Source organism: Oreochromis aureus, linkage group 5, assembly GCF_013358895.1.
Source record: "Oreochromis aureus strain Israel breed Guangdong linkage group 5, ZZ_aureus, whole genome shotgun sequence".
Classification (NCBI taxonomy): Eukaryota; Metazoa; Chordata; class Actinopteri; order Cichliformes; family Cichlidae; genus Oreochromis; species Oreochromis aureus.
Genome location: NC_052946.1, coordinates 32,237,146 through 32,505,178, shown reverse-complemented (window position 1 = coordinate 32,505,178; position 268,033 = coordinate 32,237,146). Strand labels below are relative to the sequence as shown.

Here is a 268,033-nt window from a genome sequence, read left to right as displayed (position 1 = left end):
ATCGATTCTTATTTTTAAAAAGGAGAACACTAAGGTCGATTAGCTTAGAATTTTGTTTTATATCTTCTCTTTGAACAAGATAGAAATTTAGGAGTAACATGGCCTTATAAACCCAACAGTGAGATCTTAAGAGATCCAGCCTATGGCTCTTCAATGGGGTGTCACAGGGTCCCCGGGGAAAATTGTAAATGTAAAATAATAAAATAAATATTCTTCTGTAGCAATAACAAAGTATAACATAAATTATTCTGTAGCAATTACACAAGAATATTCAGTAATGTCCCTGCCTACAATTAAACACATTCACTTACCATCTGCTGTGGCAAATGGCTGCAAGGTTTTTACCACAAACTTAGTCACTGCTCGGTGACATTCGGGCCTGAAAAGAGACGCTACCGGTGGACTGCAGCGACAACTGCCAGCGAGCGCCAGCCAGACTGTCTGTCTCTCTCATCACGGTCACCTAAATGCACAGTAATGGCAGGTTTTGTAATAAGGCAGATTGCGCTAACATAATATGCACTGTTAGTTGATTAATTACCTGCCGCATTAACGGGAGAGGACGTGCAAACGTTACCGCTGCTGCTGGGTTGAGATTCACGAGTCCAGAGCGGAATTAAAAACACGACATTCATTTAAGATTATCGCGTGTTTTGTGAGCAAATGCTTTTGCATATTCGTAGTGTTTCCTCCCTTAAATGAAATATCTACTTTGCAAGTATTGCAAGTTGCCCTGTTGTTCTTGTAAAGTATAACCAAACTTTTAAGCGTTTGAGCCGCTTAGGCGCCGTGTTTCCTGCCAGGTACGCTCCGACGCTCCGCAACGTGGTGACGTCATTCGGGGCGACTGGAATCGATAAGGGAATCGTTTGCAAAAATGGCAAACAATTCCAAGGAATTGAAACAGTGGGAACCGGTTCTCAACAAGAACCGGTTTTTGATACCCATCCCTAATCCTCCAGCTTCACTGTGTTTATGTTACATCTAACATAGCTGTGTCGCTAGCGATCACGTAGCACATCATTGCATACCTGCAAGTCCAATTTCAGTTACCCTACAAACGTGACTGTTGTTTAGTTTTCTGTCTTCATTTATGTTGGAAGTGATAGCAGAAAGCAGTTTTAGTTTTTTCAGAAATCTCTCAGTCAGAACATGCCAGATCATGTTTAGGTGGAAACTAGCGAGCTAACTTCCTGCTAACTTCTAACTCTGTTAAATGTAATAAATTCTGTTTTCATGGATGCCTGGATGTTAAACTTAATTGTTACACCTGATAAAACAGCAAGGCTGATCATTTTATTAAAGATGAAAGAATTTAGACAGTTTTTAACTCTCAGTGATGCTGCAGTGTTCGTTTGACTTTGGGACCTGAAGCTGATGGAGTTTTGGACCCAGATTACTCCGGACTATGGGTAAAGCTCAGACAATCCATCAAGCAGTGCGGCTTCATAGCTTACCAAAGTCGTACTAAAACATTTTTTGACAGATTTTTGAGTGCCATGTACCACATAAAATCGGTTCGAGGTCAGTAAGCACAATGAGAATTCATACATAAGGCGGAAAATACGGAAACGCTTTATATACAGCTGTATAGACTGAATGTTTAATAGCTAACTATTTAAATATAGTTCACAAAAGATTTTGATTCTTAGATTTACAACAACAGAGCCACAGCACCATCATCTCACCATTATATCTGTGACTATAAATAAACAATAAGTTACCCAATGCTTACATTCTGACCATGTGACAGTTTACAGTTGCATTTTACTAATGAAACTCTTTCTCTAAAAATTAATTTGAGTTTAAATTTATAATAATATAGATTATAATATATAATAATGTAGATTTAAAATGTTTTAAATGCATCAAATGTCCTCTTGTCCAACCAGCTTTGGTTTTTTTTTTTAACTGTATTTTAGTAAATACATGGAATCTGTCAGAAGTGCACATTATCAAATCAAATTTATAAATTTATTATTTGGTAGCTTAATTCCATATTAAATTTCTATGTTTTAGTATTTGAAAAGAACATATTTGTGGACATAAAACATTTTGTAATTTATTGATGTTAACCTTTACTTACAACATCTCAATGATACTCTTTCAGTCTTTTCTAAATCAGCTTCTTTTGACTCTGCAAAGAGTAATGCATGTCTGTGAAAGTTAGAATGGATGTGATTTTGTCTTTCACAACTGTTGTAAAGAAATTATGACAATCTTAAGTAATTTCCTTTAGTACAAAATCTGTTTACAAATTAACAGAGATCTGAAATGACTCACAATTTTATTCCTGTTCTCTTTCGGTCATTTGGTAGGTTTACAAAATGTGTTTTGCGGTTAATGTTAAAGCATTCCACATGAAATCTTAAGCTTTGGATCTTTTAATGTAAGCTCTTTTGCTCAGCAACTGTCATAATTGCAATGTATTTGTAATTATAAATCCGTTATACAATGACAATAAAGGGCTTCTATTCTACATATCTGGTTTCCACTGACAAAGTCATACAAGTTTTTTTTAAGTGAAAAGCTACAGTTTACATATTCTTAAATTCCAGATTTCTGTTATTAATGTGCAGATGTCCAGATGTTATTGATGTTCATTTGCTAGAGGTCCAGTCACAATCACTCTTATTGATTCTCATAAAAATTCAGTTAAACCTTGGCCATAAAAGTGGTAAATTAGCACCAATAAAAGCTTTTTTAGGTTATGACAACACTGATGCAGCATGCTGATACTTGATCTCATCCTGAGACATCCTGAGACTTTAAAATGGGGAAAAAAGATCCGGAGAGAATCACTAGAATGAGTATTAAAGAAAATATATCCAACACTCAATTAAAACAGTTTTGTAAATACAGTATTCTTCACACTCTTCAAACAGAAACGGCTCAATGCACTTAGACATGACTTAATATACAATGTTTAATTAGATACTTTCACAGTAACAGTTTAATTTATGGTCAATTTTCAGACTGCATTCTCTGCTTGAGGGTGTTGCTGGGGTGGAGGGTCTTTTTTCTGTTATGAACAGTTTGGGTGTTTTATGTTTTCTTTTCTTTTCTTTTTCACTGAATATTGTAAAGACTATAATGTTAAAAGTCTTATATTTGAAGTTTTGATCTTGGTCTTTGCAAAGGTGAACTTGAAACTTTTTTAATGTTATCCTTTTTTATTTATCCTTCTTAACAGATTAAAACAGAATTATGACTAGGCTTTTTGTTAGTGACTGTACCTTGTTTTTCAGTGTTGTGCATAATGAACTGGGGTTATATGGAGTACTTTTCTACTGTACTGTACTGGCAGTGGGAGGTCTGTCTAAAGCAAGGGTGTCGAACTTCAGGCCTCGAGGGCCTGCAGGTTTTAGATGTGTCCTTGATCCAACACAGCTGATTTAAATGCCAAACGACCTCCTCAACATGTCTTGAAGTTCTCCAGAGACCTGGTAATGAGCTAATCATTTGATTCAGGTGTGTTGACCCAGGGTGAGATCTAAAACCTGCAGGACACCGGTTCTCGAGGGCTGGAGTTCGACACCCCTGGTCTAAAGTCTTTAAACTTCAAGTGATTTGGTCTGGCATCTGTTACTACATCTCCCCATCATTCTGTCACCCTCCCTTTTGACTGATTCCCTGACTCCCAACTCCTTTTAAAAAGTCCTACATCTAGGTGGTAATAATGAAGTAATGATCTTTTATCACTTCATTCATCCATCTGTCCGTTTTCTTAAGTGCTTTTCCAGTTTTAGTGTGATATAGGGCAGAAGTTAGGGTACACATTGGCTTTTTTTTATTTAACTAAATAACCCACATGCTCATGTAATCAGTGTTTCCCCACTGACCTGCAATTTCTTAGCAATCGATTACAGAGTATCTTTGAGATTAATCTTTGAGATCTTGATGATTTTTTATCATCAGCTGAAATAGCCTGACTGTCACCAGTTTCCCCCTGTCCTGTCCTGCCCAGCAGATGATGGATGATTCTGTGGTCCAAAGCGTCTGACCCATTTCGACCTGACTCTGCAACAGTAAACAGAGGCCCCTTTCGACATTTGAGCCGCAAGCACATTCTTACATGAGTGGTTTTATCATTTTTCTGTAGCCCCAGTATTTCTATGAGATGCTGCAGCAAACTTAAATCGATACCCTTCACCTAAATGAACATGGACATGAGGTGTTTGTTGACATCCTATATCTATATCCAGTTCATGAAAGCCTTTGCACACTTGAAATGTATGTGTAAGTTTGTGCCAGAAGCAACATGATTTTTAATTACTATAGGAAAAGTAGCCAGTGTGATTTGGTAATTAGTAGTGAGTGTGACTGATTAAACACAGAAGATTATCAATTACAGAAAACAAAAAAGCCATGACACTGAACACATAGCGATAACATTCTCTGAGCAATGCTCTTTATTTACATCTAAATGAAAAACATAAAAAGCCTGACCCACTTAGAAAAATTCAAATACACATATTTTCTCCATGTTCATCTCAATTTGATTTTTCTTCTTAAAAACAGAATGTAAGAGACCTTCTTCCAACAGCAAGGCATAAGGATCACTGGAGCTATAACTCTTAAACTAACTAGGCAGGCCCTTATCTACTGGCAAATAAAGCCGCAATCAATGGTGTTTTTATCAGATATATTATGATGACTTAATAACCGCATAGATGCTCATATTATCACCTTTCTGTCAAACATATTTTAGTGAAATGTGAAACCATCTGTCACTGTCAAAAAGAACTGATATTTTGATTGAGAAAAAACACTTAGCATTATGGATACTAATGGCCCTCACTCATTTTTAGAATCAGAATCATCTTTATTTGGCCATTTTTGTGCACACAGACAAGGAATTTGACTGTTGTTCACTTTGTTCTGTGCATCCAAAAAGAATGATTTTTAAATATATATATATATATATGTCATTAAGAAGTAGAGAAGATGAAAGTAATAAATATATACACAGCAAATTCTGGTCTTTGGAATAAACTCTCTGGGAGTTCAGATTAACTACATTTGAGTGTACATGCGTGACCATCGAATGAACTCTATGGCAGAGTTAGAGTAACTCTTTTCCGGGAGTTGATTTTTCAACTCTTTATAGGAGTTAAAACTAAACTCTCATGGAGTAAAATTTCTACTACCATATAGAGTAAAATGTAACTCATAACTAGAGTTAAGTTTGATATTAACTCTTTTATAGTGTTACTCATCAAATGAAAAAAGTTTTAGGTTTTAGGTGCAAATTACTAAAAAAACACAATACTGATTATTATGAATGTATGAATTTTATTTATCAAAAATAACATATTCAAATATGAATGCTGCATGGATTAACATACATTCTGTGTAACAGTACTGTAATAGCATAACATCCACCATTATTGGCAGCTAAACAGTTGAGACATTGTGTGGTCAGATAGGCCTAACATTGGGCGAAAAGAAAAACAGAATTAAAGAAAAAAAAAGACTACAGAATAAGCACTTCTTGTAATGCAGTGTTAATGTGAGGAAGACTCTGTAAAGTCTCCATCAAGCCAACAAATTAAGTAATGCAACTCTCTCACAGAACATAAAATTGTGAATCACACCCATATGACATTTGGGCATCAAAACATTTGAAATGTCTTACTTTCTCCCTTTCTAGGACCAGTATGTTCTTAGGAATGGTTTCATTTACCTAAAAAGCAGGACAATGATCATGGAAACACGTTTCATGGTCAACATACATAACAAAAACAGCTATATATTTGTAGAGAGAGAGAGAGAGAGAGAGCAAGTCTTATTACACACTACAGTTGCAGAGCAAACTACATGAAATACTATATTAAATTATTTTTCTCTAATCTGTTTTATCTTCGTGTTTAAGCTTTTTCAAGTAATGGCAACTAAAGAGTCAAGTATAAGTCAATTAAGTACTGTATCTACATTTCTTTCATGTATGCTGTCCAATAGAGGCTGAACCATTTGAAGTCCGGCATCACTTGTGTCACTGCTCTGACTGCTGGTGGTTGAGACAGACAATGTATCTGTTAGATTTGGAGAGGAGGGCTCTTCCACATGTTGCTTCAGGACAGTCAAATCTGAGGGTGACAAATAAAAATATTAGAATATAAGGCATATACAATCAAAAACACAACATAACAAAGATAACATTGATGCAAACAGGGCCAGTAAATTGCACACTTTGATTAAATTATACTTTCTCCCAGGAGAACAGACGGTTATTTTGTATTTTATTATGGTAATATACAATTTACATACCACAAGGTGTGAGTGTCACATAGTGTGTTAGGTCTGAGCAGTCACGCAGCTTCTTGGATGATTGTGTTTCCAGGATGTCTGAAATGCATGTGATAAATCCAACTTACTGTTGAGCCATGAAAACAGCATTTTGTGATTGTTACCACAGGATATTAGACAAATTAAAAATGTTTATTTAAGAGTAACTGTACAAATCAAATCCTTCAAAATCTACCAGAGCATATATTTACTTACCTTCACCTGTATAGATGACAAAACACACCTCTTTGACTGCTGCAAGTTCAGGAAAGACATCCTCATCCACCTCTATACCCTGCTCATCTGTGACTTTCAGTGCTGAATTTTCTGGTATGAGAAACTTCTGCTGCACTGAAGTAAAATCATCACTCAGTTACTAACAACATTATCATTTCCTCTTTAATGACTTAGTACAAACCATAACTTACCTGCTCTCACAAAATCTGTGAAGCTGACTTCTTCCAATTTTACATATTTCTTTGTCTCTCTGTGTTTTACTTTTATCAACATCTTGGCAACCTATGGAAAAAAGATACCTTTACTAATATGAAACACAACACAAGAAGAAGAGGTTGTTTATGGTAACTTTATGTAAACTGTGTATAACTTAATCAATAAACACTTTCTTACATTGAGTTAGCGTGTCCACACTAAATATTGCTTAAAATCTATTTAGCTAGGCTAGGTTTAGCAGACAATGTGACCGCATGTTTGCTGTGTCCTTGTCTTTACAGTTCTGGAGACAGGGTTGTGTGCATATCTCAGTGTGCAGCAGGACTAACTAACTGATGTTAATGGTACCTCAACATCTCATCAGTGCAAGCTGCACCTCTCTTTGGTTAAATACGGCCATTACCATGAGTCTAAACAGAATATTACTGTAGTTAGCTAACGTTAAATTAAACGTTAGTGTTAAAATTAAGAAATAGAAATAAATGTTTTCATTGACAACGTGAAATGTGTATCTTAAAATACAGTAAGATAAGTTAGTTAGCTAACTTTTGACTAGCATTAGCCTAGCTGCTATCTCCAAATTAGCATAACATACAGAAAACACATGTAGTGCTAGTTAGTTAACTTTATATTTTACTTATGCATACATGTAACCGAATATATATATATATATATATATATATATATATATATGTATGTATGTATATATATATATATATATATATACATACATATATATATATATATATATATGTATATGTATATATATATATATATATAGATAGATAAATAACATCACTACACTTACCTCCTACATGTCAGAGTCCAAGAAAGAAACACAGATAGGCGCGGTAACGGTTGACAAACAACACCAGTAATGTGTTGAATTAGACTCCTTAGCACCCAGTGAATGAACACCTAAATATTACACCGCTTTAGAGTACTCCCCAACACTGACTGTAGTATAAGGTGAAAAATGAACTCCTGGAATGTAACTCTTGTGCACTTTTATGCCTAACTCCAGAATATTTAACTCCACAGATTTGCTGTGTAGAGAGTTACAGAGAGTCTTAAACTATAAAAACTCAACATGGATGAACCTTATTAATCTAATTTAATTGTCTTAATTTTTTATGGTTTTTGGAAGCAGATACTTTTTTTCTTTATTCTAAACAGAAGCATGTACATAGAAGAAACGGAGATTGACTTTTATTACAGATAATTACTGGTAATTATCTATAATAGTTCTCTTTTTTGTAAAAGAATTTAATCAGTTGCACTCACTACAATCAGTAAAGCTAATCTTAGAGGCCAGGTGGATCAGAGCATCCTGTTGTTCTGGAGTAGGTGAAAATTAGTTCTTGTGGCTTCCTCTTGTGTGGTTTCATCAATGGCATATTTATATAAACGAAGGCAAAGTCTGTGTCTGTAGTATTTACTACTGTCTGTAGCATTTCATTCATTGTGCTCATGTTAAGATGCTTCATGAAAGAAATTAAACATAATGTTGAAAAAGGGAATTAGTATGTTGCTTTTCTTAGCCTATGAAACATGCATCTATCAGCGCCCGATGAAGGCCAGGGGCATGTTCTGGTGTTTACTGTGTGGCCAGCGGGGTTTAAAATAGTTCTTGGGAAACTGATCGTCAGCGCTGAGCAGCCATGAAAACCACATAGATCATATTTCTACTTAGTGTTGGAATGTGGGCAAGACATAAACGGCCCCATCAGCATTATGAAATCACATTATGGACTCACTGTTTAAACAGTCATTTAAAGTGAAAAAAATTCGTAGTCATTTCCAATGCAGATTTCAACATTCAGAGCTTAACATGATTCCTTGACATATTTGTCATTGTTATAGTGTGGCCAATGCTGCCACTAGATGGTGTTGTTACGCTTTACTGTGAGGACAGGCTTCCCTCACAACAGGGTATGAATTTAACACATTTTAATCAATTAAAAATCAAAAGCTGAGGAGTCATGTGGCACACACTGGTCAGAATGTTTATACCCTGAATTACAATGCAGTTTTGAAGCCTGGATTCCATTCTGGTGCTGCAGTTAGTGTGACCATGTAATACTGATTGCAGTATAAAATTCCCTTAGATGATAAATAGTGTCTTAGTAATATATGTATTCCTAACAGAAGGACCTCCACTTAATCTTTTTTTGGTATGTCCACCTAACCATTTCTCATTTGGATAACATACTGGAGGTGGCACTGAATGACAGTTTATGAATTCTGTTCATATAAAAGTTGTCTCAGAAATGACAGAATGACATTATCCAAAGACTCTAAGTTATGGTTGACTAGACCAAAGCAATCATTTAAATGTTTTATAGATCTGATTTGTGCCTTTGAAACACCTTTGCCAAACTGTGGAAAAATCTTTGACAGCTGCAGGATGAAAGGATTTGATTTATTTACTTATTCCTTTTTTTCTCCCCAAAAGATCTCGAGGCTAAATTTCAAGCATGAAGCTTCAAAGTGGGAGGTCACCCAGGAACAGGATAAAGCTACTAGTAAAAGTGGTTTTTAAAAGGGCTCAGGTGTAGTCGTGCATCCACCTTAATGTGAGAGCCAACAATAGTATGATTCATAGCCGCAACATGAATTACCCTACAGCACACTTTTAAGAAGATTAGCATATCATTCTTTTCGGAGAAAATGATTTCAAGCATCAAACCTCCAAATTGCTTCTTTGTAAAAGCAAGCATTGAATAGGAATACTCAAGGAGTATTTCTCTTCACCACAGCAGGTTTTGGTTATGTATTCTGAAACCCACGAAAGTACTTCTAACTTCTCTTCAGTCTTGCAAATGTTCTTAAATATGCCCGATCATCTAGACAGCTGCATTACACTGTGCATTATACTGCCACAAGTACAAATTTTATGTGACTATAGGCAAAAATATCTCTTAAAGAATCATTTGTAATGAAAATATCATATTAAAGTACATTTGAATCTAATTTGAATTTAGCAGTATATTTATTGAGAACCAATATGCAGTAATTTCTACTGATAATATGACTCTGCCTACCATGTGCGTGCATTAAAAGCAGCGACTATACCATGTGTCAGATATTGTGAGCCAAACAGTGACACTTTCTTGACTTTTAAGGATGGCCAAGTCAGTGACATAACTGCAATTCCAAATGATGTCTCTCTTGGTAAATACCAGGCTGCAGGCTACAAGACTAAAAACTGGCCATAGTCCAGGCCTGGCAGAACACCACCAAGGACCAAATGTCAGCTGTCCTCACCAGAAAACAGCAGCACTGGCGATCGGTTTAAAAAAATTAAACAGCAGATAATTGTGTTCTTGAAAAGAAAACTATTTAATTATAACATCATTAGAACCTTGCAGTCATCCACTGAAATCCAGGGTAGGGAGATGAAAGTCTTTGACTCTGGAGACTGCTGTTTTCATCTTTTCTCCTACCAGCAGTCAAAGTTGGTAGGAGACAGTATGCCTGTCATGTTCAAACAGGTGTATAAACACACAGAGCGTTTTCTCTCATTGTGTGTTTATACACCACTTTGCATTTAATCATTAGTTATTATTAAACTCTGGCTGTCTTCCACTGTGCTTCTTTTGTTCTATCTCCCTCTCTTCATCTCTTACCAGTCACAACAGATGGCTGCCGCTCCCTGGAGCCTGGAGGTTTCTTCCTGTTTAAAGGGAGTTTTTCCTTCCCGCTGACACCAAGTGCTTGCTCATAGTGGATTAGCTGTTTGTTGACTGGTTGTTGATTTTTGTAATTTGGCACTATATAAATAAAATTGAATTGAATTTAATACCATTAAGATATTGTGAATACAATATAATTTAAATGAATAGTGGTTCATTAATACTATGTGTACAAGGTGAACAATAATTATTAACTTAATATAATTATTAAACTATTAAGTATGCCTTTATTCCTTTTTCAAAATGCAGCTAAAACACCTGCATCCTGCCACACCTGTCTGCATACTTTGTACTTGACTGAGGTAGACAAAAACATTATATTTGTGCGAACAGCTCAGAAATATTAACATAACATTAAGCAACGATCAATAAATTCCTGTAAAATAAATATACCTTTTTCCGTCATGTCTTTAGCAGCAGTTTAGTTACCCCTGTGCTAAATTAGCCCCACAGGATGTTTATCTAGATGCACATGGTGGAAATGCATGTTAATTGCCATTCTTTATAGCTGATTTTCTGTAAATTACATCAATATTTATGGAACATGTGAATGGAAAGTATATTTGCGTCAAGTCAGTGTATCAGATTCAAGGCTACTGCATGCCTGCAATCAAATGCATATAGGATGACCTTGTTTGTGCATATCCATAAAAGGATGGTACATGTTCATCATAGTGCAGTGATGGGATACTAGAACCGAGCCCGTGTGTCTGAGCTTGTTGGCCTGCCTGATACCCACCTACACTGACAGACAAACCATTTTTGTATTGTGCTTTTTGGTATATATCACAGCAAACCCAAGCTCAGGCAAAGCAGTAATTTTTCATATGATGCTTTGCCATTATATATATCTCTGTCTTGGTCACCATAAGTCTTCCTTATAGTAGCTGTTTAAGAACTGCAGTGTTACCAGAGACAGGAGCGATAACTCCAATGTAATAATGGACCTCTGCACAGCCGTGATGACAGACGAGCCCCTGTTGTAGGAATATATTCTTTTTTACACACTCCTTTTCTTAAAGGACCTTCTTGTTGAAAACCTCATGTGTGAGAAAACTCAAGAGTGAAATCCTCCACACAGCTACTCTATGTCTGAGCTGACCAAGGCTGTAACTATGCAGAATAATTTGTTGTCTCTTAGTACTGGAGAATTCTCTGCAAACATATTTCTTTCACCAGTGGTGAGCACGTCTAACTGAAGTGCCAGAATCAAAGCCAGGCTGGCAGCTCTCAGGCTAACAACGCTGGTCTAGATTTAAATATCAATATTTATACATTTTGTACAGATATTCATGGTGATCATAATGGTCCCTTGACTTTTCATCTAGCACAAGCCAGTAGTAGCTACTCATAGTGTGTGCAGCATACGGTCTTATTTGTTCACCATATTAGTGACAGTAGTAGAATTTGGTTTTTTTACGAGGGCTAAGCTATAGTGCACCTTTAATGGGAACAAGGCAAAATCATGATTGGGTGGATATGCAGTGTTAACATATCTTGCTAATAATCTATGCACTTTTGCATAGTTTAATATCATGGTAGTTATTGCTCAACAATATCATAGTGTCTTTAACCACACTAATACTGAAACTAACAGCCCCATAACCCAATGCTGTAGTTAGCTAACATTAAACCAGTACTAACAAATTAGATATTTAATAAATGTTTAAGTCGTGTGTTTCGCCTTCAAACAACAAAACTACTGACCCATCCATATTTTAAATATGCATAACCTTTGTCCATCCGTGTATTCCTGTTAAAACAAAATCTCCACATGACTTTAAACATTGCTTAGTCATACTATAAACATTTTTTGAGAGGTGATCCTAAAAACTGAGTTGGTGTTTTCCAGCATGCTTGAACAGTACTTTGCCTTAAACGTTTACTCTAAAGTTATGACTGCTAAAGCAACACATTGGCTCATTGTGATTGAGGTAGGCTAAACAGACAATAATGCAAACAAAAAACGTTAAAAAAAACCATTCAAACACACTTTAAAGCATACTTTAAAACAATAAAAACAATTACTGGTTAAAACTAATAAGCAAACACTAACATGCTAAACCAAGTTGCTAAATGTGGTTAATATTACATCTGCTAGCCATCAGCAATTGTAATAGTTGTAATCATGTAACTTCATTGGTATATACAATCCTATGCCAGCATAGGCTTACTGTGGACTTACTGCAAAAAAAATTCTAACTAATAAGACTGTAATTTAAATTTTCCTTTCTGTGCAAATAGTTTTGAACGTTAGACCAGCTGTCATCACCATACTTTTCAATTTCATTATATCTGGGCACATTCTGTATCTATCATTCTTTAAGTATGCTGCTACTGAAATTGGGCCTCTACTAGTATGATGTTTCCTTCTAAAGTAATTTCTTTTTCTCTGTTGTGGCCATTATTTGGCGCTCAACAGCCTTATCCTTTGCTAGGTGAAATAGTGGTCATCATTTAGGCTAATATCTTAAGGTCCCCATCTCTGGCTTTACAGAATGCCATCTATCTGCCAATGAGCTACCTCATAAGCCTCATAGTAATATTCCTGTGAGATACTTACCCATCTCTGCTTCTTCCTATGGATCAGGTGAAGACACAGGCAGTTGGAGTCTGAATGTAAAAACAGGTTAACTTTTGTTGAGCAGATCAGGCATGTAAATCATGCTTGCTGGTTATGGATTTGTATCACAGCTTAGTCAGCTTGCTGTTAGTCTGAAATAACCATACAGTTGGTTACAAAAACATTTTTACCAGTTACTATTTCCAAATTCAGTTTTGACCAAACTGGACATTGGCAAAGGAAGTTGGCTTTTTTCTAAAGTATGATGGATCGGCTGCTTAGGAGAATAAAAACTGTTTGCGGAAGAAATTAGACAGGAAGGTAAAGCCACAGACATAGTTGTATTTTTTTTATGTGGAGTAGAATTGCTCAGTTATTTCTTTCTGCTGTCTGGGCTTTTTCTGGCTGTGGAAACAGCCAATAAGAAGGAAAAAAAAACAAGTCTGATTGTGCTGTATTTCACCTTCCATCATAATAGCCATTTATCCTCCAGTCTGGCTGATCCAGCTTCAGACCTCCCTCACTGTAACTAAATAGGAAAAAAAATAAAACAAAAAAACCCAATAAAAATAGCAATAGGTCACTAAATTGAAAAAAAAGATGTGTGAAGAGTATGATCAGCTAAACTTTTACATGCGTTTTAGATGTTATATTGCATCTCCACATCTGTTCAGTGCAAGTAGGTGTAAATGACAAGTGTAGCCTCAAGGTCAGGGGGTAAGGAACCACAATATTATGTTATTGTAGAATACACTGAAAAAGTCATCTCCCCAGGCTTTTCACTTGTCACTGTATGAGCGGCAGCACTTCAATTTTTTTAAAGCATCTCCAGCAAAAAAGAAAAGGAGCAAAAGTATAACATTAATAAAGAAACTCCCCTAAATCCAGGATTCCAGTGGATGATTCTCCCTCAAGGAACTGACTGTGACTCATTACTCAACAATGACATTGGCTGTACTGCTAACATAGATATCTTAGTGTACATAGAAATCAAGAGGCTAAAACCTCTCCTGTGCCAGCCCTTTCATCATCACTCACATTTCTTCTCCATTACCTGTTATCACCATGCTAGAGTCATGTTACCAGTGTGCTGTACATGCAGTTTCCCTTTCATTTTGTTTAACTACAGCAAATGTATCGTAAAGCCAGACTATGGAACTCTTCACAAGAGTTATGCGAGTTTGTAAAATTTCAGAGAACCATTTATTGACACCTTTCAGTAGGTTTGTTAGTCAATATTAAACCTGAAGTTCTATTTAAAGTATTTAAACCAGGACCCTTCATCCATCCAACTTCATCCATTCATTAGCTTATTACTTGCTAATTTTAAATCTACAAGAATTGCCAATAAACATGTTTAAGAGATCCCCTACGGTCTTAATCCTTCTAAACATGAGTATTACTTCATTTATGGGGAATAGTAAACCCTTTCTATTCTCCTGGATATGAATAAAATAAAACATCATCCATTTTTATAGGTCCTTAAAGTAGAAAAAGAGAATCTAGTTACAAATGAATGAGAAGCAAATTAAATGGAAATGTTAGAGTGAGTCATTGATGTGATCCACTGGTGCAGCAGTAACTGCAGGTTACTGTTTCCAGTAACTAACCTCAGATGAACCGCTTTCATGCTGTCCACCAACTTACTGGGTTTAGGTCAGGACTTTGACTCAGACTTGATTGTGTGAAACATTTTCTTTATTCTTCCTCAAGCATTTGTTGGCAGAACAATGTGAAACCTGAGGGTTATTGCTCTTTTGCATGACTCACTATTTCTTGAGATATCTATACTGTTTTGGGTTTTTTTTTTTTTTTCATTTTTTTTGTTTATTACTGATATAATTGAGTATTCTTCCTTTCTCCAAATGTAACACTTGTATTTAAACCAAAAAGTTCTGTTTTGTTTATTTTATTCTATTCTATTCATGTTATTCTATTTTAATGCCTAGTGTATCATATTTGATATATGAGGGGTTTTCTTTAGCTTTTGAGACTTTTACATCATAATATCTTTATGTTTGTTCCCCCTGAAAAATCTAAATAAGCAATACATTACAAAGAAAGAGCTGGATGTAGCAAATATGCAAACTGAATATATATATATATATATATATATATATATATATATATATATATATATATATATATATATATATATATATAAAAACATTAATTTGTTTGGTTTTTTTTCTGGCATTTTTTTTCGTGGTTCAGGCTTTAAAGGGTTAATTTGTATAAACACTGGTGCCTGTAAAGTGGTGGAGTCCAAACTCCAAGATGGTACCAACAACAACAATTCACTTCCAAAACATTGTGTTATGAAGTTTAGATTTTTTTTTTCCGATTATCTGTCTATAAATGTCCACTGCCCACTGCTGTGATAGCAAAAAATTGCAATCAAGGATTTGCAATAGTTGCCAATGAGTCTTTCGCATCGCTCTGGAGGGGTGTTGGCCGACTGTTCTTTGCAGTTTTGTCTTAGTTCAGTCACACTGGAGGGTTTTCCAGCATGAACAGCTTGTTTAAAGTCATGCCAAATGGGTAAATGTGTACATCTAAAATAAAGCTCCCCACTTGCCCTGCGAGGTAGTCTTTATCCTTCATGCTTGGGTCTGCACAGTATCTGTTTCTTGGACTGCCATGATTAGTGCCTCTGTGCTGTCCTTCAATCCAGCTTTATCTAGCCATGATGGTTCTTCTCCTTGCTCCTCTTATTTCTCAGGTTGTTTGCTACCTGAGGTATTCACTAAGCACATGGTCAGTTGTAGCCATCTTCCTTGCATCTCTCCTTTGTAAGGAGTTTCCTTGTGTTGATGTCCATGGCTCCTCTGTCTCTTTCTTTGGTCAGCTTATTATCCCAGCAGGTATCTGATCACTGGCAGGACGTAGATGTTGATTGCATGGATCTTTAGGACTTGCCTGACCTTCTGCAGGTATTTGGTGGTTGCGGCTTTCCTAACGGCTTCTTCGTGGTTCCAATCTGCCTGTGTGATTCCAAGGTATTTGTAGCTGCAATATTCCCTTGTAGTAGTATAATGCCCTCAGTTCTGAATAAATTCCCTCTCTTTGTTACCATTGAACTACACTTCATCATCATCACCTTTATTTATAAAGCACTTTATAACAACCACAGCTGACACAAAGTGCTGTACATAGGAACTATATAAAAGTACATAAGGTATAAGTAAAAGCCAAATAAAATAAAATAAAATAATGAATTAAATAACTAACTTCTCCAGTCAGAATGACATTCTGATGTTGTTGTTGTTGCATATCCTAGTGATGTGAACCAGTGAATTTATGTCTCGTTCACTCCTGGCATGCAGCTTAATGTCATCTATTTAGAGGATTTGGCTGACTTTTCTCTGTTCCGTAGTTGGTATCCATCTTGTTAGTAATCTCACTGAGGGGGACTTGTGCGACTGACTTGAAGTTGGCCTCTAGTGTTGTTTGCCACATCCCCATCAAATTCCTGATGAAGGCTGTTATGGTCCTGTTGATCTTGTAGAATTGTAGGCATTCCACGATCCATATGTGGGGCATTGAGTCACAGGCTTTCAATCCAGGTGGTGCACAGGTTGGTAAGCTTGGTCTTCTAGTCTCTGGCAACTGCTTTATCTACCAGTAGATGGTGTTTCGCCCCTCTGGTGTGCCTGCCAAGGCCTTTATGTACCACGCTCATGTATTGAGCCATATACCTGTTCGTCTTAGCTGCTATGATGCCTGACAGGAGCTTCCATGTGGTACTGAGGCAGGTTATTGGCTGGCAGTTTATGGCACCTGTCTCTTCTGGGGATCCTTGGGGATCAGGACTGTCTGACACGCAGTTAGCCATTTTGGGTGTCTCTCATCCATTAGCAGCTGGTTCATTTGTGCCGCCAGGCGTGAATCATGCCGGGCCCCGCTGCTGTCTAACTTTTCATTAGCAGCCACGAGGGCGGTGTCCCTCAGGTTTTAGATGTGTCCTTGATCCATCACAGCTGATTTAAATGGATAAATTACCTCCTCAACATGTCTTGAAGTTCTCCAGAGGCCTGGTAATGAGCTAATCATGTGATTCAGGTGTGTTGACCCAGGGTGAGATCTAAAACCTGCAGGGACACCGGCCCTCGTGGACTGAGATTGGGGACCCCTGCTGTAGACCTTTTCTTTTATGTCTGCCACTGTGATGCTTAAAAAAAAAAATCAGGAAGGGGGCAAATACTTTGTGCATCAGATCCAAAGAATATAACATTTAATCTCATAAGATATTATTAGGGTTCTATTTATTTGGGTTCTTTTTATACATTTTTTTTCTACTGTTTTTCTCTATATTTATTCTAGTTTTAGAAGTTGTGTGAAAAGATGTCACACAGAAATAGAAAAGAAATGTCCACCACTTCATAAAAAGAACCCTTTCATTTTTTAATTTAGAGCCAGGCAAGTAGTACACTCAACAACATAACACACCAGTTATGACAATAGTTTGATGGCTCTCATTTCCAACTCATCAGATATGAACACTTTTTAAGGATCCCTTGACATCTCATGTACCAACATACTGTATAGACGTAATCATAATTCCACCTCATTCCACATTTCATCTTTTTGTTAATAGAAGATCTCCTCATAAACCCATAGAAGTTATTTTTACTGCCTAAACCTAATCAATTAATTTGGGTGCCGTGACTTAACGACCAAACAGGATACCAACTGTGTTCTCCTATCTGAGAACCATTAATGACACCTCTCCAGCGTCCTAATGCAGACTTTTCCTCTGTGGTGTACAATACTGCTGCAGCTGGTGCATGAAGGCATCCAAGCCAAATGACACCTTGTACATATTTCTGCAATGCCAGCAGTATCTGAAACAATGTGTGTATTTGACACTCTGAGCTGAGAACACATTATTATAAAATATAAAAATAAAACTGGAAGTGATACTTTTAAATCAAAGATTAATTTCAAATTTGTGCAGTTTATTTATCAGTTCTCTGTCATCTCTCTGTTTTTGCAGACTTTCTGCGAATTTCTGGATGGATTTCTGGCTACTTGTTTTATGATCCTGTGGCATTTTGGACTATTTTTCAAGAAATCATTGCTTCACAAAACAAGCAAAAACTCTTGTAGAGTGAATGAAGCTGAGAAAATACTTTTAGATTTTAAAAGATATAATTTAAAAAGATCAAAACACGCCAACCTGCTAACAATAAGACCTCAAATATCATGTAACGGAAACTCTTTCCATGTAAAAAGACTATTTAGTGTTGATAATAATACTTTTTTGCCTGATAATACTTTTCTAGTCTATAGATACAATGCATCAGTTGGTTTTTAATTATTATTTCCAGAAACACATAGTGCATGTATACTTCTGAAATATTGACTAGGAGAAAATAAAAAATACCAGCATGACTGCATGAAGTTATCATGTTTGTCGCAAATACAATATTGGAGCCACAAATATGAGGATGTCAAAAACTTACCAAAAGACACAGGTTAATATTCATCAGCGAGATGTAATAAGGTATGAATTCTTTTTTTATTTTTTATTTTGCTGATTCAGTTGGCATCATTATTTGATCAAAAGCCTTGCCAACACTGTGTTTTATTTAGCACCCCTGCTTAACAATAAACTTGTAAAACTCTGCACTACTAATTGCCACCACAGTGATACTAATCAGAGGGGCATGTGTTGTTTTTCAACAAGGTAGGTGTTTTATTTTTTTAACAGCACAGAGAAAATACTTCTCCCTAGGGATCCAACCACCACAGCTACCTGTGTACTTCATCCTTCCTGCTGAATACGAATTTCAGTGCCTTCGTGAAGGGCAATTTGACAGTAATTTGTAAGGAAAGGGACAGTATTACTCATTCGAATCACCCACCTATGTCTGCGGATTATGAGTCATGAGTCCATCTGATGAGGTTCATTCATTTCACTGTACATGTAAAACGAAGGTACACCTTCCTCTTGTGATGTTTGTTCCTTGTCAGTGTCTTCTGTCATTAGAGCAGGATAAAAGCAGTTTGTCAGCTTCAAGGACTCTTGATTATACTAAAATAAAAGCAGCAGGAAACCTCGCCAGAGACCTAACAGACTGAGCAGTGAATTTCTTTACCCAAGCATCTGCAGTCTGGAAAACAACAGTATCTTTTAAGCGTCACTCAGAGTCTTTTGTCAGATAATATGAGTAGGTCATACATTTTCGCAAACGAAATGTTCTTTGTAAACTAACTCACAAGAATCATTGAGGTTTTAGGACATTTTGAAGTGTTGTAGCCCTTGCCTGCTTCTGTTTAAAGCCTGTTTACTTAAGTATATAGTTCCATGAAACCGATTCCATGATAAATGTATATTCTATTCCTCTTAAGCAATTCTGAAGAGTTTTAAGCAATGAAAAGAGGTTAAATTATCTAATGAAAGTTGTAGGTTGTTCTTGTAAAAGCAAAAGTGCTGCTTATTGTAGTTGTCAGATAATGTGCCATTAATCCTTACAACTATTGAAAACATAGTCATTTTTCAGTTATGATGGGAGGTTAAAATATCCAGCCACAGCGCACTGACTCACTAATCTGTTTACAGGTAGAATATGTCTAAACACAGATATTTATCTGTACTCTAAAACCTTTAATTGAAAAGTGACAGAGTATAGACTCTTACCCAGTTGTGGTTTAATCTTTTCTCCTATCAGCACTAAGCATACATGTTGTAGTAGCAGCCAGACACACAGTTTATCAACTGTCCTTCAATTACTGTATCAGTCAGCAGGTCACGCATGTCAGAACCCAGTGGATTAAGAGTATGTTGTGGAGGCAAAAGAGACAGGAGGGCACAAAATAAGAACTCAAGGAAAACAGAAGTGGAAAACAGCACTATCTGTTCTGAGGTTCTCAACACGTATTCCCTGTACTACCTCTTAAGCAAGTCTATAGGAGGTAATATCTATTGGCAGTGCAATTTTCAGACTGAAACCAGACAGAGAGTGTCCAGGAAAACACGTGTCAGTTGTCACACCTTATAAGACTGAGTGGAGTGATCGTTAGTGATTATCTACTCTGCCTAAAGTCTTACACGTATGCAGAGCAACTTCCAAGACTTGTTTCCTTGAGTGCTCTCAACAGTCCTTTGTCTTTTGCACTGCTTAAGAATTTGTATCAGAAATTTTTGAAAGGCTGATTATCGTTGCCCTGAACGCTATTACTAGCATTACTTTGGACAGTGCAAGCATTTTCCATAGAATCATGTCTTCATTACTTAGGAATGCAGCTTCCCTGTCTACCGACATCAGATGCTATAATATTACACATCTGGTGCCAACACATTCAATTTATTCAATATATTTAGACATTCATTCAATATATTCGTGGTCAGACTGCACGCCGTAGTTGTAGGTTCGATTCCTGACCGGGGCTTCTATATCCAGTAGGGGTTCTAGCCTAGCCCCCCCGTGCTAATCAAGCCTACCTCTCACATGAGCAAGAGACATAAGTATGAAGCCATATCGGCTCAGACGTCACCCGGATTAACAAGGTCCACGTCAGGTGTTGAGGAACCAGGACATGATGAGAAGTGGACTACTGGAAAAAGATGGCATCGGTGGGCAAGAGATTAAAACAGGGCTCTGTTGGAATGCTACCATGCAGTGGTAATCAGAGCAATAGGTGCAGTGACTCCCAGGCTAGCCAAGTGGCTCCAGCAGATTTCGTTATGTTTTGTGCTGAACAGTAAATATTAAAACATAAATGCACTAAGCTTAAGTGGTTAACATTGTAAACCAGCCTCCTGTTACCTATTAAAAATGTCATATCACTTTTACAGATGGAGAGCAATAACAGAAATGTTCAGCGCAATGTCTTATTAGTGCAGTTATCAATATTTCAAGCATAAAACCTATCTGAAATATGGTATTAGCTTTCCTTGTGCCAGTTTGTTTGTCAGGGTTCATTGTTTAGGATTCCCCAAACAAATCATCCAAATCCCTCAGACACCATGCAGATGGTGGTTAATAATTAGGAGGCTGAAATATGTCACTTTTATGAGCATTGTATTTGGCTCCACATAGTACAGAAACCAGACTGCACCCTGTTATTTCTCACACCTAATTGACTATCACTGAGGACTGGTGTGGTTAAGTTGTTGATGAAAGAAGTATTTAGTGTACTGTGAATGTGCCCACCAGATTTCTGAGTTTGACTCAGCGCCTCAGCCTGTAGCTAAATCAGCTCCCTGTTTGTGTTTGCATTTTGATTGGTGTATTATACAGTCAGGTCAAGTATTGAAATATACAATTTCAACAGGTTTTCCTTTGTACACCTCCACAATAGATTTTAAATTACACAATCGAGATGTGATTGAAGTCTACAGTTTCAGCTTTAATTCAAGAGGTAAAATGTTGCATCAACCATTTAGGAATCACAGCCACTGGCTCAAAAGCAACTGGACAATGAATTGAATTTATTACTGAAGTCCAATAGCTGAATTTGCATTTGGCACCTGTTCATGGAAACTCTCAGTATTCAGTCCAAGGAGCTGTTGATGAAGTGACCACATCATCAGTTTGTTAGATTCTTAAAATGACTTCTACAACTGAAGTAGGTCAAGAAAAAACTCTTGGCTACATCTAGTTAAATGAAGAGCACTCTTTAAGGGTGAAGCGCTCTCTTCCATTCCACAGCCCATTGGCTGTCTTCCCAGGTTAGTGTGTGTGTGTCTTTGAAGAGGCCTGTACCTAATTCATAAAAAAGGGAGAGGATAACTGGCACATGCACAACAGGTGTCCCAATCACCTCACCTGGCACTGTTCCCTGAATCTCTCTGCCCCGTGTCTCCTCCTGCAGCTGAACCAGAACCCCCAGCCCCCAGTGAGTGTCCCAGGCAGTAATAGTGTACGGTATCATAGGACACTCTTTCTTGACAGTACTGTAGCCTGATTCCATACTCTGACAATTTCTGGCTGATATCCATGCTGGAACAAAATGGCCCTGAGCCCTGTGTTTGAAGCATGAGTCTGCGAGACAAAGAGGAGAGAAGCAAGGAGCGCTGAGCGGAGCTTGTTTCGCTCTCAAATTCCACCTGGCATTGATCTGGCCTCTGGAACAGATTTGGATGAGAGCAAAGTGAGTTTCATCTGCCTGAGAGACCACCTGTTGACTGCCCATGTGGTACCCCAGATACTGTACCTCTCTCCATCCATCCGCATACTTCTTCAGGTTAGTGATAAGCCCAGACTCCCATACCATGGCCACCTGCTGCACATGCCAGGTGAGCAGTAGATGATGACATTATCCACACAGGTAGCAGCATAACGCGCTGCACCCTGTCCATGAGGTACCTAAAAAGCATTAAAAAACTGAAAGTAAGTGTAACAAGTTGGTATATTGAATAGAGTGGGATATACCAACTTCCCTAGACTCCGAGGAGAAGGAACTCTTCCAGGAGCCCTTGGTTAACTTCCTGTAGCTTTTTGATCAGGGGCATGGGATAAGCATAAAATCATGACACTTCATTCACTTAACATTTTTAATGACATGAATAGTTGGGTATAAGCTATAGCAGACACTATGAGATATCACCCCCGTTTCCAGCATTGCTTTCGGTTCCAACAGAACTTCTGTTCTGGTAACCTATGGGTCATGACAGAACCGTCACACCCAGGCAAGTTTCAGTATTATGTTGTATGAGACTGGTGCAACCTGGTAGGGAGAACACGTTGGCAAAACACTTTTGCAGACTAACAACTGTTCTTTCAACCATTTTGTGGGATTGATGGAATTTGGCACCTCCGGCCCAAAGATGTACCCAGCAAATCTGTACCCATAATCAGAGCACAAGGTGGGATCTAATCATGATCTTCAATTCTGTGTGTTTTGGCTTACATTCAAAAAATGTCAACTGTCTCCTAAACAGGAGCAAGATTATTTAAATGGATGAAACCAAGATTGATTTCTACCCAAATAGTGGGAAATTAAGAATTTGAAGTAAAGGAAGGCTCATAATCCAAAGCACACAATGTCATTTGTCAAAAATGGTAAAGGCAATGTTATGGCATGGCCAATATAACTGGGTCATTGCTGTATGATGCTGTGACTGCTGATAGAAGCAGCAGGATGAAATTTGAAGTGTATAGAGCTATACTGTCTGGTCAGATCTAGTCAAATGCCACAATGTTGATTTGACGTTGTTCCACAGTACAGATGCATAATGACCCAGAGCATGCCCTGAAAACAAAACAAGAGCATCTTAGAATTTGAAATTGAATGATCTTAAATAGAACAGTAGTAGAGTGTGACTTCCACTTACTGAAGACAAAACTGAAAGTAAAAAGAATCACAAATATTCAGCAGTTGAAGGCATTATCAACATAAAATAGAAATGCATCCTACAAAAAAAAGTATGTTTAGAATTATGTTCATTTGTTTTTTAACCTCTTGAATTAAAGCTGAAAGTTTAGACTCTTTTAAAATGATGCATGGAGGCAAATTACAAAAATCACCTCCTTGTTCTAATACTTTGAACTGACTTTTTATTTATTACGTTTCAGATGTTTTCTTTAACAACCTTATTTTGTTCAGTTTACAATATCTTCCCAAGTAAAAAACATGGGGAAAAAGACATTTGTATATTTTATTTTAATATTTTTTGTTGCCAAGATTGTGAGCGCACAGAGTAAAGCCTTAAGGCGACAAATGAAGTAAGAGAGAAAGAGGCACTTTGTGCACTCATCAAGACTTAAAACTCAGAGCGATTAAGTTGGATAAGGCTTGATGAGGCCCTATATCATACCCTCTATATCAGAGGGACATTGTGACTAATAGCATTTGTCACAGACTGTTGAACATACATTTGGCATTTGGAGACTTTGGAGGCCCAGTGGTGAATTTAAATTTTTTGCCTTGAGTCAAAAAGCAGTAGTGTCACAGTATTTATAGTTTTCACTGGGAAAAAAATACTGTATCAGTTGTTATTCCCAACAACTATATGAACCTAAGTTTGAAATTTGCATTAAAAATATTAATGTAGAAGATGAAAAAGTTAAAGCTTCACTTTTGTTTAGTGTGTGGTCCATTTGGTCCATTTAGATATGTAGCTGTGCCCTTAAGAGGAGGTCATGAAATTGCAATTACTATCACATGACATTAATGAGTATAATTTGAGAAATCTGGCCACCCGACAATTGTCTATCTTGATACCCATACATCTGACTGTTTTAATCTTAGAAAGTTTGATACTACTGACCTGAGTAAGTCCAGTGCTGAATTTAATGTCATTTGTATGAGCAAGTGCATCCTCATAGCTATTCTCTCTTCAAAATACTAACTTAATGACAGTCTACATGTGACATGCTCAGAGGCTTTTCAAAGAAAATAGGTTTCCCCTGAAATATGTGTAACTGTGAATATGGTTTTATTTGCTTTGCTAGTATTCTCTCACACATAACTCAAAAAGCTAAAATAGCACACTCATACACTTGTATGTACTTTTTTAAAATTATGAAATGGAGATGTAACAATAATGTGTGATGGTGTGAAAAGAGTCAGTCATACGGGTATAGGGGCAATAAAGGTAATTGTCACCTGAATCTGCAGCCCTGCTTAGTGTTATAAAACTTTACAGAGAGTTGCATCTCATTATATTCCAGGTTTTTACCATTTTCGTTCACCCTTATGGTGTCGTCTTCGGCTGGAGCCAGGCAGCTGGTGTAAGTTATAAAGTACTGAAAATCTGCTACACATGAGTTTAAAACTCTTTGCTGAACACACTGGAATATTTAGCAGAGCCGGGTTATTTAAGTGGATTATTGAAATTAAAGTTATTAGACTAATGCTGCTCTGTAACTGCTGAGTTAGTAAATAAACAGGCCTCGAGTAAAAAGTTTTTTGTAAGAACATACAAGGCAGTAATTTACTAATATTAGGTGCTTGTTTCTGAAGTCCTCTAATGGTAAAAGATGATGGTACTGCAGATTTTAGTGTGTAAAATATTCTACTTTAAAAGATCAACATGTATCAAATTTGTAAAAGGGTGTTTTGGCTTGAAGAGTGATAGCACAAAGTCATTTTAAGCATAGTTGTATTTATAGGAAAAACAGGCTGTGGATCTAATATTAATCTCAATAGAACATTTAACAACCAAATCAATCCAGGGGAATTACAGTTCCTGTGGTAGAAAAGTGAGACTCAAAGAGATAAACATTCCCTTGTAGCTCATAATCTTTATAGTTTGTTGCCAACCTGCCTCAGTGGAAATAGAGCAAATATCTCGGTTATTAATTCTTGTTAGTAGCGAGAAAATCTTTCTGAATATAATCAGAGCTGGTGTTTCTTAAATTAGAGAATATTTGTAAAAATATGAGTGGTCATATTATAAGACCCTTGCCCTACTATCTGCCTGGAAGGTTGAACTATATTAAAAATGGGCCCATATTTCCTCTTATGTTGGACTCTCTGACAATATATTACAATATGAGCTCCCATCGTCTCCGTGACCAGACACCAATGTTTGCTTATAAAAGTAGAATGCTTTTTTACCCTATGTATCACATTTTCATACAGTGTCATCCAGTGTTACTGCAGTGAAGGGCTTTGAATGGATTGCAATAAATCATGATTTTAACAGCTTTAGGGATTAAGTTCACCTCTATCTAGACTTGACCTACTTCTTAGCAAAGTCCACACAAAGTTGTTCCAGAGTCCCTCGTGAGATGAAAGATAAATGTGGATCTTCTCGGAGTACTCATTGTCCACTTTGTCATTCCATTAGTTATACACAGACAATCACCATTATAGTCCAGCCCCCATTATTTATTAACCATTTTAAGTCACATTCTGCTCCATTATTTTATTGTATAACATCACACATGAGTCTTATTCTTAGGATGTTTCTCTTTGAATTACCTGCTACCCATAATAGTCTCAGATATCACAAGTAAAACGTGATGAAATAAAATATGTAAAACAAAGTTGAGACAGTTCAGAAGTCCAAATAAAATGTGAAAACTCTGGAAAACAGCTAGTTAGTCAGTTCCCTTACTTGTGACTGACTCACGCGTTCTTGCTTGACCATAATTATTTAATTTTCTTTGCACTGAGTCATGGATTAATTGTTGAATTCCTTTAGTTTCACCGTAGCTAAGATTATTTCACTCACAGCCACTAAAGTCAGAGGAAGATTATTTCCATCTGCAGCAATGTACCTTTGATGCCATTGCTCACTTCTGGGACCTTGTTGCTTATTCATAAAGTCATGGCAAAAAGTGCAACCTCTTTCATTTTCAAGGTTTTATGTATCAAGACATTATAAAAAAAAATAATCGGAAACTTAGAGAAGCAAACGTTTCTCCTGCTCAGTCTCAGAAACATTATAGAGCCATTTCCAAACAATTTCAGCAAATCCACTCAAGGTCAGGCCATGCAGTACACAGAGAAATAACAAAAACCCCAAGAAGTAAATCTCAGATTCTGCAGGACTCAGTTAGCATGTCAAATGTTAAAATTCATTACAGTATGTGTGGCGTGCTTGCCAGTAGAAAGATTCTTCTCTCTGAAAAGAACATAGCAGCACACCTTAGGTTTGTAAAGTTCCACCTGGAAAAACCACAAGATTTCTGGAACAATGTCCTTTAGACTGATAAGACCAAAGTGGAAAAATTAAGCCATAACGAACAGTGCTGCGTTTGGTGTAAACTAAACAGAATGTATTAGTGCAAACATTTAATACCAGCTGTCAACCATTGTGGTGGAGGAGTGGTGATATACAGCACAGGACCTGAACATCTTGCAGTCATTAAATTGACCATGAACTCTAGAGTCAAGTGTGCGGCCATCTGTCAGGCACCTAAAGCTTGGCTGAAATTGGGTCATAAGACAGGGGAATGATCCCCAGCACATCAGCAAATCTACAACAGAATTGCTTCAAAAGAAAAGATGTGGGTGTACAGGCTATTGAATCTTGGGGTGCAAAATGTTTGTATTTTTAGTATATTTTTGTTAAATATTAACATGATGTAATATGTCGTGTTATTGTGCACCTGAGATTGTATTTACCTCATTTAAAGTCTAATAAGATCTGGATGACTCTTTTATGTATTGTTATAGACTTTGGGTTTTTTGGATGTTTTTTTTTTCACATGACTGGATGTTGAAAGCAAAGGACGGTCCATCCAATGTGTCGATAGAAAGCCAGAGGTTGGAGGAGCACCAGCAAGGCCACACCATAGAACAGTGCGGGCATCTTTGAAAACAGATTTGACAATGATTAAGTCGGACATAGCACAAAAGGAGGAGCTGGGTTGGAGGTAGGCTACAAAGCGGGATGCAGCTGCACCACAACTGTGGGCAGGCTAAAGCAGCTTCAGTAGTATTTGAAATTTGCCACTTGGATGCATAGAAGTGCATCAGCTGAGCCATAAGCTGATGCTGGCTGACACTAAGATCATCATGGCTGTTGGAATTACAGCTGAGTTTGACTCTGTGGCTGTTCTCAAATGATGCAATGCTCAATTTGCCAAACTATCTATGTGTAGATTTGTTTTGGCTCTAGAGCCATGACTAAAATACTTAACCACTTAAACGCTTGCAAAAAATTCATCTATAAAAGCAGACATACTTTACAGTCTTTGCACTCTTAAAAACACTTTATTTAAACCACAATTTAAAAAAATAATGCCCTCTAGCACGGATCGAAGATAAAATCAATACCAATTGCTCAACAATGTCTACACCTGGATTTTTAGGTTTAAGTTTTTGAAATAACAACTTCCTTCCTGCCATTAGTTACTGCTAGTAACACTTGCTCAGCAGAGGAAGAGAGGTACAACAAAAGAGTTAGTGCTCAGAGGTTTAAGCAACAAAAGATAAAAATCTATGTTCTCTAGTGAGTCAGTTGAATTTTACCAAGTATTAAGCTTCACTGTTCCCTACTTTTTCAAATGTACAGTATCATAGTTAACATTTGAGTGCTTGTAGGTGTAGGTGTTCTTTTGTGTCAGTGGCCTGCTGATTTGTCAGTTACAAGACTGATATCAAAAGTTCAGCCCACTATTCTTCTTGAGTCATTTTGTGTCTTAATACAATGCATTTGTGCTGCTAGAGTGTTATTTAACAGCTTTTATTTATAGTTAATAACAATTTAGGCCTATCTCTCACCCCTAATTCAAGATGCAATGCTATAAAATGACACTTTGTAAAATGACATGCAAAAACTAGACTACTACCAAATGACATGTAAAATGTGGAAAAGTTGCTTCCTCAATAGTTTGTAATTACTTGATGTGTTCCACAGTTTGAGTTCCATCTGGAGGCATGTACTACCCAGCAAGATTAAAGGGTTAGTCAGATGTTTTGACCCTAAAGCCAGAGTTCTCAGTGCACAAAGATGGCTCTCTTTTTATCTTGGCAGATCTGAGTACAGTAATATTATAGCCCTTTTTGAAACAGACTTTAAAAATTGTGAAGGTTATACACATATCCACTATTGAGATGCACTAAACAACCATCCAGGGACCAGAATCACGTGTAGACTCACAGCCACATGCTAACATGTCAGTAGGTTCCTCATGTACACAGAGGTGGACACAAAAAGTTTACCAGGAACTCCTCCTCCTGGTGAACTTTGTTCAACAGCACAAAAATGTTGTTAAAAACACAATCAGATACTTAAATTGCCTTCACCCAATTCAATAAGGAAAATTTTAAAGAGGATGAAAAAGAAAAAAATGTCTAGAGCTTAAGCTATCTAGAGCTCAGAACCACCCACAAACCAGCAGCTTCGGGATGAGCAAAGGATCAAGGCATTTCTAGTGACGACAAGTAAAACAGAAAAAGTTATTAGCATACTGTCAATGATGTAAGTAACGGATGTTACTAGAAGAAGACTCAAATGACTCTTCAAACATGCCTTTTTATGGATCTCAAGCAGAAAGCCTGAGTTTAAAAAGTTCATTCTACCCATTATCCCATCTCATGGGTTTTTATGCAAATCATAAAAAAAGCCTGGTTATGTCAGAGTGAGCAAGTAGTAGTGTAAAGTTTTAATAACATAATGACTGTCTTTTTCTTTTAAACTACTGATCATGGCTTGTAGTATTAAAACCATATGATTTGCTCCAGAGGGTTTTCCATGTGGCAAAGGAGGTATTATCAGTCAGTGTGATAACAACCCAGGGGTCCAAATCCTTGAAGCTAACTCAGGGATTTAAATACAACTAAAACTATAACCAAAAACAGAAACTAGATTGTAAACTGTACTGGACCATGACATAGGCTGTAAAGAAGAACCCTGAAGGAATTTCATGATAGTTAATCCAGTAGTTGGTAATGGTGGACTAATTTATAATGTTATGACACCACCGTGGTAATAGTGATCATACATACTGGTATGGCATTTCAGAAAATTCAGTTCAAATAAATAAATACAGGACATATTCAGGTGCACAGAAAGAGAAATGACAGGTTAGAAACGTAAATTCTGTTGTTATAAAATATGAATAGAAGCATTAAATATTAACAAAATACATTAAATTTTAAAAGAACGCCATGTCAGTGCTGTCACATTTTTGAATCAGCATAAACATACAATATATACCTGTTGTTATTTGTATAATCAAAATCTAGATTTGAACAGTGAAATGACTCTCTGACAGAATACCTAAGAAGATGTATTTAACATACAGCACTGTGCGTTTGAGGTCGACTGAGCTAAAAGGAGAGAGTGAAGTGGTGCATAGCAAATGAAAGCATTATTGGTTGTGAATATGAGACCCAGGCTGCGGTAAACTAGGCTCTGTATTCTACTGTCACAGCCTTTCCCAGTTCTTTTTAGGATGGCCTAGTTTCATTGTAAAGACTTTACCCACCTCCTCACACTTGTGTTTTTCTCCCCAGAGGAAAACACATTACCACAGTGTCTCTCTTTAACCTGGGGAGCTCTACTTACAGCACTTGTCTGGTTCTTCATCTTCCCTGGGGCTCAATTAGAAATATTGTTCAATGGACTCTACAGTCAAGATGATGACGTGTTGAGCGTTACAGAGGAGTGTGTTTTCTTTAAAACCTTAACCTCTGACTTGAAATTGCAAATGATATCTTCATGTCCCAATGAAATCAGTAAAATAAGCAAGTAAAATAATGCTTCTGGCAGAGTGGCATGAATGAATGAAACTTGGTTGGCATTTCTAGCCAAGTACTGGCAGTCAGAGCGATGTGGTATTTTTCTTTCTTTTCTCTAATTTCTTTATTCTTTATTTACAATATGCAAACATAGCATTAATGCTGATAACATATTCACATTTTTTTAGTCACATTTTTGCCATTGCAGAGAGAACAGAAATAAAGTAACTTTCTGAAGCATTAAACAAAAAGTAAAATGATGGTGCAGCACATGCATCAGTGCAGTCTTGGTTACAATGTTGCATGCATGTTGCAACACACTACAAAAACAAAAAAACTACAGTGAAACACATTTTGGTATATTCGACGTTTTGCTTTTATGCAGTGACTGCATTATCAGAACATTACTCCTTTGATTGCGCAGTAACTGCAGGATATTCATGAGGTACTGTTTCCTAGCAACATAGCGTATGCGCTGTGTACTGTATGAGCTATAGTAGCATGTCTGTGATCACTAAGACAAAAGATGAATGAGATGTTAGCGGAATGTTTAAAGAAATGGGACAGACAGCTTTTCAAATATTTCCAGTTTATTTTTGTTACACGCTGTTTTGTTTTTTTTCAATACACACATTCATTTCTGTTCCTGTCCACAGTGAATTGGTTGAGCCTCTTCGACTGATGCTGCCTCTAGATCAGGCTTTTTACAGCAAAGCAGCCCCTGTCAGTGTTGCATTTGTGATGGTATACAATAGCATAGCTGCACAGCTGAGAGAGCCCAGTCACGGGACCCCAGAGAGAAAGCATCACTGCATTGCTTCTCTCAAATCCTGCTGTATATTGGTGCTCAATTCGAGACAAATGTGCTCCTGCACTCATTCTGTCACCTGAGGGCAGTTGTATTGTATTATTCTGAGGTGCACACGGGAGCGGACTAGTGGATAAACATTTTATCTGCTCAGCTATTCATACTTGCATGAGAATTGTCTCAGCTTTGGCACTTCACTTCCCATCCACTGCAGTCAGATCCAGTTTAAATGCTTAATGAAATGTTTTTGATGACTAAAACCAAATTAAATTACTTTTGCAGTGCTTTTCAGAGCAAAGACAGATGGCTTGCATTTACACATTTTAAAGACTTGACATGGTTCAATTGGAAGTGAGGCAAGATGATTTCAAGAACATAAGAAAGGATTATTGCTTGCTCTAAGATCCAGTAGTCAAATGGTGGGGTTTGCATAGACTCTATGCTAATATTTCCCCCTATTGTGTGAGTAGCATTGAAATTCATTTATTCCACTATTCTAAAGCAGCTGTCTTTTTTACTAAGATCACATAATGCTGAGGAGAGATCTATATTCAAAACGGAAGCTTACTTTCTTGATTTTGCTGTCACTATTCATATCATGAGACCACTTCATCAGAGATCTAGTTGTACATTTCTAGTGTCATACTGGTTCATACGTGTATCATTAGCCTGTATTGATAACCCCCTCAATGCTTATCTGAGTATTTGTATCTCCCTGTCTGCAATAACACAGTTGAGCAGATTGCATTGAATCGCTCGACAGTTGTGTCGATATGGCCACCCACACAAATTTTTTTCTTGAGTGTATTTTGCTGCTGTGCTGCTGAACAACATCTCAAGTTGTCCCAAATATTGTTCTTTCAGAGTCAGACGCATTGAAGCAAGGAGAGGCCAGCTGTTGGCAGAATAACACATTCACACTTGTCTCCTGCAAAGTTGGGACAAAAGTCCATAGTTTCAGACACTCAAGTCTCTGATGGGCTGAAGATTCTGGTTGCACCATCATTTGAAAAAGTCATTAGAGTAGGGTTTTTTTTCTTTTTGTAACTGCTTGTATCAATCATGAATTCAGCTATTATAAGTTCTATTAGTCAGACATTATATATCATCCACATAACTATCTCTCTAATAAACACTTTTGTCTCAACAAAGTTTAAATCTTTCTACTTCGAGTTTGGTGGATTTGTTTTTGAGAACCTGAATAAGTCTTGAGTTCAGTTGTTTGGTGCTGAGTGCTGATCTTATTTTTGGGCTATATTCTATTGGAACTCAGTAGTTAGAGCATTCAACTCCTGTTGCAAGATATCATTGCCACTGGCAAATGTTTGATGTTAGGAATATTTTGTTACCTCAAAGATAATGTCACAGTTAGTTCACTTAGTAAGTGTACTTATCTATTTGCTTCTTACGATATTAATTATATGCATTAGGATGACATTTGTTCAAGTAGTCTGATGGGGTGAGCCAGAGACAATCATTATCTTGACACCATCATGACATTGGATCAAAATAACTTGTCATGGTCCTGGGTCTGTGACCCAGTGTTTGATTTATATTCTTTGTTTTAGTTGTATTAATCGTTCTGTTTATTTGCCTCCCCTACATCCATGTTCAATGTGTAGTCTGTCCTGTCTTTCATGTATGTTAGTTCTGTCTCCAGGTTTATTCATCTGTTTTCCAGTTGTGTCTCTCACCTCTTCTGTTTCCTGTATTCAGTCAGTCCGTGTCTTAGGCTACGTTCACACTGCAGGCGAAAGCGCATCAAATCCGATTTTTTTGACCCTATGCGACCCATATCCGATCTTGGTATGACAGTGTGAACGGCACAAATCCGATATTTTCAAATCCGATCTGGGTCACTTTCGTATGTGGTACTGAATCCGATACATATCCGATGTTTTAGAAAGCGACTGCTGTTTGAATGGTCATGTCGCATTAAATCTGTCTTTTACGTCACTGACACAGGACAGACGCCAATTATCAGTGCCGGAGAAGCGCCCGAGAAGACATCGCGAATGCTTCCTGGCCATCCAGCGTAGATGTCAGTGAAACTGTTGGGAAGACAACGTGAACATTTTATTTGTACTGTATAATCTGCAGATTCTGACAGAAATCTGCAACTATCCTTTGAAGCACCGCCTCTCTAAAACAGCAATAAGGATAATTATTAGGTTATCTACATTATTATGTAAATAACAAAATAACTTAAAGCAAAAATTGGGAAACGTAAAGTCTGAAGTCTTTATTTTAAGGGCTATCAGTCAAACAATATTGTTTGCTCTGGGTCTAAACAGAGCGAGTTGTGTGTGACGTCTTCTTTTGCGCATGCGGGCCGCTTTGAGCGTTCACACTAGAGCGCGTTTGCTGTGGCGTTTTATTTGTAGTGTGAACAAGCAGACAAAAAAATCGGATTTGATCAAAAAATCGGAATTGAGCATTAAGACCTGCAGTGTGAACGTAGCCTTAGTGTGTGTCCCATGTTTCCTATTTTACTTTGATAGTCTCCTGTCCTTTGTGCATTATGTTCAGTCTTGTTTCCGTGTTGTTAGTCTGATTAGTTCCAGCTGTGTTTCCCTCCTGTTTCCCATCCCCTCGTTATCCTCTGTGTATTTTACTCCTCTGTCTTCCTCTGCATGTTGTCACGTTTTCCACATTGCTGTGTGTTTCCCCGAGCTCCTCAGTTTTGCTCATTATTCTTAGTTTTCTCCTAGCTCCTAGTTTCCAGTTTAAGTTTTGTTTCCTTGTTTTCGTGTTTGGTCCTACAGCAATAAAAGCTGCCTTCCTTAGTTAATACCTTTGTGTTCAAGTCCTGCATTTGGTCCTACCTCTGCATGACACACAGCACATCCATGACATCATCAGTCAACCATTACTTTACTGTATTTGATGCAGTAATGTAGTTGTTCATACATACATTTACAATAACACATATAGCTCAAGATTGCTCATTGCCTCCAGAAGGACTTTGCTAACATTCCTCTGATGGCAGACAATGCAAAAGTCCAGTTTTGTTTGCTTTTCTTAGAAAACACAAAACATAAAAATGTAGATCTGATTGTCTGCAGTTGGCTCACTGCTGCATTTTATGGAATATTACTGCCACCACTTGCTGATAAGCAGAACAGAATCAAAAAGGAGAGATCCACTTTCAGACACATACATACATATTGCAAACTGTGTTTTGGTGCTAAATATGCAAAATCATTTATGTCATGAACTGATAAACTAATGCAATTCTCACCATATTGTTGGTTTGAATTTAGCAGTATATCAGGATTGGTGATAATGAGTCCAAACAGCATGTAGTGTACCACTGATTCATTATGATCACCTCCCATTTGCTGTGCCCTTCTTCAGCTGTTTCACATTAAAAGTTTGCGAATTGAAGTTTTTACCATTTAGAAGATACTGCAGTTTTTGAATTGAGTAATTGTTTTATCGGTTGTAGTTTAAATGTATGGCTTTACTGAGGTGTGGTATAGGGTGTCAAGTTATGTAGATCAGATCAATCTTATTACATACCTGCACTGTTGGTGACGTTAAATGAATTGTAATAAACATTTGGACAGTGTATGCGTATAGCTTGTGTTTTTAAAAGCATGAGAGATGTACAAACATGTCTTGTGATCTACTTTTTGGATCATCTCCAGTAGTCATTAGAAAACCTACTGAGATGGAGGACTGATTTTTGATGGGTTTTCTTCCAGATCTATTAATAATGATGATTCTAATAATGTGCTGATAATGTACTGATAAAGAGCGTCATTTTTCTGTGCTCTGTTTCTTCTTGCTCTTGCTATGCAATGACTGTTATTTTCCAAGCCTTTTGTTGTATTGTGGGCTCACACTATCAGGGAGGCGTGGAGAAGATGATAGATGCAGAGAGCTTTCTGCATGCAAAGGCCTTGGACGCAAGTAGGGGCTCCCCATTCATTTTAAATAATTTCATGTTTCCTTCCACCAACTCTGTGTCCTTCCAGCACTATGATCAGAGCAATTGTGGCAACGTATTATTCAGAGGATGGCACCCATTGTCTTATTTTCTTCAGGGCGGACAAACACTTTACATTGGGAACAAAGTACACACTCACTCACACAGAAGTGCTGCCAATCATTTAGCTAGGGATATTGTAAGTTTGCTAATGTATCATTTTCTCTCTCTTTTTAAAAAAAACTCAAGCAACATATGTACAAGACCAGACAGGAACTGTTAATGATAACCTGTTGAAAAACTGAACAAAGACAAAAAATAATAAACAAACCAATTTTCAACTTTCTTGAATTACAGAAATGTGAAAATGGACAATAAAGTTTTAAAACATTTTTAATAGAAATAAAATTCTGTATAAAAAAAAACTAAACATGCTTCACACACTTCATTAGTTTTCATGAGGTTTAACAAATACATAGATAGCCAGGCACTGTATCTTTTTGTATTTTTTTCCCCAATTTTAAGATATGTCAGGACATAAAGCAGACATCATCAATCTATTTAATAACATACATTAACTTACCATTTAATTTGGTCAGCACTCACATTTTATTCTGCAACACAAATGGTGTTGAAAGTAATACAGAGGGAGGCATGAAAAGCAGCATTGAATTCACAACACAAATGACCCCACAATATTTTCCCCAAGACAATAGAGGGCTTTTATACTGCACGAAGCCAACTCTTAATCTGTTCCGCCAACTCGGAGTGATTGATAGAGATATTGTATAGTTTTGCAATTAGAATTTCATTTGCTAAAATGCCTTGCAACTTCCTGACACCTCCTCCCTATCACAAGAGTGCCTGAAGAGGACATGATTTTTTTTCAGTAGCTGGTCCATTATGGATATCACCTTCAGGGTATATTGCATGATCCTCTCAAGGGCATACTTCATCTTAATTCCCCTACTAATGGATCTGTACAGCTAAACTTTACCCTTACACTATGAATGTGTGAGAATAGCTGGTGGCAGTGGTGGTAGGGTCATCCTGGATAACAGCTCACAGTGAGATCTGGCTAAAACACTGTTTATTTTAACCATGAGCCACTGTTTCAAAGCACATACAGATATGCAGAGGGCAGTGGCAGCCTTGGGCTAGCTGGTAATACAAATCATGGCCTTACTGTAGCACAGATAAACAATCACTCACTAGACCTTCACCATTTGAGAACAGTTTTTAACGTACAATAGGCCCAAACAATTTTTAACAACGCTGCAACAGAGTTTAAACGCATTCCTTTTTTTTTTCCTTTTGTTTTTTTTAAACAACACAACACAGGATGTTAAAACTGGCATGCTCAAAATCAGCAGAGACCATTTTATATGTGTAGTCATTCTTATTAACTCATCGGCAACTTGGAAGAGGAAATCAAAATACATGGAGTCTGGTAAAGATCTGTTGCATTGTTGTGATGATCAATATTTCCAGTCATTTGACTCACGAGACCAGAACACATTTAGAAATAAAAACAAACACAAGCCCCTCTCAGAGATCCATAGACCATGTTTTCATGCCTTTTTGGTGTTGATTAATCCCTTGTGATGCCTTGAGGATTTGAAGATTAATTATAATTCACAAAACTGGCAGACGACATTAAGAACCTGAACATATTCTTACTCTTAGTTCAGTTTCAGTCAGCGCTGCGAAAGATGACGGAGAAGTCTTTAAAAGAGGGCATAGCTGAAATGTAAACACAGAAAAGGAAAGCTCCATCCTTCAGTCTATAGGCCTCTGCCATGCAAATATTTTCATTTTTCTTTTATGTATGTATTCTTGTGAGGCAGACCAAAGATGGAACCTTAAAATTGTGCTGTTATCTGTTCTGGTCCCCTGTTTTGTCCATCCCTGCATCTCATGTGCTCTTTCCACACAATGTTGCGTCTTTGTCCAATATTTCTCTGATCTCCACCCACAAAAAAGACATATCTATTTAATTTATTTGACTTTATTTATTTTTGCCGGATGCTTGAAATTCCACTGCATGTTTTGTTTTCTTTGCTGGGACGGAAATCCTGAATCGTGATAACAACCTTTGTCCTTCAGATTGCATGGTTGCTGTAGCTGATGTAGGTTTGCTTTGTTGAAAACGCTGAAAGAGACGAAATGAGAAGGAAGAGTCAGAGTTAGATACAGTTGAGGTAAACTTTGTAACTTAAGAAAGGGAGCTGATTTGGGCATGAAGCTCTTTTTGTTTAGCTCTCTTCCTGTAGTAACAAGAGTAAGGAACTGCTACACAGAGCTGAAAAAAATGTGTTTAATTCCTGATTGGTTATGATATTCCTAGTTCTCAGGTCATGTTTTTCCCCTCAGCATGTGCCAAATGTAGCTATTACCTTTAGCCACCACCACCATTTTTTTTCCTCACAGCTATCAGGAGTTAACTTTCCAGCTGTCTCCCCGGACTGTGTTAGCTGATTCTCTGAGTGGGAGCAGATAAATCCTGACATATCGCCACTAGATCTCAGCATTGGGGGGAGCTGGCCCAGACAGGAATTTTTCAATTTCATCAAGCCATATATCCACACTGGCGTTGACAATGACAAATGGCGCTCATTCAAATAGCCATACACTGTATAGCCCCTGTAAACGGTAACCCCATCAGGATAATTTGCTGCGGGCTATCAATTCAGCGTCTCTGCCTTCTCGACACTTATTTTAACAAAAGGCCCTTTTAACCATCCACACAAACATGAAGCAAGAATGGAATTAATGCTGCTCTGTTTGGATACATGTAGTTTTCGTGACTGGCCTCACACCATTGTGCTATTGTTACTGCAGAGCATTGTGATAAGTTTTACATTGATTTCTGGTTTTGTGCTAACAGTAAATATAATGTCAGCTATTTTATTCTCCTATGAAAGGAAACAGCTGTCAATACTTGTGGTTTAAAAGTGGGTGTGGGTGTGGGGGGCTTAAAATGTCTGACAAAAGGTTCCTTATAAGTTCAAGCCACACTGTGGGAACACATCTCGGCTGACAGACTGATAAAAACCTTTCCCTGCTTAAGGCAAGAAGAGTGTTTTTTGAACGCCACTTGAGTAATTTCTGCTGACTCAGTTGCTGAGGTCATTATTTACCTCACTAATATAAATCCACAGTGTGTCACTGACACAGGAGTGCCAAGCATTTTTGTTGGTATTGAGATTAGGAGGCATACACAGTGATTCAGCTGCTTTAGAAAAGAGAGTCACACCTTTCTTGTTTTTTTTTAATAATGTGTGCAAATACTAGACTTCGATTAGTGATTCAATAATTTATCTATTGAATATTGTTTCCGTTTATATATAGCATGTCAGTAAATAGTAATGAATGCAGACAGGTTTCCCAATCTGAAAGCTTCATTTTACAGGATAGAGCAAGTAAATATTTGCATTATAATGAATTGTAACCAATGGTTGCACGACAAAAATCAACAGTTTAAGTCAGAGATAAACTGAAAATTATTAGAAACCCAATTCCACACAAGAACTGGAGCGCTATATAAAATATAAATAGAATATAAATATAAATAGCAGAATTCAAACAGATAGAAATAAAAAACACAAAGTTTACACTGAGACATTTTAATATTTCACGAATTAGCTCATTTTCAATTAGTTGGTAGTAACATGTCTCAAAGTTTGAACAGGGATAACTACGAGAACTACTGCAGGGATATTTTGCGATTGATTGGGTTAACTGGCAACAAGTCAGTAACATGACTGGCTATAAAAAAAGAACACTTTAGAGAGACAGCGTTTCTCAGAAAAAAAATCTACAAATTGTAGAACAATTTTCAGAATAATTACTTCATTATTCATTATTATAGAATAATGGCTTTCAGAATAAAGACTTTGACTAACTCAACACCTATAGTACATTTTAAATAATATCACAAAATGATTTTGAGAATCTGAATAAAGGGACACAGGTCAGGGCTATGAACACAATTTGCTGTGCCATCCACAAATGAAGGTTAAATTTCTACAGTATGATGATTAGAAGAAACCATATGTGAAAATGATCCAGAAAAACCGTTGTCTTCTCTGGGCCACAGCTCATCGGGACTGAGGCAAAATGGAAAACTGTTCTTTGGTAAGATGAATAAAAATATATAATAAAGAATTTCAAAAATGTAAAAACATGGACATATGCGCTGGACTAAAGTGGAGAGGGACCATCTGGCTTGTTATTAGCACTCAGTTCAAAAACCGGCATCTCTGAAAGTATGGAGGTGCCTATGGAATTGGCAGCCTGCACATCTGGAAAGGCACAATCAGATCTGAAAGGTATACATAGGTTTTAGAGGAACATATGCTTCTTTTTCCACATCTTTTTCAGCATAGGCCTTGCAAATGAAAAATTCAACAGAGAAGACCCAAGAATCCTATATTAGACAAGAATGGAACAACATTCCTCTCCCAGAAGTGAAGCAACTGGTGTTCTTCAGTTCCCTGATATTTACAGACTGTTTTTAAAAGAAGGGAATGCTGCACAGTGGTAAACACGGCTCTGTCCTAACCTTTTTTTAGACTTGTATGCTTCTGACTGGGCTGTACAGTTTGCATTAGCAGTTATTGACTCCGTGTTGGTTTCATACTGCAATTTTGTTACAACATGATCAATACAATTTTTTTCAAAAACACATTTCAAAGTGAAACAATCAAACTGTATCAAATTTTAAGATGTGGTAAAGTCATCTTCATCTTTTTAGAAAAGGCCTAAAATTTAGACGAATGGACTTTTTTAAGGACGTGTGTTACCCTTGTTTACTTGTCACTTTGGGAATAGTTTGACATTTTGGAAAACATTCACTTTAATAAAAAGAGAAGATTGATGCCAGTAATAAAATCATACCTCAATGTTTTACAGGCGTCTTAGTTCCATTGTTGGACTCCAGAATATGCTTTCTAATCCATTCCTTTGTGACTTCATTCTCACACACATAATTGTGATTCCTGTAATGCTTCTTGAAAAACAATTTCCACAGCCTCACCACCAAATGAATAACAGTGGCACATTTACTAGATTCAATGAAGTGTTAAATAACATGCTATACATTTGTTAATAAGGTTTTTTTTTTCACACTGCATCCTATCATTGCATCAATTTGTTTTACAGTCACGGAAGGACAAAACATTCCTGAACTTAAGCGAGCAGGTTTCTAGTCAAAGCTTTCCTCATTTGCATTTTTGCTCTTACACTGTGTTTCGAGGCTTTCGCACAGCTCGGTCTTGGCTTCTCCGTTGGGTCTGAGTCCAGCCTTGGGGTTGAACTTGTTGGACATGGTGGCAGCAGTAACCACAGCCTTGAGGGTCCGTGTGCGCTTAGGCACATTCTGCTCAGGGTGGAAAAGAACCACATAGACCTTGGGCATGTAGAGCAACCCGAGGGACACTGAAGCACTCAGGCTCACAGAGATCGTCAGCGTGGTTGTTTGGATGTACATCTGCAAGAGGCAAAAACCAAAAATGAATGATACAAACAGTTTAACACTGTTTTGCATTACAGATTTTTCTGTGTGGGCAGTGACATGTACAGCACAAGAGACATGTGCTGTGCATCATTATAATTGGAGTATTCAATGACCCATGCGTTGGTCAAGGAGTTTTTAAACGAGTATCTACTTTGTCCAGTAGAAGCTGCAAAGCTATCTAATGAAAATGATGTGTTAAACTTGTTTTAAATCAGCATCTTATCTGCTTTTATGGTGTATGTGTGCTGAGCCAGCCAGGGCCACAGTGTTTACTTAATTTTCTGCCATTCTAGTTTTAATATGACTATCACGTCCACCCTGAACACAGATTTGATCACGCCAGCTGATTGGATCTTTTTCTGACTCATAATAAGCAGGCCCATAAAAAAGAAACAAGCTCATGAAAATTTTACACATGGTCAAATCCTCCAAATTATGGGGGAGGGCAACAGAGTATCATCTTCATTCATTCCATTTAATTGTTTGCAGAACTGCAGCAAATTAATGAGTCATCTTTAAAGATGCAATAAGGTAGAAGAAAAGCTTATGCAATTTCTAAACATCATACTGTTGTGACTGATTGAGGAATGATTTTACAACTGGCTAATATTGGGACACACACACACACACACACACACACACACACACACACACACTCTATCTATCCATCGATAATCGATCGATCGAGATAGAGAGAGATATACAGAGAAAGGTATATAGAGCGAGATATAGATAAAATATATAAAATTTAATTTTTACATATATATAAAATTGAAAGTTCATTTCACTAAAAAGGAGGAGTTTTGTTTGGATAGAAATTGTGCTTGCTGTAATTTACTACACCTGTGTAACACACAACAAGAATCTAATTATGATCATTTATCTGGTGTAACTACATAGACAAATGTATGAATACTGTGAAGTCCAGATAATGAGAGATTTTGTTGTTCCTTTAATTCCACCAAAATTGTTCCTAATGCATCAAAATTGATGGTGAGGCTTCAAATAATGTAATGGGCTATAACCTGCTGTGGGTGTAAGATTTAATATATTTACTCGGAGGATGACAGGTGCGAGTAGTAAGGATTATCCTCTCTGTAAAAAATGAAAAATACTTATATGTGAAAATATAAAAACAAAACAATTATGAATGGGCTTTAGCATACAAATAAATGCAATGTCTTCCATTAGATTTATTCTTAATGTAGATTAACTATCAGCATGTCCATCAATTTCAAAAGTGTTTAATGAGACATATTTTAGTTTACTGAACAGCTGAAAAAATAACAGCTCTTTTGAGGACCTATGAGGACCATTTGTGTTTTGTTTTTCCCTTTAGAATAGAGCAGCAGATTTCCAGTATGAAACACTGCAACACGAATCTCAATGGAAACAACAAGAAAGACTGAAACGAGAGCAGGTTTTTCATTCTTTGGTTACCATAATCACTGATTTACAAAGATAATTAAACCACAGTCGACTACGGTATTCAAATGAACACACACTGCCAACAAATCAGAATCTGTTATTTCTTGCAGGGACAATATTCGAATCAGACGATAAATCCTCTCATGCATAGATTTTTACTCACTAGTATTTTATATGTTGGTAATTTAAGAGTCAATCTTTCTTTTGACTAGCTTACGTTTTTCCTCATCAGGTCTCTGCTATTTTTTGATTCAACAAAAGTAACAGCTTCTCATACGTGACCTCTGTTTTAATATGTTGTTTGTTTTTATTATTTTGACTCTCCACAGTGCTTTCCCTATATACTCAGCCAACCCCCTTTCCATGTGAGACTGCTGGCTGAAGAGAAGAAGGAAGAATGGAGTCAGTATTATAGAGAGACAGCTGCAGCGCTCCCCTCCCAGCTGTGGGGAGTATTAACCAGTGAACTGCTCAGGGCTTGGTTCACTGCTGCCTCAGGGACGGACTGTTGAACCCAAGCTGTTCATCACATAAACAGAACATAAAAGTGTTCTGCTGCCTTTCACCCAGGAATAATATCATCTTAAAATCCATCCTCTCGGTCACTGATTATATACCAAGTTGGCAGGCACAGAATAAATAAGAACAGTAAAATGACTTTAAATCTGAGAAGATAATATTTAAAGTCTGCGTCAGAATAACATTTTTTAAAAATTTGAAAATTATATTCTCAATCATTTCAGTTTTGGTCTGTAAAATTATTGAAACAAGGAACAAAAGACTCTTAAATCATCTTTGATGTCGAGCAACTAAAAGAAGTCAGTTATCCTATGTCAGAGCTATAAAAACTTGCTTTATTTGTGGCTCAACTAATCAACTAATCAACGCAGTTCCAATAATAACTACTATGATTATGTAACTGCACCATATCTCACTGAAAATTAGGTCACGTTCAAGCACGATTATTGTTATTATCATTTAATCTATTGTAACCTTAGGTAATTTTAAATTTTGAACATTATGTCAGCAGTGATATAAATCAGGACAATCAGTAAGCTGTCACATTGTAGAGGCTAAGAATAGAATATAAGTGGATTTAATGCCAAATAGTACAGTGTGCAAGAATAATAGTTTATTTTATATTTTACATTTAATGTTGGTGATAATATACATTGGCCACTTAATTAGGTACAATTGTTCAGCTGCTGATTAACACAAATATCTAATTAGCCAAACAGTAGCAACTCAAGGCAAGGTATGTAGAGATGATCAAGATGACCTACTTAAGTTTAAATGGAGTAATGTTTGTATTTTTGTAGGGTCTCTATAATAATACCGCCGTTGTGAATTGGTGCTACATAAATAAAATTGAACAGAATGGGGAAGAAAGGCAATTTGAAGGACAGCTAGTCAGCTAAGAACAGGGAACTGAAGCTACAGTTTCTAAAATTAGACAATACACGATTGCAGAAATGTTCCCTGGTTTTAAGAGTCTTGACTTCTACAGCAAAACATTCAGGTGGTAGTGTCAGAATTTGACATAAACATGGCTCCATTCTGTCTTATTACAACAGCTCAGTGTGGCGGTTGTGCAATGGCATGGGGGATATTTCTTGTCATGCTTTGGGCTTCTTAGTACCAACTTAGCAATACATCACAGCCTGCCCGAGTATTTTTGCTGACCATGTCTATCCCTTTATGACCAAAGTGTACCCATCTTGTGATAGCTGCTTCCAGCAGCATAACAAACCATGTCATAAAGCTGAAATCATCTCAAATTGGTTTCTTGAACATGACAATGAGTTCCCTGTACTCCAGAGGCCTCCATGGTCACCAATCAATCTCAGAGCACCTTTGGTATGTGGTGGAACAGCAGAGTTACAGCATGGATGTGCAGCTAACAAATCTTCAGTAACTGAGTAATGATATCTTTTCAATATGGACCAAAATCTAAGAGGAATGTTTCCACCACCTTGGTACATCTATGGCAAGAATAACTGAGGCACTTGAAGACAAAAGCGGTCCAACCCAGGACTAGCATGTGTACCTAATGAAGTGACTAGTTAGTACATGAACAGTTTTCTTTTTTGAAATAAACAATTATTTGTTAATTTTACCTTTTGAATCAATTGTAACAGCAACATAGACAAAGTGATAGATTTTATAGTAATTGATGCCTTCTTATAGATGAACAATGGAAAAACAAATCAGCACATTTTATAAGCTAATGTCAGCCCTGCCTGTTTGTTGGTCTATGGTAATATGTTATAATAATATGTATATAATATAAGATGTTATATGAAAGGAAATTATTGCCTTGACCTTACTTGAAATCAATATATTATTGTTTGGTATTTCATCAGATAGCGTGTGCCATGAGAAAAGAAACTTTCATCCCCTCTCTATTGCCTCATTGATGTTAGCTTACAAATGGAGTCCTGTTTTCAATGTCAGAGCACATCCAATATTCAGTCCATTAATTTGTTTCCTCCTGATTGAAATGCACCTGAGCATTCAATGACTGGAGCAACTTGGAAGAGAAATGAAGAGAGATGCCATATATCTCACACACATATCATCACACTGCCATTAGCGTAGCTTGCCTTAGGCAAAACATAACATAGAAGAAGTACTCATAGTCGCGTTAATGACTGAACTAGATGGAAAGAAGGCAGGGATCTATCAGTACCTGGAGGATCAGTGATGGGAAGAGTCCTGGAAATATTTACTCAAGTAAAAACATACTTGTGTACAACAGTACTCCAATAAAACGTAGGTGAAATAATGGTATTATTAGTAAACATGGCTGTATTACACAAGAGGAAGCTGAAGAGCAAGGGTCGCCTCCAGAATTTTTTTAATAGGTGTGGTCATTTTGGTGGTAAAGAAAAGTAAAGAAAATTTGTTATATGGTGATAATAAGTCTGGTGAGCCACACCGAGCCTAAAGCAAGTAAATGTAGAGAAAAAGCTCACAAACTGACATTTTAAAGCAAAAAAGGAAGCTGCAAAATGTTTATGCACAGTGTAATGCACTCACACAAATACTACATGCAACTGAACACAGTGCTTTGTGTAACAGCAGTTAGGCTGCTGTTGTATCTGCTTCTCTGGGCGTCTGAATTTGCTCTTTAGTCTCAGTTTCTCTGCTCCACTAACAAAAAAAAAGAAAAAAAAAGAATCATAACAGAAACGATAAGGTCATATTTAAATGTTGATTTCTTATTTACTCCTACACAGCTCAACTTCTGTCAAGCCAGAGATCAAGCAAATGCAGCATTAACTGAGCAACAATGGTAATGCATCCTAAATAAGCAAAAGTAGCAAGCTAACGTTTGTTAGATCGCCAGGCTAACACAAACTTAAAACATTAACAATCTGCTATACCCATGACCTTTGAACTGAAGTCGTTACAGTTAATTAACATACAATACTTTTGCAGAATAGGTAGTAAGTAGAGTTTTTGTAAGAGAGGGCCTCTACATGGTTGTGAAAACACAGCATAATGAAGCTGTGTTGCCTTGGGCTTGAAGATGTATTAGAGTTGTTTTTTTGTTGGTAACTCTGCAATTGATTTTCACATAAAAAATACACATGAAGATAACCAATAACGATAATCTACTTTCTTACAGTAATCATAGGAATTGCATTTCATTATTTTCATTCCTGTAGAAGTGATAAAAACAATTCCACACCCTGGCCTACGGGGAGTAGAGCAAAAGTGAGTAAAAACATCTCTGATAACTCATAAGATTAATTTGACGGCTAATAAATGTGAACAGACTGCATTTCCAATTCAACCCAAGAGAGTCTCTGAGGCAGGATGCAAACAATCAAATTTATTTAAACTTGCATAATTCCCTCACAATATTAAGGCACTGTTTTTTCTCAGCATGCTATGGAAGTATTGAGCAGAGGAGTTTGCTGCATGAGAATTCAATATAATTGCACTCTAATTAAGCCAATAAACAAATAGAAGCCTTAGGGGACACAAAAATATAGCTTCATGGCAGATTGTCATTTATAAAGATCATAATTCTTTGGCCTTGATTAGCTTCACGGCCTATCCACCCATTATTGAAGCAACCAGAGGTCAACAGAGGGCTGCGGTGCTCTAGGCCTAATGAATGCAACAACTGCTCTCTGAAGTCCAAGATGTTGCTTAGCTTCCTCTGCTTCATAGCATCAATCGTCATTATTTATTACAGAGCCTGAGGGGCATTTCTGTGAATAACGCTGTTTATCTTACAACTGAGAAAAGACAAAGGGAGAAATGGATAGGAACATGGAATGGGTGGTAACAGGTAGCAGGTATGAACACAGATTACACTGTGTAACACAAAAAAATAACAAAAAACCCCACTCCTGACTCTGGTCTGGTTGAACTGAAACTCCCACTTCTTTGTCTGACTACCACTTTAACAGCAGTTTTTTTGTTTTTGTTTTTTTGTCCTAACGGTGCCAATAGTGAGATGGAGACTTCATACAGAAATAAACAACACCACTCAATTCATCAGACGATTCATGCACTGTAATGGCAGGACCTCTTTGTGTGGGCTGATTGAATTTGAGCTAAGCCCATTGTGCTGTAGCCTCATTCCCATGCATGCTATTGTCTGCTGCCCCTCCTCCTGCCTATGTCTTTGAGACAGCCGCTGATTTAGGCAGTTTCTCCAGGTAAGCAGGTGTCACATCTATTCCTGAAGGTAGCATAAACACTCCATAGATAGACCAGATGTCCTCGTTTAAATGATAGAGAAAGCTTCCTATGGCATTCGTTGCATGTATCTTGGCACCAGATGACAAATAAATGACGGTGCTTGTAATGCTGAGGCAGAGGCCTGCTGTAAACGGGTGATGAGTGCGTACACAGCTAGATAAGGTAAAGCGAGACCCAAAGGAAGTGGAGCATTTAATTGCTCTGAAAGACTCGTCAATGTGGGCTGTGAAGCTTTGTGCAGCCTGACATTTACAGTACAATGATTATGAGGTGTGTTTGCTTTGACATGTTAATTCCTTAAATAAGATCATTGTTTATATAACAGCTCAGCAAATCAGTCACGGGCTTTATTTAAAAAAAATAAAACAAGAAGAAGAAAATCTGGCACAGCAAAACTAGCTAACTTTCCTGCTCAACTAACAAGTTTTCCAAAATGCAATGTTTGTAACTGTTCAACAGGAGAGAAATTTTATTTGTCCACACTTCCTAAAATGGTTCTGAATCTGCTTAATGATCTAACTTCCTAAATTTATTCCTGTTATCCTTTTCCTCATTTCCAAATATATATATTGTTAAAATGATGAGTGGTCATATTATACACGACCAAATTCATAACATGCTGAGTCTTCCTACTGTTGGTTCTGTGCAGTATGATGCCAATGAGAGCGTGTATCCTTAGGATAGTCATCCCAGGTACACAGCTGCTTTTCAGATCTTCTATTTATGAGGAGCAGCAAATAAGAGCAAAGTTGGCTGTAAGTGAGAGTAAGAAAAAGGCTCAAGCTGATTGCTTTAGGCAATGGATACATTGTGTGCGCCAACATCCCATGTAGATAAAGATTATTTTGAACCATCAAACTACTCTAACAGGGTAAAAATATGGAGTTAGAAATGGGCATAACAAGTTTCCTTAAAGGTCTTATTGGCTTTGACCACATTCATCAGAAATGTTGACATGTAAATGGCAGCTATGTCACTGTTTTCATGGTAACAGAAGAGCACCACTGGGGGCCTATCCTGTCCGTTTCTCTTCACTTCAGCTTTTCAGTTTAACTCAAGCCACCTGTAAAAGTTCTGACCACTCTGCAGTGGTAGAGTGCTGTTACAGATAATCTAGAGTTGAGATAATGGTGGATATTTGTTTGTCCTGATGAGGCAGATTGCATAATCTCCTAAGTGCACTAAAACCTGGAAGATTGTCAACAATCTTATGATGGTTAGAAGTGTAATCAAGCCCATGAACATCCCTACATTTGGAATTTTAGAGTATTTAGGGTGTCAGTTTAAATAGGATAGAGGACCAATACTGCAACTGTGTACAAGAACAAGATGATTATTCTTTTTTCTTTTCTTTTTGCTTAGTTTTGTGCACAAAAATATTCTCGAGATTTTCAAGCAGTCTTCATTCAGACTGTGTGCTGTGTATATACTGTGGAGTGGTTTTCTAGGAGAGTACATGGCAACAGAATCAAAAAAAACATTCTCAAGGCCAGAACTTTAATTGGGAAAAAAAAACTTGACTCCAAGTCAGTGTAAAGCAGGAGGTCATTGAACAAAATGCTCTCCATCATGGACTATCCCTCTGCAGTACACACTACAAAGACAGAAGAAGGCATGCTATTGCTCCTATTGCAGTAATATTACTGTTCTGACTGACTGTTACTATTTTGATAAAATCATCATGATTCCAATATTATTATTATTATTTATTATTATTATTATTATTATTATTATTATTTTATTATTATTATTATTGTTGTTGTTGTTGTTGTTGTTGTTGTTATTAATACCCTTAAATTTAGCTAGAATAGAATAGAATTCAACTTTATTGTCATTGCACATGCACAGGTACAGGGCAACGAAATGCAGTTTGCATCCATCCAGAAGTGCTTTAGCCGTGATATAGATATATTACAATATATGTTAGCAATAATATAGATATGTAAGTATATTACAGAAATGGGTCTATTATGGTATGTTATAATGTACACGGTATGAAGTATGTTATGAATATTCTATAATTATAAGTATGTACAGGCTGTAGTGAGTACAAGCTATGTACAGGCTATGAACAGGATATAAATATGAAATAAAAAAAATATACAGAAATATGAGATATACAGTTGTACAGAAATGTGAACTATGCAAGTTATAAACAGTTGTAGGATTAAAAATTAAAAATTATTGTATGTACAGAATGATTATTTACACAGAACTATACAGTAGTGCAGTTAAGATAAGTGAGATATGTGGATAATTTCTACAGAGGCTATATAAAGTGCTAGTGGTTGTGAGTGGTGGTTCAGTCCATGTTATTATTGTGTGTTTGAGGGTACGGTTGTCCATTGTGTGTGTGTAGGTGGTTGTGGGTGTGTGTATGTTCAGTCCATGAGTTAACGTGGGTCAGATGTCCTGTATACGGCAAATTTCAACAAGAGAATTTCAACTACATGCATATCTGTATTCAGCGTGCTTGGGACTTTAATTGTCTTCAAGGTTTTGGAACTATCTCTTCGGCTACTTCCACAACATCCTTTTGGCCTCCCGTCCACACTGAGACGGCTTTTTCCATCAAGGAAAACGCAGCGTTTTGAAAACACTCTCGAAAATGCATACATTCGAAAACGGTGCTTTTGCATCGCAGTGTGGACAGCGAAAACGGAGACTTTTTGAAAATGATGACACATTTTAGTCATGTGATGCAGTCAAGTGACCAATTAAACCAAAATAGCGGAGGACATTATACAGCAGTTGCTTTGTTTGCTCTCAATTTTGACAGCCCTATTAAAGATTAATATCAGTTTGTACATGCTTCAGATAGCTTTTCTTCAGATTCTTTAATTCTCACTCGCTTTTGCAACTTTGTACTTTTGTGTTACTCGCAGCAACAAATCCACCTCATTGTTAGTCCATTTAAAAAACTCGGTGCTTTTCCTCAACATTTTGCCGCGATGTTTCAAAGAGCCAGAAAGTAAATAAACGCCAGACAGAAATGAGGCAGGTCGAATCGTCTTGCATTTCAAGCATGCACAGTACTGGAACATAAGCATTTTTGGCCGTTTCAATGTGGACGCACAACTCTGTGAAAACGACTGAAAACGATAGTGCGGACGCGGAGCGTTTTCAGACGAAAACGCAGTTTTCAAATCTATCCGGGCTAGTGTGGACGTAGCCTTCGTTACAAGAAACCAATGTTTCCATGTTCTGTGGACATTCATCTGCTTTGACCTCTGCCCTCTTAACTTTGATGTATTTTTCTACAGTGATATCTTAATACTGGCTCTTCTTTGCTCTCAAGGGACAAAACTCATTCTAATTCATTAAGCTACATCCGGTCTTTGTTCCCATTATTTCTAAGTGCTTGGTAAAAAAACCCCAAAAACATTTGCAGTAGCAGTATGCTGTGTGGTCTGACAAAGCTATAAACCATATTGGAGAGTAACTTAAATTAAGTTTTTCAGACTCAACACTCAAAAGCCCTTTTGGGTTATATATTAAATATGATTACTCTTTCTCAAATGAGGAAAAAAAAAATGTAGGACATTTCCCTGAAGCTAAACTTCCATTTTGTGTTCCATTTTGTGCTTTACCTTAACATAGCTCAGGGCCAAAGTAAAAGTTTTCTAAATGATAAAAGTAAAACTGTCCTCCAGCCATGGTGTGTACAGTTTTCCACAGGAAATAATAATTAATAAGTGACTCATGTAATTTAGATCAAGAAAAGTGTTTTATATTAAGACTGGGTGAGAAAAGTTTTCAGGGTTTGTAAATTAAATTCATCTGAGGTATAGAAGAAAGGAACAAAAAGTAGGACTTCACATACCCTTCAAAGATTTTTTTTTTCACTTCTATTTTACTATTCAAAGCCAGGCTAGCTAATGGATTACCTCATCCTCTAAAAAAGCTGTTCAATCTCTCTGTGATTGTATAATTCTCTTTCATCTTCAGAGAGAGGAGATGGAATGATTAAACAAAGAACTCGCTGATCTCCGTGGCTGGTGTTGACATGCGACTTCAGATGTGCAACACTCACATTAAAAAATAATGTGGGCTTTGCACTTGGACCAATTCTTCTTTACTATGTATGCTACGTGTATGATAATGAAAAATGTATAGTGATGACAGCTGATGGTTTTTTTCTTCCTCTGACTATATTGAGGAAATGTAACATTAATCAAGCAATATGAAACTCAACTGGTGTCTCAGTTTTCAGCGTCTGAATGCTGTTGTCTGCATCTTTTCTGTTCATGCTAGTTAATATATGGGGTAAGAGGAAGCCTGTAGTTTGGACTTCATAGTATTAATACAACATGCAGCATATGAAAATAAGTCATTGTACTGCTGATCACATATTGCATTAATATAATACAATTGGCTACAGTCATATGCAGATTTTCTGCAATGCTGTAAACTACAGAAATTGGGAGGGGGCAGGGGTGTGTTCTGAGCCACAATACACACTTTTCTTCCCACCAAGCTAACTATCACAGCCAGTTTCCAGGCCAGCATTTTGATGCATTGTTTTGTTTAATCCCAAAGGGAAGAAGGTAAGGATTAATTTGTTGCATCTGTCAGACCCATGCTGGCACTGCTGATAATGTCCGTGCCAGTTTTAGGGCTTTTTTATTTTTTTGCCTCACCACTGCCCTCTCTTGTAGCCATCGAGCCCCTTTTGTTACACTGCCAAAACACCTCTTTCAACTGGATCAACACATTGCTATTGTGTCATTGTTGTACCCCTTTGGCTTTGTCCCCAGACTTTCTCCTCTGAATGTGAGGTCCAAGCCCAACCTCCATTTCCATGTCCCATTTGGATCCCTCTTGACCTCAGTGCTCCCGCTGAACACAGTCCAGGTCTATGGTTCAAGAGGTCGGGCACATTGATTTGACATGGGAATAAGAGTGTGAGCTTGTGTTTATGTAAACAGCTCATGGTTCCCTAATGCACTGTGGCATACAGCTGTCACATATATGTGAGTCACAGGCTTGTGTGTTGCCTTCAGAGTTATTACAGAAACATTTACATTACTTTATGTGTACACGTTGCAGATTCTGTATTCACAAGCCTCTTTTTAAGTTCTTGGTTTTTATAATTACTGGCACTACACAAAATGTTTGAAAATTACAGAACAGCAGTAAAGAAAACTGAGTAGAACCATAATTTAGCCTTGTCATTATATAAAGTATATAATTAGATACATATTTAACATTCAAACAGCACTTTAATTCAGCAGACCTAGGTGGATCTAATTATAAATGCTTAATACTGCAGGAAGGCTTAACCCAGTGGTCACCCCACCACCCACAAGAGGTTGATTAACTGGATAGAGCAGTAGAGAAAATCTTTCCTATAATCTTTGTTTCATGTCTTTCTTGATAATTGTGATATTCTACTAAAGCAAGATAAAGACAATTGTTAAAGGAAAACAGGGAAACCAGGTAATACTGGTTGAAGTCAGTAAGTAAACCCGCTACCTGTTAGTTATGATAAGACTACTTCTGCTTTACATGGTCACCAGCCTACAATTATTTGTGAGGTTATATTTTGTCTTCTAAATAAATGTCAAGAAATATAAGAATGCCAAAAGCCATACTAATAGGTGTTAAAGATAGACATGCAGCTACACAAAACTAAGCATGTCTTAAAAGAAACTGACAGACAAAAAATATAAATTGCACTCCAGTATTAGTTGTAAGCTTACCTTTTCTGTTGATTGTGATGTGCCAAAGAAGATTGGGATGAATGCTAGCCAAATAATGCAGGTGGTGTACATAGTAAAACCAATTGGTTTGGCCTCATTGAAGGTCTCCGGCACCCCTCTGGTTTTAATCGCATAGACTGTGCAGGTGACCATGAGCAGCATACTATAGCCAAGCAGGCAGATGAGGGACAGGTCAGAGATGTCACACTTGAGCACACCACGAGCCAGCGCTGGGTTAGAGGTTCTCTGGTCCTCATAGTCAATAATAGCTTTGGAGGGATCCACAACAAACCAGATGCACACCCCGACCAGCTGCACCGAGGCCAGGGTGAACGTGATGACTAGCTGTGAGGCTGGAGAAATGAACTTTGGCGCGCTCACAGACATACTACCCTGCTCGAAGATGCGGTAAATACGATTGGTTTTGGTGAGCAGAGCAGCATAACTAATGCTCATCCCCAGACCCAAGAAGATCCGACGAAGGGAGCAGATTACGACATCAGGGGCAGAGATCATCAGGAACGTTGTGGCATAGCAGAGAAAAATGCCAGTTAGCAGGACATAGCTTAGCTCCCGGCCTGATGCTTTCACAATTGGAGTGTCATTGTAGCGAACGAATGTGACCACCACAAACAAAGTGGCCATGATGCCAATGACTGCAACAAACACAGGGATGACTGCCCACGGAGAGCTCCACTCCAGCTTAACAATGGGGATTGGAACGCAGCCTGTGTGATTCTCATTGGGCCTCAAATCAAAGTGACACATCTTACACGTGTAGGTGTCTGCCTGGTATTGATAGCCATCGCAGCGTTCGCAGTGCCAACAGCAAGGGATGCCCTTCACAATCTTCTTGCGCTCACCAGGCCGACAGGGCTGGCTGCAGATAGAGGAAGGGATCTGACGGACACCACCGGGCCACTGCATTGAACGAACCTAGGAGGGAAGCAGAGGAATGTGGAAAGGGACGAATGGACAGAGAGAGAGAGAGAGAGAGAAGAAACATCTGAGAAAAGATTTTAGTGTACAAAGCTCACAGAATTGCATACAGCTGAGATAGATAGACAAAAGGGTGCTTTATTGATCCAGAATGTTCCTCAGAACCCCTGGAGGCCAAGGAGAATTCGTGTTTTTGGTTCTCTCTATTTATTTGGGTGAGAAGTTGAAAAAAGGCAAACTATTCAAGTATTCCTCCTACATTCAGCAAAATTTTTCAGTGGTAGGTCAACTTTTCTGAAGGGCAAGATCTGAGAGGAAAAGAGAAACGGAATGTTTGCGCTGCAGTGAACTAATGGCACCATTCCTGTAGTTTTTTGGCTTTGGCAATTTTTTGTGTTAAAAATTAATCAAAGTAGAAAGAGATGTCTCGTTTCAAAATATTATTCTCCTTTGTTGATTTTCCAGTTTCCTAAGCATACTTTGGAGGATAAATTAAATTCATCATTGGAAACAAGGTCTGCTCCCTTTAATGTTATCGGTTTTATTCAATTGTGGCAGTTCATTCAAAGCCAGTAAATTTGTCTTTAAATGTGTATTTAATTGAAAACTCAAATAACACTAATTAAATACTGCTGGCTTTCAAAATGAGACCTGGCACATTTTACAGTAGGTACCTACAAATACCTTACCTTTCTTTTTTTCTTTCAGCACATGTTGTTGAAAGAGGTGAAGAAGACAAAGCTCCCCTCAGCCGGCCTCATGTGTTCAATTGGACTCATTTGCCTGCCCAAGGCCCCCTCTTCATTTTGTGAAAACATAATTTGTTTGAGTCCTTTATGTAATTTACTGTCATAATACTGTTACTTCATCACACTGCCTGCCCACAGTATTGTTTTTGGAAGTCAGTGATGCCGTCTGCTGTCTGATATTAAATATGTCTGTCCGAAAGCTCCCATGGCTTTCTTTTCATCACAGTCCATTCTGTTAATCATTTAAAGTGCCCCCTGGATATTTACACCTTTGAAGATAGAACTGAGCACTGTGAAATGGTTTAGAGGGGTTAGAGATCTAACATGCAGCTGCAGAGCTGAAGTAACCTTTCGGAGGATTTTCATTGCAAACACTGACACAAACATAAGTTGTAGGGGACACAGAATAGAAAATGCCAGTGCTCACATTCAGATGGAGTTGATCCGCCCAGTGACCAATAATTTTGTACTCAGCTGTTCGGTTTCTGATCTGGTATTGGTAGATCTCATAACGTCCAGGGGCATCTCCGTTTTCATTGAAGAGCACTGGGTTGCCAGCTATGCCTAAGTGAGAGAACAAAAATATTCATCATCATTATCTGTTCCAGTCATTTTTTGTGTTCTGTGTGTGCTTTTTACAATTTTTCAGTTCTTGTGCTCATGGGTGATTTTACAGTGTACAATAATTCATCAATATGTGGAAAGTAAGGGCGTGGAGTAGTTGGAGATCCATCAAAGACCAGCGAAGTTCTAAATGAGCCATCCAGTCTTGGATTACTGACCACATTTCTGCTGAGTTCAGTAAGTGAAAGCAATGGTGACTTCTGCTTTTTTAGCTTTTGGCTATTTGACAGTTGCTTCCACTACATTTCTACTCGGCTGTAGGTGGGATTAAGTGTAAATACATAACGTTCCTGCACATGTAGCTACCAGAGAATGGAAATTAAGATAAATGTTATTTTTCCATGTAATCCATTGTAGTTTGCACTGGCTAAAAGTGGTAGGACAGATATGTCAACAGCCCAACTTCTTAAACACAACAAAACAGAATCTGAAAGAACCAAGTAAAGCTAAGACAGCAGTGTGTGTTTGTCAGAGTTCTCATCTTAAACGTAATCAAATGTTCCAGTTTCCTAAGCTTATCAATCTTGGCAATTAAACCCATATACGGTAGAATAAATAAAAAATACGTAAGAATCTGACAATTAATTCGAATTTTCAGGTTCTCTTTTATCACTTTGTTTTGTTTCAGTGTTTTTTTTTTTAAAGAAAAATCCATTACCAGTGCATCTCACTGCACACAAGAAACCTTAAGAGCCCGCCTTCTTCTTACAGCAAGCTGGCTGTAAACAGTTGGACTTGAGCAGGTTGTTCAGAGATTGAGTACTGACTGCATTTTGTACGGATTTTCCTATACAAAATTATAGGTGGGCTATAATTTATCTTTGCAATAATGACTCTAAATAATATTCCTGTGTTCCTGTTTTACGATAAGTATGTTAATCACAGTATGGTATTCATAGAATGGTCTTCTTTGGCCAGAGAATGACGTAAATGCTTCTTTTTATTTTATTTTAATTTAGGCCACTTGTGGTTTAAAATTAAGTCTCCCAAAGACAATTAAAATCTCAGTTAAGACAAAAAAGGTAAACCTGGCCAATTGCTGCTGATGGATTTTCTGCTGATGAGAATTTTTTTTTGTCCTTGCTCTTTGTTTCAATTCTGGGGAAGCGGCACCCTAATCCACATCTCGATGAGTCAGCCCTGTTGGATTACGGCATTACCGTTTTACTCAGCCTTGTGACAATGCCGCCCACATCACAAAGCAGTTACTGATCATGGGAGGATTACAGTGACTTTATGAACCACAGAGGCAGTTTTTATATAAAAATATTAAGAACATCGCCAGTGTTAGTAAGCTATGACATTTTTTTCAAAGATTTTAATCATGCAAAGCTTGTTTTATTTTCACTAATGTCCAGAGCAATTTAAAAAAAGATTAAAGCTATCTGCCTTCCAGTGTCATGGTTGTCTGCCTACGCTGTCATGGTTGAACACATAACCTCAAGCTAAAGCCTTAAAAGCTTGGATATAGCCTATGAGATCAAGCGCTCCTATGGACACCTTCAGTGAAAGAGGAAAACGGACCATGAATGTCACTGGTGGCTTTAAGAGAATGATACGGCAACGCGTCTGATATAGTTGTATGTAAGCCTTGTGGGCCTTTTGGTTATGCTTGCTTTGCAAATTAAATCCTTTCATAGACTGACTGGTCTCTTATTGAGTCTCTGAGCTACTGTTAATCTTCTCTTTTATGCACATATAAAAAAACAAAGCAGTTTTGCAGTGATTTTATTTATATATGCTTTTGTAATAACATTTAAATGGACTATTCTTTAATTTTCTGTTGGGTCATTATAAATATAAAAACGATGTTGGTTTTAGTATGTATGTGAGACACACAAGTAACTCTTGAATAGAGACAGGGTGCATTAAGCCACAAATTCCTTGTGCTACATTGACTTTGAATTACATGGAGCAATGTGGTTAGATGCACTAAAAGAGACATCAGCAAGAACAGTGTTTGTACAGTTGAATACTTTTGGATCTTGACAATTAACCCTTTAAGACCTACTATAGAACCAAGTCCACCAGAGCTTATATTATATTTTTACATGCTGTAGTGCCATTTTTGGGAGCATTTCAAGTTGCTATACATCAATACAACCATTATAGCCCAAATTTTAATAATATGTATGCATTAAGTGCATAGTAATTACATAAATTGCCAAAAAAGTGCAATAAACTACAAAAAAATTGAAAATCGTTTTTGTTTTTTTTAACATATATTTCTAGTTAGAGAAATTTAAGAGGCTTATCCCTCAAAACTGTAGATACAAAAAAGTTGCACAAAATAGTATCCCACCACAGGAAATTTATTTTGAGTGTCTTCATTTTTGAAATACACCAATTTTTATATACTGCAGGAAAAACGAAAATAAATATTATAGTGCAAATTTGCAAAAAAGCAGCATATGCATCAAAATAAACTATTTCCAGCAGTGCAATTTGAGTCCAAAGCATCCCAGAAACGACACAGAATGTCATAAAGTCAAAGATAACTTTTAAAAACACCAGTACAGGCTCATGAGGCCCTGATGGTAAAAAACTACATTTCCGCGAAAATGACATCACTTCCGGTTTCGGGCAGGTCATGGCGGACATGCGAAAGTTCGGGCTGACGTCTATTCCAACCTAGGACGTGTTATGAACAGCTGATCGGATCGGCAAAGCGTGTTTCTGGAATATTGTTTTTGTTGCTGCAAGTGCTTTTTATGCAGTTTTTGCAAAGCCATATGTGGAAGGAAACTGTGACCTAGGACAAGCTGATGGCATAAGATGTAAGTACAACTCCTCCGGTTTCATATGCAAAAAAAATTATTGCGCTAGCTCACGTGGTTGCAGTGCTACCGGGATTTAAAAATAGTTACGCAAAACAGAGCGTGCCCGCTCCGACCGGTTTTAAAGGGTTAAAGCATTTTCACACCATGTAACTTAATATTGGAAATCTGGACAATTCAAGAAACTAATGCAAGGAGTCAGATGTGAGGAATATGAAGTCCTGCGAAAAACTAAGAGTAAGAAGCAGCTGGGTGCCAATCAAAGCTGTTGATTAACTATTCGTCAGCAAGTGTGACCAACTATAAAAGCTTCATAACAGTACAATTAGAAAAAGACTGAGCAAGTATTTCTTAATAAGAAGGAGAAAAAGTAAAAAAAAGTATTTTCTCTATAAAGAACACAGCAGCACAGCTTAAATATGTAAAGCTGAACCTAATCAACCCATAAGACTTCTGAAGCAATGTCCTTTAGACAGGTGGGTCCATAGTAGAAATGGCACGATACCACTTTTTTATGTCCGATACCGATATCATAAATTTGGATATCTGCCGATACCGATATGAATCCGATATAGTGTGTTTTTTAATCAATAAAACTGTTTTTTAATATATTGCTGCATTTTGTATAAGTTCATACTCAGGTTTAAATAAACAACAACACTAAAGCTATTCTGTTATACCTGTATGTAAAAAATACACTGCGCCCAAAATATTTCATAGTTCAGCAACACTGATCAATCTAATAAACTTAAACCTGCTCCATCCTTCCTATTCTGGTATTTTAAAGAGTACTTAGCAGAAATATTAAGCAACCTAACTAATAGGGTTGCAAACTCCCAGCAAAAAAAAATAGGGAACCACCCCCCACCCTCCACCTCATGATGCTTAATCGACGTAATGAACTTTAATTTGATGCAGTGTAAAAAAAATGCACAGAATTAAATCATTTTTCAAGAATAATTAAATAGATTCAACATCTTTCTTCAACAGAATTGCAGACTGTACAGATCGTACCTTCCCAAAGGAAAAAGTACTATAGCTTACTAGGGTATATTAGACTTAACAGTTACTATATACAGTAATGGACTTCTACATATTTTACATCAGATTAAAGCTTTGGGTGTAAGATTCGGATAATTATTTATTAAAAGCTAGACATTTTAAATGAGAATAAGAAAGAAAAGTATGTCTTTGTGCCCCCCTTTCCCTTTTAATGCCCTGTCGGCCCCCCTGGCTAAACTTTGCTAGATCCGCCCCTGCACAGTTACCAGCCGTCAGCTATGTAGAAAAGGATCCTGCTCTAGAAAGTAATATTAAATAAATTCTAACAACAGCTCATCAAGCTTAAACGTGCTGCTGTTGTTCAGCCGCTGGACTCCCGACAGAAAAGCCGATCAGCTGATCATTAATCAGTTTCATGATTGAAGTAGAAGCAGGAGAGGGAGGGAGAGAGAAGAGGCATCGGTTGTTAAGCTTAACGTGGGAATGCTTTACAAACATTCAGAGATGAACTTACACACTTGCTTTACTTCTCTCTGGGATAACTTCCTCGGAGATGAAATGCTGGTTTGCTAGCGAGGCTACAAATACACACAGCTGCTCTATCACATGAGGCATACTGCTCCAACGTGCTACAGTTATGAGCCCAGTTATGCCCTGTGGCAAGTTTTGTGAGGTGCTTTTTTGATATTTAATGGATCGGATTACATTTTTTATTTCTCTCCGATATCCAATCCAGTAATTTACGTCAGTATCTGACCGATACCAATACTTAATATCGGATCGGTCCATCTCTAGTCCATAGTAGAGATGGTTGGCCATAATGTACAGCGCCGCACTTGCTGAAAACCATACACATATCAGAACAAACACATCATACTAGCTGTCAAGCACGGTGGTGATAATACAGGGTTGTTTTTGAGCCACAGGACCTGTGCACCTTGCAGTCACTGAGTCGACTGAACTCATCAATATGTGAAAATATTCCAGAGTCAAATTGGAGGTCATTTTTCCAACAGCTAAAGCTCATTGAAAAATGGGTCAAACAACAGCGCAAGGATTCCAAGCACACGTGCAAATCTACAACAGGATGGGTGAAAAAGAAAAGAATCAAGGTGTTGACCCAGTCAAAAGCTCCGAATTCAACCTGACTGAAATGCTGTGGTGGGCCATTGAGAAACATTCGCATAAACAAGTGCCTGCAAACCAAAATCAACTTAAGCAATGTTCTACAAATATTGTAAAGACTTTGTAAAGTAATTGTACAGAAATCACTTAAGTTATTGCTGATGAAGTTGGTTCTACAAGTTATTCAATCATGTGGTGTACTTTTCTTTTCAAATGACTATAAATTACCTTGCTATCACATGATATAACACTAGCTTTCTAAATGCTAACTAGACATAGGTTTTCTAGAATAATGCAGTATGGGGGGTCAAATATTTTGGGACTGGAAAAGGATATCAACAAAATTTAACAAAATATTGGCCACTTATTTTTCTATAATGAAACGAAATTAAAGCAAAATGGGGAAATACAATCTTAAGTGGATGGTAGTTTATTTTGCGGCACTATCGTCAGTTTTCAGTTGCAACTAAGAAATTAGATTTATCATGCCGTAAACTGCTTGTCGAAATAGTCAACTCTCAAGTCCTGGAAATAATGATTGCACAGAGGACTGTGCCATGGCTCCATTGTGCTGTGAACTAATGTGGTAGCGTAGCCTGGGGTAGCACAAGTGTGTACCTCAGGCTGCTCGTTTGGGGTTAATGAGGTGCTTGTAATTATATGTAATATTTAATGATTTTGACCTCTTTCTCTTGCACTGTTGTTACAATCCCGAGTAAATGTATACATAAACTTCTTAATAATTACCATGATATGATCATTAATCCAGCATGTGCTTATTCTGCATCGTTGCACAACCAGAACACCTCAGTGAATGACAACAACATGACAGCTGGTCATTAACTCTTAATGACCTGTACCCAGACACATAATGTCGAATTTCATGGATCCACTTTCACTCTTTACACCATTCAGTCACAGGCATGACCTTTACATGATTGCTCAGTCATAGCATATACACGTTTACTATCTGCAAGTACTCTCAAACTGGCCCTAAAATGTTCTGAAAGCATGCAAGTGGTTGCTTTTAAAAATCCTATAATATGTGAAAATGTATATTCAAATCACCACAACACATCTGGGTTTTGGATCTGCTAAGAGAGTGTAGATATTTTAAAACACTGCAAATTGTCACATAAAAGCCGGTATTTAAATATTACCCAACACAAACAAATGAAGGGCATGCAAAAAGCATCAGAGGAGTGAAAAAACAGTAATGTTAGAGCTAGCATGGTAAATTTAGCATAATGTGGAATCTCACAGCACTATTTTCATCAGTGCAACAGCAGCTATGTCACACTAAACAGTTCTCTTCAGGATGTTCTCTTTATAAAACACAACACAGCTTCCATTTAGTCTGTCTCTGCCTTATTTGGGAGCACCATAAAATACTGTCAATACAACCTGACGTGCAGCTGTTTCACAAGCATGTAAAAGGATGAATATACCTTTTGAGCTTTCAATGTGCAGCAAGTGTTGCTTTTGTTGTATTGACTCATTTAATCTATGCTCAGAAAGATGCAAAAAGACCCCAAAACACTTACTAGAATAGTAAGTGAATGAAAACAGTGCTTTCATATGGAATGATGAGATGTGTTTTTGAATCCTACTTCAAAACTTTCCCAATGAAAAGTCATCAGTGTAAAGCAACTTCAGAGATTCTCTTCACGAGTATAAAGGTCTCTCCTCTGTCTGTGTTTCCGAGCAACATCTGCCAGCTTTCCGCTGCCACACCCCGCTGCTCTAAAACTCGTTTGTTCAGTTTATCGTCTTCTGCTGACTCAGCAGTTCTACCCAGAAAAACACAAGTAAACACTGCACTTCCAATGCGTAACAAATTATTTAGGGCTGATGAAGAGACAAAATTGTGTTATGTGGCCATGTACTGACACTGCCTTACAAACAAGAACACAGAAAAGCCACTCTAGTCTGAAAAGCAGTTCAGCTATAGCACAACTAAGGTGCGTGCACAGGAACACTCTCAAAGGACTTTAAATGTGTTTCCATTGGCTGACAAAGCTCCACCACACTCTCCATCTTTCCAGAGGAGAAACACAGTCTGACAGTAGCTTCTCATGCCTGGTTAGCTCTGACTACGAGCTCTTTGACGCTGTCCACACTACACTGAGTGGTGGTCAGTCATTCTCTCTGTGTTTCCACATTACCTGCAACACGACACAGCCACGAGGTCACACCTCCTACACTCACTCTGAATAGGATTTTAAAATGAGAGCAGTTCATCAAACGGTTACAAGCACTAGCATCAAAGAAGGCTTATTTCTGGTAGAATTAAAGTTTTATCAAATAAAGATAAATAACAACCCCAGCTGGTATTTCAACATTTGCTTTACTGTTATAGCTTCTGTATTAGACACAGACTCTGTAAACAACAGGATGTACTGCTCATCTGAGGTGACAGAAGTTGATAGTAGAGAATGATAAATAGATCTTTTTTTAAGATAATGTCTATTCTACAAGATGTGGGGGGATCTTTTGTCAATAACATGATTGAGTATGATGCCAAATACAAAAAAACAGACATACTGCACATGCAAAAAAATATGTCAGGATAGAATTAGCTTTTGTGCTATGCGACAATAAAGATTTTGCACATCCTTGAGAAGAAAGAGAAGTGTGGAAAAATGGAAAAACCTGAGAGCATGCCTTTATTCCACACTCATAACTGCTGTCCCTGGTGAGAAAGACAGTGGAAAGGCCACTGCTTTTCAGTCAGAGGTAGAACAAAAACACCTCCCCCTGATGTGATTGCAAGAGCCATGAAACACTGACAGGAAGCTCCATTCAACTGTGGCCCACTGAAGTCTCAACAACCATTAGACACATGCATTGCTGAGAAGGAGCAAGAAAAGGAAAGCTCTAAAGTGTCAAACAGTGCATAAAGATAGATTGAAGGTGTTTGATTCTTTCGCTTTGTGGGCTGCAGCTCCAGCTGCTACTGAATGAACCAATAATCAGCACTTGTAAAGTTGGTGATTTACAAAAGAGGAAACACAGTTACATCCCCAGATACATCTGTGTGGAAAACACAAAAGAATAAAAGCTTTTTCGAAAAAGCACAGACACCACAGACCAATAGAAATAAATGTTTTTTGACTTTTCTTTTAATATTTTCTAAAAGGTTATCTGTCATCAGCTACTGTGTCCCTTGTTGAGCCCATGACAGTCTGCTGAGATATTGATGCATTTATGTATTTTTGTGGCACACGAGGAGCAGAAGGTTTAGTACATCTTTGTATTTAAAGGAACTTGTTGACCTTTACCAGTTTCAACATCTGTGTAAGACAGAGTGCATTTGAGCTGTGTATGGACTTCACTATGCAGGTCTGCAGAGGAAGAAATTTGAATTATTTTTAGAAGATGTCTGCCGAAACTGCTTACAATAAACAGAAATGTGTAACAATAGATTCTTGCTGGCTCGGCCTCAAGAATGATTCATCACAACAAACAATGACCTACTTCTACATACATTTCTGTCAATTTGTAGGAAGAAACAGGACAGTGTATTTACTGCTGAGTAACATACTAATATCCCAACACAGAGATAAATATTATCTTTGAAGTTTTTGTATACTGGCCAGTAAGTACAGTCTCAGCTGTTGGGCTGTTTTATGTATCTGGACAAGTTCAATATACTACTGTGAGCTGATGCAATTAGATGAAGTGTAGTGTAACCTCAAGGCAACCCCTCTGGTCTGATGGTGTGAATATAGTCTGCCTGCTAAGAACAAAATTCAGCTGAAAAGTGCTTACTGCACAGGAGTTTTCTGTCCCTGCTCACGGGCTAAAAACCCTGTTCAAACCACTTTTTACAGAGAGCACCCCTCAATCATTACTTTACAAACAGCCCAATTAAATACATGTTTGAAGTAATTGTGGATGCACTTATAATGCACACACATTACTAACATGCTATTCCATCACACAGTTCTTATATATTCAATATGTCAATTTTAATTCAATTTCTTGTTTCCCATGGTTGAAAATGTCATTTCTTATAGGAGCATCCAAACATCAGCTCTAAAAGGGAGAAACAGAAGTTGCATTAAATTCAAGAGTGGTTGCCTTTGAACCTCCAGGCTCACTGGTCTATATACAGCATATGAAATTGGAAATCTTGCACATCACTGTCTAGACAATGACATAAACATGATTTGTCTAGACAGAAACTATCAGAACCTTTTTGTCTGGGATGAAAAGAAAACTACAGAAGCTGTTTTACATCAGATCATGAGAACCACTTTCAACAACATACTGCATGTTGCGAGTTGTTTTTCTCTCACATTATTGGATCCTGAGCAGCTCAGCTGGTGCAGAGCAGTGCTAAGGGCACCTGATTTACTACTAAGCCAGGAGATTGTAATCAGTACTTTACATCAATATGTCATAAATAGGGTGAAAAGAGCTGAACTGATGCTAAAAATTGTGTTGAGGAATTATGTAATAAGATTTTAAAAAGGTTGCTTTTTTGCAAAACTGTTGAATCACCCATCATTTCTTACTGTATTTCCCAGAGGTGAAGACCTTGTACTCCACATATCCAGATATACTATATTTAAGGCAAAGACACAGTGTGTACAATTCTAATGAGCCTGACTTCTCTTAGGCAAGCTGTCTTGAAATTTCTTTGTCCTCAGGAATTGGCTGCCGTTTGTTCTCTTTCAACATGAACCCACACTGCTTCAACAATTCTGAGGTCCAGGCTCTGGGGAGGCTAATCCACGAGTGATAACATCCATTGTATGTGTTATCTATCCAAGTATTGCTTTTATTGCACTGGCAGCGTGTTTGGAATCATTAATATGCTGAAAAAGGTTTCAAGCATAAACATTGTGTAGACGGAGATATTCATGAAAACTTTGCTTCTAATTTTAGTTATATTTACATTTTCAGAATAGACTTTTCTGTTTATCTGTCTATCTAACAATTAAGTCACTGCCAATCAGATTGCCTGGTGGATCAAAATCTGACCTGCATTTATCATTCCATTAATTTTGACAGGATCCCCAACACCACTTACTAAAATGCAGTACCAAACCATGACAGAACCTTCACCATCTTTTATAGATGGCTGCAGACACTCAGTGATGTACCTCTCTGCTAACCTCCTCGGTACATATTGATAACGATTTAGATTAAAAATATTACATTTGGATGCATCCCTCCATATGACTTGTAGCCACCGATTTCCAGTCCAGTTCTTGTGTGACTTGACATGCCTCAGCCTTTTCTCCCTGTTTCTCCTCCTTAAGAAAGCCTTCTTGATAGCCACCCTTCCACTGAGACCATTTCTGATTAGGCTTCAGTGAAAAAATAGATTGATCAACTCAAGGGCCAGATGCGTTTCTCAGGTCCTGTGTCACATCTTTGTTGGATTTTTTCCCCAATTTGTTAAGGACACAAGTTTCAGATACAGTGCAACTGCTGTAGATCATTTTTCTTTAGGCCTACCACTTCTTTTCTCATCTATTTGTCCAGTTTCCCAATTTTTTGAAGGACACACTGCAAACCATGCCAAGTTTTCAGCTAATGACTCCTTTTCAGTGTTTGAATGATTTCAATATGACTAAAAAAAGCAGACAATGTCAAAAAAAGCTAAAAAAAAAAAAAACCCAAAAAAACCTCACACTTTCATAGACCTCTAGAACACCTGGAGAACTATTGCTCAAAACCACTTTAACAAATTATAGGAAAGTCTATGTCCTTAAAAGCAAAACAATTTCAAAAAAGAAAAGGGGGGTAACTTGTAACTTTTGCACAGTACTATATTTGTGAAAGTAAAAATTACATTTTAATGAATTCTGTACACAGTCCTGCTTTGGTAATAATGACGCAGGCATGATGTTTGTTCCATAAAAACCACTGACTCCTGCTGATGTATTAAAAGGAACTAGCTTTATATCCATCAGTGACATAATTGTGCTCAGTTATGATTTCAATTCATCAACTATGGCACTGTAATAGTGGTAGCAGATTTCAGGAGGTTACACTGCTTTACTCTAACAAGCAAGATTTTGGCCCAGATAACTCAGCACAGAAGTCAGTAGTGATTACTGACATCACTTAAGTAAAAGCTTTTTAGGCCAATAAAAAAAAATGTGTCCCCATTTATTGCCACACTCTACGTGGCAATCTAGTAGTGCTCTAGTGCTATTTTTATGAGTAGGTTGTTTCAAGCTTGTAAACATGGATTTAACAATGCAAGTAAAACCGACTTTGGGCAATGTGGCTAAAGACTATGTCATAACCCAAAATGCTGACAGTATGTTCAAAAGCAGGTTTAATGATACCAAAACCTGCAGAATCACCCAATCAAATTATTTTGAAATTAAAAATATAAATTTACTTCCCAAATGTGAATTAAACATTAAATTGACATTCTGCCAATGTAATAACTAGATATTAAAATGACAAATTAGCTTGAAGAGCATGAGTTCAAATGAATAATTTATCTGTACAAACACTGCATACTCAAGTCTCTATGAAAGAATTATAATTGCGTTGAACAGCTTTGCTTTAAAAAGGCTGTCTATATAATGAAACTCTTGATCACTGCTCTTTGTGTGAAAGCAGTCAATTATTAATATGCCAGTCATGAATGTGAACTTGACTGATAACTGGGTTTAATGTAATGCTACATAAAGAGTTGGGAAATAGGTCATACAGTAGAGGGGGAAAAGTAAGTTGTGTGCTGGGTCGGGAGCCATAAATGGCATCTCAATGTAAGACAATGTTCTTCAAACTGTATGGTTGTGTCGAAAAAAAGTAATTCTAATAATGTAAAATTCAAGTAGTTACCATTTTAACCCTCAAACACAGACCTCTGATGGAACTTCTATAAGCAATGTATGTTTGTAATCCTATACTGCTTGCATCTTTTCACATTTTCAACCTTAAAAGTTCACATTTAACATGAAAAAAATCCTAGTTGCATGCATTCAGTTTCCTACAAAGTCAGTGGGAAATATATAGAAGTCATATATAAAACATTGTTCTGCCCTTGAAAGAAGAGAAGAATCATCTCTTTGCAGCATTCACAGCCTCACAGACCTTTGGCATTATAATTGTCAGTCTGAAGAACGTAAATGAAGTACATGCTTTCTTAAACACTTCCTGTAAGTTGGAATCGTTTGCATGGCTTAAAAAAAAAGAATGATACCCTTTGTTGTTATATATGTATTTTATTATGTACTTTAAATATCTATCTCTACAATCACCCCAACACCCTGAAGCACCACATCTCCACCATGCTTGACAGGTGAAGTCAAGTACTCCTCCACATTTTTTATCCAAAGATTCAAACTTGGATTGATTTGTCCATTCTCTCCATAACACTTTTTTTCTTTCTTTTTTTAACCATTTATAAGCAGGCGGTTGAGGACCACTGAAGCATTTGTTTCTCAAAAAACACCTGCTTCTCAAAAACCCTTTCAGCTCTGCCACAAGCGTTTTTTAAAAAGGCTTTTCTAATTATGAGTTAGCCTTTTAACATAAAAATTTGCATTTGGTAACAGAATGTGCCACTTAAATACGAGAATGACAGCTGCCAAAAAGAGCCCTGTCTATGCCTGCTTAGATATCCCATGTAACATCATCACTGATTCATAAAAATTATTCTAATAAACTTTAATTGACATAAGATATTGTCATTTCAAAAGTAATACCAAATGATCCTAAAAGCATACATCTGAGTGTCTATAACTGACCTGAAAAGTTGAGACGACGAATATGCTTCAGCAGATGAGTGCCATTTATGGGGTCCATTTTAGCGCAGAGACCAACCTTGCCTGGGCACAGCTCCTGGTGCATGTTGTGCAAGGCATGAGCCATTGCATAGACGGCATCGATAACAAACTGTACCTTTCCCTCCTGCTCATATTGCGAGTCCTTCCCGATTCGCTCCTGATCTGAAAGACATAGACAGATGCATGTGTGTGATTTTATAAATATCAATTGGTTAAAAGAATTCATGAAATAATTCAAATCATGGTAAGTGATATATGTAATGATCTGCGGTCATTCATTTGGTTTGGTCACCATGTCAAGTACAAGGTTGAGTCCAGCATTAGTATCCATGTAGTCAAGCAATCATGTTTGAGACAGAAAAAGATTTTACAAGTGGATTTAAACGACTCAATCAGGCAAAAAATCTGTAGCTCTATCAGCCACATCATGCAATTAAGAAAATTGTATTCATTTAAAGGCATGAGTGGTTTCCATGAGTGGATCCAGCTTAAAGAATTATCTACTTGTGAGTTTGTCTCTGACACTTGTTTAAAGAAGGCTGATGATAAAGCAGCATATTCAGTGCCTGTTCTAGACAATTAATATGCACAATTATAGCAAAAGAATAGTCCATCTTGAAACTAATTTATAAAGTAACTTGATGAAGATTCTACTGATGTGTGCCAATAGTCAGGAAAACTTATCTTCTCAACACTTGTCTTCTGTGTCATCCCCACTCTGGATGGCAGCTTTTGGATAAGACAATTGTGTTCACGCTACTTGGAATGAACTAAACCTTTTAAATGAAGGGTGTGGCATCAGTCCAAAAGACAGAAGAAAATACATTGCTCCTCAGTGAGTCTTATTTTTTAATGTACTGAATGGTGTTGCCTCTTGCAATTAGCTAGAAAGTAAATACCTGGAACGCTGCAGAGGACTGAATCAATTCTAATATCTGGAGTGCAAGGTCTTCTCCTCTGGGAAATCTCATCTGTTAAAAATGAAGAGTCTTTCTTATATCTTCTGAAGGAGTAGTAGAGTTCCCTCTGTGTGATTTTTGTAAGGATTATGTTTCAGGCCTGGATGTCTATTCTACAATTTTTTAAATATGCCTCATGCTATTTTTCATTAGGTGCTTTAAACAGTTCTTCCAGTTTGATCAATTTTTTGTATTCCTTACCTTCTTGACTGAGTGTCCAACTGTGAATTCAGTATTTATTGCCTGGTTCAATTTAGAAGACCCAAAGAAGCAGGAAATAGAGACATCCATTCACAGGACAGGGATAATCCCCTTATGGGCTCAATGTAATAACTCGTGATAGGAGTTTATTAATCCTGGCTCAGGTTGTTCCAGAGGTTTTTGTGATTGTTAATTGCTGTGAGGAGGTGGGGTCTAAGGAGATACAACGTGCCAATCCTAACTTCGGCTGTCTGCTCACAAGCCTGAAGTCTTAAAGCTGTTTCTATGTAAATCTGCTGTATGTGCATTAGCCATTATTAAAAGCAGGTGTGTTCAATTAAGATTTACAATAGACTAATTACTAGGGATAAGCTAATGATAGAGCTGCATAGAATTCAATTAGGCTTTGCAAGTTAATAAGCACACAGCAGGGAATGAGCTGCTGATATTCACACAATAATTGCCATACTGTTGGTTGAAAAAAAATACTTGATGCTATAGAGCTTCTTAACTTACTTCCATATTTAAAAAAATATTTTAGTAAGTACTTATTTGGTTAAATTCTTGGTTAATGCATTAGTAAACTTGAGTCTTTTTAAACATGACAAAAAGTAAGTTATACCAATTTTGCCACACGACAGAGAGTAACTAAATCAAAACCCAAGCCATGCCAAAACCTGACTCTATTTAAAAGTAGAGTTTACTGTAACGCAGTGAATGATTTTCAAAAACAAAAATGGACAGGCCTGCATTATACTAAACACCTCTTAATCTTTTAAATCAGGTGTTTTCAGTCCCATTGCCACAGACGTAAAACCAAGCACCAAGGATGTAGTCAGTTTTTCTAAACATTTGTGAAAGAATAGGTTGTTTTAAAGAGCTCACTGAATCCGAATGTAGTAATCTAATAGGATGCCACAAATACAACAAGTTAAAGTCACAAAATTGTGAATTTAACTTGTCGTACAAATTTCTGTTACTTTTTCTACTGAAGGTTTCTTAAACATGAAAAATAACAATTTTTTTATATAAAACATTGGTATTGGTTGAAAATTTCACAGTTGGTGCCTCCCCTTCATATAATTGTTCAAACAAATATGGCTTAATAACAAGAAAGACATTATACTGTCAGAACCAATATGAACTAATGAACTACAAGTGAACAATATCAATATTAAAAGCCACCTTAACAAACCTCAACAATATGCAAGCTACAACTGTTTTTTGTGAGTATGTGGTTATCTGATATTTTTGGACATGTCCATATTCAGCTTTCATAAGTAAACTTTTTCCTAAACATTATCATGCAACAACTATCCTCTTGAGGTGCAAGCTATTTTCGGCAGCTACTTCAATCTAAAAGAGTGCTAGCCTCCAAATCAGCAAAGGTCTCCTTCTGTTAGCCATCTTTCATTTGCTAGATCTCCAGCTCCTCACTGCAGACCAGAGGGGTTTTAAGTCTCAGATTATCTCATGAGCTTTTGAAAATGCATGAATTATTGTTGGAGGTTACGGCTCAGTAATTAAGGGCCACAGGGCCTTGATTGGACAGAGATTGTCACAGTTTGGCCGCCATGCTTATGCCGTGGGGAATCCTGTGAGCCAGAGTGGGTGTGAGAGTGATATTTCTCTCTCAGTCTTGGCAGGCCACCCACACTAACTTTGTATTGTCTCTTCTCCATAAGACAGTTTCCCTTTTTCCTTCTGTCTCTCTTTGTAGCTAACTCCTCATTGGCATTTTGGCACTCTCGCACAACTTTTCCAAGCTGGCGTTTTGCTTTCAGAGAAATCCTTTTAGATTAAGCAAAGCAGAAGCTGAGTGTGGGTGTCTTCCACTGAGGTGAAACACAAGACATTATGTGACAGACAGTGTGGGCACAAAACCTTTGACCTATTTTTCAGCTTACGACCGGCTGCAGGCCATCCAGTCCACCGAGGCAATCGGACCATCTTTTAAGTTAATGTGACGCTGCTGACATGTGTCACGCGCCTTCATTTCACATTTTCTGTGAATTTTCCTATACGTGATTGTATAGCGAAAGTCTCAATTCATGTAGGACTAAAAATATCCTGTTGTGTGTATGTTTTCAGTCAAACAGAAATAGTAATTTAAACTATATAAAAAAATATCAAAAATGATAACAAATATGATATCACATTAAAAAAAACTGTTATTGGGTTAATACTCAAAAAAGAAACGATTTCACATTTTGTGGTCCTAGATTGTCAATGTAAAATTTGTTATTGAAGCAAATAATTAAAATGCTACTTCAAGCAAATGTAATTTCAATATTAGCACTGATTTTAAAAAAAGAATTTTACAACTATACTGTATTAATGTTCAATAAACGTGTCACAACAATGTAATAAACAACAGTGTAACCAACAAATGGTCCTTTTGAGCCCCTCAGAACCAACTGAACAATGTTTAAACCCCACAGCCTTCCTGAATATTGTCTGTGTTTATCCCTTTTTGACCACAGTCTACCCATCTTCTGATGGCTGCTTGCAGTTGGATAATGTTCCATGTCACAAAGCTCATCTCAAACGGGTCTCTTGAACATGACAATGAATCCACTGTCCTCAAAATGCCTCCAGAGTCTCTAGATCTAATCTAATAGTGCGCTTTAGGGATGTGGTGAAACAAAGATTTGCTGCATGGATGTGCATTTGACAAATCTGGAGCAACTGTGTGATGCTATTATGTCAATATGGACCAGAATCTCAGAGCAATGTTTCCTGTCACCTTGTTGAATATGAAGAATTAGGGCAGTTCTCGAGGCAAACTCAATCCAACTGGATTGGAGTTGGCCTGGATTAGGCTGAAGTGGAGTCCAACTCAGGTGCACCTATTAAAGTGGCCAATTAGTGTATATGTAAAGACCTATTTGGTTACATCATATTAGCAAACAGATTTCAAAACCTACCCCAGTCAACATTCTAACTAATTAAATGAAATTGCTATTTACTGGTTAATAGTTTTATTAGTTGTATTGTCTTTTTCATGTTCTCATGCTTGGAATCAACTCAAGGGTAGGGTTTAAATTTTAAACTATTTAAACTCTCCATGACACCACTGATCAGAGATTTCTGCTTCCTAAAATAATTTAATCTATTTCCACAATGAATTCAATTACTTTTTACAAAATCTTTTCTGTAATAAACTGGCAAGCTGTCCAATATTCCCCATCTCTTACCCAGAGAAGGCTGAAAAACCCTCTAGTCACCCTGGATCGCTGTTTAGGGTGAGCAGTACAAAAATAGATTGTTGGATGTGAGAGCACATGCTCGGTTTATCTGCATTACTTTTTCTGTGCTGTTCCGCTCACATCGTTAATACAGAGGCGAAACACACAGCCAGCGAAATGGGTCCCTGCTCTACCTCCCCTCTCCTCTCAACATTAATCAATATCAGTTTTACATCTCCTTCATTCCCAGATAAAAGACAAGTCTCACTTTTTTTCTTCAGTCACTCATGCCCTCCTTATCCTTTGATCACACTAAGCAGTCTAACCCTCTCAGGACACTGATAATTCTGCAGCATGCCCCATGTGGTTTTTGCACAGCTGCCACAGGGACACTGCAAAGCTCCCCACCAGTGAAGAGGCAGCTCAAGTGTCATACTTTAACCTCAAACAAATTCTGTGAGACTCTCACTCCCTGTGAAGCAGAGCTGATAGGGAAGTTTAATACTAAAATGTCTGTAATGAGCGAGGCAAGTGATAGAAGAACAGCTACTTAGTGTGAGATGCCTATACAACACTCGCTCCTGCTATAGAGATAAACTTAACGATGTTAATGTGGGTATTTTCAGAGCTATTAATTACGCTTCTGCAGAAAGTAAAGGCTAAAAATATTTTAAGTGTATAATCATTGAGAGTACAAGTAATCATTAAAGATCATCATTGGTTTTAATGTTTTATTGGCAGATAACAATCATCATATGTTTGCTTTATTTGCTCTTTTTCCTTGTCTCATTGTGGAACACTTCCTCTTATAACAGTTTTTCCCCCATTTATAGTTTTGGTTTCATTGATTGAATGTATCTTGCAGATAAGACACACATTTACATTTTGAAGCAGAGCATCTTTATTTTTAAGGATTAAACTGGAGATTCTCTATAGATTTATAAGTTCAGCAAATCCCATAACATAAAACAGAGCTTTGATATCTCTGATCAGAAACAAGGAAAAACAACCTTGATCTCTACAGTGATGAATTCAGTAACTTTGTTACAGTGTGTGTGTCTCAGGGAGTGAGAGGTCACTGCAAGGGTCACTGCAAATAAGTACAGGGCTGAGTGATCACCTTTACTTTGATGAAAATTTCTATCCTGATCAGAGTGGTTTCTTCTGACAATGCATGAAGGGTCACCTCAGGGAAATTTTGGACCAGTACTCATAACCTTTATCAGAATGCAAAGTTAAGGAATATCTTTGGAAAAATTGTGTGAGAGAATAGATTTCCAGAGACCTGCCAAATAACTACCAAGGTGTATTAAGCCTGTTCTGGTGGCAGAAAATAACCCAACAAAATAAGCCACATTAATGCTCTCTTGCTTCATTATAATAAACTCTGTTGCTGTAATTGCTCAAAAATGCAGTACCCGGCTATTTTAGGAAGTGATTTGGCCTTTTTTCCAAAAAACAAAACAAAAACAATGCGACCTGACGAGTTTTAAAGGTCTGCATCATCTACAAGAAACACAAGGACTATGGAGTGCCACAGACAGAGCTGGAAAGTCAGACAGTATTAATAAACAGTTTGACATTTTGTTTTGTTTTGGTCTGCACAGGATTTTGTGACATTAAGACATATTTAGATTACCAACTGGCTTATCTTCTATAACTTGGGAGGGAGGAAACGGGGTGTTTTATTTATTTGCAATTTTTACCACAAAACACTATTTCAAAACATAAATTGTAAATCTTCCTCCAGACCCATCTGTTAATATCAATATACATCAGTATTCAACATTCAGTATAAACCTACTACAGACATTTCAAGACACAAAGAAGAATAAATGGAAACACATTTGAGCCCAAACATAAACAATGTGCCATGTTTTCCATCTCACTTATATAAGGAAATGAAAACATGGTATGAATGTTGGCCATGGTGTTGATCAGACTGCAGACTCCCGGAGGGTCACTGGAGCTATCTAGTTTTTTTGTTCTTGGCAACATTTCCTCTTGGGTGGGTGGGCAGAGGTCAGTGTAGCCAATCAGTAGACAAATTGATCCATCAGTACTATCTTATCCACCTGAGTGATGCCCTGAATGTAACCCTCTGTGTTATCTCTTTAGAATACTCTGTGTTGGGTTTTATTGCCTGTGAACACAGCACCAGCTGTTGGTTCTGCAGCCCACCCCTTGAGTAAAAGTATGTCTCTGGTGTATTTTGTTTGTACTGTTTCACCAGGGCTGTTTCAGTTATTTATTGTTTTACCAACCCTGCCCTTTATCTACAAATAAATAAACATTAAGATTCTCTAGAGTCTCAGCACAGGGGTCCTTGTCTTTTATCATTACATGTTATTATACACATTAGTACTGCAGAGCTAAGTGGGATGATCATCCACAATCACGCATAATTGCATGTCAACATGCCCATTTACACCGTACGTCAGAATTGCTTTGCTATGGTGTAGTTGTTATGACTTGTTATGCTCAACAAAGGAAGAAAAGCACGTTTTACTGTACCTCCACTGTCAGTGGTTGAAGAAAATTTGGAAACATTAAGGAAAAAGAATCAAAATAAGTCAATTCAACATTTGCTATACAAAGTAATGTATAGCGATTTAGTAGTATATCAGGTAGAGTCCAACTGCTATATTACAAAACAAATATTATTTGTCAGTATATTTGTGTTGCCATTTATTCCTACTGATAAATGACGTGAAGACAAGATGGGAGAAACACCCTTCAACCATGTCCTGAGTGTTGCATTACATAGTTTGTCCACCAGGGGGCATTCTGCAACTTCCCTGTTGCCAAAAGGTGTGGCCACAAACACAACACCCAGCTGAGTAAAGCATAATTAATTAACCTAGGACTTGTTGTGCCGATAAGTTTATTTGTAAAACTGCACTGTTATATTATCTTAGTAATAACTTGAATAGCTTCACATGAAAAAAATATGGACTGATATAATGGGATTTTTAAATTGCTTAATATCGATATCAGTCTTGAGAATCCTATATCAGCTGGGCTCTCATATCAAGTATATTTTTCAGAGAGTTAATTGAGAAACTGTTTAGAGGTAATATATCTAAATGGGAATGTCTGCTCTGTCAGTTAACTACCCGACAAATCAGAGTTCTTCATCACATTTAGAAAAGTAAGCTGTAAATTTTGCACTGCCATAAAGTCCTCTTGACTGAGTGGTCTATTACAGTCACTTCAAATTTTACCATGCAATAAATAGCATGGTAAAATCTTTGGAAATCTTTTAAAAAAAATAAAAAAATAAAATTAGTCTATATTGTTCATGTTATATTGTAGGGTAATGCACAGCTGTGACTGATGCTTATAGCATTGTAAGACAATGTACAACCAGCTTAAAAATCTAATTTAGTCATGCAGTAAATCCTACCTCCATGAAGCCTATAATGTTGCTAGTTTGGAGCATTTTGTGATTTATGGCACTACTGAACTGCACTAAGAGGGATTCCCCCCACCCTGCAACAAAATCAGTTTGTTTGTTTTTTGCAACAAAAAATTGCCAGAGGAAAAAGTAAAGCTGGTGCCTCATAAGAACTAAATATATAAAAAAATGAAAAGAATAAAGACAACGAAGAGTGTAACATTACCTTTGGCCTCACAACAGCTGAACAGAGTGAAGATAGCATGCATCTTCAACACAAATTCCATCATTAGTAACAGAATCATGTACTCCTATTTTCCGACACACCCATTCAAGCAGTGTACTGTATTTTGTTTTGTTTTTTTCTGCTGCTGCAGTCCTGATGAGTGCTGTCAACCTAACGAGGCACTTCATGGGTTTTTTTGTTTTCATTTTTTTTTAACATTAAAAGCCATCAACATCTATAAATTTTGAATTAGCATTAACTGCGGGGCTGAAGAAATAAGAAACAAAAGCAAAGTAAACTTTGTAAGTAAAGGTCACTATTTCAGAAAATGAATGAAAACAGACTGTGCTCACATTCATAAATGTTACTGTACATGTGGAGCTGTGCAATGCGCCGACTCCAAATCCTGCCCAGATTCTCTCTTTGATGTTTTTCTTTCTCTTAGTCATAATGCTGCAGCATGTGAAACTCAGCCCAGCCACTGATGTGTGGATTACCGCCATGTAAAGCCAGTGTGGACGTATTGTACGCACGCTGTCACGCCACAGTCTTGTTTATAAATACTAGTGTATGTGTGGAAACTGGTGTATGTAGATTGCAGATATACACATCTGGCTCCAGGGCAGGTGGTGGCTCAGTGGTTAGTGCTGTCACCTTACAGCAGCTAGATTGTTACTTTTATTTCCTTTGATTTCTTGGAGTTTGCATGGTTTCTGCCTAAAGACAAATTGCTCATTCTTAACTGTAAAATCGAGAGAGGGATTTTTAAACTTTGTGTTCTCTAATTGTGTGCTGATCTATTTTTCTGTCAATCCTGTATGCCCCCAAAATTATTCCTCATTCCCAACTATGTTATGAAGCATAATGTGATTCTTTTTATGACTTCTTTATACGTTGTGTATTTTGTGTCCTCACAGTGAGCTGTCTTGATTCAGTATATGTTTATTTCAGAGGCAAGTGGGGGCTATATGAAATTACAATAATTCAATCAAATTCAACTTTCTTTTTATTACCAAAAGAATGACACAGAGCTCTATGATATCCAGCTTTCCATGCTCCTCTAAAGCACAATACTGTCACATTTTAAGAATAAAGAGAATATGCAAGTAATTTGTAAGCGTAAATTTATCATCAGATTAAATAATTCAAATCTGGGCATTTGAATGTTAATTTTTTAGGTTGTTGAAAAGCCATTCAGTCATCACTTGGCCTCTTCTTTTCGAGTAAACAACTGATTCTAACAGTCCAGTTGTGATGATCTGCCTTTAGTGCCAATACTAGCTACCTGTAATTAAGAGGATATTGATTATTACTGCATGAAATCTGCAACAATTCTGCAGTGTTTGGCCGTAATGATGGTCATTATCATACAAATCTTATTTGCGTCTCTGGTTTCTTCTCTGTTGTATATTTTACATTTTCCAGCACACTTCAGTGTTATGCTGTAGTTATTAATTAGTCATTTTGCTACTGTGCATACGTTAGGGAGAAATATTTCCATTAATTGATGTCACTCGAGGGTTGAGGCTATACGTGGCAATTTTCAAACTTGGGAGATTCTCAAGGGATCACTAAGACCTGACAGTCGAGAGCAATGTTAGACTGTTTCTTGGTAGTGTTCTTGCTTGCTGGGCTGCATGCAGCAACTCTTACTTGATTTTTTCCCCACCAATAACACACCTAATTCTTCTTCTTTTTTTCACCTGTTCCTTTTATGGGTCACCGCAGCAAATCCTTGCCTTCATGCCACCCCTATCCCTTGCATCCTCTTCTGTCACACTAACCCTCTGCATATCCTCCTTCATGACTTCCATGAATCTTTCCTGTGATATTCCTCTTTTACTCGTCCCTGGCACCTCAATTTTTAACATCCTTTGTCTGGTATATCCACTATCTCTCCTCTGATATACTCATTCTGGGCACTTCCAACAAAAATCTTAACATCTTGAACTCTGCCACCTCCAGCTCAGCCTCCTGTCTTTCTGTTAGTGTCACCGTCTACAAACCATATATCATAAGAGGCTCGCCATCTTGCAAAACTTCCCTTTCTACTCTTACTGCTATCCCGCTGTCACAAATCACTCCTGACACTTGTGTCCACCAAACCTGTGGTGTCTTCTTCCCCTCTCTTGGATAGTTGATAGTTGCATACTTGTCCATTTTCACTTCCTCTGCTCCTTGTAGATTTACTGTTACATCTATCATTTACACAAATGTATTCTGTCTTGCTTCTACTTTCATTTCTCTTGTCTCCAAAGCATACCTCCACCTCTCCAGGCTCTCTTCCACCTGCTCCATGCTCTCACTATAGATCACAGCATTGTCTGTGATCATCATCCTCCACAGAGACATGTGCCTGACCTCATCTGTCAAACTGCCCATCACCACTGGAAAAAAGAAGGAGCTCAGAACCAACATATCCTGCACCATCCTCACATACTTCTCTGCCATTTCTGGCTTTCTCATGCAGTATACCACTGTGCTTTCTCTAGACCACAAATACACTGTGAAACTCCTTCTGACCTTCGCTACACTCCTCCATCAACACTCTAAGTCAAACACTGGAACTGTGCTCTTTTCTCCACATGAAGCCATACTGCTGTTTGCACCTATCACCTATCTTCTTAACCTAACTTCAGCAGCTCTTTTCCATATCTTCATGATCTGGCTCACCAGCTTTATCTCTCTGTAGTTACTACAGCTCTGCACATCACCCTTGTTCCTGAAAAGCACCAGTAAACTTCCTCTCTATTGCTCAGGCATCCTCTCACTGTCCAAGATTGTGTTAAACAATCTGGTCCTGTCAGTTTTCTTCATCACCCTGACTACTTTTCATGTTTTCTTTGCTAATCTCTTCCTTTAAATACTTTTCCGCAGTAACATTTATGAATGTGACCACCATCACGTCACTCTGTCTTCTTTACTCTGTCCAGAGAATAGGACAAACGCCCTCATGGCAGTATCGCTCACTGTGCAACATTTCTACCATTTAATCCTTGCCTATGTCTTCACTCACTTCCACTTCTTGTTTCCACTTGTGTTTCAGATTGCTTCTTCTGTATAAGATGTAGTGCACCTATGTGTACGTCCTTCCATTCTTATACATCCCTTTGTGTTCCTTCTTCATGGTCACCATAGCCATTTCCATCCTTTTTGCAAAATCCACAACCATCTGTCCTTTTGCATTTCTCTCCTTAACAATATACGTCCCCAACACCTCCTCATCACCTCTGTTCCCTTCACCTACATGTCCACTGAAGTCTCATCCAATAACCTCATTACCAATCACCTCCAGTGCTTCTGTCCTTGCTTCCCTTCCACCTGGTCTCTTGCACAAACAATATACTTTCCTTCTCTCCAGCACATGAACTAGCTCTTTCCCTTTACCAGACTACAGAGTCCCTGCTCTCACCTCCACACTCATACCTTCCCGTCTCTCTTGCTACCTCCAAACACACCTTCCCTGTTTCTTTGTCTTCAGCCAACAGTAAAACCGTTTCCACTGACACGCTGTTGGGCAACAGCACTGGAGGCAGTTATTGTTAACTCGAGCCCTGACTGATCTGGTATGGAAATCGCATGTGGAAACCTCAATAATCTGCTTGTTTGATTTTAACACCTGATACCCTTTCTCATGTAACCTTCCCCATTTACCTGGGGCTTGGGACTGGCACTAGAAACAAACTGGGTTCCAAAAGTGAATCTAAATATTACCTTAGTTTCTTTTGCTTTTTAATTTTCCAAAATAAATCTACTACTTTTAAAGATGCTATAATTAATATTATTTAGGGTTTAAAACTGTGCAAGTTTGTTTTCTTTGAAAAGAAAAAGGAAAAACACAGCGAGAAATATCGAATGTGGAACAATGTAGAAAGTAAAAGTGTTTTATAGAGAATTATAGCCTGAATATACTCCTCCCTTCAGCTTTGCAGAGCTTTATAATCAACTTTAGATCATTGTTCAGGTGTCTAGCCAACAATTTCAGTGTTTTGTTTCACTCTTATTGCTCTCTCAACTTTTTGCAGCCATACCAAGTAGCTGCCTTTAGCAAAAAAAAAACCCTTTAAGAACAACAGTGAGCTGCCTGCACCAAGCAGCATACAGACACGGTTGGTGACTAGCTATTGAGCATAATGGAGTATTTAGCAGATAGAAAAGGTAATGCAGTAACAAGGCTTGAATGCTAATAAGAGCTGATCACAGATATGCTATAAATCTTATATTAAATTAATCAGCTTATAACTACTGCATTGTCTAGAACATTGGTTTTGGATTTTTCTTTGGGGAGGGGGGTTAATTTAACTTAGTTGCCCATTAATATGGTTTAGTTTTTACCCTGTTGCAGTTTTCAAGATAGTGGGGTGACTGTAAGCAAAATTTCAATTTTGTTATATGTTTTACTACTTAATAGAGGTTTAAATCATGATAAAATATGCAGTGACTTTTCCCACCAAGAGAGATTGTGCTATCTACAGCTGTATAAAGTATGGCATTAAGCCCGAAGCTTTAAGCATGCAGCCGAGCTAAACCATCCACTTGTTATAGCTGTGTGGATAAACACACTAGACTCAGCAGAAATATAGAGCAGCAATGAAATGAGCTGTGAGATGAACTGTGATTTTGAAGACTGAATGTATAGCGGTTCCACTTTTAATAGGTGGGCAATGCTGTCAGAACACTTTCCCCATGAGCCAAATGTGTCACCTCCCTCATGATACATCAAAAGAAGAATGTTTTCATGTTGGGTAAAAGTTTAAACAAAAAGAACACTGAATAGCTTTTTCTCAACAGGAGAATATCTTACTTGTGCACTTCTTGAGCCCGGACCCTTTCTTCACCGCATGACGGCTGAGTTTGCAGTTGAAGTTGTTCTCCCAGAACTCAGCAAACCAGATATTCCTTCTGTTGTTTTCCAGCGTTCGACTGATGAAGTAACGATCAAACCCTAGACAGATCAGTCGGTTCATTGTCAGTGATGCAGTCATTCTCAGTGTAAGCAACGCTATATGAGAACGGTAGCTGTCATGTGTTCTAGAGTATATGACAGCAATAATTCAATATCGTGTGCACATTCACTTTGCTTCTTTTTCTTTTTTGTTTGACTGAACTTTTTTACATCTTTGATGATTAAATGAGTGTTGAAGTCATTACAAAACAACTGGTAGTCTTCTGAAAGAGTAAAAGATAAATAGTTTTGTTTTACTTGCATGGAAATAATAAATCACTGATATGTGCACATGATTTTAGAAGGCAGGGAGATCAGATGCTTGCATAATGTCCGTCTCTGTACCTCTGATGGACTGACGCTTGGGCAAGATGGTGACTGCTCCCTCTGCCATCTCCTCCTGCTGCACAACCGGAGAGATCTTTGAGCCCCAGCTGTCTGAACCCACCCAGATAAAATGACCTGTCTGGTTGGCCTTTTTCGCTGCATGGAGCAGCCGCCTGCGAAGGTGAGGAAACAGATGTTGCCACAGATAAGGTCAGCATCCCAACCAGCTCCACTTTGATTTTGTTGTGCAATTCATTACACAGTAGTCTGGCAGAGCCGCACTGAAACGACTGTGTTCCCACATGTTTGCATGCTGTCTGCTGTAGTCATGTTTTCTAATCTTCAAAAGAAGTGTTAATCTATTACCAGGTTATACCTGATATCATCTTCATTGGCAAAAAGTATGACGACTCTTGCATTTGGATTTTCTCTGAGTCGCCGGATGACCTTGTCGAACTCTCCTTGCTTGGGCTCCCGGGGAATTTTGACAGACTGGGAGATGCACACACCGCCTAGAAAAACAAATATAGAGACGTAAAATAATATGTCAGATAAATCTCAGAAACGCAAACATATGATTAAAACATCAATGATCAGTTAGTACCATACTTAATTGAGTGGTTTGAATTTAACATAATAGCACACATGAAATTAATATTAAATTAAATGTTGTATGTTGCTAAATAAAGCGTCGTGGCTATTAAGTGAGAAACAAACTGTCTTTTATAGTTTATTAAAGTAACATCATTTTCACTTACTAACGGCTCTCACCAGGAAAATATTCTTTGCATTTTTGTGGGACAGGAGAAATTATCTTGCAATTAATAATTGAAAATTCTGCTCACCCATACTATATGTTGATTAAGAGGATAGGTTTAAAATGTATGCAATGTATGTGACAGCATGAGCATTGTCATGAATTTCCATATTTTAATAGTCAATAAAAAAAGTTTATCTAAGTTTATTGAAATATACAGTTTCACTTTTACCTGAACACTGTTGCTACCAGACAGAACAAACACTGAGATTACATGTTACTGTACAAAAAATTGGAACAAACTCTGTCAGGTAAGGTAGCGTGGGAGTCTACCAGTACTTTACACACTTTTAAATAATTTCCACTGAAAATTAAATAACGCTCATCCATGGACAAAACAGGTTTTCGTGTACTGTTAATGCTTGTTAACAATAAAGCTTACTGTGTGTGCTATTCTTCTTCAAACTTTTTTGTTCTAGGCTTCACTTGGACAGGTATAAATGTTCTTAACTCTGTTTAAGTTATGCTGAAAGCCTGGACCTCGGAGTTTATGTACCAAATGAACAAGGTAATGTTTGTTCATTGTAATGCATACAAAGGACCTTTATGCGGCAGGACAGCTTTGCAGTTCTGATTTGTTTTCTGCCATGTTAGGTCTGGCCATGCTGGTTAGTATGATAGCACAAAACACTGGCACAAAAGGCTTTTATTGAATGCTTTGTTTCTCCACCGCTGCAGGCATGTTGTGAAGGTTGTGGTTATGTTGGCCTATCCGGTTTCTTTAATAAAACGCTGAAATATTATAGGAAGTATGTTCTTTACCCACTAGACAACGCAGAGTTAGAGAAACTACAAAAGGAAAAAAATGCACTTTGAGTCCTTGCAAAGGCAACAGAGAAAGAGGATGCTGACATGTGTTTTATGCCACTCAAGTGAGTTTTCCTGGGCTTTTCCAACAGGATTTCTTGGGTGAAATTTAGAGCGCCTCAGAGTGCCATGTTTGTCTGAACGATTGTTTCTGAGCTTCCCGCAGCTCTACGGACAGCAGGGACACTGCCAGAGGATCGCTTTGCACATACTTTACACTGTTTATCGTACACAGAAACACATTGTTTAGAAGCCAGAAAGAGTGAGCGGGTCATAACTACTTAAACAACTGCAAAAGCAGTGTGTGTTATTTTTTAACTGTCACATATTGCTCTCCAAACTAGTAAAAATGAGAGTACTAGAATGCCAAATGAGTCCTATTTTTATTACACCTACATATATTTAGTTAAGGTGTGTGCACTTTGTAAAAGTCTATAGCCTAGACTCCTGCCATTTGGTGGTCTTCTGCTCTGATGCCCAGCCTAATGAGGGGGCAGCTAAACCTGTCCCCATTTAGCTGTCTAAAAAAGTTTTGAAGTCTGAGACAGAGTCCCTCTGTTGGATGAAACTGTCTCCTCCTTCCTCACCTGTCAGTGAACCTCATTAAGTTTGAGAAGGTCAGACAAATCCTGGCTCAGTCCTCAGACATGCAATGATTTAAAATGTTGTCAGCAGAAAACCTGCAGGGAATGGTATATAAAGAAGCTCCAAAAGGGATAACAGCATCAGCCAATGATCAGCAGTGATATGCTGTCTTTTCCAAATTTAATTTATTTATTTTTTCTTTTACAGCACAACTTGGAGCACATATATGTACTTGTATTGGTACTCCTTAAATAAGTGTTCATAAAACTTTTGGATATAAAAACAGAAATAAGGCAGCAGGATAACTCAATCCTGTAAAAACACAACCAAGCAGAGCTGTTTTTACTTGTGAGTCTCCCCTGTGCGTCATCATTTTATACATCCCACATCAACAAGTAAGGGAAACAGAAAGGAAAAGAAAGGAAAGGAAAAGTCAATATTAAACACTTTAATTAGATATTGAGCCAAAGCGTGCCACTAGCAGACCATCAGTGCATTTTGACATTGATTGTTCATTCTTACACCATCTGGTGTTTTGATGATGGGGGTGAGGACGTTCTCTGGCACAAAGGTGTTGAAGATCTGGTGATTAGCAAGGGCACAGCATGTGAATCATCATCACACCATTTAGTTATCGCTCATAGCCTACGTATTCGATTCTCATCCTGGAAGAGATCACTCCTGTCGCAGCAGAAATATTGCCTGAAACAGGTGATCACTCAGAACAACATTGCACTGTTTTTTCAATTACCCTTCCCACTAACGGTATCGGTGAAGTCAAACCATGTCCCATTTTTTTCACCTTGCCAACTGTCTCTATAGCGCATTTCTTTATTTTTTTTGCAAAATGTTGGTTTTCACAAGTATTGCACATACCCTTTCGGAGAAATCCATTGGTCCAATAAAACACAACCCTGAAAATGAAACATGAAATTTCATACCTTTTGAATTTGTGCAAATATTGTGAGTCAGTCAGACAGACTGACGCATCTACAGCTTTTTTATTGCAGTGGTCCCTGGAAATATTTTTATCATGGGTGACCATGCAGGGATATTTTTATGCATTTTTCATGCATTTGATGAAATGCCAAAAAAACCCTCACTTTATCCAAATGTTCTGTGAATTGATTTGTCACCAAAAGCAGTGTGCTTAAAAGAGAGGATTATTTCTGTAACAACCTGTACATCTGCGTCACCCACACTCTTATATTCACTACTTTTCTTTTGCAATTATTTCTCCATGTAGCTTTTTTCTTACTATCTATTTTTCCTGCGGCTAAGGGAAACAGCTGTCCATGACCACAACACTTGAGCAATATAAATCACTAAATAAATCACAAAAACCAACAGCGATTCGGTGGAGGAAATATTCATTACGAGCATTCTATGTTTGATCCTAAAAGAGATATTTAGCATGGATAAAAATAACACTTTAACTGTCTTAATGCTTCAGATCATCGTTTAGTTTATGGTAGATATGCTGCAGGATGTGTGTGTCTTGACTGCAGTCATGAGAGCATTTCATCACTTCAGCCATTTATATGTGATGACCCACTTGTCCATTTCACTCAAACAGGCTCCATTATTGGTCATTCTGGGCGTTTACCAAAATGGATGGGTTTAGATAACTGACAAGCATTCAAGGCGAGCATCTCTTTGCAGTTTCTCACCTGCCACAGCAGAGGACCACCGCAGTGCTATCCTAACAATGTCTTCACTTAAATTAATGGTAACTAACAGTGACAAATAGCTGCTGTGGTGTCAGGCCAACCACAGCCACGCAGTCGGTCTCTGTCACAATAACTGAGCCACCGTTTCTTATTTTTCTCTTTCTGTTTTTATTTATAGTGAGATGCCTTCCAATAAACACAGACATGCGCAACATGCTGTTAGTGAGATAAACACAAATCTTCAAAGAAAATGTCAACAAAAAGTCAAGATATCAGCAACCACAGCGTTTATTGTATTTGAACTATGTGAACACTGGATTCTATCAGATTAAATCACAGCACCACAGAATGGACACAACACTTCATGAACAAATAACCAAGAATTAGATTTATACTGCAGGGAGAGGCTATTTCTTCTTCTTTTCTTTTTTTTTTTAATTGTAAAGAAGACATGCTTGGCTGTCAAAAGTGAAGTGATTTATGGATTTTAATGGCATAAATTCATCAGAAGACAAGTCAGGCAGTCAAGCTGCAGCTTTCTTTTCCTAATAATCTGACATCATTTACTATAGTATATGTTCACTTAGCTATCTTGACTTTCCACATCATGAACAAGTGCAGCATTTTTTCTTATTCATTTATTTAAATTTATTTTCTGTGCTTATTCTCTGCGCATTCTAATATTTGCAGTCTTAGCTGACCAGATCACAAAGAGAAGAATGGATAAAAACCCCAGCTGTAATAAATCGCTACAATCAAAGTCATTATACTAATGACATAATCAAATTTACATTTAAAGATCAGGCCATTACAATGACTCTTGTTGGCTTGCTTGTTAAATCTGACAAGTTGTTTCTTCCAAGCACTTCTCTTGTACTAGGTTCTGGTTCTTTTCTTTTTTCACATCACAAGGTGTCATGGTGGTAGGGAAAGAAAACAAGGAAAACATCTTCATTGTTTTGTCAATATACAGTGTCAAACTAAGGGAAAACATGTTGAAGATATATGACAAGCTAATTAACACGTAAAAATACAGATGGGCAATAGGTGGAAATTAAAAGTTAGTGAACACTATTATTAAACGTCTAACTCTTTTGGAGACAAATAGAGTATTGAGAAACACTCGTCATTTCCAGTGACGCGTGGTCGCTATTTTTTTTATTCATTGTGTTACATGTTGTTAATATGACAAAGATCATTTCATTTCATTTGCTTTTAGTTTGTGAATTTGGTTTGATTTCCCAAAGTGACAGTAATAAATATTTTTTAGGACTCGCACTACGTCGCTGCAGTTCTGTTCAGCTCTGCAGGGTGTTTACTGTCTTTCAGCTCACAGTTTTTTTTTGTTTTGTTATTTTTTACATCCCACAGATTTAATGATTTGAGTGCCATCGTTTTTTTTTCCTGTCTGCTAAGAGTTTGTATGTTAATGTTGATCCATCTGTGCTGAATGTGTAAACAGAAAACGGCTTTAGAAACCTAAAAAAATGTCAGAGTTGTGTTTTAAGACTGATCCGCTAACATGCGACCAAACGTACAAACTGAACTTTCAGATTTACCTTCATGTTTGATTTGCATGCTGTACTGACTTTATTTATCTTACAGTGCTATAAAGACACAGATCTTATAAGCTGTACACTCTTTAGAAACTGTTTGATCATGTAAAAATACAAATATTTCTGCATGAGTCTGAGGTGTGGAGACATTTTTTTTTAAACAGTTAGTTTAAGTTTCTGTTTAAGTTACTTAAGAAAATCATATGAATTGAAAGGAAATTTGAAAACAAATTCACAGAAAGCTTTCAATTACACTAATTGGCCTTTTGGTCAATGATAAGTTAATGATAATGATAGTCAGGTAGGTTAATTGTGTTTTGTGATGACCACTTGCACAACGTACAACATGCATACATCCCAAGCCAAACCATTAACCATGTTACTTACTGTATGCAGTTTCAGATGTCTCCGATTTGTCATCACGACTACTTTGGATTGCTCAGGTAGGCCTGTATAATCCAAAACCCGGGACTTTTTAAACACTTTTCTATTCCTTGTCACTCGAATTTTGTTTTGTTTCCTCAGGATACAACCATTTCTGGAAATTTCATCATTTTTCTTTGTCTGGTGCACAGTGACATACAGTACTCTTAAGATTTTTTAGATTGTCTCAACATTTCAGTCTTGTACCTTTGATTTGAAGATTTCACAACAATAGCAGGTTTGGTTTTGTTATCCTTGCATGCAAGAGTGTAACAGATAGACGTTTTCTCTTTCTCTCAGCAAATATTATTACTGCTAGGAAATTGAAAAACTTGTTGACTTCCTAGAGTATGCACCTCAGATGGCGCATCTTCACCTGGTTGATCATCGACTGCAGCTCTGGCATAGCTGCAAGGATTAGTATCTTGCCCAGAAATGATAATGTCATCATCAGAATGAGAAAATAGTTCCAACTCATCAATCCTTTAACCTCTAACTGTGGCCTTCAGCTCATGGACCATTCAGCACCATTAGGCCCATGAGGTTAGGAATAACAACATTGTTTATAGAATAATTTAGTACAGTGATCTTGACTTTTTGGAAGAAAAAAAAACTGTGAAAGACAAAAATGTGTTAAATCACCATCCTGCAACAACTAAGCCATCATTTGTGGAATTTCTGTATTTCCCATTTAAATCTAAGAGGTTCTGGCTCTTTTGGATTCTGACTGTAAAGAGTTAACTTGAATTTGCGTGTATGTGCACAGCAAAAGATTTGCTATTTTCACCAATTTACTGTATCAGACCTGACTGCTGTATTATCACAAACAGATTGCAAGTAATTGCCAGCATGCCCTAATTCAACTACAAACTGATAGCAGACTGATACCGTCTTATTCCCATTTTACTGCCATCCTGATGCACCAAGATCACTTTGAAGACAGCGACTGACTGCAAGTGGTCACAGACCTGTTCTTGATTTTCAATGAACCATTTCAAGTCAATGAGATTGCAAGTGCTTTGCACATCCTCACAATCATTTTAGTAACGTCACCAACCATTGTTTTCCTAGTGACTGTAGCATAGTATATGCCCGTAAAGTTTTTCATTTTTTTTTTTATTTCTAAATCATCAAGATCCGATGTTATTTAAGTATGCCCTTCATTTTTTGAGTAGTATGTTTTGATGCTCAAATTGAGCAACTGCATATATGAATAAATGTCTGAGATGGACTGCTTATTTATATAAACCAAGCCCCTTATTAAACTAAGATGATTGCAGACATTTATAAAAATTCTACATTTAAGTCTGAAATGTATTTATTGTTATATGCATGAGAAAATAAGGGGAAATACAGATTTAACTTCCAGCATGATAACTCTTCTATTTAATGTATGCCATTTTTTCTTAAAATAAAAAGACTACTGAGATGCAGACTCAACAAAGGACAAAATGTCACAATATTATCCTGCCTTTATTCTGCAGAAAACTGCACGGCTTTGTATTGTAATATTGTCGGCAGTGAACAACCACTGAAAAATCCAGGATTAATTTTTAAGGATAGACCTACATGAGCTGACAAAGGCTTTCTACTTAAACAGAATTTTTACATTAGCAACAGCCCATTTCCATGTCATGGCTTTCATGTATTAATCTGAGGTAAAACATACTGTAATTCCCTGCTTAAGTCACTACTTGTACAAACTGTGGTGAGCTCGCTAACCTTGCAGCAGTCCTATAAAAAAAACAACAACTGCTTTTTAATTCAACTACAAACTCTCTCTTCCTGCTCTCTTCCCAAATTTGAATGCATTATGTAAAGAACTCTTTGTCAGTGAAGTTATTTCACAAAAATAAATCAGGTAAGACACAGACGTCCTCACAGTAAACATAGATAGCACTGAATCCCAAATAGTCATCAGACATTGCTGGATTAATGAGGACTAGAGAAAGTAATCTCACAGAGGCCAGCCCTGAATGGATTCATATTGTATGTAGACTTATGATATAACACTTGCAGAAAAATACATTTAAAAAGACAAATGTGAACTTTTCACAATTTTAATGTTCTCAAGAGCTGTACTGTGGTTTTACAAATGAAATGTGAAAAGCAGAAAAGTCAGAAAAGTTCAAGGAAGAGGGAACTGACAAAATGTTCAAAGAAGAAAACCAGATCCTGAGAAACACAGTTTGATGCTAGAAACTAACTCTGCTTGTGATGACTTTACCTTTCTGCTGCATTTACAATACAAAGGCAATTCTGCTGCATTTGCTGTTGACATAGTTTGCATGAGGAGGTTGTTTTCATAGATATGTGAGGAGATTTGAAATAATTTCTCTGCAAATTATTCTCTTTTCTTGCCAAGTGCACACTGTGTAACTTAAACTGCTGTGTGTGACTGATGTGCCGGAAGAAAAAGACAAAAAAACCCATCATACATATATATATATATATATATATATATATATATATATATATATATATATATATATATATATATATATATATATATATATAGATATATATATATATATATATATATATACACACTTATATGGCCCACTGATGGGATTTGTTTTTCCAAAATGAATTTCCAAAACATTTTTTTCCAATGCATCTCCTACCACTGTGCCTGGTTATATACTATAATCTGTTATGATGGGCCCATGCTCAGTTCCTGTTCAATTAAACCAACAAAATACAATACTATTAGGTCTGAAAACACAATTTGTTGTTTTTCTGCTCTACTGAATTCCCAAATTGTACATCTATCCCCTGTTATTTGTTCACCACACATGTCTTTCTGTGTGTTTAGTCTGAGGAGTCACTCAAGGAAGTAATTAATGTGTGGAACACACAATCTTGATTTCTTTTTTAAAGCTTTAGATGCTTTTGACTTTAAAGCGCTACTTCATTTTTATGCTTTTCAAGCATATCAGGCAAGTCTCAAACTTCAGTTTGAAATATTGTGTTAAAACAACTGAGAGCAAATACACCGTACCAGTCAAATACCAATCTTGCACAAACAGAAATAACCACTTCCATTACAGTCAATGACGTGCAACATATACTGTAAAATGATATGCTGAAAGAGCAACATTTGATGGACAATGACATTAAAAATACTTGAAGAATAGTTCAGAAACTGCAAGAGTCTGTATCTTTGAATTGAGCTACTGAGCTGTCTTTTATTTGGCTCTCTTCCTCCCCGAGCCTGGTTCTGCTGGAGATTTCTTCCTGTTAAAAGGGAGTTTTTCCTTCCCACTGTTGCCAAAATGCTTGCTCATAGGGGGTCATATGATTGTTGGTGTTTTCCCTGTTTTCTTCATGTGACTGTAGGGTGTTCACCTTACAATTTGGCAGTATATAAATAAAATAAAATAAAATAAAATTATATGTATTAATAGGGTTACGTTAACTCTAATTGTAACCCATGCCACAGGTTGCCAATCTCTGGTCTAGACTTTCACCAAAGTTGAAGCTAGTGATTAGTTTTCTAGGAAAATCTAGATCCAGGTAAAACAAAAACATTTTTTTGAAAGAGGTGGAAATTTTACTAGGTTGAACTTTTTAAACTCTCACAATCTGATAATCAGCAACTACACGAAACACTGACATGCAACACAAAGTAATGAACATGGTATAAGTGGAAAAACAGTTTTTAGTTTTATGGGCTTTATTTTTATACCACATATATCGCACTACTTAAAGTTGCAATCATCAGTGTTTATATTATGATATGTAAAGTGAAAAATATATCTCCAGATGCAAAACCAAATGGTATAGTTTGCAAGTGTATACCATTTTAGCATCTTAAACTCATTATTCTGGATTTCCTTCCGAGGAGATGGCTTGCATTGTTTTCTTAGTCTCATTTCACATTATTATTATTAATAAAAATGACTCTTGTAGACACTTTAAAGGGGAATTGTTATTAAAATGTTATTACTTCCAATCTCATACTCCCTTAGTTATGCTGCAATAGACGTAGGCTGCCGGGGATTCCCATGATGCATTGAGTTTTTCCCTTCCAGTCACCTTTCTCACTCACTATGTGTTAATAGACCTCTCTGCATCGAATCATATCTGTTATTAATCTCTGTCTCTCTTCCACAGCATGTCTTTATCCTGTTTTTCTTCTCTCACCCCAACCGGTCTCAGCAGATGGCCGCCCCTCCCTGAGCCTGGTTCTGCCGGAGGTTTCTTCCTGTTAAAAGGGAGTTTTTCCTTCCCACTGTCGCCAAAGTGCTTGCTCATAGGGGGTCATATGATTGTTGGGTTTTTCTCTGTATTTATTATTGTGCAATCTACTGTACAATATAAAGTGCCTTGAGGCGACTTTTGTTGTGATTTGGCGCTATATAAATAAAATTGAATTGAATTGAATTGAATTGTTATTCTTAGACGCCAACAGAAGTCTTTTATCATTCAAACATCAACATAGTCATTTTATTTATGTTATACTTGTCCTTAGCATACGGTCTGTCTCAAACGAGCTCATTTAACTCCTCTTAATTTAAGTCTACCCTTTAAATCAGCTTTCTTATGATTGGCTGCCCTCCTAAACATAAAGATAAACATAACTGGTGTCCTTTAAAGCTAGTACACTGCTTATCTTTACAGGAAAAGTAAATACACATTTTAAGTACCAAACTTTTAATTTGGTGCCTTTTTTTAAAACTAATTGCTGCTTTTACATATTTCACTGGTTTCTTTAGAAATTCTCAGTTTTAGTGAATTGGAGCTGTAGACAGACAGAAAAAAACATTTCCTGAAATAAGTAATTTGCTGAAGCACAAAGGATGGGTGACAGCCAGCATCAGGCCTTTTGACACGTAAGTGTGAAAATTGTTGAGGGCTAACAGAATAGCTGATGCTTTCAGTTTTGCACTTTATCACTCATCAATGGCTTCTCCTATTTAAAAAAAAAAAAAGAAACAGAAACAAAAAACTAAAAAAATGTCTTTCTGAAAAACAGTGTGAGTACAGTTAGTCAACACATTTTAAAGCAATCTATTTTAGCACATATATATTTAATTTCAGATATAAAATATATCCTGAAAAGATTTTCAAAATTTTTCTTAATCCAGACATTTTGGCAAATATGTGCAGTTATAAGTGCATCAGAGAGAAAAAAAAATAATTTCTTTCACCTCTGCCATTCTCACAAACAAAAAAACAGAAAACGATAAAAAAAATGTTCCTATTGTGTTGTCAGCAGTATTGGCAGACAAATTACAGAAGAAACGATTCTACAGAGATTACTGATTAAGTTAGTGGTGAGCCAAAATGAGCTAAAGTTTAAAAGTCAAGTCTAAACCTGTCTATTTGAAAAGTTGACCTTTAGTTGGTATCGCCTCCATCAAGCTATTCACCATAATGGTTTTCAACATTAGAACACAGTGCCACATTGAATCATCCCTCAATGTTTGAGCAACACTGGATGGAGGTGGTGTCTGCCATATTGCATTTAAGCTAAAAAAAAATAATAATAATTATAGAGCTCTATAATTCAGGCCAGCGAGTCTTCACCTCTGATATATCATCACAGATATCCCATCAACAGATGGATTGACACAGGCTTTTCACTAAGATCCCTCTTTCAATTGCAAGGAAAAAAAAAGAAGAAATGACAAGGCTGCATAATAGCCTGTATTTTATTTTTCACCTCTCCTCAAAAGTAAGGGCAGTGGTTTTAATCAAAACAATTGACTTCTGTCTGACCTCTTTCCTTTGAGTACAGTCCAGGAACGCCTTAGGCCGGGCTGAATCCACACTGTGCCATATGAAAAGGAGGGCTTTAGAATGTAGCCTACCTAACTGACTTTGTAATAGTGTCATAGTTCACTGCCACCAAATTGAGTGAGTTTTCAAGCATGCTTTGGCTACAATGATCCCCTGAAAAATGACAAAAGGGCTTCCCAGTGCAACTCTAAATTTATCACTAGTAACAAAACGCTGACAATCTAAAATTGAATAGCAATGTGATTATTTACAATTGGTCATTTTGAGTAATTAGTTTAACATGTCACATTTCCTCTCCACTAAATCTACTTTGCTTAATGTTCTTTCATTTGGATATTTGACCTACTGGGGAAGATTAGGGACATTAGACATTAGAAGGCTATTTTAATACACTACTCTTTCAAATGTTAATAAATGACATATTTTTGAGAATGCATATTGATGTATTTTGTGTAAAATCACACCACAGATTTTACTCAGATTTACTCAGATCAACAAAGTCTGTATCAGAGATATGGATAGGTTTAAAAAACAAAACTAATCCATTAAAAAAAGAATGGTTATAGTCATTCCAATCACTGTATATAAAATCTCCAGGACTTTTAGAGAGACTCAAAATTAGAGATAAAACTCTATGTAGAATCATATGATTTTAACATATGAGGTGTCACCACCAAGAACGTGATGTTACATTGGCCCGAGTTTTAGCAGGCATCTATTTTAAGCAAAATCATTCTGATTTATGGATATAATTTTGCCTGTCCTAGTTAGTGATTAGTGGGACGACACAGGAGAGCATTAGCATGAGGTGAAGAGAAAACAAGTTTTCAAATGAATACTTTTGAATATCAGATTTGTAAGGCCACACTGCAGAGAGTTCAATTTCAATATATAGTGCCAAATCACAACAACAGTTGCCTCAAGGCTCCACAGAAAGCCAAAAGATTAATAAACATTAATCATAAATTATTGATAACAATTAATTAATTGTTACACAAGCACATAACATTTATTTTTTGTGGTTAAAAAAAAGCACTCACTTCTTTTTCTTTCATTCAAACTGAAACAGACAACTGGAATATTCCTCTTGTTTCTGTCTGGATAGCCCGGGCCTCTTACAGAGATTTTGTTTTTCACACCTTTGACCTGCACTGTGCAAAAAGAACTCCTGCTTACCTTCAAAAGGTGCTAATTAAATGGGGTGAGGGGGGGGGATACAGGCACCATATGGAGGAGGGTGCCTAACAGGAGGCTCCAACTGCTTTAGAATTTCACTTAACTGCTCTTTCTCTATGTTTCTGTGGAGAGGAGGTCATCTGGAGTGGCAGACTGACAATGATTAGTTAACAGGTCTTCACAGCCCAGTGCTACTTTATAAATCTGCTGTATTGGATGACACATGACTCACTCACAAATCTGGCTACGCTGGTTTGTCTTGCAAAATTGTGAATTACATCACAGGAGAGAAGAGCATGTTGATGTTTCACTGAGAGTGAATTCAGAAACTATTTGTATACTTTTATACTTAATATTTTATTGGTGCTATTGTAAGAGGTACTGTGAGTGTGAAGGAAGCTGCAATACTATGGGAAACCTCTTATGAGAGAAATGCTAAGCCGCCAGAAATGATACACAGCTGCTCCAGAGTATTTTTGCAACATAATTGACGTGCCACAAGCATAATTTCCCATCATTAGAGGAACCTGTTGCCTGGGAGCATAGGGGCTTTCGAGGAGGAAAATCCAAGCCCTTAAGCTGCCAGGCCTGAAAGATAACAGGGCTGCAGCATCACAAATGCACAGGTTTGGGGGAATATGTGGACAACAAACAAACACATTTTGCAATTCATTATACTGGGTGGTAGAAATTGTATCAACCATTCTGTCACATATAATGAATGCAGACCTGGAGGAACACTGTCATAAAAATCTGCAAAGCAGTGAAAAATAAGTGCAACCTCAAGACTGATTTGTGGAGCAAAGTGTTTTCAAAATGGCCTAATAATAAGACTGGTCCCTCTTTTCAAAAACCCTTCAATTCCAACTCCCATCAGCTTTTTGCCCTTCAAACTAGCTCCAAAACTGTCCTAAAGAAAGCCTCTGCTGGAGGAGATGAATAACCTCTGTTTATTTGCCATGATCACCTCCTTATTAATTAAACATTGACAGAATAAAACAACGGGATCAGATGTTTTCATCTTCTAATTGACTGATTGATTTGCCTGCTTTTTATCACCCCATGAGAAGTTTTTTATGGTGTAATGCCAAGACTGTTTCAGTTGATTTATAGAATGCTGCTTCAGCGGGTGCGCTGATGTGGGAAGGTGATATAAACATCATTTGTGAATTCATGTAGTACAAAAGTCCTGTCTGCTGAGGAAACTGACAAAAAAAGAAGAAAAAAAATAGGCAAGTGTTTTGTTTTGCTAATTTGATGTTACTGTGGAGTCCCTATAGAAAAGGCATAAATGTGGGCTGTAAAAAAAACGTGCACATTTTCAATATGTTTATAAATATCAACAATCTGAAGCTGCAAAAGACTGACTGCTCAGTGTGGGAGTTGTTTACAAGATTTTGTTGTTATTGTTGCTGGATCATGGAAGCACTGAAAGCTTTCAGCCCGGAGGATGAACTATTGTTGAGGATTTTTCCATCCTTCTGAGAGCTATATATCTACTTCTGCCTTTGGGATAATCGTTGTTCATGAAATGAATTTTGCTAAGAATACTTTTTATTAAAGAGTTGTTTGTCATTCTTGGTTAGGACTCTGAGGAAGTTTCTGACAGAGGTTTATGATGTGAAGCAATAAACAGCTTAGTTTCTCTCCCTGGAGGCAAAAAGTATAAACATAAATTCTCTCAAACAAGTCTTTTGGTTTACATTATTGTTAAAGACTGTGGGATTTTCACATTAAGGATGCTATTATAAACATTTTACACTCATATTTAATAAACATTCATTTTGATATGTTTGCTTCACAAGTTCACAGCTGTTCAACAATGTTATTACAAGGTACCAGGTTAAGTGTTTATTCATGAAATCATGGAAATTGGTGTCCCCAAATGATCAAGTGGGACTGATGAATGAAAACTTACACCCTTAGCTACAACTGAAAGTGTGATTAAATCTCTATAGGACGTCTTTTGAAAGTTGGACAGAAATTATCTATCAGATAAAAATGGAATTAAATTTTTAAATACAACTAAAATAACATAGAATAGTACACAGAGTGATTTTTAGAAGCTAGCAATGTTCTGCTTGGAGGGATTCTGTCTGAGAAAGTTGATTTAAATCTGCAGTTAAATGTTTCATTTTTTTACCACATTGTCAGTGCCCAAAATAGTCTGACCCTTCTTTGCACTCCTTAAAATTATTCCATTGTAACAAAAACAACTCAATTGTTGGAAGATCTTCTCTAGTGAAATCCTCTAGATGCTGATCAGGGTGTTGTGTGAAAACCTGATCCTTCTTTATCCTTGTCTATTGAAATGTTTTAGGATTTACAGTAACAATGTGTGGATACTAGGGAAAGCTGTTAAATGTGCCAGCAAGGAACTGAGCAGAACAGTAGACCTCAATTTTACCACAGAATACCCACAAACGCATTTTGGCAACTCCTTTACCCCAACGAGAAGAGCGCTTTAAAGTGATTGTGCCAGCAACAAAAGGGGACCTTTTACATTAAGAGTTTAATGTAGACAGACTCTGGGAATTTTCTGGGTTATCCTGGATTACCAGCTCTGTGAGGGACGCTATTCAGGTCGCCAGTGATTACACTCAGACAGGCAGACTATTTTGATTTGTAGCCATGCTTGCAATGTTGTCTTAGGGATTGTAGGATGATCTAAAGGGTCAGTCAGGCAATCTAAAACTTGACACTTGTACTGACATATAATAAGATATATGGAGATCTATGGCTGGTATTTTTTTCTCTGCATTGTATTCAGATAATGAATCTGAATCAGAAGCTTTGTCATTCACTGGTTTTGTAATCAACTTTGAAGCTTTTTAAAGCAAAGAGGTCCAACGTATGAACTTGAAACAGTGGATGAGGCTCAGGAGTGAAGCTCAGCCCTAGTGGACAGTATCGGACACCAGGCAATCATTGCACCCACATCCCTAACTAACTAACTTTATTAAAAACAAAAAACAGACAAACATTATTCAGAATTGCTATGTGATTTTAAAATGGGAAACTATGGGGACTGACACACACTCAAGTGGCACCAAGAGGAACTGCAGTTTTTGCACATTGGCTCATCATTTTTCTCTCGGCCACCAAATTTATACTGGATACTGAATAGTAAAAGAAATTGTTTTGCTTTTTTTCTGAGCAGATTGGAGGTCAGATGAACACAAAGCAATATTTTTTTTCCTCACAGCTCAGATGTGTAAAATTAATAGCCAAATGTTCAGCACTGGAAATAAGTATTACTCCTAAAATCCAATTTTAGTGCTGTTTTCAACTGAAGAACATCTTGGTCAGCTAAAATAATTCCCCCTCTTTAACCAAATTGATTGCAGAGTTCACTCCACCTTCCTTTCTATTGCTGTTTTGTTGTTGTTGTTGTTTTTTTGTTTTAGATCAGCAATAAAAAAAAAAAAGTATTTGCAGCATATGAAGATACTTTTACCCTGGTTCTCTTGAGCTGAAATAATATGAAACTTGCAGTGGATCAGCGGCTGACCTGCTCATTTGTTTCCAATTTTAACCAAATAGACACAGCTGGTCACCTTTGCACAAGAATTATGAAGGCATAAAACCCATCAGTAATCTTACTGAAAGAGAGATGGTGGTACTATTTTCTCTGTGTGCCAGTAACCTGGCTTAATAATGTACAACTCATTGTGCTTATCTGTGTGTTTCATGTGGATGAGTCAGCATGGCAGAGTATGATGTTCTACTAAAATAAACAAAGACAGAACTTGTTTGCATTCTTTGAATGTCCTCGTTAAGTGTCAGCTTGTCCTCCGACAAACAATTACAGAGCATTTCTTAGTTATTCATAATTAAAGGACAGCCTCAAAGTCCTTTTATTTTTCAATTGTTTTTGATAAACAGCCACCGTACACACAGATCTTAAGAGAGAACATTAAAACAAAGAAGTCTGTGTTGTCGCTCACACAGAAATAAATAAATAAACAAATAAATCCCCAAAACAGGATTTTAGGATTCAGTGTATTGTGTGCAGAAAGGAAAAATATTTCACACACACTGTGATGTTGTTAAGTGCTCAGCTGCACCAAACCAATTTTGCATCAAAGTAGTAAGATGAAAAGAATTCAAAGCGACAGTGATATAATTTTCACTGAAATCTCATGCTGCAACCTTTTCTCTGCATTCCTGATTCTGCACAATTCAGAAATGTTTTCTTCTGATAAAATGTCAATAAATATCAGAGTGTTATACACAAATGAATGCAGCAGTCTTTATCCTTTATAAAGCCTGACCTTCAGTTCATTATAATTAATCATCTGAAAAGTGTTTGTACTAGTTTTGTGCTGACATCCTTTTTATTTTTCATTAACTACAAAACAAGTTTTGCATATTTTATTCTTTTGCATGGTCACAAGAGGTTTTTATTTTCTTTTTTGAAAGCATAACAACACTTTGCTGTGTGTCTGAAAACATGGTCCCTCAACATTTAACAATACTTTGTACACGTGTGTGTGTGTGTGTGTGTGTGTGTGTGTGTGTGTGTGTGTGTGTGTGTGTGTGTGTGTGTGTGTGTGTGTGTGTGTGTATATGTGTGTGTACTTTTCATGAATATATTCACCATAAGAACATGTACAGGCTCACATTTAAGACAAATGCATTCATAAAAATAAATGTATTGTTTCAAATATGCACTGATGAGCCAAAAAACCTTAGGACCACTCGCAAGTGGTATTCAATGTAAACAATAATTATCTCATAAGAATGACACATCGATGTCTTTGATGCATCAGACATTAAGTGGACAGTCATTTCTCGCCTGTGTTGGACGCCAGGGATGACAAGGTGTTGGGGTATAAAAAGATCTGCTGTGTGAAATGTGTGAAAAACATAAGTATCCATCTTCAGAGGTCTTGTAGAGCCCATGCCGTGGTGGCTCTGTTGTGTATAAAGTCACTTTACCATCTGCAATGGCCCCATGTGCTGTGATCCAAACACACCTTCGTAGTTTCACAAGCAAATTTCTGTGTGAATGTGCATTTTATTGTATAAATTTGTTTTCCTACAAGTTGTAATTGAATGAGCATTTCTCTGTAGTCTGTATTTACAGCATTATTGCTTGTCTGACATGCTGCTCTTCTCTTTTTTTCTGCACTGTAGGGTTTTCCTTGGGAATTCTTTTATCTGAATCCAGGGCCTAATGATGCCAAGGATGTTGTACAGATTTCAAAGTCGTTCAAAGGCTGATTCATGATTTTGGCCTGCATAAATAAACTCATTTGACTTCAGGTATGCAGACCTTCACACATTTGCACATGGGAGCTGTCCAATACCTCCACGGTGCATCTCTGCTGAGTCAACTACACAAGCGCTGGAGTGGCTTTATAGCACGCCAGTAGCTTTATATTCATTTTACTATAATGTTATACTTGCCTTACCTACAGGGCTAAAGAACCTGGCTTCAGTGCCTTCCTCAGGCACATGCTGACAGTAGTTACAAAGTCAATCAAGCCCCCTACAGCCTCTTCTAGCTCAAGTAGGTCTTCGAACTGGGAAACTTTCTGCTAGCCAGATCCGTTAACCTTGAGGCTACTGCTGTACCTCACTTGATTAATTAATTTATTTCTTTTGCACTTCACATCAGCAACTGCCCTCAGCAAGAAACATCTCACTCGTTCCTTACAGACAAAATTGCACTAATTTCTTATGCTATAAACAATGTGAATAAAGTTAGATAATGATGAGACCTTAATTTGCCGGGGGCCTCGGGGTTCCCTACTGGAAGATTTTTTTTTTAATGTTTTCCTAAAGTCATGGCATATCAACCACTCAGGCAGCCCAGTTTATTTTCATGTGCTAATTTGCGTTTAGTATGCATAAAGTTACAAATATAAATATTATGACTGAAGGGGATAAGTGGATGAGCATTGTATTCAAAGATAATTTGGATTAACTAACGAGCAAAACAGATTTTCAGAGGCTTTGTTAAAAACTGGGAATTAAATATGTGCAATGTCTTCCTAAATATTGGTTCAACGGACTAATTTATGAAGCCAGCGTTGCTCTTTGGACATAACATGCACAATGCCATCCTTCTTAAAAATGTAATTCTTTTAGTACACTTTACTATTCCATTCATTTATCCATTTACAAATTGTTTTACATGTTCTCTGCACAAACTAACTTGACAGCAACTAAAAAAGAAGCGGGAATTGCCCTTTATGAACAACAACAACAACAACAACAACAACAACAGATTTCGTCTTCGCATGGAGATCTGACTATTTCACGCCTGCTCTATCTTTCAAGCCTTGTCAGGAATTCTGTGGAGAATTCACAGACGAATACACACATTGTTCATCTCACAGTCGTACAATAAAAGGACACTTGATGGAAAAATACAGGCCAAACATAAAATGAATAACATATGACTCCAATTATGCCAAATAATGTGAATGAAAGCAGGTTCTTATGCTATGAAAGATATGTGAATCAAAGAGCCACAGTTTTATTTTATCATGTTATCTGTCGTCTTTAATTAAAGTCTTTGTCTTGTGTGCCTTGTCAAATGATTGGAGTGACAGTGTTAGTGCACTAAACGAATACACTTTTAAAGACTTCTTTTAGGCTGCTAAATATATTCTTGCATTATTTTTCTGCTGCAGGTACAGCAGATTTACTGGAGTCTCAGACAAGGGAATGCCTTGCACTGCAGCAAGAAGATGACTGTAAAAGAAAGAAGCAGGAGGATCACTCCTAGATCTCTGCTCTGCTATTCATGTCAGTACACTTCAGAGCTTTGGGTTCAAATATGGTAATCTTAGATGTGGTTAGCCGGCCTGTGGAGGAGACTTTGTCAAGCAGGGCTACGATTTCAAGTCTCTGGGTCAGTGCAGTGGGAGCTCTATTAAAGTGGGCTAATCCTACGGACACAGTAACATACCTTAAGGCAAGCGCCACGCTCTAATCTGTGCAGAGACAGAAGAGCTGATAACTTTCTACATTCTTTCCATCTTTCTTGTCTTTTGAAATTCATACATTATTCTAATATGGGTTTATGCCATTGCTTTTACTCAGTGTCATATAGATTTAACTACACTGTTTAAATACATTTTTAATCACATCTCTCCTTCTATATTAATAATAAATCCCTCTAATATTTTTTGTCTCTGAACTCTAAAATAGCAGACCTTTTGTCTTTTTTTATTCATCCATTACCAGCGCTGAGCAGTTTTATTTGACAGCAGGAAAAATGGATTTGTTCATTTGCTTTACACCGGCATATTTGACTGAACATACTCCCTATTCTTTAGAGCTGCCACATGCTGTACAAACAATTCATCTGCCATGAAAAGCACCATGTGTTTTTCTTTGCTGTCTGATGTCGGAGATGACAAGTTTTGTAGACTGAGCAGGAAAGCTTTTTACTGAGGGGAAATTTCCTGACTACCACCAAGATAGGATACACCTATTGGTGGAAACACTCGTTGCCTTATGGCTGTATCCAGTGTGACTGATGCATTTGTCAGTCACAAAACAGGAAGACATACCTTTTAAAATGCAAGAAAGAAAACTGCATTGAGCTGCAGCCAGTAGGCGAGTGAAAGAAAGTAAATGAAACTACGCCTTGCACAATCGCTTTTGCCTGCCTTTAGACTTTGACCCATTCTGAATCATTTGTATATCTTGGCAGCTTGGTCTCATAATTGATGCCATTCATTACATGATTGAGGGGGGCGTTTTGATGAGGTGAGTGGAGGTAACCAGACCATTGCTGAGAGCAACTTACACTGTGATGATTGATAGGAAGCCAGCTGCATAAACACTGACGTGCTGGTTGCCCAAATGCAAGTGAGTGTTATTCTCTTTCCCAGCTAGGGGCAAAGCCATTAATAAACCCTGCAAATGATGATAGCTGTTGTATTGATTCTAGTTTGCACTCTCTACTCCACCAACCCGTCTCTTTTTCAATACTTTGCCTCAGTAAACACAGGCATCAGAACTGTTGACCCGGGTTGTCTCTGCCATTGATCACCCTGCTGATGTTGGGACACCACATTCTCTGTTTACATGGTAGCTCAATCTATTCACAAAGCTTGCAGATGGCACAAAATGGATCAATACAACAGGAAAAATGGAAGTATGAGATTAAAACTCATAAATGTTTTCCTGACAAATGAGGTAATATCCCTCCTTGCTCCTCTGCAACAGATTAACCTGCATTTTCCAAGAAATCAAGACAAAACAGAAACCTGGAGGGAAATGCTGCACTGTGCTTTATGATCACAGTATAGCGTTTGTTTGTTAAAAAAAAACAAACAGTAAAGACTAAACAGCTTTATTTTGATCACTTCCTCATCAGGCTGACAATAGAACAAATGCATAATGAATTTATGGAGTTGCAGCAGCTCCCTCACTGCTAGCTGATCAAACAAATGCTTCTCTCTCATTCGGCAAACACTTCCCTTTTTCCACCCTTCAAATCCGCTCCTACTTTCTCTCACCCACACGTCACTCCCTTCTTCTTCCTCTCCCCCTCTCAACTAACTGCTAACTGCCTTGTCATATCTAATGGAAATGACACGCCCTGAGACGAAGTGACATTATGTCAAAAATTTATCCTGCGATTCCTGCCAGGCTAAATCACTCTTGCTTTGTTTCTCATTCTGAATTAAAATAGGAACACTCTCACAGAGCCACCATAACTTGAATAAGGCTCCAGTATAATGTCTTCAATAACACTTCGTAGCCAATGTCTTCCGCTATTCCAATTTTGCTGAGAAAGTTCAAAGCCTCCGTACCTCTTAAGTGAGTTTGAAGCCTGTTGAAGAAAAAGAGCAAAATTGTGTTAAACTTTTAGATGCCAACAAAGGATGTCGGTTTTTCTCCACTTCAATGAAATGGCTGCCTCCTCTCACACTTGCTTTTGTAGAATTACCTCAAGCTCCTGCAGTTTGTCTTGGAGATTTATGGGCAATTTTGCATTTTGAGGAAGCTGTGAAAAGTCTGTTTTCTAGTCTAGGTTACTTTAGTTCTCTCTGGGTGACAAATATAGGAAAAATATTCAGAATTTCTAAATGCTCGGTAGGGCAAAAATGCCAGACATATTAATGTGTAACCATCTTAATCCCATGATGTGTTTATAACCCCAAAGATGATGCTTTCAAACCACATGATTTGGGGAAAACCCATACCTAGAATATATTAATGCAATAACCTTTTTCAGCTGTTGTCACAAAATCTAATGCTTCTGGTCAGAAATAACTATAATTCCTCTGACGTTCCCTTCAATCAGTTCTAGATGTTTCGCCTTGCCCAGACATTTTCCTGATTTCATCAGGGCTAATGGGACAATTGGAATCCTATTTGTGTCTCACTGTGCTGCCTATTACCTTATGGAAATCCTGCTCAAAATACAGCATCACTTATTTCTTTGCGCTAAATCAAATTCGGTTTCCACCATCAAGGTTATTTCAGCATACTGTGTATGGAGATTGCTTGTGCCTAACAGTCAGTGGTTGGTTCATGCCAGTGTTTTCCTATCACATGAGGTTCAAAGCCTCTATTCATCCCCCTCCCCCTTGTGACAATGGTACCCCTGACTCGCTAGCACAAGGGTGCTTTTCTCATTTATTCAAAATTGACCTTTCAAGGTCCTTTGCAGAGATGAAATGCTGTTTAATCCCCCAGCAGATGAAGAATATAGTTTCAAGAACTTGTTAGAGTTTTAAGATCACAGTAAACAGTGTAAAACAACACCATTTTGACAGAAACAGGACAAAATATTGTTTTCGCTGTTTAAAGGGACCAAGGGCTCACTTAGCCACTGAACATGCATTAGCGAGTTACTCACTGCAATATAACTTCGCTGTCTTTAATTATTAAATATAAATATAGGTCACACAAATGATTACTTACACCCAAATGGCAAACTAAAATGTTAGGTTTCGTTTTATATGAATTATGCAGCACAATCATTATTTAAATCTGCGTGGCTAAAACGAAAATAGAGAAAGTATAGCTATATATTTGGTGTGGATGAAAGATGGAATCAATCAGTTCCAAGCATATTTCAATTAATGACTCTTAAAGGTCATCCCAATCTCCAGAGAGCAAAGGTGCATCTGTCTTACATCTTTTCACCTTTACAGTGAAGTGCATTACAGAACTCGGTTCTAATGATATGGTAAATAAAGAAACTTTGACATCATCTAGTTTGCTGTGCATCCCATATTTGCACAGCCATCACAATGTTTCAACACTATTGTCAATTTAGAAAGAATGTTGCAACTATGCAAGTTAGCCAGAGCAGTAATTAGCTCTCAAGGGAGCCAGAAAAAGACTACGGCAACAATATTATCTTGTTTAACATCAGTTCACCTTGCTCGAGTGCATCCTCAGGCACAGCCTCCAACTTCAGAAAAAGGCTCAGACTCTTATCTGACCTATACATGCTTTATATATGTAAAGATTTTATATATGTAACTTTATTATATCATGAACCACATCTGGCAATAAAAGAAGCCATTTTTAACATTAATATTTTACATTGTAAACAGTTATGTCCTGTTAACTCCTTCATGTTACCTCGCACATTTCTAGGTTAGCAGAAAAGCTAGTTTGCCTCCTTGCTGAATTGTATCAGCAAAGCCATTCTTCCAGAATCAGTGTCGGTGGACAATTACAGGTTCATCCAAAGCACCATGGGACAGTTCTATGGATTTGAAAGCTCACTGCCTTAAAGCAGGATTTCTTCATTTACTCCTCTGGCTCCAAAACAAGTCTGATTATATAGAAGTCTTAGGGAAATCGCTACTGCTCAGTACACAATATTCCAACACTTGTCAGTCTCCAGTTTCAAATCTTATTTAATGAAAAACAATGTCTGTTTTCTAAATTATAGCCCTGTGCAGAGGAAAAAAGATAATAAAAAGACGTAGGTTTTAATGGAGGTCTAACTTGTGATGGATAATTCACAAGAGTATGAGTATGTGGACACTTCATAACCAGGCCTTACACACCAATGGGAGGAAATCAGGACAGGATGATAGTTTCCATCTTTAATATACAGTCTATACTATATTCCCTGAAAGGAAGAACTACAGCAAGAGGGAAGTTTGTCCTAATTAAAATACCACTTGCACTCGCTCTCTCTGGAAAACTGCTTTGTCTTGTAACACAATGCATCATTGCTGATGACCTCATAACACTCTTAACTAACAAGACCTAACGGTGACAAATGTTTCAACAATCACACTCTGTCTACATACGATTCAACCACTAAGCCTTTTCTTTCCACAAAAAACAGCTCACTGATTTACACCAAAGAACACACAACACTGTAACATAAACAGAACAGGTTCACGGTTTTCATCTAAAGCTTCTGTTTTCGTGTGAGGATGTTTATCAGGATGAAGATTCAAGCTAGATGAGAAGCTGACTAAACAACGTCTTCCACCTGCTCGTTAGGAAGAAACCTGAAAGAACAATACTTCTGAAGGAAACTGTACTGGCAGATGTATCCGTGTTTCTGTCATACACGACTCCATGCTGTGTAAAGAAAGTTTACAGAGTTGTGAAGCAAAGTCTGATCAAACACAGATACTATAAAGACACATAAAATGATTTTGTCATTTCTAAGGTCATGAAAGCCTCGTCTGCTATGCTGTTGTTAAGTGAGATGTTAATATTAGGGATGCACCGATACCGATACTGGTATCGGGTATCGGGGCCGATACTGTAAAATGCGCGCGTACTCGTACTCGTAAAAGTTAACCGATACCATGAACCGATACTAATGTAGCCCGGATGGGAATTTGGGAGTAGATACTCATAATTCCCATGGACTTGAACGCCACGGTAACATAAGGTGTTCACAGTTATGTGATGTAACTGTACCCTGAATTTAATTTGCCCTGTAATATGTCACAAGGTAAATACAGGTAATTAATTAGAGCAATCAAACTGTTATGTTAATCATAAAGTATTATTGTATGGTATGTAACTCTGAAGGGAGTTAAAATATTGTTCAGAGTTCTAATTTTCTGGAGGCCCGTGAAGGTAGCATATAACGGGACCTGTGTATCTGTTGCAATGGAGGAGGAGAAGAGAACGGCATGGAGAGATGCATGAGGTTAGCTGAGCCAAAGTGAGAGACTCCGCTAGTTTTACTGAGGTTAACTTGCACAAAAGAGTGTGTGACTAGAAAGCTAACCGTGTGGGAGCTTCGCAACAGAGTGTGGGTGAAGTGACTTTTTGTTTCAACGGTAGCACCACCGTGGAAATCTGTGTTTCCAGCTAAGACCGTCGAGGCTAAAGGCTAGCCCGGACTGCTTGGCTGCGCCACGGCGGCAGCCGCTATGGACTGTCGGAGAGCTGGACAGTGACGGGCTAACGCGCTGTAGCAGAGACAGCATCGGGTCCGCAGGGAGTGGATTTAGTGTGGGACTGGTGAACGGCGACCTACCGAGCAACGGAACTGTAAGTCAGACTTTTGTGCTCTTACTGGGGAGAAGAGGATTTTCTCCATCGTCCAGCGTGAGCAGCAAACAGGCCTGCAATAAGTGTGAATGTGAGTGTGTGTGGGGCCCATGTGTGAATATTGTATGTTTAGTGGAGTTATATAACGTGTTTTGGAGTGTATATTAGTGAGTCACTTACCAAAAGGTGATAACATAAGTTGGGTTGTTTAATATAATTTGAAAGGGAATTATTTCATTTATACAGTGTATTTCATTTGGTTAAGGAATTGGAATATCATTTGAGTTTAAAAAAGGGATGTGTTGTACAGTATTTGTCTCTGCCCTTACGTTCAGTAAACGTTTCGTTTGTGTTAAAGAGTTGTCTGGGGTCGTTTCTTTACTACTGGTTAAGTTTAACTTGTGTGTGGTAGAAGTATCGGATTTTGTACTCGGTATCGGCAAGTACTCAGATCCAAGTATCGGTATCGGATTGGTTTGAAAAAATTGGTATCGTTGCATCCCTAGTTAATATGTCAGCGTCGATAAATAGACACAACTGGCAAAAACACAACATCCATTAATTGACTTCCTTCCCGCAAACTGTGCTGAGATGCACCTTGACCGCCTTCTGTTTATTTTAGATTTGTGTAATTATATTATTCTCGTCTCTCCCTAAGCTAAATTTTATTGCTGCTGTAATGAGCACATTTCCCCAAAGGGATCAATAACTCTCAAGTCAAACTAATCTAAAGACACTGCTCTACTGTGCCGCTGGCTGCATGCGCCCAGTAATCTAGATGCCAAGTGTGCCAACCAGCAACTATATAAAAACAGCACATATATAAAATGGAGAGAAAGTAAAAATGAAATGAATTAACCTTAGGATGATAAAATCATAAAATACTTCCTTCCTGATAGGAGCCCCAGATAAATTAATTAACAATAACCATTGCTCTAACAGAAATAGTGCAGCTTAGATAAGGAGAAACTGCAGGAATTAAAAAGTTGTATTTCCTGTAAACATGTGCGAATAGGACAAACAATCAAGTTTGGAGTCAGTACAATAATTCTTAGGATTTGTCTCCGTTTTTGTCTGGTACAATGTTGGGTTGGTTGCCTGGCATATAAAAGGCAATGTAATGCATTTATTACACAAATATTTTCACATTGTTTTGTGTGAAATCATCAAATTACTCTGTAAGCGTTTGTATTTGTACAGAAACACTGCACTCGTTCTTTCCATGAGTTCACTGGAAAATGTCCAAAGCTCTTTGTTGTACAGACATGCATGCATGTATTAGGCATTAGTGTAATGTAACTCTGTGTTTGGGTGACTGTATATGTTTGAGTGAGTGCCAGAGAAAACTTGTGGTACCAGGTTTGGTCACACTGGAACACCACTGAGGAGATGTTGGCTACGGAGTGCAGCAATGCACAAATGAATTGAAATAAAGTAACAGGGTTCATTATGCAAAATTATATATTTGTTTATATTATTTATGATGTCCAATATTTATGCTTTAAGGAAAATGACCTCTGGTGGCTCAACAGCTTTGAACTAGTGTCTGCACAGTAAACAGTTTTGTGAAATGCAAGTTCTTTTCCTAATTTTAACTCGGTTGTTTTTTCTCAGTTGTTGCCGAAACATAACCAAACCATGAGTTAGAACAAGTCAGTAAAAGAAAAGGTTCAAGTAAATAAACTGGAGTCCAGTCTCTCAAGGAACAGTAAAATGTGTCCATGCCACTTTCATTCTACCTAATGTGACCTTTGTCTGACCTTTAAAAGCATTTGTTTCAGGAATGCTTACATGGGTTGTTTCAGGCGGTACTGTAGCAACAAATGATTTAGTTGAAGGACCTGTTGTTTTTTTGCACATTACTCTTCATACTTTACTCTCTGAATAAGACACTACAAATGTCACAGATCTTATAAGAGACAGACGGAATATTAATGTTGGACATGATTTTTACCTAATCTTTGAAAAGAGGAACTCTGTGCCCATAGTGTCTCTAGAGAGATGCTGAGTCATTACATTCCTTCAAGTGAGGCTCCTTTATTAAGTGAACTCTGAGTGACCTCTGTAACCCAACCTAAGGAAAAAAAATCTCCATAGAAACATCCATAGGATCCAATCAGTACAACTGCATACAGCATCACTATCTTAATGAGCTTCTAATGGGCAGTTTTTGATCAAAGTGGGAATTCAAATATGTTTATTTTTGCATTTAGTAATGTTTTTATCAATGTTGTTACCGATACTCACCTCTTGTTTTTCTAAATGGACTGAGCAATTAGTACATTTTAGAAAAGCTCTCTGGGTTTAACACTGTACAGTTAAATGCTAATGCAAACCACTACATCAGCAAATAAATATAGCTGTGTAAAAAAATTGCACACTGATTAAAGCTAAAACAATTATATTTTAGGTAAAATTTCAAAATTTAAATTTTTGAAATCATTTTTATGTTACAATTTTTTGATGATGATTTTTTTAAATGATTTTTTGCTTAATTTGGTTCATGCGTTGACCAAGGTAAAGAGCACCAGGAAGAGTGTGAAAGCCAGGAAACTGGCTTTGTAGGCATGTTTTGATAAAACTATTGGACAACATTATTGGTTTTTGTGAACGCCAAAAATAGATGGAAATATGTGCTACTTCTTAATTAGATACACCTGTTCAATTGCTTTGTAACACAGGTTGTGGGGAATATGTTCTTGGCTCCTGTAAATGTAACTGAGCATTGTTCAAATGCTACGACTAACCTGTATATTGTTGAAGATCTCAGTTCCTTTAAGACCACAATGTACCCATCTTTTGATGGATGTTTCCAGGAAGGTAACATGCCACATCACAAAGCTCACATCATCTCAAACTGGTTTCTTGAACATAACAATGAGTTCATTGTACTCAATGGCCTTCAAAGTCTCTATATCTCAGCCCAATAGAGCACCTTTTGGATGTGATGGAACACGAGGTTCACATTTGCAGTTGACAAATCTGCAGCAACTGTGCGATGCTACACTGTCAACATGAGCAAAATCTCTGAGGAATATTTGCAGCATCAAATAGAATCTCTGCCACAAAGAATTAAAGCAATTTGGAAGAAAAAAAAGTGTCTAATCAATATTTGCAATGTTAGTGCATTTCTCTCATGCAGTAAGAACTAAATTGAGCATATGCAACTTTGGTAACATCCATCCATCCATCCATCTTCATCCGCTTTATCCGAGGCTGGGTCGCGGGGGCAGCAGCCTAAGCAGAGAAGCCCAGACCTCCCTCTCCCCAGCCACCTCCTCCAGCTTATCTGGGGGAACACCAAGGCGTTCCCAGGCCAGCCGAGAGATATAATCTCTCCAGCGTGTCCTGGGTCTGCCCAGGGCCTCCTCCCGGTGGGACATGCCCGAACACCTCACCCAGGAGGCGCCCAGGAGGCATCCTTGTCAGATGCCGAACCACCTCAACTGGCTCCTTTCGATGTGGAGGAGCAGCGGCTCTCTCTGAGCCCCTCCCGGATGGCCGAACTTCTCACCCTATCTCTAAGGGAGGCCAGCCACCCTTCGGAGGAAGCTCATTTCTGCCGCTTGTATCCGCGATCTCGTTCTTTCGGTCACTACCCACAGCTCGTGGCCATAGGTGAGGGTAGGGGCGTGGATCGACCGGTAAATTGAGAGCCTCGCTTTTACACTCAGCTCCCTCTTCACCACGACGGACCGGTGCAGCGTCCGCATCACTGCAGCCGCAGCACCAATCCGTCTGTCGATCTCCGGCTCCCTTCTCCCATCACTCGCGAACAAGACCCCGAGATACTTGAACTCCTCCACTTGGGGCAGGAACTCATCCCCGACCGGAGTGGGCACTCCACCCTTTTCCGGCTGAGAACCATGGCCTCAGATTTGGAGGTGCTGATCCTCATTCCCGCTGCTTCACACTCGGCTGCGAACCGTTCCAGTGCGAGCTGGAGGCCTTCACCTGATGAAGCCAACAGAACCACATCATCCGCAAAAAGCAGAGATGAGATTCTGAGGCCACCGGCGAAAGCCCTCCGCCACTTGGCTGCACCTAGAAATCCTGTCCATAAAAATATGAACAGAACCGGTGACAAAGGGCAGCCCTGGCGGAGCCCATCACCCACCGAAGCGAGTCCGACTTATTGCCGGCAATGCGAACCAAACTCTTGCAACGGTTGTATAGGGATCGAATGGCCCGTAGCAATGGGCCAGACACCCCATACTCCCATAACACCTCCCACAGGACACCCGAGGGACACGGTCGAATGCCTTCTCCAAGTCCACAAAACACATGTAGACTGGTTGGGCAAACTCCCATGCACCCTCGAGTATCCTTGAGAGGATAAAGAGCTGGTCCAGTGTTCCGCGACCAGGACGAAAACCGCATTGTTCCTCCTGTATCCGAGGTTCGACTAGCGGACAAACTCTCCTTTCCAGCACCCTGGCATAGACTTTCCCAGGGAGGCTGAGGAGTGTGATCCCCTGTAGTTGGAACACACCCTCCGGTCTCCCTTCTTAAAGATGGGGACCACCACCCGGTCTGCCAGTCCAGGGTACTGCCCCTGATCTCCACGCAACATTGTAGAGGCGTGTCAACCAGGACAGCCCTACAACGTCCAGAGCCTTCAGGAACTCGGGCGGACCTCATCAACACCAGGGCTCTGCCACCAAGGAGTTGTTTAACTGCCTCAGTGACCTCGCCCCTGGAAATTGGCGGGTCATTCCCTCATCCCCAGACTCTGCTTCCTCCTCGGAAGACGTGTCAGTGGGATTAAGGAGGTCCTCAGTATTCCTTCCACCGCCTGACAATTTTCTCAGTCGGCGTCAGCAGCGCCCGCCAGCACTATACACAGTGCAGGTAGAGCACCGCTTTCCCCTCCTGAGGCGCCTGACGGTTTGCCAGAATCTCTTGAGGCAGTCCGAAAGTCTTTTTCCATGGCCTCTCGAACTCCTCCCACACCCGAGTTTTTGCTTCAGCCACTGCCCGAGCCGCATTCCGCTTGGCCTGTCGATACCTGTCGGCTGCTTCCGGAGTCCCACAGGCTAACCAAGCCCGATAGGACTCCTTCTTCAGCCTGGTGGCTCCCTTCACCTCTGGTGTCCACCATTTGGTTCGGGGGTTACCACCACGGCAGGCACCAACCACCTTGCGGCCGCAGCTCACTGCAGTGAGGTTTTGAAGTTTTAATATCTTTTTACATTTTTTAATTTAAATATGAGCCTTCAAAAATTGAAACACTGCATGATTGCACAGCAGTGACCAACATATCAAACATGGTTGATTATTGTGTATTTACCATCTATGTATATGTATGTATTTTTTGTCATTTTAAACTACGTTAAGATTGCAATACAAGATCTTATGTTGCTTCAGAAACTGTCATGGAATCGTTACACTACTTTAATGTAATGTGTAAGCCTATTCTAATGACGATAATATGAAGCCATTAGAAAGTGCTTAGTGGAAGCTGAGAAAATCTTATCCCCCTGACAAAAGTGATATTGATATGTTCTCATGAAAAGGAGCTGTCTGGATTATCTGCAGTATTGTAATCCAGATTAGTTGCCTGAGCTGTCTAATTTACGTTATTGTCTTATGTTGCGTAATTGAAATCCGTCCTCTTCTCATCAGTTTGGAATGATGGTCTTAAATAAGTGGACAGACAAATTTAAGTCTCTTTGAAAGTTAAAATCAGTTATATGTCCACCCTTTGACTAGCTTTATCCAGAATTTTTCATTTAATTTTGCCACACTCAGCTTATATTCTTGTTTTTTTGTTGTTTTTTATCCTTCTTGTACACCAACCTGATTATCTCCTGTTGCTGGGTGCAATGCTAAAGCCACTGAATGTCACTTAAATGTCATTCTGCATTTTTCTGACAACCAAGCAGACTACCAACTAGAAGAAAATTTGATGCTCATAGTTTTAAGTCAGTAACCTCATTTTATTGTTTTTGGTGTCCACGTAATTATTCATATACTAACCTTATCTATAAAAATTCACACAACAACCTCTTTTGTGGCCAATTTGTGCCACATCCCCCGGGTACTTCAGGCTAAAATAAACTCCAGTATCCCCCATAACCTCCCCCACACCCTAATCCGTTGCTTTTTTTCCCCTGCACTTTTGATTGAATCTGCGCCACGTATTTCTCCATTTCTTTCTTTCTTTCTTTAAATATGTATTAATGTGCATTGACATTATAAAGTACAAGCTGCCACACAAGAAGCAGAAAGGGAATGATGTCACATGAAATCATTTGGTCAGCTAACATTTCTATAGGGTATTACTTAAGATCGAAGTTCAAATAGCACTTGGCTAAGGAAATTGGCTTTTATAGTGTCTTTGCATTAAGAGCAATATGTAACCATTAAGTCCCTGTCAGAGAGGGAGAAAAGATGGAGAGAGAACAGCTAGAGAAGATGAGTGATGATTATTTAGCCTTTCGTTTTGCCTAATTAAGCAATGACAAGTAATTGTTTAAACAAATTGCAAGAGGACATATCTGAGGCACTCAGGGGTCATTTGCGTGATGTCAAATAATAAATAAAGACATAACTGGCTGACACATCACGGACGGGTGTGAACTAGAGATTAAAAGGCCATACGGATAGAAACAGGGACATCGCTGTGTGTGCTGTGATCTCTTCCCTGGGTGACTGCGGTCATTCAGAATGCAGATGTTCACAAGTCTGTCTGTTGCTCTGGGTGGAGCCGTGCTTCTATCTTATCCTGTTACGCAGTCTACAATACTTTCCAATTTCTTTACCTTGCAGCTTTCATGATATTCTTCAAAGAGTGCATCAAATATTTATAAACCAGTAAGAAGAAAGCGTGATCTAGCTTATTCCCCTATGCCATAAAACTCCATTGTTGTTACACTGTTGCGTTGAGTGGTGCATTACTTCATTATGATAAACACAAGCCCTATGCATCTTAAGGTTTGCTCTAATGCACAAACTTATTATCAAAATTAAGTACTAGTGCACCATGGTACTGTGCAAAAGTCTTGAGTCACCCCTTATCTCTTCATATTTTGCTTAGTTTGTACATTTCTTATCAGCATGAAAATCAATATTTGGACTGAGCATCTTTATTCTATAAAATAACCTGAACTCTCTTAGGCAAGCTTCCTTGTAATTTCTTTAAGCAATGTGATGGCAAATTTTAATGATTCTGGCCTTCCATGTGTTAAGCTGATGATGAAAAGTTCTGACTGTACTGTGTGACAATGGTGGGTAGATAACATGTGCTTGGATGATTCATGGTCCAGCACAAGGACTGGAATGAAAATGAGTGAAGAAGCTGCCAATATCCAAAGGACTTTGAAAGACCTTCGAAAACCCTGGAGAACTATTTTTCAAGACCACTTTGAAAATTGCAAGAAAGTCTGGCTACTCTGAAGCAAAATATAAGGAAAGGCAGCTCAAGATGTTTTCACAGTGCTACATGTATTAATCTTTAAATAATACTGTAACTCAGACCTGCAAAGTTGTGCACAAACACCCAGTTGGTGTTTTAATATTTTCATGGGATTTGTTATTTATGACATAAATATAAAGCCTCACCAACCTTAATATTTAAATGTGAACTGCTTTTAACCTGAAAGATCATTTCAGTAAGAATCAGTTAATAAAACATAATTATGCATTTTCCCCATGTGCTGAGTTCATACTTTGTTTTTGCTCACCAGGCATAACAATCAGCCCATTCTAAAATTGTCTGTTCCCTGGATCTACAAATAAACCACCCAGGAGCAATGCAGAGTTGTTTGTGCTCCCCTTTTCTTCTTCTTCATTTTACATTCTCCACATGGGCTTATTCAGCCCAACTCTGTGGCTAACACTTGTAATCCTCATCACATGGGGGTAGCAGTTACTCCATTAGCAGGGTTTCTTATGTTGATGTCAGACAGGCCATTGGTTTGCAAGGGAAATCTTGTTAGGGTTCTTATTGACATTGTGTTTCATTAACTTGATTAATGACATCTATTGGGGCATGCTCCATAGTAATCAACGTCTCTGCAGAGAAGGGCAGTCTTCAGCCAGAGATGAGCTTCCACTGCCCAGAACTGACTGGCCTTTCAGTCTCCTGTTTGTTTCCTAAAGTCCGCACTTGGAAAGAATCGTACATTCATAAATATGAAAGTAGTAAGCAATAAGAGACCATTAAGTAGGCCCCGGATGACCATTAGGAAGTTTCCATTTCAGAAACTATGTGCGTTTCATAAAATAGGTCCTTTGAAATTGAAGAAATAAAGCATCCGGTGGCTGCATCAGCTACACGTAAGATGTTCCAAATTATCTGGTGGTATTAGAACTTACTATGGCCTCATTGTACTGCGCTTTGCTTTGATGTCTTTAGTAATTTAATATAACATATTCATTGCCAGCGGAGAAAATCTCTGTTAGTCTGTTGCAGTAAAATACTAGGTGAAAAAAGGGGATTTTTCCAACATTAGGTGTACCTAATACACATATTACAATTTAGTATAGCAGAAAAAGATGTAGCATCCTGATATTCATGTCAATTGCTGTTTGACAAAAATACCAGGTTGTCTTAATACTTCCACCAGCATACTTTTTGCCTGTCCTGTTCACAATCCTCTGTGCCATTTACAACTAAGCAAGTGCATCAAAGTTCAACATTACGATGAAGTAGTGAGTCCCAAATGTATACATCCTCCATGCAGTATTACATAGTTTAAAAGGGCATAGTGAAAGTAAAAATAAAAAGTATGTGATTTGGAAAGCTTTCTTTCGTTCTTTTTTTAAACAAAACAAGTGACTGCTTTTCGTGTCCATGTATCCTACCACAGCTCTTACAACCATCCCTTCAGGGTGGGTCACATCCTGGGTCAGTATATGGGAGATGAGAAGCTTCTCATCTCAGACACTACACAGAAATAAACACTGAAGGCCACCGATTCTCAGCTCAAGGCACTTTTTGCCAGAGAAGACGGATACAAAAGCAGAGATCAAAAAACCCCACCTGGAATTCATATTTACCTTTCATCATCTGCTTTTTACCCACATTGTACTCAGTCTTATTTGCTGGCTCTCTTAGGGGAAAGCTGTTCTGGTGAAGCTCCAAGCATGTGGCTCCTGGGCTGCCAGGGCTGCTGCTATGGGAGCTGAGTCAGATAATTTGCCCGTTCAGGTTATTTTCTTTATTCAGCTCATGACAGTGGTACATGGCAAAGTAGGAGAATAAGTGCAGCAATGAATTAGCAGGATATCCACAGTCACAGGGACTTGCTCACATAATATTGTGAAAGCACATAGTTTCAATTAAGAGCTTAAACTAAATTGTCACAGCTAATATCTATGATTTTTCAGAGTAACTTATCTCTCTAAACACACTAATCTATATATGTACTGAGCTTGAACAAACCCCCAAAGAATTCATATTGACAGTTAAAGTCTGATTCATTTTTAATGTATATAAGAATTAACTAAACATATTATAATAATACTATTTATCTAAAACAAAATAGCCTAAACGTTTTGGCAGTGAAACTTATGAAATGCTTCTAACTGATCTTTGATATAACAAAGAAATGAAAAAATATTTTTAAAAAGTAATAGTCTATGAAAACCAAAATTTTTGCTGATGTCAAAACATTTGGCCTTGACTGTATTGCAACATTACTTTGTAGTTTGTTTAATTCAGGAGCCTCTATTTTAACTTTAACTGGCCTTCTCCATTTTGGTATGCTAGAAGGCAAAAGTGACAAAAGGGTGGACTGCTAAATAGACCAGATGGGCATAACATAGCCACATATTTAAGTAATTGCATTAAGAATGTTCCAAAAGGCAACCAACATAACTGAAACTGATCATTTTCACTCCAATACTTAACCTTGAGACCTAAAGCATTTTACTAAGAAATTGACACCCTGTGAAGTTCTCACATATGGAGAAATTTGCTCTTCGTATTAGGCTGTACCTATACTTTTTAAGGTAAGCCATTTTACATTGGACTTTATAAGGAATAAACTACTGTTGAAGACAGCCTCAAGTGGTCATTCCAGAAACTACAGTTATTGGCACTTTGTCGCATTGGTACTTTGGCACTTGTTTTTTGTTTGTTTGTTTGTCGGTTTGCTCTTTAACTCTATAGAGTTTGAGCAGTCAATAGCCAATAAAATCTTCAGTTCATGTTTTTTCTTTAATGCTATTGATATCAGCATGCAACACAGAAATTTTTACTGGAGATTATTTAGACATTGCTATTTAGCATCACTATTTACATTTAGTAATGCCAATATATTTCTGGTCATTCTGTTAAAAGATTTTTTATAGATTTTCATGACATCACTTTGAAACTGGGAAAAAAAAGATGCCTATAAGCTTCAGCGTAAAGACATTTTTAAACTTTTGTCAGAAATACAATCATCAAACAGAAGATAATTTAGATTTGCCATATAGTATGTTTAAACTGTTAAAATTAATTACATTTGTGACACTCTCAACTAATATAATCTGTTGAGACCTGATCGTGTCCACTATCTAGACTAACAACTGCAATACATTTCTTTCCCACCCCTCAGCTTCCCTGACATGTGTCCAAGAGATTTAAGGTTCAGAATGACAGAAATAATTGATGAGCAAGCACAGCTAAGTTAGTCTCATTGTAGTCAAGCACAGTGCAAGCCAGAAACATGACCAAGCCCCGACCTTTTAATTACACTTGTACTTAGCCATCCAAAACCCTCAAGTACCTTGGGAACTCCTCTAGTGTAATAGTAATTTGAAGGAAGAGAACTAAATGTATACTGACCCCCATTTTCAGAAACATATGGGACACTATGTAAAATAAAAATAAATAAATTAACAAAAGCATGTGTGACAGTGTATTTTTATTATATTTACAAGTGTGTTTATAACTTTTTATGTTTTTTCTTTTAAATCATAAGTAAAATTAGTTTGCTTTTTCAAGATTAAATCCAGTATTTAGGCTCTAAACCTCCCAAAAAGCTCTGAAATCATCTTAATGCAAGTACACCAGGTAGGCTTTTACTGCCTACTATGGAAAATAATAATAGATTTTGTAACTGCAATATATTCTTGATGGCTGTCAGATGTTACACATAGTCTAAGTTGTTTGGATGCTGGAAAGGAGTATTTCTTGTCCAAGCTCTCAGACTCTGGGCTTACTTGTGGTTCCTAGAATATTTAAAAGTAGAATGGGGACAGAGCCTTCAACTTTCAGGCCCCTCTTCTGTAGAACCAGCTTCCAGTTTTGATTCGGGAGACAGACGGCCTCTCTACTTTTAAGATTAGGCTTAAAATTTTCCTTTTTGATACAGCATATAGTTAGAGTTGGATCAGATGACCCTGAATCCCCCCCTTAGTTTCTGGAAGGTTTCTTCCAGTTAAAAAGGAGTTTTTCTTTTCCACTGTCAACAAAGCCCTTGCTCATAAGGGTTCGTCTAAATGTTAGAATAGAATAGAATAGAATAGAATAGAATAGAATAGAATAGAATTCAACTTTATTGTCATTGCACATGTCACAAGTACAAGGCAATGAAATGCAGTTGGGGTTTCCTCTGTATTATTGTAGAGTCTTTACCTTACAATGTAAAGCACCTTGAGGCAGCTGTTGATGTGACTTGGTGCTTTATAAATAAAATGGAATTGAATTGAAAATCTGTGTGGGTATGAAACATTTTACAGAGTTGTTTGGCTTTAATAAACTTTAGTGTAGATTACTGTGATTGGCATTTTGAAGTAGTGTATGGGTGCATTGTTAGGTGTATATTCTAGATGTTAATTAGCAACTTCTTCATATGACTGATATTGTCTCTATAGCATCACTCTTGTAAAACTGAATGGTGCTTCAAAGCCATTCATATCATAATTATATGCATGGTAATAACAAACAGATGTACTCTGTGGTATTAAAGTAGACCTCTGCATATGCAAGTTCTGGGATGAAATCTAACATTTGACCTCAGTGGCTGACTTTTGCTAGCGGTGTCACTGAGATATATCATTCTGCAGCGCAGCAAGCTCGAATAGGTGACACCTTCCCACGCTTGGTGTGCAAGTTACGCAGTAATGATATACAAGGCCAAGTGTACTCACCATCCTCCCGAGACTTCTGAATGAAAGCATCAACACCGCTCTCTCCATAGTTCCCCTCTGAGGCCACTGTGGAAACATAGTTCCAGCGCATATACTTCACAATATCCACCATGGCCTGGGCCTGGTAGGTATCAGGAGGCACCACTCGGGAGAAGAAGTCATAGCGGGTGTTGTCACTTAGCTCTGGAGCTGTGGAGGCATAGCTCACCTGGGGTATCTGCACAAAAAGAAATAATAATATCATAAGCTTGAAGGAGCTTCTAGTCAAAGGAGTTGTGGGATTGAAGTGAACACTATCAAGGCAAAGCAATGCACACTTACTTGTGTGTGCTTTTCAACTACAAGGGAATCAAAGTGCTTTACATAAGACATAAAAGGCATTAGGACAAGATATAAAAGAAGCTCAAAGCTATACAGTAATAACAGACACAGATAGGATTTAAAAAGGGTACAATAAAAAACCCACAATAAAAGTAAGTAACATATTTAAAGAATAAACAATTTAATTTAATAAAGGGCACTAGCCCTAGAGTTTATAGACAAGTTTATTGTACATAAAAACTGAATACTGCTTATCCACTTTTAGTTTTGACTAAGGGACAGTAAACAGACCTTCAGCAGAACAGGAATGTATTGTAGCCCTGAACCATTCAGTGCTAAGTAGAATCATTTCACAGCCACTCATTTAAAAACAGGAATCAATACAAATGTGTGAAAACTGAAGTCATATGAGCCACTTGATCTTGATCTCAATGTAACAGCATTCTGAATATGCTGATGCAACTTTCTAGATATAATAGTCTGGCTTAAATCATTTTGTTTATCATGCATTCTTATGATAGTAGCCTGATTTTGTGTATGTCTTCATGTAGCCTTTGAAATTGAAGCACAAATACACCATTTTTTTCCATTAGCAATTGAAGTTGAGATTCAAGTTATTCGATTCGAGCTATTTCTCTTTAGACAGTTATCAAACAACACCCTGCTGATCCATTTATAATACCCAGCATCACTACTCCCTTATGCTATCGTAGGATGGCCAGTATATAAACTGAGATCACGAGTATGTCACACATTTCAGCATGGGTCACTTGCTGGCATATTTGTGTACCAGAGAATGTCCATGCTTGGCTGTAGCTTCTAGAGCCAAGCATTGTAGAAAATGATATAAAAATAAATAACTACATTATTGTACATAGGGTACAGTGTATAAGGTTTTATAAGCATTAGATGTGCAAGATGCTGATTTTTGCTGCTCCAACTGCATCAAAGATTTCACTGATGTGTGCACCAAGAAAAACAATACACAAAAAAGCTAAAAGAGCAAAAACTAAATAAATAAATAAATAAAACATACAGGTGAGCTAAATCAAGAAGCTTTTCTTGAGTGACCATAATTTTATATAAGACTTACTCTTAGCTGGTGTTGTGTTTCTCAACACAAGAGACTGTTTTCAGGGATTTCACCATGTCAGTTTTTGAGATAGATAAACTGTGTTTGTGTAAATGGAATTTTTCATCCCTATGGCTCACACTGAACAAAACAGACAGAAGGCAGAGGTGTTTCCTGGTAATGATACACAGTGTGCCTTTTTGATGAGGATCTGTCGTCATGTTTTTGTGTCTCTGAACAAAATGAGGAGAAGGTGCACTCAGTGAAACATGAGCCTAATGAAAACAGCACTGTTTCCCTCCAGATACTTCTTTGCCACATGCAGCATTTCATTATCACTGACAGACCTGTAGGCGCACGCACACACAGATAACCCTTGAAATGAAAACATCTGACTTAAAGGCAATGTCCTCCCAACATGATGAACACCAGAGTGGCCTAACGCCCTTCTTTACATTACAGTATATCAATAAAAACGAAGAACTTATCTCCACTCACCAGTGGCTGCAGATCAACCTTGGCATTGTAAATACAAATACATATTCGACAAAAAAACAAACAAACATAGGTACGGCATGTTCATGGGTAGTTAGTAAGAAGAATCTGAAAGGTGAAACTAGTGTGTATGCATTATGATTTATGTTTGAAAATGCCTTAGCTGTTGGGATAGTATGTGCCATGCACCCCTTCCCTTGAAATGTGATCATGCAAAACTGGAGCAGCCAGGAATCAAACTATTAACCTTCCAATTAGTAGATGACCTGTTCTATCTCCTGAGAAGGTCATCTATTAAGTTCAGTCAAAATTTTGTAAAAACTTCATATGCTGAACTAAACTAAAGATAAATCCTTCGGGAGCTAAAAAGTGAAACAGTTTATCAACCTGCTTACCTCACATCATAATCAGAACACATCGTGACCTCTATGACAATTAGCTTTGGTGTTTTTGTTCTCTTTTCTGCTTTAATTATACTACTATGACAATTAGCTTATGTTGCATTGTTTCATTTTATATTTTCCTTTATTTCCTAATTTATTTGTGTTCATGTTTCAGGTTGGATAATCAGTGAAACATGGTAGAGACAATATCACCTTCTTGAATCCTTCTCAACAACAGAAAAACAAAAACTGGTCAGAAGTGGGGGGAATAAAAATGCAACCAACTACAGTGCAACAGCAAACAAAAAGAAGGTAAGATAACTGTGCAGTGGCTTTAGGGGAAGTCATGACTATTTGTGAATGGCCCGGCCAAAGTATAAACTTTAACTTCACAGAACATCTGTAGGGAGACCTGAAGACAGCAGTTCTCTGAAGCTTTCACAGGCTCTGCCAGGAGGAATGGGATAAACTGTCCAAATCCAGCTTCGCAAAGCCTGTAGAGACTTACCCAAGCAGACTGCTAGTGTAAGCTGTAACTGCTGCCAAGCTGGTTTCTTTTATCATGGGTTCTTAAGTCTAAACTGACAGAGAGGGGAAAAAAATCCAATATTATAGACTTAAAATTGTATTAAAACAATACTGAATACTTTCTAAGGTGATGGCTTGTATACATTTTTGTATTGCAAAATAAAAAAACAACCAAAATTCCAAATATGTGATGCTCATCTGAGGCCAAATCTGAGGTGAAGAGGATTGGTTTCTTTTAAGCTATCAAAAGAGATACAGCAGGCCAAAAATACATGTTGGTACATGGGGTTTGTTTGTGGTCTTTTCAGTCCCATCTACAGCAGCCTTAACCATGCATGTCTAAGCTACCTTAGCTTGGTTTGAAATCAATTCTTGAGGACAGGTTAGAGGCCAGACTCAGTGAGGTACTTCACTTGTGTACTAGTACTTTAAAATGATTCCCTGAGCAAGCACTTGTGTGGGAAAACATGAAATAATGATATGGAATATGTTATAATGGAACAGAGTGTATTCATAGACTGGAATCTTTGAAAGCTTACTTTATCAACCATAATATATTACTGATCAAACTTATGTAGGGATAAAAAATGATACAAAAGTCTCCTTGGAAACAGTCATTATTATTATTATACTGCAGTTACTTTTCCTTTTAAATATGAAAACAGTTCAGTAAAATTAACCCTACACGAGGGATCTGTGTAGGGGTAGTTATCTTGTTTATTTGTTATTGAAATAACAAACCAATTAATTTCATATTTCCTTTTCTTGTTCCAACTCATATAACATCTCCCAGATAGACAAGTAGATAGACACAAATGGAGAAAAAATAGAAACATGAACCTGCACTACATCAAAAACAACAAGGGTTTGTTCAAATTATATCGACAAAATATATCCTGGGTGGCCTGCTGAATATGGGAAAGCTCATAAGTATGCACATCACGATGAATGGATTAAGATCTAAAGAATCTCATTATTTACCTTGCATCTGAAATGAACAAAGGTGCGTTATAGGTGCATTGTTATTTGAAGGAGAAAATAAATCACAAGTGAATAAGCATACTTGCTTGCTTGGCATGTGACTTTCTCAGCTTTGACACCCAACGTGTTCTCTCCTGAGAACTCTGCAGAGTGCAAAGCTGTTTAATTGTTGTGACTATTAACAGGTACATCCAGAGACCAGAAATAGCAGATTTCTGTCACACCACGTCACTCTGACAGGCTGTCAGTTTCTGTTTTACTGGCATGTTGCTTGTCGCTAACAAAGATGTGTAAAGGTTTTCATCTTGACCAGGATTTTTTCACAATTTCCCTTATTAACCCGAACTTGCGCTCTTAGCATTAAGCACCTGAGTTTGTGAAAGCAGTGGGGAAACTAACTGTGAATGTGATAGAACTTAATGATTTCAGTGTGATTCACATCCAGCGACACATGGTAATCTGACTATAAAAAGAAAGTCTGCCTGCAGAAACTGCACTTACTATTGAGTTGAATGTCAGTCCTCTAGAATTCATTGCAGAACAAAAAACACATGACGTATTATATAAATATGTGTGTAAATAACAATTTTAGGCTTAGATATTTAGTTGGACTACATGTGCAGATAGGAATCTTATCCTAAATTAATTCATTTAGAATTTAGATTTTTACCTATTTAGGTCAAGACTTTGAATAGCAACATTTTCAAATATCCTAACATTACCTCAGATCCTAATTGCTATGCTAAAATTATGATCTGGCAGAGAAAATTGGTGTTTCCTCCCTTTATGTTTTCCAGCATCATTTAAGACCTTTTAGTGACTGTGTGGTGCCATATTTATCTCAACTGTTTGCTTTGTTGAGCATCCTGTTGAGATGAGGAGCAACTTAATGATGATAATATTGGGACCCAAGGTGTGGGTGCAGTATTTTTCTGAGCAAATGATGCTGGCATGCAAAATAGCTGACTATATTTGCATCTGTAATTCAGACACCTGACAGATCCTTGCAACCCGCAGTGTGGCCCAAATGCAGAGCATCTGTTTCAATCACGTTGCATATGGAAAACATAGATGGAAAGACATAGTTTAGCTGTACTACTTGGCATTCTAATTTTCTATCTGAAGAACGCTGACTTTCAACATTGCATGAGCTCAGTGTTTGTGATCTATGGTATGAGTGCAGACATATTATAGACTACAAAGTCAATAGCATAATTAATCTAGTAGAAAATAAGTATTTTTCACATTACATATCATTTATAAAACCAAAAAAAATCTGAAATTGAAATAGCAACATTTTGATCATCAGTTCCAGATACACTGTGGGGTTTTTGCTGTGGTACCATTATGGAGTACTTCCATTTGACTTCTGTTTGAGTTTAGTTTATCTTGTTCCTACACATAATAGCACACAAGTGCGCACACAGAGGCGATGTGATACACAGTCCTGACAATGATTTTAGATTATTCCACAGAACAGCTTTACCAGCAGTGGTAGGGCATCAAGATGTGCAGTAATGTGTAACCAAAGGCAGAGGAAAAGCTCTAGCTGGTAAACATAGGTATATTTTTTTAAAGAAGATTTTAAATGTAAAAACTGGAAAATGAAAAGAAAAATGCTCTCCAAATGTCTAATCTTTGAGGCCTCAGGGATACACACTATGCATTTTGCAGTGTATCACTGACTATAAATATTTAGTTACAAACCAAATCTTTTTAGTCTAGACTACAGTCAACAGAAGATTGTTTTTTTCTATATGTACTAATTTAAATTTGGCAGTAACGCTCTCTTCAGGGATTTTGAATATATGCCTTACATGTGCCTATGTGAAAAGCTGGAGGTAGGAAGTGCTCCAGCAAAGGCAGCACAGAACAGAACACATATCAGTGACAATGTATGTGACACTGTTTAGATCAAGAGATCAGGTGGAAGCAATTGAGTACCGGTAATTAAAAAACTTTTTTTTTTTTTGCTCTTTAAGCATTTACTCTATATTGGCTAAGTGATATTTGTAAGGACATATTGTGTACTTTGTCTTTTGGTTCCTCATGACAGACACATAGCTCTCCATAGTAGGATTGTTGCAAAATGAAACAACATTAAATTCCTCATCTGATTAGCTGATATTTTTCAGCACAATTACAAAAAGCATGCTCGATTTTAACTCGTGTTAAGCAACATAATCAAGATTGAACAGTTCTAGTGTTAATGTAAACTTAAACAGTCATAATAATTGCACACCAAAAAAGACTGAACACTTGGAAGTCTGCTTTTGTACTCGGCGAACAGTGGGATCCACCATTGTTTCGCTCTGTGTCAGAGAAAGCAAAGCTCGCAGTGCAACAGCTCCTCACTCTTACACAGCAGGAGCTTTGTGTGTTGGCTGCAGCACAGCAAAGGCTGCATTATACCTAAGTGTCAGTGGGTAAAACAGCAGTGTGCTCACTACATTCAGGCAGAGATAATGGCTGCAGTTTTCTGCTCCAGCTTCATGCAGATTAAATTTACACAAAATTACAACATCTAATTTGCATTGTTTAACTATAAAATGGCCACTTAGTATGGCACTAGGATGTGAAGAAAAACAATATCTATAATGTTTTGATTTGCATGCTGAAATCTGCACAGATCCAGACAATTGTGTAATTGCTTCAGTCGCGTAGCTCCTTAATTTAATTTAGGGCCAGAAAAGAAATTTGGGCTTGGACAGCGGCTGCAAACATAAAGAGGACTCAGTTAAATTTTCAGTGAGGGATGTGGGTCAACTCTTTGAGTCAAACGCACCACTTCAGTATCCAGGCTTTCTCCGTAATTGCTATCAGCTGCTGTTGACACTGAGGGGAGATTAAAGTTTCACTTTGTTACTGTCAGGGTAAGTGGAGCAGCAAATAGCTGAGCCTTCTGAATAGAAAACCAATTCCTGTATAATGAAATAACAAAACATATTCTCACCGCTGAGGGAATGAACAACAACGTAGCACTGGATACAACAGGGATATTTGGCTATGATTCAGACTGATGCATTAGTATATAAAGGGACAGTATATTAGTGGGAATTATTTCATTATCGCCATTATTTTCTTAGACTTGCTTATTCTGATACACTGTCTAGCTATAATGGGTTTAATTGAGCCAAAATGGTAAACTGTGACTCCAAATAATGCTACTTAATTTCAGCCGTGCAGTGTCACCGTACTGTCAAATGTTCAGTCCCAAGAGACTGGTGATAAAAACTCAGAGCATGCTTTAGACCTTTTCATAATATTTCCATCTCTCAGATTTGACCTTTAATATTTTGACATTCGACTGAATTGAGAGAAGCCAAAGCCAATAACACTGAGCTCATCCTGCTTTGTCTTCCACAGGGACTGACATCACCCTGCTTCAATCATGCAGATCACTCTGGGGAGCCCAAGTCTCTCTGCTGCCTACTTCAGCTTTGGTCAAGTTATGGTGACCTCTCAAAAAGGATTTGTGAACTGAGATGAACCTGCTGGTGATGTGACTGTTTCAGGTGAGGCAGTAGTTTCAAGATGTTTGTCCTCAAACATCAAAAAAAGTCTTGCCTACAAGAAAAACATTTGTTACAGGTAATAACTAAATAGTCTTGCCTACATTTTTTTCTTCTAGGCAAGACTATTCTTGTTAATTATTAGCCCACTGTCTCAGAAAAGCCTTCAGTTTAGTTCACTTCAGCACTAACAGGGACTAGTAAGAGGTCATATCTCCCCATATCACTGGCTCCATGTTAAATCCAGAAATGAATTCAAAATCCTTCATTTCATATACAAAATTCTGAATTAGCAGGCCCCATTATATGCTTAAGAAGACCATATTATCCTAATAGAACACTTTGTTCTCAAAGGCCAGGCTTACTTGTGGTATAATAGCCAAGGGCTTGCTCACAGGGGATGAAGTGATCATTGAGATTCTCTAATGCTGCATGATCTTTACTAACATAAAGCACTAGAAAGACATGACTATTACTGTGAAATGGCACTAAATGAAATCAACAAAATTCAGTTGAACTGGGAAAAAATACCATGTTCCAAAGATGCCAAAAATACAGTAAAACTGGTTTCATTTATGAAATGCTGTCCAGCAAGTGTGATTATATCAACCAAATGTTACACTTTCATGTTTAGTAATAGCTGACAAAGTTTGATGATTTGTGATAACGGCAGCCAGTTTAAAAAATCTTTGTATCTTTCCTTGTGAGGGAATGGTATACAGTTTGTAGAAGCAGTCAAAATGGATGCTTAATGACTGAGTAACTGTTTACAGAGTGAAACAGTTATAATTTTAAACACCGTAATGAAATATGTAAAACAGTCTTACCCAAATTGCCATAAAAATTGCAAGGGCTCCTAGCTGTGAAAGAGGTTTGGTTTTGTTGCACACATGATTTTAATGTAGAACTGAAAATGCAATGCTCAAACATATATATCATTATTCAATCTGAAAGTATAGGGATATGACTTTTGACCCACTTGGTCTAAGAACTAAAAGTCAGACAAACTTGACAGATGGATGTGAGTTTATCTTATGAGAGGCAAGGCTGCAAAAGGAAAGAACTCTAAAATCAAAAACATGGATGTTAAAATGCAAAAGGTGAATTTGACTACCACACATGAGAATGCCAAACAGTTGAAAAATGCTAGTTTGCACACTTGGGGTATGTGGGTGTTTGGTGTGTGCACGGTTGAAAGATTTGCCAGTTATTGATTTTTGCACCATATTTCTGCTTTGAATGCTCATATTAGCTCAACAAGATCACTTCGATTTTGTCTGCAATTGATGAGACAAATGACCTCACTGAGTGGGATATTTTGTTTATTTGACCAGAGACAAATAAACAAAATGTCAAAGACATTTTGAAAAAAAGGCACATTTGTCTGTAAAAGAAAAGCTAAAGGTTATTTTTTATTCACTTATGGTTTCATATATGATAACAGTTTCTTGGACAAATTCCAGTTTGTTAGTTTTTTTTAAAAAGTTCCTAAAAGAAAATCTGCTTTGTGATGTAAGAAAAACTGAACTTGGAGAACTTTTAAATGTTATTTAAACCTGTGGCAGAACCTCATAATGAGCTGTTCATTTTTTTTTTCCAGTGTATGAAGGAGGAAGTCAATTAACCCCAACAATAATGGTGACTAAATCAAGTTGTCACAGTGCAGAAACATTTAATACTGTTTATTGTTTCAGAACGTAAGTGGATGTTGTTTCTGTTTATGGCAGTCAGTGATAATGTATCAGTGCTACAGCCTGCATCATTAAGGTGAAAACAAGCCCTTGCACTTCGCACTGTACAAATCTTAGAGAACCTTTTATAAATATACATATTTTAGAAGATTAAATAGATTAAACTGGTTTTTAATGGATTTTTAAATGTGATTCAAAATTTTAGAAAATGCAAAAAAAGACAGACTAATATTCTCTAATACATTCAGGACGCCATACTTGTTTCTTTCATGGTTACTGCATTTTAATCCTACTTAAGTCAAAATTTACACTGGTAAAAGCAACTTTTAAGTTTATGATTTAAAAACCTGTTCCTGTGCCCATTTGTACTGCTTCCAGCTCTCCTGCTATCTTTATAATGTTCCATAGGCTGCTTCACAACCGCATCTGCATTTTTATGATAGACCTAAAATTTGTACAGTGAGCAACAAATTCTGTGTGAAACTGCCCCAACTTTCATTTCTCTCAAAGATCATTGTTGATAATAACAGCTGGATGTTAAGCTTACAACTCAGAGACCAAACAGCAGTTTTCAGTCCACAATGTCCAAGCACAAGGGTGGTGCATCAGGTCAGGAGCTTGTTTGGGCACAAGCCTGACAAGGGGTGTGCACTGTGAACGATTCCCCAAGGGTCAAGCTGCCAACTCATTTAACTTGAGGGGGTCACCATTTTGACACAAATGGTGCAAGCGAGCAGACAGTGGTGTCTACAAAGCAAGCCCTGATTAACAGACACAGATATTGAATTGATTCTTTGATTAGTATAATAAGCAAAAAAAAAACAAATTTTTTTTTTGATCATCAGGTCTTCTATTTGAGTATGACATTGAGCACTCTTTTCATCTTAGTTTGCATGCTGAAATGATCCAGTACAGTAAAAATGTCTCTTTTATCAAGATAAATTCAAAGCAAAAACACAACACCTTCGATCACATTGTGACACCTAGCAAAAAAAGCCCCTACAGTTAATGTTAACATGAAGAATCAAATTGCAAAGTGAGGTAGTGCGTGCTGAAAGTGCAAACTCTGTCACGATGCTCCAAGTTTCTTTAAAGCACTTCTCATCTGTGCTAAACATAGCACCCCCCATCTGTTAAAGACCTTATGACACAGTGTGTGAGGAATCGACTCTCTGCTATCTGGGTCTCTATCTCTCTGCTCTGCTTTCTGTGTGCTCCAAAGACGGCACCTCGAGTGACCCTTTATTCAAGCTGCTGAAGCTTGTAGAAAACACAACCGGGTCTTTCGATGACACATAAGAGGACTGACTGCTGTTTTAGTGAGCCAAAAACAACAAGACTCTCAATCCAGGACAAGAATGACTTCCTCAAAAAAAAAAACTACAGCATGATCTCTACCTGTAATCAGTGATGTGAACACTGAGCGGAGAGGATGAGGATATCTCAAATCTGACCACAGAGGATGCTTTACACCAAACCATTTTGGCAGCTCAGTATGTCACAGTCAGTCCTGGTATAGACCTACAGATCCATCATTGAAAACATCCTCACACCATCCATCACTGACTGATATGGTTCTGCCCCCCACCGTTCCAAGGGAAGCATGTCATTCAAACCACTGAGGAGGCTATCGAGTGTTGACTGCACTACATTACACACACACACACACACACACACACACACACACACACACACACACACACACACACACGCACACAATAATGATGTGTGAAAAGGCAAAGATTTCCTCTAACCCTGTCAACTGGGACAGCCACCTGTTCGACCCATTGGGTTTACTTAAATCACCTGCCACTAAGAGTGTTTCCTTGCAAAAGCAAACATTCTCATATGGAAAGATAACTCAAAACTACAAGATTACACACTAGTGCTTTAAATTTTTATTGATTTAACCTTTCATAATTTTAAGGAAAGCACATTTTAACCATACAAAGGCAGACTTCTTGTTAGACTAGAAGTTGGTGTCATCAGTGGCTCTCAGCTTTCTTTGTGCTGCACCACCAAGTGTGTCAGTGAACACAAATGTGTATGTAATGCATTTCAGTAGGAAATATATTTCAAATCAGGAGCATGTACTTTTTGTATTTTTGTAGAGAAAGCAGGGAAGTGTCACTATGGGAACCAGGAGCAGCAGTGTTGTATTTTAACACAAACTAAGACATTTTTCTAAACATAAACAAGTGGTTTTGTTGCCCAAGTCTAACCTAGTTGTGTTTAATCCTAAACCTAATCAAGCAACACTTTTGTACTGAATTGTGAATTTACAAATCATACACATGATGTTTGAAAATCTGTGAAATGTATATATGAACTGATATGGCCTGATTAAAAACAACATTTAGATTAACAGAATAAAGGCTGTGATGATATCACAAAGCTAATGAATAATTAACACAAGGCAGAACTGCTTTTGTTTTTGTTTCTATCACAGATATATTTCTATAATGAGTTAATTTAATTTTGTAAAGTAAATAAATAAACCTATTCTATAATTTGTTTTACTTTTATGTACAACTCTCTCTCGTCCACTCCATTCACATCAATACGATATAAACGATATAAAAACAAGAAAGTTGTAGCATAATCCAAACCAACTCAGTACCAGCACATCCACCAATACAAGCAGCACTCAAACAATAAGTATTTAAATGTATAGTAATAAAGGACGGATTTACTTGCAGGGCTTATGCATCAGAATGCATTAGTTTTAACAAGAGCCACAAACGCTGGTTATAAAAATGTACTTGAATGCAGCATGGTTCCTTCTGCAATATTGTGTGCTAAATTTATCACCAGGTACAAAAGTTTTTCCAAACATTTTGTTCTTCTACTTTTTTTTTTTCTTTTTTCTCGGGATTTGCTGTTTTACATTAATGTGAGCTGAATATGTGGATATTTGGAGACCATCATCCAGATAAAAGGGTCACTTTTTGCAGTGAATCACATTCGTTGCATCCCTAAAACTAAACCTGAGAACACTTTTTGTACAAAAACAGAAACCACATACTTCCAAGTGGATCCACCAAAATTTAAACTTTTTTGCAATCTCCCGGGCAAGTGTTGCAATTCTGGAAACTAAAGAAACATTTGTTTTGGAACAGGTTAAGGGGTGGGAGGGTGCTTGTGATGTGAAACTACAACATTCTCACTCTTCAATTTAAGCGAGAGCTGGGGTTCTCAAAGTTTTGATTATCGAGTGCTGATTAAGGTTTCCACTACCAGTTTATTATTGAGTGCTGCAATAAAAAAATATACATGTTAAAAAACAAAGTTAGCATTTCTTTCCATCTTTTAAACTTGTTTACATCAGTGTTAGATAGATGGCTGTTACACTTCTTGACACCAGCGTTGCTGGTCTTGTTCTGTGGTATTATAGGATGACATTAATGGTGGATGGATTAAATGTACAGTTGTTCCTGCCATCCTTGTGCTCTGGGCCTCCCACAGTGACTTTGTGAAACTGATTCTATAGCAAACCATTTTTAAACCTCTTGTTATGTCACCGGTAGCCAGAGTAATCCCACCACCTGCCCAGTGTATACATTATTTTTGCAGTTTTAGTTTGCATTGTGGCTGATTAAGATGAAGGATCGGAAGCATGCTATGGCAAAAATAATATACTTTCACTTTATCAGGTAAGTTATGCAATAATATCACTTTGAAACATCCTATTAAAGGCTCACTTGTATAACAGGAGGTTCTTTCCCTTAAGGAATCATGATCACAACCCACAGTACCAAATCTCACATCTCTAGCCGCAGCCATTACTCGCACTATATAGGCAGAGTAAGGAAATTTTAAAAATTCATTAGGTAGAATTAGGAGTAGGTGGTCATGAATAATAAACATTTTATCTTTGTCTTTTAGCTTTTAAAACAGCTTTCTGGAGGACTGAGTGGGCTGTTAGAAAAGATGAAGTTAGAGAAATCTAAACAAGTTTGGGTGAATAAAAGGTTGCAGATTTGTTTAAAATAGACTGATGTCAAAACCGACCATGATATTCAGTCTTCAATAATTTAGCGGGTTATTTCACGAGGTCCAGGTGGTTTAGATTTAGTTTTACTGCCTCAGAGTGGAAATTCAAAAGAAAAAAAAAATACAAGAGGAAAAAAGGTCAGTAGTGTGTCATGAGGTTAAAAGTTTGACATACTGAATTTTGGTGTCTGCACTTGTAAGTGTGTAAACCACAAAGACAATGAGCAACAACTCAAAAAAATGTTAAAGTGTTGGACCAACTAATAAAAACTAAAATGATTCAGTTTTTCTTTTTCCTTTTTTTATTTTAAGTGATGATTCGGACCATATAATCTAAGATGCATGGTTCGAATTTAGTACTAATTCAACATTAGTAGTGCTTTTTTAGTTAAAAAAAATAGATCTAACAGTGAGAGCAGAGATGGAATGAGAAACATTAACAACACTCTGGTCCATTTAGGTGTCAGAGAAAGCCATTACTGCAAGTCAGTGTGCACTGAAATTAGCCAAACTAAATCTCAAACATCAAACATCATTAATATTAACTACAAATTTGCTTTTCCTGGAATTACATGTCAAAACCTCTGCAGTAGAAAAGCTTTATAAAAGTGAGAAGCAGGTAAACGATGGCTAGGAATTAAAAGGTGACATTGCAGAGTGGACGGTTTCTTCACTCAAGTGCTCCTCTTCACAGGGACCACTACTTGATTTTGAACAGTCTTGAATAAGTTCCATCAGGCTCCAATATTTCTGCTGCAAATCAAAATAAATTCAAGCACATCCCTGTGTCTTGTTCCAAAGCACAAGTTCCACAGATTTATATCCTTCCAAAGAATCTCCTTTTTGCACAACTGATCATGTATCACAAACACTTAAGCAATCAACAAAACATCAATGTCGCTCTAGCATGATGACAAAAAGCCACAATCACAAAAGAAGCCACATGGTGCTTACAGAGGTTCACAAGTCCACTGAAACATTTGAATGCATCTACCATATGGTGGTAGAAACACACATATATGTCTTCCGCCACCTCATCAACTTGGCAGCTAATGAGTGAAGTTTTAGGGATGGATTTGGCTAGATGAAAGACGAAACTAAGCCAGTTAATGATGAATGGAGGTGCCACACTTTTGAAGATAAATCAAGACAGAGGGGTTTTTTTTCGCCATATTTTTTTGGCTTCGAATTACCAACTGGCTTCCAGCAAAATGGTATATCATGTAGTGTGATGACACTCCAGACTCACATAAAAATGACTGATACATCACAACAATTGGCAGAAATGATTCATCATTTTTTTAAATAAAGGGAAAATGATGGAAAGCATCCCGCGGTCAGGTCTCTTTCTCTGCTGTGTGCTTTAAAATGCCCCAAGATAAAGCCTCACAATCCAATAAAAAGCCACTTAATAACAAAGATACAGAATGTCCTCATAAAGACCCCAAGATATCATCAATATCCAACCATCAAAGTTATTGCACTGCAGAGGATGGAGTGGCAAAGAAGAGGCAAGCCGTTTACCTTGGCCCTGAATTATTTTCCTTAAACCGTGAAGACCGCAAAGCAGTACACAGTGTCACATTCACTGACCCTTAAAAAGGGCTTTTACTTGTATGTCATCCTTCAGTCCGTGACTTTACACACACGATCTTGAATAGACTGGTCAGAACTGGCAGGTTATATGCTGAGCTTATGTCTGCTCTTTTGGGGTTTTTTTATTTATTTTTGAGGGCTTATATCTGAACATTTTTTGTTCTTGTTTTCAACATGAAGCTACCCACACAACAGATATATATATAAAAAATAGCGAGGAACAGCTATATTTGTTTATTTAAAATTCTGTGAGATTTCCTGTTCTTTAATGTTGACATGCTGTGTTCCTGAACAAACATAAAATGCCACAGTCTTCCTTTGCCTCAAACATTAAAAAGGGCAAAAAGTCAAAATATTGTGTTCAAAGCACCTCTGCTGCATATTCCCAGTAAACTTCAAATGCACACAACGACATATTTATGCAGAGCGCGTGCTGTATAGGAACAGCATGTCATGGTCCAATTAAAGATTTTTCAATCTCTTTCACACATATTTTTGGAAATTAAACATGGTGGTGAAGATGACATGGAGAGTTTGCAATTATAAATATTTCAAAGCAACATCAGTCTTACTTCACTATTGGTCAATAAGCCATTATGGTCCTCTGCTAAAGTGATTGGATATGCACGACTGCTCATGATTCATTAGTCTGCCCTCCCGTTTTGTGGGACATTCAAAGTTTTCAGACTGTGTCTTTATTCTAAGTTCATAAATGAGTACCTATAGGCACATCAAATAATGGCAAGGCAAGATCAAATTTAATAAAACCAAAAACAGGAATTATTAGAAAAAGACAACTTGATGCCTGTCTTTGGACCTATGTTACCATTTGATGATGCAGCATGTAAAAAAGTAGGCTCAAGTCTATTTATTTTAAACTTTTTTATGCTTTCTAAAATTTCAACATTTCTATATTTCTAGAATGATTTCTCTTTTTTTCTGTTCTGTAAATGTTAAACTCGAAGATGTAAATGGTCTGGTGATTCATAGCACTTTTCTACTCTGAGCACTCAAAGTGCTTTCTACTGCAAGCCTCATTCACCCATTTCCACACACACTGACACAGCACTTGATTATTTTTATTCTCATTGCAATTTGTGGTTCAGTATGTCGCCAGATGATGCCTTGACATGCTGATTTTAAGAGCCAGGGATCGAACCACTGACCTTCCAATTAGTGGACGACCCACTCAACTTCCTGAGCCACAAACAGCTTAAACTGCCTATCAAACTGTATTTGTTATTTGAATTATTGTAGTGCAGTAACAATGCAAATAAACAGTCACTTGTAGTAAATGTGATTACATGATTAAACAAATAAAAAGCAATCGATCACATTGCACACAGTGTTTTCACCACAGCCTACAGCGTGTTCTTTATTTGCACTTTACGCATCAGAAACTAAACTACATTTTTTTGCAAATAGTTCTGAGTAAAACTTCTAGAAAGTGAAATTAAGATAAGAAACATTAGAAATATTGGAAAGCCAAGCTGTTCTTGTGTATTTTCCCCATCTGGGATTTTAAGTCAGCATCTTTGGCTGGACTTTTTCCATGCTCCGACATATAGGCTACCTTTATTTAAACACTAGACTAAATGTATGTGTACTATACATTTTTTGTGGTAACAAACCCAAAGAGGGTTATAAAACTATTGCCTTTTTGCTGTAGACATTGTTTTAGGGTCTTTCAGCACTTTGCTTTTATTATGGGGCCTGTTCCTGTTCTGTTTTGATTCACTCTCTCTCCTACATGAGGTCTTTTTGTGAAAGTACCTCCAAGTACCTTCACAGCATCAAACACTAACTGGGCAAATTTAATAACTAGTTGATGCACTAAACACTGGCTTGTTGGTGGCACAAGCTGTTATTGCATATACTGTCATTAAGATAAGTGATCTTTAATGGCCATGTGAAAAGTGGATGTAGAATGTGTGCTACTGAAAGCACCTTAGGATAAAAGAAAACTCACCATCCTGAAACCAAAAAAGAGGCTCTTTAGCAATTGTTTAAGGTATATGCTTAATAATAAGTATTTTAGACCAAACCTTTCCCTTGCTGAGCCACTTTGGTGCCTAAATATAACCAAGACCTGAGTGAAAAACACCTGCAAGTGGTGCTAGACAACTTTGCACATCCAATCTCTCAACTGACAGTTGGGTGTGTTTGTGTCACCTCCACCCCACCTGCCTCCCAATATGGTCCTTAAAAGGACTTGTGATTAATGCACTGAAGCATTTACAGCTAAAAGGGCAGACATTTCCCCCATGTGCACTTTTTTCATTCATCATGCCGTTGCTGTCATTTATGGTAGTTTCTTTCCTCTGCTCTCAGTTTTACGCCTGCTGTGTGTGTCTCAGAGTGGAAGCCAGTGCCCTCCCCATACAAAAAGCAAAGAAAAGACCAGAAAATGATAATGATAATAAAAATGTTAGAGACAATTCATTATCAAAGGGTAATTCATTATGTTGTTGTATATGCAAAAAGGTTCCCTATGTAAAATGACACCTGGACCCTCAAAGAAGTAAACCTGTGGAAAAAATGAGATATATAATCCTTGTAGTGTTGCAAATCTATTTCACCTTTTGTCATAATACACAATAATTATTATTATTGTAACAATAACGCAGGTTATTATTGACATACCTAGAATTCCCACGCATTTTGAAGCCCAGGGTATCTTGCATAAATGGAGAACCCCCAGTTAACAGCTTCTATAGTTTGGGATACCACAGAAGCTAAGAATCCACAAAGAATCCTTTATTCTGTATGTGAGAATAAAGGTAATAAATAGGAGTTTATACACAAACACTGAACCACAGACTGTGTTAACCACACACTGACTCTAATAGAGGTGCTTTTCACCTTGACAATGAAAATAAATAGCTTCAAATGAATCTCATATAAACAGTCATTGAGTCTCTTTGTCATGATTTGCAGTGTGACTGAACTCATGTATGGAGGTACTCAGGAAAATTGTTATTTTCTTCTTCTTTGTGATCACTGTAATAAATTATGATTACAATCACAATGGCAGGAAAACTGACCTGTTTTTGCTCTATAGGGATACTGAAGAGGCAGCGCTGCTAAAAGGTTGGGCACACAACTGTCTTGGCCCAGGCCAGTGGGGGACTGATGAAGGCTGACGTACTTTTCAGCAGTGGGCAAAGTTTGCAATGACGGTTGGAGAAACCTGCTACTCTGATTTTTAACATTAGTTATATTAGCTAGCAGAAGTGTGCCCAGCTCTGTTAGCCATTGTATGACAGAGTCGAGTGCATGTGATTGAAGTCAGAGTCCGGATGCCAGCACTCAATGTGTTTTAATGTAGCTAGCAGGCTGAAAGAATGTAGACGTTTGCAGCTAGCATTAACACTTATAATAAACTTGCCCTCCCATTTCTAGAGTAAGGTTTTACCTGTCATTTTATAGGGCATCAGTAGAACAAGTGGATTAATCACCTATCAGCTAACTTGGACAGTGCTTGTTTGTACTGTTGAAAGCAGTATCCATTCAAGCTAAATGAGAAGTTGTGAATGCTAATTTATGAAATGTAGAAGTCTATTCTAAATTGCTACAATGTATGTGTAGTTTGGTGCAGTTATTTCATTGTATTTTCCATATTTGTAATGTAGGTCTGTTAGCTTTTCATACTGAAAACTATATTTTTTCATTATGAAAATCTAAGCAGCCAGTGCAGGTTCTAGCACCCAAGTTAAATCCTTGTCTTGGAACTTGGACCAACAGACTAGATTTGCCATTGTACAGACTAAGGCTGTAACCAGGGGTGCACATAAGTGGTCCGCAGGTGCGCATTCGCTGTCAAAATAAAAGACGTGCACCAGATAAGAAGTTGCAACACACGTTTGCGTACATATAAAAGGCACTGTGTTTGTCCGCTAGAGTGGGATTTTCACGGCATATTCTGCACCACATCTCTGTGCGTTCATCATTTGTTTGAAGCCAGCTCACCTCCTGCAACCACTTTTCCGAGAATATGCGCTTCTTTTGCGGTTCGGACTCCCTCTGACATTTCTTTGGAGGTTGAGGAACACCAAAGTAATTGCTTAAAGGAGCTTGCTTCTTCGACATCTTTAAGAGTTCTAAACAAATGTCTGTCCTCCTCCAGAAAATCTTATGTACGCAAACACGCGTTGCAACTTCTTATCTGGTGCGAGTCTTTTATTTTAACAGCGCATGCGCACCTGCGGACCACTTATGTGCAGCCCTGGCTATAACGTAGCATCTGCATTGCACATTATGAGGGCAAGGAGCTTAAATGAATTTCCTTATTTGCATTCAATCACAAAAACCCAGTGGAGAGCAGACGACTACATCTAAACCACCACCTGCACTTCAAAGTGCAGTCTTTTCTATTCACCATGATTTCATTGTTTAATTCATCACAAATGAATTAAAATAAAACACAATACTGACCATTCAAAAGTAAAGATCACCTCTTACAGGTACAAGGGATGATTCAAATATTAAAGCTTGCTTTCTTTCTTTATTATTTCCCTCTTTACATGAGTTGGAGAGCTGCTAGCCATTAATAGTGAATAAATTCAGAGTGCAATAATAAAAATTCTTAACATGATTCTCATTAGTATGCAAGGTGCTGATGGCAGCAGCTCTGCATTTGTTAACAATATCCACACAGTTTGCAAAGCCAAGGAAAATGAAGTAAAAAGACCCAGACTATTGGAGGGACACTTCCAGGCTTCTGTCTCTTTTCTTTTATAGTTCAGATATAATCAGACTCACAGCCAGCTTTTGCCTTGATTGTAATCAGGATTACGTGAGAAGGAGTAGGAGTATTGTAGCTTCAGACAAAAATGATACCAACAAAAGTCTCAGTTCTGGAGGATGTTAACTTTTGGGTGAGTCGAAGAATAACCTAAAATATCAAACACCATATATTTTAAATTACAACTGACAGTAAGATCTGTTTCCTTTTCTTGAGGAAATGTACGTAGAGGGAGTAAAAGCTGGCTAGGCATAACTAAGCTGTCAAACTAAAAGCTTATTATCTTCATTAAGTGCCCAGATGACAGTTATCACCAGCCCAATTATCCATACCACATATCTGTCAACCTACTGGAGAACCTGTCTGCAACCCGCAAGAAGCGGTTCCCACATTGCAGTTCATAAAGTTGCTTAGTCCAATCTCCAACCTAAAGATCAGTGTTCCCTGTCAGCTCAGAATGAACTCTGCATAGTCCTCCTACCGGCTCTGCCCCTGTTGCTTTCCTTGTGTTGTTTAATGAATAAACGACTCAATTATTGATGATCTTGGGGTTCCTTAATTATTAAAATGTGCCTGCAGTTGAAAGCAGTGCGAGGGTTAATGCGAGTGATATAGTGGCTTTGCAAAAACAAAAAACAAAACCAACTCTTCCTTAATCGGGATGATTAGCTCTGGATGCCCACTGTTCAGGTTCTGGTGTGACAAAAGGGAATGGATTTGGGGAAAAAAAACAGCACAGGCACAAAGTAATGCAGAGCAGATTGTACAAACCACATAACGCCATTCATAATATACACAATCATCTGATCATGAAGTAATTACAAAGAAGCTGTGTACTGTGTATGCATTGCAATACTGCTGTACTGGCGGCCAAATTTTTCTAGTAGTATTGTAGTTATTTTTAGCCAGTGGTACCTTTTTCTGGTAAGGAGGCGGATGCTTGCTGCTTTTGCTAATTGGCATTTTGGCAGCATTACGAGCCAGCAGGCAGCTTCTCAATTACTGGGTAGTTTTCTCTAACAAACCTGCAAGTACAACAGTGTCTTCAGTTTGCCTTAACCTATTAAAAACAATTGCATGTAAATATATTTTTTCCCTCTCCAAAATACCATCTTTTTGTCACTTCAGTGCAGGGATATGCAATTAATAGTTGCATAACCAAAATAACCTAAATAGTAACATTTTACAAAAAAAACACAGGTTCTCAGGTAAAGAAAAGCTATCCTGAAAGTAAAACCCAAAGTTCCTTGAGTTCCAGCTAAATACCCAAATTTACAACAGAAATAAGAATATTTATAGCCTGGCCCCAAAAAGTGAATTTCAAAAATAAATGGGTGATGTTGTAGATATCTATACAAGCTAACAATCTCTTAGCTTATATGGCAGATGATGAATTGCCACTAAAGCAACAATCCATCGTCTCTCTCTTCTGACATCCTAAGACTCTGTTGCACATCAAGGCTCATGGAGACTGAGTATTTCAGAGAGTGGAGCAGAACACCAGCAAGGAGCAGCAACAATAGAAAACAGCTGCCTTTGAATGGTGGATCAGGAGATTTGTTAGATTTATCATGCTCTCAACATGGCCCCTTTCGACTTGAAATACACAAGTCCTTTGATTGCTACAGCCTCCCTGACATGAGCTTTCAATCAGACCCTTTGAGAGCAATTCCCTGGCCAGGCTTTGTCATCTATATTTCCACAACTGTTTGGAGCCCTGATTTTTGAGGAGCTTTCAAAAGGCGATCAGTTTTACCTCTCCTGACCTCCACTTGTCTCCAGAGATGAAGACATATCCGGTCCTTGTCAAATAGGCTGTGTGCACTCAATTATACATAAGACTATTGTTATACGAACTCCCTTAGAGTTTCATGGCAGGATCAAATCAAAGGGTTGTTTTTGTAGTGTTTTGATGTTTAAATGAAACATTGGGAAAACCAGCTCTTAGTCTAATATACAGGATAGGCAACATTTAAATCAGCTGGTAGACCTTTACCTTTTGCACAGTTATTTGTTTAATCTTCGTCTAATGCATTTTCAGTAACTGACTAATTTCTTTGGATTCATGTGCAGAGGGAGAATAGGGTTAAAGAACAATGAAAAGCTGCAAAAGAAAAAGAAATGGGAAGAAGCATGAAGTCAGCAGAGGCATGTTTAAGGTAGATAAGGTGAAACCAATTGACGGATCCTGCTCTTTCCCAGTGGCAACAGACATTTTATTGGCAAGTCAGTAAGATAGTCTCCCTGCCCCAAGAATAAGCTAGAGAATTGCAACAGCTGGAAAAAATGCTATTGGTCACAGCAAGTCATTGAAAATGGAGGTCTCAGAGCTGTGAGTGTCTCCCATGAAATCCTGCTTTTCCTCTTTTGAAAGGTGTGGCATATTTCTAATGAGATCCTTCTATCACCCTCCAAGTGAGAATTCACAAAGTAATTAAAACATTCAGACCTAATGTAAACTCGCTCCCGTTAAGCCTGCATACAATTATCAAGATGTGACTGCAAAATGCTTGACATTTATGGACTGTGGCTAGACTGATTATTCAAAATACCTGCATTTTTGTGATATATGTGATTTTGTACCTCATCGTGAACCTTTGACAATAAGGTTAAAAACAAAACATTTCTTTGGACGTCAAAGAGGCAGACCTCGTGCTGTGGAGGGAAACATTGTATCATACATGTGTTAAATGCTACAACCGACAGTTTGGTGAAAGGGGAGGGGGGGGTGACGAAATGTGTCACTTCAACCCTAAAACAGTCCTGGGATGCTGTCCCTGGACACTTCGGTTCTGGCATGCGCTCCTTGATCAGTAGGCTCCAGCAGCCAGGCACATGGCGGGAGAAAGGATTGGCAGTTCACAGCTAGCTTTCAGGACCAGTTGGATAAATGATTAAAACAGCATGATGGGCAGCTTTGTTACACAGACGGGGTCATGGAGGGCTGGCAAGTCACTCCTTGACAGGAAGAAGAAGAAGAAGCGGGGGGGGAATACCCGCACAGAGCTACCCACGACTAATTAGATCTGGCAGGCAGTAGAAAGTGAGTTATAATGTAATCTATTCATAATCATGATACTAGGATGACTACTGAATTTGGCATGTAGCAATGGAAACAGCCATGTCTACGAAGAATGAAGTACAGCCACAGAGGCTTGAAAACACAGAAGCCACGCAGCTGGAGATGCTTCTGATGATGCTGGAGTAAGGGCTGCAACTAGCATTTTTTACAATTTCATCATCAGCTGTTGTCAAAGCATCTTTAATCTGATAACATTCGCCAAATTTCTTTATTGTATTTTTACCCATCTGACACAAATCAACACACTTCAACTGTAACAAAAGAATCAATGTATGTGTATAATACTTCATTGGTTAGATTTCTATTGACAAAAAAAGCTTAAAAAAAGCTGGATTCATTAGTTATTAACTTTCTGATATTATATTTCACAAACTAGTTAGTACCTTACTGTGGAGACAGCACTTGAGTCTGTGCCACCATCTGCTCAGCCGAGATGTTTCCCTGCTAGATGATGCAGACAGTGGTGAGAGCAGAGTAAACAGCTGAGTCAGAGTCGCTCTGCTGGACAAACTATTTAATGACAGCATTTGTAACATACCCCAGGCATCTTTTTCTGCAATATGTTGTTTAAAACAAAGTTTCCATATCAGTGAACATCAGACGTCATTCATGCTGATATTCATACCTGTGATAGGCCAACACTATCTGATATTACCAGCCACTGACTCCACGATCAAGTTATCAATTAACTGGTTAAATTTCATTTTAATTCATTAGTAAAATACAATTTCAGACTGGTGACCATCATAAATATGAGGAGATGAATCCAAGACTGTTTGATTTTTATGCTGTGTGGCTCATTAATAAAACCTAATTACGCTACCTAATTATGCAGACTGCCTCTCAATCTTGCCATCTTTGACCCATCCCCCTGCACTGTCTTTCATTTTCTCCACAATCTGGTTGACCTTTCCCCGGTGTGCTTTTATTGTCTCTTCTCACTAATGTGATGAAGACGAAGGAAGCTCTGAGATGGTTGTCAGATGCAACACAACAAAATACATCTAAACCTTGAGATAGTGTGACTTATCCAATATATAATTTCATATCCTAAATCAGCTCTGGGTTTGTTCATTAATATTGGGTTCTGTTCCTGCCAGGAAGTTATAATTTTCATAATCTCATTAGTGATTGCGCCACAGATCATGGGGGTGTGGGGTAAGTGATTATAATTGTACAAGTGGAGAAGCCAGCTTATGATAAACATGTTCATCAATAATGGCTTTAAGCAAACTGGCTCAGGGTACAAGTCTAATTTTGCAGCAAATGTAGTTTTTTTTTTTTTTAACAAATTAATTAAATTGGGACAATGCGTATAAATGTTGTAAGAACACCCTCAATTTGCCATGATTTAGTATTACAAGAGGAACAATTATCAAAATGAGCACTGTAGCGCAGAGTGGCCACGAGGTTCAAAATGGAGCCAGTGAGGGCATTTCTATTCCTTTTTTACTCATTTAGATTACATGACCTTAAGAAGGGTTTAAATGAGACACAGCATCAACAGGCAGGACCATGAGAGGGTTTCTCCTAGTTGGCCTGTCTGAATGATTAGTGTAGGTGGGCAGGCAAACACTAAAGGTCCATGCCAAAGGTAAAACTGATTAGTGAGGGTAAACAATATCATTTGTGATAAGCAGCTCTTTCACTTCATGGTGTCACTAATGACCAGAAAATTAATTCACAACTGTTTTTCCAGCCGTAAGTGTTTCCAAGGACAAATTGTAATTATAGACACCATTTGTTATTTTGCTATTTTATTCTCAACTCAGTGCATATGTGTGTGTGAGAGTTTAGATTTAATAAGGTAAAATCAGAAGATTGAGCGTAACAGTGTTATTTTTGCTTCTGTGTTTTAAAATATGGAAGCTCACTGGGGAGAATTTGATGCTTGTATTCCCTTCATCAGCTGCTGATCTTTCCTCTACTTGTATACGAGAGCACATTAACTTTTCATGAGGATGAATTCAAGGGTAAAAAGCATGCAGCATGTGAACTACAAAGGGTTTTTTATTATTATTATTATTATTATTATTATTATCATTATTACTATTATAAAACCACAAATGTCACATGAAAATTTCATCAGTAAGGCAGAGTAGTTCAGGAATTGTACATAAATGCTGGAGTTCTGGTTTGTTTTTCACAGCAACGGTCATTCAGTGTTATCAGTATTACATGGACCCGCAGGGGAAATTCAGATTCAAATGACTGACAGGGACTCATGCAGGGGCCTGATGTTTATCATACCTTTTTTTTTGGCTTGGCTTTTATGAGATTAAAACTGATCATTACTCTTTCTTCATGCTGTTTTAATATGAGTAACTGCTAAAACATAATCACAACACAAACAGGGGAAAGGTCAACCAAATACAGTGCTTAATCGTCTGTCTTTTAAACTGATACTAATGTCCACATTTACATCATTATAAAAATTCTGCAGTCTGTCTGTTTTGCTTTACCAACACAAGCCAGCAACATGAAAGCGGACCAGGATCCTCCTTGTCAGATGGACCAGGACTTCTTGAAAAAGACCAAAACAAACTCTAATATCATTTGCTCATGTCATTTGCCAGAAATATAGCATGAATTCAAAAGCTGAACTAAGTATATAACTGAACCAGTACCTGTATTTAGTGATGAGTTACTGGGGCTTGTTAAATAAATAGCACTGCATTAAACAAATATAATTCCTGTACTATTCTAATTCACATGTTACAAATTACAGTAAAGTAGTGGAACAGAAATGCCTGCTTTAAATTGCTAATACAGTGCACCTATAAATGTACAACTGCTCTTCATTAAAGTACAGTGCTTTCTACATAAACTGTTTATTACTGTGAAATATATTAAAATGATTGCTCTATGAATAAAGTTCTTGATATTAACATTCTCAATCTGCATGCCCTCGCACATGTACCTTGAATTTAATTTCAGTATCAGCTATCGGCATGATTTTCCTGTACCTGATTGCGTGGCAGTTATATTCTGCAGATGAGCCACCCCTTACACCCCTACAGCACAAGAAAGTCTGGTAAATTAAATAGGCTAGTTTAAAGAACATAAGTGTCTTTACACTAACTTATGAATCATTCAAGCATAAAAAAACGATGAACCAGTGTTGTATCTCTGTATGACAGCCTAGCAAAGAACCAATTTTAAATTGTATCGGTTGCAAAAATAGATCATTTGCTCCCATTTCTTTAGCTGAATTTATGAAACGTGCCAAAGACAACGCAGTTTGACAGGCATGAAATATTATTTTTGCACCAATAAGCTGATTCCCAAAGAGCTATTAGCCAAAAACTTGACAAATCTTCTGGTGTTCTGTGTATTCTTAAAGAATTCTGAAAAAATGGATTTAAATCATGCAATAATAATAATAAATGCAATAACATCTGGAAACCATCAGTGACTTTATTTTTCAACATGACAATGATCCCAAACACACTGCCAATGCAAGAAAAGCATACCTGGATAGAAAAACAGTGGAACACTATTGATCATTGATTGGCCTCCCCAGAGCCTGGACATTGCTGAAGTAGTGTGGGAACATCTTGGCAGAGAATGGAAGAAAAGACAGCCAATATCTGAAGAAGAAGAACTGTGAATGTCCTTGAAGAAGCCCTACCAAATATTGAATAGCTTGTAATAACTGCAAAAACTCTACACTGTATTTCACATCAATAAATTGCTGAGACTTTTCCCCATTTCTCTGACAGAAAATAAAATAATGAGATGTGGCTCATGACTTTTGCACAGTGTTCTTCAAGGATATGTCATACTTCAACTACTTGAAGTAAGTATGGCATATACTTCTTCAAGTTCTGTCTTTTTGCACCGCGTTTACATTGAAACAGGTACTCAAATACTAATTAAAATATGCATGTAAACAGCATATAAAAATGTAATCCTAGTTTGACATTAGATAAAGATGCATTTTTCAAAAAGTGCAATTCAGACATCAGCCACACCATCTTCAGCTCTTCAATATCATCATTCCAGGTAGTACAAGGATTATATTTATTTTAATTAATCTGCCATGTACGTGTATGTAAACACAATGCACTGCAAACTGTAGCTCCTTATTCAAGTAGACACACTTACAAATCAGTTCTGTGTAAACATAGCTGTCCTTCATTGTGTTTACTTTCTTCATTTTGGCTGCCTGACCATCAAGACAAGAAAGCTGACTGCTGGAAATGCAACCTGAGAGCTCTCTGGTGTGGAGCTCAGCACAAGGATAACATAGTGAGGGACTGGGTTTAGACATCTTAAGTGTAAAAAAAGGGAAAAAAGACAACCCTGCCCAACACTTACACCACCTTCTATATGCATTCACAGTTCCTTTAGAGGTATTGTAACATGCACAGCAGCAGCAAGTGCCAGCACCTTCCCAGTAATGTGTTGCTCATATAGTCCATCATGCATTTTCCTGGGAGTGAAATGTAGCTTCTGTACAGTCACTATAGCTCATAAATATGTTATAACATGCCCATTTATCATTCTGTTTCTGCATGGTTTTCAGTATGTGCCAATTAATCCTGCTCATAAACAAACCTTATTTTTTCTTACTTCTTTGTGCACTGAACAGACGAGATGATTCTATTCCTACTTATCCTGGTTTGGTTGCAGCAAATCTCAATAAATAACAAACAATGTGTGGCTTTTCTTTCTTTCTCTACACCAAATGAACAAAACAGCATGTGCTTGTTTGACAAAAACACCAGTGCTTTGTGCCAGAGTTCACTGTATGAATAATATGACAAGACATAAACTGTAATCTGGAAAACCTTTTATATGAAGACCTCAGGAACACATGTATATACCGTGTAGTAGAGTCTTGAAGGATTCCATTTTCATAAATTACATACAGCTTGGATAAGCTCAGCAGCAAGGCCAGCTGAAGAAAGATATTTAATACCAGCCTCGCAACCCCCTAAAATGGTTGCTCCTGTGTGCTGTACTTACAAATCTCATTACAGTTCATTCAGCCTTTTGGTTCATAAAGCAACACCCACCAGCTCCAGTAGGCCATCTCAAGAGACTAGACTGGGAGAATTAGAGAGAGGCACTTAGCTCTGCTTACTCTACGCCCTTCACTGTCAAATCCCAGTTCTTTTGAGAGCATACTGTGAAAAGATCAGATGACATAATGTGACGACCATAAGACTGAAAGGCTCTTTTTTGATTCTCATCTGACAAACTCAATAAAGGCATCACTATTTCATAATTACGAACAGAAGCTTGTCATGAAAGAGAGACTTACGGAAGACTAGCTTTCATTCTACGAGTTGGTGTAAATAAAGATGACGTGCTGATACTTAAGAGGCAGCTACGTTTCATGCTATGTCATGACCATATGGCGACATGCAGTTTTACTTAAATGCCTTTCTCAGAGAGTGACCACGTCCTGCTTTTGCAGACCTGCTGCTGCTTTGACAGTAGTGGCTGCAGGGCAGGGCCATTGATCCAAGGCCTGAATGCTCGAAATGGAAAAGATCAATCAAAAGCAAAAGGGTTATCAAATTGTATGAAATCTAATAATATGACTCTCACAAAGAGAGCTCTCTGCACCAGTGTACCCATCGATCCCTTTTTTCAACTTGCTGTTTCAATTAGACAGCTCTTATCAATGGCTTGCCCATATAGAATAATACCAGCCTAAATAGATCAGTATCTTTTATGTGCTGTCCAATATTACAAATACGTCCAATATTGTGAACACGGCCACCTGGGATATAAATCTTTGCACAATATTGTAGTCTGTGTGTCAAATTGTGACACAAACCGTTCGCTCGCCAGGGCAGAGCAAACATAAATATTGGCAAGTGAGAACTTTCCATTTGGCTGTAGTGTCCCCTGTTGCAACATCAAAGATTTCTCGTGTTATTCGCAAAGAGATGGGGACCTTTACAGGTTTTGACAGCTACCTCACATAGAAGTCAGGTAGCAAAAAGATTTATTTTGGAAGTAGAGATTTGTCTTCTTGTCTTATTTGGGTCTTTTTAGCATAGGCATCCATTTGTTACAGAGCAGACATTTTGAAAGCAATGGTCCCCAAAGAATATGTAATGGCATCATCTCTTCTCCCACATAAGAAAATGCTGTGCACTTCAACGAGCAGTGCTAACAGACAAAATGAGAAAGTGTAGTGCCATTGCATTCCTCAATTATTCTGTCTCTGGTGAAGTTTTTTTGTTTTTTGTTGTGTGTGGTTTCACCAAAAGCATTTGTTTTCCTTCTTAAAATCCGCTATTACAGCTTTGGAATTCATGGCTGTGAAGATAGCCTTATGTAAATCCCCATTTAATGTGACCTTCTTTTCCTTTCATGAAACAGGGATGAGTCACCAAAAAGGGCGGCTCAAATTCCATTACCAAGGAGGCTTTGGGCATGAGCTAAAAAGTGAAAGCATGGCAGCACCCAGCCAAAAAGAGTCCCAAAATAATTAGGTTGACTTGGATTACAAAAATGTGAAAATGAGGTACTTCTGTGAAAAAGGAAAACATAATATTCATGACACTCTTTGCCAGCTGATTAATGAGACGTGCCCAGCAGCTGTTTTTTTTTTTTTTTTTTTGTCTCCCTTTGGTCAAACATGAATTTGCTGACATTTACTGGTGGATTTGACTCCGCTAGCGACAAAAAAACCCCTCAACATCTCTTCTCTCTCCTGTTATTATTTCAAGTTAATTTTATTCTTCCACCTCCCTAACTTGCTATTGTTCCCTTGATTCCCCAAACACACAGTCGAGAATATCCATCTTGTTTAATTCATTTCCCTTTTATAGGGAATATCTGGTGCAGCCACTTATTCACTCCTCTCTCAATTGGCTTTGCTCACCTCTGCTGGCTCTATCATTTTAGGGCCAAACATGTACCAGCAAAGTTATCAGCTCAGCAGGGTCTGGTTAAAATAGACCATGACTATCAGTATTAGAGAGGAAACTGGCTTAACATCGGCCCGTTAGCTGTTCGCTTCTTTCATGACTCTGGCTTATCAGCCTGCTGTGACATGTAACCCCTGTGATAAGTGTGACCACAAAACAGCATTACAAGAAGACATTACAAGACTTCATTTATTGCCTCGTTTCATACTTCAATCGCTCAATTTGATTTAGGCACCCTTGTCTTTGGAGAATCAAGGTAAACGGTTTAAGACTGAAAGGTCGTATTTCACAAAGCACAAAAGCGGTGCAATTATAGTTTTAATCAGCTGAGGTTAGCTGGAGGAACATAAAGCAACATGTGATGTTCGGTATTACTGAATTAGAGCAGAAGTCATCTTCATAGTTTGTCTCTGACAGTTGATCAAATACTGCCACTTGCTGATTTTCTGCATCCTTAACATTATCTTGTAACTGCAGGGGTAGCCGCATTCAAAGAAAAGAGTGAGAGTTTACTCTTTTAATGTTTTGAGATTCTTTAAACTTATCGCATGATGTTGATTAAAAAGACACAAGGGAAAAGAGCCAGCCTCCCAATGTCCACTTTAACAACAACTACAACAAAAGTCAGCCTTCGCATTCTCACGCATTTAGGGGAGCTGCTGGTTGTGGAAGAAAATAGGGGAGAAAATATGTCTGAGGTTTGGATGTAAGGGGCAGTCTGCACCCAAGGGACTGTGACCAGCCCCACTGAGTCCGTAATATACATATAAGCATGCAAACATTCATTCAGATATTCCTCTTCTTTGTAGTAATGCTGACATATGAGACCATTGTTTGTCACTGTCATATTCTCAGAGCCTCAGCTCAAGGGAGCATCCATGTGCAGTCGGCATTCATGCATTTTTCATGAATACCCACTGGAGTTCCTTTGAAAGACTACGTTCTATAGTCGCCATCAGAGTTCTGTTTCTGTGCCTGTGATATGTGGTAGAGGGGAGAAAATTGCATTGGCCCCTGATAAAGGCCACAGAAGATGAATACAGCCGACAGAAGCAGAACCCTTTAAAGTGGGGCAGATTAATTAAAGTAACTATGACAAAGCCTCCAAACCTATCATAAATAGAGGGGAAAAAATCATCATTGGAGGTTTATCATCTTGTTTTTTTTTTTTTTTTAAATATAATCACTCCACATCTTTTAGTGGCGTATTTCAAATAATAACCTTGGTGACACGCCAGACTTTTATTATTTCACAGCAGAAGCTATGGTTCAACAAATGCTATCAATCTCTGGAAGTCTGCATCAGACACCCGCTTCACGGTTTGGCCCCTCAGAGACTCCCGGGTTGAATGGGACACAGTCAGCAGAAGAAAGTGAGGACAACAGAATGGGAGTGAACTCATTCAGCCACCAAGAACCCCATCAACTACAAGATGAAAAATACTGTGAAATAGAAAGGGGATGAGGGAGGTGTATGGCTTAAGAGGGAAGGACAATAACCAAAAAAAAAAAAAATAGATGTTCAAAATTGAGGCCATAAAAATGAGAAAGAAAAATGGGGACAATGATGTAGGAGTAAAGAACAAGTGGGATTTTTCTTGTCTTAAAAAGTTAAAACCTACATACTTTTTACTCCCACAGGTTCGGATACATGCTGTAAGAAGGGGACGCTTAATTAACTTCATCTTGTTCACCTCTCAGCTCAATTTTTAAAAAGTAAGCTCTTCTTGCAAAAACATCAAAAATACAATTATATGCTACACTTATTCCTGACAATTCAATTATCATGAAACATAAAAAGTCTTAATTTCACAGACTGAACAATTTTAAACAGCTCCACTGGTTAAATGCTATATGCTGTACAAAAACCAGCCAAATTAGGTTCTTGAGAGTGTCATACCCGTCAGCAAAACATTTGAAAAAAAGTTCTCCTCTGACTTTTAGACCTGTAGCTGAGTAACTCGCAGCACACAGGCTTTCAGGGCTGTAAGCGACAGATAGCATTCCCCCTCAGATCATTTTCTCTAATGTCAGAGGTAGCCTGTGTTAGGAGTGACTAGAGGAAAATCTCCCTCCTCTGCATGACATCACACATAGATTTGATTTACCGTTGCGTGCATCTGCAGGAAAGTGATAAACATGTCTCCTTCCAGCTATTCAGGGGGTTCTTTCTCTTGTCCTTATGACAGGAAATTAAAAGGGACATGGAGAATGAGGAAACTTCTCACAACTTAATGTGAAAAACACATTAAACTTGGTTTGGGTTTTAAAGCTTAGTGATGCTCTATGATGCCTGTGAAGCTGACCAGTTTAAATTTAGCAATTTATGTAAGTCAGTGTTGAAAACATCCACAAAGAAGACGAGACAGCGATGTTTTTTCTCCTCTTTTCCTCAGGAGTCTCATATTTTGAAAAGAACTCCTTTTTAAAACACATAAAAACAAGGATATCACTCATCATGATACTAGTTAATAATTTAAAAAACAAACTTGATTACATAGAAATGTTAAAACGAATTTCCATGCTGGCAAAGTGTAACTACAGCTGATTAAAATGATATTAATTTAGAGATAAATATAAAACAATTTAATTTTTAATTATGAAAACATCAAAATTTTATGTTTTCTGTGATGAGTGGAATATTACATTCAGTTTCATTTCTATATATAAATGCATTTATACAGCCTATAAAATCATTTATATTAGACTGCTTCAGGCTGTTCAGGTCATTACAAAATAAATTCACTTTCACAAGCTTACAAAAAGATTATGGACAATAATTATTTGATCAGTTGATTTTAAAACAAACAATCACGATGTGTTTGAAGTGCAGACTCTTGCATTAACTGTTGAGGAATTACAGCCATTATTTACAGTGCCTGATTTTCAAAGATTAAAACCTTGCATTTGGTAGTTTTTCCACAGGAACTCTTAAAAAAAATGTTGTCCATAGTGATGTCTATGCAAAGGAAGGAGGTCATCCAAAAACTTTAGGAGTGGCAAAACCAATAATCTGGTACAGCGGCCAGTTCAGCAACACCAAAAGGCCCCGAAGACCCCAAAAAACAACTAAACTATATGATAATGGAATTATTTTAGGTTTAATAAAATAACCTTAGAACATCTTGTCAAGGTCATCAATCAAGAGACACCTTTATAAATGTAAATTCAGAGTCAGATTAGACTTATTTAAAGACACCCTGCCCAGTTCTTGAAAACAAATAACACAAAAGAAATCTTTGAACTACAAGATTAACTTGTACCAAGATTACTGTGTAAGAGAACAGTATGGATAAGGAAAGAGATAGTTCATGATCTATACCGTACAACATTATCTGTTAAACAGTGTGGAAGCAATGTTATGTTATGGGCGTCTATGAATGTCAATTTGATTCAGTTCATTTCAATTGTATTTATAAAGCTGTGTTTATTGAAGATGTGAAAGCTGCTAAAAATAGCAGGATGAATCCTAAAGTGTACGGGGTTATACTTGCAGCTCAGATTCAGCTAAATGCTGCAAAACTGATCTGACAGTGCCTCACAGTGCAAATGGATAATGGCTGAAAGCATACTGTGAAAGCTACCCAAAAGTTCCTCAACACAACACAATGGGATATTCTTCAATGGCCAAGTCAGTCACCTGATCTCAACCCAAAAGAACACGATTTTTAGTTACTGAAGACAAAACTGAATGCTGTTTGGCTTAAGACACGCTGTGTACAGAGAAAAAATTAGAAAAAGAAGTTTCTCATTGTCCAAAAATGTATGGACCTAGCTGTAATTAGAAAATAGTCCAAACATCATTAACAAGAATAATGTCAAGTATAAATAAACTCAAGCCAACTCTGCCTCTCTTCAAAGGGAAACAAATATTTGGTAATGCGCACACGCTGTGTTAGACACAAATCATGTGAACGCTGAGTTCCTCCACCACTAAATGGACTGTGTGACAAATGCACAAGCCTGACATCACTTCAAACATGCACTAAAAGGAAATAGTTACAGGAAAAAGTGATATGTTGACATAATTATATTTAATATATAGAGAGATTGTTGTGGTTATTTTGGTTTTATCCATAGTGTTCATGCTCTTTGTGAAGCTGTGCAGCATTGTGTTTATAGTAGCTCTTATCAAACACTGAGAGCAATGGCACTAGGAAATAATTTAACAGTGTCGGGGAACACAGACAAACAGTTAACTGATACCAAATTAAGATGCTGAAAGCAAGATAAATATAAATTCAGGTTATAAAAGTTTTGTATACGTAAGATTTTGGATGTTTTGAACATTATAATTTCCAGCACAGAGACAGATTATATATGATTACTTACTAAACGGTGCAACCTTTCTTTCTGCTTCTTTATTCTTCTAGACTGCTGTGATTTTGAGTTAAATGTAATCTACCAAATGTTAAGCAACTCTTAAAGATTGAGCAAGCTTGTGTGGCATAGGTTTTTGTCGGAGATGATCATAACGATTAGGGTGTTTATATTCTCATGAATGACTAATCAGAGAGTCCCTAATTGTCAATTAGGTAAATGTGATTCAGTTCTAGAGTAGGGTGACTTTTTTTTTCATAAAGAATAAAAGTATTGTTACAGGCAGACTAAATATGTGAATCCACGTCAAGTATCTCATCTCCCAAAAAGTTTTGTCTTATTATGGTTATGTCTTATAGCTGCTAATTACTCCCACTGCATATAGTAGTTTCTGACGGCATGTAATATTTGCAATTAGAATTACATTAACACATCACATTACAGATTTTTTTTTATTTATGTCATTAACCAGTGTGTTTTTTTCTTTTATCTAATACTTATCAGTTATGACATCATTCCTCTGGGTACCAGCATTGCCAAAACAATATTTGGTAGAGAAAAAACACAAGCAGTCACAGCCAAACCGATCATACCACATTTTTCTGAAATCCTGGATCAGCTTTGAAAAAAGAAAATTCTGTTTCTCAGTGATATCCATCAATTACACCAATTGCTATGGGGAAGTTACAAATGCATGTTTCCACAGTTAATGAGTAATCATTTCAAATAATAGGATTATGTTTTTGTGATAATCAAGCTGCCCAACTGGTTGTAAAGCCTGTCAGATTTCAGAAACTGACTTAGTGAATGCAATGTTATAGAAGAAATGCCTAAAGCTATAAAACAAATACCATGGATATAATAAAACATTTAGAGTTGATTGCACCCACAACCAGTGTGTAGTACAGATCCAAGATGTGGTTAAAAAAAACAGCTGAACAACTGATGAAATAAAATCCCTGGGCCCTTTCCCCTGTACATTTTGCTAGTACAGGGTTGGACTCCCTTTTGCCTTCAGAACTGCTTTAATTCTTCATGGCACAGATTCAGATTTAACAAGGTTCTAGAAAATATTCCTCAGAAATGTTGGTGTGTATTGACATGATAGCATCAGACAGTTGCTGCAGATTTGCTGCATGCAAATCAATGATGAGAATCTCCCATTCTACCACATCCCAAATCTGCTCTATTGGATTGAGATGTGATGACTGTGGAGGCTATTTGAGTGCTATGAACTCAGGGTCATGTTCATGTTTGAAATGATTTGAAGTTTGTGACATGGTGCATTATCCTGCTGGAAGCAGCCATCAATGGATGGGTACATGGTCAGTAAAGGATGGACAGGGTCAGCAACAATACTTATGTAAGCTGCGGCAATTAAACAATGCTACTAAAGGACCTGAAATGTACCAAGAATATCGTCTGCTGCTGTTGCCAATCTGCTTCAAGGTTTTATGTGTTGTGCATTCAGAGATGCTCTTGTGTACACTTTGGTTGTAACAAGTGGTTATTTGAGTTACTGTTGCTTTCCTACTAGCTCAAAGCAGTCTGGGCATTCTCCTCTGACCTCTGATCAACAAGGTATTTTCACTCAGAGTACTTCTGCTCACTGGAAATTTTCTCTTTTTTGGACCAGAGGTGGTTGTGTGGGAAAAATCCAGTAGATCAGCAGTTTCTAAAATATTCATACCAATCCGACTGGCACCAACAAACATGGCACATTTAAAGTCTCTTAACTCACCTTTCTTGCCCATTCTGATGCTCAGCCTAACACCTGTTCCCATAGTGCATCTGCAACTTAATCCTTTCGCTCTTCATATTTCCCTAAATGGCTGGTGCAGCATTATCTAAGCTGTTCACAGCCCAACAGTTGTACTATAATACATACTGACATTTACCTCAACATCTCCTATATTTAGCGCACTTACACTGTGTTTTAGAAGTGTGCACAGTTGCACACCTTGTTGCGTCATCCTGCACCGCTCTTCTGGAGGCTTTCTGCTTGCTGTGCAGCGTGTGTGTTTGACAGCTTGCTGAAACATAATACATTTGATGCACAAATGTTTGCAGCCTTCAGTTAACACCTGGGAAACATGAAGGCGATAAAAGTAGATAGGGATTTTTCATGAAGACAAGGATAATCTAGTTTAGGAAAACTTTGATCTTAATTTTGCAGTTTTGGCAAAGTGTTTTGTCAGTAATATTAGCATCTGCTCAATGTCATGACTGTTTTAACTGTTTACTAAAGTAAAGGCATACTTTTATCTACACATACTCAAGAGTATAGGAAAAGAAACTTATATAAAGCTCATATGCCTTCCATTATTCTACCACAACATACAATGAAGTGAAAAAGTGTTTGCCCCCTGCAAACACTTTATAAAGCCTTTTCTAAATCTGTGGGACTCCAGCAAACCACCATCAGAGTCATGATCCACAAATGGTGAAAATACAGAACAGTGGTGAACCTTCACAGGAGGGGCCAGCCGACCAAAATTACCCCAAGACCACAGCGACAACTCATCCAAGAGATCACAAAAGACCCCAGAACAACATCCAAAGAAGATGACTCCACCATAAGAAAGAAACTGCCATATAGGCCATTTTTGCCCAGAGTTCCAAGATCAAAACCACTACTGAGCAAAAGTAACAAAGGCTCGACTCAGTTTTGCTAGAAAACACTTTGATGATCCCAAAGACTTTTGAGAAAATACTGATGAGACAAAAGCTGAACTTTTTGGAGGGTGTGTGTCCCATTACATCTGGTGTAAAAGTAACACATATGATTACTTACATATAAATATGGTAGTGGTAGCAAGTCCACCTCTGAATGGCTGAAGACAACCAAAAGAAAGACTTTGGAGTGGCCTAGTCAAAGTCCTGACCTGAATCAGTTGAGATGCTGTGGCATGACCTTAAAAAGGGCTTCCATGCTTGAAAACCCTCCAATGTGGTTGAATTACAACAATTCTGCAAAGATGATTGGACCAAAATTCCTCCACAGTGCTGTAAAAGACTGATTGCACCATATCGCAAATACCTGATTGCAGTGGTTGCTCCCATGAGTGACCTAAACAGCTATTAGGTTTAGGGGACAATCACTTTTTCACAGAGGGCCATGTGGCGTTGGATTTTTTTCCCCTTTATCATAAACACCTTCATTTAGAAACTGCATTTTGTATTTACTTGTTTTCTCTTTGTCTAATATTTAAATTTGTTTGGTGATCTGAACATTTAATTGTGACAAACATACAAAAAAATAGGAAATCAGGAAGGGGCAAACACTTTTTCACACCACTGTATTGTTGTCTAAGTAAATAAATATTAAAACATTTCAACATATCTACTCTTAAACAAAAGCTGGATAATTAAACAAGAAAATCTTTAATATTAACTGTGACACCATCACTGCATCACCCATAGCGGTTAACTGATTAACTACTACAGGGTTATTCCCAACTCAAAATGGCTCTCTGGGGAGTTATATTGCCCAACAGTGAACCATAATTGTTCCATGTTCAATAAACACAATGACTCTACCTTATTTGACCGATATCTATAGACTTCCTCTCATTTTTACCATTAGCCCTTACTGTGGATTGCACACAAATCCATTGGCAGGTCATTGGAATTAGAAAAAGGAATTAAACTATAAAGATAAAGAAAAATGGGTGAACAAAGGAGGCAATGTCCAAAAGGTAAATCTCAATAAAAAATTTTCAGATTATTGCACCCACACCAGAAGATGTCCACGATGTGAAACCTTATTAGAACAAGGCTGGACGCCCTTTTGGTACAGATAAAACAAAATACTGCAAACATTCTTAAGAGATTTTGGTCCATGTTGACATGATAGCATCACACAGTTGCTGCAGATTTATCAGCATTACATTTACATTCATGATAAGAATCCTCCATTCAAATTCATCCCAAAGGTGCTCTGTGTGATTGAAATCTGGTGACTGTGGAGAACATTTGAGTTAGAGATTAGTTGAGATTTGTGACAGAAGAAATCGAGACTTAGACCACATCTAATTTGTCTAATTTTGGTGGGCCCATGTGAACTGTGGCCTCAGTTTACTGTCTTTAGCTGACAGTGGCACCTGGTGTGGTCTTCTGCTGCTGTAGCCCAAATGCTTTAAGGCTCGACATGTTATGCATTCAGAGATGCTCGTTTACAAAACCTGGTTGTAATGAGTGGTTATCTTCCTATCAGTTTGGAACACTCTGGCAACTTTCTTCTGACTTCTGATAATAAGTCATCTTTGCTCACTGGATATTTTATCTTTTTTTTAACCAATCCGTGTGTATAAGAAAAAGGCCTAACCATCTCTTACTTTACTTGGATTGCACAGAGTGTATATTTGTTAATAATTTGAATTATTTTGGATAAGGACAAGTGTAAGATAATGGGTAATTTCAGTTTCTACTTTCTAATTTTGTTTAGCGTAATATTTACAGTTAAATTGTATTTTCTTTCCTTATTTCATTTTTACGTACTGTTCCTTTAATGATAACTGTGCACGGGGGGAGCGTTCACGACGGAGAGTGTGGAGTAACGGGGCTCTAACTAGCTGTGGAGTCAAACAGTTTTCTTACCGTGTTTGCAGTGTAACTGAACATTCAAACGGATTACTGTGTTTCAAGACTGTGGAAATAAATGTTTGCCTGTTTGTTTTTCAACTACAAGCGGACTTTGTGGATTATGTTCAACTGCACAAGGACACGCGTACGGCCCGACTACCAGCTAGTGCTTCCGCGGTAATACCGTGTTAACTGTATAGATCAGGGGTCTGCAACCTTTAACACCCAAAGAGCCACTTGGACCCGGTTTCCACGCAAAAGAAAACACTGGGAGCCGCAAATACTTTTTGAAATCTAAAATGAAGATAACACTGTATATATTGTTTTTTACCTTTGTGCTTTGTGTGAACAACTAAAGTAAGTAAGTAAAGTTTATTTATTAAGCGCTTTTCACAGACAGGCAGTCACAAAGCGCTGTACACAAATATTAAAATAAACAATACAATCAATAGACATTATACACAATGTAAAAGGTCAAATGTAAATAATGTAAAGAATATAAAATACGTAGATCAACAAAAGGCTTGTTTGAACAGAAAAGTTTTTAACTGCTTTTTAAAAGAATCCACAGAGAAACTAAGGTGTGTTGCTTATAAAATCCATGAAGTGCTACTGAGAAAATTTATGTAATTAACACATTTTGAACTCTTAAAGAAATATAACAAAAGGAAAGACACCCAGCTGAACTAAAATGATCCATGTAGCAAACAAAAACTGTTGTGAGCCGCCACCCTTTTAAAAAGTAATTGGAAAAAAAGCACTATGCCGCTAAAAAAAAATAGATATTTGCAAAATTCTGCCTAAATATCTATTTTACCTTGTTAATGTGTGTGGCGGGGCGTGGTCTGCAGTGCCGCTGCATGGGAGTCGGACGCACCTGAGCGGCACCCGCAATCACGCCTCGCCTCCTTAAAGTCTGTGCTCTCTCTGCTGTTGTGTTGTCGGGCTGTGAGCTGAAAAGCTACAGCCGGCTGTATGCGTACAGCAACCGTGTGTGAAAAGTGGTCAATATAGAGATGCTGAAAAGCATGCTCATGCAAACATCGTCGGGTCTGCCGTGATTTGTTTACAATGAGACTTCTGGTCCCGAACCTCTGCGCACAGAGTCTGCAAATCGGGGCTTTCATCTTTACGCAGGACTGTAAGCTGTCATCTGTGAGGCCTGAGCGGTGTTTGTTTTTAACATAGTTCACGGTGGAGAACAGCTGCCGACATAATGTGGATCCGAAGATCCATAATTAGCCTACCTGGGGTTGAAAGTCTCGATAAATGCACGGCGTTTCGGCGGGTACACCGGCTTCCGCGAGTGTAACGCTTATTTTGAGCGATAAAAAAAATAATAAAATATTATTTTATTTTTATATTTCAAAATCACAGCAATCTTCCAATATAGAACTACAAGTTTTTAAAAAAAGAACTAAACATAAATAAAATGCACTTCAGCTAAATACTTCTAATTTATTTTCCAAACCACGGAGCCGCAAAATAAGGACTAAAGAGCCGCATGCGGCTCCGGAGCCGCGGGTTGCCGACCCCTGGTATAGATGGTTGTGTGGGAAAATCCCAGTACATCAGCAGCTTCTGAAATATTCAAACCAGCCCGTCTGGCACCGCCAACAAAGCCACATTCAAAGTCACTTAAATCACCTTTCTACCTGATTTTGATGCTTGGTCAGAAGCTCAATGAGTCATCGTAACAATGTCTACATGACCATATGCAGGCATATGATTGCCGGCATGGGATGCATGCTTTGAAGGACAAATCAGATCTTTTGCATTTTATGGGTAAGAGTTGTGCGTAGTTGTGCTGAGTAAAATATAAGCTGCAGAATTAAACATTTTAGACACCACAGTGAGCAAAAGTAATCATTCCTTTAAAGTACTCCATGTCAAATAAAACTATTTTATTATCATTACCACAGAGTCCCCTTTTAAACATCTGGCATAAAGCACATCCCATTGGTAAACTAAATCTACACAACAAACGTGTGACATTTCAGCACATAGAATTTGCAAATAGTTCACCCTGAATTTAAACGTAATTCCAGTTAATTTGTTATGCGTTATTGACATTAAGGGGCCTAATTCTTAGTATCATTATAAACCTTGGGGAAAGAAAGGGTGGATAATTCAATTTAATTTGGGAAACAATGACGGCCTTTGCTTCCACCTTCTGTTCTATTGAATGCTTGAAGATTCTACACAAGGACGTAGCCAAAGTGGCTGCTCCAGCCACAAAAAGAACTCGACATCAATTCATCCTTTATCCATTTACTATCCACACTGAAATGTTGTGAAAGACCCTGATCAACAATGGCATTGCAGTTTTCTACTCAAGAATGTTAATTCATGTATAATACATGTGGTTAAGAACATAATTTATGAGAATAGATAAGATAAAAATATCCCTCAAGTGTCACTTGAATAACCATTATTCCTAAATATTAGCACCATTAATATCTTATAGCTATCCATCTGTCTATATATATTATATATAAAGCTCTTTTTATAGACCAAGCTGAACTGAACATGACTAAAATAACGTAATATCAGTGAAGTGCCCCATTCAGATACCCGTTATGCATCATCATCAGAGTCATAAATCTAATGAGGCACGATAGCGTGTAGCCATTTTTGTGCAGCTGCATGAACACTTTTGACGATTGTGAGAATATTTACCTGAAATGCATTAATTCCCTCCACTTCCCACCCAAATACTATTCATACAGTCTGGTCATTAACATTTTTACAGAAGGCAACAGATTTCTTTTCTTTTTTTTTCCACAGCTTTGCATTTGCTGGTATTTAGAGCAGTTCTGTAATGTTTTGTCTTCATTGTAGAAGAGCCCACAGTTGCTTATGAAATAATATTCCAAACTTTAGATTTGTAGGGTGGGAAAGTATGTATCCTTTATGCTGAACTGAAAGAGTTCAGCTTTACATAGTACAGTAAAATAACTGTATCAGTAACTGTTTCCTCGCCATGTCTTATGGTACATTTGTGGTCTTTGGAATCTTTCTTCCATCTTTCCCCTCACTGGAGAATATTAAGTTCTTAGAAGTATGTAGCTGCCTGCGCACTGACACTCAGCAATTTTCTGATTTATTCATTCTAATTGAATCATTTGTTTAGATGATGTCAGCGAAAAATCTGCAGCCTTCTACATGCCGTGGAATATGATTAGAAGTTGTAAGAGGGATCGTGATCAATAATTATTATTTTTTTATTTATAACATTAAAAACATATTTGGGTTTACGCAGATAACAATGCTGAGAGTGTCAATCACTACAACAATGGTGCAGTTTGCTGCTCTTTAAAACTAGTCCCTGACAAGTGTGCCCAACAATGCAAAAAAACAAAACAAAACAAAAAAATTATTAATGAATTAATACATGTCTTTGTGGGAGTGCATGGTAGTAGACTCATACAGGGTGTTTAGTAATAATTCTACTCCATCTGGTATGTTGATACCTTAAGGTGTGTTGCTGCTGTTGTATTTTCTTGTTATACTTTTTTTCCCCACAATATATAAACGTACTTTGTCAAAGGCAAATGCTCATATTAAACATGGACAAAGTTTAAAATATTAAAGGTTAGAAGGTGTACAAGTTCTCCATGTGAACCCAAATCTCACAAAACGTCCAGACTGCTCTAAATGCTCAATTTAAGACAGATTTTTCTAGAGAGGAGATATCCTAAATGTGGTAAGCACAGACGGCCCACTCTCCTGCAGTTTCAATCTTTTATTTGAAAGAGGAATCGGAAGATATCTGGCTTAGAATGAGGGTGATCTTAAAGGGAAGTGAGCCAAAAGTGAGCTAGTTCCAGACGGTGGATGAATGACACTACCACAAGGCCCAATTTAAGTTAAATAGGACTATTTTAGGACTGCTGTGTCTACTATGACCCAACAACCTACTTAAGTAGAGACCAAGACCAAGATTGCCAACATTTGGCAATCAGTATAATAGATACCCTTTAAGGCATATTAGTATATTTTCAAGCAAGATGTGGTAAGATATATGGCAGCATTTATTATTGATATAAGTATTTGTTGTGTTGCATAATCTCTGGCATGTTGTTGTGCCAATGTTTGCAGCTCTACTTCTTAGTGGCATGATTCAACTCACACAACTACTCCCCAATGCTCCCTACACTGCACCGGGCAAACAGTAAATAATTTTGTAAGCCTTAAAAGGTGTATATTAACTTTAACTTAAGAAATGATTCCCTTCAAAGCTGCTAGACTCCACTGACAAAAAGAAAAGTATATTATTATTGTAGAACACAGGAATTTCTGGTCTGATTAGCAACTTCTATATTTTGTAAGGTAAAATTGCAATGCAAGTCTGGTGGCTTTAAAGATAAAATGCCCTTTGACTACCAGTCAGAAAGGGTTGTCTGCCAGACAGTGAAGGCATTGAAAACATAGCTTTACCTGAATTGATAATCCAGCTTGGGGCCGTGCACACCACTATAGGTAATGCACTGGCAATGGGTAAGTACCTCATATAACCCCACTTCAGATAAAATGAACTGAGTGAAAATAGCTGACCTGGTGAAATGGTTAATCTGTCAAATGTCAGAATAAAATCTGTCAAATTTTCAAGTTTTCCTGAAAAATATAATAGCTGCTAACTCGGAACCCTTCTGCTTTTAAATATGACCCATAATTTTTTTTAACAATTTGCATTGTATGTCATTCTGTTCAGCCTTTTCTAATAAAAGTGCTTGTTATGTCACACATGTACTTTGCTTTTTAAGAGAACGTTAACCCATTTTGAACAAAATAAACGCATATTGTGTATTGCCATTCAGCTTAACAATACAGAGACGATTGATTTTTATGATTTTTGGTCCACATCGCCCAGCTTAGCCATCAAAGTGACAGCTGAGCTGTGACAGTAACTGTGGTTGAGACAGTGAGAAAAGCAGCGAGTGATGAGTTTAACAGCTTGTTCAAAAAAACAAAATGGATTTTGTTCAAAGACAACAGCTGCACTCACTTTGTTTATTGAAGGCTGACAATATTGTCGAAAAAGGACTAATTTTTCTCACAAAATGAAGGCGTAAACAGTGCTATGCCATGCTAATGGTGATTGGCATTCTTCTTTAGTGCTAATAAATTGATAAATAAATAAGAGCTTAGTATAAAATTGACAGTGGAACCAAATCCAAACCCATTATGCTATTAGGGCACCCAAAACCCAATTCACTTTCTATGATGTAAAAAAAAAAAAAAAAAGTAAGATTGCCATTTCTGTTAGGGTGGCACAGTGATGCAGTGGTTTGCAGTAAGGTTCATATCTTCCAGCTGACTGAGGCTTTTCTGTGTAGAGTTAGAATTACATGTTGTCCCTGTGTCTCCCTGTGGATTCTCTTTGGGCATCCTGGCTTCTTCCAAAACACTTTTTTTTCCAAAATTGGTGACTCTAAATTGGCCGCAAGTGTAAACGGTTGTATGTCTCTCTGGTAGAAATGTGAGAGACACGTGACCTGTCCAGGATTGTCCCTGCCACTCACCCTGTGGCAGGTGAGATATAATAAGCGCATAAGAAAATGGATCGATGGACATAACAATTATCATTATTCTGTAAGAAACGAGATGCGTGAAGATTCATGAAAAAAAATGCAGTTTAATGGTATGAAAGCAACATCAATCAAAATCAAATTGTGGGAAACTTCAAGGTTCCCATTCTAAGCACTCCCAGCCACATGGGGCAAATATTGCCTGAGCTGAAGCAACTGAAAAGATGCTGGTCAGAACTGATCAGACGGGCACACTCTGTGAATACTTAACATTCACTACAAGTTAATTGCTTCACTGATGCTATTTTGTCCCCACACAGAGGCTGGCATTGAATACAATGAGAGAAGCAACTGAAACATAGAGGCGGTTGTTTTTATACAAATTCCAGTTTGTAGTTTGTTGTCATAAGCATCAAGAAGTAATTGTTTAAAGCATGTGTCATTTATGGTTACTCATGTTACAAAGTCCATGCTAGCTTGCAAAAAATTATTCATCCATGTGTAGCCAATACTATGATATCTGAAGGGGGGTGTATGCCAGTCTATTAGAGACGACATTCACATTACCTTGACATCTGCAAAAAAAAAAAAAAAAATTCCAATGATTCATATTATATCAAATATGAGAATATGAGAAAGGTTTGAAGGTTTATCTGTTGGTATATTTTCTGGTGGCTTGTTGTTGTTGTTGTTGTTGTTTTAAACACACTTTTATAAAAACACCCTTTGTATTTCCATTTTTTCCTCCAGCAGGGACATTTTATTCATTTCATTCCAATTTTAACACTTGAGTGTGACACAAGGCTGTCTCGGGGTAGTTTCCACCATGAGTACATTAAATCAGCACAGGCTGGCAAGGCTTGACTGGGGCCTGTATGCAGGAAATGCAGCATCTCAGCCAGAGGCAGTTTTCATGGGAGTATGTGTTCCCAGATCTCTTCATCATCTAGAGCGTGGTAGACGTGTGTGTAATGGTCTTTCTCATGCCTCACTGCAGACTGTCTTCAGTCTGAGAAAACTACATACAGATTTGGATGACGGGAGGGTTGACAAACACTCCTTTACAATTCCTAGCTGGTCCAGTGGCCTTTTCACTAATAGATGCCCAGGCTGTACCTAAGCACGTACACATGTACCCATATCCCTCGTGTGTGTATACTGGAGTATATGCACAAAGGAAGGGCTCACAGAGTAAGTTTGGAGCTTCTCTTCACTGTTTGGCATCTGTCAACTTCAGAGTCAGGGTGACAATCAGTATGGGTCAAGCCAAATTGCCAGTTGTCCAAGATGTCTTGAAAATAAGCGTGCCTAAATAATCACTCACTCAACCATTCCCTAGCAGGATTGGGAGAAACACTGGCTCTTTTATGTTTAGAGTTTGATAAGTCCAATTTCATGAGTTTCAGATGTCTCCATGAAAAAAAGTGCCATAACAAGATTCGACTTCTCTCATCACTATGGTCAATCTAACGTTACAGCATCTTGGCAATCGATCTGTGCTGCTCAGCCAAGCTGCTTGATAAGAAGTGCTCAGACTTCCCATAGACAACTGATTACGTTTTGTGGCCAATGCTCACAGAACATGGTCTCTTTCTTGCTTGACATCAGTCTATTACAGCCATCATCAGTAAGCAGCTGTAATCACCAACATAGGTGTTGTGGGAACGATAAGGATGAAAAGAGCCACCAAAGACAGGTTGTGAACATTGAAGATCAATACATCAACTAACTACATCAACCTTATGCCTGTCAACAGTATTAGGGAAGGGTGTGACTTGGAGCTCTCAAGATAAACTGGCATATGTGACTATGAGTAGTTCAACTAAACCAGGTTGTTTCTCTATCTGAAGCACTTGATGTCAACCTGCACACCCAGCTGCTGATCACCAGCCAAAGTTTGGCATTATGAAAACTTACTGAAAAAATTTTTTTTGCAACGGTTAAGCTAGCTAATGCATGATTATTAGCCTACTGTTACCATCTGAACACATGAACAACTATTTGTTTATAAAACTCCACCATTTCCCAAAGAATTTGGTTATTTGAGGCAGTAGTGAGGTGCAAAAGGAGGTATTATTCATTTTAAATTAATCATTTAACTAGACTATTTGTAACAATAAATAACAGCACAGGGATTAATGTAGCTGCCTCTCCAGTGAACAAACAAAATCAGACTCCACAATGTTAGACTGCAGCTGTAGTTGCTGTTCACCTGTGCAGCTTCAGTGAGTTCAGTGTATCAGTGCATGTACCAGTTATCCACATGTTCAGGTTCTGGGTTTGCTGACCTCAGAGCTCATCTCTGCTTCTTCTGCTCATCTCCAGAGCAGAAGAACTATCGACCGCAACTATGTTTCCTCACAGTGGAGATTGAGTCTGACCGACTGAAACGGGGATACATAAAAGACCATTTCTTTCTGTAAAAGATACAATACACTGGATCTATGCCCTAGGGCAACTTATTGGACCTCAAACTCACCATGTTTACTTATTGCGGACCAGAAATGTACAAAGGTGGAGTCTTAAAAAAAAAAAAAGTGTTCAAAAGACTCTTATAAAACCCTATTTCCTAAGTATGCCTCTAGTACTTCCATAGGTTCTGCTAAACAAATGCATTTGACTATTTGGATCATCAGCAAGTGTGAGCACCTCTAAAAAGCAGAATGCCAAGGAAGAGAGACAGCAGCAATGATCCGAAGCAACTGTTGGTGCCCATCAATCTGGAAAGGGTTAGAAGGTCATTTCCAAACAATTCTAAATCCAAAATTTCTTAGTGAAAAGGATTATTCACAAATGGAAAAGATTCAAAACACTTGCTTCCCAGGAGTTGACATAACAGTAAATTCACCCCAAGGTCAGAGCAGACAAAACTCTGAGAAACTGCAAAAAATCCAAGAGTTGCAGGATTGACTCTTCTCTCTAAAACCTGGTCACTTTGCAATCATTGAGTTAACAATGAGCTTCTTTGTATGCCAAAGTATTCTAGAGTCAAATGTGAGGTCATCTGTCCAACAGCTAAAGCATGTGCAAAGCTGGGACAATGATCCCAAGCACAGCAGCAATTAAGGAATAAGGTGTTGCAATGGCCCAGTTACAGTCCAGACCTCAAACTGATTGAATTGATATGGTGCAACCTAAAGAGAGCTGTGTATAAATGAATGCCCCTAAAACCTCCATGAAGAGAAGTAGCATTGTAAAGAGTGGGCTAACAGTCCTCCACAATATGATACTGATAAAGTCATACAGAAAACCATTACTTCAAGTCGCTGATCCCAAAGCTGATTTTACAAAACAAATGTTTTTTTTGTTTTTATATTTTTTACCTTACTGTTTGAGTCAAATCTGATCCAATTTAACATCTAACAGCAATAAAAGAAAAAAACATTCTAAAGACCAAAAGTGACCTGAAATACATAAAAATAAAAATATTTAACAATTGTATATTTTAATATAGGAGCTACACATTTGTGTACATTGAGGCTGCTCCATGCCAAATTTGAAAAAAAAAAAAAACTTCTGTTCAGATATATAATCCACCAGTGGGGACAAATCAAGGAAAGTTGAGATTTTAGGGAATCTTATCTTGATCACTCTGTGTGGGTTTGTTTTAGTGTGCGTCTTTTATGGATCTGTGGTGTCAGAGTTCAAAGGGAACCTTGACACTGTCACAAATGCTCTCTGTGTTCCCAGTTTTTCACACATTTGCCCAGATTCTCACAGAGACAGGCAGCTGCTGGTGTTTGAATGGTACTTTGCGAATCTTGAAACAATGAAGAAGTACCACAGAACAGGTATGATCTATGGATCTATTGTGCACATAAGGAATAAAAGTAATACAGAGGTCTGAGGGTGCCTTTATTCAGATAGAATGTCTGTAACAGGGCAGTACGGTGGTAAAAAGTTTATAAAACCTAAATTTTGTAGAAGGTTTGTAAAACCTAAAAAAAAATGTATTTTAAAAAATACACTTTTATTGCACTCTGAACCAATGAATGATGTATCATCCATTTCTTAATGTCAGATAGGCTACTTATACGCTCTAAAGAGAGATGTAGTTCAGAATTCAGTGTAGACAGTTATTAAGAGGGAATTCTTGGTTCTTGGAGTATCTCTCACTCTTTTTGCCACACAAAAAGCTTTGTGGGGGGACGTGTGTGACATGTTAGCAATATGTGAAATGGTAAGTGAAGCCATGGTTTTGTAAACTAAGGCGTTTAATACATTATTATTTTTCAAAAAAAAATCCTTTCTATACTGCTACTTTGTTAGATATTTATAATGTATAATTTTAGAGCATTTTGAAATGAAGCATTTTGGTTTGTGTTTTGGTGAAACCACTTTTCTGCTTTTGTCTGATTTTCCCTAATTTTTCAAAACAACTTTTGTAACATTGAGTAGAAGTGGGTTCTCTTTGCTTGATATAAGCATGGCTGATGAGCTTTGGAAAAGCTACAGTAAATCTTTTACTCTATTTGTCTTGGTGTATGGTCAATCATCCAGGTAAGTAAATCCCGAAAGGTTGATTCTGTTCATCTGAATGTAGCGTTTTCAACTCTCTGTGAATGGTAGTCACGGCCATTGATCAACAACTACTGATCAAAGCCCACTGATCAAAGACCATTGATCATTGATCAAAGACCACTGATCAATTGCCATGAGTACCATTCACGGAGAGTCGGGGACTGGCTGCAATCACAGCATTGTAAGATGGTGAAAGATGTACCCTTAGGCCCCTCCTCGAATCAGAGATGGACTTTCTTTTTTAACGTAAATGGCCTCCTTGACTCCGCGACCAAACCAGTGTTCCTCCCTGTCCAGGATGTCTACATCCTCATCACTTAAAGAGTGTCCACTGGCCTGTAGGTGTAAACCGACTGCAGAGTCCTGGCCTGACGAGTTAGCTCTTCTGTGTTGTGTCATCCGATTAGCCAGAGGTTCCCAAAAATTTTTCTGAAAATGCTACGTCCAGATGAACAGAATCAATTTTTTGAGATTTCCGTACATGAATGATTGAGCATGCAGTAAGACAATTAGCCAGAGGTTGCTTGCTTTCCCCGATGTATAAATCATGGCAATCCTCCTGGCACCTAACAGTGAACACTACATTACTCTGTTTGTGCCGGGGGACCTGATCCTTGGGGTAGATCAGTTTTTGGCGCAACGTGTTTGGGGTTTGAAAGCCACAGAGATGCAGTGTTTAGAATGGGTCTCAGCTGTTCCGATACTCTTGACATATAAGAGATCACAGTTTTCGCTTAGGCAGCAGAGCTGCAAAGTTGGTATATATAAATGTTTCACTGTAAACTCTACATCCAGATGAAAAGAATCAACTTTTTGTGACTTCTACTCTATAATTTTTTTTAACCTTAAAAGCAAGGAACAATAATGTTTTAAAGGTTGGATAGCAATTTAAGCCTGATAATTATTTTTATCATCCAATATGTACAAAAGTGGATTATTTCTAATAATTAAGAAATGTAGACAGTATTCATATCTTAAAGCCAGGGTTTGGTTTTTTTTTACCATTTTACAATAAAAATAAAAATTAAAAAAAACAAACAAACAAACAAACTTTGGTCTCCTAACCTGGAACCTTAATCGCATTAATACAGTGTCATTATCAAAAAAGAATTTGTATTGCAAATGAATATAAAGTCACATTTTATACTCCAAATGATGTTGAATTCTGGGGAATCTGTCAGACAGAAGGTAGAGAGGCTCATCTGCTAATCCAAAGGTCAGTAGGTTCGATCTCTGGGTGACTGTGGCTTGTAGTGTGAATGATTTAAGTGGTGTACAATACTAGAAAAACACTAAATAGACTTCAGTCTATTTACCATTCCATTTAATTACATAGAATTTTCTACTACAACGCAAGATAGGCCTTAAAACAAACTGTGTTTATTTAAAATTTGCATTGAAACATTTATGGCAACCACTGGCAAAAGAATGTAATCAAAAAAATATAATCAACGCATGCACTGAACTGTCTATAGAAGCTGTGGTAATCTGAGAAATTTCTATGCATTTTTCTTCCTTTGGGTTAAGGTTAGGTTCTCCTTTCTTGTCGAAAATGCAAATTATCCTGAGACCTGAAGGACTGCGTTAAAATAGTTTTAATTACAACTGCTTATCCCTATGAAGGGTCCTTTGAGGGAAAGAGTTGGCATTAAGCATACGGCAGTCACAAGGCTTGCACAAAAAACTGACAGACAGTCCCAACTATAGGCCATTTAGAAACTCCTTACTGACCTGCATGTGTTTGAACAGCAGGAGGAAACTGGAGCATCAGGAAGAAGCTCACTCTAGCATAAGCTGAGCACACAGAAATCAGGCAATAAGAAGTGGAATGCAGTTATCCACACAGTATAAAACACTAAATACCTTTACCAGTTAAATTTGCCTGAAAATAAGGTTGAAAATTCTCATGTTCAGATTGTGTGCACAATGACATCTTTTGCATAAGTTAAAAAGTCTAAAAAAAATAAAACCAATAGTATACTGTAAAAGAAATTCAGACAAGTAAAAAGTTTAAATATATGTATAAATACCTGAATACGATGGTAAATCAAATATATATACAGAGTACAACAAAGAAAAAAAATGTCAAACCTAGTTTTTAATGGACTAAAGTAAACTGGAATTCCCACAGCTACAGTGTGAACATTTCACTTGCATGCTGAAAAATTATTCAGGCTCAACAGTGTAAATCACTCTTGAGCTCTGACACTCTTATTAGCAAAGCTCAGAGTACAAAACACTTAGGAACCTGCTTCCCATTTTTCATCAGTTTAAAAATCAAAAACTCGAAGGCACTCTCTTTTAAATAACAATTAATTGCCTTTTTTGTTTGGCACAGTTATGTTTAACCTAAAAACCTTTTTCAGAGAGTTAATCCTCTAACTCCTTTTTCTTTTTCTGTTTTTTTTTTGGGGGGTGGGGGGGGGTCTATAGATGTGTATCCTTGTTGACTGCGTGTATCCTCCTACTCAAATGTTTTTCAAGGCTGCATCAACTCTTACTATCTATTGTTAATTCTATGACTCAAATTGATGATGATGTTTGTGTTTTAAAAAAAACACAGCAGACTGAGTCTTTTAGTGCCACTAACTCCCCCAGAGTCTGAAGCTTCCAAGAGTCAGCTCATCATATCAAGACACACAATGCTCAGATAAACTGCAAAAAACCCAAGAGCTACATCTCAGACTACAGGCTTCAGTCAGCATGTTAAATGTTAAAGTTCATGACAGTACATTTAGAAAGAGACTAAACAAGTATGGCTTGTTTGGAAGGGTTGCCATGAGAAAGCCACTTTTCTATAAAAAGAATATGGCAGCAAAGTTGCATCTGAATAGACATCTGGAACAAAATCCTTTGGACAGATGAGACCAAAGTGGAGATGTTTGGTGGAAGCCAAACACACGCAGTTCAGCACCAACACCTTATAAAACTGACAGCCACAGTGGTGGAGGGTTGATGAACTTGTTTGGGAGCCAGAGAACCTGGACACTTTGCAGTCACTGAGTCAACCATGAACTCCTCTGTATACAAAACATATTCTAGAGTCAAATTTGAGACCATCTCTTCACCAGCTAAAAGTGGCTGAAACTGGGTCATGCAACAGGACAGCAATCCCAATCGCACCAGCAAATCTATAATAGAATGGATGAAGAAGAGAAGAATCAGGCTGTTATAAAGACCCAGTCAAATTTCAGGCCTCAACAAGAGTGTAATGCTGTGGCAAGACAACTGTGCATAAATGCCCACAAATCTCCTTCCTCTTTTCTACTAGTAGCTACTCTGCTCAGCTCAACTCAACTTGGTTTTTAGGGTTTTCTATTATGTGGTAGCACCTGGTACCAGGTACATGCGTCATGAAAGCAACTCCTTCACAAAAATAAAAAACGTCAGTTCTGAAACCGAGCAACGAGGGAAATGACAGCACAAAAATCAACGCTGTGGTTACCGGATAAGACAAAAAAACAGAGACCGAGCAGCAGGTATGCCATTGTATCAACATCCTCCATTACTGTGTTGTGTTTGTGTCGCATACAAATGACATCATGGGACTTTTCGGCTACATTGCAATAACAACCCCACACACATCGAGGATGTACTCAACTGTAATTAAAAATGACCGAAACAGGTTAGAGTTGAGCCGAGCCAAGCCGAGTAGATACTAGTGGAAAAGCGGCATTAATAAACTGAAGCAATGTTGTAATGAAGAGTGGGCCAAAGTTCCTCCACAACAACGTGAGAGACTGATAAAGTCATACAGAAAATGTTTACTTCAAGATACTGCTGCTTAAAGGTGGTTCTACAAGCTCCTGAATCATGAGGTGGACTTAGTACTTCAAGGGTTTGCACAGACTGTGTTTGCTTGCTTTTGTCTGTCAATTCAATTCAATTCAATTCAATTTTATTTATATAGCGCCAAATCACAACAAAAGTCGCCTCAAGGCGCTTTATATTGTACAGTAGATTGCACAATAATAAATACAGAGAAAAACCCAACAATCATATGACCCCCTATGAGCAAGCACTTTGGCGACAGTGGGAAGGAAAAACTCCCTTTTAACAGGAAGAAACCTCCGGCAGAACCAGACTCAGGGAGGGGCGGGGCCATCTGCTGCGACTGGTTGGGGTGAAAGAAGGAAAACAAGATGAAAGACATGCTGTGGAAGAGAGACAGATTAATAACAGATATGATTCGATGCAGAGAGGTCTATTAGCACATAGTGAGTGAGAAAGGTGACTGGAAAGGAAAAACTCAATGCATCATGGGAATCCCGGCAGCCTCACGTCTATTGCAGCATAACTAAGGGAGGATTCAGGGTCACCTGGTCCAGCCCTAACTATATGTTTTAGCAAAAGGAAAGTTTTAAGCCTAATCTTGAAAGTAGAGATAGTGTCTGTCTCCTGAATCCAAACTGGAAGCTGGTTCCACAGAAGAGGGGCCTGAAAACTGAAGGCTCTCCCTCCCATTCTACTTTTAAACACTCTAGGGACACCAAGTAGGCCTGCAGAGCGAGAGCGAAGTGCTCTAATAGGGTGATATGGTACTACAAGGTCATTAAGATAAGATGGGGCCTGATTATTTAAGACCTTGTATGTGAGGAGCAGGATTTTGAATTCAATTCTGGATTTAACAGGAAGCCAATGAAGGAAGCCAAAACAGGAGAAATATGCTCTCTTTTCTAGTCCCTGTCAGTACTCTTGCTGCAGCATTTTGGATTAGCTGAAGGTTTTTCAGCGAGTTTTTAGGACATCCTGATAATAAAGAATTACAGTAGTCCAGCCTGGAAGTAATAAATGCATGAACTAGTTTTTCAGCGTCACTAAGCGACAGGATATTTCTAATTTTAGAGATGTTGCGCAAATGGAAGAAAGCAGCCTTACATATTTGTTTAATATGTGCGCTGAAGGACATATCCTGGTCAAAAATGACTCCAAGGTTCCTCACAGCATTACTGGAGGCCAAGGTAATGCCATCCAGAGTAAGAATCTGCTTAGATACCATATTTCTAAGATTTTCAGGGCCGAGTACAATAACCTCAGTTTTATCTGAATTTAGAAGCAGAAAGTTAGCGGCCATCCAGGTCTTTATGTCTTTAAGACATTCCTGCAGTTTAACTAATTGGTGTGTGTTACCTGGCTTCATGGATAGATAGAGCTGCGTGTCATCTGCATAGCAGTGAAAATTTATGCTATGTCTTCTAATGATGCTGCCTAGGGGAAGCATGTATAATGTAAATAGAATTGGTCCTAGCACTGAACCCTGTGGAACACCATAATTAACCTTAGTGTGTGAAGAGGACTCTCCATTTACATGAACAAATTGGAGTCTATTAGATAGATATGATACAAACCACTGCAGTGCAGTACCTGTAATACCTACAGCATGTTCTAATCGCTCTAATAGGATATTATGATCAACAGTATCGAACGCAGCACTAAGGTCTAGCAGGACAAGCACAGAGATGAGTCCACTGTCAGAGGCCATAAGAAGATCATTTGTAACCTTCACTAAAGCTGTTTCTGTGCTGTGATGAGCTCTGAAACCTGACTGAAACTCTTCAAATAAGCCATTCCTCTGCAGATGATCTGTTAGCTGTTTGACAACTACTCTTTCAAGGATTTTTGATATGAAAGGAAGGTTGGAGATTGGCCTATAATTAGCTAAGACAGCTGGGTCTAGAGATGGCTTTTTAAGTAAAGGTTTAACTACAGCCACCTTGAAGGCCTGTGGTACATAGCCGATTATTAGAGATAGGTTGATCATATTTAAGATTGAAGAATTAATTAATGGCAGGACTTCTTTGAGCAGTTTTGTAGGAATGGGGTCTAAAAGACACGTTGATGGTTTGGAGGAATTAATTATTAAAGTTAACTCAGAAAGATCAATTGGAGAAAAAGAGTCTAACTTAACATCGATGGTACTAAAAGTAGCTGTAGATAATGTTACATCTGTGGGATGATTATTGGTAATTTTTTCTCTAATGATAAAAATTTTATTTGTGAAGAAGTTCATGAAGTCATTACTAGTTAACGTTAAAGGGATTGTTGGCTCAGTAGAGCTCTGACTTTTTGTCAGCCTGGCTACAGTGCTGAAGAGAAACCTGGGGTTGTTCTTATTTTCTTCAATCAGTGACGAATAGTAAGATGTTCTGGCTTTGCGGAGGGCTTTCTTATAAAGCAGCAAACTATTTCTCCAGGCTAAATGATGATCCTCTAAGTTTGTGACACGCCATTTCCTCTCCAGCTTACGAGTCATCTGCTTTAGGCTACGTGTTTGTGAATTATACCACGGAGTCAGGTACTTCGGATTTGAGGCCTTAGTTTTCACAGGAGCTACAGTATCCAGAGTCGTACGTAGTGAGGAGGTAAAATTATTAACAAGATAATTGACCTCTGTTGGAGTAGCGTTCAGATAGCTGCTCTGCTCTATGTTGGTACAGGACATTGAAGATGATAACAGTGGGTGGATTATATTCTTAAACTTAGTTACAGCACTTTCAGAAAGACATCTACTTTGATAAAGTCTACTCTCCACTGCTGTGTAATCAATTATTGTAAATGTAAATGTTATCAGGAAATGATCAGACAGCAGAGGGTTTTCAGGAAACACTGTTAAATGTTCAGTTTCTATGCCATATGTTAAAATGAGATCTAGAGTGTGATTAAAGTGGTGGGTGGATTCTTTTACATTTTGAGAGAAGCCAATTGAGTCTAATAACAGATTAAATGCCATGTTGAGGCTGTCATTTTTAGCATCTACATGGATGTTAAAATCACCCACAATAATTATTTTATCTGAGCTGAGCACTAAATCAGATAAAAGTCTCAGAAATCAGAGAGAAACTCTGTGTAAGGCCCAGGTGGACGATATATGATAACAAGTAAGACTGGTTTCTGAGTTTTACAGCTGGGGTGGACGAGGCTAAGCATCAGGCTTTCAAATGAATTAAAAGTCTGTCTTGGTCTTTCGTTAATTAATAGGCTGGTGTGAAAAATTGCTGCCACACCGCCCCTCGGCCTGTGCTTGGAGGTTTCTGGTAGTTAGAATGACTCGGGGTGTTGATTCATTTAAACTAACATAATCATCCGGCTGCAACCAGGTTTCTGTAAGGCAGAGTAAATCGATTTGTTGATCAATTATTAAGTCATGTACTAACAGAGACTTGGAGGAGAGAGACCTAATATTTAATAATCCACATTTCACTGTTTTACACTTTGGTTCAGATGTGGATACTGTATTGTTATTTCTTTTTGATTTTTTATGTTTAAGTTGTTTATTGCTGGTTTTTAGTTTGTTTTTTGTCTGTTTGGGAGCTGACACAGTCTCAATGGAGATGGGTTTTTGGGGGGGTAGCAGGAGGAGAGAAGCTGCAGAGAGGTGTGTAAGACTGCAACTCTGCTTCCTGGTCCCAACTCTGGATAGTCATATTTTGGGGGGTTTAATAAATTGGTGCATATTTCTAGAAATGAGAGCTGCTCCATCCAAAGTGGGATGGATGCCGTCTCTCCTAACAAGACCAGGTTTCCTCCAGAAGGTTTGCCAATTATCTATGAAGCCCACATCGTTTCTGGGACACCACTCAGACAGCCAGCAATTTAAGGAGAACATGCGGCTAAACATGTCACTCCTGGTCTGATTGGGGAGGGGACCAGAGAAAACTACAGAGTCCGACATTGTTTTGGCAAAGTTGCACGCCGATTCAATATTGATTTTAGTGACCTCCGATTGGCGTAACCGGGTGTCATTACTGCCGACATGAATTATGATCTTACTGTATTTACGTTTACCCTTAGCCAGCAGTTTTAAATTTCCTTCAATTTCGCCTGCTCTGGCCCCTGGAAGACAATTGACTATGGTTGCCGGTGTCTCTAGCTTCACGTCTGAGAACAGAATCACCAATTACCAGAGTTTGACCCCCGGCGGGTGTGTCGCAGAGTGGGGAAAAATGGTTAGACACATGAACAGGTTGGTGGTGTACCTGGGGCTTCTGTTTAAGACTATGCTTCCTCCTCACCGTCACCCAGCCGCCCTCTTTCCCCAGCTGCTTGGGGTCTGCCGGGGAACAGCTAGTGGGGCCTACGCTATCTTCGGCTGCACCAGCTACAGGGGCCTGGCTAGCTACGGGTGAATGAAGGGTGCGAAGCCGAGTCTCCAATTCAGTAATCCTGGCCTCCAGAGCTGCAAATATGCTACATTTGTTACAGGTATCATTACTGCTAAAGGAGGCCGAGGAATAACTAAACATCTGACACAATGAGCAAGAAAGTGCAGGAGGGACAGGTGAAGTAGCCATGGTGCTAACGAGTCGGCTACGAGCTAAGCTAAGCTAGCGAAACAGTACAGAGACAGTGAGTGAATACTTTGGCTATAAATTAGGTAGTCACCACACAGAAAGGGTGCTTCAGATGAAGCACATGAAGATTATACTATGAAAAAGGAATGTATCAAAAGATTTTAATTAAATTGCTAAGTAGAAAAGCTACTCAGAAACACCACTGTGTTTGAGCAGGAACCGGAAGTGATACTCTACCACAAAGCGAGCGAACACCAAGTGACAGCGCCTGTCCCATTCAAGGCCAATCAAGTAGTTTATTCTTTAACTCCTAGGGTTTATATATAATTAATATATAATTTATATATATATATATATATATATATATATATATATATATATATATATATATATATATATATATATATATATATATATGTACTAATTTCAAAAAGATAGAAAGATATTGGCAGTTCTTCTACATCATCATCATTAAGGCAACTTCCAGATCACTTTACCTTCATGAATTCAGTAATGGTTGCCAGTAAAATACATGCAACAGTGACTTAAGTCCGAATAGTGGAGAAATAAGTTTAGGGCACTTGCGTGTTTTAATACAGTTATTGATACTGTGTGCCAATATAGCCCTAATACTGCAGTATCGATATTTTGTCTCAATCATTACTATAGAGCATCAACTCAGATAGTTTGGTTCTTGATTCAAGAAAAAATTACTTGTGTGAATTTTCACATAATATTTACAAATAACAGATTATAAATCCACCCACCCCACCCCCACCACCACCACACACACACACACACACACACACACACACACATCAAACTGAAAATAATAATACCAAATAAACACTAACAGCTATTTTATTCAGCAGATCTTAACTTTAACAGTAATGGCTGTTACTGCCGGAGATATCGTGATGTGCAGAGCTTTCACATTTTTATTCCTAATTATAAATTCCATTAAAAATCAAATGTTCAATCTGTAATGACTCCAGCAGGGTGCATTCATAAGTTGTCTTTTATATTTGATCTATCATATGCCATTTCCCTTTATATAAACTAAACAAGTTCTTTTATTAACAAGAACTTAAAAAGAGGAACTTAATGAGCTGTGAGCAAATAATCATTACAAAAAGAAATAAATAAATAAAAATTAGTAAATACATTGAAGTTTTTTTTTTTTAATTATTTGGCTCCACAAATGGAAAAATTGTGTACGAAAGGTAAGATTTTTTGCTGCTATTTGGAAATGCAACTGCAAATGGTAACAGTGCCACTAGAAGAAATGTCATTAAATGCTGATAATCACACTTATGAAGCAGTTCTTTCACTTCAAATAGCTGAACATATTTGAGGTTTGGACACTTATTCAGAGCTCTGTTGGCTTGCTACTTAAATGAAGCAGCAAAGGAGTTAAAGAGTTAAATGTCAGTTTAGACAGTTGCATTTTCAAATAGCAGTAAAAAATCTTACCTTTCGTACACAATTTTCCATTTGTGGAGCCAAATAATAAAAAGAAAAACTTCAATGTATTTGCTAATTTTTATTTATTTATTTCTTTTTGTAATGATTATTTGCTCACAGCTCATTAAGTTCCTCTTTTTAAGTTCTTGTTAATAAAAGAACTTGTTTAGTGCCATAAGACCAACAATTTTCAATATGTTATTTTTGCTGTACTAGTAAGTAGTTCTTTTTAAAAGCAACTGCATAAAGCAAGCATTCTGTCATTTTCTATTCTAGCATTTTCTTATCCTTTCTTTCTCTTTTTTAGGAAACCTATATCAGTGGATTCTGTGAACTGAAAACTTGCTTTCTGCTAATGGTACATTGAATTGTGAGGGAACAGAGACAATTTTCAAGCTGTTTGTTTTCATGTTTGTGCAAAAACATATGGCTATTATAAGAGAATCTTCATATAACCAAAGAGAAATGTGCAAACAAACAGCCTGTGAAACACATATGTACTCGTGTTCAAACACAGCCACCCACAGACACACACACATAGATACACAAGTGTGGTTGGCATGTAAAGAACACTGGCAGATGGTAGAAGGTCTGGATCTTGATTCTAGATGGACGTTTATCAACTCTTGAAGATACAGAAATTATGTTATGGCTGATTTGCATTGAGAATGAGTTGCTTGTATTTGGCGACATGAGATCAGAGTCATGGCAAAATATAATTATAGTGTAAAACAATATGATTATACAAGATAACACAACATCTAGTTCCCAGAAACCCTACAGTGGCGGCAAACACCTGCCGTAAATAATTCGTGTTTAATGCAGGAAAAACAAGCTGCAAAGGGAAATACAACATACCATAACAAATGGTAATAAGGAGTATAATCAATAATTGCTGCTGATTTAAAAGTTATTTAAATCACTTCTCTGAGAAATCTCATCTATATTAATATAAAATGTATGTCTCATGGCCTTGTGCATCTTTAAAACTTCGTTTTTTTAAGATGATGAATGAGTCACCATGAATCAATGCAATGCTTACTCACAGAGAAGCAAAACAACACAAGCAAGAAATCAGGCAGTAATAAAGATTGCACTCAAGAAAATAGCACGCTAAGACCTGAATCTGAAAATATTTTGTGCAACATTTTTGCATGGAGACTGCATGTCATAAAACCACATCATCATTTGTTGTATGGTATTTTTAGATTATATTAATATCACATATTTAAAATGTATCTTTATTTTGGTTTTAGCTTGTTTTTCCATTTTCTCAAGCTGCGTATGATATACTCCTTCCTATGTCTGTCATGTTCAAGGTAAACCAACTTGTTTAATTTGTCAAGGAAATGATCAAAAAACAAAAATCACACTAGCAAATATCAGAAGTAATATCGGAAGAAGAAGGGAAGCAGAGAAGCTCCTAATGCAGCTCAGTTAGAGTCTCTCCTGTGTTTATGCCATAATCTACTGCCAGGCTAGTTCGCCTTTGTCTCTGCTCAGAATATCACTGTGTATGTGTTGCTTTTATTGTGTAGTGCAATGTGTGTGTAAAGCCTGACCAGTGCAGAGACCAGTAAGGTGAGGATAAAATCTCTCAAGCTGAAGATTACTGTACTCATTACTGTAAAAACCTTTCAAATACACATCAAAACAAAAGGTGAAAATATCTATCAGATCTTTTCTGCATTGGACAAAAATACAGGGGCCCACAGGCCTACCCTACACCATTTCTTTTGTTAAAACTTCAGTATAATTTCTAATATAGCACTATATGGATAAAAGTATTGGCAATCAACTGTGGGGTTCCATTCTGCCATGATGGGCCATCGGTGTCTTATCACCAGAGAGATGAATCAATCTCTCTATCTCAATAAATCATGTTCAGTTGTTCTAAATGCTCGCTCCTCATCAAACTCTTAATGTTTGAATTCAGGTGTTTTAAGTCCAGTTGCCTCCTAGAAGAAAAACTGTGTCCTAGGAACTTGAGTTTCTATGGCCGAGCAGCTCCTGTAGTGTAACACGTAGATGGCCCTGCATTTTTACCCATACAATGTATAATGAACACAGCTTCATTTTGCCTGTGTTCTATTTTTATTTGGAATATTTGCCTCTTTCTTTTGAGTCTCCCGTCACACAAAGTAATCTTTTCCCATTTTAATCTTTCTCTGATTCTACATCCTTTGAACTCGGTAATTTAACTATACCACAGCAGATTTAAAAGAGGACAAGATTTTTTTAAATGCTTTATTCTGCATTTTCAGCTAGTTATTTGAGGTTGTATTGCTTTCATTTAAGGGAGCACAAACAAGAACATCTACATAAAACCTGGATGTGAGTAAAGAACAAGTGTTTTCTTATGGTATCAAACTACACACTAGCTTCATACTGCTTATAAGATCTGCAGAAAATGGTTCTTTGTCAGATCTGTGAAATCTGGGCCATTCAGTGAAAGACTAAAATTTTGGGGGGTCTGATTTAGGATTGGACCAAATCAGGACAAAAAAATATATATATATATCCACAAAATGCCCCTCTCATGTTGAGCCAGACAGAGGCTTGCACTGTAGGTGCAGGCAGAGGCTGCATGAGCAGAATGAAATTACATGGATGATGCAGAAGCCTCTCTGGCAGTCAAAGCACAATGTGTTTCCAAGTCAAATAATATCTGGCTGACCAAAATCAAAAATTGAGACAGAACTATACAGTTACTATATGTATATTATATATAGAAGAATGGAGAAGAAAGTGATGGCTTCATAGGTCAGCATTTTGTTAATGGAGTAGTTGGATGACAGAGAGAAAAAAGAAGGATAGGGATGGGAAAAGCACAGGAAAACAGAGAAAATGGGGAAAAAACACCTCCGAGAACTGCAGCTTCTGCAATGACTTACAGTACTTGGGCCAAAATGGCTCACATTTTGAAATAATAATGTAGCAAAGCCCTGTACCCTGTACCATCTTTCCATCTGTGCTGTGCCATCCCCTTGAATCTCTTTAAATTGATGTGTCCAGGTTTCTGTCTAATTAAAAATGTAATCTATTGTCCTTGGAACTATGTCTGTATAAAAAAGCATTTTTTGTTGTCAATAACATCCCACAGAACATAAAATGAAACCTGCCTCTGCAAATGCTAAAACTTTGATTTTTTTGTCTGACTTAAGTCTAAACATGTCACCTTGTTGCATGAACTGAAGTACATGCACAGCAATGAAGCAGTTGGTGCAAACAATCATGTTGTCACTGGCTCACTGAATGAGTGGGTTTGGTCGAAGTGAGATGCTTCAATGAGCTGATACTAGTAAATCTTGATTTAGCTGTCATCCCCCAAATGAGCTGCTAAATCAATTTTGGCACAGGGCCGTCATTGTGCTGTGTCACTGGAAGGTTTATAGGGGAATAAAAACCATCAGAACAAGGTGAGACGAAGCATGAAATTTCATGACCCATTTTTTTCCCCCATGTTTTAAGAGTTCGCTGCAAGGGCTACGACAGGGTCAAAATTCAAAGAAATGTATCAGATACCGAATGATTGATGACTGTATCCAGTGTCATTAAAAGTGTGAGCAATCACACTGATAAAATGAAATAAATAGGATAACCAATTTTCATCCAGGCAGTGATAAAACATGATGTACAGAAAATGAATAACGTGTATTATAAAATGAAACTATTCGTGTTTTAATTCAAGGCCTGTCAGTTTTTTATAAGTGCAGAAATACATGGACTGAAATATATTACAGTGCTGAAGGTTTTGGACTTTTTCCTACCGCTAATGTAATTCTGTCTGGATACAAAATCTAAATTAACACCAAAAGTATGCATTTAAATTTGGAGATTTGATTAAATTTTCTATAGAAGCTCTACTCGGGTTATTGCTTCATTCCAAATGAATACAACCCCAACGGCGAAAAGATAAAAAGCTGCTCAAATAATGTGTTTTGAAAAGCTGGCAAAGACTGGGAGCATTTTACAGGAAATCATTTCAAACTTAATGTCCAACAAAGTGTCTGTGTTATCCCCCACCACCACCACCCTGCCCTTTCTTTCAGTGTTTTATAATGCTGTGTATTTAAAAAAAAAAAAAAAATAATAAAAAAAAGTTACAAATCCCAGAGAAAACACTACTGATGAACTGCCTAATTTGAAATCCAGGCTTTTGTTTTATGACTCAGGACTGGGCAGTGGATCAAACTTTATGCTTAATTAAAATTTTGAAGATAAAATGATTATTGTATCGTATTAATTTAAGCAATGATGCTCTCTTTTTGTTTTCTTTCTTTCTTTCTTTCTTTCTTTCTTGCAGAGGTCACCCATCCTCTGTAAATGCTCAAACCTTACAGTTTAGTTCAGCTTGAGCCAAGATGAGGAAAAGAGGGCACCCACAGAACTCTGTATTGGAGCCATCAGTCTTTTATTCATAGACCTGTGTGGATCAGTAGTTGCCATTTAAAGACAGGCTTTACGCTTGAAAATACCCTCTAATCTGGGCCTTATTCCAGCCCAGATGAACATACATCTTCCACCATTTCTGTTTCATTGGTTTTCAATTTAATTATATTTAACGGTCAAAGACAGTGTAGGTTTGAAAATATAGTTCAAAAATAAAAGTTTCACCCAACATCGAAACGTACCTTCATTGTCCATGAATATCACCTCAGTGTCATTTTAGGAACAAGGTGAATCTAGAATTTGAATACAATAACTGCTTTTTTGATACTTTTTTTACTGATTCTTAGAGCAAAAATCATAGACAGCATAAAAAACGAGCAGAACTTCCAGTTCTGACAAGTAAAGCCAGTGCGCAAGTTCCTTAAACTTGCAATTTTTTTTAGAAGGCCACTAGGGGGCGATAGCTATGGTTGCTAAAATGGCCCACTTTGACCTCTGTAAACACTGTTTATATCCTCAGTGCGCAGCTCGGTTTCGCGTTTGGATCCCTCATCCTTGTCACATCTGGTTTAGAATGTGACGATAGCATCAAGATGATGAGTGCAAAAAATCTTGAAGCTTCAGCACAGCACTTCACAAATGAGTGATGTAACGGATTTTGTATTTAGTAGTCATACTACAACAATCAAAAGTAATTTTCTAAGAAACGAAAATAAATCAAGGCATTTTTATTGCAATAATAATCTAATATTGTAGGGATTAATATATTATTTCTGGTTTAAGATCTTTTTTTCCTTGTACAAGTTTAAGCAAAATAATGTAGGTCCCAACCAAATTTTTCATTTGCACATGCTCCATCATGTAATTCAGCATGGTAGTTTTTGACTAATGTTCTGACAGCCATACATACCTCCGCCTTAGCTGTAACCTTTGCCTCAGCTCAGAATAAATGGTCACAATGAAAGTAATTTTGGAAATGGCAGTGCCACTGCATGGATACATCATGTAAACGAAGGACTTGTGCAGGGGTCACTCCCTGTTCTGGGCCTGATTCTGAGTCAAAGATTTACAGTTAACTTTCAAGATGATATGATACGGGACACATTCATACTCAAAAATCTTTACTATCAATAAAAATAATTACAAAAAAAAAAAATTTAACTGATGTAGGTAGGGTTATTTTGAGATGTTTTTTCCCTGCCATTGATTTTTTTCAGGGGGGTATTTTAATAATCAATAATCAATTGTATATAAAACCATTTGAGCTACGCATTTGAAATTTTTCATGATAAATATCTGATAATTGGGTTCCATGAATATGGACTCTCAGGAAAGTAGCTAAAGTTAACAGAATAAAAAAATTTAAGAAAAGAAATCTATGTATAATCTCTGACAGAAGATTTGGAGGCCACAGGAAATCATGATGTTTTTTTTAACAGCTTCTCATTTGCATGGAACATAATATTCTTTAAAACAGTCTAATTCAGGTAAGTGTTTTTTGTTTTGGGGTTTTGGGTTTTTTGTTTTTTGTTTTTGTTTTTTTACAGCTATTACAGCTTGAATTTGTGGAGGAAAAAAACACCTTTTCATATTTTCCCCAGGTATGACACTGTACTAAATCCAAATCAACTTTTTTTGGAACAAGGTTTCTTTTAATGCTATATCCAAAATTTGTATTCACAGAGAACCCTTGCCAGACAGGGACAACATGCAAACTCCACACAGAAAGGACCCAGCCTAGCAAACCTTCAAAATAAAATAATGTACTCTGGAATTAGCATAGTATGGGAAAATTAAGATTTAAAAAATGAATATGCTCTCCTTGTAGCTATTCTCAATAATTAGTAATAGCAAAAATAAACCAACATTGCTTTTTCTTAATTTACTACACCTAAAATAACCTTCAAGACCTCTTATATTTTCTAACCAAAGAGAAAAAAAAGAAACAAATGACCATACCAGCATAACATTAACAGATTTTGCCAAACTGGTCCAAAGCCAAAATGAGCACAGGAGCAAAGGATCAACTGGGGGGAAATAAGCATTAACTTGCTAAAAGAGGCTACAACAAAGCAGATGGTGAACACCACTGGAAGAAAGGGATGTGGTGGAGCTTTGACCACATAACAGCTGCAGAATGTATCAGCTCACTCATTCAGGGAACCACGATAGAGACAGTCAGCTAATGATATCTGCCACCCTCTTCGTGGTTTCTTTTGTGACTAGGTTTCAACATGGACATACTCTGAATGAGACTGACACCGACAGCTTTTACCTTACAAGCCGCCACATAATTGTAGCTTTACTATAAGTGATATTTTTTTCTCCCAAGTGCACAAGTACACACTCAGAAATGAGTCATGGTCGCCAAAGAAGCCAGTAAAAAGCAAACATTAGCAGCATCAGACTGAAATTTGATTTTTAAAGTATGGCTTTTATTCTCCTTCAAAAACACCACCCACTCTGTATTATTGTAAAACAAAAATAAGCTAGAATCACTATTTAAATCTGAGATATATTGGTTTACTTTTTAGGATCACAGGCTCTAGAGTAACAGACAGCATTTTTTATCTGATCTGCCTAACAATGTACTTTTCAGCATAGGTCTTCTTATTCACATGCTTTTTTATTAGCAATGATTCATGGGTATATGATATGTATATGATTAGGAATCATGTACAAAAGTCCACCTTAAATCATAGGAAATATTAATATTTGGTGTTTTTTCCATCCAATCTACCCAAAAGTAATAAAAATGATTTGCTTTACTTTTGAGTGTTTAAAGCATTTAATAACCTAACAAGATTTCCTAAAAGGTCAGAAGTACTTACTGTCCTAATTTCTTATTTTGTGCTTCTTGTTTGTGTTTTGTTTTTTTTTCCTGAGACCTTTACAGTTTAGAAAATGTTCCCACAATGTGGAGGTGCATAAACACAGGTCAGTTTTTATATTTCCAATACGAAACTTTATAAAGAAAAAAAAAACATTAGGGCGTGAACTAAATTTCAGAGATAATGCAACATTGAGTGGGATGCTGAAGTGAAGGCTTGTGTTTTCTTGCATGAAAAATCATTTTCTTCTACTTTTCTTCCTCGAAATGGATATTTTTTTACTCTTTTTACTCTTCTCTGAACCCTTTTACTGCTGAAACTAACCATTAAGTGAATGCGAGATGCTTTGTCCAGCCAGCACTAAACTGTAATGTTAGAGCAACAAAAAGCCAGCAAAATGCTTTCCAGTGAGCATTAAAGGCTTGAAGGCTCTGAGCATCTTATTCCTGGGTCAATGTGTCTCTGTTTTGCTACTCATGTGTACCACAGAACAGATCAAATGAAATCAAATGAAATTTAGAAAACTACTTTGTTTTCACTGAACGAGAGCCAAGCTTCTGCTGTGGTTGAATTTAAAATAAAATCCCTGTCAGTACCTCCCGCTGATTGGGAAGGACAGACCTGGTAGTGTAATCGGTGACATGAGTCAACACATTATCAACACATCTGCTGCGTAAATGAATAATGTAATCATCTGACATAGCTTTCCTGTGATCAAGAATTATCTTTTTCCCCAAATGCTTGTCAAAGCTGCTCCCTCTTCTCAGTGAAACGCACTAAAATCTTCTTGAGCTGCAGCTCCTGGTCCCCATGTACCGTTACATAAGGTTCAAGTAAAATATTCATCAGCTGCTCTGGACCACATCTGTATGCAGCTGAGTGCTGAGGAAACACTTTTCAGAAAACCTGCTAACTACACCAGGGTGGCTGCTGCTGCCTTTAAAGTGGTTTGTGTGCAAATGTGCATGATTACTTTTGTACGAGACTGTGTTTCTTTGTGTGAAGCTTTTATATAGCTCGTATATTTGAGTGCTGCAATTTTGCACATGGTTTATGCATGTAGATATGCACACAGATGCATAAGCATGTCTACAAGTTGGTTTTACTTCACCAGTATGCTGAGTTGGTAGTTGTGTAGATACTTTGCTTTCTTTTAATTCAAGCATTTATGCCTAGCTACAATGCTAGTAGACACAGTCCTCCCTGAACTCCTTCTACTTATTATTTTTTATAATAAGCAGACATTTTTTTGTCTTTGGGGGAAGGGGGTGGGGGGGTCTTGGTGGCAAGGAGGAAGTTAAAACTTTGAGGCCATCAGCAGCTCCATCAGGGCCAGAAGAACAAGCTGGCATTTGGCTGACCTATGGATCCCTGGGAAGCTATAACTCAAAGTCTTTGCCTAAATGACCACACACCGCTCTGCGTTAAAGGTTTGCTATTAAATCTGTGCAACTGTAACAGTTTAGTTCAGTCTTTTTTTGGAGAGTTGCAACAGTCTTTGATTGATTTATCACTGTCTCGGTGTTTGATTTCAGAAGAGCGATTAAAAAGTGATAGTATTGAAGATGGACTGGCTTGCTGTCAGTCTAGTGCTGCTTTCTCACCCTCCATTTGTCTGCATATAAAAAAGCAGAAGAGGGGGATGCATTGCTTATATGCATTGAGAATAAAGAGATAGGAGATCAGAGACATTCAGATTAAATATGCAAGGACAACGCTTACATGCATTAATGAAGAAGCAATGAGCACTGTGCTAATGACGAAGGATTTGAGGCTCCCATGCGAGAAAGGGATCAGGAACGCACTGCAGGAGATGCTCATTACTGTGGCCCACACCGACTCTTACCTGTGTGAGTGCACATATAGGCATACTTTATGAGATGGAGACAGAGAGAAATGCAAAGTTCATGCACAGGGTTCTGTGTGCTAGAGTATATTTTCTACTGGTGTATACTGAACAAACCGTACGGAGATGCACAAACCTATACACAGACTTTAACAAAAACATTTACACACACTGAAATATATAAAAGAATGCACGAGACCTTGGCGTGTGTGAGAAAGTGCATGTGTGCCGTCACACTGGGTTCACACTGATTAACGCTGGGGGCCTCGAGGAGGAGGATACATCCCATGTGGTTTGTAACACTCTGGAATCAGGGAGCTTATCAAATAACACATAGACTGCAGGCTGTTGCTGTGGAGTATTAGATTAACTAATACATAAATAAGCATAAAAACAAAATAAAAGCCTCATATCCATCTCAGCAAAATCTAGAGCTGTAGCTAAATCTAAGCATTCCAGGTCATTTGTATTGATTTTATTTAGTGATGTGAATACTACTTTTCATTTTCCATATTTTTGATTTTTAAAACTACTCAACCTATCTGGAAGTATGAGTGGTGCTATAGTATTAATGGCTTCTGTCCAGATACACTGCAGTGCAGCACACCTACACACCAGCTACCCCACACCAAACTCCTACAGTATATATCAGGTTTCATGCTTTACTTCACATCTCCCTTTTTTTCGGCTTCACTCACATCGCCTGTAAAATGAACACATTTTCACAGGCAATGAAATAAAAAAGAAACATGTCCTAATCATAGTCCAGTTATAACAACCAATCACACAGCGGAGCATCTCTCCTGCATACCGCTGGCAAATGTCATCACACTGGAAGGTAGCAGATAAAGCAATGCCAGAGTCTGGTCTGGTTCAGCGGTTGTCTAGGATTTGGCACTGGTGATGAGAACATTGATTGGTTGATCAAGGGGGAAAAAAGTAGTATAGAAACACATTGTACATCATGCTCCTTTGGTTTTCATTTGCATCATCCAACAGTGCAGCTAATGATTATTTTTCATTTCATTTTCATTCATTCATTCACGTCCATCAGCCAATTATTTCCTAAATTATGTCGCAAATAGTAAAAATGCCCCCAGAGTTTCCCAGAGCCCAAGGTAACAACTTCAAATTGCCTCCCCTCCGACCCTCAAAACTACACTCCAGAACCTGAGTTACTGAATTCATACATGAAATAAGACAAAGAACAGTAGCAAAATAAAACAAAGTAAAAATACATGAATTAACAAAGCTTTGAATTAAGCATTTGGCTTAAAAATTACAAATAACTAATCATTAATAAAAAAATGAATGAATGAATGAATAATGAACATATGGTAGGCTGATCAATTCTTTTTATTTCACCAAAACCCTTTGATGTTTTCATTACATTTATATACAGTACTGTGCAAAAGTTTTAGGCAGGTGTGGAAAAATGCGCTAAACAAAGAATGATTTCAGAAATATAAATGATTATTGGCCCCAAATGTATTCTGCAGCAGCACAACGACCCCAAACATAAAGCCAAAGTCATTAAGAACTATTTTCAGCATAAATAAGAACAAGAAGTACTGGAAGTGATGGTATGACCCCACAGAGCCCTGATCTCAACATCATCGAGTGCGTCTGTGATTAGATGAAGAGACAGAAGGATGTGAGGAAGCCTACATCCACAGAAGATCTGTGGTTAGTTCTCCAAGATGTCTGGAACAACTTACCAGCCGAGTTGCTTCAAAAAACTGTGTGCACGTGTACTTAGAACTGATGCTGTTTTGAAGGCAAAATATGGTCACAGCAAAAATGATTTGATTTAGATTTCTCTTTTGTTCATTCATTTTGTTGACTGATGAAAATAAATGATTAACACTTCCATTTTTAAAAGCATTCTTTGTTTACGGCATTTTTTTTCCCTCACCTGCCTAAAACTTTTGCACAATGCTGTATGTAAGCGTGCAGAGTTTAATAAAGAGCTGAAACAAAAGCAGTTTGGTTGCCAGTACAGAAACGTGCACAAGATGAAGGGTCTCAGGTGGCTGGTTGGCAGCATACACTGTATATAAAAGATGGAAGTAACCACTGTTACATCACATAATATTCTGGACTCCACAGTTTGAAGCATTAGTATTAGCATTTTGGTCTCCACCATGTTAATTTTCTGGAGCCTGAGGTAGCCATGTTTGGACAAGAGGATAGACTGCTAAGTTACGAACTAACGCTAGTTTGTTTGGTAAGCTGATACCAAAAATTGCACAGGTGCAGCACACCTGACTTACAGTGCTGTCTGTAATGTAATTACATTTCTAATTGCCAAGTGATATCAACCACACAAAGACTGTCAGTCACCCACATTAAAGGAGGCACAACCTAGTAGACAGCAATTGGCTGCAGGTGCCACTACATCTGTGAAATGAAGCAGCCATGCTGCAGACTTAACGTGAACTTTAACCAGTATTCAAATGAACGTGTTATTAAAAAAGAAAAATTATATACAGTTGTTATGAAAAGGTACAATATCCATAAACATGCTTTTTACCACGTTTAAAAGTGGGAGTCTATGGGGACTGACTGGCTTTTGTGGCCACTCTAGGAAGAGGAGTTTTTGACACTTTGTGTTAGCTTCACTTTTCAGCCTCGGAGGCAGCTACTAGGACTCTTATATATAACAGAAGTTTAAATAAAAAGGCTGGTTTCAAAATATACTTGGACAGCCCTCAATATACCCACGTGTCCTGCCAGAGTAAAATCTATGTGTGGCCTGCTGTGCTTTCATCTGGTGTTGTGTACAGTGATACAGCATTGAAAAAATGTCCAGCAGTGTGCTTCGAGTTGAATCTGCAGCTCCTCATCTGGCATTTCAGATAACTGATGTTTTAAAAGAACTGATGACAGTAAACACCTGTTCTGTTGAAGTGTCCTTGGGCAAACACTGAATCAGCTGAAGGAATGTTTTTGAGTGTGATTGAGTTCCCCTTTGACCTTGCAGCATAAGCAAGAAAAGAAGGACGGTAATAGACACAAATTTCCATGCAAGATCAAGGTGAAGGTAAAATCTGGAGTCAGGGTCTTGTATAAATATTAAAAATTTTTTTTAGCCCCAAGTTTGTGTGAGGAAAAGTTCCTGGTTTTAATTATCACTGAATTTAAATCAGCCACTACCTCATCTCACTGAAAGTGATTTGACTAATATTTTGCAAAAAGGTGTAATTACCCATGAAACCTTTTCAAACATGACAGTACTTTTAAAAAACTAATTCTTTTTAGTCAAAAAAGGTTTGTTATTTTTGTAGTGAGTCAAGCGTTAAATAGCAATCATACCTTTGGTAAAGTGAAAAAGAACTATTATAACTGCCATGGCTGACTGGCGTGATAATAAAATCTGTATTAAATAATTCATCAAATGTCCAAATGTCCACGAAGAGAACGTATTTTTTTTCTGTAGTGTAAACAAATGTAAACACTATTGTGATCAAGGGAAAGGCTATAGGCCAAAAATGAAATCAAATCCTATTAATCACTTTGTATTGTGACAGGCAATACCTCTCACTGCTTAGCAACCAGCTCCTCCAGGGCACCAGGCACAGGGATGAGATTTACCCAGGCATCTCCTCACTGAAGTTATGAAATTGGTCTTTGTGTGGCAGCAGATATCGAACACTTATTGTTCTCTCACATTGTTCAGCGGCTTGTACTGTTTTCCATCCAGTGTTATTAATTATTCAAACAAATACAGTATCTACGTGCATCACTGAAGCAAAAGCATATATATATCTTCTAGGCTAATACATCATTTGAAATTGATTCTATCCTATTTTTTTGCAATTCGCACATCCCAACAAACCAAGCAAATAAGTAATGATAATCTTACCTTAAACAGGCGTAATATATTGGCCACCATGATGGAAACAGAGCTGGAGGAGGCTCCAATGACACCTACAACCCTCTCAGGTTTGGTGATAATGGGCGCCCCCCCACCGAGACATTTGACATCTGTGCCGTCCTTCTCGATCAGAGCCTGCACGAAGGTGAGAGACTGCTCCAAGGCGTGAGTGTCCCTTGAGCAGGTGTCCAGGATTCGTGCTCCCAGTGTGATGTTGGGCAGTAGATTATTGTCATTATTGATGCGGTCAAGGGCAAAGAGCATGGCCTCCAGTCTATGTATACCCTTCTCCTTCTTCAGCTCCCCACATGGCTTTCCATCGTGCCCTCTGGCGTGTACTGGGAAGAGCCCACCTAAGGAGATATCCCCATCGATGCGAATAGAGTTCAAATGTGTGTGTCCTGGCCCTTTGGGTTTGGCCGCCTGAGCGGGCTTAAGGGAGGTGTAAGGAAGCAGCAGCAGGAGCAACAGAGGAGGAATCAGGCCGTTTCTTTGAGAGCCGGTCCGTTCCGGTCTACACACCAGGGGCTGAAACATGACCACGGCCCAAGCACACATCCACAGTGTACAACCAAACCCAGCAATTGGAAAACAACAAAAGCCAGGTATTACTTTATGATGGCCAGAGGGTTAATTGCAGTACCTCTTGAAGCAGTTGGCACTGAAAAGGCTTGCTCTCATGCCTCTCCTTTCTCCCAGGCATTCAATTAATGTAGAATATGAGCTTGGCTCTTTCACAGGATGTAATCCTGTTCTCGTCTCCTCCCTCACTCTCTCACTCCATCTTCTGACCACAGTGGTGGGCAGCTGCTCTTGTGTTTGCTGTTATTCACAGACATGCCTATGGAGATCTTTCACTTGGGGCATTAAAAAGAACAAAGGTGAACGATAAGCTTTCTTTCTGTCTCTCCTTCCCTCTCTCTGTGTCTCTTTCCTCTCCACCTCAATCAGAAGTTTTTAATCTCCCCTGTTCCCCTGGGCAGGGATTTGGTATATGTCAGAGCCCTCAGGCCTGCTTAGGTCCACAGTCTTCAGAGTGAATTCCTGAAAGATGAAAAAGAGTAGAGAAGTGAGACATAGCACAGAGAAAACAGGGGCAAAAAAGCACAGGGATTTGTATTGGTCTAAGATTTTTAATACTTTTTTCTTCTTTCTCAACCTTTTTACTCCAGTATTATGCGGAAATGAAGAGACAGTTCTGGTCCAAAACTAATTTCTTTCTCTCACACAGCCTGCCTCCGTTTACCATTCTGCTTTCAGTGGGTTGCCATGGACTCTCAAGGTTGAGAGGGCTGCGAGTCTGATCCCACATGCTTCATTTTCACCTATCAACCATGTCAGCAACACATTCAGCCACAGTCACAATGCTGTGACATTCTCAGACTATCACGTTTCCCATTTTCTCTGTCAATTCTCCATCAAACTGACAAATTGAAAAAGTACTGACATTTTTATGGTTCCACTAACATAAGACTGCGCTGACAGCATTGGTGGTAGTAATGAGGCTGCTGGTCTGTGGCAGTACTTCGCTCAGAAATTAGTATTTATCAGACAGTCTATCAGCATTTCCATCATGTTATATACGTCTTCAAAGCTTATCATTAAAAATAACAGAGTTTAAAGAAAAGTCCAAGGGGCTGAATAAGCTACTCATATAGAAGATTTCCCTTTGTGCCAAAAGAACCACTTCAGCATTACCTGGATATTTCTGCTTACAACAGGCAAAACCAACTCCATATAGATTCGGTATAATATAATGAAATTCATATGTGGGCCTCAGATTTAAGTATTTCTAAGCAACAGGTTTATGGACTGAGTTTGAAACTAACTGTGAAAAGCCACTTTTATGTCCAACATCTGTCTTAAAGGAGACAATGGATGTTGAATATGGAGCTGTCAGGGAGAAGGAAAACACGAGGACCACAGAGACGATTGATGGATAGAGTAAAGAAGGATACGCGGAAGGCTGCTGTGACAGAGGAGGATGTTAGGGATAGGGTGAGACGGAGGCATATCATCTGCTGTGGTGAGCAGCCAAAAGAAGAAGATGGTCTACCTTAAAGGGGAACAATGTCATATTTCTTTTTATCCTCGGAGTGTATGAAAGCGAAGAAGCCATTTCTAGTTCCTTTCCTCCCTCCCTTTAAACTAGCTTTCTTCTGATTGGCTGCCCCTCACAAAATAAGAATTTTTTTAACCAGCATGTGGGTGGCACGTCTGTGTTCACAGCGAGAGTTGTTTGCCTGAGAGAACTGTATCAGGTATATCTGCTCACACTGACATCATATAGATAGCTATAGATTAAAAAGAAGAGGGGAAAATTGCTAAGCAGAACATTTAGAGCAGTCAACCAAAAACATGTAGAAACAGCACTCTGAGTCATTAAAACCTTATTTTCTGATATATCAAACTGCATTCGTTTTTTGTTTTGCTGCTATGAGTGCTGTTAGATGATGTTATGAGATTCTTTGCAAATTCAGGTGTCGTAAACAAGCTCATTGGGTACATTTTAATGTGAATTTGAAGACAAATTTTTAATTTCTAAGTTGATTCCTGTGACGCACATCTAGTCATCACTACCCTGCACTATTATTTCTGCCCTCCTCCTTTTTTTGCCTGAGATAAAAAGTACACACATGCCAGACACACAAAATATGCCACTATAAACCATCTTGTATCTACACGTCTACACCCTTCTCATTCCTGAAGTTGTAATAACTTCTGAAGGAACAATCTCCCTGCACACAGTCACAAAATACAGCTGTAGACATTGGTTTTCCAGCAGAGTGGGTTGAGGCCTTGCATCGGCAACGGCGGAGATTCATTGAGAGCATATTGGAAGTGACAAGGTCCTTTGAATACACCCAACTATCTCCTACTGAGTGAGAAGTAATTTTTCAGAGTTGATTCACTGCAGGTCCACTTAAACTGCTGCAGGGCTGATGACAACTGGAAAGCCAGCCAACTCACCTTAGCCCCCCTAACCAAACGCAAACCATGCAGCAGCACATCTGACATTAAAGCAAACACTAAGATTGAGGTTGGGAGTGCTGCTGCCAGCATAGCATGGTACAGATAGTCTAAAAAATAAAAAATAAAATACAGGTGTAAACATTGAACAGTTCAAATAAGAAACGGTTCTGCAAGGCTGCAGATTTGAAGATAGATGTCATCAAACTTCTGCTTGAACAGAAGAAAAGCTGGTTGGGTGACAGCTCCCATGTCTTATTCAGACTGAAGAAAGCCAGTTAATCTGTAGAAGTAGCTCATGTGCAACTGAAGGAAAAAGATCTTATATCTCACAAGATTACATGAAGTATTATCTTGTTAATCAGCTTGTGTTGTCTTGTTACAGATTAATATCTTATGGTGTTTCATCTTTAGCCACAGTGAAAACAATTATTTCTGATATTTGAGAGATCTCAGGGCATTAAGGGTGGGCTGTCTTAGAATTAATCATCTCAGAACAATCACCATTCAGCCAAAACTATGAATTCTGTTTTAATGAAGCATTGAGGTTACAACAGACCACTTGTCAGACTTCCATTCAGCACAATAAGTAGTGACGTAGTATCTCACAGAAAGCACAATCAGTGGTTTTTACTGTGTAGCTTATAAAAACATCTGGAATATACTTTATATAACGCACAAAATCTATGTTCTGCCTTTATTTTATGGAATTCTGCTGTTTTCATTTTCAGAAAAAAAAAAGTACTGAATAAAAGTACAAAATGTGTTCACATTCACAGGTGAGCTCTTAATAGCATACCTCAAAAACCATATGAAGCACAGACTTATGCAAAACAACCAAAATGTTTACCAGCTAGAAAATGTCAAAGACAGCTGCAGGAATTACTGGAGATTCATATCAGAGAACAACCTTTCCTCAGGTGCAAAAGCATATTTCAGAGCAGACTATGTATTCATTTCAAAAGGCCATCAACCTTCAGGCAAATCAGTGTGTAATGTTAAACGGCCTTGCAAGCGACAGCGGAAGCAGTAACTCCTTAGTACTGATAAACCCAAAAATGGTTAGCAATAATATATTTTCAAGAATTTCAACTTCTTGCATTAACCCCACACAAACAAGATGGTCAATTATATATACAGGGTTCAATTTGAAGAGAGTTCTAATGGAAATATTCTAAAAAAAAAACAACAACAAAAAACAAATAATATGACTTTAAGTGGGAACAGGAAGGAATGAGATGGTGCTGATTCACACTGTAATCTAAATTAGCCTCTATACCATGAAATTAGTCCTGCAATATCTGTTATCACAACTAGGCCTGGTTGTGGAAAACCATGTTATTTTTTCTGAGATATAATCATTAACAATCACAGGAGAGTCTTCGTCATCGAAGCTTTTTGAGAAACAGGAAATAGGCTGACGGATGAATGGCACATTTGTCTAGTTTGTCCTATCAGTCCCATACTCCCACTTTCTCCCGTTAGGCTCGAAATGGTCAGAATGATTTTCTCTGACAGCTACGTATCACTTTTCACACTGTTTTTTGAGCTCCTCATCATCTTGGCTGTCAGATTTGCTCCCTGTGCGCTTCTGCAGTAAAACGTATCAGATGAAGTCATGAACTTGTTTTTAGCCATCATTAATCTAATTTCTCTTTGCAAGGGATGAAGAGTCATGTCAGAAGTGGGCGTGGCCTAAAAGCAAAAACCTGTTGAAGTTAAAACTTGGTGTTGAAATGCTGACCACAAACAGGGTTTACCAAAATTGTCACTGTCAATGCTGATAATTTAATTTAATGTACTCTCAATGGGAACAAAAGGGCACAAATTAACACACTACAAGATGTTTTGTTATGACCGTGCCAAAAAGGTGTACTTTGATTTTAAAAAGCCAGGTTTCTACTCAGAAACACAGACGCTGGCCATTTCAATTGCAGCTGCACATCAGCCGTCCTCTCTCATGAAGCAGAGGGTAAAGACAGAAAGAGACTCAGGTTATATACTTAAAAACTGAACGTCATTTTCAAAAAACCAAGAAGACTCACAATATTCTACCAGTGCCTGTCTGCTGTATTTTGGCTGATATCCTAGAGTAGATGGGGATGACAGAAATATATACACAGGTTTGACGAGGTCAGGAAGCATTAAGACCAATAATGTCACAGTGGTACACTCTCCTTTGAAAACAAAAAACAAAAACAACCTGATGTTGAATATCTTGTTTTCACATTCAACCCCATCTTTTAAAACCTGATTTCCAGAAAGCTGTTTTGCATTCAAGCCAGTCCTGGAAATACTAAAGCCACTGCAGAGATCTGCAACACACCAGACTTTGGTTACTAAGCGAAACAATGCTGAAGACGGCCTGCGTTCACTTAAAAATAAATAAATAAAAGGTTTTCCATTCGCTCGCCTCAACATGCCTACCCTTACAAATGCAATCCACCTGAGAAAAAAGAAATAAATAAATAAGAGGTGTCCTCTTTGAAGCAGACAAATGTGTTCTGCAGATCTGCCCTTACTCCTTTAAATTCCCTCGTAATATTTATCACTTTACATTAGAAATCACACAGCTAGTGCAAGTATTTTACATTCTAATCAGTGCTGCGAAAGGAACATTATAAATATGGACAAGGGTACAGCTGAGATAAATTATTATTTATTCTAAAACGATTATTCCCCTCTTTATCTTCAGAGACCTGAGCAGCTGCTGGATGGCCAAGTGAGCCAGGGAAAGTTTGAGAAATGCTGCAGCTCTTCTCTCACAGATGGGCAGGATGGGTTCTCTAATTGACACTCCAGCATGTTGATGCTGCACAGCAGATCAATAGGAAGGTAGAAGTAGGCTGCCCTGAGGAAAATGAATGGAGAGAGGAGGGCTTAGCTGCACACAAGGAGTTGAGAGCTTGGAAGAGGCTGTCACTATGTTTCTAATGAAAGAAAAAAAATTACTGAAATAAGCCTTAAAAGGACATATTGATCGGGTGAATCAAACTTAAAAGTGGAATGGAAAAAATAATTATTTCTTGAACTGAAAAAGAAAAAAAAAAATTGCCATACAATTGGTGCACAACACTAGGGTGAGCTAGGCCATCTGTCATTGAGCTGATTTTTAGCACCGCAATACAGTAATTCTAGTACTGTTACAACAGAAAACACGAAATAATTATTTTTTACCTGCATCTACTGTCTTCTTATATATTTCAGTTTTGTGCTGGATTTTCTTTTTTAGTCAATAATGAGTGTTTAGTGCTGCATCGAGCACATTTGTTCTCACTAAATATCAACTCATCAGAAATATTTTAATAGAGACATTCATCAAAAATAATTTATGACTCATCGTGTTATATAACAGCAAATTTGATTCTCTTTAAAGAAAAACCTCATTTCTTAGTGCCCCAAACTTTGGAATTATAAAGCGTAACCATTACTGCGCTCAAAACAAGGCAAAATCTTTTGTTACACAGGTTTCAGATAAGGAATATATTGAGAAGTATAAACACAATTCCAGCTCTGCACAAAGTTACTAGTATATTTGCATAATATTGATAATACAAATCTTCAAGCCTTCAAACGCCTCCATGCAGAACTACAGAACGGGTCTTGATGACAAGAGTTTTTATTGCCAGCTGTCAAACTATGCATCTGAGACAAAGAGCAATCTTGATATTCGTTTGTGTCATCCTTTACAATAGAGAGAAGCCTCATTCAGATCTGTGCAGCCTGAATGTGAGGTTTATTCTCTCTTGAGTGTGTCAAGTTTCTAAGCAGCAGTGCCTCAGCCAAGCCATGCAGTTAATACTGACAGCTTCCAGTATAGGTGTTAGTTTGCCTAATTAGAAAAAAACAAAAACGTTTGGCTCAATCTGCCTACATACTTATTCCAGCTTACCATAATTATTGTTTACAAAACTGGCCCAAGGTATAAATACTCCTGAAGAGTCAGGATGCACAATTTCCACAGTAATTATTCAAACAGCTTTTTACCTACTGATATAATCTTTTCAATTCTCAGAAGAAAAAAAAAAAATCAGCAGGGAGTGTGTATATTGCAAAAATAATTAGAGTATCAGTCAGGGTTGGCCGAAATGTTGAAATTTTCCAGCCGGCCACTGTCAGCCCAGAAGCATGCCTCTGCAAATATTTCTCCAGATGTATGCGTGTGCGTGTGTGTGTGTGTGTGTGTGTACATGCATGCACATGCATGCTCACATCTAAAAAGAATAAAATACTATGTGCGACAGATTTGTTTTAAATTGTAAAAACTGCAAAGCCAAAAACAATACATATACCCTAAAAACCCATCAGATAAAGGATTCCTTTTAGTCTCCAAATGAAAGAATTTATATACTTTATATACAGTTTGCTGTTTAAATGATTAGATTGGACAAGCCGTGAGCTCAGAAATGCAGTGCAAACTTCATAAATCATGATAAGGTAGCTAGCTTGCTTTGCCTTGGCTCGTGGATAGCTTGTGAGCTCAAATTCATCAGAGACAGGAGAGGAGACTTCTACACTGGTGCTTCGCTTTATAGTACTTAGCATCTGCCAAACAATGTCAGGTCTCCAGACTCTAAATTCTCTAATCTTTTATGAGGAGAATATTTATCAGTGTCTGTCTACAAGGCTCTAGTTCAACACAACAAAGAAAAGAGACTTCAAATTATGGCACAATTTGGCAGTTGCACTACTTGTAGAAAGGGGCAGACTACTGAATTAGCAAAAATAAAATGACAAAAACATTTCTAAAGAAAAATAAATTCTTTGAACAGCAAGTTTCTTTTTTCTTTTTAAATCTTTCTTGGTTTTTCCAACCAGACTTCTATTTGCAGAATCCTGCACAATCGTTACTCCCCTCTTCAGTTCTGGCAAACCAATCATTACTGGCTGATGAAAAATGCATCACTACCAGTGCACTTTTGTGGCACTGTCTGCACAGACATTGTTTGAACTTGTTTGGCAAGGACCTGAATGTAAGATGTTGTCCCCTTACATGTAAAACTGCAGCTTTATTTACCAGTTATGATTTAAAGTAGGATGTCACTGTGTAAAAATATTCAAACTGTTTAGGTACTATGTGTGAGGCGCACTGTTTTATTGGGGACTTTGTTTAAATGCATGTGAGACGGAGCTGGGCTCTAATTTGAATTTGACCTTCATGTTGATTCTGCACTGTGACTGGCAGGATTTCAGACATGATTTCTCAAAAGAAGACGTGGTGACCTTATTACTACCTACTCTGGTCAGTGGTTTTAAATCAGCACATATATGCAAATAATTTTTCACCACCTCCCCACCATTAATAATTGAGCCTACTGTTCGTTCACAAACTCACAAGTTCTCATGCAATTTAAATTCCATCTAGAGTGAAACCTTTGCTTTTTAAACTTTCATAGTTTTTTTCCCCCTTCAGTTTCATTTTATCAGCTCAGTATGAAGCTCAGCTTTTGTGTGAAAATGGAAGAAGTCAAAAATGTTACCGCCAATAAACAGAGAAGACATGAAGGAATAAATTAAAGCTATCAAAAGAGCTACACCCTGCAAAGCCCACTGATTGGCTGCTGTAATGAAAGATAACGGTAGACACTGCTGTTCTCTTCAGGGCCCAATTTCTAACCTGTGTCTATTTACATTTTGGTACCATTACAAGCAAGAAAAATTTGTAATTAGTGGGTCCCATTTGTAATGTACCAAAGCTGTACAAATAACTATCATTGGATTTCTGTGTTAAGGAAGAAAGATGGGTTCTAGAGGGTCATTCCAAGTGGATTCATGAACCTTTACTCATGTTTGTTTGTTTGTTTTGTTCTCCTGAATCTCATTTTAAAATCCTGAGCAGAACGGTAATTTTAATTTACTTGATCCACAGGGATTATTTTATCCCCCCATGTCCCACACTAATGGTAATCCCATCCAAATGGGGCTTGTGAATATCTAACTAGAGTCATTTGAAATATCACGCCGTTATCCCAACTTGTAAACATTATCATAGCCTTTCAAAAAGAGAGAGAGAAGCAAATCAGTGCATGTTTTTTGCTGATAAATAACAGTAAATGATTTTTCTAGTAATCATCTGATCACTTAATCCGCTGCTATATACTACATATTGCTGAAAAATGAATCAATTAACTTGTTACACTGATGGAATCATGTCCAGTATTATGTATGGATTTGGTACATCACTACCAAAGTGGTCCAATCGGAAAAACAATTTTACAGACAGGAAAATGACTAAAATGATCCCACTTTCTTTCCCTCGACATCTGATGTGTTTTGTCACTGTTAGATATAAAGAGAGATGGGAGCTGGGAGCTTGAATATTTTATCTCCGGGGCGCATTAATTACAGAAACAGCAAAATGCAGTTGACAGTTATGATTTATTTAGAACCCTGAGATATGTGGTAAATCTTGCTAAGACATGATATTATGCAATAGCTGACTGTGGCCGTTTGATTTCCCTTCGCTGAGAACCCTCAGGAAACCAGGGTGTAATTTATCTCTTGAAATATCAACTTTATGACAACCGCACCAGAGAGCCGCTCCATTTCTGTGCCAGCTACAGAAATTTTAGAACATGCAAACAAGGCTTATTAACACCAGGCCATCGCTGTGTTTTCCCCAAACACAGCGAATGTAATGTGTTGTTTTGGAGATCTTGGAAGACATTTGGAAGTCAAAGTTGAAAACAGAAGGGGGGAGAAGAAGTGGGCCATCCCTAAATTTTTTTGTTTACTTGCGCTGGATGTTTTTCGGTGCAGGCTAATGGAGGGCTAAAGGCCACTGAGCCACATCTAGCAAGAGATAAATGGACTGAAATGTGAGAAGAAGCCCTGATTCTCCTATCCCAGAAGACTGGTGGGAGAAATATAATGCTGCTTGAATAAGCTGAAGACGCTATGCGAAAGGGAGAAATTGTTGACTTCCTGTTCGCTGACGGACTGATTCAATGACTATTATCTTGCTCTAACAATGAAATATACACCTCCACAATCCTCAAGTTCTCTTATGGTTCACAGTGTCTTATCCTTTATTCAGATAACCTCCAATACATTCTTTAGCCTCTCCTGTTAGGACAAAAACAGGGGGGTGGGGGTGTGGGGGGGGGGACGGCAGGTCTACTTAGTATTCATCACCATTTCCCTATAAAGCTTTCAGTTCCTACCAGCCATCACATGCATACCTGGGGGCCTGAATTGAATATGATTCAGAAGGCAGGCTTGAATCTTGAATCTACAGGTTAAAATATATCCAAACACCTTGGTCTCTCAAAGCCTCTGGCACTGAAGGCTGCTCATTCTTACGCACTATGTGAGCCTGGTTAATGGCCCAGTAAAAAGATGGTATGAGGTGAACCATCTCCAGCCTCCTGTTGACACTAAGCGGCTCTTGGTAATGATGCCTACCATACTTCATCTTGTGGGTCAAATACGCTGTCTTTTCAACTTTGTATTTTAGACTATAATGTACCAAAGCTTAGTATTTACAGAGCGTGAATGCGAAAAGAGACTATAGAGCATGTCCTAGAAAGTAAGTGTGTGTGTGTGTGTGTGTGTGTGTGTGTGTGTGTGTGTGTGTGTGTGTGTGAGAGAGAGAGAGAGAGAGAGAATAGCATGGGGGTGGTGAGGTCACAGTCGATACTGAAGGCAGGTACTTCTCAGACACACTGATTGATTTACTGTATCTGTTGGGCTAGGCCTGCCTGCCTGTCAGGATTAAGGAATTATGTCTTATCAAACCTGTTCCCCTGACAGACCCATTTCCAACTGAATCACTTGAAGCAGCAACATATGGAAAACTAGGGCATATCTGTAAGAATGAGTGGTTTGCAAGTATAGTGTGTGCTCGTTAGATTTTTCAAGATAATGGGAACAAAGCGATGTGCAGTCACACAAACTTTAAGGGCACGAGATACAGCCGCTGTTCAGTTCATCTGGTCTGAAGTCTGTTTGCCGAATCCAAATCCTATCAGGTCTCTTTACATAAATTGCAAGAGAAAGAAAAATGCAACACATATTTCAAGCAGAGCCATCGCCTTCTATCCCCCAGAGAAAATTGTATGAACAATTTTAATCTATAGCAGCTAATACAAAATACATAAGGCCCAGGGACTCTAGAGAGTAAAAGCCTGAATCGGAAGGCCTCCCTTCTGAGTACAAGCTCATAATCTCCACCACATGCAGCGTGAGAAACGTAGTCTTTCAGTGTATCTCAGAGAAGATGGCTGATTATGTGAAAATTTAAGTCTCTGCGCCTCGTGCTTTCTTGGGAACACATAAGTAGACCTGCAAACAAGCAAAAAACACAGAGTCAACAGGGGACAAGCTAACAAAGAGCCCCATATATCCCCAAACTTAACAACAGGACAGTGTTTCTACTGTAATTTCTGCAACACAGCACAAAATAAGCTGGAAGGAAGAGACTGCACAACCAACAGTAAAATCTATCCTCAGTTTAGCTTTCACAACCTTGGTTTATTGCAGCTTTCCTGAATTGTTAAAACACTAACTCTCATTCTCTGAAGCAAATTCTCAATGTCCTAAGCTAATCAATCCCTCTTTTGGCAAAAACATTAAACTGTTTTCACCTAATTAGATGCAATTTGCAGTTCTCCTTTAACCTTTTTGTAAAACTCTAAGTACAACCCCACTCACTAAAACACATTCTGCTCAGTGATTCCGTTATGAAGCATAATGGTAACCACAGGAGGCAAAAGTTAAACTACAGCACAGATGCCATTTCTTAAACACAGAATTGTTCGCACTTGTTGCTAAGGATGATAAACCTGAAGCCCGAAACTGAGGCAGTTCAGAACCCACAGCCAGCAATGGTGAGCTGAATGTTGAAAATATCAGTGGATGGAAACTGTGAGGTAGAGGAGAAAGAGCAAAATCATTTCAGTAATTTCAGAAGAAATTTGACCCACTGCAACAGACCACATTTGTAAAGTAATAGAAGAACTGTTTAATATGAGACTATACTTCTCACACTATGATTTACTCATAAGAAAAAGAAATTTACTCATCGGTCACTGGTACGCCTGTTCAACTGCTCATTAAAATATCTATTCAGTTAAATACATGGCAGCAACTCAATGCGATTAGGCACACAGGTGTGGTCAAGATGACTTGCTAACGCTCAAACCAAGCATGAGAAAGGTGATTTATGTGACAGACAGGTTGTTTTGAGTCTTTCAGGAAATGCATAACCATCTCCAGTGTTTGCGGAGAATGCTTTGAAAAAGTGAACATTTCCAGTGAGAGGCAGCTCTGTGCAGAAATTCCTTGTTGATGCCAGAGGTATCAGAGTAGAATGTCCAGTCTGCTTCAAGCTGACGGAGAAGGAAACCGTGACTCAAATAACCACTGAACACAAAACACGTCAACTGTTGAAGCAGATGGGGTACAGTAGCAGACGACCACAGTGGGTGCCACTCCTGGCAGCTAAAAACAACAAACAGAGGCTAAAATTTGCACAGACTGACCAACACTGAATAATGGAAGATTGCCAAAATGTTGCCTGGACTGATGAGTCTTGATTTCTGCACCAACATTTAGGTAGCAGAGTCAAATGGCATAAACATGTAAACATGGATGATGCCTTGCATCAATAGTTCAGGCTGGCGATCGTGAATTGGTGTCTGGGATAATTTCTTGGCACACTTTGGACCCCTTAGTACCAATTAAGCACTGTTGAAACTGGTTTTGTGTTTAAAGTTTTGAGAAAATGAAAAATGAATTATGTTAAATGTTCAAATTGAAAATGTTAAAGCTAAATAGTAATTGTGATACTTGTCAATTATTGACTAAGCTAATCAAAAATATCATCACAGTTTTTAGAAATAAGTGGGGATTTTTTTGTTTGTTTTTAAACTAAATTTGAACTTATTTTGGACTTTAGAATGAAAAGCTGCCTAATTTCCTGATCCCGTAAATGCAAAACAATCTTTCCATAAAAAGTAAAATAACAGCTTCAGTCATTATCAATACTTAAACAACAGCCTAAATCCTCAATGTAAAACCAACCATAATTTAGCCATGCTCTTTTGATCCATGTCCAGCATTGTTTGGGTAACTTTCAATACAGTAAACCCAATTTAGAGCATCTTAAAAGCAAAGCAAAGATGAAATAACATAAATGATGCACTGAAGAGGTGATCTGACCACTCATTCATCCACCTTAATGAGTTCCATCCTGGAGCTTTGTGGGTCTGCACGCACACAGCACTGTCAGCATGTAGCCTTCTGTCAGCCTCTGTACACCTGACTGCTAACAAATCCAGCCCAACAAGGGAATTGCACAATTAAGTAATACAGGCTGCACAGCACTAACAACAGCCCACTTTATACACAGCGCTACACCAGGCTGCCATCAGTAAATCCAACAAACAAAAACGAAAAAAAGACAACGACTCACCGATTATTTTATTGGAAAGACTCACCAGGTGCCTTAAGAGAAAACATGCAATTTTTTCCTATTTCCTTTTCTGCCTTCTCAGATCCGGATTTTAAGGACCCCGATTTCCCAATGAATGCAACTTTAAGTCAATTTTAGGAAGCAGCCCAGACCTGAATGCTAAAAGAAAAATGAATCCATCGACCCCCCTAGTGCTGCAGCCTGGCGTTAAGCAAACATATAAAGTTAGCCTTAAGCTTTGATTCTATCTTTTGTAACTTTCCATTTGATTTACTGTAATTAGCTTGCTTGAACTCACGACATTTGCTTCGCTTTTTATTTTAGGTTCACGGTTTCAACTGTAATTGGAAAAATGTGTTTTTAATTAAAATGTGCACCTGGCTTCTTTTTGGCTTGACTGCATGGTTTTAAATAGCCGTGAATGGGCATTAAATATAGGTTGCTCTAGAGGGCGCTCTTTCCTCCAAACAGAAATCAATAACGTTTAGAAAGGGGCAAAGAGGCAGTTTTTTGTTTCGTTGTTTTATATAGGCATTAAACTCTGCAAGTAGGAGTGAAACTAAAGCACCATTTTTTGTCTTAGTTTGCTACTTCCTTTTTTTATTTAACGTTGCCTTATCTTCACTGATGTTGCATACATGGCATGTGTTATTTTTCTTACCCTCGTGCATGCCATTGTGATTTTTCAGCAGCCTCTTCTTCATCATCTTATCTTCTATCTTATCTTTAATGCTTATCGTTAAGATTTTTCTTTTCCCCTAATAGCAAAGATTCATACAGCTGCGCATTCTTCAGAAGCAAACTTTATTTTTACATTTATAAGAATAACTAGTTTGGAGTCAACTTTTTTTTGACTTTGAGTGAAATGACTGGACAATGCTGACACGTGTCCAGAACCATAATGAAATGTCTACCCTTTTGTTTACACATTCTTCTTTTCAATTGAATTCAGGTTTGTTCATATTGTGCCAAATCACAGCAACGGTCGCCTCAAGGCACTTTGTACCGTGAGACCCTGCAGTAAGGTATTGTATTGTGCCTTTGGGTATGCAACACAGGATTATAGCTAAATAAATGAGAAAATGAGTCTTGTTTCATGCACACTGATAGTGTCCACACAAAACGTGTAATTGTTCTCTGTGTCTAATTCGAATCAATTTTACACTTGCTCTGTCAGACTAGAATTCATCACCACGATCACATTGATGCAGCCATCCTCCTTTTCTGAATGTCCACTGACCAGTGCTCATCAATTTGCAAACCTCTAATTTTGAAATCACAGACCATCTCGTATATAATGCCTACCGTGAAAATGTGTCTGTTTTTGTTTGTAGGCTTGATGGCTAATTTTAAGCATCTTTTCATCATGTGGACAGACAAGCTTTTTTATGCATACTTAATATATTTATGCTTTCAGCATGAGATTGAACACCCGTTCACTAACCTGAAAAGACACCTTTCACTATGACCCATCTTCTCTCACTTTCTTTGATGATGTGAGTGTGAATTTTATTTTTCTGTTTTTCAAGAACAGAGTTCCCATTATCCAAATGCTTGTATGAATTAAAAGCAAACATTCTCTGTAGTGCAACAGCCTGCAGGTCCTTTGAGACCTGCAGCAGATGTTGACAGTACGGGCACTCCTTCCGGAGCTGCAAGTGAGAGTAGCCATTCACCACGAAATGCACAGGCAGGCAGAATGTAGGCTGGAGAGCCTTCTGTTCACCAGCTTCAGCTTACCATAAGTGCAGCAAAATTGTACCTGCAACTGTGTCTAAGTCATAGCTGATGTCTTTGTTACGGTGGAACAGCTTTGGCAGTCTTTGACAGGGTTTGTCAATAAAGACTAAGAAATTGTTTATTGAAATGTCACAGAAAGTCGCCTATAGACCCAAGTTCAATTCAAGCTTAGTAAAAATTGAGACTGTGAGTGTTGTGTATAGCAGCAAAAAGTCCAATATGAAAAGAAGCAGGAGCGCATAGATGTGACTGAAGTAAGTATATAACATTATTTGATCTGTAAGGGCAGATGATTGGATAAGATAAATGGTATTGCTTGAGAGGAGATCACAAAAATCCTTGCCAAATACCCCAATACAATGTGAGATAGCAGTGACCTTAAATGCGATTGCTACCTTGCATTGTTTGAGAAAGAATATGAAAACATTGCGGCAGGAATTTGTGTCAGACAGTAATACTAGTTTCAGCATTTGTCAGAATGAGTAATGAAAAACTGGTGAATCATCTGTTGTGCTGTAAGCGGCTATTCACAACTGAGCCCTGCTAATAAACCTGAAGTCAAATAATACTGCTATAGCAGAGACTATGCTGACAAAGAGAAGAGTAGGAGGCCAGCCTAACAAATTCCAGTGCATCTTTTTGGACGTGAGACAAACAGATCAAAGAAAGAACAAACACCAGACCTTCCCTGCATATCAGCCAACAAGTGAGCGTAATGTGCAAGTGTCTGAACTGCACAGCCTATAGGTCTTTACAAGTGTGTAATTGCTATGTGACACTTTTGAAGCCAGCACGACAATGCAATATCAAATAAGATTATCTGAATGAAAAAGAAGGGGGCCATTGTTCGAGGAGAAAGATGTCTCTTCTAGAAAATAATACCGCCTCTCTGTCTGCATTCATGTCACAGTTCAAACATCAGTTTACACTGCCATGCCTTCACAAGTTGCCCTGAACACTGTAACAAGTCTTCAGGGGGCAGGAGAGAAGGATGTCACTGACAATTTTGCAGAGCATGAAGCTCGACTGCTAATGAGATTTCTTTTTCTACCAGCAGCAAATATAAGTAGTCATTTCCTGCACAAAGAGCACTTCTTAAAAAGAAAAAAAAGAGAACATGGCAGTGATGCTCCTTAAGATTTCATTTGTGTTCTTTTTATGTACTAAGCTAAATCAGCTCATATTAATTCTCCATTTTATTATTGTTATTGTTGCATTTTTTTTAAATTTATGTATTGTGTAATATTGCTAATTTGTGGCATTGTTTTGTTTTGCATTATGCAGCCTTTAGAGTGCCCCTGTGAAACACTTTCAATAATTTCCACTATTACTCAGAACATTTTTGGTTAATGGGCGCTCTTTTGATGCTGTTCACAGCCTCATCCCACAGTACGATGTGGACATCTCCACTGACCACTTAAGCAGGTGCTAATTAACTGACACAACCTTGGAAACCAATTTGTGATTATTTTCATTTCACATTCATAACCCATTACGTCTAACAAAGATATGTTCAGAAATACATTTGGAAGATGGCCCTATTTTGTCTGCATCTGAAGTAATAACTAAACAAGAAAATGACTGTGCCTGAAAATGAATTTCATTTTAAAAAGTTAGCGCCACTTATTAACTACATTCAATTTGCAGCGATGAGTGTAAGTATTAAACTATACAAGCACGTCAACCCGAGCCCTGCATTCACATGCAACACAACAATGCTTGTGAGCATGAAAACTGCCTCTTGCAAAGTGTGGCTGATGAGATATGCATATATTCATGAACAGGTGTAATGTGTTCTGTAAAAAATACAACTTGAAATGGCCTTTCAGCACAAAGTGGGAGCAACTGCGAATTATCGATGTTCCTGTTCATATGCATGCAATAACATTACGCTAAAGATAAAAAGACAACAGCATAAAAATATTGGGACTAATGTGAAGGGTTATGTATTTCAATTACATATAAATCAACATAGTAATAAACTTGATTTGATGCATAACCGTCAGATAAACATCAATGAAATGAAGTACGTTAAAGTATTTAAAGTATAAATGAACTGGATTTATTAGCATAAATATAAGCTTAATGGGGATTTTTTAAACTATGCTGTGCAAAAGGATTACAAATTAGAAAAAAAATTAAATATCATTTTGAACATTATCTCCAAAAGTTGAATCTGTTCATCTGGACGAAGAGATTCAACTTTTGGAGATTTACTTTCCTGGATGATTGAGAATGCATCAAGACATTTTGAACATTAAAATAACAAAATATAAACATATTTGAGTGACTTGTCAATATCAATATACAATCCAGTGACGACAGGCATCTGAATGGTCTTTAAAATTTTCTTTTGAATGACTGCCCTGACTTCATAAAGCCATATAGACAATAACCTTCTGTGTCTGAACAAGGCTGTCCAGGGCTCCTTTGAGAAAAGCTTGGAGAACGGTGGCAGAGCACATACACCTTTGGTAAAAGAAAGGTCAGCGTCTTTAGAGCTATAATGTTTCAGAACCATAGCACTGCTATTAAAGAACTTTTATATAACATAAGGTTGCCTGTATATTATATTTATCTCACATACTATTGAATAAAATTAGAAAAGAAATGCCTAATTGCTCAGAGCCTGGGTAGCAGGTCTGAAGCTCTCCTTGGATACATTTGAAATATCCTCACATTGATGTTTCTCTGCAAAAATGTTAACCATGTTCAAAATTCAATGATACAAAATACAGGGGAGGCTGATGTCATTAGTGACCTGTTTTTAATGTTATCAGCCCACTTCATAAATGGCCATTATCAGCTGTTATCAGTCCAATACTTATTGCATGTAGGAGGGCTCTTTCCACTTATTTGCAGGATCAGCGGGAAATTATAACACCTTCCACTGGGGAGAAGTTCCTCCGTAATGAGTGGAGTGTCTGCACTGGCAGGAGGAGTGGTGCTGACATTGGTCACACATGAGCCAGGAGATTAAGAAATATCTTTTGGACTTGAATGATTTGAATCACATTTTGCTGTTGAAATTGCTTACTGCTTATTGGTTGGTTTTAGGCTGTTTGGTTCAGTATAAAGTACCAATAAAAAAACAAAAAGAACCCCTAGAACCTTCAGAGAAGGTGATGCAGCAGTTTAGCGCTGCACAGCATAGATTGTCCTGGGTTTGAATCCACCAGCAGGCCTTTTTTGGTGGGGTTTGCATGTTTTCCCTGTTTGTTTATGGCTTCTGCCTGGATATTCCAGGTTGTTGCTCTTCTGCAGCCTAAACATGCTAGATTTATTGGTAATTCTTAATTGGCCATATGAATGTGAGCGTGTCTCTCCTGCAGTAGGCGGTCAACCACTCCAGGGTGTACCTCATCTTTGGCCCTATGACAGCTGGGGTAAGCAGAAGAAAATGAATGGACAATCTTTAGTAAGCAAGCAACGTGTTACCAAGCTGAATTTTGTCATTTACCACATGCCGTTCTACGTGCACTTCATCACAGAACAGCTAAAGGTTTTCTAGACTTATAAGCTGAGCTGATTTCTGTTTATCACTGATTACAGTGGACGATAAGTGAATACCAAGCTTCCTACCGGGCGGAGAGGGTGTCTGCTGGCCATATCTATGTAACTGATTAAAACTGCTGATGGCCATTCAATTCAATTTCAAGTGAAAATACTGAACTTGCAGTTCGAATAAATGTTTGAATATTTGTGCCAAGTTTTGCAACATTTTTCTGGTTGAGTAAAAAAAAATCATTGTTGGTAACAAGACTGAACATCACAGGATCACCTGCGTCATTAGGATTTTTCTCTCCACAGACAATGTCAATACAAAATTTCAGTATATTTACAGTGAGTTGAGCTGTTGTTTCATTCTGAACAAAACTGATAGATCATCAATCAAACCCAGAGTCCCATCATAAAACCTTTCACGTTCTGCATGCATTAAAATAATAACGCATCTCACTAATAGTTCAACTAGAGCAACACTACAGTTAAGCTGATTATGCAAGTCTCACTCTGTGCATATAATGTATCACAATAATGCAGTTTACATGTCATAGGAGAACACTACTTAGGCATACATTTCTCAGACTTCCCATTAAGACAATGCCTAACATGTCTCAAAATAGCTCTGTGAATGCCAGTAAGAGCTCAACCTATGCTTTCTCTAATACTAATTATCCTAACAAGCACGGCACTGTGTACACGACTTGACTCATGTTACACTTGTAATCGCTTTATTTTTGCATTTTTCATGCCAGGCATGATCTATGGTGATGACACTGCCATCAGTCCAATGGTGTAATTGCACAATAAACACTAATTATGACAGGTGAATGTAAACTTCACAATACATGTCTCCATTTTACATTTGTGACAAGCTCACCTTTTTTATCCTTAACATAATTTTACAATAAATGCAAAGTTTCTTATCACAAAAAAGAGGAACATTATTTTGGGCAACACTGAAATTTGCATCTCAACAATGACTACTGTGGAGACGTGAAAAAGGAAACAAGGATGTCTTGCTTTTGTTTGACATCTATGCATTTTTTTCAGTGTTATGTAATTACAGATGTCCTTCTACCTTTATATTTTAGGTTAAAAAAATTACAATTTGGGATTTCAAAGCTCTTACTAGACAAGGGTAATATGTTAATGTGGTCATTTCAAATTCTTTTCATCTTCTTTTGTGCTGTTTTCAGATTCTCTGGTAATAAAGTGATATCAGGTACGCCCCGTGTTTCTTGCCTTCTTTTCCATGGTGCACCTTCAAAGCCTATAAAATATCCAACTGGACAACAAAGGAAGAAGGGAGAAAAAAAATCAATGTAATTGAACACTGTGTGGCCACTGAGATAGCGAGGGTAGATACAATCCTCTACTGTAAAATAACACGCATTATCATCATCCTGCACTTAGATGAACCAGCAGAGACAAAGCAGAAACTGTACAAATTCCAGCCTCTGGAGTGCTAGGATTGTTGATATAGTTTCAGGGTATGAAACCTGCATAAAGGAAAGGAAAAGGAAAAGCCAAGGACAGATTGCTCTTTTTTCTGTCGTCCTAGTTGTCATGGAGGTAGTAGTAACATGTTGTAATGTCAGGGTTTGATGTTGCTCATTAGGCCAGTAATGATTTGTGGATGGATTGTAGGTGTGGGAGCTGTGTCTTGTTTGAAGCCATATGCTGGCAGCCAGGGTACTTCAGACACTAGTGTTTACTGGGGGATCCAAGCTATTTTATTGCTTCTAATGTCATAATTTACATTCAGCTAGTGGACTCTAATGGATCCAGTGCTCCACATCTTCCCTCTTTGTTCAGCTGAACAATCAAAACGTGGGAAATGGAAATAAGTTTTAATCTTTTTGATCTTGCAGCTCAGTATAATTGTTTTATGATGGTATTATTAGCAGATGTTGCAGTTGTTGTATTATTACTATTATGATCATTATTACCTTTGTATATCATATATATATTTATAGTTTGGACACCCAATGAAAAACCTTTTATATTATTTTGCCTGTGATGACATCCTGGCAGGGATTTGCTTTTACACCAGGCAGTATGACTCTTTACCTCCCTAAGAGATACCAAACATCTGTCAAAAATTATCAGCACTGTGACATAGTGATGGCAAAGACAGTCAATATTTAAGCTGCAGTGTTCTATATATATATTGACAAAGAGGGTTCTGCTTTGCATTTTGAAACTACAGCACATCAAATTTCCATTTAAAAACACATTTGTGTTTGGAGGCTGCAAGCCAGTGCCCCCTCAAAAGTAAATGAGACCACACTGATTAATTCTGGTGCCCATGGAAGTAAACAAGATATATATATATAAATTTAAGGGGGGAAAAAATGCATCCTAATCAGCAAAAAGCTATCGCAGTGACCAGGGGAAAATGGTCTCTGCAATATTTCTTTTGCCAGCTATGAGCTCCTGTCCCTATAAAGCAATTACAGACGAGTCAGTATTGCTTTGTGCAATCTGATGACTTATCAAGCCATGATTTCTAAGTGCTGGGCTTAAAATTGCCAAAATATTTTGCATCCACTGCCACAGATGGTTAATGATTTATACAATGTTAATTTATTTTAACAGCTGATGTTTTAAAATTCTTCACCTAATAACAAAGCTCTTGGGGTCAAACAATCACGGTTGCTGTGTGTTTACACTAGGCTTGCTTTCCCTGCATTTGATTAAAATGCAACTGAAAGCAATATACTGTAAAATGAAAAATGTGTATAAACGGGACAGCATCAGCAACCCCAGAAAACAGCATCCTATATCTAAAGCTGTGCAGCTTTTAACTGCTTTACCAAAGCGGCTTCTGTATTGGCATCTTCAGTGTAGCCTGCCAGCTCCAATGCGCATGGGATTTGCCAAACTAAAAATTCAACCGTCTTGAACCCAGCACTCACTATTATTACAAAAATAAGTCTGCTATCTCAAGACACAGTTAGTATGGGTTCTAATGGGGCTTTTTTCAATGTACCCAATTAGTGCTTAGACATGCAGCAGCCAAAGCTTCATTAGTGGACAGCAGTCGACAGGCAAATCAAATCCATTCGCACTTTACACAACTGAGTTGAGCTATAACCTTATTCTAGATTTAACAATAACTACTCATTTTTACTGACTCCTATCTCATCATCTGTTAAATAACCTTTAACAAGGAGAAAAGTTACGTGTGAAGTGGTCCCATCCACCTCGTGTATTTTTTATGCTTGCTAGGCTGACATGCCTTGTTAAAAACAAGCTAAAACTAAAGCTGTATGTATGCAGACAGACTACTATTTGCCACTTATCTTCAAATTTCACAGTAAATCCTTGTAAATGTTGCTACAGGCTGAGACAGCAGCCACCCCCACTTTTACTAGTTGTGTTATCTGCATGCAAAGGGGTGTGGGGTGGGATATTTCCCCCATCCCAGACAATCAATCTATCAATATTGCAATGTTTTGCCCCCTAGAAATCTGTGTTTTTAATTGCACCAAAGCTCCACAGTCTGTGGACTCTAATTTGGAACGATTAGTCTTTTTGCAATAAATCCAAATATCATATGTTACCTGCAGTTGTGACAAGATGTAAACCATTTTCGTGGGAGTGCTTTAATCCAAGCAGCCACCTTTTTGTGTGCTTCTAATTGCAGGTTCTGTGGGTTTTTTAATGTACATCATGGCGAAATACACGCGTTCTTGGCATATAAAACAGTATAGAGTTTGGGCCCCAAAGCTCCCTCTTCCAGCCATTCCCTTTGACATTAAGACCGGAACATGCTCTCTCACAGTAAAACCCCAGCTTCCTCTTTTTAATGAAAGGTGTTCATCATCACCTTGTCAGCAACAGTGTGTGACTACGACAGGTTGATGCCACTTAGTCTCCCTAAGGGGAGTATGCACTGTCAAGCAGAATTTGCAGTCCTGCCATTTTACTTTGACAGACGAACCAACCTGGACAGGTCTGGAGAGCAGGGCCACATAATGGGCCCTCCAGTTGTCTTACCCTTAAAAAACTGAATTGGATGACATTTGTGTCTTATTTGAGTCCATAGCTGCATCTTGTTCTGCTGTGCTAGTCATTCTGTGTTTACACCAACAGATGAATCAGAGCATTACTTTCACCATCATTCATCGCCCACGCCATCACATCCTGATCCTTGAAAAGCCCTTAAAGGTCACTGTGGCAGAGATGACCGGTCTCTCCCTTGGCTGCTACAAGCGAGTGCCTTTGCAGTGGCCCAGTTACCCTGCCCGGCTGAGCCCTGATCGCAGGCGTAAGGGGTGGGGTGGGGGTGATACCCTAATGCTAACTGACATCCTGAGAAGCTGTGATTGCTTTGAGGGCTTTGTGGGCAGTGGAGGGTGTGGGTGGCAATGGAAGGATAGAGGCCATGTCTCACAAGGACCTTTAACAACCTTTTAAAAGCTCTAAGAAGGCCGGCCTGACGCCAGCCATTCACAGGAGAAAATTGCTGACAGTGCTAAAGGGGGAGAGGGCGGTGGGGAAGAGGAGAGCAGCAGTATGCAGCAGTTCCTGGAATGCTTTTGAGTTCATCACATTGTCCTGTGATCCCTGCAATGATCTAGGCACACCACAACCCAATCGGCCTCACTGTATTCACTGTGTAATTACAAGCATGTGCACTAAATAATTCACTAGGAGCAACCGCTGAAAAAACACCCAGCACTCATGGAATGCACTTCTGTGAGCTTTTCCACTGCAGCCTATTACACCACTTTAGTCTCGGTTAGGTCAGCCTGGCCACTGAGATAGAAACATCCTGCATTGCAATCCTTTGACCTAGCCCCACTCTCAGCAAGTTCACAGAGTGCTGTTTGACCTGAAGGTTTGGCTAAATTGGCTAATACCATGCTGTGTGCCAGTGAATCCTCTCTTTCTGTGGACAATCATCCATCGCCAGATGAAAAAAAAGACATTATCCAAAAAGAACACTGAAGTCCTGGGAAGCTTTATTACTCTCATTTCTTCAATAACTCCCTCAGACTTCCAGTTGTGCACCATATTTCATCTCAGCGCTGAAGAATGACTTTTCTGACAGTGAACATGAGAAATGCAAGAGACTCAATGGGCACGGCTGGGGGGGGGCAGCCTACCCACAGAAGATCACAGCAGTGGCAATGAATGCATCAGAAAACACTGCTGTAGGCGAGCATAAGTCAACAGCGCCTAATGTGAGCCTTTGGTATGCATGATGTTAAATAGATTGTGAAAATGCTCTTTTCATGACTAAGATGGAGCTTTTCATTAATCCTAGAGCTGAACCTGCCTCCGCAAAACAACGAGCATCCCTCGCGGGAAAGACAAAACACCCACGGTGGGCTAGAGGGATCTCAGAAGAGCTCTCATACAGCTCACGGACACACTCTCTTTGCATCCACCCCCTTAGTCTTACGTGCAATAGTGATTTGCATGTTTGTAGATCTATCTAATCTCTCATATCTGTAGCATGTGGTCATAAGTATCTCTGTAGCATTTTCTCCGTGTGTCAGTGAGCATCTGTGTGCATGCCTTTCAACGTGATGTACATATGCTTTTGTGCTCTGTGTGCAAAGTGTAGGTGGATGTGGTTGAGACAGATATTCAGAGAACTTAAATCATTTTTTTGCCTTTTATGTGTGTGTGCACAGCAGTTGGTCAGAAGAGATATAGGGTTTTGATTTTATTTTAGGAAGCTCCTGTTAATGATAGCCCACGTGTTGAGGATTAAAGCAATAGCACAGCGCTTCAGTGAATATTCACATGTGTAAATGCTGATAAGTCTGATCAAGCCATTTTCCCATTTGCTCAGATATATCGGGAATAACACACACCACACCTTGCACAGATCCCTCTTTACTTGTACCTTAACTTCTACATTTCTTATTGCATTCCCCCCTTTTTTAGTTAAATGTTCCATAAATTAAGTATGTGTGAGCAATTTGTAAATAGCACGTGCACATTCATCTACAACGCTAATTTGAATCCTAAATAGCAGGGTCTGACTTGCAACTGTGTAAATTTATCACAAAAATTGAGATATGCCAGTTCTCCTTTGTGTTCCTGCATGTGTATCTGCATCAATGACAGCAAGTTTCACTTTAATATGTCGGTGCCACTGATAGCAGTAAATGGTGCAATGCAGATTTAAAATAAAAAAGGCTTCATTGTCAAGCTGTCATCATGTCATGCTTTGATAAAAAGAAGGCAGAGGTAGTTTAATCAGCCGTTGCAAAGTTAAATGAATAACCACAGGACATCAGAGGATTCAGCCTTCGCTTTAGTGCCCATAGACACTAATGCTAGGGCATGTCAGCCATACAGGAGCTATAGCGATCCCTTCATGTTCTGTCAAAACACCAGAACCTGCAACACACTAATCTCATCATAGCAAGCCGAGCAATCTATTTCAGAGTAGAGCCATATTTTTGAATCAAACACCTTCCTCTCAACTGGCAGAGTGTGACTGTGTGAACCGGAGCTATCCCCGGGTAACGGCCCAGGCATCCATTTGTAATGCAGATGTCTGAACAAATAATTGAAGCCACTTTATCAACACCTGTGCTGATAAGTGATGGCTTTGTAGACAGCTGGTGCAGAAAAGGCCATAGAAGAAACAACATGAAACATGAAAATCTGCATCTACTGCCATTATTTCCAGGTTTTTTTTCCCCTCACTGCGGAGAAGCAAAGAGGGTGGCTAAAAGTAGTTCATCTGCAAGACTTCATTATAGGCTGGAGTTCCCACCTCAGCTGAAAACCACTCAGGAAGCATGTCACCTTAAGTGTGTTGAATGGTTAGTCTGAGGTAGCGTTCTAAAGTTTAATATACCATACAGATTTGTTCCCATGATAAAGAGTAAATCACTTGGAGAGACATTTTATTGTACCATGAGCATCCCAACATCTGTGTGTACACTGGGTTCCTTCAGCATAAATCCTAGCGGGGTGTTATTATCACTAAAATGGATCTTATTTTGTCCATCACTCCAATAGCTAGGACAAAAGAGGCATTTTAGAAGTACAAAAGAAGCATTTAAACCATATGGGTTTGCATGCAATTTATTTTTTGTGCAGTTTGCTGTGAAATACACTAACAATTAAAGAAGGAAAGTAAAATGTTGTAGCAAAGTAAATCTTGTGGGTGGCACCTATACTGAAAAGTTGTGAGACACAATTCTCTTGGCTAATCTTGATCAGTTAACAGGTTGGTAAGATTGCAAATGACAGTTAATACATGAGAGGGGGAGTGCAAGGAGAAGACAAAAAACTCAGTAGGCAGTTATTTATACAATTAACTTTTATCAAAGTTTAGTTGAGAATCTGTGCGAATGTTTTAAACATACGTAAAAGAATATTTATAAAATAGACCCATTACAACCCATTACCTATTACAGACTGTTAAATAAAAGCAATCTACATGCACCAGTTCAAACCCAACATTCTTGTTTATTATGTTGAAGGAAGTGATGTGAAAACATACCTATGAATTGATTTTCTGTCTTTGCTCTCGTGTCTTCTCCATGGATGGACTCTCATTTACTAACAAGCTGTCAATCTGATCAAGAGAGATGTGTCTTACATCTTTCAGTGTCTTGCCCACAAGGTTAAGCTGCATAGGAATCAAAACTTCTGGATATGAAAAACAAAACTTTTGAAAAAAGTTTAGGCTCACATTTTAATAAAAATGCACTTGAAATGAAACATTTATCATTTTGCTCTCATATCTGTTTACACCCTGGAGCGGTCTGCAATCTCTCGCAGAGAGACAGATAACCATTGACACCTACCGCCACTTTAGAATCACCAATTAACCGAAAAGGTTCTTTGGACTGTGGAAATAAACCGGATACCCAGAGTGAACCCATGCAGACACAAGGAGAACATACAAACTCCACACAGAAAAGCCTGCCCCTATAAAGACAGCAATACTGCAGTGTAAATCCTCACTTTTGATGTTTTAATCATGATTCTGATGACAGATATTAGTTCAAAATTAAAGAAACAATTGATGAAAATGATGAAACAATTAGTAATCTGCCAAATTTATCAGAGACATATTAACTGACAGCATGTTTAATTAGTTTTCTCTACTCATAGGTTTAAGTAAGTCAGTTGCATGACTTTCTCCAGTGCTTTGTTGTCTTTTCCCATGTTGGCTCAAACAATATGGACATCGCAGGAGATATTTCCAGTTTGTAACCAGCACGGTGATTTTTAAACCCGTGATTATAATCCTTCCCTGAGCATAACAATGTGTTCATTCTTGTGACCATGAGAAAGAAGAAGCTATGGCCTTAACATGGCTATTTCAGCCAAAGCTCTGACCTTTTTATTGAATCTCAGTGTTTTTTGTGCCTGACCAAACCTTATCTAAAGTAAAACCACATTATTACATTTATTGATCTGGATTTCTGCAGTAAGTAGAAACAGTTTTGGAAGGTCTGTACAAAATGAGATTATACCACAAATCAAAAAGTTTGTCTCGTTTGTTCTAAAGGACAAACAATGATTTCTGTCATAGAAGATGTAAAACTTTGCTAATTAAAAATCTGTAATGTTATTCACTTGAGAAAATTACACAGTTATGTTGTAAAGTCCAAAAATCTTAGTTTTTCTTTATTTGGCTGCTTTTTCCTTCATTTTCAATCCAGAACATTTTCAGAAGAATGTTTCTTTTTTTTCTTTTTCTTTTTTTTTGATAAGCTGCTTAACACTGATCTATGAATCATTCAAGCAGTGAAAAGACACCTAACTCAAGGGATGAATCAGTGTTTATGAACCAAATTTTGGAAAACTGGGCGAGTGGACAAAAGACAAAATGCTAAAATGCTGATGAGCTAAATTTGAAAGTGGATCTGGTCTTTCAGACTGGGGATTTATGCTTCAGTGGGGAAATTTACATCATACCTACACTGTAACTGCAAACCCTTCTAAAACTCTCTTTAGAGCCCATACCTCAAGTGTGACCCGATGTGCACCTCCCTAAATATGAAACTAAACGTTGGGTCGACAGCCCACAACTGTTTGATTGGCCTGTGCTTTAGCACTGATTCCTCATGTGCAATTTACAGCTACTTTTTTGAATAGATCAGTGAAACAATAGCATCATCATCTCAGTGTAAGAAATAATAATTATAGCATCAATATAAAGACACAGAAATGTCAGTAAATTTCTGGAGAGAGATTGTGGATACTATTGAAATGGGTGTGAGGTAATGTACAAAGAAGTTGGAAAAATTGAATGACAAATATATTTGCATCCAAAAAAACCTGATTATCGCACAGGGAGGGGACCCAGGAGGGTAAAAAATCCTAGCATCTTATTTGTTTCTATTGTCTGGTTATTAAAAACACTGGGACACAAGCACAAGGTAATTAACACATAATGCACCAACACAAGCATAAATGAGGGCAACAACTGTGGTCACTTATATAAGTTACACCACAGGCTCTACAAAGATTCCCAGCAGTCCATCTACTGTTCACCAAAGCCTCATCAGACATTGTTTCAGCAGAATTGTAGCTGTCAAGAAGTCATCGTTAAGGAAGGAAAATTGGGAGAAAAGGTTGCGGTATGGCAAGTTACACAAAAAACTACATTCTGGAGTAATGCAATCAAATTTCTAGATCAAATGATCGTCAGTTTACACAGAGGAGGCAAGAAGAGTTTAATGCACAACCAGTAAAACACAGTCGAGGCCTATAATGGTTTGGAACTGCATTTCAGAGAGTGGTAGTGAGGAAAATGATCATCAACATTGATGGAATTATTAATGCAGAAAGGTGCCGTCAGATTTTGATCCAGTAACACCATCTGGAAAGTGTCTGATTGGCATCGTCTTTTCCACATGGCAACGATCCCAAATATACTGCCAGGGAGGTAAAAGCATATCTCTGTAGAACAATACACAGTGGCAGTTTATAAGTCATTCACTGGACTCTTTAAAGCCCATACCTCAAGTTTATTGATGAAGTAGTCTGGGATCTTCTTGACAGAAAAGAAAACAAACAAAACTAATATCCAAAGAAGAGCGTTGACTATCCTTCAGGAATTCTGGAGAAGTATTCCTGAAGAAATAAAAAAATTAAAAGAAAGCTTCCATAAGAGAGTGGTTATAGCAAAGAGTGTTTAAAGATGGTTAGAGCAAATACTGACCCTGTTTTTGTTTAATATACTAAATTTGCATGCATGTCTGCAAGTTTCAATAAATAGCTGCAGCTATTTTCCATTTTTCTAGCAAAATATAAAGAAAGTAGGGATGGTTTGAGACTTTTGCACAATACTGTAAATGGCAGAAATTCAGTTGTGCAATTAGCAGTATAAATAAAGCAGCGCATGGGATGTATGACTGTGAATCAGGTGTATGAGTAGGCAGTGATTCTTAGCATTTTCATCAAATCATAAACATTTGTTTCCTTCAGGCTGGCTAGGCAGCAGCATGTGTCCCTCATTTGCTTGGTTGCAAACCAATTTGTTATCTACAAATACCAGAGATTGGGATTTGAGGTAATGTGGTTTGTGACTTGAGCTCTATTTCTGTGGGTAGGAGCCATGCAGCCTCTTTGTAAGCTATGCCGGTCTCAACAGCGAGCAGCAAATTTCTGGAGAGAGGCCTGTTTCTGCTTAGAGCATGCACGCTCCCACATCAGTGTCTGTACAAAGAAGACTTGAGTTTATGGTTTATGCGTTCTTGTGTGTTAGATGGGTAAATAAGCAACTACTGCCAAAACATTCACCTTTTGTAAGGCGATGTGTTAACAGCTTAAGCTGCCCCAAATACAGACAAAAATAATTTACTGCAGATTTAAGGGGCAACTTAGGGGGTAGCACTATAGTGCAATAGCGCAGCAAGATGGTTCTGCATTTACGCCTTCTGCTTGGCTTGGGGCATTTCTGCATGGCGTTTGTATGTCCTCCCTGTGATGTGTGGGTTTCCTTCAGTTCTTCCAGTTTTGTCCCACACTCCAAAAAAAAGGGGTTGCTCCAGGTACTCCAGTTTTTCCCACAGTCCCAAGAGGCTTGTTTGGTTAACTGGTAATTCTAAATTGCCTAGAGGCATGAATGCACGTCTTTTATTCTGTGTTAGCCCTGTGATGGACTAGCGACCTGTCCAGAGCGTAATCCACATTGGCCTTCCCATGACCCTGAACTGGATAAGTTTTTAAAAGATGGATGGCTGGATGGATGGCTGGATGGATGGATGGATGGATGGATGGATGGATGGATGGATGGATGGATGGATGGATGGATGGATGATGTAAGAATTTAATGTTAGCTTATCAACAGCTTAGCATTGTGATGTAGCAGTACTGACACACATATTACAGCCCACAGTCCAGTGAAATCCTGCTTTCGATCGATGTGTTAAAGTATTTCCAGAAAACATTGAAATGCAGGCTTGTAAAAAAAACACATTCTAAATAATAAATAATGGATTCACCATTTCAAAAATAACAGAGAAAAAAATGCACCATGAACAACCTGAAAGCTGATCGTCTGAGAAGAGGGTTCAAGAAAACAAATTGGTTAGGATATTGTCTACATGCAGAGTATAAAGATTAGTGCAGAATGATCATAGTGGACTCTAGCCTCTATTGCCTCACCCACATTCAGAGGGGGAAAGAAAACTAAACGAGCTATGTTGGCAAATTTTACTCAGGCCATTCTAGCTCAACTGAAATAAGAGCTCCTATCTATCTATGTATCGATACATATCTCTATGCATCTGTGTATCTATCTACCACATAAAGGCCCTTCAATGAGGTGAAGAAGAGCAATGAAGTATCCTTTCTGAATAGTTTGTATGTTACCAAAGCTTCTTTTTCTATTATTTTATTATGCGGGTGCAGTACAGGAGAAGCACTGATATCAGCAAACATTACACAACCATCCATGAATAGCAGGAAAAGAAATCACAGATGATGGTTGGGGAAAATAGGAGGTAGAAACTCGTAACATCAGCACTGTCACAGCACTCATTCTCAGCCAAGGCTCTCATATCTGGTGTCGTTGTCATTGTCACTCCTTGAGTGAAAAAAAGAAGGAAAAAAGAAGCTCGACACAAAAATCTGCAGCTCTCTTTTGCAGCAGCGGTAATTTCATGTCAAGAAAAGAATGCATTCAGGTGCAGTCTGTTCATATGCATTATATTGGAACTGCACATGTCAGGAACAGCAGGAGGCAAATGAGGACGGGAGGTAGTTTGGATAATCGTGGAGGGACACCAATGGGAGCTAAAGGCAGCTACGGGTGGGATGGACTAAGACTAAGGGAAACACTGGGACACTTATCTCTTTGTTTTGTGGATTTTACTTGGTAAGGTGTGATTGTTGAACAAATCACTGCTGACCTATTTATTTCCTAAACTGCTGACCTAATAATAATAAAGCCGGTGACTTCATTTCCATTCTTGTTTAAATTAAAAGTCAATTAAAATCTGAACACATTCTGAAACAAGAAAATGCAAACAAAGGGGGGAAAGGCTTAAGATCTGAAGAACTATGATTTGGTCATGTCAAAAATAGGTGTATCTTTAATTTCAGCAACAATGCTACTACTTATGATAATTTCCTTATTTGTAAAATATTGTCAGGTAGTGGTGCTGATTGTATTTTGGGTCCCTAAAAATCTGGCTTCAAATATTTGGTATTTCTCTGTAACATTAAATGAAGGTTTGGAGGGGAAACAGTCTGTATTTCTGTTATATGTCCACCTACTTCATCTGCTCCAGCTACAGCTTTTGCTTTACACACTGTTTCTCTACAGGCTTTGTTTCAAAGAATGGCTTTTGATGACGGACACAGAAGAAGAGTTACAATGCTACAGTCATTTCCAGAAAATATAGACTTGCAAGTGCAAGGATACAACAAGCTCTCCAACAACTTCTCGAACATGTGGTTGCAGCTGTGATCTTGGCTCTCCTTTACTCCAAATGCACTATTTTTCCACCATTGCCTTTTGGTATGTCGAGGCCACTTATGGAGGAAGTAAAAGTGAAAGTGAAGAAGTGACACCTTTCCTCTTCTGTGATGTAGGTCCAGTGTTCCCTGTACGACTGTTGAACACTCTTGCACGAAGGAGCTACTCCTGTTTTTTTGGCAGACACAAAATCTCACATGGTTTTCCAACCAGCACTGGAAAAAGTGTTTCAAATGTTTAAAAAAAAAATCCTATTTTTGGCTACTTGTGCACACAGCAAATAATAAAATGGGTCCAAAATTTGTTTATTTTTAGTTTAACTTCAGTGGATGGGTGCTTTTGTTATCAGTATCGAGTCTTATTTCGTTCGTCTTTCGTTTATTTATTTATGACTGGCATGATCATGTCTAGATTAATGTGTAATATGATATAAAGTTAAAAAAAAATCAAAACAGTGAACAGACAGTTTTAAAGTCAACTTTAGTTCTTTTTCAAGATGAACAATGTGTCAGAAATGTATTACGCAGCCCTAAAGAATTCTTTCAAGATATTATTTCACTCAGCTCTGGGTCTCTGAGCATGGATTGATCGAACAAAAGGACTCCAGCATGTAGGAAACATTAAATGGGCTTGAGGAAAGGTGAATGTAACTCGATGACAGATTCACAGGCAGGAGGCAAGATGCTCTCGAACCCTAGTGTAAGATAATGTGCATAATCCACTGCAGGGATGTTAAGTGCACTCATTTCACACTCCATTTCACACAACGCTGCCCTAGGAAGAATCTGTGTGTATGATGACTCAGGAAATACACAACATCACTCTTCTGCATCTTTCTTGTGTTGTTTCTCTCCATTGTTAATAATCTGGAGTCAAATCACTTTTCCACGCTATTGTAGAATAAATTATGTGTCAGGAATGTAATAAGTACCAAAGCCATGTTATGCATGAAATACACACGAGTTAATGGAAGTCAGCGTTTCCTCAAAAATTACTTCAAAAGATGCATTATGGACATTAAAACAGTCTAATTTCCACCTGTGGCTTTATTCAGAATTTACAATCTAACACACAATTGAAATGGTACCACCTAAAGGGAAAACAGCATCAGTTCATATATTTGATAACCTGTTATGAGGATAAACATTTCATTTCCATCCATCAGCCCTAAGTGTGGGGAATCTCCATCACTGCTGTCAGAAGTCCATTAAAATAGCTTGCTCATCATATACATACTACCTTAAATATGACATGAAATTAATCCATTAATTAATAGTGTGTACAAAATGAAAGCATTTTAGCACACTATAAATGTATAATGCATTTAAAAAACTGTCCTTAGAGAGATCAAATTGAGTCCACTAATTGCAGGGAGTTTAAGTGAAAAGCTGACAAATTGTCAACTATGAGAATGGCCATAGTGTTTCTTAATGCACTGAGAGAAAATATTATGAGTATCTATGAAAGCATGCTTACATAATGTGAATGCAACACGAGGGCATAAATCAGTGCAGGGATTTTTAACTTGGCTGTTTTAGTTCACACACTTATCCGTATATTTAATCATCTGTTTCATTTCACATTAAACTGCCTACTATTTATTTCATATCTAAAATGCCATGTTTGTACTGTAGCCAAGTTTCCCATATCCCTCCAATCTTTACTATGGAATTGTTTGGAAAACCTCCCTGGTGAGCAGATGGCGCCTGCCGGGAGGAGAATAAAGCTAAAACCTGGGCTCTATACACTGCACACACATTTCCCCATTTCCAGAGCAAGCTTTTGTAAAAGGGAACAACAGAGGTCTAGTGGGAATTTAACCATGGGTCTGTTTTGGAAAACACGTTTGTTTATTGGAGCCTTTCTCCATGCAGCAGCTACAGTAAACACCCTGGATACTGGAGAGTGTCTCTGCAGACTGGAAAAGAGCATCGAGCCCCCACTTGCTGGAATGATTTCAATCACTTTGATCATCATGGTTTCCATCATGAATGTGATGTGTTCATTATTTGACCCCTTTGTCAAAGGAACAAAAAAACAGAGAAGCATTTGAATTTACTGAGAAAGCTTATCTACCGTATGCTGGTGAAACCTGGTGTATTATTAAGCAGAGAATGAAGCAATACTACAGTATGTTCTTATGGCTGCTTACGCTCTAGTCCACACAGTATTGAAGAGAACTTAGCAGCAGGCAAACCAGGGGTCTTACGCTGAGTCTGCACTTGCTAAACTAACTCAGAGGACATGATAAGCCAGGCAAAGCTTGGAAAAGTAAATCTGAGGCTGTTTGAATAAGCCCTGCACCTCTCTGCCAGCTACAATCAGCGCACAGAGTATTCGTCCCAATCTCTCTCTGGGGGAGATTTCTTAAGCACGCTTTGTTGCTAGATCCAGGTAGGCTATCAGTCACTGCAGTAGTGAAGAACATGCCAACAAGAATAACCCCAACATAAGACATAAAATCCATCTCATGGGACCTCAGAGTCTGGACAAGAACGAATTAAAAAATCTCTCTTTTGCTGAGTCACTCTCTTTAGATAATTACCCGCTGATATGAAGAACATTTCCCCACTTGGCTGTAAGTTCAGAGGGAATGCAGACAATGGCATATTTGGCCGTAATCATAGCAGCCCCCCACCATCAATTGAAGCTAAGAGAGTAAGATAGCACAAAGCTAATCTTTGGCTCAACAAAAAGGCCCGAGGGGGCAGCACAAAATGGAAGCAGTATTAAAACCACGCTCTCTGCGTGTCAGGTATATTTGCTCCTGGCATGAACCTTCACCGCCTCTCCAAGTCCTTTATTAAAAGGCCAACAGACAAAAACTGTGCAGGTAAATCAAGCTTAATATGCATCCCTAATAACCAGGGAAAAAAAAAGGCTTAAAGTGCAGCCCATGCATGCCTAAATAATCTATTAAAGTTTGCTCTGGGGTATAGTACAGCAGCAGTCTCACATCAGCTGGTCTACCACTGTCTCCACTCTCCCTTCCACTGCCAGGAGGCTGCACATCTGCACAGCACAGTGACTGACAATCGATGGTTCACACACCGTTTACCCCACCCCCCACCCCGACACACTCTCACAAAACACCACCCAGCCGGGGTGCTCCCCTGCGTGACTCAACTTGTTTCAGGGCTGAGAGGGAGACACTGGGAGAGAGGTGGGGATGAGACAAATGTGGGGGAGCTGGGAACGATGAAGCGGTTGTTTGCATGCTGTTGTGTTGCTGCCTTTCAGAGTTAGACTGGGTTTTGCTTGAATTGAAGAGAGGATTTATCCATGGTTTCGGTCTATTCTGCGCTTTCAAAGCTGCAACTATATTTATATTAAAACCCTGCAGCTCCAGTAGTTTCGATATTGAGTCATTCTTTTATCATATTTTTGTGAGACTTCAGGCGCCTCTGCAGCGCAGCGAGATACAGGGCTCCACACAAAACGCTGCGCCTTAACGCGTAAAAACAATCAATGCACTTACAGTCCAGGGCGTTGCACTCCTTTTTACAGCCGGCACATACATTTACTTTTCCAAACTACAACCGTGTGGATCATCAAATGAAGTATTATACAGCTCTGAAATGTACATGACAAATGTTTGTGTGCACCCCCAGATATCTATCATGGGTCCTCGTTGCCAGCGCTTTGCATTCACACTAGTAAGTATCAAGTAATTTTAAGTCACGACGTTAACAAACATTTGATTGTCATAGATGACCCATTTTGCGGCTCGGGCAGCTGTTCTTACCCCTTTCTCCTGTCCACGAAGAAGCCTTTCATAAGAAGTGACCCATATTCACGGCAAAATCGCATCTTGTTGGGCGCATCAATTTGTAGAGAGAAGATTTCCCGAGCTTCAAAAAAAGCGTCTAAACATTCTTTCTGAATAGTATCCAGCGGGAATGTACACTCGTTTGGAGGCTCCGTCAATCTCCAGAAATCATTTCGAGCGCTGTCCTCGGAAAAGTGGCGCTGAAAGTCTCAAGTCCTAACTTTAGGCTGTGTGCGAAGGGAAAATAAAAGACATGTCCAGTAGAGCTGCTCACTAATACAGCTCCTGCGAAAAGCGGATCTGATTTTTACGGGATAAAAGAGCGGAGAAGCGCATATCCCACACCCGAGGCGAGAGCACTTTCTCATTGACAGAGGGAAGACTACATGCGCCCCTTGCACTGGATGTGAATGATGTTAAATGCATCGCAGCACACCGCCTTTATCAGAAAAGAAATGCACCATCAGTGAACGACGGGGGAAAAAGGTGTGAATGTCTGATTAAAGCATGTAAAGCTACCAGCGCTTTGGCTGGAGTGTGACATACAGGCTGTGCATCAATTTGTTCAATTTTAACGTCCATTTGGCCGCCTGCTGCTTCACCCCTCAGCACACCCAGACCTCAGTGTCGGGGATTGTGTTTATCTTCATCTATATAGTGAGCAACAAGAAACACAGAAAACCACCCTGTCTACCCCTACTGCCAGTCAAATCTGATTTAGTTGATATTTTTCTTTGTTTGCTTGTTTGTTTGTTTTTTTAATAAAATATCTCAGTATTGAAGTTGTAAGGCTCATTTCATGCGTACCAAATCCTTTTGGACTAATTAAACAAGTCGCAACAATTCTGTTTTATCCCACTGATATTTTTCTGTCAGATATAATGAATTCCTGTGACTATGAGATCGCTTGCAATCAATGCAATTTTCACGGAGACAGCAGCAGAGATGGTATAAATGATTCAAATGTGACGCTTTTGGGTCGGCTCGCACGTTACAGGTGCTGTTGCGCAGCCTATGCAGTATGTTGAATCTCAAAGGTTTGGGATGCTGTGCGTAGACCATGACGAAGATATCAAGTCCAATCACCGAGTGAGAAAACTCAATCTAGATACTAGGTGTGTGTTGTGTGTCCGTGTGCGTGTTTCGCTGACTGACAGCAGCCACGCTCTGCAGCACATTTATGAAATTATGTCCAAGGGCATGCCAATATATGTCCCAGATTATCCAGCAAAAATGCGAGAAATTAGTTTTAAACTAGGCATGGGATGTTATTATTTGAGACTTGAATACGATTGATGGACCCATTTTTTGGCTATTAACCTTCAAACGTCTAACGTGTGTTGTGAAGTGACAAAGGACTTCCTCATCGATCAGTTCAACGGTGGCATCGGTGCATCTTGCAGTCCTGATTGATTAATTTTCCAAGATGTCCAATAGGAGGCTCCCGGTGATTATTTGGCCTTTGCCTCGAGTATATGCGCAGCTGCTCTTTCTGCCTCCCTGATCACAGGGCCGGGGGGGTGGAGGCTTTCACAGGTCTGAGTGGGTCACACCTGTGGAGTGTTGGACGTACTCCACCACATCAAGGGAAAGTGGAAGGGATTGTGCCTGTATAGGGAGAGAGAGACAGAGAGAGAGAGAGAGAGAGACTTGGAGGCTGGGGCGGTGGGGGTCCTTGATGGTGGTGGTGGTGTGTGTGTGTGTGTGTGTGTGTGTGTGTGTGTGTGTGTGTGTGTGTGTGTGTGTGTGTGTGTGTGTGTGTGTGTGTGTGTCATGTCTCTCAGGGCCTTGGAGGCAGCTTAGCCTCTGAATATTCATCCACACCTCTGCTGGAGCAAATTCCAGCTACATGCCTAGACTGAGTGAAAGTCTTGTGAGCTGTAGTGGGACCTTGTAAGTCGTGCAAAAAATAAGAAAAGAAAAAAAATCACAGATCTAACTTGTGCACATTATTGAACAGAGTGTTTTACATCTTTTTATTACTCCACAAAGCATTGACTCCCTTCCATCTGTCAGCTCCTCAAACCGGTGTTCTATTTCTGTTTAGCATAGTTGGCATAATAAGTGAATTATTTAGCTGTGGAGAATGGATACAAAAGTTATTTCCACCAGGAGACCCATTTCTGCTTTGCTTTCTGCTGCAGTACACCGGGTCTTGTCGAACGTGCTTGCTCTGAGGATAACATGTTATGGAGCTGAGTCCTCCCCATCCCTCTGCGCAAGACAACTCTGGAGAATTACTTGTTTCAATTAGCTATGGGGCGGAGAGAATTTAAGCCATGTTAATTCCAGTCACTAGTGAAAATCCCAGTCAAAGAGACTAGCCACTCAAGCATAATCGCCTTCCCCCAGACATCTCTCATTTCATGGATCCATTAGGGAAATTAATCAAAATGTAAATTGTGAGGTCACAAGATTTCACTTTATTGATGGTGCTCAGTAAAGGCCAAAACTTATTCAGTACTTTTGTGATTTAGAGGAATCCTCTTCTTATGACAACTCTGAGCTGGTTTGGTTTTTGCCCATTCACTCATTCAGTGATCTAGATAATTTGGATTTAAATAGCTTTTTTTTTCTTCTTAATAACAAAAGCTGGATTAATCTCAGTGAGGATGAGCTGCTTTAAAAGTTTTCAAAGACAAATGATGATGTGTGGAAGAATAAGGAGGAGGAGATGACACAGATGCTCCCCATTCAAATAAATAATCTAATTGTTGGAACAGAATCTGATGTTTGTGTCACATCTTTTCATCAGCGTCTGTGTCATCGAATATTGAACTCTGAGGACATACAGACTGTTCGCTAACATCTGATTATCTAAAATTGAGACTGTCTGACACGCCCACAAGTGGCAAGACAAAGGAATGAGTCAGTTTGTCACTCTTGTTTAAAGCAATATTTTGCAACGAAATGGTGAAACAGGCCAGCCGGGGCAGACAGACAAGCCATATGCTTTATGTGAGTGAAATATTTTTGTCGAGATGCTGGCTGGCTGACAGTTGTCGCAGCTGTAACCTTTGAACTCCAAGAGCCTTTTTTATATAAGAGACTGGCTGGAGTCCAAATTGGCCGAGGATGTGCACACAGAAAAACAGATTTGATCTGTAGATTACCACGAAACACTTAGACAGCTGTATTAGATTACTGCATGTACAGAGATGCCTTGTGAGTAATAAATACAGTTAATAAGAGTGTTTTAGCATAGATCAAGAAACACTGGACAAAAATACCAAAGCCATCAAAGCTATAAAAATACAGAGCAGTGCTGTCTGTAGGTTTAGTGATGTTGCTTTCTCTGTCTTTTGATGACTCTTTAGCTCTTTATTAAAGTAAATTATCATACATCAAATAATTAATTGAGAACTTATTTAGCTGTTTAGTATTAAATGCTGATAATATTCATATTAGTTTTCAAATTAAAGTGATTTAACCTTATATTATTATACTATACACATGAGCTCATCTCTCTTGGCTGTTAAATAAATTAGGTATTGAATATCACTGGAAATATGAGCTTGGGCTTTCTGTAACTGGCATAATAGCAGCCCCTGGTGGTTATGGCATTTAACATGCACTCCAACCTAAACTCAAAAAAGAGTGGTTTACCATAATGTGGATATAATATTGAAGTGAGACATATACACTCTTTTCCATCAGACATCAGTCAAATTAGATAACTATAGCTCAGGCCTTTTATTAAATGGATCATAGCAGAAGAGAAGATGAACAAATAGCGATATGTATTTAATATTTATATTTTTAGACACTTTTCCAGATAGTCCTTTTTTTTCTCTTTTTTGCTGAGCATTCAATTAAAGAAAACTAAAGCGCAATATCTGATGGGCTATGATATAAATAATGATTTTATATGTTACCAACCTTTTCAGCAATGTTTCTTTGCAGACAGAGGGCAATGCTACTTTAAGCCCAGAAAAACACAACCCAGTAAATTGGTTCTCCTGTGTGTGAAGCCGAGCACAATCTATTCTGGCCTTGGGCAAGACAACACAATCTCCTGCTTGTTTGGTCATTAACGTGCATATTTACCAGATGAAAAAAAAGGTACTTGAAAGGTTAATGTTGCCAATATCTTTGGAGTCTTCGATTAAACAGACCTCAGCAGCTACATAGCCTTTGGTTGTATGGCATCTTCTGGGATTGCAATATTAAGAGATGTAGCACTAAAGCTGAATTTCCCTGCTCATTTACTTTTGACACAGTTGAGTTTTGGTTCTGACTGCTGGGTCTACTGCTAGCACTAAAGATCTAATGTAACAACTAGGCCGATGAGCTTTTACACTCATTCTTTGTTCTAAAAATAAAAATGTGGAGTGTACTGGGTTGTAGCAACTGCCAGCATTCACACATAAATGTGCAAATGTATAATAAAAAGTTCCAGTGGTTTCAAACTGCCTAAATGTATATCTAAATGTATGCACTGAGACTTAAAGTCTCAGCTATTTTAAACTGTAGCGACGTTTTAGTCAGTTACTGGAAAAGACCTGTGGGTGAAAGAGGCTAAGGACCCAAAACAAGACATAAAAGGGTAAAAGCCAAAAGTACAGGTTGTACCAAACTAGGCAGACAAATAAAGTTAAAAGTGTGCCAGCCGAATACAGACAAGGACACGAACAATGTACCATGGAGACAGATTAGCAGAGTGGGAAGAGGTGACCAAAGAGGTGCAACAGGTGACAGAACAGAAGATCAGGTGGAAGAGGTTGGTCTGATGAGAACAGATCATGAGAAAACAGCTATGCTCAATAAATGATTGAATCAATCAAAAAGTTCCACCCAGACATAAGCACATTGTGTTGAAAGAAGATGATATGCTGTATATAAAACATAATTTAAAAAAAACAAATAGATGGATGGATGGATGGATGGAATTCTTATTTTAAAATATTGATTTCTTTTTAGACTATGCGACTACTTAAAAAAAATGCAGTCTCTCTTGTGGCTCTTTCATGCATAGTGGTCACTGCATTGGACAGCTTTTCAAAAGCTATTTTCTTGGGCATGAATGGTTTTGATGTGTCTGCCTATCAGCCATTTCAGTCGGCAGTGTTTCAAACACACACAGACACACACACACACACACACACACACACACACACACACACACACACACACACACACACACACACACACACACAGGTAGTCGCCTGGTGAGAAACAAAGTATATGTAAAAATGCAAGCATCCAAGACAGCCGACACAGTGTCTTCTATGTCACGCAGCTGATCATGTGTCCATGGATGTCATGCATCACTAGTTATCATTCAACTACAAACTGTGGATGCTATCAATTTTATTGATGTGCAAACAAAATGTTCTCAGTTCTTTTGATTGTTCTGCAGTTTCTTTCTTTCAGCTATTTGTATGCAACATATGGTGTGTTTACAACAAAGTCCTATTTGTACTAATTACTATTATGTGACTAGCCTTTTAATTGTCATCTTTTGAGGTCAGGTGGACCCAAGTCACTGAAGCAAATAGTACAGTTCTTTGAAGATGTATACACATGGAAAAGCAAGTACCAAAACAAAGGATGTGCCAATTGAAACTTTAAAGAAAAAAGAAGAATTATATTATATCATGTTATATATTGTATTTTTCAGAATTACGGGCAATATATCAATTGTATGTATAATACAGACACAGATGCTGATGAGTACAAAAGATTTACAGCATTTGCATTGCTATAAATTGCTTTTTTCCCCCTTCCTACTTTAAAATAGTGCAGAAAAAGGTTTACACTTTTTAATTAATTTTCAAAGTTGTCACAAAGTACAAGTTGTCAAAATAATTCGTAAAAAGCCTTTTTACCACATAACTGTAATCAGCAAATCAGCAAGTTTAGTTATATTAACTGAAACTGGAACAATACCTGTGAGAGCGAAGCTTAAGATCCGTATCAAAGTCTGCAAGGACCCAGATTTAATGTCCTACATGATTATACAGAGGTTTCACTGTAAGATCTGAGACTATAGCTGTTCAGGTGTTGGATTATATGAACAGCTGCAGTTGGAGCCCATTAATATAAAGCTAACAGTATCTAATTTAGGTTAGCTAATGTGTTCTGTAGTTTGTCTTTCTTTTTTAATATAGTGTGCTTTAATATGCCTTAACTCTGATTAGTTTTCATCATTTTCAAATGAAAATTAATATCCATGATTTGGAGTTCATCACTTGTTAGGTTTTGATTTTCAATATCTGTCACTTTTAATTTAAGCACACATATGCTACCAGTGACACAACGTAGAAGATAAACATCAAAGTCATGTTTCCTTTCATGAAAATTCAAACAAAAAAAAAGATATATATTTAAAAATGGGAAAAAGGGGGGAAAGGAACATAGTAAGAATTCCTCCTTAAAATACGCATGGATCAGATCATATGGTCTAGGAATAAGAGGTCCCTTATGAACGATTTTTAAAAAATTAATTAATTAATTTAAAAAGAAATGCTGCAGTACTGCAAGAGGTGAGCGCCCTCTTCTGGACAGGGCAGAAACTGTAACACCGCCCCTATGTGTGAATGGTTCATCAGAGACTTCCAAAGAGAATTGGTTGCCGTAGCAACAGCAGATCGTAATAGTGCAGCCTCTTGAGTGTGACCCTACACAGATATGTTTAATTGTGTAAGACCTGCTTTCCTCATCCTGAAGAGAGAGAGAGAGGCAGCATAGAAACTATATATTTCATTCTGTGCAAACAACTGTGACCCTGATGAATTTCAAATGTCTTTGCAACATGTGTTGTTTATTTTCTGTTGGGTTCATAAATCTTATGGATTCCTTGGAAGTTGGCAGGTGCTTGGAGAAAGTGAAATCAACATAGCTGAAACCCGAAACTTGATTCACTGAGAAAAATCATCAATTGAAACCATCAAAACTTCACCCGTCGCTTGGTGTCATATTTTCTGGGTTGTTAAAGTTGATAAAGAAATAAAGAGATTAGTCAGTCTTGCATTCAAGTCTGATATAATATAGATTTTTGTAGAGAAAAAAAATCTACAACAAACAAAAAATTCTGTGGCCCCACACGTCTGTGTGTTTTCCTTGCACACTGAAAATCATCTGCTAGTAGTCAACAATAATGCTGTGGTGATGCTGAATGTGCATAATTACAGTATCATGAAGCCTTTTCTCAACAACTGAGAATGTGTTGACCCAAGTCCTGCTCCTAGAAAACACTTTTTTTAATTGTTATTTTATTTTAATTACATTTATATGTTAATGTCGCATAATTTACATTAGCCCGGGGAAACACATCTAATTATATTTTTCTTTCCTGCATCTAGTAATGTATTTTAATAGCTACACACAGGAGGTGGTGGACACAATATTATGAACACCTGTGCCGTACAATTAGTTTCACTTTTAGGGGACTCAAGCTTTTCACTTTTTTCCCCAATAATTAATCGGGGATGTGTTTAAATAAAAATATGATACAAGTAGGACCAAATATAGGTGGCATGGTGGTCTGATGGCTAGCACTGTCACCCACACAGCAATTAGGTTCTGGTTTGAATCCAGGTTTGGGCCTTTGTCTGTGAAGTTTGCATCTTCTTCCCGTGTTTGTATGAGCTCCCATAGTCCAAAGACATATTTCGGGTTAGGAGATTCTAAATTGGCTATAGATGTAAAGGGTTAGGGTTGTGAAGATGAACTGTCTGTCTCTGTGTGTTAGTCCTGCAACAGACTGGCAATTTGTGCAGGGTCTCTCAGCCTATGAGGGTTTAATAAATGCTCCAGCCCTGTGGCAACCCTTAATTTGATAAGTGGAAGAAATGGACGAATGGGTCCAAAATACAAGCAACCTGTCACTTAGTTATAGCCTCCTCCTCACAGCCTAATGTATTTCCATGTTTAAACCTTTTAAAAGGCATCCTTGCTCAGTGTTACATATTTTCAAATAATTACCGTAGATGTATAAAAATGTAAGCGATAAGCCTAAGTTATTCTTATTTTATAGAGATTCAATACCATAATTTCATATTAGTTTTTGATTAGCTTTGTTTGTGTTTGTTTCTCTCCTTGATTATGTCATCGAAGCAAGACTTGCCCTTTAATGAAGAGCAATCTGAGATGTGCTGAGAAGAAGGTAAGAGCCACTTCAAATGTCAACATCTGTGGGTAGAAAACTGAGAAGTAAGTGAATCGAATAAGGAGAAATTGCGTTGCTTTGATTACTGGTAGGAAATTGAGTTATTGCAGCTATGACAAAAGCAATGAAATGAGAACTTGAACAATCAATAGAAAAGACTTGAATAAGAGCTTTTTGTAAGAAATCAGCATGCTGAGGATTTGTGTGAGTTTGGTGGAAATCATGATGTGCCAGTCAGCTTAAAATAACTTCAATATTTGCCCCTTTTTTTCTTTTCTGGTTTGGTTTATTGTTTGTATTTGCAGACCTGACTAATTTAATAATAATAATAATAATGTATACTTTATTGATCCCCGTGGGGAAATTACTCTCTCTGCATTTAACCCATTCACTCAGTGAAGCAGTGGGCAGCCACTAATGGGGCGCCCGGGAAGCAGTGTGTAGGGACGGTAACTTGCTCAGGGGTACCTCAGGGTAGCTGTCCAGTGGGGGGGCAGCCATGCTACCTACTGAGCTATCCCTGCCCCAATTTTTCACACAGAAAACATTTCAACTGACACTAAAGAGTTTTCATTCATGTCCGCTTAACTGCTCTTTATTATTCCATGAACTTTGAACTGTTTGAACTGTTTTTTGTGGGGGGTTTTTGTGGTGGTGCTTTCTTGTTTTTTCTTTACACACATCATTAAAATACTGTAAATGAACTTGTTTGCTTATATGACAGCTGAGATTCATGTCCGTGTTTTTTGTGTTTGTGTGTGAAATTGAGACATTCAACAATAAAGCATTTTTGTTTTATTGTTTGCTGTGACCCACTCCTTCACACTGCAGTTACATCAGATTCATCCTCCGTTGTTAAGGACAGGGTTTTGTTGTGCGGTTGGTGAGTTTATGTAACAAATTCAATTTAAAATTCAATTTTGAGTTCCCACAATTAAGTCGCTGCAATAATGAGATTAAACTGATTATTTAGGGACCTGAACAGGTTTGTAAGACTGTGACTCACTGTTTATTCATTTATAATAATGCAAATGCAGAGCAAAGTGCTTTTTTTTAGCAACATCGACAAGCCCAGACCATCCAATGCTGTTTAAAGCTCTGCTTTCCTAAATTCTTTTAGAATTTAGTTTACATGAAAGGTTCCAGTTTTGGTTCAATCAAATCTCATGTAAACAGTTAAAACAGATGTTAAACGAGACTGAAAAAGCTACATTTCTTTTCCAAATATTAGAAGACATCAATGAAATAGACTTCTGCATTGTTGGTAGACTTTGGCAAGAGAAAAAGAGAGATATTTATATGTCTTATCCAAGTTATAACAATGCAGAAAACCCTGATAAGATTCAGACTTTGGTCAACCTTTCCTGGAAAGCAAAGATAAAGATTCAGAAATGTCTTTGTGATCTAACTGAGGGCACAAGGGTGTTCTTTCTGATCGATACGCTATTTGCTTCTATGTTGATTTAGCATGCACTGTTAGAGCCACAGCCTGCTCTGCAGATATGGGGCATTAGATAGTACTAGATGAAGAATAAAAGAAGATTAGTGGAGCACTTTCAAATGTATTTTTTTAACCTGTATAAAAAAGTCTAGAGAGACCCAAGGCCATTACAGTGTGTAATTATAGTTTATAATGTATTATTGGAAAATGTGTTTTCACAAGCATCTGAGAAATTAAATACTAAAACTCCCATGTAGAGATAACAAGGTTGAAAATCAACATGATAGTAGACTATCCACCTTAATTAAAAGATATTTTTATTATAGGTCAATCCAGTTTTACTCTTTATAATTGATTAACCATTTCTATTATTTAGGTATTTTTGCAGCTATTTTCCATTTGAAGTACATTAGGATTTGACAAAAATACATTTGATGCCTTACTTGAATTTTGTGTTTGCCTAAAAACAGCTTTTCTCACGTTATATGCTTACATTGTCGGATCTATTTTGAGGGCCATTCCTGCGCTGTCCATTACCTGCGGTGCTGAAACTGATGAATTAACCTGGTGTGTCTTTTTCTAATGTGAGCAGCAAACTAATTTGATTACGCTAAATACGATGTTTCCCCAAATAAAAAGTCATATAAATTAATATCGGCATCAGATAAGTAGTAGCCATCTAGTTGGAGCCTAACGTGCCAGTTCCCTTTACCGGCTCACTCCAGTCAGAGCGTGGTGCTGCGTTTCCCCCCACGCTTCGTTGCCCTAATTCTTCAACCCCTGATAGGTAAATTTCTTACGCTCGCCAAGCTATTAATGGTTAAACTACGTCGTGGGCGTAGCGGCTCCTTGTAATGGCGACCGTGCCGTAGATGTTCCCAGGTTTGTGAAAATGAAGCGAAGAAGAAGTTATTTCTTTTAAGTAAAACGCCGAGGTTCCCCGCAGGAGGACTTTGCGTCTATAACCATCGTCTTTATAAGTGGCAAACATAGCTGTACTTTTGAACTTTTACGCTCCCGAAATGATGAAGCTCAAGTCAAACCAAACCCGGACGTACGACGGGGATGGCTACAAGAAGCGGGCCGCTTGCCTGTGCTTCAGGAGCGAGAGCGAGGAGGAGGTGAGTTCGGTGATGTGAACTGTCTGGAGGGCCAAGCTAATATTAGCATCCGTAGGTTTTATCCAGCCTTTTCTGTTGTATGTAGATCGACATGTTTATCAACACGGCTTTGGTTTTATCCCAGCTGGAAAAGGATTTCTTTTATTCTCGTGTCGACTCCCGACGTTTTGATTATTCACTATTTTTCAGCTGGTACTTACCCGAGTGTTATGTAAGCCTCTTTAGCAGTGCAGATAGCAGCCTCGGTTATGATCAGACTTACTAGCTCCGCGCTAATGCTAACGTTAGCTTGCTAACTACCCGGGTTGCTGCCGTGGGCAGCCGGCTATCGGCCAGGAACCACAGCCCACAGTACAGGCTGTGGTGAGTGCTGACTCTATTACTACCAGCTGTCGGATGGACAGAGAATATTTAGTATTTAAAGCGACAGCTAAGATATGTATCTGCTCGCGTTACAGATAGTTTGGCGAGCTAAGTGTATTGTGTTAATGCAACTGGTATTACTAGCCAAACATTGTACTGCTATGTAGCTAGTAGCTATCCTAGTTTAAGCCAGAAGATGACTCTGGCAGTGATAGCCGGCTTGCTTGTATCACTTGTGTATTTTGATTAGTTTGTTTGCGAAATTGACACTGTTGATATTTGGAGCACCAGCTTAATGGGAGCGTCGAGCCCTGTGTGCACATTTTACAACATCGCTTATTAATGTTGCTATTTGTGTATTTATCGCTCCTATCTAGCCGTATCAGAAAAAGCAAAAACGTGTTGTGGATTACTTGAGCTCAGTCACGATTTAGGACGCTCACGTACAGTCAAAAGGAGACACAAAGATGCCTTTGTACTTAAAACATTTTACTAGGGGAGGAGATGGGACCAAACCAATTCCCCATTTTGCTTAAAGTAAAGGCCAGACTGTGTAGACACGGGTTGTTGATTACAGGAAACGTATCAGCATTACCAGCACCAAAGTGGAAACTTTTACCTAAGACTGTAGTTTATCTGACTGACACCTAGGCGTTCCACAGTTCATCTCCACTAAGAACCCAACATCTAAACTAGTTCACTAGCTATGATTTATTGACAGTAATAAAAGTACTAGTTATTTTAAACCCAATGGGTTATCATTTCCATTTTTCTTGAAGTTGTATTTTTCGATGTCCCAGTTGATATTATGTGAACAGTAACTCAGAGTTGGACTGTCATACCTGACCAGTATTATATGGGGTGTTTTGCAGGTGCTACTGGTGAGCAGTAGTCGACATCCTGACAAGTGGATAGTTCCTGGAGGGGGAATGGAGCCCGAAGAGGAGCCCAATGTTGCAGCAGTTCGAGAAGTGTGTGAAGAGGTCAGTTGTGTCACTCAATATTGTTATATCTTATTTAAGCCTGTAGCATGATGGCCTTTTCTCTTTGGTTTTCCAAGTGACAGATGTTGTCTCTATGTACACTGCGTACTGGGAACCTTAACATGATCCTTTTCAGAAATGTCAGTAGCTGGAAATATAATTCTCAGAAAGTGTGGCAAATTTGTTTGACTATAGACTCATAAGATGTATTGTATTACAATTCTGTTAACTCGTGTCTGTATTTAACACTGAGCCTGATACCTTGTTCTCAAAATCCATTTTGTCAATGTAGTCATCCTGTTTGCATGGACTGTAAGAGAGAGAGAGCCTAGCAACATGTAAGCTGTATCATAGCATCATGTTACAAAGCAGTCTTTAGGTGTCAAAGGAGGTCACACAGAGATTGAACACTGGCTGCACAGTAGTTTGACTGCAGTACAGTCAAGTCACACAAACGCAGAAAATGACAACAATTGAGTTTTATTGTTTGTACGTTTTCTCGTAGCTATATATATTAGTATACAGTAGTGGTCACATTACAAGGGCAGCTTGGAGGACACAACATGTTGTTTTTGTTGTTCTGTATTGGGGTGGATGGGTAGTAATTAGTAAACAGTTCTGAAGCTAATTGGAAATCAATATTCTACTTATACTGCTTATGCCTGTTTGTTAAATCAGGTATTCTTCCACTCTGCATGCTGTTCATCCTTTGGATATTTTGATCAGAACGGACACAGGGCACATAAGACACTGAATCTCACCCAGCAGTTGGCTCCTAGTGGGCCGCTGACCTTATAAAGCCTATCCTCTCTGTGTGATCCATCACACTGATGGATGCTGATATCATCCCTTATCCTGGCTCCTGCTGATTGGTAGCTTTGGTGGTTGCAGGACACTGAGGCCTGCCAGCAAATTTCCACAGGGTCAAAAGCAATGTCACATCACTGCTCAGGCTCCTTATGTGCTAAAAGGCAACATTCAGAAACTTTGTGCTGCTTGACACATCACCAACTACATTGGCTTTCTAAGCCTCTTATTGGACGATGGTGTAACAGGACATATCCTAATCCTGGTGAGCCTGTTCTGATTACCATATGAGTGATTGCTTATGCTTATTGGTTTGGAGTCTCTCCAGGGATGAGAGTGAAGACAAGGCATGCAGTAGCAAGCCAAAATTTACAGAGGGTTTCTTTGTTAGACTGTTCACTAGCTTTGCTTAACCTTGTATTATGGAGATGCACCCTGACCCTGCAACCTGAAGACGCATTGCATAACTGGTAACGAAGTCTCAGCTGTACATCCTCTTCCCAAGTGTTGAAGTGTTGCCCAGTAGTCTTGTGTTACATGAATGTCAGAGCTGGGAGACTTTTTCCATCTCATAAAAACAAACAGGTTGACTTTTGGCCTATTACTTAATCCCTGGCTCGTCTTTGGAGTTTCTAGTGGTGTGCCTGCTCTTTACCATATGATCAAGCTGAAGGCCTTAGGAGTGCAATACCGAGGTGTTGGTACAGTGTGTGGAGTCAACATTTATTTATAGAGTGAAACTGGAAACTGAGGAAGAAGCTGCAGAGATGTCAGTGAGGGCCTGGCGCTGTGTCAAAACCTGACCTACTGTTCACCTCTGGGAGTTAAAATCTTGGAAATGATTTTTGGTGTTAAAATTTTCTCAACAATATTAAGCTCTTAGAGACCTTAAAGTTTCTCTATGACAGAAAGGTTGTGACATTTATATGGCTCTGATTTTAGGATTGTGAGAAAAGGTATAATAACTCGCAAAGTTTTTATTCATCTGCTTTTTTTCCCTGACCTTTTACATAACGAAACTAAAAGTGATTTTGAGAGAGAGGCTGTCAAAATGTGCCAAAAGTTGAGAGAGGGTTGTTTTTCAGATGTATAATAAGTCAATTTTAAAAATCAGTTAATCAGTAAATCAGGAACCTTTTCCCCCATTAATCTGGCACTTGATCTTTTTAATTAAATTTCCAAGAAAACTGTGGCTTCAGTCTCTGAAAAATGTTTTTCTGTTTTTGTTGAATATTATGTTTTATGTAGTTTAGTTTTTTGACTAGTAGTTGGACATCTGAGACTGGGCTCTGAGAGATAGTGAGGAAAAACAAATTCACAATATTATTGTTTTGTTTTTGTTTATTTTGTCAGTTGCTTGATTAATGTTAAACATGTTGTCAGAATGAAAATTATCAATGCTTTTAATAGTAATTTCATTGCTGTAGAAGTAATTTATGTAATTTATGTCCAGTCATTATGAGGGGGGAACCTGACATTGACCTACTTTGTGAATTGATCCCTTTTTTAGGGATGTTAGCTTTTTCAGCTAGGACAGTTTTCCAAGTGGTGCACCTTCTTTTTTTTTTTTTTTTTTTTTTTTTTTGGGGGGGAGGATCATAGGTTTTTGTAGTTTGGAACTGCAAAAAACAAAAACTGAGAGCCAAATGGCAATTTGCATATATGGGAGCTTAATGGGGGAAAATATAGTGCTTTGTTTTGTGGGAAAACAAAGTTTACACCAGTTTGCACACAATTTAAGGGGAGAGTGGGTAAAAAATACCTGTCATATGGCTTCTGCTGGACCAGCAATGTCAACGACTGTTAGCCCAAGTGTGTTATCTGTTGGGCGAAGTTTGGTAATGATAACATGGTATCTAAAGAGAAACGTGGAAACCAATCCCTTCTAGGAAAAAACAAAACTGGTTTTGAAGTTGAGGCAGCAAAAACCTTGTTTTTGTTTTGCTTTGTTTTTTCTCTACTTTTTTTTTGGGGGGGGGGGTCTTGTGTTAAAGCTAAAGGAGGCAAGATATATGCTAGTGGCACTGTTGGACAGCAAATGGGCTGTCAAAAGCATGCTTTACGGTGTAATCAAAAGAAGAACAACATGTCAGATGACATACAGTCATATGAAAAAAGTTTTCATCAGACTAAGCAGTCCTGCGATAAACTGAAGTACACTCAGCAATAAGTACACAGCAGCAAGTGATTCTGTCACGTTCAGGTCCTGACTTCGACTGTTCCATTGCAACACCTTGAGTCCTTTCTTTGTAAATTTGTTGTAGATCTGCTGGTATTCTTTGGATCATTGTCCTGTTGCATGACCCAATTTTGGCCAAGTTTTAGGTGTCATTGCTAGTGGTATCAGGGGTTTGTGCTGATATCTTGTGTTTGGGTTTTATCCAAATGTGGCATTTTGTATTATGGTAAAAAAAAAAAATCTTCACTTTGGTCTCATCTGTTGAAAGGACATTGTTCCACAAGTGTGTGTGGTTTGTTCATATGCAACTTTGCAAGCCTAAACCCAAGTTGTGTTGCCATGTTCTTTTTACAGAGATTAATCTTTCTTTTGGCAACCCCTCCAAACAACCCATACTTGTCCAAACTTCTTCACACTTGCATACCCACTTAATTAGTAGCACCTGGCTTTGCTTACCCTCTTAATTCCTTTGGAGGCAGTAAGGGTGTACTTCGGTTTTCACAAGACTCGCATGACTGTGCACATTCCTACAAAATACAATCTGTTGACTGGACAGTTGAACATTGCTGCCCTGGCTTGTCAGCAGTGAAAATTTCTGTCAGTGAGGCTTATATTTCTTTAATGTGCAACACTCAGCCGAAGCAATAGACAACGTGCAACACTAGTACCAGTGGACACTAAAGGGCAATGTGGACACCCAAGTTTGTGAGTGAGATAACTCAAGAACAAAGCAATGAAGGATATTCAAATTGATGCCATAGGTATCTGCTAAAAATCTTGGATGAGATTGAATCTGTTACCTCGATCTCAAGGGCAAGGTCATAGGTCAAATTTTCAGAAAATCTTGTAAGTGCCATAACTCGAGAAGGAAGTCAAATTTTCAAATGGATTCGATAAGTGTATCTACTAAAAATCTAAGTTAGTGTCCAAGAACATCCCCAATTGTTTTTGTTTTACAGCCCTAAATAATGTGCCTCGTTGCAGGAAAGTGCATGCAAAACATGACTTCAGTCTTTGTATATGCTGTATATTGTTTTTATTCTGTGGCCTCAAAAACAACAATCCAGGATTTAGATGGAGTGAATGTGCTAGGGATAAACACAATCTTATGATGTAATGTAATCCAGTGCAAAACAAACACCATTTCCAATTACCATACAAATTAAATCAGCTCTATTTGAAACTATTTCAACTAAACACTATGAGGTTCAAATGAGTGTTTATTGTTAGGCTGTTGGAGTGCATTAAATTATACAAGTGTTTTTGCATAGACCTCAATCTCTTCATATTGAACGAAAAGCCTTTAATCGTCTGTGACTTCATCCTGTGACAGTATTTACTGAGCATTTCATCATTTTTCATTCATTTTTACAGGCTGGTGTGAAGGGGACTTTAGGTCGCTTGGTGGGAATATTTGAGGTGAGCTGCTATGTGTTGACTTTTTGGCGGGGGGGTTTCAAGTGTCACCTTGCTGTTTGGTTAATTATGCAAATGTTTTCTTCCACAGAACCAGGAGAGAAAACACAGGACCTATGTGTATGTTCTTATTGTAACGGAGGTGCTGGAGGACTGGGAGGACTCAGTCAACATTGGTAAAGCACTGTTTGTTTACTTGTCAGAATGGGGATCATACGGACAAAGTTCTCAGGCAGACACATGCTTGACTGTAGCTTTTTTTTTTTTTTTTTTTTTTTTTGCCTGGCCTTAGTGATATTACAGTTTTTAGTGTATGTTTACTGGGGAAGATTATAAAACCAGCTTTGTTCCTGCCCTTGTGATTTTCACTTTAACAGTGTGTACAGTACTAATAATCAGTCAAAACCCATTTTTTATAATGACTTTTTTTTTTCCCCCGTGTGTTGTTTTTTCTTGCGTGTTAACCTTCTCCACAATGCTTTCTTTTTCTGCAAAACAGGGAGAAAAAGGGAATGGTTTAAAATAGACGATGCCATACAAGTGTTGCAGTGTCACAAGCCTGTGCAGGCCACCTACTTTGAGGCTCTCCAGGAGAGTTGTCTGACCAGTAATGGAACTCCACTGGTGACCACGATAGGTGGGGACCTCTCCCCTACCTACAGCATCAATCAGAGCTCTGTTTCGGGGATCAGATAACTAAAACCACAACTCTGAATACCCCAGGAGCTTTCGCCACCACCTGCGCTCTTACTTGTGTTATTTCTCTTCTCTTCTCTTCTCTTCTCTTCTCTTCTCTTCTCTTCTCTATTCTTCTCTATTCTTCTCTTTTTCTTTTTTTTTTTGTCTCAGTAACATGGTTTGCCTTGCCAACTCCTTTGTGCCAGAAATCTGGCGCAGACTCAACAAGTGTTGGATGAATAGTCCAAAACACTTTGTAAATGTAAATGTAATTTTTGACCCCTCTTCTTTTTCGTTTTTCTTTTTCTTTTTACTGACAACTGCATGAAGTGTCCCCTCATTCCCTTTTCCTTAACACACCCTTAGCGTGGTGTTTATTGAATGCAAGAACTACTTTTTACTGTTGTAATGTAAAAGTGTATACTTAGTGCTTAAGCTGAAGGCTTTTCGTGGTCTTTTTAATGTCTCCATATTTTTTTTGTTTGTTTGTTTATTTTTCTGTGAATGAATGTGCCCATAGTAAGTGTACTCCCTCCCCTGTTTTAAGGATAGGAAAAATTGTATCTGAACGAAAAGAATTGTGGGAAGTGACTTGTCTTGCATGAGCGCTATTGTTGTTGCGTTTCACTCACTCGAGTGGCCTGATGCTGACTCTGTGACAGACAGGGTAAGGTCTTTTGGCTTTTCTTCACTCTTCTCCCTGTTGTAGTTGTTCTTGTTATTTTTTTGTGGTTTTGTTTTGTTTTTTAATCAGAAGGATACGGCCCCTTAACAATTTCAATAGTCTTTCCATTTCTGTTTTCAGCTGTGTTTCTTTCCTATTTGGGAAGCTAGCCAAGCACTACAGGTTTCAATTTCAGAGCATGCATATATGTATATATGTATATGCGCTGCACAGTGACTGAAAGAATGTTAGCAGACAATGTAAAAACCATCTTTGTCCTCAGTGTCTCCTCTTTTTGATCCCTTTTTGTTTTCTTTGTTAAAACGCTTTTGTGTGACTGACTACAGAGTCTTCCTCCAAACACTGAGAGGGTAGAAATGGTAGATTTCAGAATCATGGACTTGTGTAATTTCAAAGTGCAGCACATATCACTTAAGTTATTAAAACCCATTTCCATATTTTACTCCTCACATTCAGTTTGGTTAAAAGCAATTGTTTACATTGTGTTTGTAACATAGTACAGATGAATTTAGCGGGCACTTTTCATTATGGTCATGACCTTTTTTTTTTTTTTTTTTTTTTTTAAAAAAAAAAAACCTTCCCTCCTTAGTATTTATTCTGCATCCCCCAAAACACTCAAAATACCTGCTTGACATTAAACGGAATGGATCTTTAATGCTGATTTTGGCAAGATGCAGAACAAACAAGCCTTGTACAGTTTGAGACCTTGTTTTTAACATGTAAAATGCTTTTTGGATACTAGTTTTTGGTTTTTTTTGTTTTTTCTCCTCTCTAACGTTTGGCAAGTCTCTTTAGCTCAGCTGTGTCACTTGGCTGCGATGTGGCGTGAAGCAGCTGGCTCAATACTGTGAAACTGGAGGCGCTGTAGATAGCATGTAAGAGGTTTTTATTGTAAATTGTTTATTTCTGTATAGATCAAAGGTGAGAATACAAATGACAAAACACCTCTTACACATCTGTGAGTGCTACATGTCATTTCAATTGAGGCTGGAAAACCTGATTGAACTCACTGCGTTGGCTTTGAAGCTGTGGGGAATTTTCTCTTGAGATAGCATTCAGTACATCAGAGGCTAAAGAACAAGGAATGTGGCTGTGGGTGAGATTAAAGAGCCTATTTATAATAGAAAATTCTTAAAACCTTAATGTTTTTGTTTTAGACCAAAACAAATTGGTAATGGCAAGGATTTTTTTTTCCTTTTTTTTTTTTTTTGTTAATAGTCTTTAGTCAAACTATGAAATGAAGTATAACTGCATTCTGAGTTGGAAAGCCTGGAGTCTTTTCCTCTGTACCACTAGGTTTAATCAGTGAATTTTCCCCTAGATGGTTTCTTTCATTGATCTCTTCACTTTGGTGTTCTGTCCACATTTCAACCTTTTTTTTTCCACATGGATGAATTTGGAAAGATTTGCACAAGCAAACCTGATATGTTTCACCTTCCAAGTTTATAGGACACAAAATTTGCACATCCAACAGATAAAAACATTTGCATTTGTTTGGAGTTGTCTTTTTCTAGCTGGTGAATTTCATTCAGTTCTGTTTTTCTTTTATTAATCTTTTATTTGCTCTCCCTTATCTCTTTCTGACTAGTTTATAACCCCTCCACTACTTTCACCAGCTGGCTGTTTACTCTGTTTTTGCTAAGCAGCTGCAGCTGAAAACTATGCTACAACTGCATAAATGTAGTCAATGTGGGACTGCAGGCTGGAAAACCCCAAGAAGGAGCTAAAAGATGCTGAATAATAGTGTAAAGTTGAGTTTGACTACATAGGTCTTTGATTCTTACATAAGAGAGACACAGTTGACACAATTTACGTACAAAAAAAATCATGTTAAAAAAAAACTCATAGCCACATTAAAAAAGTATTTGATGCCCATAGATTTAAAAAGATTTCATTAGGGTTTCTGTTGGAAAAGACTTGGCAGTACTGATGTATTTAACAATAAATATGCACAGAAAACTCCAGTCTTATGATTCATAATCTGATGAGAAACCCTTTAATAGGAAATGAGAACTGAAAGCAAGTGGAGCAAAGTTTATCTAGACAAAGAGCAGGGTGGCTTTTAGTGGTGGACTGAGTCTTTTCTTCCATGTTTATGATTAGGGTGGAAATCACCACATGCTAGCACGGCTGCTAACACTGCCCTGCGATAATCCAGGAATTCAGATCTCTTCTGAATGACAGTTAAGGTGAAAAGGGTCTAAAGTCTCCTCCAGTCTGAGACTGAATCATTTTTACTGCTGTTTTAGAAAGGTGTGGTGGTCAAAGTCTTGCTTTATGATGCTCTGCCTGGCACTTGAAATGAGATTTTGAGTTGATTAGACTTTTCAGTCATCATCTAAAGGTACAATTAAATAGAAATGGGATGAAACTACATATGGCAGAAAGCAAAAGCCTAATAAACTAATGATTAAAATGGCTCTCTAGTTTGATGTGGGTGACAGGTACTGTCAAAATGAATGTGAGGAGGATTTCCACAAGTAAACAGCCAGTCATTTTTAATTATTAATAACCACTTATTCCTTATCCTGTTTCTTTTGTTTTGTCTGTCTTCTCTTGTTACTGACAACCTGATGTCTTGTATATAGGTAACACAGCAGATAGCCAGAGAATGCACTTTGGCTTTGGTCCTAAAGGATTATTGTAATTTTTTTTTTTAACCCTTCTTACTAAAATTCAAACAGTTCCTGTCACAAATTGACTGATTTAGGTTGGAGTGCTAGTGGGAAATTTGGAGGTTTTCACTTAAATTCCACATTAGACTGAATGTATCATTAGATGGTACAAACACGTTCACCCTTTCTTGGACCTTTTGGCTATAAAATTGCCTCTTTAAAATGATGACGCTTCCTAACCTGAAACAGCTGGAGCTTCAGATAAAGTCACTTCATTTAATTTACCAAAGTGGACGGTTTATTAATGTGTTGCCATGTCAGTTAGTTGGCGCCATCTTGTGGCCAAAGCAAAGGAATAAAACAAAGCACATCACTTGGCAGCTGAGGATTCATAACATTCAGTTTTCCTTTAGCACAATGATGACCGTTTCACCTGCTAAACGACTGGAAAAATACATATGTTAATTTAAAAAAAAAACAAAAAAAAAAACAGCTGCCATCTCTGAAAAACAACCAAACAAACTCTGAATTTGATAACTTCACTTTTGAACCGTTGACCTCAGCCTTGAAGTTACATATCTGTATTTGTGTTCAAGGTCTATGTGTCACTGGAATTTTTTTTTTTTCCTCTTTTGTCATTTGGGACTGTGGAATAAGACCAGTGTGAGAAGACTGAAGATTGTAATATAAATGTGCCAACAAATAAACACCAGTATTTCACATTCAGGCTGGTGTCTGTGTGTTCAATACTTCTCCAAGTGTGCTCTCTGTAGAGTATGTAAGTATTTACAACAACTGGATTATTATAACTCTGTAGCTAACTCACCCATCAGTTGTTTTTTTTTGTTTTGTTTTTTTAACTCTTGAGGTTTATGTGCAAAAAGAGTTGTTAGGGCTACTTTCAACATGTCAGCAGCAGGACATCTTGCTACACTAGGACTGTCAGACACTTTCTTTCATTAGATAAATCCACTTATAAGCAGATATTTCAGGGAAACTATCAGTCAATGTTAAAAACTTTAAACAGAAATTTTCCTCAGTGTAAAAGGGTTCTTTTGGGTTAATTATAACTTTAGCAAAAAGGCCTAATTTAGTATGCAGGTGAGTCATCGAGTCCTAGATCATTTCAACTTGACGTTACTATAACCACCTAATAATGTTTTCTGTGTGGACTAACAGTGAGGGAGATGACTGTAAAAATGACCCTCCACACAATTTACCCACCAGACTGACTTCCTGCCAAAAACAAAGGCATTTAATCACATCAAAACATGAGTCAAAAGACAAAAACTAACAGCTGCTGGACTCTGTTTAGTTGCGAAAATCTTCTGGCCTTTGGCCTCACACTGCACTTTTAACACAACTGAGTCTTATCACCATTTCTATTATTCAAACTCCTCTGTTCTAAGAAAAGCCTCTAGACGGCTTACAAATCACAGGGTTCAAGTTTCATTTGACACCATCTCAGTCTCACTGTGGCACCTCTCTTGGCACGCTCATTAATTATCCAAGTATTTTAAGACTCAATTAATCCTGAGCTGGTCTACCATCACATTACTCAAATTTATAACCAACATATGTGGACTTTATCCTGCTCATCTTACAAAATACTTTAAAAAGAAAAGCACAAACAGACAGAGTTGTATTTGGATTTTCTTTATTGTACACAAAGAGAGAGTGAAATTTACTGAGGCTGCTGTCCTCTGCCGCGTCCAAAGCCACCTCTCTGCAGAACAAAAAACATTTTGTCAGTTGAGCAACATGTTCAATACAAGAATCTACAAGTTCAATACAAGTTTTCCAGCTGCACTGTATAAACCACATTTAGCTTTCTGACATTCCTTTTTGAAACCCATGTAAAACCGCACCCACAAATAAGGTTTTAGGGAGGAATGCCTTTGTTCTGCTGTAGAAAACAATTCTTATAACAGAAAAACATTCAAGATCAAGATGAGGTTTTTGTTGCCAGCCCATTTCTCCAAATACCCGAATTAAACAAAGGAAATGTACTTACGAACTGGAACTCTGTGGCAGCTCCAGCACCGGCCTCTGCCTTCTTGTCAGCACCAGCTAAAGGAGAAGTTATGAGTTAAAAGGCCAGCCAGCAACTTTCAGAAACGTCAAACTTGTTAAAACTTCACTACATGTCAAATATATACCAAAATTAGATTCTTAGAGGTTGTGTCTAATTCAAATAATTTTTACTGTCATTTTCTTTGCAGATGTTTTTGGTAAACAAGTTGAAAGTTCACACCAGCACAAATTGCCTTCTCATTGTCAGAAATGATGATGGGAGCTTCATATGCCTTGTTTTGCTTTTATGACAAAGACAAAATATCAATCCTTTCAATAATATATATTTGATAATATGTCATTGCCTATGTTATGATTTTGTCTGTTCTACAACAAAGTGATCACAGTGATTCAATTTTCTAAAGGAAACTTGATATAGATTCTCATCTAAGAACAATTTTACATGCCATTTGCCTTTGTTTTGGCACAAGCACTACTGGTTTGGAAATAGGCTGTGATTTGGCCTAAAACAAACGATTTTACAACATAAAATTTACCATTAACGTTTAACAATTTCCAGGGCATCGGTTTCTACCACCATCTAAAGGTGACACAGCCAGTGTAAAGTTTTTACATGCAGTGATTCAGACAGCCACTAGAGGTCCTCCAACATTAAAATTTTATACAAATCTACTCATGGTGGTCAAACTTTATCGAGGTGCTTGGATGTCTGCAGATGCCTGTACTTTTTGGAGGCTGGTAATTTCAGATTTTCGTGCTGTTAAAACTATTGGTGTTAATATTTGCGTGAGCAGCCTATAAGAATTAGGACTGAGGTGCTCATTCAGACAAGAGTAGACAAACTATAGGAACGTGATGGGTCGCATCACTGCATTTTCACATTTCACTCTCAAAAATCAAGCAATTTTATTAATGCATAACACCACCGTATGATTTAATGATCCAAAATTACCATTTCAGTTTGCATTGTTCATGTAAACATCACAAGACCACATGAGCAGCTCATAATGTGACTAGTGTAGTTTGTGTTATACGTACGGGGTGCGGCAGATCGCCTGTAAGCATCTCTGTCAGCCTCCCCACGGTTAAGGCGAGCGGGCCTCTCTCCTTCCACTCCTGCGGGTAAAAAGATGACAAAACATTAAGCTCCAGTTTTCCTAGCTTTCCAACAGAGGAAATTCAATAGGCTTTAAAATTCTTTAATTTTAATGCTAACAATTCTCACTAAATACGAGTCTTTGGACTCTGGGGTTCCTCTTTTGAGTTTATTGATGAACTACTTCAATAAATTTGTATTCTTTACAGAAAAACAAACACCCTTTAACAGCAAGAGGAGACCATAACATTTCATGGGGCACTTAATTGCTGAAACCTCTTGAGCATATTTTCATAAGATCCAATTGAAGATACCAATTGAAACTGCAACTTCAGCTTCAACGAAAGGCAAGGAAATTATGAAATGAGATTGTTACGATCTAGTTCAGAAGTTAATCAAAAATTATTCATTGATAAAGAGACAAATTAAACCTTATTTAGAACAGATCACACTCAGGATCCAGAACATCTAAAATAATCTGCTGAAGTTTAGATTAGCAACTTTGATTTCTGGAAAACTGTGTTTGAGCACCAGATTTTGAGTTCACAATCAGCTTCAATATCATTTATAACCTCAGGAAGCATTAACATATTAAATACTATTACTAGTATTTCTGGCTTCAGGAAATGAAAAATCAAAACTTATTAGAAACAAGCATGTATGATAGATGTTTTACCCTTGGGCCTGGGCCTTGCGGTCTCAGGGCGGGTCTGGCGGCGCAGGGTGGCAGGCACGATCTCAGGGGGAAGGTGGAGGAAGTCTCTCAGGTACTGGATGCCCTCATTGGTGAGGTACCAGTAGAAATGGCGCCAGGCAAATTGCTCCTTGACGTACCCACAGGACTTCAGAGACTGCATGGAAAAGCAAATTACCACATTATATTGACTACTACAATAAATCAGTACAAAATCTAGGTTGGTATGGCAGGACTATGCAGAAAGTATCTTTAGGGTTCTTGCTCAGGTAAATGCACAGAAAGGCCCTGGCCAGATAGTAGATTCAAATCCGGGACCTTCTTGTTGTGAGGCAACAGTGCCAACCAACACACAACATACTGCCCTACAATCATTCCAAAAGATAAAATGAACTCAGATGCAATGAACTCTGAGCCGACACCAACACCCATGTGAAAAATGTCGCAAAAAAACATTTCTCGTTGTCATTTACTCCCCTCATCATGCCATGGAATCAAAATTATCTCCAATTTTTTTTTTTTTTTAAACTGTTTTCATGAGTTTAGGCCTGTCACATATCTTGAAAGACCAAATAATCAGTCACACAAGTTTACGAAACCCGAGAGGGCAGAAAAGATATACATCAGTAGCATCCTACTGTAAATGAGTGTGATGGCAGTAAAAATCAGCTAAACGTTGCAAAAACAAAAAAAAACAACCCAAAACAAAACAGATGCATGCTGATTTTTCCCCCCCCACATACAACAGTGGACCAAATCAGACCCTCTTTTAAAAACTGGTGGGGGACTACACAAAGAGGGGACAGGTCCTGACATTTTGTTTCTATTGTGGCAGGCATTGCATAAAACACTGGGATACGAGCACCATGCACAAGGTGGCGATGGCATCAGTCATTTGTATACATTACACAATAAATTCTACAAAGACACACTGCAGAAGTCTAAATCAAGGACTCACAGGTGTACCAGATGACCACATGCCACAAGATGTAATGCAGCAGCCCAGGTTTGCCTTCAAGCCAAGTCCTTTTGCTGCATGCATTCCCTTACTTCCTCTCTTCTTAACTGCTCTATATTATAAATACAAAAAGAAAAGTCTAAATCTGCATTCACTCCCGCTCTTCTGGGAGGAGAGGAAGAGAGTCCCAAATTAGCGTATCCTGGATTTGCCTCGGGTCTAGCCACCCCAATCTGGACCACGCCTAAAAAAAAAAAAAAAATCTCCCCTAAGAGGTGTCTTAACTACATCCCCAAACCATCTAAATTGGCTCATTTTGATGCAGAGGAGCTTTACTTCAGAATTAACTGCTGAAAATAAAAATACAATTCTCATCCCTTAACTTTCTCTAACCCAAACATGTAAGGAGGACAATGACAGTACCTTGCTGTCTGGTCAAACTACTAAACAACTTTCACGGGTTCACAACCAGGACTTGATATCTGGACTGACAAATGACGTTTTCCCACTTAAGAACGCATAAACCCAGAACTCCTAAGTGATAGTCAAAACACATTCAAGACCACTGTGTCACATGCCTCCCAAGTTCTTCTGCCTGCAAGCCCATTTACAGTCACTACAACTCAGTTAATTCTAGTCTTGGTGAGAACTTTACATGCTGGACCTTCGTTCTTTCTCACCTGCATCGCTTTCATCACGTGAAGGTTGGGTACATTCTTGTCAGCAAGCTCGGGATGCTTGGCCAGGTGGACGTCTTTCTTGGCCACCATGACTCCCTCCTTGAAGAGGAGCTCGTAGATAGCAATGCGGTTCTTCTTGGGCATCAGCATCTGCATTAAGAGACAACGTGCATCAGATCCCTGGAACTCAACCGATACTTACAGCAGCCTCAATAATAGCATGCTAACTGGCTAGCGTGCTAAGACACATCTAGTAATGAAAATCAAACCGCTGAAGAGACAATCAGCTGACGCTTTAATAACTCAACACATCAGGAATGTTTGGACACATTCACATCAACAGCCACTCTGTTTTATAGAAATTAAAAGCTAATATGTGAAGACCGCGTCACAGGAGAAAAATGGCAGCCGTTCGTGAACGCCGAAGCCGGGGTTACTTCTCCACTTCTAAGCCGAATATCAACAACTGAGACGCGTTTAAGGCTAAAATACGCATATGTCTCCATTTATAACTTTAATAACAATGAAAAACCGAATAATTTTATTTTACAAAATGTGAGATGGTGAAGATATATTTGGATTATTACGCCGGGTCTCACTTTACCTTTCCACTTGTTAAGGGACCGGAGCCGGAAGGAAAGTTTCTCTTCGATCAGGAAGGTATATGCTGTGGCGCGGGCCGCCTGGAAAGGCTTGCCCTCTGCTGGTGTGGAGGGGAAGCGCATCCTGTGTTCATTACGTAGCTGCAAAGTTTTGGGTCATCCTTTAAAGCTAGCTGCACAAGCTGATCAGCGACTTCTTAGTTTAAACATGACTTGAGGGGTATTTCAAAACTCGACAAAATCATCCACTAGTTCTCTGCGCTCCTTCTCCTTTTGTATGACTTTGTTTATTTGTAATATTGATATTACAAATATCATAAATAAAAGAATAAACAAATAAATAGATAAATAAATAAAGTGATTTTTTTTTTACTCAGTAGTGATTCAAAGGCTTCAGAAACATGGACCCTGGATAGCAAGATGCAGCCCTCCAAGAAAAGAAAGTCACACCTGCAGAAAATTTTCATATCTTCCTGGAATGTTTTTACATATGAATAAGAGCAGACAGACCGTTTTTAATGAAGGGATGTGGCATTTAAAATTCAAAACAAAACAATAACCCCAAGAAATGTGTTGTATGCAGCCCATTTATTTGCATGGTAGCTTCTTTCAGAATGAAGAAGTAAAAATTTCCGAGTATTATCTCAAAGTGACTCGAAATACATTTGGTCTGTTTCATACATACGTACTTTTCCTTTAAGAGTAAATAGTATTATGGGCTATTTTTACTCAATTTTTACTTTATTTTTACTCAGACTACACACAGTCACTGCGTGTTAACACACAGGCAATGAGGCACATTCAGTCTAATGTATATACTTTAGCAAATTGTTTGAATTTTTTTTAGTTAATTGATTTACTTAAAAAGCTTGGTATAAATGAATGATAATTTTGTGGCATTCATGTCTGCAAGAGTGAGTAACCAAAAAAGAAATAAAAATAAGATTATTTATATAACAGCAATTTGCCACTGTCCAAAAATACTTGTAGTTCTTAGTACAGTGAAAAATAGAAAACCTGTGGTTTCAGCTTCTCTAATACAAGGATTTTATCTTATACATATTTTGACACAGTTTCCTGGAAACTTTGTAATAATAATAATAATAAAAAAAAAATAATAATAACAATAATAATAATAATAATAATAATAATAATAATAATAATAATGATAATAATAATAATAGGAAGAAGAAGAAAATTGGGCATTTATTTTGAAAGACCTTCCCGGAAAACAACCCCTCCGTTACGGTTAGTTTGATTTGAGCCCGCTCACCATCCCCCATCTGGCGGCTCCTTTCAGCGGCGCGTTTACCGGCGACAGAAAGGAGGCAGTCTCGGGTGATGAACGGAATGATTACATTTTGAGAGCTCAAAGGAAGCTGGATTATCAATTCGTATAAATTCGTAAGTTATTCTTGATTTCTTTCATAACCGTGTGTTTGCTATCAACAGCTAGCCACCGGCGGTTGGTTTTTGTGATGAAGTAGCTTAATTCAGAGCAAATATTACTGCTGTCGGCGATAACGAGGTGGCAAGCGACCGCGACGATTGCCAACGAGATTCAATTAATGTCCACAGATTTAAAAGTTAATTTTTATAAAAGAAAAACAAGTCTGCCTAAGATTTGTTATTATTTGCCTCCCTTATCTGTGCCTAAACCCCGCAGTTTGTATCTAACACCGCTGCTCTGTTCTGCTGCTTCATGACACTTATTCATATAAAAATGAGCAAAGAACAGCACATCTACAATCTGAGTCCTTAGTAGGAGTTTTTGTCAGAACACCGGCCGGCAGCAACCTGTGCGGGCTGCGGCAGAGGGCAGGGAGGGACGTCTGAAGTAAAAAGCTTGTCTCTGGGCAAAAGCCCGTGCTTCCTCCAGACCAGCAAATTTCTTTGATTTATCGCTGGAGATCAGCTGGTGGTACATCAGGCCAGACAGGGCTGCTGACCTCCCCCTGAGCAGAGGCACTCATCTCTTAGTGTTAGTGAGCTCTGTCCACGGTTCTGAACTCAGATCTTTGGTAGGCTCTGCTGTTCAGACAGACCGTGAGAGATCAGACCGCTGGACACTGTGCATCTGGAATGTAAAAGGGAAAAAGTTGTGTAAGAACCATAGATTAAAATGTGCATCATACATCAATTAAATGTGCAATTAAAAAAGAAACACTCCAAGAACAGTTTTGGCTTTTTTCACTCCCTGTGGTTCTGAAGACAGCAATCAGAAACCTCAGTTTGATTTTGCAAACTCCAAAATCTGTCATGTTAGCAGTAGGACTAAAAGTTACATAAACATTGGCTGAATGAGACTTACCAGAAGTAGAGAAGTGCCCGAATTGAATAGAAAGACACTGTGGAAGTACCACTCCATTTACCATTTACTATGTGCTTTAATATCTGGCTGAATAGTTGTGTATTAAACTGATAACTGGGGTTGCCTGCAGCTCTTCTAATCCATTACCAGAAAGATGTTGAGGGAGTACTGCTAAGTTGATTTTGAACTTCCTGAAGTAATTATTTCCCAAAATACTCTTTTAAAGTCAGTTTTATTTTGTTTTATTATTTTTTTTACAAAAAACATTTCTTGTATATTAGAGAAAGCTTACTGTGTACATGTGGGTAGATGTTCTTTGCTATATGTTAAACTGGTCATTTAATTAACCAATAATTAGGTGACAACAGTGTCAATTATTCATTAATTATTCACATTATTTGTCAATTTGAGGATCTGATGTTTTATCTTCTCCATAATTGTAAACACTTGAGATCTGACAGTTAAAAGATGGATAAAACACAGCATTTGTGACACTTTTCTGGAGAATTGATGAAATTGTGATTAATATTTTTTTTACAAATAAACATTTACAGATTAACCCTTAATTATTATCCAAGCAGAGTCTTGTCCATCCAGTGGACTGAGATTTGCTTTGAGTCTATAAGCTTATTCAAAATCCTTTGCCTCTCATGCTTTAATGATGCACACTTTGATCCCATGCTGATTTACTATGAGTCTTTGCAGCTCATTTCTCATCATCAAACTCATCATCCTGCTATGACAAGGCTTAAACAAACACTGCCCTGTCATAACAGGCATCATTTGCGTGAGGAAACACTGCGAGCGAGTTGGTGCTCTAATTTTTTAATGATGAACTCCTGAAGGAATGTGATCTTTCATTGTGGGTGAAATTTCTTGACACTAAAAAGTGTTATTTATATTTATTTTGTTTTATTCTTTTTTATTTGAAATTACTTTTCTCTTATTAAGACGTGTATTTTGTCCTTTTTTATTCTATTCTTCTAGCAGTTGGACCAAGGGAATTTCCCACATTTTGGAAAAAATAAAGTGTATTGTCTATAAATTTATTATGTGAATATTAGGAAGGTTTATTCAGCCACGATAACTGGAGCAGTAAAGAAAATACTGAAGACATGATAGCAGCTCAGTCCATTTAGGCATGTAGACACTGGGATTTTTTCACAACCTTTAACTTTAAGCTGAAAGGAGAGCACTTATTATAACCAAGGGTTGCAGAAGAGCATTTCTGAGTGCACGACACAACTTTGAACTTTGAAGCAGATGGGCTGCAACAGCAGAAGACCACGCCAGGTGCCACAGATGTTAGATAAGAACAGCAAACTAAGGTTATAATTTGCATGGGCTCACCAACATCAGATAACAGAAGACTGAAAAAACCTTGTCTCGCCTGATGAGTCTTGATTTTTAGCGTCAGAATTTGGTGTAAACAACATCAAAGCATGGATCCATCCTAGCTTATATCATCCGATTAGGCTGATAGTGGTGGTGAAATGATGTGGGGGGATTCTCAGCACACTTTGATCCCAACCCTTCAGTACCAATTGAGCATCATTTAAATGCCACAGCCTGCCTGAATATTGATGCTGACCATAGCTCTTTATGAGTGTACCTATTTTCTGGTTGCTGGTTCCAGCAGGATAGTGTGCCATGTCACAAAGCTCATATCATCTCAAACTGATTTGTTAAACTTGACAATGAGTTCACTGCATTGAAATCGCCTCCACGGTCACCAGATCTTAATCCAATAGAGCACCTTTGCTATTTGGAAGAATGGAAGATCCTCATTGTCTATTTGATGCTATCATCTCAATATGGAGCAAAATGTCTGAGGAATGTTTCCACCACCTTGTTGGGTCTATACCAAGAAGAATTAAGGCAGTTCTGTAGGCAACATGGGATCCAATGGAGTACTAACAAGGTGTAGTTAATGAAGTCGCCAGCAAGTGTAATATATCATGAATTGATGCTTCACCACAACAGTGCGGTGTGCCCCACAGTTTGAGGACCACAAATTTAAAGAGGGAGGCCTGAGTGCGCACATGTTAAAGAGCTTTCATTTGAGTGCCAGCTTGGATTAATTTATCGGACGAATTAGTGACACTCATTTGATTTGCTGCTGGCGGTTCAGCCCCTTTCCATTTTTGTAGGAAGGGTGACAGATGAAGTGTCACTGTTAACGTAATCAATTAGACTAAAACCTAGCCCGTCTTTGCTTTTTGTATGAATAATTAGGGATATGTCATTCCCAGTGGGAATAGACACAACAGTTTGCTTCCAGTTGTCATTTGTACTTTCCATGATTGGCACATCACATCTGGTGCACCCTGCTGATGTTAGACGATTGGAAGAAAGCAATTAAGCTTGAGTATTTCTTTCTATGTGTCCCTTTAGCCTTTGTAACCTAGAATATGGCTTCAGACATCCTAAGCTACTTCATCTGTGTCTGGCTTTTGTTGAATGCAATTAAAATTGTAATTTCATCTTAGTTGCTCTGAGAATTACCCCAACATTAAATAAGTTGTACATGTAATTGTTCCTGAGCTACGTATTTGCTCTCTAGCAAAACAGATGAGTGCTTTTGCTCCTTGTTTTGAAAACTGCTGCGTGTTTGGACAAACTCTCTGGGTAATAATTTCTGTCGCTGAATGGAAGGGATCCACTTATAGCTATCTCAATACATTTTTAGTGGCTCAGACCTTTAGGGTAAACGGTTGAGAGAGCAGGGCCTTCGATTCTGCTGTGAACTAGAAGGTAATTGGTGTCTCAGATAGGATCCTCACAGGGGATCATGAGAGAGAGCCGGGCTGTTTTTCAAACCCTTAAAGGTTTGCGTCCTCCATCCTTTCCATATAGCTGATGTGACACATGAAATGATTTGTGTTTTCACTTAGCTTGTCCTTAAATACCTGTACATGAGTTGTGTTTTTTTGTGATCCAGTTGTTTTCGTGTAGTGTGACCAGAGCAGAAAAACAATCTGCAGAAAAGTAAAATTTTGCTTGTTTTTTTACTGCTGCGGTTCCAATAGTAAGGTGGATTAGGCCCATGTCTGCTATCTGGATCTGTTTTAAGACTAAGTTTTGAGAGCTTTGGTCAAAACTGACTTTGTTCATGATTTTTCTGTAGACCGACTAATCAGTCAACAAATCTGTTCAGGATAATAGATGTTTTAAATGAAGCATACATGCAGCATCTGCCTGTACATATGTGGTTTGGTATGAAACAGATCCCCCCTAAAAGCAAACCAGTAATGAAAGCCAAATCTATTGTATTTATTTACATGGGTATAATATGTTAATGACACATTTTCTGTTTCAAAATTGTCTGCCCAGCCACTGCTTGTGTTTAGGTACTGTCTGACTTCACTGCACTGTGCCTTTAGATTCTTAATCAGCACAGTCTGACAATGACTGTGCAGTGCAGAGCAGCTGCAAACACAATCCAGTCATCAAACTCTTATAAATTCTCTTCAGTTCTTCAGCTGCTCTTTCATTACCATGAACTAGAAGTGCTTGATAAACAGACATGTTAGAAGCAAAATATTGTGGACATTTTCTCAGTTCTGAATTTTTGCCTTTTGTGAGATTTTAAAGGTAAATGGGTGATTTCATAGGTTTATATTCTGTTTTTTGTGTATGTTTTGTTAACCTGACTCAGCCTTTTCCCCCCAGAGATTTAAAGCGCTACAGACCAAACAGTTAATGGAAAAAAATATTAATTACATGCACCCCAAGACTAAACATTTAATTTAAAAAGGCAATGAGGAAAATAATATTTAGTTGCAGTCTTAATGAAAATCTGTATCTCAAACTGGGGCTCAGGGCCCTGAAAGTTGTCCCAAGTTAAATGGATCTAAAAATAATTATAGACAAAAACAAGTATTTTTCTTGCTTTTCCTCAAACTCTAATTCATTTGCAAATTGTTTTTAACCATTAGGGCAGTGCAGTCTTTCAGTCAGATGCCTCTGATATTTAATAACTTGATCAGGCACAGTACGATTCCTGAGAAGACATTCTTTAGCTGTAGTTTACCGCAACTCAGGCTTGTGTGAGTATCAGTGAGAGCTTCACTGAGCAAATGCACTTGGATAAGTTGATGTGATATGCATCACGTGATGTGCATACCTCTATTTACTGGAGTGTAATATATCAGTGCGTATCTCCGGGGCATCTTTATTGTAGGTGTTATGTTACAAAAGGACCTCACAGCTTTAGGGGAACAAGAAGAGGCTATTAGAGGCTGTTGGCTGGAGGTTTGCTTCGGTCCTCTGAGGTTCCAGCCATCAGATTTATAGCATCAGTGAAGAGCTTAAGAGTCAAATGAGAAGGAAGGAAGAGGGCTTGATGTTGCCATAGTGACTGGGTTTGTGAAAGATGGGGTCTGTGTGTGAAAATATATACGTGTTTGTACGGATTAGAACTGCACCAGTTAATTTAATGACTTAAAATGTCAGAAAATACATTTACATTAAAAAAATGACCCAACTCCAGGATGAAGCCGCTGAATTGGTGTTTTCTCCAAACACCAACGCAAATGTACATATAATAAACATCCTGTTGTAGTCATGTAAAATCATCAAAGCAGAACAATAGCTAAGATATTGTCAGATGTTCCAAGGCCAAAAATAAGCTTTAAACTGGCTTACAGAAAGACCCAGAAATATCAGTTCAGTGTTTTTCCAGTGTCAGAAGGGTTTTATGATAGAGAAAGCTTAACCGTAATGAACTGTCTTCTGATAATATTTTTATTAGATTAACTCTAAACCTAAGTGTTTCTTCGGCTTGTCATAAAGTGTCAATGCGCTGCACTGTGCGCATTTGAAAAGGATGTTTCTTTCTTCTGCATCGAAAAAGTTAATTAATTAATTAAACCTACAAATTGTGTTCATAAACCATATGTGCACTGCAGAACCGAATTTGAATATAAAAGGCTCAGATTCCAACTTGACTGCCCCAAAGTTGCCGGTTGAACAGTAGCCTGCATAGTTTGCACTCACCTGATTGTATCACTGATGGTGTATCCTCTGAGTTGCTCTCACTTCTAGCTGTGTGACACGTTTATTCATGAGATCAACAGCAGAGGCTTTTGTGTGTGCATCTCATAGCTTTTAGCAGCTGCACTGAATCAGTAACTTCCATTTTCCTCCCCAGCATCAGCTTTGCTCAGTCCAGGCTTCAATGTGTGTGTGTGGTTCACACTTTAACCCCAACAGCTGAACCAGGGGTCTTCAATAAAAAGCTCACACTGCCTCTCTGCTGTGGATGATGAAAAAAAAGATTATTCATTGCAAAAAACTGCCATTGAGAGCACTGGGGTCCTCAAAACTTTCCCTGGATTATTGATTGAATTCTTTGAAAGAAAACTGGCTCAGCTCTGAACACTAAATGGCGTTTAAAACCACAAGGTTGGACACAATATTTTTCACTGCTTGTCATCAAAACATTATACAGAATTAAAGAGGAACTAGCTCGTGGGTATTTTAATGAAAGTAAATGTACTGTGACTTTCATTCTAGCCAGACTTTACTAGGCTGCTTTTGTGTTTTCAATGAATCAATAAAACCAAAATATTCAAAGAGTTTTACCAGTGCTTCACACTCGTCCATGCCCCAGCACAATAATAAAAAAGAAATTGTCAAATCACAGCAGGAAAAAAAGACTGCATTACAAGATTGTGTTTTTTGTACAGGGGCATAAAGCCAGACCTGTAGCCCTTTCAGTTTTTATTTGCCAGCACACTGGTCATAAATTACTTTGTGCAATTATGGGATATAACACTGGGGTCAAACAGAGCAGTCGCCCCCTGGGAAAAGCACGAGTAGATGACCCACAGATGGCACGTACAGGGGAGATGAGCGCCTGTCTGTGCGGATAGGCAGTTAGCTTTCTTTGATTCTGGGGTCCCTGCATGTTGTTATCTACTGCTGTGTATGGCTGATGTTTTAACACTGCTCTGTCTGTTGTTGAAGCACATAAGCACACCTGCTTGCTCCCCTTATTCACAGCATCACACTAAATAACAGAAGTGCTTTTTCCTAATATGTGTTGCGGCACTCATTATCATTCAGTTTTTTTCATGCACCATTCTAAAAAAAAATGTTATGGCTCAGACTGCAGCGTTCACATCAGCAAATCTGTATTGATTGAGTGGATGCAGCGCGGCTGAAATGTTACCCTGATGTTGACTCATCCCTGTCTGTGCTCCGCAGATCAGGCTTTATCTGACCACCCGTGTGACTATCTCCTCCCTTTGTCCTTTCTGCCCGTTTTAATCCCTGTGACGAGTAATTTTATGCCTTCCCTCTATCAGTCGGCCTTCCTTTAGATATGTGTTAAGAGATTTTCAAATGTTTCAAGTATTATTCCCACTGCCATTTGTACGTTATTGAAAGTTTATCTTTAATTTTAGTGTTAATAGTTGTTTACCCATTTATTCTTTCCATTTAATCGTATTTTATGATTTTACTGTTTCGCTGAAGTGAAGCTTAAATGAAAGACAAAAGCATAGTGTTCTCAGATATGATTCACCCAGTATATTTCCTCTGCACCTGGTTCTCTACGAGCCGTTTCACTCCCAGGAAGGGGAGAGCAGGACGTTCTTATCTATACACTCCCAAATACAAAGAGGGGCCCATTCTTCAGAATCACACACACACACTCTGAGATCATAAACTTCACACACACACACATACTCTGAAACGCTATAAATAAAGAACTGCCACATACGCTGGTTGTGAGCCTGAGACAGCAGCGCCACCCAGCGTCATGCACGTTGTTACCATCTAAACTGTCTTGAGTGTCTTTATTTCGCCTGAAGAATGTCTTGTTTAAATATTTACTCCGTACATTTATTTGGTCCTTCGAGCCGGATAGAGTGACCTCGTCGTTTCCTGGATTCGTGAACCCACGCTGCAAAGTCTGTCATGACAGCCTGTTTCTAGTGAAACAGTAAAGACCAACTACGTGAATTCGCCGTTGGCCAGCGTTTTTAGCAAGAGGTCCACGATCCCAGGGAGCGAGGAGGATTCTGTCTGACCGGCATTTTCATCCGAAGCAGGTGAATATAAACACTCAAGAACACATTGCGGCTAAAATCGGTTTTTAGATTGACACGGTTCTTAAAAGACTCGTCCTTTAGGGACTGGAGGTCAGGGATCTCACTCTTATGAGTGAAAGGGCTCGCCTGTAAGACGGAGTTTGACGGTCCTGTGTGGGGTCACTCCGCAGTTTAAAAGGTTGGAAGTCAGGGATCTCACTCTCACGAGTGAATGAAAATAAAGGGATCTCACTCTTACGAGTGAATGAAAATAAAGGGATCTCACTCTCACGAGTGAATGAAAATAAAGAACGTGTCAATTAAAATAGGATTGTAGTACCGCGTGTGAAGTTTATGTGTTGTTGAAGAGTGAGTGACCTTTTGAATAGAAACAACAGGTTTCTGCACCACTCTTACTGTTTCCTGTGTTGACCGATGTACTGGTGAGAAGGGGTCAAAGGTTGCGCTTCAACGCATAAAATTAAGGCCGCCCTGGGTCTAGACCAGGGTAGAAGGCTGCCTTAATAACCTCCCCCGACTCTAATATCAGCGAAGGTCACACAGAGTGTATGTTGGCAGTATTAATAAATAAAAGCAAAACAAGGTGTTTCCAAATACAATAAATCAAAATAAATTATAAGCAATTTACAATAAAATATTATTGATAACTCTAAGCCCAAAAATGGGAAATAAACCCATAAAGCCTGAATTGACTGCAGATGAACTATGGTTAGAAAAGAAATGCCCCAGTGCAGGACAAATAAGCGCAAACAGATGGAGAAATCCTAAAGAAAACCTAAATGTCCCACGTGGGAGGGAAAATGCATTAACTAAATTATAAGAAACCCTCCAAGCAGAAATAAATACTGAAAAGAATGCTAAAAAGAAAACAAAGCGTACACAAGAGGTGTAATGTTTTAAAGCATGGAAAGAGGAATGAAGTGGAATAAACAAAAGGTTAAATTAAAATAGAGCTTATTTAATGTATTCAAATTGATAATAGAAGGATAACAACCTGTAAAACTGGTTTAACAATGAAATATAGTTGGCAGGACGACCGTGCCTAGAATGGATAGAATGCATGAAACCAGATAACTCACACAAACACATATTAAATGAAATAGAGAGATGCATAAGGTATATTAAGGTTGTGTCATTGTTCAGCCAAAGAAAGTGTGTGAAAAGGAAAATGTCTCCAGTTGGGAAAGGGTGAGACTGCAGCTCACCCTCAGCCCTTGGTGGACACAAATAAAAAAATTGTAATATACTATTGCTGTTAAATAAAAGATAATAACATTAATAATGAAATAATATTAAATATGAAGAGGCACCTCAGTCAGTTGTGATGTGAGGTGGATAATTGTTAAAAGTAATCTGTATCAAGCTTAAGGTTTGCTCAAATTCAGTATAATGACATATGAGATGAAGAAAATAAAGAAAATATGTAAACTAATTAAGTGCATAGAGACACTTGACCTGCTTGTAAACCTGTCATCCTAGATGAGATTTTGTTAAGATGAAGAGCAAACCTATACTACCAAGCTAATGAGCAAGATACACCTTTTTATTTTGTATTAATTTCTTTTTTTTTCAGAGCAGAAGCTGCATGATATTAAAAGCTCACACATGCAGCAGTCTGTGATCTCAGTTTTTCTCTCACACTTCTGCTTTGTTTCTGACAGCAGTTCTTTTTCTTTTGTGTCCCAACTCGTGTGTAAAGCGTTCATGCCATCAGCAACTTGTTTTTGTTTGTTTGTTTTGTTGGTTTGAAAAACAAATCTGTGATCATACTTGAGGATCACAGTGACACGAAATGATTAGGCACATGATTTACTGATGCCTAGTTTTAGAGCTGTGAGCTACGAGCTGTAAGCAATGCAAAGTTTTTCCCAACTTAGAAGTTTGACATATGTAACATGTATGAGATATATGAATTATTTTAAAACGAAATAGAAATTGTCCAAAATGCCTTAAGAAAATATGTAGTGCTGTATCTACAGAGAAAAAAGGAAGAAGAAGCATTCAGTAACTTGGATATAACCTTTCTACTTACATTTAGATGGAAGTGCAGACTAGATGAAAACAGTTAAATTCAACAAAGAGTTCGATTACTCTGGAGAAACGGGAAATGTGTCTGTAACAGGAAAACGTGTAACAGGAACTACATGCCCATACAAAGGAGCTGACTGTGTCAAGACGCAGACAGACAGAGAGACACAGAGACAGCCAATATGTTTTAATAGTTTTGCAATTTTCATTAGTTTTATTTTTCTTTAGTTTTGACTTAAGAATTTAAAACTAAACACATTTTTGCTACAAAATCAGTTAATTTTGTGACCACTCATTGCAGTTTTAGATAGTTTTACTTTTGTTTTTATTTTTATTTCTGTTAACGAAAGAATTTTTTTTTTTTTGACTTCTAGTTTTGTTTTTTCGTTGGTTTGACTTATCAATGATGAATTTGATCTGCAGTACGCCATTTTGAAAATATGGCATGACAGAGGGCGACAATTTTGCAGACCAAGCAGCAAAATCAGTAGCAGTACAAACAGTAGACGCACTTATGGTGACAACACCTCTATGCAAATTCCACTGGATATCTTGAGAAATGAACCACACATTTGTGCCATTACTAGAGCGAAAGAAATGGTTGAGGTGCGGAGCAATTCTACAGGATGATCTGATCATATGTGATGGGAAACCGTTACAACCGAAGTCTTTATACAAAAACAGTAGCTCTTGTGACACATGAAGTTGTTCATGTGTCAACAGGAGGGAGTCTAATTAGTTAAAAACACTAGTTAAAGACACTTCTATACATTAAATTTCAAACAAGTCAATAAGAGAAACAACTCTAGCAGAGTGGATGACAAAGTTGCTGGAAAACAGAGAAATAGTTTTGAACAATCAACTGCCGAGTGATTCTCTTCCAGTTTCTTGCAGGTTGAAAAAGGGTTGAACCAATCCAAGAACCACAATCTCCCGAATAGAAAAGTGAGCAGTAAAGTCTAGACTGCAGACCGCTCTAACCTCTGGTGTTCACTCGGTGGGGAGAAGGGCTATCAGTGGCAACACTGAGACACTCGCTCCTCTTGCTGGGTGTCTACTCATTGGAGGCCAAGGGTGTGTCCACGGTCGAGAAGAGGAGAAACGCTCACAGAGGGAGACCTGATGGAGATGGAAATACTAAATGCAAACCAGGATGCCCCTGAGGGTGAGAAACCGCACAGACGACGTCGATGCTGGACAAGAGGATGCCAACTGACCACTGTCACAACGATGTGTTCCATGCTCGTGTTCACAGTATTCTTATCACTGGCCCTGGTAGGCATGAACACGGCCTGCACCAGCAACCCATGTGACCCACACTGCCCGGTTTACCGGCAGGCTCCAAATGTGACGTGTCCTGAAAGGGGAACCATTTTTAAGCTGCAGCCTATGCCCAGAAGAACGCGCAGCGCAACGAGAAACAAAGAAGTGGAGAACAATGCTGCACCTTCATACCTAACAACACTGCAGCTGACGGCAGTCTGACCAGAGCCCTGGAAAGACTGAAGACCCTGAATGAGAGAATGAAAGAACATTCTGGAGTGGACACTTCCATGTGGGACAGCTGGATGGACGTGTTTGGAAAGTACCGCAGCCTAGTGTCATCAATCCTAGTGTCAATAGCTGTTTTTGCAGCCATATTGACCTTATGTGGCTGTTGTTGTATTCCTGCATAAGATCCATGATCAACAGACTGATAGCCACAGCTATTACACCGACCCTGTCGGCCAAAAAGAAATTATGACACTGCTGGAGCACGCCGACACTGACTCAAACACCGACGGCGAAGATGAAGAAACAACCTGTAACTAAAAGGAAAAACACACTCCTGTTAATAATGAAGCAACAGTTAAAATGCACTGTCCAGAGACTGTATGCTGATAAAGGTTAAAATGTGTAAAAACAAATTAACAACAGGAGGGATATGTTAAGAGATTTTCAAATGTTTCAAGTATTATTCCCACTGCCATTTGTAACGTTATTGAAAGTTTATCTTTAATTTTAGTGTTAATAGTTGTTTACCCATTTATTCTTTCCATTTAATCGTATTTTATGATTTTACTGTTTCGCTGAAGTGAAGCTTAAATGAAAGACAAAAGCATAGTGTTCTCAGATATGATTCACCCAGTATATTTCCTCTGCACCTGGTTCTCTACGAGCCGTTTCACTCCCAGGAAGGGGAGAGCAGGACGTTCTTATCTATACACTCCCAAATACAAAGAGGGGCCCATTCTTCAGAATCACACACACACACTCTGAGATCATAAACTTCACACACACACACATACTCTGAAACGCTATAAATAAAGAACTGCCACATACGCTGGTTGTGAGCCTGAGACAGCAGCGCTCACCCAGCGTGCGCACGTTGTTACCATCTAAACTGTCTTGAGTGTCTTTATTTCGCCTGAAGAATGTCTTGTTTAAATATTTACTCCTTACAATATGCAGTATCAGTTGTGCCTGGTTACAAGGTGCCTTTTAAGGAACGACAGTCTCCACCCTCACTCGCGTTCAGCTAATTATTGATGGCGTAATGTGTCTTCTCAGACATACGTCAAAGTTCACTCTTGCAGTGTGTGTTTGTAAAAGGCGTGGTAGACTGCAGGATGTGTCAGAGTTGCAGGTAAACAGACACTGTCTTTCAGTGTCAGGTGTCAGTTCTGTCAGAATTTCTCGAGGCAACACTGTCCAGGACTGAGAGGCCACAAAGAGGATAAACCAGGTTTAGTAGCCACTATGATCTGCAGTGTTGTGTCTGAATGTCTGCTTTTAGTCTGCTCTGTGTGTGTATTTAATCTGAAATTGAAGTGGAGGGTTTTGTTTTGTGGTTTTTATGACTGATCCTGTGCCGCACTTCAATTATGACTTCTTATTCAAAGGAATGAATGGGCATTATTTTGCATGCCTTCAAATACCATTTTATTAGTAGCATTAAAGACCAATGTAACCTGTGACGTTGTCAGACAACAGTTTTAAATAAATGTTCATACTTCATACATTATGCAATTCACCTACCAACATTTTGTTCATAAGTTTATGTTTATTACTATTTAGTACTTGTGACTAATGTAGCCTATGGCCGAAGTGTCTGGTAAGCTGCCTTTTTTCTGACTGTGTAACTGCTGCAGGTATATCAGACTCCACACAGTCACCTCTGGATTCACAAAAGTCTGCAATTTTTTTCTGTATAATGCCTGCAGCTAGACTTTGATCTGTAGTGCCACTGTAAGTATTCACAGTGGCTCCTCAGTGATATAACCACAGATGATTTCAATATTAAATTAGGGGAATAGACAGAATAATAGCACGAATAAGGTGTTTCCAGCTACTGCATGAGTCATGTCTGCTTTTGTTTATTTTCTGGCTCTGTTGATGACCATCTGTAGCTATATTTCATTTGTGGATAAGTAACCTTAGAGTTAGTAAACACCTTTTTTCTCCTACTCGTTAATTAGATGTTGAACATGGTGTAACTGCTAACAATCTGTTTGCATTCTACTGATCATACCTGAAATGTACACCTACTTTTCTTTTCCTTATTTCCTGTGATTTATATTGTTATAAAGGTGGATTGTCCTATAAAAGATGGCTAGAATTTTGAATAATGAAACCAAATGCTTAGGCTTTAGGTGGTCTGGACTAGAGCAGGGCGATATGACCAAAAATATTTATCACGATATACATTTGAAAATTTGCGATAACGATATAACTGACGATATAATTGACACTAGACAAAATACTTTACAACTCCACAACTTTATTAGTGCAAAAAAACCCATCAATGTATTTTCACTTAAACAAGCAGCTGTTTTTTTATGTGCAATAAAGCTATATAAAAATGTAACAGTGCAAATTCCTTGCTGACAGTTTAACCAAAAGGCATTTCCAGTGGAAATTGGCCGACATATCCTCAGCAAAACCATGTATAATATCCACAAAACTTAAAAAGAGGTCATACACACACAATACGGTGATATTATGTTGAAGCACAGTACGTATCACTCCGCGAGGCGCCTGTGTACGATAGCCGTAATGCTCCGACAATCCATCAAGCGGTGCGGCTTCGTAGCTTAGCAAAGTCGTACTAAAACATTTGACAGATTTTCGAGCGCCGTGTACCACATAAAATCGTTTCGAGGTCAGTAAACACAACCAGAATTCATACATAAGGCACACGGGATTATAAGGGGCACTGCCGATTTTCAGAAAAATCAAAGGATTGATTTTAAGTGTGCCGTATTTTCCAAACAACACGGTAATAACGACGGCCCGCTAGCATGCGCTACCAAAAATAGTGCTTTGTTGTGTATCTGATGGACGAAAGCTAAACCAGTTCCACACCACTGAAGTTGCAGCATTTTTACAAACCAGTTCTGGTTCATCCGTTTCATTTAACGATCCACTTTCGCTCTTCTCATTCTGCGTCGCTGCCATGTGCGTATGTAAACATAGGCACTGCGCATGCGCGTTTTACCCATATTCTATCGCGATATTTCATTTTCCTATCGTTGCCCAACATTATACCGGTATTACCGTGAACGGTATGATATAGCCCAGCCCTAGTCTGGACCATTTTTTCTTCTGCTCTAGGCTCTGTGTGATGTTAGTGTGAATTAACATCCTTAAAATGGTTAATCCTTAATATCTAGGATGCCCCAGTCTGGTTGAGTAGAGGAGCTCTCAAACCTGATGCTCCAATCTTCTGTTTGGGCGAGGGCACCAGTCAGCTGAAAACTGGCTTAACAGAAAGGTAGCCTTAAAGAGAGTGGAGATGAAACTGCTGGTTTTAGACAGAGGCTCACCTGAGAGGCTTCACAAAGAACAGTATGACATAACTATGAATTATTTTCATAAAAACTACTTTGGTGCAGGCCAAGAATTAAAATATAGAAGAAATTAACCTAATGCATGTGGCTTCAAAACTAGGCCTAGAAGATTTGAGCTGTCAGGCTGCCTTGTTCTCGTTGATTTCAAGTTCTTTCTTTTAGCACTCTTTAGGTTTGGAGTCTGTTTTGCTACAGTATAAACACTGTTTTTTTTTTCCATTTGTTTGACTGAGTAAAGAATTTTTTAACATATTTGTACCAGGGAATGGCAAAACAGTCACTCAGGAGAAGTGCTCTCGTCAAGGCTTATTTTGTTATAACAGCAGCTGTTAAGGGAGGCAAGAGGCATCCAGATTCTCTTTGATCATACACATTTTATTTACTTGCAGACTTCGTGTTTTCAGCTGAGACATTGCCTGTGATTCCAGAGCTGGAGTCATGTTGTTTGTACATCAGATGATGTAGTTTGTACTAGGATTCAAATCTAACTTTCTTCAAGATGTAAAATACATTTACATGTAAATGTTATGTGTAGGCCCGTTGGAGTGCACCTGTATTATATTGATCTTTTTGTCTTTACAGTGGTGTGAGATCACAGAGTTTCTCCACGTGAGGTGGGGTTGTTCATCTCGTCTAACTGTTTACACAGCAGTGTGAATAATTGATGAATGTGTTTCTATTTATAGGACTTGAATGTGATGAGGGCAGCATGAACAGGTTGGTTCTAAGGGAAGAAAAAGAGTTGAATTTGAATAATGTGGACCGTACACGAGCTGAGAGGGGCAGAGGATGTGTGTTAGAGTGTATTAAAATTTCACACATAGTGGACACCATTATTTGATCTTTGTCTAACTGGCTTCATAAGGCAAGGTGCAGTGTTGCTAATCTTTTGTCAGCTTTCTTTTGTTAATTTTGTCAGCTTTTTGTAACAAATCAAGAGTTTCACATATATGGACTGTGAGGAACTGGGTTGTTGGCCTACATTACATATTACACACATATTTTTATATACATAAAAAATTAAAATGACTACAAAACTTAAAAACTAAGTTCCAGCATCAACAGAAATGAGCTAGCAAGACATTCGAGGGGGATCAAGTGAGACTTTTCTAAAGAACAACTAAGCAAACAATTAACAAAAATATGAAAAAGTGAACAAACTGCCCTTCCAACCCCAGTGCCAGAATAACACAGTGCAGTCCAATTAACAGCAAACACCAATTAGGCAGCTCTTTTGCAGCTGGGACTCACTAGCCTGGCATCTCTAGCTGTAACCACCCAGCAGCTGATAAACAACAAAAAAAATAATTAATGTTCAGTAATATGATTAACTTTTGTTCTGAA

The 268,033-nt window shown here is 38.1% G+C and overlaps 3 protein-coding genes and 1 long non-coding RNA gene across 5 annotated transcripts; 2 read left to right on the top strand and 2 right to left on the bottom strand.

Moving 5' to 3' along the window:
- Nucleotides 1-35,132: 35,132 nt before the first annotated feature.
- LOC116317786 (metabotropic glutamate receptor 4-like) lies at nucleotides 35,133-224,347 on the bottom strand. Of its 2 annotated transcripts, XM_039612154.1 has the most exons (12): nucleotides 202,368-202,460; nucleotides 202,070-202,270; nucleotides 188,674-189,729; nucleotides 117,738-117,954; nucleotides 80,792-80,927; nucleotides 80,434-80,588; nucleotides 79,948-80,088; nucleotides 67,134-67,334; nucleotides 54,309-54,445; nucleotides 52,194-53,129; nucleotides 40,071-40,317; nucleotides 35,133-36,978 (listed from the first exon to the last, which is right to left on the bottom strand). In XM_039612154.1, exons 3-12 carry the CDS (start codon nucleotides 189,241-189,243, stop codon nucleotides 36,929-36,931), a joined length of 2,790 nt encoding a protein of 929 aa, XP_039468088.1. In that variant the 5' UTR covers nucleotides 189,244-189,729; nucleotides 202,070-202,270; nucleotides 202,368-202,460; the 3' UTR covers nucleotides 35,133-36,928. The 2 variants fall into 2 exon arrangements, with proteins under 2 accessions (XP_039468088.1, XP_031592519.1); XM_031736659.2 differs by lacking the exons at nucleotides 202,070-202,270; nucleotides 202,368-202,460 and adding an exon at nucleotides 223,978-224,347.
- On the top strand, nucleotides 105,606-125,011 carry LOC120440210. The gene is made up of 3 exons (XR_005613072.1): nucleotides 105,606-105,653; nucleotides 120,184-120,320; nucleotides 124,884-125,011. It is a non-coding gene; the product is annotated as an uncharacterized LOC120440210 (long non-coding RNA).
- A 10,028-nt stretch (nucleotides 224,348-234,375) lies between the features above and the next one.
- Nucleotides 234,376-245,125, top strand: nudt3b (nudix (nucleoside diphosphate linked moiety X)-type motif 3b). The gene is made up of 5 exons (XM_031736646.2): nucleotides 234,376-234,673; nucleotides 235,909-236,019; nucleotides 240,380-240,424; nucleotides 240,513-240,597; nucleotides 240,921-245,125. The coding sequence occupies exons 1-5, from the start codon at nucleotides 234,575-234,577 to the stop codon at nucleotides 241,115-241,117; spliced, it is 537 nt and encodes a 178-aa protein (XP_031592506.1). The 5' UTR covers nucleotides 234,376-234,574; the 3' UTR covers nucleotides 241,118-245,125.
- A 914-nt stretch (nucleotides 245,126-246,039) lies between these two features.
- On the bottom strand, nucleotides 246,040-250,582 carry rps10 (ribosomal protein S10). Its single transcript, XM_031736661.2, has 6 exons — nucleotides 250,466-250,582; nucleotides 249,862-250,011; nucleotides 248,206-248,380; nucleotides 247,472-247,549; nucleotides 246,414-246,469; nucleotides 246,040-246,125 (listed from the first exon to the last, which is right to left on the bottom strand). The coding sequence occupies exons 2-6, from the start codon at nucleotides 250,009-250,011 to the stop codon at nucleotides 246,084-246,086; spliced, it is 501 nt and encodes a 166-aa protein (XP_031592521.1). The 5' UTR covers nucleotides 250,466-250,582; the 3' UTR covers nucleotides 246,040-246,083.
- Between the last annotated feature and the right edge of the window lie 17,451 nt (nucleotides 250,583-268,033).

Bases quoted from the DNA above. Each gene is read 5' to 3' on its own strand.
- LOC116317786 (XM_031736659.2), bottom strand. From the start codon at position 189,243: ATGTGTGCTTGGGCCGTGGTCATGTTTCAGCCCCTGGTGTGTAGACCG. The intron at 53,130-54,308 runs GTGAGCACTGGC...CTTCCCTCCTAG, and splicing joins CGGATCAACTCCATCTGAAT to GTTCGTTCAATGCAGTGGCC. The intron at 36,979-40,070 runs GTAAGAGCAAAA...CGTCTCTTTCAG, and splicing joins CGAAAGCCTCGAAACACAGT to CGTTTTCAACAAAGCAAACC.
- nudt3b (XM_031736646.2), top strand. From the start codon at position 234,575: ATGATGAAGCTCAAGTCAAACCAAACCCGGACGTACGACGGGGATGGC. The intron at 240,425-240,512 runs GTGAGCTGCTAT...TTTCTTCCACAG, and splicing joins GCTTGGTGGGAATATTTGAG to AACCAGGAGAGAAAACACAG. The intron at 240,598-240,920 runs GTAAAGCACTGT...TCTGCAAAACAG, and splicing joins GGAGGACTCAGTCAACATTG to GGAGAAAAAGGGAATGGTTT.
- rps10 (XM_031736661.2), bottom strand. From the start codon at position 250,011: ATGCTGATGCCCAAGAAGAACCGCATTGCTATCTACGAGCTCCTCTTC. The intron at 247,550-248,205 runs GTAAAACATCTA...TTTTACCCGCAG, and splicing joins CGCAAGGCCCAGGCCCAAGG to GAGTGGAAGGAGAGAGGCCC. The intron at 246,126-246,413 runs GTAAGTACATTT...TTTGTTCTGCAG, and splicing joins CTGCCACAGAGTTCCAGTTC to AGAGGTGGCTTTGGACGCGG.